The sequence below is a fragment of the Mobula birostris genome, chromosome 9 (assembly GCF_030028105.1).
Source record: "Mobula birostris isolate sMobBir1 chromosome 9, sMobBir1.hap1, whole genome shotgun sequence".
NCBI lineage: Eukaryota > Metazoa > Chordata > Chondrichthyes > Myliobatiformes > Myliobatidae > Mobula > Mobula birostris.
Window position 1 is genome coordinate 77,085,421 of NC_092378.1, and position 288,358 is coordinate 77,373,778.

The following is a 288,358-nucleotide window of genomic DNA, read 5'->3' on the forward strand; positions in this document are numbered from 1 at the left end:
GACACATAATGCTTGCCTTGCGAATACGTATTACCACATAGTATATCCCTCAGCACCATCACTGAATAATTCAGCTCCACTGTAGCACCAGCAAGAAAAAATCTCTGGCGCCGCCACTGTGTCCATCTTGCTGGCTTTTGAGCACAAACCAGAAGCCTGAACTCCAGATGTCCTTCATCGCATATCCACGTTACTAACCTTCAAGCACAGAGCACAAACTGGAGGCTGAGGTTACAGATATCCTTCATCACCATCCATGTCCCTAGTTATCAAGTGTGGAGCAAAGGCCCAGATACCAGCCTGACCCCTAACTCCTCCATATTCCTGGTCCTTAATCCTAACCTTATACCTAACTGCCCTCTCTGTCCCCAAAGCCATGCCTGCCAACGTAAAACATAACTATGCTGAACCACAATCCTGACAGATACCAGAGCTCGATACCATCTACACTGGAAGACCATCACCCATTAGACAACGACTGTCACCAAGTGCAATTTACACTTGCTAGTGTTTATAAGTATATCAGACACTATTTTATGGCTGGAATTCCATAATAATGGCCAATTTATGATCCTGATTTTTACATTCAAATAGGTCATGAAGAGAAGTGGGAGCAGGTTAGGAAAATAAATCTGTCTTTGTTTATGGGTTTTTATCTTCTGGCCAAGATTGTGCCGAGCAGTGGACTCCATTGAGATTGACCATAAGATCATAAAATATAGGAGCAGGATTAGACCATTCAGCATATCGAATCTGCTCTGCCATTTCATGGGTTGTAAATTTAGTCAATTCCATCATGGTCAGCCTATAAAATACCTAGGACATCTTCAAGGAGCGGTGTCTCAGAAAGGCAGCGTCCATTATTAAGGCCCTCCAGCACCCAGGGCACGCCCTTCTCTCACTGTTACCACCAGGTAGAACGTACAGAGGTCTGAAGGCACACACTCAGCGATTCAGGAACAGCTTCTTCACTTCTGCCATCCGTTTCCTAAATGGACATTGAACCCTTGGACACTACCTCACTTTTTTTTAATATAGTATTTCTGTTTTTGCACGATTTTTAATCTATTCAATATATGTATACAGAGAAAGATTGATTGATTGATTGATTTATTCTAGATTATGTATTGCATTGAACTGCTGCTGCTAAGTTAACAAATTTCACGTTGCATGCCGGTGATAATAAACCTGATTCTGAATCATGGTTGATCCATTTTCCCTCTCAGCCCCATTTTCCTGCCTTCTCTCTGTAACCATTCATGCCCTGACTAGTCTCATGCCAATTAACATCCACGTTATATACACCCATTGACCTGGCCTCCAGAGCCACTTGTGGCAGTCATTCCATAGGTTCACCACCCTCTGGCTAAAATAATTCTTCCTCATCTCTGTTCTAAATGGACATCCTCTATTCTGAGGCTGTGCCCTCTGGTCCTAGACTCCCTGACTATAGGAAGCATCCTCTCTTCATCCACTCTATCCAAGTCTTTCAACATTGTATAGGTTTTAATAAGATCCTTCCTCATTCTTTTAAATTCTAGTGAGTACAGGCCCAGAGCCACTAAAAGCTCCTCATATGATAGCCTTTTGATTCCCAGAATTATTCTCATGAACCTCCTTTGAACTCTCTCCAATGTCAGCCCATCCTTATTTAGATAAGGGGCCCATAACTGCTCACAATACTCCAGCTGAGGCCTCACCAGTACCTTATAAAACATCAGAATTACATCGTTGCTTTTATATTCCAGTCCTCCCGAAATGAATGCTAACATCACATTTGCCTTCCTCACCTCTGACCGAATCTGCAATTTAATCTTCAGGGAATCATGCAGGACTTCTAAGTCCCTTTGCACCTTGGTTTTTTGCATTTTTCTGTCTATTCAGAAAATAGTCTACACTTCTCTTTCTACTCCCAAAGAGCACAACCATACACTTCCCACATTGTATTCCATCTACACACACAAAATGCTGGTGGAACGCAGCAGGCCAGCATTTTGTGTGTGTTACTTGAATTTCCAGCATCTGCAGATTTTCGCGTGATTGTATTCCATCTGCCATTTCTTTGCCCATTCTTCTGATCTAAGACATTTTGCAGCCTCCCTGCTTTGTCAACACTACCTGGCCCTCCAACTATCTTTGTATCCACCACAAACTTGGCCACGAAGTCATCAATTTCATTATAGACAATAAACAATAGGTGCAGGAGTAGGCCATTCGGCCCTTCGAGCCAGCACCGCCATTCACTGTGATCATGGCTGATCATCCACAATCAGTATCCAGTTCCTGCCTTATCCCCATAATCTTTGATTCTGCTATCTTTAAGATCTCTATCCATCTCTTTCTTGAAAGCATCCAGAGATTTGGCCTTCACGGCCTTCACAGCCTTCTGGGGCAGAGCATTCCATATATCCACCACTCTCTGGATGAAAAATTTTTCCTCAACTCCGTTCTAAATGGCCTACCCCTTATTCTTAAACTGTGGCCTCTGGTTCTGGACTCACCAATCAGCGGGAACATGCTTCCTGCCTCCAGCGTGTCCAATCCCTTAATAATCTTATATGTTTCGATAAGATCCCCTCTCAGCCTTCTAAATTCCAGAGTATACAAGCCCAGTTGCTCCAATCTTTCGACATATGACAGTCCCGCCATCCTGGGAATTAACCTTGTGAACCTACGCTGCACTCCCTCAATAGCAAGAATGTCCTTCCTCAAATTTGGAGACCAAAACTGCACACAGTACTCCAGGTGTGGTCTCACCAGGGCCCTGTACAGCTGCAGAAGGACCTCTTTGCTCTTATACTCAATTCCCCTTGTTATGAAGGCCAGCATGCCATTAGCCTTCTTCACTGCCTGCTATACTTGCATGCTTGCTTTCAGTGACTGATGTACAAGAACACCTAGATCTCGTTGTGCTTCCCCTTTTCCTAACTTGACTCCATTTAGCTAATAATCTGCCTTCCTGTTCTTACCACCAAAGTGGATAACCTCACATTTATCCACATTAAACTGCATCTGCCATGCATCTGCCCACTCACCCAGCCTGTCCAAGTCACCCTGCATTCTCATAACATCCTCCTCACATTTCACACTGCCACCCAGCTTTGTGTCTTTGGCAAATTTGCTAATGTTACTTTTAATTCCCTCATCTAAATCATTAATATATATTGTAAACAGTTGCAGTCCCAGCATTGAACCCTGTAGTACCCTACTGGTCACCGCCTGCCATTCCGAAAGGGACCCATTAATTGCTACTCTTTGTTTTCTGTCAGCCAGCCAATTTTCAATCCATGTCAGTACTCTGCCCCCAATACCATGTGCCCTAATTTTTCCCACTAATCTCCTATGTGGGACTTTATCAAAGGCTTTCTGAAGGTCCAGGTACACTACATCCACTGGCTTTCGCTTGTCCATTTTCATAGTTACATCCTCAAAAAACTCCAGAAGATTATTCAAGCACGATTTCCCCTTTGTAAATCCATGCTGACTTGGACCAATCCTGTTACTGCTATCCAGATGTGTCGTAATTTCATCTTTTATAATTGACTTCAGCATCTTTCCCACCACCGACGTCAGGCTAACCGGTCTATAATTCCCTGTTTTCTCTTTTTCTCCCTTCTTGAGGAGAGGGACAACATTAGCCACCCTCCAATCCACAGGAACTGATCCTGAATCTATAGAACATTGGAAAATGATGACCAATGCGTCCACGGTTTATAAAGCCACCTCCTTAAGTACCCTGGGATGCAGACCATCAGGTCCCGGGGACTTATCAGCCTTCAGACCCAACAGCCTATCCAACACCATTTCCTGTCTAATATAAATTTCCTTCAATTCATTCATTACCCCAGGTCCTTTGGCCACTATTACATCTGGGAGGTTGTTTGTGTCTTCCCTAGTGAAGACAGATCCAAAGTACCTGTTCAACTCGTCTGCCATTTCCTTGTTCCCCATAATAAATTCACCCGCTTCTGTCTTCAAGGGCCCAATTTTGGTCTTAACTATTTTTTTCCTTTTCACATTCCTAAAGAAGCTTTTACTATCCTCCTTTATATTCTTGGCTAGTTTACCTTCGTACCTCATTTTTTCTCTGTGTATTGCCTTTTTAGTTACCTTCTGTTGCTCTTTAAAAGTTTCCCAATCCTCCAGCTTCCCACTCGTCTTTGCTATGTTCTACTTCTTCTCTTTTATTTTTATACTGTCCATTACATCCCTTGTCAGCCACGGCCTCCCCTTACCCCCCTTAGGATCTTTCTTCCTCTTTGGAACGAACTGATCCTGCACCTTCCGCATTATTCCCAGAAACACTTGCCATTGCTATTCCACTGTCATCCCTGCTAGGGTATTGTTCCATTGAACTTTGGCCAGCTCCTCCCTCATAGCACCATAGTTCCCTTTGTTCAACTGTAATACTGACACTTCCGAGTTTCCCTTCTCCCTCTCAAATTGTAGATTAAAACTTATCATATTATGGTCACTACCTCCTAATGGCTCCTTTACCTCGAGGTCCCTGATCAAATCTGGTTCATTGCACAACACTAAACCTAGAATTGCGTTCTCTCTGGTAGGCTCCAGTACAAGCTGTTCTAAGAATCCATCTCGGAGGGACTCCACAAACTCCCTTTCTTGGGGTCCAGCGCCAACCAGATTCTTCCAGTCTACCTGCATGTTGAAGTCCCCCATAACAACTGTAGCATTACCTTTACGACATGCCAACTTTAACTCTTGATTCAACTTACACCCTACATCCAGAATACTGTTCGGGGGCCTGTAGATAACTCCCTTTACATAGAAACATAGAAAATAGGTGCAGGAGTAGGCCATTCGGCCCTTCGAGCCTGCACCGCCATTTATTATGATCATCCAACTCAGAACCCTGCACCCGCCTTCCCTCCGTACCCCCTAATCCCCGTAGCCACAAGGGCCATATCTAACTCCCTCTTAAATATAGCCAATGAACTGGCCTCAACTGTTTCCTGTGGCAGAGAATTCCACAGATTCACCACTCTCTGTGTGAAGAAGTTTTTCCTAATCTCGGTCCTAAAAGGCTTCCCCTTTAGCCTCAAACTGTGACCCCTCGTTCTGGACTTCCCCAACATCGGGAACAATCTTCCTGCATCTAGCCTGTCCAATCCCTTTAGGATTTTATATGTTTCAATCAGATCCCCCCTCAATCTTCTAAATTCCAACGAGTACAAGCCCAGTTCATCCAGTCTTTCTTCATATGAAAGTCCTGCCATCCCAGGAATCAATCTGGTGAACCTTCTTTGTACTCCCTCTATGGCAAGGATGTCTTTCCTCAGATTAGGGGACCAAAACTGCACACAATACTCCAGGTGTGGTCTCACCAAGGCCTTGTACAACTGCAGTAGTACCTCCCTGCTCCTGTACTGGAATCCTCTCGCTATAAATGCCAGCATACCATTCGCCTTTTTCACCGCCTGCTGTACCTGCATGCCCACTTTCAATGACTGGTGTATAATGTTACCCAGGTCTCGTTGCACCTCCCCTTTTCTTAATCGGCCACCATTCAGATAATAATCTGTTTTCCTATTTTTGCCACCAAAGTGGATAACTTCACATTTATCCACATTAAATTGCATCTGCCATGAATTTGCCCACTTACCCAACCTATCCAAGTCACCCTGCATCCTCTTAGCATCCTCCTCACAGCTAACACTGCCGCCCAGCTTCGTGTCATCCGCAAACTTGGAGATGCTGCATTTAATTCCCTCATCCAAGTCATTAATATATATTGTAAACAACTGGGGTCCCAGCACTGAGCCTTGCGGTACCCCACTAGTCACTGCCTGCCATTCTGAAAAGGTCCCGTTTATTCCCACTCTTTGCTTCCTGTCTGCTAACCAATTCTCTATCCACATCAATACCTTACCCCCAATACCGTGTGCTTTAAGTTTGCACACTAATCTGCTGTGTGGGATCTTGTCAAAAGCCTTTTGAAAATCCAAATATACCACATCCACTGGTTCTCCCCTATCCACTCTACTAGTTACATCCTCAAAAAATTCTATGAGATTCGTCAGACATGATTTTCCTTTCACAAATCCATGTTGACTTTCACAAATCCATGCTGACTTTTCACAAGACTTTAGGGTCTTTCTACCCTTAGAATTTCTCAGTTCTATCCATACCGACTCTACGTCTCCTGATTCTATGTCCCCCCTCGCAAGGTACTGAATATCATTCCTCACCAACAGAGCCACCTCACCCCCTCTGCCCATCAGTCTGTCCTTTCGATAGGACATATACCCTTGAATATTCATTTCCCAGGCCCTGTCCACTTGAAGCCATGTCTCTGTTATTCCCACAACACCATACTTACCAATTTCCAACTGAGCCTCAAGCTCATCCACTTTACTTCTTATACTCCGTGCATCCATATACAATACTTTTAATTCATTACTCCCCTCACCTCCCATATCAGTTCCTATATCACTTGGCCATACTGTATGATCCCTTCTTGAGCTTTCTGCTCTGTTGATTCTGCTGTCATTCTTAACTTTTCTTATTCACACTTTCCCTTTATCTCCATCCTTATGTTTCCAGTTCGTCCCCTCCCCCCCACTACTTAGTTTAAACACACCCGTGTTGCAGAGGCAAACCTGCCTGCCAGAATGCTGGTGCTCCGCTTATTAAGGTGCATCCCATCCCTTTTGTACAATTCATCCTTATCCCAAAACATACCCCAATGGTCCAAGAATGTAAATCCTTGCTTCCTGCACCAGTTCCTCAGCCAGACATTCACATCCATTATCTCCCTGTTCTTGACCACTCCAGCACGAGGAACTGGAAGCAAACCAGAGATAACCACCCTGGAAGTCCTGCTTTTCAGCCTTCTTCCGAGTTCTCTGAAGTCACGCTGTAGAATGTCTTTCCTCTTCTTCCCCACGTCATTTGTGCCAACATGCACCACCACTTCCGGATGTTCACCTTCACTCTTGAGGATTCCCTGCAATCGGTCCGTGACATCCTGGATCCCAGCACCAGGGAGGCAACACACCATCCTTAAATCTCGCCTGTTGCCACAGAAACCCCTTTCTGTACCTCTCACTATGGAGTCCCCTACTATCACGGCTCTGCCTGATGTCTGTCTCCTCGGCTTTGCCTCAGCACCAATTGTTGACTCGCAGATCCGTCTGCCTCTCAGACTGGCACTGTCTTCTGTCCCGACAGCTTCCAAGAGGGTGAACCTGTTTACGAGAGGCACATCCCCCGGGGTCTCCTGTACTTCAAGCATCCTTTCCTTTCTCATCGTCGTCCCCCTTCTCTCTTCCCGTATCCTGGGTGTAATGACCTCACTATAGGTCCTGTCCAGAAAACTCTCATTCTCCCGAATGAGCCTAACGTCATCCAATTGCTTCTCTAGTGCTGCAACATGGTCCTTCAGAAGCTGAATCTGGACACATTATCCGCAGGTGTAGGAGCCAGAGGCACTATCAGTGTCCCTGACCTCCCACATCATGCACGCAGCACATTGAATCAGCCTAGCGGTCATCTCTTCACCACTTCTCACCCTCTCCAACTGCGGCGTAGTCTCCTCTCTCAGCCTCCTCGCCGAAGCCTCTTGAGCCAAAGACTCGCACTTTTCTCGCAAGGCACTTCCCTCAACAAGGCAGCTCCCCGACAGGCTGCTCCCCTAGAGTGAGCCTTGCTTATATTAGCTGATAATCTGAGTAATTAGCTTCACCTGCCGCGCCTCCTCTGACCTGCAAGATCTGGTTAGCTCGCTGCTCATGACCAGCTTTTTCAATCAGCCGCTCCCCGCACTCGCTCCTTCACCTGCCGGGCCTCCTCCGACCTACATTTTTATCCAAATCATTTACATATAACACGGAAAGTAGTGGTTCCAACACCAATCTATGCAGAACATCATTTGTCACTGGCAGCCAACCAGAATAGCTTCCTTTTTCTCCTACCAATCAGCCAATTCTCTATCCGTGCTAGTGTCTTTCCTGTAATACCATGGGCTAGTATAGTGTTAAGCAGTGTCATGCAGTACCTTGTCAAAGGTCTTCTGAAAATCCAAGTACACAACTTCGAATCTCCTTTGTCTGTCCCACTTGCCATTTCCTCAAAAAACTTCAACAGATTTGTCAGGCAAGATTTTCCCATAAGGAAGCCATGGTGATTTTGGCCTATTTTATTGTGTGCCCCCAAGTACACTGAGACCTCAACCTTTGCAATCGAATCCAACATCTTCCCAACCACTGAGGTTGGGTTAACTGGCCCATAATTTCCTTTCTTCTGCATCCCTCCCTACTTGAAGAATGGAGTGACATTTGCAATTTTCCAGTCCTCCAGAACCATGCCAGACTCTATTGATTCTTGAAAGATCATTACCAATGCCTCCACAATCTTCCCAGCCACCTTTTTCAGAACCCTGGGATGTAGTCCATCTAGTCCAAGTGACTTATCTACCTTCAAACCTCTTAGTTTCCCAAGCACCTTCTCTCTAGTAATAGCAACTGCACTCACTTCAGCCCCCTGGCTCTCTTGAACTAGCATACTGCTAGTGTCTTCCACAGTGAAGACAGGTGCAAAGTACTTACTTAGTTCGTCCAAACATTTCCTTGTCCCCCATTACTACCTCTCCAGCATTGTTTTTCTGCCAATCAGCCAATGCTCTATTCATGCCAATATCGTTCCTATATTATCATAGGCTCTTATCTAGCTAAGCAGTTTCTTAACTCTACCCACATAGATTCTACATCTGCTAATCCTATCTCACCTCTTTCTAAGGATTTGACTTCTTTTTTTTACCAAGAGTCATCCTACACCCTCTGCCTAACTGCCTGTCCTTTCCATACAATGTGTATCCTTGGATGTTAAGTTCCCAAATATGATCTTCTTTTAGGCATGACTCAACGATGCCGACATCATACCTGTTTTTCTCTAACTGCACTACAAGATCATCTACTTTATTCTGTATACTGTGTGCATCCAAATGTAATACTTTCAGTCCTGTTTTCATCGCCCTTTTAGTCTTTGTCCCCCGTTACACTGTAGCTCATCTCACAGACTACTATTTTAGAACATAGAACATGGAATAGTACAGTACAGGAACAATATTGTGTCAAACCAACTAAAAAGTAAATTTAAAAAACCCAAAAACTAATCACTCCTACTGACGCAATGTCCATATCCCTCCATCTTCCTCATATACATATGCCTGTCTAAACGGTTCTTGAATGCCTCTAATGTACTGCTGCTTTGCTGCACACTTGAGTGCTCGGTGAAGGGTGCAGACATTTCTTTGCTGGGGGGGGTTGTTGGTTTGCTGCTGCTTATGCGTGGGAGGGGGAAGTTGCGGGGGCTTTGAGGTTCTAACATTTTTTTAATACTTTATTTTCAAAATTTTCAAAAAAAATTCAACAAGAATATACCAGCTCAGACATGTGTAAAAATGAAATAAACGAACAAAAGGGACATAACAGAGGAATGCCTATTGTACAAAGTGCTCAAAATACTAAACATTAAATCTCAAATGAGGGCCGTGAGAAATCAGCTGGGGGGAAATTGCTCATCCGCCCCCGGCCTCGTCCAGGTAGGCAAGAAATGGATCCCAGATAGCCAAAAAATGTTTTAATTGAATTGGTTCTCAAGACCCGGGTGGTTCTAACATTTAACTGCCATTCATTCTTTGGGGGCACTCCTCTGTTTTTATGGATGTTTATGAAGAAAAAGAATTTCAGGATGTATATTGTATACATTTCTCTGGCATTAAATGCACCTATTGAAACCTATTGTAGTTGCCTCTACCAGCATACGAGGCAGAGCATTCCAGGCATGCACTACTCTCTGAGTAAAAAAGTAGTTACCCTCACATTCCCCTTGAACCTATCCCCTCTCACCTTCAATGCATGCCCTCTGATATGAGACATTTCAACCCTGGGAAAAAGATACTCCCTGTCTGTTCTGTCTGTGCCTCTCATAATCTTATACATACTTTATTGATCCCAAAAGAAATTATGGTAGCATTACAAGTGCACATATGTACAAATATTTTGAGAGAAGTATAGAATAAAAATAAGTTAACTTAAAAATAAGATGTACAAGATTACAAGAGCACTTCCTGGCAATGGGTTAACTCATTACAGAGCCTGATAGCCGAAGGTAAGAATGACTACATATACGCTCTTTGGAGCAGCTCAGTTGTCTTAGTCTATTACTGAAAGTGCTCCTCTGTTCAGCCAAGGTGGCGTGCAGAGGGTGAGAAACATTGTCCAGAATTGCCAGGATTTTCTGGAGGATCCTTTGTTCTACCACAGCCTCCAGTATGTCCAGTTTGACTCCTATAACAGAGCCAGCCTTTCTAATCAGTTTATTGAGCCTGTTGGCAACACCCGTATTAATGCCATTGCCCCAGCACGCCACCGCACAGCAGATTGTACTGGTAACAACAGACTGGTAAAACATGTGAAGGAGGGGTCTGCATACTTCAGAGGACCCCAGTCTCCTCAGGAAGTAGAGGTGACTCTGGTGTCTATCATCCTCTATCAGATCTCTCTTCAGTTTCTGCCACTCTAGAGAAAACAATCCAGGTTTTTCCAGGCCCTCCTGATAGCCCATGCCCTCTAAGCCAGGCAGCATCCTGGTAAACCTCGTATGGGCACCCGTATGGGTCCTAGCTATGCCTGCCTTTTTGTTGGGTTTGTGGAACAATCTATGTTCCGTGCCTATTCTGGTATCTGTCCCCCACCTTTCCTTCGCTACATCGATGACTGCATTGGCGCTGCTTCCTGCACGCATGCAGAACTCGTTGACTTTATTAACTTTGCCTCCAACTTTCACCCTGCCCTCAAGTTTACCTGGTCCATTTCCGACACCTCCCTCCCCTTTCTAGATCTTTCTGTCTCTGTCTCTGGAGACAGCTTATCCACTGATGTCTACTATAAGCCTACTGACTCTCACAGCTATCAGGACTATTCCTCTTCTCACCCTGTCTCTTGCAAAAATGCCATCCCCTTCTCGCAATTCCTCCGTTTCCGCCACATCTGCTCTCAGGATGAGGCTTTTCATTCTAGGACGAGGGAGATGTCTTCATTTTTTAAAGAAAGGGGCTTCCCTTCCTCCACTATCAACTCTGCTCTTAAACGCATCTCCCCCATTTCACGTACATCTGCTCTCACTCCATCCTCCCGCCACCCCACTAGGAATAGGGTTCCCCTGATCCTCACCTACCACCCCACCAGCCTCCGGGTCCAACATATTATTCTCCGTAACTTCGCCACCTCCAACGGGATCCCACCACTAAGCACATCTTTCCCTCCCCCCCTCTCTCTGCATTCCGCAGGGATCGCTCCCTACGCGACTCCCTTGTCCATTCGTCCCCCCCATCCCTCTCCACTGATCTCCCTCCTGGCACTTATCCGTGTAAGCGGAACAAGTGCTACACATGCCCTTACACTTCCTCCCTTACCACCATTCGGGGCCCCAAACAGTCCTTCCAGGTGAGGCAACACTTCACCTGTGAGTCGACGGGGGTGATATACTGCGTCTGGTGCTTCCGATGTGGCCTTTTATATATTGGCGAGACCCGACGCAGACTGGGAGACCGCTTTGCTGAACATCTACGCTCTGTCCGCCAGAGAAAGCAGGATCTCCCAGTGGCCACACATTTTAATTCCACATCCCATTCCCATTCTGACATGTCCATCCACGGCCTCCTCTACTGTAAAGATGAAGCCAAACTCAGGTTGGAGGAACAACACCTTATATTCCGTCTGGGTAGCCTCCAACCTGATGGCATGAACATCGACTTCTCTAACTTCCGCTAGGCCCCACCTCCCCCTCGTACCCCATCTGTTACTTATTTTTATGCACACATTCTTTCTCTCACTCTCCTTTTTCTCCCTCTGTCCCTCTGAATATACCTCTTGCCCATCCGCTGGGTCCCCTCCCCCCTTGTCTTTCTTCCCGGACCTCCTGTCCCATGATCCTCTCGTATCCCCTTTTGCCAATCACCTGTCCAGCTCTTGGCTCCATCCCTCCCCCTCCTGTCTTCTCCTATCATTTTGGATTTCCCCCTCCCCCTCCAACTTTCAAATCCCTTACTCACTCTTCCTTCAGTTAGTCCTGACGAAGGGTCTCGGCCTGAAACGTCGACTGCACCTTTTCCTAGAGATGCTGCCTTGTCCCAATTAACTCTCCTTAGTTCCTACCTAACGCTGTCATAATTTGCCCTACTCTAATTTAAAAGTCTCCCACAAGGACCATACCTATCCTTATCTATAGCTATCCTGAAAGTTAAGCAGTTGTGGTCACTGTTCCATTACTGTTCACCCACAGAAAGGTCAGTCACCTGGCCAGGCTCATTACCCAACACCAGGTCCAGTACGGCCCCTCCTCTCATTGGACCATCTACATACTGATTTAAGAAACCCTCCTGGATACACTTAACAAATTCTGCCCCATCTAAACCCTTTGCATTAAGTAGGTCCCAGATTATATTAGGGAAGGTGAAATCCCCCATGACAACAACCCTATTATTTTTACACATTTCCTTAATCTGATTACATATCTGTTCCTCAATGTCCTGGTGACTCTTCGGGGGTCTGTAGTACAATCTCATCAGTGTGATTGCACCCTTCCTATTCCTGAGTTCCATCCAAATGGACTCAGTGTCTGAACCCTCCATTATGTCTTCCCTGAGCGCAGCTGTGATGTTGTCCTGGATTAGTAGTGTAAATCTGCCCCCCCCCAAATCTTTTCATTAATCACCGATTTAGAAATATAGAAACATAGAAAACCTACAGCACAATACAGGCTCTTCAGCCCACAAAGTTGTGCTGAACATGTCCTTACTTTAGAAATTACTAGGGTTACCCATAGCCCTCTATTTTTCTAAGCTCCATGTACCTATCCATAAGTCTCTTAAAAGACCCTATCGTATCCACCTCCACCATTGGTGCCGGCAGCCCATTCCACGCACTCACCAATCTATGAGTAAAAAACTTAACCCTGAGATCTCCTCTGTACCTACTTCCAAGCACCTCAAACCTGTGTCCTCTTGTGGCAGCCATTTCAGCCCTGGGAAAAAGCTTCTGACTATCCACAGGATCCCCTCTCTTAACCAAGTCTCTGTAATGGCCACAACATCACAGTTCCATGTACTGATGCATACTCTAAGTTCATTATCTTTACCTATAATACTCCTAGCATTAAAATACACAAACTTCAAACTATCCAACCCATCTTATGTGTTATTTCAATTTTACCTATCAATACTTTCTCGGACATCTACCTTCCTGTCTGATCCTTCACTTACTGACCTGGGGCTTTGGTTCCCAGCTCCCTGAAAAACTCATTTAAATTCTCCCGAGTAGCACTAGCAAACTTCCTGGCCAGGATATTGGTTCCACTCCATTAAGGTGCAACCTGTCCCTCTTCTATAGGTCACCCCTTCCATAGAAAAAGTTCTGATGATCAAAGAACTTGAAAACCTGCCCCCTGCACCAGCTTCCCAGACACTCATTCGTACGCACTATAGCCCATTCCTGCCTGCACTAGCCGGTGGCACAGAAAGGAATCTAAAGATTACTACCTTGGAGGTCCTTCTCTTCAGCCTTTTACCTAACCCTATATATTCACTGCGCAGGACCTCTTCCCTTTTTCTATCTATATCATTGGTGCCAATATGCACCACGACCTCTGGCTGTTCACCTTTCCACTTGAGAATATCCTGCAGCCACTCTGATACATCCTGGACCATAGCACTGGGGAGGCAACACACCTTCATGATGTCTCTTTTGCAGCTATGGTATTTCCTGTCTGTCCCCCTATTGAATCCCCTACAACTACTGCCCAGCCTGAGTTTACCCTTCCCTGTTGAGCCTCAGAGCCAGCCACAGTGCCACCAGCCTGGCTGCTGCTGTGCCCTGACAGGTCATCCCCATCCCCAGCAGTATCCTAAGGGGTCTACTTGTTGTTGAGGAGAATGGCCACAAGGGAACCCTGCACTGACGGTCTAATCCCCTTAGCTGTCCTGGTGGTCACCCACCTACCGTTTGAACCCTGTACTCTGAGAGTGACCACCTCATTAAAAGTCTCATTTATAAAGTCTTTAGCCTCTTGGATGATCTGGAGTATATCCAACTTCTGTCCTATCATTTGCCAGTCTCACTGCACTCTGCATCTTGTTGTACAGCAACTATCCCATCCTCAGCTCCAGTGCTCTGGTTCCCATCTCCCTGCCAATTCAGCTTAAACCCTCCCCAAAAGCTCGAGCAAGACTACAAAGATATTGGTTCCCTCTCATGTTCAGGTGTAATTTTGACAGTTTATAGTGATTGTTTGGGGCAGAAAAGCAAGTTAGGGCTCAGGTGATGGTTTAGGGCCAGAGACCTGGTGTAGTTTTCCTGTCACTAAACCCGAACCTGACCCCAGCTCCCCTCTCTGTCTCCAAAACCATCCTTACAAACGTAAAAAAAACAACTAAATTACCATTACGACAACCCAGTCCGTCACAGGCAAAAGCCTCCCCACCACTGAGCACATTTACAAGTGAATAAAGTCCTAACCTATTCCCTTCATTGTTTTAGTGGTGATAGAGTGGGAGGGATAAAGAGGGATGGGTGGCATTACTAATCAGGTCACAAGAAAGAACCAACCACCATTAAGGACCTCAACCATCCAGGCCATGCTCTCTTCTTGCTGCTACCCTTGGGCAGGAGATACAGAAGCCTTAGGTCCCACATCACTAGGTTCAGGAACAGTTATCACCTTACAACCATCAGATCCCTGAACAGGCACTGAAATGATTCCACAATCTATGGACTCACATTCAAGGATTCTACAACTCGTGTTCTCAATATTACTTATTATTTATTTGTACAATTTGTCTTCTTTTGGACATTGGTTGCTTGTCAGTTGTTGTGTATGTGTAGTTTTTCATAAATTCTATTACACTTACTTATGTTGCTGTAAATGCTTGCAAGAAAACGAATCTCAATGTGGTATATGGTACAATACATGGAGTGGCCACTTCATTATGTAAACTTTCTCGTTAATCCAAATATCTAATCAGTCAATCAATCATGTGGCAGCAACTTAATGCATAAAAGCATGCAGACACAGTCAAGCAGTTCAGTTACTGTTCAGACCAAACATCAGAATGGGGAAGAAATGTGATCTAAGTGACTTTGATCGCACAATACTGCTACCACACAGGGTGGTTTGAGATCTCAGAAATTGTTGAGCTCCTAGGATTTTCACATACAACAGTCTCTAGAGTTTACAGGGATAGTGCAAACACCAAAATATGACACCCAGTGAGTGGTAGTTCTGTGGGCGAAAACACCTTGTTAATGAAAGAGGACAGAGGAGAATGAACAGACTGGTTCAAGCTGACAGGAAGGTGACAGTAACTCAAATAATCATGTGTTACAATGTAAAAATATGAGATATAATTACAGAAGTGGGTTCTTTGGCTTTTCAAGTCTGAAACACAATTCTGGCTGGTTGCATTACTGTCTGGTGTGCTGGGGCCAATAAACAGCCACGGAAAAAGCTATAGAGAATTGTAAATGCAGCCAGTTCCATCCTGGGCACCAGCCTCCCATCATCGAGGACATCTTCAAAAGGCAGCACCCATCATTAGGCACCCTCACCATTGAGGGCATGCTCTCTTCTATTTACTACCATTAGAACAGAGATATAAGAGTGTGAAGACATGCATTCACAAAGGAGCAACAGCTACTTCCCCTCCACCATCAGGTTTCTGAACAGACAATGAATCCTTGAGCACCACCTCATTATTTTTGCTTTCTTTTTGTACTACTTGTTAATATATATATGTGTTATTTATATTTATAATTGATAATCTATTTTACATATAGCACTGTACTGCTGCAAAAAAACAAATTTCACAACATATGTTATGAAGGATTACAAGATGGCAGGTACAGAGTTATGTCTGGGTCAGCCAAAAAGCGCACTTCCCCAACATCAATTGCAAAGAATAGCCACTGCTAAGAACTAGATATATAGTGAAGATGGAATCCACATCAAATCAACAGCCAACCTGGCAGAAAGCAACAGTGTCTTAGCAGACTACACAGGTCACAATGAGGGAGGGTGTCCTATATTATATAAACCGGTGTTACCTCAGGAAAACTACTGAAGAGGCTTTCTTAACAGAAGCAATTGTGGAGATATTGGAGGGGTACTACCAATCCTGTGCAGATATTGGCCCCAGGAGAAGCCACACCAGCACAGCAGTTATCATGATGCTATTACAGCTTGGGGCATTCTGGAGTTCAGAGTTCAATTCTGGTGCAGTTCTGTAAAGAATCTCTGTACGTCCTCCCCGTGGAATGTGTGGGTTTTTTCCAGGTCCTCTAGTTTCCTGCCACACTCCAAAGGTGACCTGGTCATTGTAAATTGTTCTGTGATTAGGTTAGGATTAATTGGATTTGTCGGATGTTGCTGGGGTGAGGCAGCTTGAAGGGCGAAAGGGGACTGTTCTGTGCTGCATTGCTAAATAAATGAATAGGAGAAGCAGTCCCACTTGGTACCAGATCTAGAAGTGTGGTCCATCGACTTAAGTGCCTGGAAAGCTCTAAGAATGTAGAGATATTTTTATTTTCTGTTCCTTTTTATTTTCATCATTAAGGTAGGTATGTAACATGTAATTTGTGTAATGTTGTACTTATATCCCTTTAAGGATTGTAGCATGTAGCCAAGTGCCCAATGTCTGTGGCAATAATTGCATCAGTGTAGAACTGTGTGGAACAAAGCCAGAGAAGGGATAATGACCCTCACTGTAGACTTTTCTTCCACTTAATAGAGTGCCCTTAGTGTTGGTTTGAATCACTGACTGTTTTCCAATATCTTAAAGGGAAGTACTGAGACAAATGATTTCATCAATAATCTTTCATCCATACTAGGACAGAAATGGGAATGTTCAGCGATTATTGAACAGTGTTCAATTCCATTCACAACAACTCAGATTATGTAGCAGTCCCTCGACAACATTTAGGTAAGTGGTATTTAACTCTCGTGACACACCAATGCTGACCATTGACTATCACCCAACAAGTCTCACCATTTCCCTTTAACTGCCTGGAGAATTGAATTTCAGAGCTGTATACTTTGATAATAAATGAACCTTTGAACCTTTAAACTATCAAAGATAATACCATCACTAAAGTTCCCCATTATCAAAGTCCTCCCTTGTAAGCAGGATAGATATTCAGCCCTGTGTTGCTTTAGGAAAGAAATTATCAGTCTGTGACTTGTACGGCTGGAAAAGGGGCACACCGTGTTCACAAGTATGCTGTACTTGAGATCCTTCACATTCAGATTCTGATTTATTTATCACATGTAAATTCAAATCTACTGTACAGTGAAATGAGCTGTTTGTGTTAACAAACAACATAATCAAGGATGTGGTGGGGGCACTCCTCAATTGTCAACACACATTTGTCGCAACATACTCAGCACAACAATACAGAACACAACAAGCAACAAAAGAACAAACTGCCCTCCTACACACCCACCCTCCCATGCACATACACAGGCTTCCGACCCCAGTCCAGGCCAGCTTAGCCTCCGGCCTCCAGTGGACTCGGACTCACAGACTCTGGCCTTCGAGTTCCCCAGTGGAGTCACAGAGATTCACAGACTCAGGGATCCTGCCATCAAGCTTCAACCTCTTGACTTCCAATTGGCCTTTGGGATTGGATCCTTGGTATCAACCCCAGGACATGTTGTTGATGACAAATAAGGATCTTGGATGAGAACCCCAAACACGAGATCACAATCTTTGGACTCATCAATGACAGAGCCCCAAACACTAGGCCTTGAACTCCATTCTCACTGATTTGCATACCTTGGGGAGTTGCTGGCCTTCGTTCCTCCTCCCCGCACAGAACTTCGATCCCAGTACCCACCAACAACTTGCTGACCCTGGGGTGAGGTGGGCACCAGCTCTGACCCTCACTGGTCTGCCAGCCCGACATCCAACTATGAATATCCATAAACACATCACTGGCCTTCAAACACAGTCAGGCCGTTAATTCCCCCACATCCCTGTCCCTAAATCCTAACCTGACCTTCAATATCCCACTCTGTCCTCAAAACCATCACTGTGAACCTAAAAAAACAACTAGGTTGGAGCTGCAATCTCGATGGACACTGCAGCTCAGTGCCATTATGATGGGACATTTAACCATTTAAAATTGACATTTGCAATAACATTATGACTTATTTGCACAAACCTTCTTTGATTTTATAGAGGTAGGATGTTGTTTAAGTATAGACACAAAAGATTCTGCAAATGCTAGAAATCTTGAGGAACACAGGAGGTCAGGCAGCATCTGTGAAAAAGAACTAACAGTTGATGTTTCCGGCTGAGACCCTTCAACAGTACTGGAGAGAAGCCAGAATAAGAAGGTAGCAGGTGATAGGTGAAACCAGGTGAGGGCGAAGGTGAGTGGGCGGGGGAGGGGAGATGAAGTAAGAAGCTGGGAGAGGATAGGCGAAAGAGTTAAAGGGCTGAAGAGGGAGGAATCTGATAGGAGATGAAAATGGACCATGGGAGAAAGTGAAGGAGGAGGGACCCCAGAGGGAACTGATAGGCAGTTGAGGAGAAGAGAATGGAAAAAGAGAGAACACAGAGGGGGAGAAATTACCGGAAGTTAGAGAAATCTATGTTTTGTTTATGTATCCATCCCTGTAATTGTAGTGCACATTACATTGAATCCATAGAATCCTTCACAAAGGAGGCTCATGCTACTAACCTATCAGACACCTGGGGTTAACTCAGTGACAAGCATACAGGTTCAATTAAAATGAGCATAAGCAGTTTCTGGAGAACAATTTCATCACCCAGAAACAATTAATTCCTCAAACAACTGGACATATGGGGAGGTAGATACCCCTAAGGAGCAGGATGTAGATAACTGGGTGACCGTCAGGAGGGAGAATAGGGGATAAGCAGCCAGTGCAGAGTTGAAAACCCTCACTTCACTTTTTCCTGAATTTTCAATATCCTCATTAGTATTATTCCAGTCAATAACTTAGCCTCAAGTCAAGTGGTAGTATTTTTTTCTCTCTAAGAGAGCCTATCTTTGTACAGTCATGGTAGTTATTGTAACCCTTTTAAATGATGTGTCATGGACTAGCTGGGATGAAGGGCCAGTCTCGGTGCTGTATTATTCAATGACTGTAAGAGAACATGGCCGGATAATGGATGCCACTTTCATGGGCAGTGCTTCATACAGACGTGCTCGGTGATGGCAGGTCTTGCCCATGGAATGGGCTGTATCCACTACCTTTTGTTGGCTTTTCTGTTCAAGGGCATTGGTGTTCCCACACCAGGCTGTGATGTAACCTATCAGGATACTCTTCACTGTGCATTTATAGAAGCTTGTCAAAGTTTTAGGGGACATGTTGAATCTGCACAAACCTCTCAGAAAGTGGAGGCGCAGTCGTGCCTTCTCTATAATGACACTTATCTGCTGCTCCCAGGACAGATCCTCTGAAATGATAATGCCAAGGAATTTAAAGTTACTGACCCTCTCCACCCCTCCTCCTATAGGCAATAGTTAGCTTTTCGTTTGCTGACATTGAGTGAAAGGTTGGTATTATGACACCACTCAAGTGGTTTGAGCGAACTAGGGTGTTTTTCCTTAGATCAAAGGAGACGCGAAGCACTTGAACAGAGATGTTCAAGATGATAAGAGGCACAGATCGAGTGATAGCCAGAGACTTTTTCCTGGGGCAAAATGAGGGGGCATAATTTTAAGGTCAAAAACAAGAGAAAATCTGCAGATGCTGGAAATCTGAGCAACACACACAAGATGCTGGAGGAACTCAGCTGGCCAGGCAGGATCTATGGAAAAAAGTACAGTCAACATTTTGTTAAGGTGATTGGAGGGAAGTATGGGTGGGGGAGAATCAAAGCTAGATTTTATTACACAGAGAGTGGTGTGTGCATTGAATACCTGACTAGAGGTGGTGATAGGGCATTTGATGACTCGCAGATAGACACATGGATGATAGAAAAATGGAGAGCTATGTAGGAGGGAAGGGTTAGATTAATCTTAGAGTAGTTTAAAATGTTGGCACAACATCATGGACAAAAGGGTCTGTAGTGCTGCTGTAATGTTCTAAGTTCTAAATACTGCTTGGATGCTTCATATTCCTAATCTATAATCCTTCATTCAAAACTAATTCATTATTCTTTGCTTTTAACTTTTATAGTCTTTTGTTTTGTTTATAATTCCTTTGACAAACAGGGTCCCACAAATCGCATGATCCATCCGGGTAACCTACAATCTGATGGTATGAACATCAATTTCTCTAATTTCTGATAAGTTTTTTTATTCCCCATTCTGCCCCTTCTCCTCCCCTTTCACTTCTCTTCAACTGCCCATCACCTCCCTCTGGTGCCCCTCCCCTTTCCCTTTCTGTCATGGTCCACTCTCCTCTCCCATCAGATTCCTCCTTCAGCACTCTACCTTTTCTACCTATCACCTCCCAGTTTCTCACCTCATTCACCCCCCCTGCACTTACGCCTTCCCCGTCACCTGGGGAATACAATCAATTGTATTCCTTCCCCTCCCCCACTCACTCACCTTCCCCTCACCTGGTCTCACCAGTCACCTGCCAGCTTGTACGTCTCCTCCCCCACTCACCTTCCCCGTCACCTGGTCTCACCAATCAACTGCTGGCTTGTACTCCTTCAACTCCCTCACCCACTCACCTTCCCCCCTCACCTGGTCTTACCTATCACCTGCCGGCTTGTACACCTCCTCCCCGACTAACCCACCTTCCCCATCACCTGGTCTCACCAATCAATTGTACTCCTTCCCCTCCCCCCACTTTCATATTCTGGCATCTTCCCTCTTCCTTTCGAGGCCTAGTGAAGGGTCTTGGCCCGAAAGGTTGACTGTTTATTCCTGCACTGCAGATACTGCCTGACCTGCTGAGTTCCTCCAGCATTTTCTGTGTGTGTGATTCAGGATTTTCCACATCTGCAGAATCTCTTGTCTTGATAAAATCTGATGAACTGCAGTGGGAGGAGAGTTGCCAAGCCTAATGCAGCCTCTATGTGTACATTCCATCTTAGGATGTGTATGAAACCATAAGGGGCAGAGATGAGGGCAAATGTGGGCAGAACGATAGTGTAGTGATGAGCATTCTGCTTTACACTGCCTGTGACCTGCAGTCAATTCCTGCCGCTGTCTGTAACAAGTTTCCCATGACCGTGTGGGTTACCTTTGGGTGCTTTGGTTTCCTACCACCTTCCAAAGATGTGCAGGTTGATCAGATGGAATGGGAATGGGAAGTGGAATTAAAATGGGTGGCCACTGGGAGCCAAACAACTACGCTCCATCAGTCAGAAGAAGAGAGATCTCTCAGTGGTCACCCATTTTAATTCCACGTCCCATTCCCATTGCAACATGTCAGTCCATGGCCTCCCCTACTGTTGTGATAAGGCCACACTTAGGTTGGAGGAGCAACACCTTATATTCTATCTGGGTAGCTCCAACCAGATGGTGTGAACCTTGATTTATTGGACTTCTGGTAATGTCCCCCACCCTTCCTTCTCCATTCCCCATTCCCATTTTCCTCTCTCATCTTATCTCCTTACCTGCCTATAACCCCCCTCAGGTGCTTCACCCCCTTTTCTTTCTTCCATGACTTCTGTCCTCCCCTATTAGATTGTCTCTTCTCCAGCCCTGTATCTCTTTCACCAATCTACTTCCCAAATCTTTACTTTACCAACCCCCCACCCCCAGGTTTCATCTATCACCTTGTGTTTCACCCTCCCCTCCCCCCACCCCTTTAGTCTGACTCTTTGTCTTTTTTTCTCCAGTCCTGATGAAGGGTCTCGGCCTGAAACGTCAACTGTACTCTTTTCCATAGATGCTGCCTGGCCTTGCCATTTTCTTGCTGCTACCATCAGGTATGAAGTATACAAAGGTTGGAGTCCCACATCACCAAGTTCAAGAACAGCTATTTCCCTCAACCATTTGGTTCTTAAACTAATTGGCATATTTATGTTTTCCTAGTGAATCTGACTTATATGATTATATGCCTGTGGTGCTGTTTCAAGTAAGTTTTTCATGTGCATGCATTTGACTTTGACTTTGAAGGCTCAAATGTTAGAGCATGAAGGATTTTAATAATTAGTACCTCTGCCATTAAATGCCCTGAACCTGACGCTTCACAGTACGTTCCAAAAATATTCGTCTTACTCTCTCTTCTTCCTTCCTCAAAATACTCTATAGCCTACTTCTGTGTCAAAGCCTTTGCTATGACACAGTGCTGCAAGGACACTTTTCTATTGCTCTAAACTATGTATACCCAACATAGAGAAATACAAATATTCAAAGAACTGGGAACAATTCAATAAATAACCTTGTGTTGCATTAAAGTGTAGAATTGTTATTTTTCTTGTTGTTTAACTTTCTTATATTGAGATGGCGGGGTGGAGATACGTCTTTACGAAAGGAGGTGTAAGGTGTTCCTTCCCTCTGCTAGCCTGCAAGTCACCTTTGGGCAAGGTGTATCATCTGCTTAGCCTCTCAGTCAGGGTCAAGTGACGCCATGGGAGCAGGTGGTGGATGGTCGTATGAGCAGCTGGTGCATATCACAAGTCCTAGTTATGGGACACTGACACCAGGCAGAAAAACTCTGATAGTGGCTGGGGTCACCTATCTTGTAAAGGCACTGCCCAGAATAAGGCAATGGTAAACCACTTCTGTAGAAAAATTTGCCAAGAACAATCATGGTCATGGAAAGAACATGATCACCCACATCATATGACACAGCACACTATGAACAAACCATATCATCTATATACATGTAATTGTTCAGTGAGTTTTCCAGTAATTGTGGTACAGTTGCTTTTGCATTTTTCTGGAAGCTTCGTAGTTTGCTGTAACAGTTGTCATACCACTTGAACCTAGCCATTTTACAGGTTAATTATCATCACTGGAATTTTGTTATCTCCACTCAGAGTATGAGACAACCATGACTGCTTTTTCCTTTGTTTTTCTTTGTTCTCTCAGCTCTCCCTTTGTCCGTTTAATAAAATTGCAAATTTCTGCAGATGTACCGTGGAGAGTATTCTAACTGGTTACATCACTGTCTGGTATGGAGGGGCAAAGAAACAGGATCAGAAAAAGCTGTTGAGGGAGATAAACTCAGCCAGCTCCATCATGGGCCCCAGCATTGAGGACATCTTCAAAAGGCGGTGTAATGAAAGACCTTGCAAGGATGGTTAGGACCCAAATGCTGAAGTATCCGAGGCAAGGATTGAGACATAGTACAAAACTGGAACAAGAAATGAGCACTAAACAAGACGCTAGATGACATCTCTAGTTCAGTTTATGATTGAGCACTGAGCCTCCATTCAGGTGCTCCTACTGAATTCCTGGCACCAAATCATGGTAGCCAATTTGTGGGTTGGTCCTGAATCCTTAAAGGGGCTATTCCAGCTATCCATACTCCAGGGGGTTAGAGCGTTGACATTCCAGAAGCTGGCGTGGTTGGGTGCCGATTCCAACAGAACCCCCTCCCTACGGTCAACTCCTAACAGCCTGGCTGCTTGAAGAGATGGTGTTGGTAGCCATGGATGAGTGCCGTGTTCTCTTCGGATCTGCATCCTTCCCGGTCCGCGAAGTATTAACGAACACCCTGAACAGTTCGTGAGTCCAAAATTCTTCTTACTGTGAAGATCTGTTCCTCATTCATAAACCTGGGTGGTGGAGGGGCTTATCATGGTTGAGCTAAGAGGCTGGTGCTGACAGGTTTTAATTTAGCGATATGGAAAGTGGGATTAATCTTCAGGGTTTTGGGGAGCTGCAGGATGAAAGCAACCAGGTTTACATGTTTGAGGACCTCGAAGGGTTCAATGAACTTAGGCGCCAACTTTCTAGACTCTACCCAGAGAGGCAAATTCTGAGTGGATAGCCAGGCCTGTTGCCCAGGCAGCCAGGCAGGTCTCTGTCTTCTCCTTTGGTTAGCCTTGGTTTCCACCATTCAGGTCGAGGCTAGCAAAATCTCTCTTGCCCTAGTCCATTTCTGCTTGCAGCTTTGGATGAGATCTTCAGCTGCAGGAACCCCAGCCTTTGCTTCCTGCTCCTGAAAGAGTGCCGGAGAATACCCAAACTGGCATCCGAACTGTACGCCGATTGCTGTGAGGTGTTGTGGGCAACCTTTGCCCGCATCAAATTGTCGCACCACTTGTCAGGTCAATCTGAGGCCCGGCATCTTAGAGTTCATTACAAATCTTGGTTGACCTGTTCCGTCTGGCCGTTGGACAAAACCCAGACAAAAGACTCACTGTTGCCCCAATCATCTTACAGAATGCCCTCCAGAAACATGATGCGAATTTTCAACCACGATCCATGGCAATCTCGATAAGGAATCCATGGATCCTGAAGACCTGGTACGAGACAATCTTGGGCATCCCTGCCGCAGATGGTAGCCTGTCCAAGGCAGTGAATTTGCAGGCATTTGAAAACCAATTGACAATTACCATGACGATAGTCCTCCTCTTGGATGGTAGAAGACCCATGACAAGGTCCATGGAGATATGCGCCCATGGTCTGTCTGCAACCAGTAGAGGGTGGAGGAATCCTTGAAGTTGGGTACAGGGCTCTTGTTCTGAGTGCACACCTTGCATGCCTGCACAAATTGTTGAACCTCTTTTGCCATTCCAGGCCACCAATACCTTCTCTTGATGAACATAATAGTTCTGGCAATTCCCAGGGGAGCAGTCATTTTCGATGTATGTCCCCATTGGAGTACCTGTGGCCTGATGGAACCTGGGATAAACAGATACACTGGAGGACTGTTTGCAGGAGTCTCCCCTTGTACCTGGGCCTTGTAAACAAGTTGTTGATTCCCCAGTGGATTGGTGCTATCACCTTGGCCTGGGCAAAATGAGCAGCGACCTTGACTCCAACACTGGAACCTCTCATTGGCAGAGTCTAGTACAGCCGACTTTCATGGGCTTGACAGGATCTTGAGCTGGAGATGAGCTGATCATGGCCCAAGGTCAGGAAGTGGAACTGCTATGCATTGAGGCTAGGCTGGGGCTAGCCCTCTTTGACCTCATGAAGTAGTCCCATTTTCGCTCTGCCAGATGATTATCGAGATGAATGGACTGGTCGATCAGAACCTTTTAGTCCTCTGCTGGCTCTCCCAAGGCGAGGGTATCCTGCCGAGACTCGGCTGGCTGCAGCGGACTGATACTACGCTTTCCTTGTGACAGCCCTGAATTCCTCTAAATCCAAGCAAATCTCAGACCTTCGGTCCCAGTGAGCGGTGGCACAGGCTAGGGCTCTCCCAGTCAAGTGAAAGATGATGAAGACCACCCTTCTGCACTCCAAAGGGAACCCGGATGGCTGGTGCTAGAAGTCAAGTATGCATTGAGTGAGGAAGCTGCAGCAAGAACCCAGGTCATTATTGAATCTCTCCATGGTCAGAAGATGTTCTGGCTCTGCAGAGCGACCGACAGCCTGGCCCAAACGACTCTGGCTTCCTCCTTGCGAAAGCTGACAAACGGCAACCTGGAGGTGATGTATCTACAGGCTCTGTCTGGAAATCTTCTCACTATGGTTGGCCACAGCTGCCGAGAGACTCTGATACCCCACTGGGTCCATGTTGGCTCAATCGTGCTGTGACGAGAGACTTAGGCAAGGATGGTTAAGACTCAAGTGCTGTAGTAGCCGAGTCAAAGATCATGACACAGTGCGAAACTGGATCGAGAAGTGAGCACTAAATGACAACAACTCTAGTTGAGCTTACAATTGAGAACTGAACCTCCATTCAGGTGTTCCTTAAATACTGAAATCCAGGCACCAAAAAACGGCAACCAATTAACGTCAACTATCCATACTCCGGAGAGTTAGAGCGTCTAAACCACGGAATCTGGGGCGGTTGGGTGCGTATGGAAATAGGCGGCTTCTATCATTGGGGCCCCACCCCCATCTCTCAGGACATGCCCTCTTCTCATTGCTACCATCAGAGTGGAGGTACAGGAGCCTGAAGACACACACTCAATGCTTTAAAAACAGCTTCATTCCCTCTGGCAACATGTTTCTGAATGGACAATGAAGCAACCCATGAACACTACTTCACTATATTTCTTGCTCTCTTTCTTATGAAAATGTATTATTTTTATTTCTTGCATTGTACTGCTGCCACAAAGCAACAAAGGCCAATGATAATAAATCTGATTCTGATTCTGAATTGCTTAGCAATAAGTTTTATGCCTCATTATTGACTTGCAAAAACCTTTGGATCACAAATGCATCAGGATGCAACAGTAGAAATGACATTACAATTTAATGTGAGATATGGTTCAAAAACCTAGATAATGATAGAGATCTAGAAAATTATAAGGCTAGCAGGAAGGAGCTTAAGAATGAAATTAGGAGAGCCAGAAGGGGCCATGAGAGGGCCTTGGCAAGCAGGATTAAGGAAAACTCCAAGATATTCTACAAATATGTGAAGAGCAAGAGGATAAGACATGAGATAATAGGACCAATTAAGTGTGACAGTGAAAAAGTGTGTATGGAACTGGAGGAGATAGCTGAGGTACTTATGAATACTTTGCTTCAGTATTCACTACAGAAAAGGATCTTGGTGATTGTAGGGATGACTTACAGCAGATTGAAAAGCCTGGGCATATAGACAGTAAGAAAGAGGATGTGCTGGAGCTTTTGGAAAGCATCAAGTTGGATAAATCTCCAGGACTGGATGAGATGTACCCCAGGCTACTGTGGGAGGTGAGGGAAGATGGTTGAGCATCTGGCGACGACCTTTGCATCATCAATTGGGACGGGGGAGCTTCCGGAGGATTGGAGGGTTTCAGATGTTGTTCCTTTATTCAAGAAAGGGAATAGAGGTAGCCCAGGAAATTATAGAATAGTGAGGTGTTACTTCAGTGGTTGCTAAGTTGATAATAAAGTTATTGTGAGACAGGATTCATGAACATTTGGAGAGGCATAATATGATTAGCAATAGTCAGCATGGCTTTGTCAAAGGCAGGTCGCATCTTATGAGCCTGACTGAATTTTTTGAGGATGTGACTAAACACATTGATGAAGGAAGAGCAGTAGATGTAGTGTATATGGATTTCAGCAAGGCATTTGATAAGGTACCCCATGCAAGGCTTATTGAGAAGTAAGGAGCCATGGGATCTAAGGGGACCTAGCTTTGTGGATCCAGGATTGGCTTGCCCACAGAAGGCAAAGAGTGATTGTATTCGGGTCATATTCTGCATTGATCAATGGTGTGCCTCAGGGATCTGTTCTGGAACCCTTTCTCTTCCTGGACCTGAATGAGGAAGTGGTTAGTAAATTTGCTGATGACACAAAGGTTGAGGGTGTTGTGGATAGTGTGGAGGGCTGTCAGAGGTTACAGCAGGACATCAATCATCTGCAAAACTGGGCTGAGAAGTGGCAGATGGACTTCAACCCAGATAAGTGTGAGGTAGTTCATTTTGGCAGGTTAAATATGATGGGAGAATATAGTATTAATGGTAAGAATCTTGGCAGTGTGGAGTATCAGAGGGATCTTGGGGTCCGAGTCCATAGGACACTCAAAGCTGTTGTGCAGGTTGACTCTGTGGTTCATCAACCATGGGAATGATTTCAGGAGCCGAGCGGTAATGTTGCAGCTATATAGGACCCTGGTCAGACCCCGCTTGGAGTACTGTGCTCAGTTCTGGTCACCTCACTACAGGAAGGATGTGGAAACTATAGAAAGGGTGCAGAGGAGATTAACAAGGATGTTGTCTGGATAGGGGAACATGCCATGCAAGAATAGTTTGAGTGAACTCAACCTTTTCTCCTTGGAGCGACGGAGGATAAGGGGTGACTTGATAGAGGTGTATAAGATGATGAGAGGCATTGATCATGTGGATAGTCAGAGGCTTTTTCCCAGGGCTGAAATGGCTAGCATGAGAGGGCACAGTTTTAAGGTGCTTGGAAGTAGGTACAGAGGAGATGTCAGGGGTAAGTTTTTTACGCAGAGAGTGGTGAGTGCGTGGAATGGGCTGCCAGCAACGGTGGCGGAGACGGATACAATAGGATCTTTTCAGAGACTCCTGGATGGAGCTTAGAAAAATAGAGAGCTATGGGTAACCCTAGGTAATTTCTAAAGTAAGTACATGTTCAGCACAGCATTGTGGGCTGAAGGGCCTGTATTGTGCTGTAGTTTTTCAATGTTTCTATGGTGGTCGTCCATTGAGTCCAACAATGACAGGAAACCTCCGCGGGAGAGTTTTTAAAATGGAAAAGCTGTTGCACTCTCTCAACCTCAGAAGTAAGGATCCAGTGGTATGAACAAGCATCAAAAACTGAGGTCTTCCTTGACTGGTTGCAGTGGATGACCATGATGTCTTCTGCGCCTTTTCATGCCCTTTGCTCTCTGTGGAGCATTGCAGCTTATCATGTACATCTCTTCCGCCCAGTCTGCTGGAGCAGACTCTGCAAGCTAGGACAGGCATGTTCCGAGTTCAAAAGCTCAAAGGAAAGTTCATAATCAGAGTACATACATGTCACCACTTATAACCTTGAGATTCTTTAAACTGTGGGCATACTTAGCTAATCTATAGAACAGGATCAATGAACAGCCAATTGTGCAAGTGCAAATATAAATAAATAGCAATGAATAATGAGTATGAAACAATAAGATAAAGAGTCTTTAAAGTGAGACTATCAGCTGTGGAACACCAGAAATGAAACGAATGTAGTTATTCCCTGTTCAAGAGCCTGATGGTTGAGCGATCGTAACTGTTCTTGAACCTGGTAGTACGAGTCCTGAGGCTCTTGTACCTTCTACCTGATGGCAGCAGCGAGAAAAGTGCATGGCCTGGATGGTGAGGATTTTGAGGATGGATGCTGCTTTTCAACGGCAACATTTCATGTAGATATGCTCAATGGTTGGGAGGGCTTTACCAGTGATGTGCTGGGCCGAATCCACTACCTTTTGTAGGATTTTCCACTCAAAGGTATTGGTGTTCCCATACCAGACCACAATGCAGCCAGTCAGCAACATCTATATAACTTTGTCGAGTTTTTTCATAACACGTGGAACCTCTGCAGACTCCTGAAGAAGTAGGGATACTGTCATACTTTCTTCGTAATAATATTTATACAATAGGTCCAGGACCGGTCCTCTGAGATAGTGACACCCAGGAATTTAGAGTTACTGACTCTCAGCACCTCTGATCCTCCGATGAGTACTGGCTCATGGGCCTCTGGTTTCCTTCTCCTGGAGTCTACAATCAGTTCCTTGGTCTTGTTGACATTGAGTGAGAGGTCGTTGTTATTACACCACTCAGCCAAATTTTCAGTCTCCCTCCTGTATGCTGATTCATGACCACCTTTGATACAGCCCACAACAGTGGTGTCATCAGCAAACTTGTATAGGTTGTGGGAGTTGTATTTAGTTGTAATCATTGGTGTAAAGCGAGTAGAGCAGGGGGCTAATCTGTGGCACACCTGTGCTGATGGAGATTTGAAGGGGCTGTTTTTGCCAGTCCAAACTTACTGGGGTCTGCAAGTGAGGAAATCCAGGATCCAATTACACAAGAAGGTATTGAGGGCCAGGTCTTGGAATTTACTGATTAGTTTTGGGGAGATGATGGTATTAAATGCTGAGTTGTAATCAATAAGGCATATCTCCATCTCACCAGGCTATGATGCACCTGTCAAAGTGGTGTACTGGGATGTGACTGCTGTTACATGCAATGTGAGATGTGATTTATGATCATAGTATCATTAAAATAGGAGTAATTTAGTAAAGAAGTGAAAACAAATGATAAAGGCTCCTATGGATAAGTAACGTGGAAAAGATTAGGGAAAGTTAATGTAGGTCACGTTTAGAGTGGGGCAGGTGAAACTATATCAGCGAATGAGGAAAGAATACATTCAGTACAATAGCACACCTTTCCTGCCCAATGATCTTGTGCTGCCCAATTACACCCATGTCACCAATTAACCTACCAACACATGTGTCTTTGCAATGTGGGAGGAAACTGGAGCATCTAGAGGAATCCCATGTGAAGGAATCATGAAAGAATGTTCAAATTCCTTGTAAGCAGCAATGAGAATTGAACCGGTGTTACTGGCAGTGTAACAACATGACAGCAAATAGTGGGCAATGGGTCCAGTGTAAACAAAATGTGGAAAAAGGATACTGGGACTGAAAACTAATGAACCCAGGACCCAATGGCCTATACAATAATGCATTGAGAAAAGAGATGGTGAAGTTGCTGGTTCATGACAATTATCCCAGGAGTTAAAGAATTAATGGGATGGTAAGCAGCTAGAGATCGTGAGTAAGGTGGGCAACACACACGAAGTGCTGGTGGAATGCAGCAGGCCAGACAGCATCTATAGGAAGAAGTACAGTCGATGTTTCGGGTCGAGACCCTTCGTCAGGACTAACGGAAAAAAGAGATAATAAGAGATTTGAAAGTGGGAGGGGGAGGGGGAGACCTGAAATGATAGGAGAAGACAGGAGGGGAGGGGTGGATCTAAGAGCTGAGAAGTTGATTGGCAAAAGGGATACAAGGCCGGAGAAGGGGGAGTATCATGGGACGGAAGGCCTAGGGAGAAAGAAAAGGGGAGAGGAGCACCAGAGGAAGAGGGAGAACAGGCAAGGAGTTATTGTGAGAGGGAAAGAGAGAGAGAAAAAAATTAGAAATTAGGAATGGGGTGTGAAGGGGAGGAGGGGCATTAACGGAAGTTAGAGAAGTCAATATTCATGCCATCAGGTTGGAGGCTACCCAGACGGAATATAAGGTGTTGTTCCTCCAACCAGAGTGTGGCTTCATCTTGACAGTAGAGGAGGCCATGGATTGACATATTGGAATGGGAATGGGAATGGGAATGAGACATGGAATTAAAATGTGTGGCCACTGGGAGATCTTGCTTTCTCTGGTGGACAGAGTGTAGGTGTTCAACGAAGCCGTCTCCCAATCTGTGTCGGGTCCAACCTGATGGCATGAACATTGATTTTTCTAACTTCCATTAATGCCCTTCGTCCCCTTCTTACCCCATCCCTTATTTAAAATTTTTTTTCTCTCTTTCCCTTTCCTTCTTCTCTTATCATTTCAGGTCTCCCCCTTCCCCTCCCACTTTCAAATCTCTTACTATACCTTTTCCCCGTTAGTCCCGACAAAGGGTCTCGACCCGAAACTTCGACCATACTTCTTCCTATAGATGCATTCTGGCCTGCTGTGTTCCACCAGCATTTTGTGTGTGTTGCTTGAATTTCCAGCATCGGCAGATTTTCTCGTGTTTGTGTAGGGTGGGTGATGAGTTCCTGCAAAGTGAGTTCAAGAAGTTAGGTGCTAAGTTAAAGAACAAGACCTCAAGGGTTGTAATCTCAGGATTGCTCCCCATGCCATGTGTGAGTGAAACCAGATGTAGGAAGATCATACAGCTTAATGTGTGGCTAAGGAGTTGCTGCAGGAGGGAGGGCTTCAGTTTTTTTGGATCACTAGGCTCTCTTCTAGGGAAGGTGGGACCTTCACAGAAGGGACATTTTGCATCTAAACTGGATAGAAATGTCAGACACTGTACTCACACATTATGATCCATGTTGTCCTGGAAAATTCACTGAGATCTTTAACCTCTCACTTCAACAGTCTGTGGCAGGCACCTGCTTCAAGCAGGCTTTAATTATACCGGTGCCCAAGAAGAACCTGGTAACCTGCCTCAGTGACTATTGTCCAGTAGCACTTACATCCACAGTGATGAAGTGTTTTGAGAGGTTAGTGATGAAACATATCACCTGCTGCCTGAGAAGTGACTTGAATCCACTTCCATTTGCCTACTGTGACAACAGGTCCACAACAGATGCCATTTTATTGGCTCTTCACTCAATACTGGAATAACTGGACAGCAAAGATTTAAACATCAGTATGCTCTGTATCAACTACAGCTCAGCATTCAATACCATAATCCTCTCAAAACTAATCAATAAGCTTCAAGACCTTGGCCTCAATACCTCCCGGATTTCTTCACTTGCAGACCCCTATCATTTCGGATCAGCAACAACATCTGCACAATCTCAATCAGCAGAGGTGCTCCACAAGACTATGTGCTTAGTCCCCTGCTTTACTTGTTTAACACTTGTGACTGTGTGGCTAAGCACAGCTCCAATGTCATATGCAGATTTGCTGATGACACCGCTACCGTAGGCCGAATCAAAGGTGGTTACAAATCAGTATATAGGAGGGAGACTGAAAATATGGCTGAGTGGTGTCACAACAACCTCTTACTGAATGTCAGCAAGAACAAGGAGCTAATTATTGACTTCAGGAGGAGTAAATTGGAGTTATCGGGATATTTTGTTAATTACTATGTATTTTTAAATATTATTATTTATTTTTTCTCAGCCAGTCCTTATCGGGGATCAAAGGTAGACAGAGTCAGCAATTTTAAATTCCTCAGTGTTATCATTTCAGAAGACGTCCCAGGCCCAGCATATGAGAAAAAGCACAGCAGTGCCTCTACTTCCTCAGGAAATTGTGGAGATTTGGCGTGACATCAATAAGACCATAAGACCATAAGACAAAGGAGCAGAAGTCGGCCATTCAGCCCATCGAGTCTGCTCCACCATTTTATCATGAGCTGATCCATTCTCCCATTTAGTCCCACTCCCCCGCCTTCTCACCGTAACCTTTGATGCCCCGGCTACTCAGATACCTATCAATCTCTGCCTTAAGTACACCCAATGATTTGGCCTCCACTGCTGCCCGTGGCAACAAATTCCACAGATTCACCACCCTCTGGCTAAAAAAATTTCTTCGCATCTCTGTTCTGAATGGGCGCCCTTCAATCCTTAAGTCATGCCCTCTCGTACTAGACTCCCCCATCATGGGAAACAACTTTGCCACATCCACTCTGTCCATGCCTTTCAACATTCAAAATGTTTCTATGAGGTCCCCCATCATTCTTCTAAACCCCAAGGAATACAGTCTAAGAGCGGACAAACGTTCCTCATATGTTAACCCTCTCATTCCCAGAATTATTCTAGTGAATCTTCTCTGTACCCTCTCCGTCAGCACATCCTTTCTTAAATAAGGAGCCCAAAACTGCCCACAGTACTCCAAGTGAGGTCTTACCAGTGCCTTATAGAGCCTCAACATCACATCACTGCTCCTGTACTCTATTCCTCTAGAAATGAATGCTAACATTGCATTCGCCTTCTTCACCACCGACTCAACCTGGAGGTTAACCCTAAGGGTATCCTGCACGAGGACTCCCAAGTCCCGTTGCATCTCACAACTTTGAATTCTCTCCCCATTTAAATAATGGTCTGCCCGTTTATTTCTTCTGCCAAAGTGCATAACCATACACTTTCCAACATTGTATTTCATTTGCCACTTCTTTGTCCATTCTTCCAATCTATCCAAGTCTCTCTGCAGACTCTCTGTTTCCTCAACACTACCAGCCCCTCCACGTATCTTTGTATCATCAGCAAACTTAGCCACCAAGCCATCTATTCCATAATCCAAATCGTTGATGTACAACGTAAAAAGAAGCGGCCCCAACACAGACCCCTGTGGAACACCACTGGTAACCGGCAGCCAACCAGAATAGGATCCCTTTATTCCAACTCTCTGTTTCCTGCCAGTCAGCCAATGCCCTATCCACATATGTAACTTTCCCGTAATTCCATGTGCTCTTATCTTGTTAAGCAGCCTCATATGTGGCACCTTGTCAAAGGCCTTCTAAAAATCTAAATATACAACATCCACTGCATCTCCCTTGTTTAGCCTACTTGTAATTTCCTCAAAAAATTGTAATAGGTTTGTCAGGCAGGATTTTCCTTTAAGGAAATTATGCTGAGTTCTGCCTATCTTGTCATATGCCTCCAGGTACTCCGTAACCTCACCCTTGACAATCGACTCCAACAACTTCCCAACCACCGATGTTGAGCTAACAGGTCTATAATTTCCTTTTTGCTTCCTTGCCCCCTTCTTAAATAGCGGAGTGACATTTGCAATCTTCCAGTCCTCCGGAACCATGCCAGAATCTATCAACTTTTGAAAGATCATTGCTAATGCCTCTGCAATATCCATAGCTACTTCCTTCAGAACACGAGGGTGCATTCCATCTGGTCCAGGAGATTTATCTATCCTTAGACTATTCAGCTTCCTGAGTACTTTCTCTGTCGTAATTGTGACTGCGCACACTTCTCTTCCCTGCCGCCCTTGAGTGTCTGGTATATTGCTGATGTCTTCCTCAGTGAAGACTGATGCAAAATACTCGTTCAGTTCCTCCGCCATCTCCTTATCTCCCATTACAATTTCTCCAGCATCATTTTTTTATCGATTCTATATCTACTCTCCCCATCTTTTACTCTTTATATACTTAAAAAGCTTTTAGTATCCTCTTTGATATTATTTGCTAGCTTCCTTTCATAGTTCATCTTTTCCCTCTTAATGGCCTCCTTAGCTTCTTTTGTTAGCTTTTAAAAACTTCCCAGTCCTCTGTCTTCCCACTAATTTTTGCTTCCTTGTATGCCCTCTCCTTTGCTTTAACTTTGGCTTTGACTTCTCTTATCAACCACGGTTGCATCCTTTTTCTATTCGAAAATTTCTTCTTTTTTGGAATATATCTGTCTTGCAACTCCCTCATTTCTCGCATAAACTCCAGCCACTGCTGCTCTGCCGTCCTTCCTGCTAGCGTCTCTTTCCAGTCAACTTTGGCCAGTTCCTCTCTCATGCCACTGTAATTTCCTTTACCCCACTGAAATACCGACACATCGGATTTCGGCTTCTCTTTGTCAAATTTCACAGTGAACTCAATCATGTTATGATCACTGCCTCCTAAGGGTTCCTTCACCTCAATCTCTCTAATCACCTCCGGTTCATTACACAATACCCAATCCAGTACAGCCGATCCCCTAGTGGGCTCAATAACAAGCTGTTCTAAAAAGCCATCTCGCAGCATTCTACAAATTCTCTCTCTTGAGATCCAGTGCTGACCTGATTTTCCCAATCCACTCGCATGTTAAAATCCCCCACAATTATCATAACACTGCCCTTCTGACAAGCCGCTTCTATTTCCTGTTGTAATTTGTAGTCCACATCCCTGCAGCTGTTTGGAGGCCTATAAATAACTGCCATCAGGGTCCTTTTATCCCTGCGATTTCTTAGTTCAACCTATAAAGATTCTGCACCTTCTGATCCTATGTCACCTCTTTCTAATGATTTGATATCATTTCTTACCAATAAAGCCACACCACCTGCTCTGCCTACCTGCCTATCCTTCCGATACACAGTGTATCCTTGGACGTTCAGCTCCCAGAGACATGCATCCTTTAGCCACGTCTCAGTGATGGCCACAATATCATACCTGCCAATCTGTAGCTGTACGACAAGATCATCCACCTTATTCCTTATGCTGCATGCATTTAAGTATAACACCTTAAGAGCAGTATTTGGTACTTTTTGCTTTGATTGTACTGCAACTTTATTGCACTGCAACTCATCCCAATGGCTGCAAATTTACCCCGTCATCTGCCTGTCTTTCCTGACTTCTTTACTGCTCACTATCTTAGATTTATTTTTGTTTTCCCCTTCCTCTGCTCTATCATTCTGGTTCCCATACCCCACCAAATAACTTTGATTAACTTCTGTGGATGTGTGGTGGAGAGTACAATACCTTGAGAAAGTATTCAGCCCTGCAGCTATTTTCACATTTTACTATCTCATTTCTAAATTTAAAATATATTGTTGGATTTTTTTTTTTAGGTAATCTACAAAACATTGTACATTAAATCAAAAGAAAACAATTCAAACCTGTCAACATCTTACTATGAATTAAACAAACAAAATTTTGAGATTGAAAGAGTTTTCATCCTCTTTGTAATTACAACACTAACTTTCCTCAGGTACAATTATCTTGCCAACTCACTCATTCTGTTGATGTAAAAAATTGGATGATCACCCTTTTTCAATTAATTCATAAGAACAAACACCGCTCTCTCTGTAAGGTCCAACAGTATGGTAGATTTTTAACAGACCAAACCAAAGTGAAGACAAAAGTGCATTCAAGGCAAGTCAAGGAAATTCTAATAGAGAAGCATAAATCTGGAAAAGAGTACAAAACCATCTCAAAGGCACCAAATATACCTCAGGGCTCAGTACAGTCTATCGTGAAACCACAGCCACACTTGCAATAATAATAAATATTGAGAACATGAGATGAAGAGCCTTTGAAAGTGAGCCTATAGATTGTGGGAACATTTCAGTGATGGGGCAAGTGAAGTTGAGTGAAGTCATCCCCTCTGATTCGGGAGCCTGATGGTTAAGGGTAATAACTGTTCCTGAACCTGATGGTGTGAGTCCTTAGGCTCCTGTACCTTCTTCCTGATGGCAGCAGCAAGAACAAAGCATGACCTGTATGGTGGGGATCTCTTATGATAGATGCTGCTTTCCTGCAACAATGATTCATGTGGATTTGCTCAATGATGGGGAGGATTTTACTCGGGAGGGACTGAGCAATATCCATTCCTTTCTGTGGATTTTCCATTCAAGGGCATTGGTGTTTCCACAATAGGCTGTGATAGCCTGCTGCACTTGCAAGCCAACTTTTTGTGATTCATGAACAAGCACTCCTAAGTCCCTCTGCACAGCAGCGTGCTGCAATTTTTTATCATTTAAATAATAATCTGCTTTTTCATTTTTTCTTCCAAAGTGGATTACCTCGCATTTACCAACATTGTACTCCATCTGCCAGACCCTCGCCCACTCACTTAACCTATCTATATCTCTCTGCAAACTCTCCGTATCTTCTGCACAATTCGCTTTCCCACTCAATTTAATATCATCAGCAAACTTAGAAACACCACACTTGGTCCCCTCTTTCAGATCGTTAATGTATATCATGAACAGTTGTGGGCACAGCACCGACCCCTGCGGCACACTGCTCACCACTGATTGCCAGCCAGAGTAACACCCATGTATCCTAACTCTCTGCTTTCTATCCATGCTAATACATTAGATTAGATTATGAGGACACTCAGTCCTCATTTATTGTCATTTAGAAATGCATGCATTAAAAAATGATACAATGTTCCTCCAGTATGACATCACAGAAACACAGGACAAACCAAGACTAACCAAAACCACATTATTGTAACATATAGTTACAACAGAGCAAAGCAATACCGTAATTTGATAAAGAGCAGACCATGGGCACGATAAAAAAAGTCTCAATAGCCCCATCATCTCATGCAGACGGTAAAAGGGAGAAACTCTCCCTGCCATGAAGCTCCAAGCACCGCAAACTTGCCGATGCATTGGAAGCACCCGACCGCAGCCGACTCTGAGTCTGTCCGAAAACTTCGAGCCTCTGACCAGCCCTCCGACACCGAGCACCATGCACTATCTCTGCTGAGCTCCTTGACCCTGCCCTGGCTGCCAAGTAATAAGTAAAGCTGAGGACTCGGGGCCTTCCCCTCCAGAGATTCTGGATCACACGGTAGTAGTGGCAGCGAAACAGGCATTTCAGAAGTTTCACCAGATGTTCCTCTGTTCTCTCACGTCTGTCTCCATCAAATCAGGATTGTGCATGGCACCCTACTTGACAAATTACAGATATCATTCACTGGACTGGCCGCTGCAAGCTGCGTCACGCCGCCATCTTCTCCTCCCTCCACATCATCCCCAACTCTATGCATCCTTATCTTATGGATAAGTCTTTTATGCGGCACCTATCGAATGCCTTCTGGAAATCCAAGTAAATAACACCCATCTGTTGTCTCCTATCCACTGTGCTCATTATATTCTCAAAGAATTCCAATAAGTTTGTCAAACAGGACCTGCCTTTACTGAATCCATGCTGCGTCTGCCTAATGATTCCATTTTTTTCCAGGTACCTCGCTATTTCTTCTTTAATGATAGCTTCAAGCAATTTCCCAACTACAGATGTTAAACTAACTGACACATAGTTACCTGCCTTTTGCCTACATCCTTTTTTGAACAGTGGCGTGACATTCACCGTCTTCTAATCCACTGGGACCTGCCCAGAGTCCAGAGAATTTTGGTAAATTATCAACAAGACCTCTGTTATAACTTCTGCCATTTCTTTCAGTACCCTGGGATGCATTCCATCAGGACCAGGGTACCCATCTATTGTCAGGCCCACAAGTTTGCTCAGTACTACCTCTTTAGTGATAGCCATTCTATCGAGATCCTCACCTCCCATCATATCCGTAACCTCTCTCTTTGGTATGTCGGACGTGTCCTTCATGAAGACCGACACAAAATAGTCATTCAAAGCCTCTGCCATTTCCTCATTACCCAATATCAATTCCCCCTTCTTGTCCTCCAAGGGACCTAGGTTCACTTTAGCCACCCTTTTCTGCTTTATATAATTATAAAAGCTTTTTACTATCCTCCTCATGATTGCCCAACCAACTTGATTCACCCAATCTATGTGCAAGTTAAAGTTCCCCACTATAACTGCTGTTCCATTCTTGCATGCCTCAGATATTTCTCTGTTTATTGCCTGTGCCACTGTAATGTTATTATTCGGTGAACGATAGACAACTCCCACCAGTGTGTTTTTTCCCTTTAATATTCCTAATCTCTACTCAGATTGATTCAACATTCTGCTCCTCAGATCTTATATTGTCTCTCACTATTACCCTGATCTCATCTTTAATTAAGAGCGCTACCCCACCTCCCTTGCTTCCCTGCCTATCCTTCCGTACTGACTGATATCCTTGGATATTTAATTCCCAATCCTCTCCACCCTGCAACCACGTCTCTGTAATGGACACTAAATCATAACCAAAGAATCAAAGAACTGATTTGAGCCACAAGTTCACTGATCTTGTTTCAAATACTACGGGCATTCAAATAAAGTGCCGTTACGCTCATTGTGCTTTCAAAATCTTGTGATCTTTTACTCTTTTGCACTTGACTTTTCTTCACTCCACTCTTACTTTTCTCTTTTTTATCTTTTGCTTTGTCTTTATCTTTATCCACACTTTTCTTCTTTACTTTACTTCTCCAATCTGTTGAACTACCACCCCCTCCCCACACTATTTAGTTTAAAGCCCTATCCACAGCTCTAGTTATGTGATTTGCAAGGATCCAGGGCCCATCACAGTTCAGGTGGAGCCCGTCACATTAGTACAGCTCCCTTCTTCCCCAATACTGGTGCCAATTTCCCATGAACTCAACCCACTTCTCCCACACCAAAAACTCAATCAAGTTGGTAAGGTACGATCTGTCACACATAAAGCCATGGCTCTCCCTAATTAGGCCATGGGTTTCCAGATGCTCATATATCCTATCCTAAAATGTTCTCCAGCAATTTCCTTACAACTGACGTGAGGCTCCGGAGTTATAGTTCCCAGGATTTTTCCTTGTTCTCTTCTTAAATAGAGGTACAACATTCGCCTCTCGCCAGTCTGAGACCTCGTCTACGGCTAAAAGACACGAAGATACTGGTCAAGGCCCCTGCAATCTTGTCTCCTGCCTCCTTCAATAACCTGAGGTAAATCCCATCAGGATCTGGGGACTTATCCACCTTAATACTCATCAGGAGGCCCAACACATCCTCCTTCTTGACCCCTAAATGCCCGAACATATTTATGCATTCTGCACAGATCTCCTGGTCCTCCATATCCTTTTCCTTGATAACTACTGAAGCAAAGTACTTATTAAATACCTCACTCACATTCTCTGCATCCCAGCAAATGTTTCCCCCCTTTATCCTCGAGTGGTCCCACCCTCTCCTTCATTATTCTCTTGCTCTTGATGTATGTATAGAAAGCCTTGGGGTTCACTTTGATCCTACTTGCCAAGGACTTATTGTGGCCCCTCCTGACTTTCCTAATTCCCTTCTTTAGTTCTTTTCTGACTTCTTTATACTTCTAATGTGCTTCGTTTTGATCCTGACTTTCAAAGTTTTACATACTGTTCCTGGACATCCAAGGTTCTCTTATCTTTCCATCCCCAACTTTCCTTTTAACAGGAATATCTCTTTCCTGTACTCTGTGCAATTGATCTTTAAACACCATCCAAATGTCTGATGTAGACTTGCCAGAGAAAAGGTGTTCCCAATTAAAGCTTCTTAGTGCCCTCATACTTTGCCCTCCTCCAATTTAAAACTCTCCCACAAGGACCATACCCATCGTTATCTATAGCTAACTTGAAAGTTAAGGAGTTGTGGCCACTGTTCCCAAATGTTCACTCACTGAATGGTCAGTCATCTGGCCAGGGTCATTACCCAAATCCAAGTGCAATGCATCCTAATTAACCGGCAATCATTGTATAACAGAATCGATGAAAAGCTACTCACAGGCAAATACTGAGAAACAGCCAATATGCAAATCAAGACAAACTGTGCAAATACAGAAATAAATAAATAAATAGATAAATAGGTAAATAACTTTGAGAACATGAGTTCTCAGTTGTGGAATTAGTTCAGAGTTGAGGTGAATGAAGTTATCCACGCTGGTTCAGGAGCCTGATAGTTGATAACTATTCCTGACCTCCTGCCCAATGGCAGTAGCCTCCTGTACCTTCTACCTGCAACTTGAAGCCTCATCAGCATATTTAAGTTACTGACCCATCTCTGGAGGGCAGGTTACTCATCACACATTCACCTTACTCTGTAATAACCATAGTAGATACATGTGTAACAAGTTGAGATCAGGTTGCATTTAGTTTAAAATTTCACCCTTCCCTTCCTCTTCTGCCATGCATCATGAGAATTAAAATCTTTGACTGTGGAATAAACATAGATCATAGAACATTACAGCGTAATACAGGCCCATCAGCCCACAATGTTCTGCCAACTTTTTAAATTGCTCTAAGGTCAATCTAACTCTTCCTTCCCACCTAGCTCCCATTTTCTATTAAGCGTATGCCGATCTAAGAGTTTCTTAAATGTCCTGATGTATCTGCCTCTCCAACGACCCTGGCAACATGTTCCACATAACCACCACTGACTGTGTAAAAAAACTTACCTCTGACATCCCCCCATACTTTCCTCCAATCACCTTAAAATCATGTCCCCTCATGTTAGCCATTTCTGCTCTCAGAAGAAATTTATGGCTATCCACTCGATGTATGCCTCTTGTCATCTTGTACACCTCTATTCTGTCACCTCTCATCCTCCTTCTCTCCAAAGAGAAAAACCCTAGATCGTTCAGCCTATCCTCAAAAGAGATGTTCTCTAATACAGACAACATCCCGACAAATCTCTGCAGCCTTTTTAAAGCTTCTATATCCTTCCTGCAATTAATAAGGCTCATCTGATCCTTGGATGGACTTGATTCAACATATAAATAAGTTATTATTAATCCTCTGTTGATGCATCATTAGAGTACGATTTGAATTATTTAGACTTCAGAATATGTTGTTTGATAAATAGGAGAAATTCTGGGATTTAATACAATAAAAAACATGAATAACATCTATGGAGTTTCTTTTTCCTTAAAATATATCTGCAAACTTAAATAAATTGTATTGCATTTCCCAAATTAATTTCTCATATATGTACAGCAATCTTTGAAGCTGTAGTGTTGCTAGAAGCCAATCATCTTGGAAAAAGAAGAAACTTTATCTTTATAAAGTTTATTGAGTAATAGAATTATTAAATAGATATAACACCTATAAATGCCCAAACACCATTTTGTGGAACAGTGAAAACCCCTGGATGAGGACTGGAATGATGGAACCATGGATTTATTCGGATTACCAAGCTTCCTGTTAGGTATTATTATTAATTGTAGGTTCTTGATTTATTGACCCGATGATGTTGCTTGTGCGAGGGTTTTTAACACTTTCAAGGTTCTGAAGGAGTAGATAGCTCCTAGCTAAATAACTGAAACTTCCAAGTTCTACCTTATTTACATTTATGCCCAATCACAATTGGCACATAGCAGTTGGTGTGATGCCATTACAGCTCGGGGCATTCTGGAGACAGCTCGGGGCATTCTGGAGACCCGAATACAATTCCAGCGCCATCTGAGAGGCATTTGTCTGTTCACCCTGTGGGCTTCATCCAAGTACTTCGGCTTTTACCCACAGTCCAAAGAAGTAGCAGTTAGTAGGTTAGTTGGTCATTGTAAATTGTCCTGTGATTAGGCCAGTGTCAAATAGGTGGGTTACTGAATGGTGTGGCTTGTTGAGCTAGAATGGCCTGTTCCAAGCTGTATCTCTTAAATTAATCTGCTCTCAACACACCTATCTGAATGCATCCTTTTCATCATTACCTCTAAGGTATTTACATTTGCAAGGAACTCTGACATAAGAAAGCAGCATCCATCATCATAGTCATACTTTATTGATCCTGGGGGAAATTGGTTTTCATTACCATAATTAGTAATAAAACTATAAATAGTTAAATAGTAATATGTAAATTACACCAGGAAATAAGTCCAGGACCAGCCTATTGGCTCAGGGTTTCTGACCCTCCCTGAAATCAAATTTCAGACTATGCTCTCTTCTCACTACTACCATTGGTCCCCCACCACTGGGCTAAGGAACAGTCCATCAGGATCCTGAGCCAGCACAGACAACTTCACTCACCTCAAAGCTGAACTCACAGACACAAAAAAATCTGCAGATGCTGGAAATCTGAGCAACACACACATAAATGCTGGAAGAACTCAGCAGGCCAGGCAGCAGCTATGGAAAAAAGTACTGTCAATATTTCCAGCCAAAACCCTGTCCTGCTGAATGGTTTTGGCCCAAAATGTCGACTACACTCTTTTCCATAGATGCTACCTGGCCTGTTGAGTTCCTCCAGTATTTTGTGCGTGTTGACCTATATGTACTTTGATAATAAATGAACTTTGAAATTTGACTTTGCATCGCTTATCTGTTTTCAACCTCCCCACAATGGCTAGAAGCCGGAAATCAGCATCTAAGTTAACAGATCTTCGCAAAAAAAACCTTCATTGTGTAATACTGAATAAGGTTAACATTTTAACAGGTATGTAATCAGCTAACGGCCAATTAAGTGAGGCGTTCTGCAATTGCGTCATACCTGCTAATGAGGCGGGATGGGGGGGGAAGGGTCACCAAAATGTGATTGTAGTTAAGAGCTGTGAATAGGAAAACAGCGTTGCAATATCTTCTGCCGTAGCAGATATAAAGCATTTGCTCAATTCCTTTACACCCTGCATGGAGCAATTGGTTTCCGCGCTTTTAAACATCAGTACAGGAACCATCACCACCCACCTCGCACCAAATTCCAATATTACTAACAACGCCTCTTGAAATCACACTCCTCCGAAACAGCTCTCTCAAGTGAACACGACTTTATTTCAGTAGTACCTCACCCAAGAACAGTGCTTACTCCCTGCTCGTGCGTGGAGCTGCGTTTTCCAAAAAAAAAAATTAGATTGTTTTTCTTCCTCCCAGTTTGTCATGTTCTCGGAATGGGAACTGGGGTGATATCTGGCAACGCAAGCTCGTTATTTCGCTAAATCATGTTCCCCTTTCTCACATGTGGAAGACAGCCGCGTGATTGTGAAAGCCCGTCTAGATTAGCTCGTATTTACGTTACTCGGTCGAGGTTTTTTAAAAAAAAAATCACCTTCTACTCGACCTCACAATGAATGCTACTGTTTATCTTGCAGGTCATGATACGATGCATGTATAAATTGAACGCAATTGCAAACAAAACCTCCTTTGCAAAATGATTCCATTTTAGTCATTTACTGCCTCAGCCGGTGTTATAAACCTGAAGAAAATGACGTGCGATTGACCAACCCGGAAGTAACAGTTCTTGCCTGAAACTGCCTTCACTTGAAGAGTACTTCCCGTTTTCACAAACTGTACGCATTTTCTCTCCCCTCCTCAAGGTACAGTGTAAACGTTTTATTTATTTCCCGATATCGAAGACAAGAAAATGTACAGATTCCTCTTTACTTTTGGTTATTGTTGCTTATTAGAATGTGCTGCTTGTTTTGGAACCAATTTGGGATGGAATTACTCGCACCTGGAGAGGAAATTAAATTAGATTACTGCAAGCGACGGTGAAGGGAAGTGGGCAAGAGCCAATATTTTTTATATATAGTACATTCACGTCGTCTTTTAGCGGTGACATTTAGTATTGGTCGTGCTGCAGATGTATTTGAGAATGATCCTGATGGGTAGTAATTCAGCTCTTGGTGAATGAGAAACATTCATAGACTAAAGGCTGGAGGAGGAGAAGGCAGCTGCAGAGGATGACATTTCCTCTAGGTCCAAAAGCCCGCCCTATAATAGCGATTATTTTTGGACGCCGTTCTCTTTTCTATCGTGCAAGTTAGATTTGCAATAATTCGAGAAACTGTCTAGCGTACAAAGTGGACAAGTTGTTTAATATTTTCTACCACAGTGTGAATAAGTTTTGACTGTATTTATCTTCTATTTTGCATACATTAACCTTTTTTTGCGTGTTATGTGACATTTGTTTGGCAAATGAGAAATCTATGTTTTTAAGCTTGTGTGGCTTTAGATTTAGTTTCAAATAAGCTTTTGGTGCTTGTCATTTATAGCAAAGAATCGTGTTTTGCAGGGTTTCTTTTTCCAAACAGAAAATGCCGTTAATTTAGCATATTTATTTATTCCTTTAATTCAAAGTCAAGCGTGCACTTACAGAGTTCTGAAATATGCCTTTGATTGGTTTCAAGATGAAACTTGCTGGAACCTGTGTAAATCTTGATTGATTTGACGAGAAGGAAGGGATTCAAGCCATAATGAATGAAAGCACAAAATGTTCTAAATCATCTTTTGGGAATTTGCATGACTAGTCCAAAGGTAATTTTGTCAGGATCATATCGAAATTAACATATTCACGTGACAGTGCTCTCAGTTATAAAGGATAGGTCAGATATGTGATTATTAAGTTACTGTTACACTTACATTTAATCTTAACAAGAAGTATGTGCAGGCCAAAGGGCCTCTTTCTGAGCTGTGGGTTTTTGTAATTAATGGCTTTTAATATCTATGTCACCTTGCAAATCAGAAACATGTTTGCTCCTTCTGTTTCTGCCTATGCTGTCACCTAAGTAGTGTGGAGGAACAGGGGCATTAGGTCCAAGTGCATAGGTCCCTCAAAGGTGCTGTGCAAGAAGGTGTATGGTGGCATTCATTAGACGGGGAATTGGATTCCAGAACTGAGATAATGTTGCAGTTCTGTTGGTTAGAGTATTGTGTTCAGTTCTGGTCACCTTGTTATGGGAAGGAAGTGAAAGCTTTGGAGGGGGTACAAGGGAGATGTAGCAGGATGCTGTCTGGGTTAGAGAGCATGTCCTATAGGCTGAGTGAGCTAGGGCTTTTCTCTTTAGAGTGAAGGAAGATGAGAGATAATCAAAATGAAAAGAGGCATTGATAGAATGGACAGGCAGCACCTTTTGTTCAGAGTGGAAATGGCTGATACATGTGGGTATCATTTTAAGGTAATTGAAGGAAAGTACAGGGGGATGTCAGAGATACCGTAGGTTTTTTTTTTACATAGAATGGTGAATACGTGAAACATCCTGGTTGGGGGGGGGAGGGGGTTGGGGTGTTCGTAGAGGCAGATACATAAGAGCCATTTAAGAGACTGTTAAATAGGCATATGGATGATGGAAAAATGGAGGGCTATGTGGGAGGGAAGGATTAGATTGATCTTGGAATAGGCTAAGTTGTCAGCACAATGTCATGGGCTAAAGCGGGTTCCTGGACTGGCGTAGAGAACTTCACTAAGTGCAGCCTGTAGACCTGCTCTCAAGGACTCCGCCTTCGTTATGTATGGATTTTCATAGATTCTATTGAATTTCTTTATTTTCCTGTGGGTTCTTACAAGAAAATGAATCACATGGTTGTATATAGTATACATACTTCATATACATACTTTGACCTTTGAACATTGTAGATTATAAAATGATTTATAATCCAGTTTGAAACCAATGAAAGGAAAAGGGATTTGGGAATAAAGTGAAATAAAGCCTATTTAAACCTGATGATAAGGAACAGGGGCAGGAACGGCCTGTCTGCCTCCTCCTCCTCCTCACACTTTCTCTATCACATCAGCCAAGACCTTATTTGGTACACTTGATATGCTGTGGGTCAGTACAACATGATGGGCCAAAGGGCCTGTACTGTTCTGCATTCTACACCACAAGTCATTGCAGTCTTGGTGTCAGCAGCAACAACCTTGATGGAATCTGTCTTCTTTCCATTATCCATGGGAAGTTCATTCTCCATCTTTTGTGAATAGTGTATTTTAAAAAGGGGGACAAGTTCAAAGGTGCATAGGAGGGGCCTAAGATTTCTCACTGCATGAACTTTAATGACAAGGAGGGAGAAGGCAGCTAGGTGGAGTAGAAAGAAATGATCATAAAACATACATAAAACATAAAGACTGACAATCAACCAAAGTACAAAAGAAGATGAGGGGGCATAACTTTAACCAACTCTCTGATCAATTTAACCCTTCCCTCCCAAATAACACCCTATTTCTCTTTCATCGAAGTATCTGCTTCCAACTTACAATTTTTAAGCTTGGTTGTCTGAAAGTACAAAATCACTTTGAATGCTTTCCTCCTTTCTTAAAGAGTGGAGTGACATAGAAAATTTTCATTCCTCCAGAATCATTCCAGGTTCTTGAAAGACCATTATTAATGCATCCACAATTTCTTCAGCTATCTCTTTCAAAACCCTGGGGAGTATTCTGTCTAGCCCAGGTGACTTGTCTACCTTCAGTTCCTTTAGCTTCACAAGCACCTTCTCCTGAGTAATAGCAACTGCACTCACTTTGCCTCTGACACTCTCGAGTTTCTGCCATACTTCTAGTGTCTTCCACAGTGATGACTGATACAAAGTACTTATTGTTCATCTGCCATTTATTTGTTCCGCATTACTACTTCAGCGGTCTAATATCACTCTCGCCTTTTATTCTATATGTCTGAAAAAACTTTTAGAATTCTCTTTCATATTATTGGCTAGCTTACCTTAATATTTCATCTTTTCTCTGCTTACAGCTTTTTAAATTGCCTTCTGTTGTTTTTAAAAGCCTCCCAATTCTCTAATTTCTCAGTAATTTTGCAGTATTATATGTCTTTTTTGCTCTTATGCTGACTTTGACTTGTCTCCTCCTCCCTTTACAATATTTCATCTTTGGGATGCATCTCTCCTATACCTTCCAAATTGCCCCCAGAAACTCTGGCTACTACTGCTCTGCCATCATCCCTGCTAGCGTGCCCTTACAATCAGCTTTGGCCAGTTCCCCTCTCATGCCTCTGTAATTACTTTTACTCACTATAATATGATATATATGACTTTATTTTCCCATCTCAAACTGCAGGGTGAATTCTATCTTATGATGATTCTATCTTATGATGATTCTCTCTCGAAGGTTCCTTTACCTTAAGCTCCCTAATGAGACCAAAAAACACAGGAGCAGAATCAGGCCATTCAGCCCATCGACTCTGCTCCGCCATTTCATTACAGCTGATCACGGATCCCATTCAACACCATACACCTGCCCTCTCACCATATTCCTTGATGCCCCGACCAATCAGGAATCTATCGATAACTTCAGCTTTGAATATGCCCACGGACTTGGCCCCAACACAGTCTGTGGCAGAGTATTTCACAGATTCTCCTCTTTGAATAAAAAAATTTCTGACCCATTGCACATCAATCTACTTCTGTTTTAAATGGTCACCCCTCAGTTTTGAGGTTGTGCCCTCAGGTACTGGATATCCCCTCCAGAGGAAACATCATCTTCATAACCACCTTATCTAGTCTTTTCACCATTCAGTAGGTTTTAATGAGATCCCCCTGCATTCTTCTAAATTCCAGTGAGTACAGGTCCAAAGCTGCCAAATGCTCCTCATATGTTAACCATTTAAGTCCTAGAATCATTCTCGTAAACCTCCTCTGGACTCTCTCCAATAACAACACATCCTTTTTGAGATATGGGGCCCAAAACTGTTGGCAATATTCCAAGTGCAGCCTGAGTAGTGTTAATAAAGCTTCAGCATTATCTCCTTATTTTTATGTTCTATTCCCCTTGAAATAAATATCAACAATGTGTTTCCTGCTTTTAGCACAAACTCAGCCTGAGAATTAACCTTCTAGGAGTTTTGTATGAGGACTCCCAAGTCCCTTTGCACCTCTGCAGTTGAATCTTTTCCCCATTTGGATAACAGTCTGCACTATTGTTCATTTTATCAAAATGCATTATCATACATTTCCAATACTGCATTCCATCTGTCACCTTTTTTGCCCATTCTTTGAAGTTGTCCAAGTCCTACTGCAATTGCATAGCTTCCTCAGCACTACCTACCCTTCCACCTATCTTTGTATCATCTGCAGACTTTGCCACAAAGGCATTAATTCTGCTATTTAAATAATTGACAAACTATGTGAAAAGTAGCGGTTCCAACACTGACCCCTGAGGAACACCACTAGTTACAGGTAGCCAACCAGAAAAGGCCCCCTTTACTCCCACTCACTGCCTCCTGCCTGTCAGCCATTCCTCTATCCTTGCCAGTATCTTTCCTGTCACACCATAGGATTTTATCTTGTTATGCAGCCACACGTGAGGCACCTTATCAAATGCCTTCTGAAAATTGAAGTAAATGAAATTCGCTGCTGCTTCTTTGCCCACCCTGCCTGCTACTTCCTCGAAGAACTTTAACAGATTTGTCAGGAAAAATTTCCCTTTACAGAAACCATGATTACTTTGACTTATTTTACCATTGGTCTCCAAGTACCCCAAAACCTCGTCCTTAGTAGTAGACAACACTTTCCCATAATTTCCTCTGTTTGTTTTCCTCCCTTAAAGAGTGGAGTGACATTTGCAATCATCCAGTCCTCCGGGACCATGCCAGGATCAAGTGATTCTTGAAAGATTATGACCAACACATCTGTTATCTCTTCAGCAACCTCCCTCAGGACTCTGGGATGTAGTCCATCTGATCCAGGTGACTGATCCACCTTAAGACCTTTCAGTTTGTCTTGCACTTTTTTCTTTGTAACAGCAACGGCACTCACTCTTGCTCCCTGACACTCCTGAACCTTTGGCACACTGCTAGTGTCTTCCACAGTGAAGACTGAAGCAAAGTACTTATTAAGTTCATCTGCCATTTCTTTGTCCCCCATTACTACCTCATCAGCATCATTTTCCAGTGGTCCAATATCAACTCTTGTCTCCCTTTTGTTCTCTATGTTACTGAAAAAACTTTTCGTGTCCTGCTTTATATTATCGACTAGTTTGCCCTCATATTTAATCTTTTCCTTTCTTATAGCTAATAAAATCTGGTTCATTACATAACACCCAAGCCAGAACTGCCTTCCTCCTAGTGGGCTCAACCACAAGCTGCTTTAAAAAGCCATCTCATTGGCATTCTACCTCCATGACCTGGATGAACACATCAACGTCGTTTGGAAGCTTGCATGCTTTGAGGACTCCATCAGGCAGTGGCAACTCAGAGCCACCCATACTGAAGAGCTGTGGATGAGATGCCAGATGAAGACTGATCCAACCTCGGTTTCCAAATGGACAGACTCATGTCTGCTCCTCCTGGGCCGCACCTGAATTAGAAGTATGTATATCATTAGAAACAACAACAATAATAGGCATTCTACAAATTCCTTCTCAAGGGAACCTGATTTTCCCAATCTAACTGCATATTGAAAACCACCCTGACTATCTTAACATTGGCTTTATTACATGTATTGGTTCCAATACGCAGATGACAACAGTGTTGCAGCTCTTTCAGAAAACCACCTACAACAGATTCTGATTGCCTTCAACCATGCATACACAAAACTTGGACTTACCATCAATTCCAAGAAGACTCAGATCATCTATCAACCGTCACCAATTGAGACAAATCAGGTAGAACCATCATTTCAACTTGGCGAAACAACCCTGAAAAACGTGGACCACTTTCCCTATCTTGGAAATCAAGTTCCATCAACACTGTCTTTGAAACATCTTAAATATCAGCTGGGAAGATAGAAGAACCAATGTCAGTGTGCTAAATGAAGCAAAAAAAAAAAAACCAAGCATTGAAGCCTATGTCATCAAGAACCAACTAAGATGGAGCGGTCATGTTGTTCGGATGAAAGACGAACGTCTGCTGAAACAAATCTTCTACTCCCAGCTTAAAGAAGGCAAACGTAAAAGAGGCAGACAACAGAAGAGATTCAAAGATGTCTTAAAAGCCAACATGAAAATATGTAACATCGACATCACCAATTAGGAAACCAATGCCAAGGACAGGAGACTCTGGCAAGCCATCATCCGAGAAGGAACAGCAACTTTTGAAGCCAACAGATGTGCAGATTTAGAAGAAAAGAGAAGAAAATGGAAAGAGAGGCAGCAACAACCAAAGCCGGATCTACCATCTGGAACTACCTATCCTGAATGCGGAAGAACTTTCAAAGCAAAGATTGGACTCAAAAGCCACTTGAGAGCCCATAAGTAGATCAATAGAACGAAGACCATCGTCCTCGACCTCGAGGGATAGCCACGGTGGATTACATGTATTTTCTATCTCCTGTTATAATTTATATCCCACATCCTAAACGTTGGAGGAGTGAGATGTGATGAATCAATTTTTTGATCCTTAAGAGCCATGGAAGAAAAGTGATACCTTCTAAATGGCTTGTTTCTTGATTCCATCTTGACATAAATTTGGGGATTGCTTTGTCAAACACCTTTGCTTCATCCACAACAAGCAGGATTTCTTGGTGGCCAACTATTTTAATTCCAATCCATGTGCCTATTTTGACATGTCAGTCCATGGCTGCCTCTACAATACAATGAAGCCACTCTTCCGATGGAGGAACAACAACTCATATTCCTTTCGGGTACCTCCAACCTAATGGCTTGAACATTAATTTTTCAAACTTCTGGTAGATTCTCCTCCTCCACCATTCCTCTTCATCCATTCCCCACTCTGGCTCCCCTCGTACCTTTTCTCTTCTCACCTACCTATCACCTTCCCCTGGGGCCCCTCCTTGCCATTCTCCTATGATTCACTCTCCTTTCCTATCAGATGCCTCCTACTTTAGCCCCTTACTTTTCCATGTATCGCCTCCCAGCTTCTCCCTTCATTCCTCCTTACCCCACCCACCTGACCACCCATCACCTTCGAGCTTGTACCCTTTCCCCTCCCCCACAGGCTTATTCTGGCTTTTTCTCCCTTCCAGTCCTAATGAAAGGTATCAGCCTAAAACATTGACTGTTGATTCCTTTCCATAGATGCTTCCTGAGTTGTTGAACTCCTCCAGAATTTTGTGTGTTACTGTGGATTTCCAGCATTTGCAAGATCTTTTGTGTTCACATTATTTTTCAGTTGTTTTGATCTTGTGCACTAATACGCTTTCTATTCTTTTGGAAAGCAAAAACATAAGCTTGGTTTGGAAATTCAAAGCCTGCTCTGCTTGGAATTTTCATGACTTTGTACATATTTCCTATGGAGCATCAGGAAAACTCACCTCTGGCCCAGGATACTGACAGACTTTTACTGCTGTACCATTGAGAGCATACTCACCAACTGCATCTCAGTATGGTATGGCAATTGTCCTGAACCGGACTGCAAAGCACTCCAGCGTGTGGTGAAAACTGCCCAGCGGATTACCAGCACCCAATTGCCCACCATTGACAACATTTACCATAAACGCTGCCTGGGCAGGGCGAAAAGCATTATCAAGGATTCATCTCACCCTAACCATGGACTTTTTACTCTCCTCCCATCCGGTTGGCACTACAGGAACCTCTGCTCCCGCACCAGCAGGCACAGGAAGAGCTTCTTCCCTGAGGCTGTGACCCCGCTGAACCTCACATCACAGCACTACGCAGTATTGCACCCAAATTGTTATGTCTCAGTACTTTTATATTTGTGTGCTGTAGCACTTACTTTTTATTTGCAGTTATTTTTGTAAATAACACTATTCTTTGTATTTCTGGTCAGATGCTAACTTCATTTCATTGGCTTTGTATCTGTACTCAGCACAATGACAATAAAGTTGAATCCAATCTAATAAAGTTCTACTTTTATTAGTAAGTATTTTCTTATAATTCATGTTTAGGATTTGGAATCTGAATGTTTATCCTACGTTGTAAGAGGGTTCATCAAACAGATGGGAGCATGAATAACAACAGGAATAATTTGTATTGACAGTGGCTCTGCAGAGAACAGAACTAATAAAAATTCATGGACATTTCAGGAGGACAAAATTGGAAAAGTAAGTATGTAATACTGAGGCTTTATAAGGCATTGTTCAGACTCCATTTGGATTATAGTGAACAGTTTTGGGCCCCTTATCTAAGAAAAGATTACAGACAGTTCACAAGAATGATCCTGGGAATGAAAGGGTTAAGATATGAGGAGCATTTAATGGCTCTGGGCTGTACTCACCTGACTTTAGAAGAAACCTATCAAATATGGAAAGCCCTACTAGATATGGTGGAATTGGACAGGGTGTTTCCTATAGCCTCAGAATAGAGGGACATCCCTTTAAAACAGATGAGAAGGAATTTTGTTAGCCACTGCTTCTACATCGACTCAGCCCTTGGGGGCTGGCGTCGGGCACGATGACAGACTCTCCACTTCTCCCTCTCCCTCATCAGTGTGTTCAGTTCATCTACATTAGCCGCGCCGCTGTCTTCTAGAAGCGTGTTGACCATAGTCTTGGGAGGCCGATGGTGTTGAATCACCCACAAAACTGCCGCTCACTGGATGCAAACACGAGGAAATCTGCAGATGCTGGAAGTTCAAGCAACACACACAAAATGCTGGTGGAACGCAGCAGGCCTGGCAACATCTATAGGAAGAAGTACAGTGGACGTTTTGGGCTGAGACCCTTTGTCAGGACTAACTGAAATATACACACATTCTTTCTCTCACTCTCCTTTTTCTCCCTCTGTCCTTCTCTTCTTTCAGTTAGTCCTGATGAAGGGTCTCGGCCCGAAACGTCGACTGTACTTCTTCCTATAGATGCTGCCTGGCCTGCTGCATTCCACCAGCATTTTGTGTGTGTTGCTCACTGGATGTTTTTGTTTCTTGCACCATTCTCTGTAAACTCTAGAGACTGTTGTGCATGACAATCTCAAGAAATCCGCAGCTTCTTGGATATTCAAACTATCCTCTGACACCAACAATTATTCCATGGTGAAAGTCACTTAGATCATATTTCTTCTCCATTCTGATGTTTGCTGTGAATAACAATTGAACCTCTTGACCTTGTCTGCATACTTTTGTTCATTGTTAGCTGCCACACGATTGGTGGATTAGATATTTGCATTAATGAGTGCATGTACCTAATAAAGCGGCCACTCAGTGTAAATAAGACACAGCAATGTATCTTGCAGGGAGGAATGTCGATAATTTGAAGAAGAAAATGTGAGACAAGTAGAATAAATGATCAACTAAAAGTTAGCCTGGACACTCTTGACCAGATGCAGACAGCAGGAATAAAGTAATGTAAATTTATTTGTGTTATTTCATACTGTTGCTGTTCAATTCAGATTGATTTATCACATGTATGTTGAAACATAGAGTGAAATGTGTTATTTGTGTTAACAACCAACAAAACCCACATTCCAGTGCCAACGTAGCATGCCCATAATAAAAAAGACATGTCATGAAAATTAGAGCATTTGTATATAAATCATTGGAATTGGGTGAAAAGAAATTGAAATTCCAGTAAATAATTTTGAAAAATATCAAAAGTCTTGAATATTTATGACACCAATACAGTTTACAGAATTCTCCTGTGCTAGAACAGATCTGTGAGCTAAGATGAGGAGGTGGATATTTAATGCAAAACTACAATGAAAGTCTTTAAAGAAAAGTTTGTAAAACTTCTGTTGAGGGTTAATGTGCCATTGTTATTTACTAGGTCAGTGGCCACTTTATTGGGTACAGGAGGTTCATGGCCTCCTGCTGCTGTAGCCTATCCACTGCAAAATTCAGTTTGTACGTCTAGAGATGCTCTTCTGCACGCCACTGTTGTAGCACATGGTTACTTAAGTTTCTGTTGCCTTCTTGTCAACTTGAATCAGCCTAGCCATTCTCCTCTGACCTCTCTTAACAAGGCAGTTTTGCCCACAGAACTGCCACTCACTGGATGTTTTTTTTCCCATTTATCAGACTATTCTCTGTACACTTTAGAGAATATTGTGTGTGAAAATTGGAGGAGCTCAGCAGTTTCTGAGATACTCAAACCACCCCATATGGCACCAACAATCATTCCACAGTCAAAACTTCCTCCCTTACCACCATTCAGGGCCCCAAACAGTCCTTTCAGGTGAGGCAACACTTCACCTGTGAGTCGGCTGGGGTGATATACTGCGTCCGCTGCTCCCGATGTGGCCTTTTATATATTGGTGAGACCCGACGCAGACTGGGAGACCGCTTTGCTGAACATCTACGCTCTGTCCGCCAGAGAAAGCAGGATCTCCCAGTGGCCACACATTTTAATTCCACATCCCATTCCCATTCTGACATGTCTATCCACGGCCTCCTCTACTGTAAAGGTGAAGCCACACTCAGGTTGGAGGAACAACACCTTATATTCCGTCTGGGTAGCCTCCAACCTGATGGCATGAACATCGACTTCTCTAACTTCCGCTAATGCCCCACCTCCCCCTTGTACCCCATCTGTTACTTATTTTTATACACACATTCTTTCTCTCACTCTCCTTTTTCTCCCTCTGTCCTTCTGAATATACCCCTCGCCAATCCTCTGGGTCCCCCCCCCGCCACTTGTCTTTCTTCCCGGACCTCCTGTCCCATGATCCTCTCGTATCCCTTTTGCCTATCACCTGTCCAACTCTTGGCTCCATCCCTCCCCCTCCTGTCTTCTCCTATCATTTTTGATCTCCCCCTCCCCCTCCAACTTTCAAATCCCTTACTCACTCTTCCTTCAGTTAGTCCCAACGAAGGGTCTCGGCCTGAAACGTCAACTGCACCTCTTCCTAGAGATGCTGCCTGGCCTGCTGCGTTCACCAGCAACTTTTATGTGTGTTGCTTGAATTTCCAGCATCTGCAGAATTCCTGTTGTTTGCTCTCTCATTTCTCTGTTTCTGATGAAAGGTCCTTGATCTGAAATGTTGATTCTGTTCCTTTCCCCTCTGATACTAATTGACCTGCTGAGTGCTTCCAGCAATGTCTGTTCCTGTTTCAGATTTCCAACATCTGTTGTTCTTGGCTTCATATGCTATTGTGGCCACCTTTGTCTTGTTCTGTTTCACTGATTGCTCATTAGAGCACCCTTGGTCAATTTGATCTGAACCCTTCACTCAAAAGTTATCTAAAATTTATTTTCCATCTTGTTTTAAAATGACTCAACGACGCTCAACAATACACTTGGCAATTTTACACCATTGCAGATGAATCTACTATCCAGCATGTCTTTGGGATTTTGGAGAAAATCAGTACTGCTGGAGGACCCTTGCACAGTCACAGGGAGAATGAACAAGCTCTACACAGTGCTGGAGTCTCTGGAGCAATGTAGCAATACCGTACTTCTACCAGTTGCTATTCTCTTAAATAATTGAGTGATATGCTTAACTTCCCAACCTAAAGAAACCGTTCCTGAATTGGAAAGAAGATTTTTTTGAAATAAGCTTAAAAACCTAAAGTGCTGAAATGCCCTACACATCAGGTGGCATGTTTAGAGAGAGCAGGCCTGAGCTAAAGTGTCAGATTTAAAATCCAAAGTAAATTTATTATCGAAGTATGTATATGTCTCCTGAGATTCATGACTATGATTTGTAAAATTATAATTAGTGCTTCCAAAATGTTCTTAACTTACATAGAGCAGTACAGCGCAGGTACAGGCCTGTCACCCACAACGTTGTGCCAAACCAATTAAATTAGTAATCAAATAGCCAACTAAACAATCCCCTCCGCCAACAGAATGTATGCATCCTTTCATTTTCCTTGCACTCTAACTGACTATCTAAACATCTCTGAAGTCCCTTATGTATCTGCCTCTACCACCTCCCCATGCAGTGTATTCCAGGCACCCACCACTCTCTGTGTAAAAACAAACTTGCCCCACACACCTGCTTTGAAATTATCCCCTGTCACCCTAAATGCATGCCCTCTAGTATTAGACATTTCATCCTGGGAGAAAAGTGCTGTCTTCTCTATCTATGCCTCTTGCTTTGACATCTTGGGTGTACTGGTGTAATAGCAACATTTAAAAGATATTTGAATAATTAAAAGGAAAAGTTGGAGAGTCTGAGATGCGAGTTTTAGTTTCTTTTTCACCCTAAGTGAGACAATCACATCACATGGTAGTGTCACGATGTAGGCAATTCGCTTTTTACATATAACCTGTAATGAATTACTTAAGCAAAGAATGCTTAATCAGCAACATATTTACAAGATTACTCAAATATTAATGAAATATTAAATACACAGGAGGGACAGGATAATAGTCAGAATGGGTGAGTTGGGCTGAAGGACTTGTTTCTGTGCTGTATGACTCTGAGCTGGAAAAATTTTGTGCAGAACAAAGAAGGAAAGAAATGCATATTTATAAACTTTTTTTAAGGTTGTGGTTTATATAAACACTTTGCAGCCACGCGTTCTGTATTCATACTCTTTCACTGGGTAAGGCTCTCTATCAGGTGAAAATTAATCACTTAATAATTAGAAATTTTGTTTATCAAACTTCGCACATCCTCGGTTGGTGTTGTGGGAATTGCAGGCATTTGTGTCCTTGTCCACTTCAAATAACAAACTAAGCTGGTTGTAGAGGTTAAAGTACTGAGGTTTTGAAAGACCATCTTCAATGGGGAAGATTAATCATATTGTCTAAAAAGTACCATAAAAACTAAAGCAAAATCAAACTGAGTAATTTGAATGCTAATATTTTTGTAATTGTATTTGCTGGGCTATTAAGATCTACTTTTTTAATAGAATAACTGGTTTAGTTCCTGTCCCCTATATAGATTTTGACCAGTGGAATAATGTGACATTTAAGTCTATGCATGCAGAATGCCTGTTGTACGATTAAGATATGCATTAGATGTATTATTTCTCTAAGAATACCCCACTCCTGACATTTGATGACTTTTGGGAGAGGTGTGGAGGATTCTAGTCCAGGCGCAGAATAATAGTTAGGCATGAACTAGATGGGTCGAAGGTCCTGTTTCTGTGCTGTGCTGGTTTACTTTAAACCACTTATGGGTTGTCAATGATATACATGAAGATGAATCAGGGAAAGCACTGTTTCTGCTTCTTTACACAAAGTTATAGTACTGAAATGGCATTTGGCCTAACCAGTCTGTACTAGTAATTGGCATGGATACGACCCTCTGGCACACCATGGCCATGCTGACCCTCTTGCCAATCTGCATGAATCTTATTTGCTTACGTTACATTCCAAAGGACGGGAAAATTGCAAATGTCACTCCACTCGTCAAAAGGGAGGGAGGCAGAAGAAAAATTATAAGCAAGTTAACCTGACCTCAGTGCTTGGTAAGATGTTGCAGGTGATTGTGAAGGATAAGGTTTCAGGGTACTTGGAGACACATGATAAAATGGGCTCAAGTCATCATGGTTTTCTAAAGGGGAAATTTTGCCTGACAAATCTGTTGGAATTCACCGAAGAAGTAAAAAGCAGGATAGACAAAGGAGAATCAGTGGAAGTTGTGTACTTATATTTTCAGAAGGTGTTTGACAAGGTGCCACATATGAGGCTACTTAACAAGATAAACGGCCATGGTATTACAGGATAGATACTGGCATGGATAGAACAGTGCCTGATTAGCAGGAAGCAAAGAGTCAGAATGAAGAGGGCTTTTTCTGATTGGCTGCCGGTGACTAGTGATGTTCCATCAGGGTCGATGTTGGAACCACTTTTTACATAATATGTCAATATTTGAATGCTGGAATTGATGGCTTTGTGGCCAAGTTTGCAGTCTATATAAAGCATAGGTGGAGGGGCAGGTAGTTTTGAGGAAGCAGGGTGTCTGCAGAAAGACTTAGACAGATTAAGAGAATGGAGAAGAAAGTGGCAGATGGAATACAGTGTCAGGAAGTGTATGGTCATACACTTCAGTGGAAGGAATAAAAGGGGGAAAATTGAATGGGGGGCGAATTGAAAAATCCAATGAGCAAAGGGACTTGGGAGTCCTCGTGCAAGATACCCTAAAGGTTAACTTGCAGGTTCAGTTGGTGGTAAGGAAGCCAAATGCCATGTTAGCATTCATTTCAAGAGGACTAGAATATAAAAACCAGGATGTAATTCTGAGGTTTTACAAGGCACTGATGAGTAGTGAGAGCAGTTTTTGGCCCCTTATTTAAGAAAAGATATGCTGACATTGGAGAGGTTTTAGAGGAAGTTCACTAAAATGATTCTGGGAATGAAAGGCTTGTCATGTGAGGATCGTTTGATGGCTCTGGGTTTGTAATTTCTGGAATTTAGAAGAATGATGGAGGGGAGAGTGGGGAAGAAATCTCATTGAACCTTTCAAATGTTGAAAGGCCTAGATGTGGAAAGGATGTTTCCCGTACAAAGTACAAAGTCATTTATTATCAAAGTATGTATAGTATATACAACCTGAAGATTTGTTTCCTTATAGGCAGTCATAAAACAAAGACACCCAATAGAACCCATTTTAAAAAAAAGACCACCAAACATCCAATGTGCAGAGAAAAAACAAATCGTGCAAACAATATAAGTAAGTAAATAACATTCAGAACTGAAGTTCAGGAAAGTGAATCCACAGCCACCAAGCCAGTCATCACTATAGCCGATTCAAGAGCCTGTTAGTTGCAGACCACAGTCTCAGTTCAGCACAGAGATGAGTAATCCTTGCGGAGCAGCAAGCTGAACCGACCCAACCCTCGCCTTCAGCCCTGACATCCTGTCCTTTTCAATCTGGCCTGGTGCTTAAATCGTCCAAACCTTGGGTTGCTCTTGCTCTCAGAGTCAGGCCCTGCTACTCTTATACATTCTCTGGCCTGGGCTCTGCCACCTCAATTCAGCCTGTACCCAACCTTTACAATTTGGCCCGGTACTTAAATCAATCAAACCTCAGGTCTTTGCTTGCTCACTGGCCCGGGCCCGGGCCCAGGCCCCACTGGCTTGACTCTGCTTCACCTCAGTTCTGCCCCATTGAATCGCTTCAAGCCTGCTCCAGCAAGAGCTGAACATTGGCTTGTTCTCCACTCTTAGGCCCAGCGCCTCGATTCGGCCCATACACAGCACGCCGCCAATTTCCTGCACCTTGGGGGGAGGGAGGGGAGGGGGGCAGGGGTTGGGGGAGAGGGAAGGGGGAGGGAGGGGGGAGAGGGGGGAGGGGAGGGGGGAGAGGGGGGAGGGGAGGGGGGCAGGGGTTGGGGGAGAGGGAAGGGGGAAGAAAGGGGAGGGGGCAGGGGTTGGGGAGATGGAAGGGGAGAAAGGGGAGAGGGTGGAAGGGAGGGGGAGAGGGTGGAAGGGAGGGGGAGAGGGTGGAGTGGGGAGGGAGAGAGTGGAGGGGAGAGGTGGGAGGGAGGGGCGAGGGGTGGGGGTGAGGGGGCGGGGAGGTGGAGGGGGGAGGGGGAGAGGAGAGGGGAGGTGGAGGGGGAGAGGAGAGGGGAGGTGGAGGAGGGACGAGGGGGGCGGGGAGGTGGGAGGAGGAGGAGGGCGGGGAGAGGTGGAGGGAGAAGGAGAGGGGAGGGGGTGGAGGGAGGAAACTGTGGGGAGCAGGTGTGTCCGCCTGCGCGCTCACTCACAGAGACGCGTGAGGCCTGCACAGCGCAAATGAGCGGGAGCGCGCCGGCGGCGTGCGGCGGGTACGGCCGTGTCTGAGGCAGCGGCGCGGTTAACGGCGGAGGCGGCGACGGCGGCCCGAGGATTTTGGGACCGGGCCACCGGGAGGATGAGGCGTCTGCGATAGAGCTTGGGTCGCAGGTAAAAGAGAGCGGCCGGCGCGGCCTCACCATCGCTTCAGAGCCAGGGTGGTGGGTGTGTGTTGGTGGTTAGGGGAGGGCGGCGGGAGCTTCAGAACAGCCGGCAGGCTTCTGTCCCCGGTGAGGGGTGAGCTCGGTAGGTGGCTGATGGCAAGGGGTGACCCGGCCGGTCGAGGTGTCCGGTGGTACGCTGATCGGCGCGGCGTTTCCATTGTGAACGGCTGCCCGGCGTTTGGAGCAGCGGCTCAGCTCTTTGTGGGGTGATGGTGGTGGGATGGAAGGGGAGGAGGTTGGGAAATCGTCACTCAGCTGAGGGATGGTGGTGGGACGGGGTGGTTGTGGCGTAAAGGAGAATTATTCCTGGCTTCAGGTGAAAGAGACCCTGGGTGTGGGGGTAATGGTTCGGGTGGTGAGGAGGCAGATGAGGGAAGTCAGAAGGTGATGAACAGTGGAAGAAGGGATGAGGGGCAGAGGAAGGAGCTGGGTGGGGGCAGGAGCGGGAGATAGAGAATTGAGGGTGTGTAGGAGGAGGGGTTGGTAGAGGAAGTGGGGGTGGAGCATGTGAATGGATGAGAAGAAGGTGGAGGATGTTAGTGCGGGAGGGTGTGGATTTGAACTGGGAAAGGGAGTGCAACGGGATAGACAAATTCGGGGATGGGGCAAAGGGTAGTCAAGAAAGGGAAGATAGGGAGGTACTAGTGGTTGAAGGTGGACAGACTACAGGAAGGCAGATAGAGGGGAGAAAGGGAAGGGGGCAGATGGTAATTGTGAGGTGGAGATGGGTGAGTGGTGGCTTGGAGTGGGGAGGAAAGATTGGGCTATCAGGATTGGAGAATGGGGGAGGTGCGAGATCAGGTGAGGGCAGGACGGAGAATGGGAGGGGAGTGTGAGAGGAGGGGAAGGCAGGTGGGTTGTTAGGGGAAGGAGGATGGTGGGAGGTATTGAATTGACTTTATTTCTTACATCCTGCACACACGAGTAAAAATCTTTATGTTACGTCTCTGTCTAAATGTGAAATTTATAGTAATTTGTAATAAATAGTATGTGCAACAGGATAGTCAATATAGCATAGAAATACAAGTAAATAGTCTGCAGGCTGCCTCGTTATTTGAGATAAGGCCAATCAATACAGCATCATCACCAAATTTAATCAGCAGATTGGAGCTGTGGGTGGCGACATAGTCATAGGTATACAGAGAGTAAAGGAGGAGGCTTAGGACACAACCCTAAGGGGCTTCTGTGCTGAGGGTCAGAGGGGCAGAGGTGAGGGAGCCCACTCTTACCACCTGCTGGTGTTCTGACAGGAAGTCCAGGATCCAGCTGCACAAGGCAGGGTGAAGGCTGTAGGGAATTGTGGTGTTGAATGCTGAACTGTAGATCAAGAACAGCATTCTTACATAAGCATCCTTCTCCAGATGTGTAAGGACAGTGTGTAGAGCAGTGGCTATTGCATCATCTGTCGATCGGTTGTGTTGGTAGGTGAATTGTAGGGAGGTCCAGTGTGGTGGTAGCATGCTGCATATGTAGTCCTTGACCAGCTTCTCAAAGCATTTGCTTATTCATGAGGTCAATGTGACAGGACACCAGTCGTTCAGGCATGTTACCTTGGTCTTTTTAGGCATAGGACCGATGGTGGATGTTTTGAAGCAGGAGGGCACTCAACACTGGGAGAGGGAGAGATTAAAAATGTCTTTAAACACACCTGCTGCGCACATCCTGTGTACCTGATGCCATCCGGTCCCGTAGCCTTGCAACTGTCCACTTGTTGGAAACACCTGCGTCCTTCAATCTCAGAGATGACCAAGGTGTAGGTCGCATCGGTGGCTCTCCTCGGGCTCAGTGTTGGCAACATTGAACTGAGCATAAAAAAGATTTGGCTCATCTGGGAGAGGGGCAGCAATGTTGGCAGCACCACTGCACTTAGCTTTGAAGTCTGTGATGGTGTGCAGACCTTGCCAATAAGCTGCTTGTGTTGTCGTTAGAGAGTTGTGTCTGGAGGTAGGAGTTGGAGAGGAAAGGTGTATGAATTTGCTGCTTCTATGAGTGTGGACAAAAATACTGATGGCAGTGAGAATGCAGCTACTTTTTACAGTTGTGAACTTTAATACCAATTTCTTTTGGCGACTTGTTCATTTCCTAGAGGTTAGACAGAAATTTTGAGCAGAAAGCAAGGATTCAATATTCTTTGTCTATGTAACAGTCTTTGGACCACTGCTTGAACCACGTGGATATCTGCACAGTGTTATAGGGACAGCAAAGTTAATGTGGGTCAAGATAGTTTACATTTATGGAGTAGGGGCATAACCACTAGGAAAAGAGAGTTGTATCATTAGGACAGACTTCATTTGAAAATCAGTTCAGGTGTTGACCAATCACAAAAACATAAGTGATAGAAGCAGAGGTAAGTAATTCAATCCTCCTGCCTGTTTTGCTCTGCTATTTCACAAGATCATATTTGATATTTTGTTTCACAACCACTTTTTCTTCACTATTCCCATTTCTGTATACCTTTAATATCTTTCAAATATATCAGTTCTCTATCTGAAATGTATTCTGCTTTTAAACAAAATTTGGTTCAGGTGAGAGGTATTAGGGGCATCCAATAATGGATAAAATGGAAAGTCTATTGCTTGAGTGGATTGATGGGTGTAGAAAGCGTGGTGTAACGTTAAGTTTTCTTTACTTAAGAAGAAATCAGTCAGTCTTTTTAATAAGCAGAAAGCACTGGACAATGGTAATAAAAGTGTTGCGAAAGTGGAACTTAAAGGTAGTTATGGGTGGTTTGATCGGTTTCTGAGGCGAGGGCAGCTTCATAGTTTAAGCAGTGGTGTCCAACCTCCGGTCCGTGGACCGATACATTGCCACGCAGAATGCAGCGGTAGTTGGAACGCACCCAGCACATCTTTAAGAAAAAAGCTGAAATAAACAAGCTAATTAATTAGGTGCCGCTTGGCACGTAAATGTTGGCCCAGATCATAGGCGATTGCCGATTGCGTCAGGTGGTTATTCGTATAAGCAAGTGTTAACTGTGACGAAACTGCAATTTATTGGAGTCTTCCCGATTCCGGTAAGTGAAACTACACTGTACATACATTATTTCTATTTTATATAGGCTGTGTATTTTTATGTGTTATTTGGTATGATTTGGCAGCTTCATAGCTTTAAGGTTACTGGAGAGAGTGTTTCTGCCGAGAGCGCTTCCGCCAAAGGTGCTTCTGTGAGATTTTTGCTGCGCTAGACATTGCTGCAGAAAAGTATTTCTACTTTATATAGGCTGTGTATTTATCATATCATTCCTGCTTTTACTATATGCTACTGTTATTTTAGGTTTTATGTGTTATTTGGCATGATTTTGTAGGTTATTTTTTGGGTCTGGGAACGCTCAAAAATGTTTCCCATATTAATAAATGGTAATTGCTTATTCACTTTAGGACATTCCAGCTTACGAACCATTTCAGACGAACGCTCTACCTTCGGATAGTGGGGGAAACCTGTATATATTTTTTGATAGAGCCGAAATAGCAGAGTGGTATAGTAACGGTAAGAGAGTGATAGGGATAGGTGAAACATTATGTAAATTATTCAGCAAGAAATGAGTACAGTCTGAAAAATAGGAAAGACATTTCAGGCTACTACTCTGTATGTTGAAATGGCAAAACACTGGAATAAACGGGAATGATCTAATATCCATTGGGGGGACACTTAGTGGCCACTTTATTAGGTACACCTACACACTTGCTCTTTAATGCACATATCTAATTAGCTAATCATGTTGCAGGAGCCCAATGCATAAAAGCATCAGACATGGTCAAGAGGTTCAGTTGTTCAGACCAAACATCAGAATGGGAAAGAAATGTGATCTAAGTAACTTTGACCGTGGACTGATTGTTGGTGCCAGACAGGGTGGTTTGAGTATCTCAGAAACTGCTGATTTCTGGGATTTTCATGCACAGCAATCTTTAGAGTTTACAGGGAATGTTGCGAAAAGCGATAAGAAAATCCAGTGAGTGGCAGTTCTATGGGCGAAAATGCCTCGAAAATAAGAGAGGCAGAAGAGAAATGCTGGACTGGTCTAAACTGACAGGAAGGTGATAGTAACTCAAATAACCATGCATTACAATGGTAGTGTTGCAGAAGAGCATCTCTGAAGTCATAGCATGTTGAATGTTGAAGTGGATGGGCTTCAGCCCCAGAAAAACACAAACATACACTCATTGTCCACTTTATTAGGTACAGGAGATAACTCATAAAGTGGCCACTGAGAGTATTTGCAAGATGACCAAGGATAGGCAGCATGAAAAAGGAGATATGTAGGTTGTTATTAAAGAATAAACGGGACAGTGTTCAGGTTTAGAATCTTCAAAGAATAGAGTTTCTGTTCAAATGGTCTGTTTTACGATTCCACGGGCAACTTTATTGGCAACCTTACAGGCAACAAGTTCGAAGGTAGATGTGCTGTAGTTCAAGTTCAAGGTTATTGTCATTGAACCGCACTCATATACAGCTAGACGAAATACTGCTCTCCCGGGACCATGATGGAAAACGCAGTGGGTCTATCTGGTCAGGTCACTCGTCTGAGTGCTACTGGTACCATGTAACCCAGTACTACCTGTCGCATGGTCGGGTGGTCGGCGACTAAACCGGCTCCCTCACCAGGCTTGCCTGATGAGGCGGGTGGCTAGACACCCTGCAGGATGAAAAACAATACCTGTCAAAGGGTGGATGAACCCTCTCGTAGGGTCAACGGCCATCTAGCAAACATGTGTGGTGAAGCGCGGAAAGGGCATCTCTTGCATTGAAGCTTGGTCTGGCCATTCACTGCACCAGAACTTCCCACAGCCGTCTCGGACCCCACCATGCGGCTGGATCTGGGAGGGGATGTCGAGAGGGTGGATCTGGACCTGTGCAACCCCCTACTCACCTAAAATCCACTCACGCACACACTGTTCCTTTCTGAGTGGGGTACCACCCCGCTAACTGACTGAAAGGAACCATCATCATCCTATGGGATGGATAGCCAGAGAGAGAGAGAGAGATATCACATACAGCATGTCTAATAATATTAGCACAATAATATTAACAGATAATTAAAGATGCATTCTCATTTTCACACCCCTTATCCGCCTTCCCCTTCCCCTATTCACACTGAGGGCAGTCTATCATTTGACAAATAATAAAATCTTCAATCTTACAAAAACTCAGGCAAATCAAAATGGCAAAAGCTATCCTGAGAATGAGTTCATGGAATAGATTTGAGTCTGTTTCCAAGAACAATGCATTTTATAACCAATCGGGGAGCAGTCTATTTTCGGTCCGAACATGTGCAGCAACGTAGGATTAGTTGGTAATCTTATAGTAAAGGATAGCTTTTGGAAAGATTGTTAATTATATAAAAGATTTTCATATTTAGTTTGAGAGTGAAAAACGTAAGCTCAATGGTATAATCATAAATTTACTTTGAACTTTTAAAAATTTTTATACAAGTATATGGCTAAAGTAGATTGGTAAATTTAGATTTTTAACAGTAAGTATGTAGTGACAAGCTTAAAGAAAAGTTCATAATATTCAAGGAATATATACCTTATTGAAAATTAAGGGGCTGAATTGTCCCATTGCCTAGTCTGCTGCTTGGACTTGCCTCCTGTGATTCTTGTCTGCTTTCACTTTTTCTGTACGCAGAGGTTTGAATGAGCTGACGTTCAAAACTGCTGGCTAGAAGTCAGCACTATTTGATCCAAAAATTCTGTGGGGTGGGGGGAGTGATCAGTGCACTGGCAAATTAAAAGAAAGAGCTTATTAAGTAATAAATAAGAGTAGTAGAACTGAAACTTGGCTGGATTTTAGGGACCAGCAAAGGATGATACAGGAGGAAATGGAATATCTGTGCCAAATGGCAAGGAATATAAAAATGGATTGAGAGCTTCAGTGAGTAGGTAAAGTGAAAAGTTGAAAATATGGATTTCCTGGTAGCTGATGTTAAACAAATATTTTGTATCTGTCTTAACAGTGCAATACAATAAAAGCATTCCTAAAATAGAGGGATGCAGCTATGTCTCTAGAAGCATTTGACAAGTTTTAAAAAAAACCTTATTCTTAGCACACTGTTGCTTTTTTACAGCATAAATTGCAAGAAATGGTATGTTGGCACTTTTCCAACTGTACCTGGATTTGTTTGTAAATTTTATGCTTAGCTCATCAGAAGCTATGGGTTAAATTACTTAATTCCAATGATGAATTTTTTTCTTTCTCAGTATTCTGCAAAAGCTAGATGATTTTGGCTCTTCTACCTGAATGTCATGTGATTTCAAATGTTGCAATGCGTTGAATATTAGAGATTGACAGGGACAAGATAAGATTCCTAACTTTCATAGTGCATTTTTCTCCATTGCTAGCGTTCAAGGGGGGAAAAACTGGAAAATGAGCAGGGTTGAAATTTACAATTTAAGCTCTTGAATCCCTATAGACGGGTTGATTCATATGTGAAGTACATTTGAAAAACATTACCCGTAAACTAATTTACTTTATTGTCGCCAAACAATTGATACTAGAGCGTACAATAATCACAGCGCTATTTGATTCTGCGCTTCATGCTCCCTGGAGTACAAATCGATAGTAAATAGTAAAAATTTAAATTATAAATCATAAATAGAAAATAGGGAAAGGAAGGTAGTGCAAAAAAACCAAGAGGCAGGTCCAGATATTTGGAGGGTACGGCCCAGATCTGGGTCAGGATCTGTTCAGCAGTCTTACCACAGTTGGAAGGAAGCTGTTCGCAAATCTGGCCGTACAAGTCTTCAAGCTCCTGAGCCTTCTCCCGGAGGGAAGAGGGACGAAAAGTGTGTTTTGAGTGTTTGAATGTTTTTCTCTAGAACTACATTTTAAAAAATTGCCGTTTCAAAATGTATTGGCTTGAAGCTGGGCAATACACATTTCAAATAAAATTGACAGGCACTTGAGGGTCTTCTACCCTCTCCTATCAGATTAAACCTCTCCGGCCCTTTATCTCTCACCTATAAACTTCCCAGCTCTTTCCTTCATCCCTCCCCCCTCTCCTGGTTTCGCCTATTACCTACTATCTTGTACTACTTCCTTCCCTACCCCCACCTTTTTTTTCCAGGCCTGATGAAGGGTCTTGGTCTGAAACATTGATAATTTACTCTTTTCCATTGATGCTGCATGACTTCTGAGTTCCTCCAGCATTTTGTGTGTTTTGCTTGGATTTCCAGCATGTACAAATTTTCTCATCAATGTACTTGAGATTACTGTGGAGAAGAAGTGAGAATACAACTTTGGTTAGTCTTAAATTGAATTAAATTGACTTTATTACTTTCATCCTTTCTATACATGGCGAGTAAAAATCTTTGCATTATGTCTTGGTCTAAATGTGTAATGTGCAATTTATAAATAGTATATACAAAAGGACAGTCAATATAACATAGAAATACAATTGTATCAGCATGAATTAATCAGTCTGATAACCTGGTGGATGAAGCTGTCCAGGAACCTGTTGATCCTGGCTTTAATGCTCCAGTAGTGTTTCCTGAATGGTAGCAGCTGGAACTGTTTGTAGTTGGGGTGACTCGGGTCTGCAATGATCCTTCAGGCCTATTTTACGCTCCTGTCTCTGGAAATGTCCTGAATAGTGGGAGGTTCACATTTACAGATGTGCTGGGCTGTCCACACCACTTTCTGCAGAGTCCTGCGATTGAAGGAAGTGCAGTGATGCAGCCAGACAGGATGCTCTCAATTGTGCCCCTGTAGAAAGTTCTTAATAAGATTTGGGGGCCCATACCAAACTTTTTCACCTCAGACAGTTGAAGGAAGAGCTGTTGTGCCATTTTCACCACACAGCCGGTATGTACAGTCCATGTGAGATCCTTGGTGATGTGTATGTTGAGGAACTTAAAGCTGTTCACCCTCTCAACCCCAGATCCATTGATATAGGGGTTAGCCTGTCTCCATTCTTCCTGTAGTCCACAACCAGTTTCTTTGTTTTTTTGCGACATTGAGGGAGAGGTTGTTTTCTTGACACCACTGTGTCAGGGTGATGACTTCTTCACTGTAGGCTGCCTCATTATTCTTTGACATTGGACCAATCAGTGTAGTGTTGTCAGCAAATTGAATTAGCAGATTGGAGTTGTGGGTGGTGACACAGTCATGGGTACACAGAGAGTAAAGGAGGGGGCTTAGGACACAGCCCTGAGGGGGTTCCTGTGTTGAGGGTGTTCCTGTGTTGAGGGGCAGAGGTGTGGGAGCCCACTCTTACCACCTGCCGGCGATATGACAGGAAGTCCAGGATCCAGCTGCACAAGGCAGGGTGAAGGTTGAGGGTGAAGAAGCTCTGAGCTTCTTGTCAAAGCTGAAGGGAATATGGGTGTTGAATGCAGAACTGTAGTCCAAGAACAGCATTCTCACGTAAGCATCCTTCTCCAGATGTGTAAGGACAGTGTGTAGAGCAGTGGCTATTGCATCATCTGTCGATCGGTTGTGTCGGTAGGTGAATTGTAGGGGGTCCAGTGTGGGTGGTAGCAAGCTGCAGATGTAGTCCTTGACCAGCCTCTCAAAGCATTTGCTTATTGAGGTGAGTGCGACAGGATGCCAGTTCAGACATGTTACCTTAGTCTTTTTAGGTATAGGAACAATAGTGGATGTTTTGAAATAGGAAGGAGTCTACACTGGGAGAGATTAAAAATGACTTTAAACACACCTGCCAGTTAGTTGTGCCACGCATACTCTGAGTACCCGACCTGGGATGCTGTCTGGTCCTGCAGCCTTGCAGCTGTGAACTTCAGCCTCATAGATGACCAAGCTGCAGGTCTCTTCGGCTCTCCTCAGAGGCTCAGTGTTGGAGATTTAAAATCGAGAGTAAAAAAAAAGATTTAGCTCATCTGGGAGAGAGGCAACGATGTTGGAAACTCCACTGCATTTAGCTTTGAAGTCTGTGATGGTGTGCAGACCTGGCCATAAGCTGCGTATGCAAAAGATGTTGGAATGGCTTTGTAGAAGGGTCTTGGTTGATTTTTATGTAGAGGCGTATTTAATTATGGTCCTTGGTAATGTGAAGTGCTGATCTTTGAAGGATAGGTTAGTAAATTGAGGAACATAATAGGCTTTCGGTACCTGGAATTTATATTATAAATGTAGATTTTGAAGAGTTTAATTGAGAGTTTTGAAATAGAAAATATGATCTGATACATATGGGCAGCAGCTTTTGAATTAGATTAGGATGTGAATGTACTGCAAATGGGTGGTATTGTTATGTTTCTCAGTCACCTGGAATCTGTTTAATTATCATTGACTTCAGAGAAATTCTTCCTAAAATGGCTTTTTTAAAAATACATCTTTTGCCTTGTATGAGGTTTGCTGGATTAGCACCTTGGAAGATCGTTTTGATTTTGAAGGTTACACATTTTATATTGACTGCTAATAATTTATTAATCAGCTTTTTTTTTTATCAAATGGTGCCATGTTATTTGTTATTTAGGCTAGTATCTTCTAGATGTCTTATTTAATGATATTAATTGTGAAGTAGTTCAACTGCATTAGTTTGTATTTGCAATTCTTTTTCAAGTCCTCTGTGCAGTAAAATCTTTTTTCTGGGCTGTTTTTGGTACTTAATATCAAACAATTTGAATAAGTTTGTGTGTGTATATATATATATGTTGTCTTGTGCATTTTCAAGTCATCAGAAGGTACTTTGTATGACGTAAAGTATTCTCAAAATGCAATCTATATTAAAATAATATTTTTTTGGCTCAACTTGCACATCCAGTAATATTATAGCCAAGTAATCCGTTACTAATGTTGATTGATCAAGTGAATAGGAAAAGATGAAGGTTAACTCCTCAGCTGATTAGACCTTGGATCTTTTTGCATCCACCTGAGTAGATGGATCATGTCTTGTTAACACCTCATACAAAAGCAGTGCAGACCTGCCTCAGTGAAGTCTTAGACTACATTTTGTTTTTCAAAAAGTATGACTTACTGTTAAAACTTTGACATAATGTAGTAGATTTAGATGTTGTCATTCTCATTGCAGGAATCCCTGTGTTAGGAGTTTGTGTTTCTAGAAAATGGGCTGTATCACAATTTTCCATATTGCAAAGCCACCTCATCTGCATGTGCATGAAGAAGTATGAGTTGGATAGTGATTTGTGAATTCTGTAAGGGCACATATCTGCAACCGAATGGCTGTAACATGGGGGCCACCTGTGCATGAGATGTATCACCAGCAAACTCTTAATTAATATGTGGGATCTGTGTAGAACTGTACTATCCAATTGTGCATTCTCTCTCCGAAATCCATTTTTTTCAATTGTGTACACTGTTAGAGAGGCCTTCTGGTCTAAGCTGATTAACTAGTTGTTTAGCATACCTTGTCCAAACATTGGTGATCATATTCTTCAATAATGTAAATCAGTCTGAGATCTTTCTGTCTAGGATGGTGAAAGCTTGATCTGGGTGAATAGATTGATGTGACTTTGGACAGAAGCTTGCAATCCATATTAAGCAATGAGAAGAATTGCATTTTCTGATATCTTCCACTTCCGCTATCTGCTTGGAAATGAGGGTGATGATGTTCTTCTCTGTGGATTGCAACATCCTACCAGCTAGATGAATGGCAAGGCATACTTTCATGAAGCTCAGACTGATCTAGTACAACTGAGCCAAATGCAACTCAACCAGCACGCTGTTGCTTCTCAGGGTTTTTTTTTCTTAGAAGGAGCTGATAAACTGTGGAAGGCTATTTTGGTCTGTGAAGGCAATAATGATCCATTCTCTTCTTTAAGGCTATCAAGCTTTGAAATTGCTTTTTGAAATTTTTGGAAGAAATATGTATGTGAAAGTTCATAGTATATTTATTATTAAAGTACATATATGTCATCATTTACAACCCTGAGATTCACTTTGTTGTGGGCATACTCAAAATATCTATAGGATAATAACCATTAGAGAATCAATGAAAGAGCCCTCAACTAGGGCATTCAACCAGAGTGCAAATACAAAAAGAATAAACAATAAAACTAAACCAGTAAGTATTGAGAACATGAGATGAAGAGTCCTTGAAAGTGAGTCTATGATGAGGCAGATGAAGTTGAGTGAAGTTATCCCCTTTGGTTCAAAAGCCTGATTGCTGTGGGGTAATAGCTGTTCCCGAAGCTTTTGTACCACCTTCCTGATGGCAGTAGTGAGAAGAGAGCATGGCCTCAGTGGCAGGAATCTCTGATGATGGGTGCTGTATTCCTGTATTATCATCTCATGTAGATGTGTTCAATGGTTGGAAGAGCTTTAACCATAAGATATAGGAGCAGAATTAGGCCATTCAGCCCATTGAGTCTGCTCCACCATTCCATCATGGCTGATCCTGGATCCCACTCATGAACTTGGTCTCCACCGCAGTCTGTGACAGAGCATTCCACAGATTCACTACTCTCTGGCCTAAAAAAAAATCTTTCTTAGCTCTGTCCTAAAAAGTCACCCCTCAATTTTGAGGCTGTGCCCTCTAGTTCTGGATACCCCCACTAAAGGAAACATCCTTTCCACATCCATGTTATCTAATCTTTTCAATATTCGGTAGGCTTCAAAGAGATCCCCCTGGATTTTTCTAAATTCCAGTGAGTACAGACCTGAAGCTGCCAAACGCTACTTGTATGTTAACCCCTTCATTCTCAGAATCATCCTCGTGATCCTCCTTTGGACTCTGTCCAATGACAACACATCCTTTCTGAGATATGGGGCCAAAACTGTTGACAATATTCCAAGTGCGGCCTTACTAGGGTCTTATAAAGCCTCAGAATTACCTCCTTGTTTTTATATTCTATCCCCCTTGAAATAAGTGCCAACAGTGAATTTGCCTTCACCTTCTTTAACACAGACTCAACTTATAAAATAACATTCTGGATGTCTTGCACGAGGACTCCCAAGTCCCTTTGCACCTGATATTTGAATTTTCTCCCTATTTAGAGAATAGTCTGCACTATTGTTTCTTTTTCCAAAATTCATTATGGTACATTTCCCAACACTGTATTCCATCAGCTACTTTTTAGCCCATTCTTCTAATTTGTCTTAAGTCCTGTTGCAATCGCATTGCTTCTTAAGCACTACCTACCTCTCCACCTATCTTTGTATCATCCACAAATTTTGCCTGGAATCTATCAATTCCATTATTAAACTCATTGACAAACAATGTGAAAAGTAGCAGTCCCAATATTGGCCCCTGAGGAACACTACTAGTCACTGGCAGCCAACCAGAAAAGGCCCCCCTTATTCCCACTTGCTGCCTCCTACCTGTTAGCCATTCCTCTTTCTATGCCAGTATCTTCCCTGTAACACCATAGGATTTTAACTTGTTAAGCAGCCTCATGTGTGGCACCTTATTAAATGCCTCCTGAAAATCCAAGTAAATGACATCATCTGCCTCTCCTTTGTCCACCCTGCTTGTTACTTCCTCAAAGAACTCTAACAGGTTTTTCAGGCAAGATCTCCCTTGACAGAAATCATGCTGACTCTGGCTTGTTTTACCCTGAAACCTCATCCTTAATAATAGACTCCAACATTTTCCCAACCACTGAGGTTAGGCTAACTGGCCTATTATTTCCTTCCGTTTGCCTTCTTCCCTTCTTAAAGGGTGGAGTGACATTTGCAATCTTCTAGTCTTCCAGGACCATGCCAGAACCAAGTGATTCTTGAACGATTATGACCAATGCATCCATTATCTCTTCAGCAACTTCTCTCCGGATTCTGGAATGTAGTCCATTTGGTCCAGGTGACTATTCCACATTGAGACCTTTCAGTTTGTCTGGCACTTTTTCCTTTGTAAAAGCAATGGCACTCACTCCTGCTCCCTGACACTCATGGACCTCTGGCACACTGTTCGTGTCTTCCATAGTGAGGACTGATGCAAAGTACTTATTAAATTCATTTGCCATTTTTTTGTCTGCCATTACTACCTCATCAGCATCATTTTCCAGTGATGGGTGTGATAGACTGGGCTATAGCTACTACTTTTTGGAGGATTTTCTGATCAAAGCATTGGTGTTTCCATACCAGGCTGTGATACAGCCTGTCGATTTTCTTTCCACTATACATTTTTAGAAGTTTGTCTAAATGAACTCAGCAGGCTGGATAGCATCCATGGAAAAGAGTAAACAGTCGACTTTTCAGGCCAATTCTCTTCATCAGGACTGGATGAAGTACTAATGAGGGATCTTGGCCCAAAACATTGACTGTTTACTCTTCTCCATAGATGCTGCCAGGCCTGCTGAGTTCCTCCAGCATTTTGTGTACATTGTTTTGATTTCCAGCATCTGTAGTTTTTCTCTTGTTTGAAGTTTATCAAAATTTTAAATGTTGTGCTAACTCCTGAGGAAGTAGAGGCATGACTGCTTTTTCTTCGTAAGTGTACTTAAGTGCTGGGCCCAGGACAGGTTCTGCAAAATAATAACACCTAAGTATTTAGTTGCTAATCCTCTCCTCCTCTGATCCTCCGATGAGGACTAGCTCATGGACCTCTAGTTTCCTTCTGAAGTTTTCTTCTTCCTTCTTGAAGCAGATGGTTACCTCGGAATGCTGAATCGAGAGGTTAAAGGTCTGTGAACACTCCAGCCAGTTGATCACAGATTTTGCGTACTTGCTCAGGTATTTTGTCTGGGTCAGATGCTTTTTGTGGGTTCACCCTCCTGAAGGCTGCTCGCATGTTGGCCTCAGACTGAAATCATGGGATCCTTGTGAGTTGAGTATGTTCGTGATTGTCCTTCCATGTTTTGATTGTCAAAGTGAGCATAGAAAGAATTGAGCTCATCTGGAAGTGAAGCCCTGCTGCCTCCTATGTCGCTTGATTTAACTTTATAAGAGGTGATAGTATCCCAGTCTTGCCACAAGTATCGAGCATCCTTCATTGATTTCAAATTTGCTCCCAAATTTCTACTTTGCCCATGGGAAGGCTTTCCAGAATTGTACCTGGACCTCTTATAATTTTCTTTGTCGCTGGACATGAATGCCTCCTGGTCTGCCTCTCAGCAGATTTCAGATCTCATGGTTCACCTGGGGATTCTAACTGTGGAAGACACTGAATGATTTTGTGAGGATCATGGATGAAAATTCCCTAGATAAATAGAAGGGATGGCATTTAACCATTAAGTTTTCCAAGTTGGGGTACATGAGTTTGACAAAACTGCCACATCAGAGCACTACTGAGAGTTTATCGTGAAGCACACACATCCTCCTTTTGCCTTTTATGAATCAGCAGTTTGGTTCATTCTGTAAACCGAGAAGCCTTCAGATTTGATTGCTGTATCCTGTGTTCCCGGAGAAAGACACATTTCAGTCAAGCATAGAATAGAACTGGCTGTCATTTTCCTCTGATACAGCGATCTTGTCATCAGGTCCTCAGTTTTGTTCTTCAGCTACTGCATATTTGCCAAGATGATGCTGGGTAGAGGAGGCCTCAACCTTCTGCATTATAGCCCGACTTGTAGTCTCCCCACCTTGTCTCATTTCTGGCCATGACGATGAAACTTCATCCTTTTAAAGGTGCTGTACCTGTTTGGTCTGTGGAGTTCTTCAGTCGATTGAGAGATCTGAAGATTATTAAGTTGATTTAAAATTATATTGCTTAGAGGGAAGTTAAGGATGTATATTGGACCGCTGGAAAACGATACTGAGAGGTAGTAATGGAGAACAAGGAAATGGCAGATGAACTGAATAAGTATTTTGCATCAGTCTTCACTGTGGAGGATACTAACAGTTTGGTGGAAGTTCCAGGTATCAGGGGTCATGAAGTGTGTGAAGTTACCATAACAAGAGAAACTGGTAACTGAAAGGTCTGAAGGTAGATAAGTCAACTGGACCAGATGGTGTACTCTCCAGAGTTTTGAAAGAGGTGGCTGAAGAGATTGTAGAGGTATTAGTAATGATCTTTCAAGAATCACTGGATTCTGGAATGATTCTGGAAGACTGGAAAATTGCAAGTGTCACTCCACTCTTCAAGAAGGGAGAGAGGCAGAAGAAAGGAAACTATAGGCCAGTTAATCTGACCTCAGTGGTGGGAAGATGTTGGAGTTGATTATTAAGGGTGAGGTCTCAGGATACTTGAAGGCACATGATAAAATAGGCTGAAATCAGCATGGTTCCTCAAGGGAAAATGTTGCCTGACAAATCTGTTGGAATTCTTTGAAGAAACAACAAGCAAGATAGACAAAGGAGAATCAGTTGATATTGTGTACTGGGATTTTCAGAAGGCTATTCACAAGTGCCACCCGAGGCTGCTTTAAAAGCTGCGAGTCCATGTTATTACAGGAAAGATTCTAGCATGTATAAAGCATTGGCTGATTGGCAGGGGTTTCTTAATTGGTCAGGGCATGAAGGGATATTGAGAGAAAGCAGGCGATTGGGGCTGAGAGGAAAATTGGGTCAGCCATGATGCCATGATGAAATGGCGGTGCAGCCTCGATGGTCCAAATGACCTTTCTGCTTGTATATCTTATGGTCTTATGATCTCCAGTGCTATCTTGAAATAGATATGTGTGTGTGTGTGTGTATATATATATATATATATAATCTGCATTTCTGGTTAATTGGGTCCAGTACATTTTGGCCCAATTAAGCAGATGTCCCAGTTAGCTGTAGTTTTATGGAAATAATTAAAAATGTATATAAAAGACAAACTACAGTTTAACTGAGTAGCAAATTATATACTTAAAGAAAAAATAAAATAAAATTAGATTCCTACTAAGGCTACTACAGTACTATGAAACTGTGTAATAGTTTTTAATGGTTGTCGATGGAGAAATTCATCCATTGTATTCTGCCATGTGTGGGGTGTCCAGGAGAGTTGCCCTTCTGGTGAAGGGGCTTGTCATGTCCATTCTGGGGCAGCTCACTTACCTTTTGGTTCCCACCGGACACTATGGCTCCAAGTCGCTGTTTGCATGCAACAGTGACTACACTCGAGTACACCGCCTCAACAGGTGGGCTAAGCCAGCTGAGGATAGTCAGCAGGCCTTATACCCTGATGAAATAGGGATATACCTGTCCTAGCATGTGAAGTCAGCTCTGGTGAATGGGGTGAGTGAGATCCAAGAGTGCTTCTTGGTAAATGAAGGGCATGATAGGGCACAGAAGTTATGGTTATCCACTGCAAGCAAGGAAGACCCCAATTTGTTACGATACTCGTACAACTGAACCCAGACTTCTGAGGTTGAGAGTTTGGAATTGTCCCAGTACAGCTTTTCTGCTTTTAAAAATTCTCCCACACAAGATATGATGTGTCATTGTCAGATATGATGGTTCAAACAAAGATGATCGTCAATGCCTTAAAATTTTTCTAGGACCCTAACTTCTTGAAGTAGTGAAATAGTGAGTTTTCACCCCTGGCTGCTTCTGGCATCTCCAAGCCTGAATGCTTGAAACTATAGTGAGCAAAACAATTCTAATATCCTGTTGCTTATTTCTCACTAACTATTAGTGATTAAAAAATCACCGCTCTTTGAACATAAATGCACGCAACTGACGCTATTTAAAAACTGTTCGCTCTAAGCACAGTGTCTTAATGGCCACACAACTTCATGCAACCAACACACACACACACTCACACACACATATATGTATACATGTATATGTGTATGTATATATAATGTTTTTGACTGTTTCTCTTTCCTCGTGGAACTCCACAACTGCAGCAGCAACTTTTTATCCATTCCTTACTGGAGTCTAACATTTCCCTTTGACTTTTTCTTGTATTCTCAATATCATGGAGGATGAAGAACTGCAAGGGGGAGTCAAAAAGCTGTTTAGCAATTTTTGTCTTGGGTATACTTTATAAATTTCTCATTGTTTTTAGGGTTGCCAGTTTTATATTTGGCTTTTATTTTCATTGCCAGTATGCCAGCAGGAGACACTGGCTAGAGAAGAACACTGGTGGGCATTTGGACACTGGACAAGCCTTCGTCAAATGTATTGCTGAATTATTCCATCATCAGAGTTGCTGAAAATGTTTCACAGCTTGACATCTTTTCTTATTTCACATTGAATCCTCAACGTTGTATCAATTATTTGTTATCTCTGCATAGGTGATTGGGTTGAAGTCACTGCCTAGACCAGGGTTCCCCAATTAGTTTTCCACAAGGGCCAAATTATGTCAAGCATGCCAAGCCAAGGGCCAAAACATCCAGGGTTTTTTTTCATTGCGCCTGTAAGTTGTTTTATGGGCAGATGTTGTTGCTGCTATTACCATTATTATTATTTATTATTATTAGTAGTAGTAATAATTTAGGCCTGGGATTCTCAAAGCCTGTGTTGTGGGTCACACAAGGAAAAAAAATGCACTCTTGAAACAAAATAAGTCCAAAATTTAATTATGACTCTAGCGATCACAGCTGTCAGCTGTCACATTGAGAACTCATCTGGGACTTAAAATACATGTGATACATACACACGCACGCGCACACACACACACACACACACACACACACACACAAAACATGGTAGTCTTCACCACTTTTCTTCCACACAAACAACACTTCTCTTCCACACAGAGTTTTAGTACTTCTGCCTTTTCCACTGTTTCTGTTCTCTCATTTAATCTATTTGTTCTTTTTAGTTAAGCTATGTAGCATTTGAAGTACGAAGTGTAGCTATAAATGAAATTATCAGTATTATTGTTATTGTAATATTATTATACCACAATAAGATTGACAAATGGACAAATATAAATTGATTCACTCACCAATCAGTGAGAGAAGTGTCAGCGATGGGATGAGGCAATCCTTCTGATGTCGGGCCTGTATTCTGTTGTGGCAGTCCTGAGGCACTGGCCAAGATGTATGTTGGACAATCTGTTTCTGCCCTGGTTCTTGATAGAGTTCATTGAAGAAAACGATGACTCTCATATGTACGTGGAGGGGAACAGTGTGAGTAGGAGCATTGCAATAGCTCTCGTATTTTTGAATTGAGCTTGGGGAACCACGTTGATCCAAAAGTCACTCACCCTGATGTCCTTGTGTTGTGCTTTGAGCAAATCAGATGTTCCCATTTCCAAGACCTCCATCTGAAGAGTTGCCTCATCTATGGAAGGCACCAGCCTTTTGGCCTCTGCAGTCCACCGGCGGTCAGCCGAAACGGAGGACGGCTGTCTCAGGGAGAGGGGGATGTCACCTGAGAGTTTAGGGGAGCTTTCAGATCGTTCCCTGAAATTTTCTGCCAGGCTCGTCACGAAATCCTTCATCACTGGATCCTCCTGCATTTCATTCTTCTTGCAATGCTCCAGCAGATGAGGAAAGTGCAACTTTCTCCCGTGAATGTCTCTCTCCTAAAGGTTCAGCTTTGACCAGAAAACTTCAATCAGCTCGTACATGTCCGCAACAGTGTGGTTGTTGCCTTGTAATTGCAGATTAAGTTGATTTAGATGACATGATGTCATACAAAAAAAGAACATGTGCCATCACCTCGTTGTCACTTAAAAACCTCTTAAATCCTTGGGCTTTTTGGCTCTGCAGGTTGGATAAAAATGACATAAACTCATCGCACAGGTCGCACACCCTCTCTAACACACGGCCTTTGCTCAGCCAGCGAACATCATTATGCAGCAAAAGATCTTTGTTTTCTGCTGACATTTCCTCCAGCAATGCTCCGAAAAGGCGATGTTGCAGACTAGAACTCTCGCGAACGAAATTTACCAGTCTCGTCACAGTATCCTTCGCCTCTTTCATTTCCCCACACAGTTTAGCGCACAACACTGATTTGTGAATAATGCAATGAAATGCCAAGTGTGCTGGGTTAACAGCGGCAAACCTGCTTAGCAAGCCCTTGTGTTGTCCCACCATCGACGGAACCCCACCGGTGACAACGGACACAATTTTGCTCACATCCAAGCCATTCTTCTCAAAGAACTGTGTCAATTCTGTTACATACCTCAAAGAGATTTTGTGGCTTTCTTGTGAGAATGATGTAATAGTCTTTTGGAGGTCACCTGATGTAATTTTCCCACCGATGTGAGGTCACGGGTATAAAAGGGAAGACCCCTGGTGACGCAGTTGGTTTTCCAGCTAGGACATTAGCCTGAGTCTCCGCTCCGTTGTGTGTTTTTTATGACACAGTTTCACTTTTAAAATGGAGTTTTACCTTCTATTGTAAGGTATAATAGTGCTGGACTGGCAGTTTACCCTTTTCTGCCAGATTTGTTGGTGTACCTTTTCAGTAGTATTGGAGAGTGAAGACTTTATTGAAGTACAGGATCTGAAGGATTAAGAGAAGTCGGTAATGTTTGGCAGTTTAATAAAGGATCGACCTTATTGAGTCTTTGTCGAAGAAGGTGTGACCTGCATGGAAGATAACTCCTGCCAAAAGAGCAATGAAGTTCATGCAAGGTTTGCTCTCTAGAAATAAAGGTCAGTTGTTTTAAGCCATTTATTTCCTTCATCGGGAATCCTTTGGACAGAACCAGCAGGAAAGTCGCGTCTATGAAGAAATCATTCTCCAGAGAAGTCTCTCCCAATTGAATGTATAAATCTGTTGGACTTTCTAATTCACCACTTTAAGAACTGTGTTTGACTTTACCGCTTTAAGAACCGGTACCGAGTAGCGATTTGTTGAACGGCTGCATAGCGGTTAACTTCCGGTTAAGGTTTTCGTTTGTTTTTTTTTTATTGTTTATCCGTGTTTAATAAATGTTTGATTGTTTTTATATAATCTGACTCAGTTGATATTCATTGTTGCCGGTTACGTAACAAATCGTTAAAGATTATTTCCCCAGTTGTGAGCTCAGGCAGAGGAAGCAAACAAAGTAGCTCTCCCCAAAAGGTCTTCCCAGCAAAAAATCTTGGGAACACAGATAGCTTTTCCATATTGGTTCGGTCACAGGACGATTCTATGGCTAGTGATATGGCTTCTGCTTTCTCCAAATCAGTGAGTAGATTGGAAAAACACTCCTCCGCTAAAACTTCTACTTCTCTTGTTGCCGTGTTAGCCGACAATGGCACCGTCTTTAATAGCTCCACAACCGTTTTCTTGGTTTTCTCATCATGACTTAAAACTTCGCCAGCCATATCAATTGCTCACGCTTCAATCAACTCGGCATCAGCGAATGGCTTCTTAGCTTTGGCAAGATTCCATGACACATGCAGTGATGCAGCTGTTGCGCTCTCTTGTGCAGATGTTGACGTACAGATAGTAGAAACACAGTGCTTGTATGATGTTATCGTATTTGCAATTTTTTGTTTGCGTTGATCTGATTTTGCAGGGTAGTTGGCATTAAAACTGGCAGCATGCATAGTGTTCAAGTGCCGCTTTAGATTTTCTGGTTTGCAGACAGCTACGGACTGCGTGCATATTAAGCATGTTGGTTTAGCATTGGCATGGTCCGGTAAAATAAAACAAAACTGATCAGTCCAGTCAGATTTGAACTGATGGTTTTCCTGGTCGACTTCGTGCTTTTTCGCGCAGGCCAGGTTGTTCTTGGTTTAGGGTCCGTGACTTACTGCTGGTAACAATTTGCTTAGATGACAGGGTTCGCTTTTAGATGACAGATTCTCTTCTCAGATGACAGGCAGGTAGCTGGTGCGTGCTGCTGTCTAGTTGAGGGCCGTAGCGAGTGCGTAGTAGGTCGCACGCTCTACGGGGGCGTAGGTCAAGTGTATGGTGTGGGATGAGATTAAAATAAATCAGAGCAGTGCGCGCTTTATTTACATGTTATGACAGGTGCGTTCACGTAAGTGCCAATGGGTCGACGCGGTCCAGACATTTGGTTCTCGCGGTCTGCCTATTGGGCTTGTCTGGCCTAGACTGACTGACTGCCAGTCACCCCTTGACTTCAGTGTTGGTGAATTGTTTCTCCTTGTAGAATGCCCAGGGTGGAGGAGAGATTTTTATGCTCAATTCTAGTATGAGACGCAAATATTAAATGGTCCTTTAGTATGATAATATAGACTCTTGACCTTATAATCTATCTTATTATGATCTTGCACTTTCTTGTTGACCTGCAGTCACTTTCTCTGTAGTTGTCCTTGAAAGTGAGTCAGAAAGTGAGAAGGTTGTGGAATCAGTTCAGAGTTGAGGTGAGTGAAGTTATTTGTGCTAGTTCGGTAGCCTGATGGTTGTACAATAATAACACTTCCTGTGCCTGGTGGTGTGCAACTCTAGGCTCCTGTAATGTGCTGCTAAAATTTTGAAAGTAGAGCCATATTGTGAGTACAATTATGTGTGATCGAAAGATATTTGCTTTTTTTTTCTCCCCCCCCCAAAAAAAAAGTCAAGTTAGAAGCTTAATTGCGATTTTCATTTTAGTAAAATGCATAATATGCCAAAATAGAAATGCTACACTTTTGTATTTTGGGGGTTTTCTTGCTTCCTCTTATACTTGGTGAGCTTCCTTATTTTTGCAAGACCAAGATTTGCAGTGAGGTCACTTTTATATAAATGAGGAAGTTGAGTGCTTCAAACCAGCTTCCACTCTGTGCTACAGTAGCCGTGTTTGCACAGTTTTCTTTGATTGTCGCAGAAATAATTGGTACAATTTGACAGTTTTTGTCAGTGCTGAATTTCTATTTCCAATTTCAGGTTAGTAAAAAATATTATGAAACTTATGCTATTTAATACCGGTTGAGAATTGCAAATTTTCTTTTAACTGCATTTTGTTATCAATTGTAATCATTTAGTTGAACTAGTTGGTTTAGGTTTGCATGTTTAATTGTTGATCTGGTTAAGATTGATTACTGTATTCTTAGTTTACATGGGAGGGTTATTAGTATTTGTAAACCAATATCAAGCAGAAAATTGATCTGATTTTATAATCAAGAACAATCTCTTGTAATTCAGTTTGCTTTAAGAGTCTGTTGATTTTTTAATTGTATCAGAAAATGTGACCTTTTGTGCTTCCTTACTTCTATGGTTTCCTGATCAGACCAATTCTCTCATTGTACTGCATCAAATTTTCGGCAATATTTGTAATTCAGTTGACTTGCTGTGATTTTACTATTTTTTAAAAAACTCACTTTGACCTATTTTTTATCGGACTGAACATTTATATGGAGAAATGTAATTGGCACTGTTAAGCCTGAGTAAGCATATACATATAGTAAATTAGCATAATATGTAAATACAAACAAATATATGCTCATATTGTTTAAATTCATAAACCTTTCATCTTTGATCAAAACTCAATATTAACCCTTCTCCACCTTCAATACCTATTTTAATTTTATAAGATTTGTATGAGTTGATACTATTGCTCAATGCAAATATCATCTTCAATTGGCAGTAGATATTTTAACACTTGTGTCAGGTTGTGTTACTTTCAACAGAAAAATAAAGTTGTAAACTGAAAAGTTTCATGTCAGTTTTAAAAAAAATTCAGAATTACAGATTTTTATTAATTGAAAAGTGGGGAAGTTTAGACCTTAGTATGCTAAGTTCTATCTTCAGTGTCTGGTATCTCATTTGATTGAGAATATGTCTTGAGAAGGAGGAAGTATAATTGGATGAAGAGGGCAATGGAGAGGAGAGAGGAAGTTAAGGGATAATTAAAGAGGATGGAAATATTACACTGGACTGAATGGCAGGCAGTTTGTGAGACAAAGCTTTCTAAACCACACCAAAGAAAACTCCTTCTGCATTCAAAGTTTTATTTTAAATTTAAAATGTTGGGATTATAACGCTGTACTGTGAAATCTTTACAGTGTTTGTTAAATTCTAAGTGCATGCTTTATTCAATCTTAAAAAGCAATTTCTCTCAAGGATCTCAAGAAGTACTTACTTCTGGTGATCAGAAGTTTTTAGTAATACTGAGCAGCAAATTTGGTTTGTTTTGCAATGGTAATAATAAACAATGCAGCTTCTATTTTTATTCCATTTTAGTTTTTTTCTTAAATCAATAGCTTTGATCAAGAAGATCGTGGCAAATTCAGTGGATTCTGGTTAATTGGGACATATCAGGACCAGTACATTTTGGCCCAATTAAGTGGCTGCCCCAATTAGCTGAAATTTAATGGAAATAGTTAAAAAGATTTAAAAGAAAGACAACCTACCTTTACAAATTACGTATTTAAATGAAAATCTAAATGAATTAGAATACCAATGGTACTACAGTACTATAAAACTGTGTATTAGTTCCTAATAGTTATTAATGGGGGAATTAATCCAGTGTATGCTATTGTGTTCTTTTGATCTGTAAATGAACAAAATCGGTGTAGACATGTAGTGTAGGTAGTGGACTGCCTTATTCAATCGTTTTGACGATTGCATCCTTCAAAACTTTCATTGTAACATTGTATCGACAAGATGATTGTCAATACCTTCAAATTCTTCATTGTGCATTCAACTACTTGAAGTAGTGAAATAGTTTCAGGATGATGGGTCTTGGCCCGAAACGTCGACTGTACCTCTTCCTAGAGATGCTGCCTGGTCTGCTGCGTTCACCTGCAACTTTGATGTGTGATGCTAGTTAGAAACTGCTTGGCACCATTCTCCTTCCCCAATTAAGTAGCATAGTGTCCCAATAAAAGAAAGGAATCCCGGCTATTTTCTCGATTAGTTTTTGTTCTTTAAGAGTTGTTCCAAATAAGTAGCTATCCATTTAACTAATGGCCCAATTAAGTGAATGAACTACACATACAGTTTTAAAAAATAGAACTTTTGAATAATTTTAAATTTGTGAACTATATACAGTTGTCATATATTAAATGTAATTCTGAAGTGTGCCTCCACTCATTGTGATACGCCTAAGTGTTTTGCTTTTAATAAAGGGCCATTTCATTTGCTCAAGACACAACTGTTTAAATCACAAAGTTGCCTGATAATTTCAATTGGATTTCTTTCACACTCAACAATTTGTGGATAAGCTCTGCAAAAGGAATCGATTAAATGAATTTTTAAATTTTCTTTGAATGGTTTTTGGTTCCCACTCTTCACTTGAGCCTGTAGCTTCTTGCTTTCTGGTTTTCAGGCTCCATTTGAGGTATAACTTGAACTGAGTAATAACCAAATGGCTTTCAGATTTGGCTCTTAAATTTTAAAAATAAAATTAAAAAAATATGAAAATTGTTTGGATCATGGGCTGATAATATATCTGTTCACTTCATGTTTTTAATCTACAATAGTACATAATGATCTAAATGTGGTGCCATTAAGGTAATCATTTCTAGGTCCATTGGATTTACAACTTGTCTCTGTGGTCTTTGGCTCTAAGTCTACCACAGTTTTTGGACCAAGTTCTGGTTTCTGTTTTGACCCCTCCCCCATCCATTTTGTTTCACCTTAATTTGTTAGTTGCCTTTAATTGTTTCCTTCTTATCAAGCTGTGATCACATGTTATCAGATAGATTGATACTTCGTAGCTTATAATTTTACTGGTAGAGATGATAAGTAACATTCAAAATGACAATTCAAAATTCCATGAATGGCTTGGACTTAACATCCAAAGTTATGTCCAACTGTTTATGATTGCCCAGCTGATTTTTTTTTAAAATTGTGAGTTGCAGCATAATGATAGCTTGCACATAATCATAAAATACATTAGACTTATGGTATATTGCACAGCAATGCTGATGAAAGACGTGGCTGAAGTTGAATCTCCCTCGCTCCTAAGTAGAGCAGTGACAGACATTTTTCGGGATGGCCTATTCCCAAAGAAATATAATAAGTCACCATCCACAAAACCTTGGCATTAGGGTTAATTTTGATATTGCAAATATTCATTGAAAATCTTGTTGCTGAGATTATTATTCAATCAGAGGTTTGGTTATGCAGTTGTAGTCAACTAACAGTTGTGCAATTTTTAAAATTTATACTAAACTGCATTGCGTAATGTTGCTTGTATCAAAAATAATTCGACAATACTATAAAGAGTTAAATGGAAAAATATGCCCATGTTCAACACTGAACAGTGAGTCAAATGTACACCCAGTGGTCAATTTAGGCCTGAACCTAAGAAAGTGGCCACTGTGTGTATGTTTGTGGTCTTGTACTGCTGTAGCCATCCACCTCAGTGTTCAATGTGTTGTGCAGTCAGAGATGCTCTTCTGCACATCATTGTTGTAACGCATGGTTATTTGAATTACTGTTGCCTTCTCGTCAACTTGAACTAGTTTGGCCATTCTCCTCTGACCTCTCTAAAGGCATTTTCGCCCACACGACTGCTGCTCACCGGATGTTTTTTGTTTGTCACACCATTCTCAGTAAACTCGAGAGACTGTTGTGTATGAAAATCCCAAGAGTTTGAAATAATCAAACCACCCCTTCTGGCACTAACAGTCATTTCATAGTCAAAGTCACTTGGATCACATTTCTTCCCCATTCTAATGTTTGGTCTGAACAACAACTGAACCTCTTGACCATGTCTGCATGCTTTTATGCATTGAGTTGCTGCCACATCTGATTATATCTGATTAGATATTTGCATTAATAAGCAAATGCACAGGTGTACTTAATAACATGGCCACTAGTGTGTATCTGGAGAATGTGATAAATAGTTTGAGCATTAGGATAGATTTTCAAATCATAATAAGTTCCAGAATATAGGGAGTAAATCCTCGATGTGTGTCCATGTAATTTTAGGCAATAGATTCCTGCAATGGAGGGGTTAGGGGAAGTGCAAAAGTAATTGGTTTCATGTCATTTTGGCATGGGTAAGAGGGTGCTTTTTGTTTTTATTGAATGCTTTAGAAGTTAAAGAATAAAGCTATTTTCTAAAGGTATCTGCTTAGGTTCTTTACCAAAAGTTGTGAAATTTTTAGCACATAGAATTGTGGGAAGCCTGTTGATTCAAAGCAGGCAACTAAAAAGAAAACTGATTTAGTATAATAGACTATATTTTGTTGGCTAATCCAGTTTTTTTTTCCTTTAAGGGACATTAAAAACCCACGATTTTCTTGGACTTTAGTACAGAGCCTTGTCTTATACAATTCCCCAGTGTCTCGGATTCTATTCTAATTTAGAGCTGATGTGCACTTGAAATCTCATTGATTTCAATGTGATTGTATGGATTTGGATTAAGAGATGAAAGGGAAATTTATTTTCAAAAGTATTTTATTTATTTATTTAGCGATAGGCTCCTTCAGCCCTTCTGGCTATGGTGTACCGCCCCAGCAACCTTTATATTCTAGTGCTCTTGAAATGAATGCTAACATTGCATTTGTCTTCCTCACCACCAATTCAACCTGTAAATTAACCTTCCAGGAATTCTGCATGAAGACTCCCCAGTCCATTTGCACTTTGAGTTTTTAAATTTTCTCTCCTTCCACCAATGTGTATGACTGTACATTTCCCGACATTGTTTCCACCTGCCACTTCTTTGCCCATTCTACTGAGTCTGTCTGAGTCTTGTAACCTCTCTGCTTCCTCAACACTACATGCCCCTCCACCTTTCTCTGTATCGTCCGCAAACCTTGCCACAAAGCCATCCATTTCATCATCCAAATCATTGACATACAACGTAAAAAGCAGTCCCAACACTAGTCACCGACAGCTGATCAGAAAAGGATCCCTTTATTCCCACTCTTTACCTCCTGCCAATCAGCTAATGCTCTATCCATGCTAGAGCATTAATACTATGGTACCCTGGGCTGTTATCTTGTTTAGCAGTCTCATGTGCGGCAGCTTGTCAAAGGCCTTCTGAAAACTGAAGTACACAACATCCACTGATTTTCCTTTGTCTAACCTGCTTGTTATTTCTTCAAAGAATTGCAACAGATCTGTCAGGCAAGATTTCCCTTAAGGAAACCATGCTGACTTTGTCCTCTTGTCATGTGCTATCACGTACCTTGGTTAGAATTCAAGAAGGAGCCTTCATGATGGAAACTGTTGTGAATGGTATCATTTAATTTGTTGATTCTTGTGGTCATCCATCAATGTTGAATGCGTTGATGAAGGCACAATTGCTCTAGCTTTTCATGTAGAAAAGGTAAAAGGGTTAATTATTTGCAGAGTATTTCAGTTAATTTAGACTTCTCAAATATGTTCATGGCATAAAACATAAACACAAAGTGGCCATTGAGTGTACTTTCATGATCTTCTGCTATTTTAGCCCATCCACTTCAAAGTTTGATGACTTGTGCATTCAGAGATGCTCTTCTGTACACCACTATTGTAACATGTGGTTACTGTTGCCTTCCTATCAGCTTGAACCAGTCTGGCTATTCTTGTCAACACTAGAGATTGTTGTGCTTGAAAATGCCAGGAGATCAGCAGTTTCTCAGATGGTTCAATCACCCTGTCTGGCACCAACAATCATTCCACAATCAGTCACTTGGGTCACAGTTCTTTCCCATTCCGATGTTTGGTTTGAGCAACGATTGAACCTCTTGGCCATGTCTGCATTGTGTTACTATCACACAATTAACTAATTAGATGTTTGCATTAATGAGCAGGTGTCCCTAATAAAGTGGCCACTGAATGTATATGTTTCATGTAGTTTTGCTAGTTTTTGGATGACACTTTTGTATTTTTCTGTTTTACTTTATGTTCACCTGACCTCACTTGTACATTACAAGATGAAATAGGGACATATTATGTGAGTGATGCATTTGACCTACCCACAGTTCTTGTGGTATGGGGATGACTCGTAATAGGTTAAAAGGTTTTAAGAATTTTTGCTTGGGCGATTTCAAAAAAAACTTGCAAGGTTTTTTTAACTCATGAAACATGAGTTTGTTGTTTGTTTATTTTCTCTACATAGTGCTTGCAGTATGATAAAGCGGCAGTGTTTTTCTTCAATGATGATTTGTTTCTGCTCAATCATTAGCTCAAGGAGCAAACTATATAATGAAATGGCATTTAGTGTTCTGCACAATAAAATTATAAAATGTTTAACTATGTCCAGTTAAATATTTAACTGATATCCTGTATAGATAAGATTAAGATCCTTCGTTACAATTTGTGAATCAGTCTTTAAAGATTTAAGTTTTAACTTCCATGGAATGGTGAAAATAGATTATTTTCTGTTAGTATCATTGTAACTTCAAGAAAATAGTACCAAAGTATCCAGATACATTTGCAAGTTTAGACAAGGAAGAGAGCTGGTCTCAGTGGGAGCGGTTCCTAAAAATGCTACATTTTTGCACCCATTTACTCTTAAGTTAAAACAGGCAAAGTAAACCAAGATGTCTGCTGTTGTGTATATGTGTCTGTATATGTGTGTGTGTATGTATATATGTGTTTGTGTATGGTGTATGTGTGTGTATATATGTGTGTGTGTTCAAATGTATGTGTGTGTGTGTATTTTTATATAATGTGTGTTTATTTATATAAATGTTTCAAGGGTTAACATTAGTTTTTAAATGGTGCATGTTTCAGCTACTACCTAGAAAGTTTGTTCAAAAATCAGTGTCAGTGTTGAGAATTCTTATTTTTCTAACTGGTATGTTTTTTGCATTTCTATTTTCAAAAGTTAATCTTTCCCTTCATGTAATATATTAATGTGGAACATGGTCATTCTGATGGAAGCTTCACTAGTATGCTAATTTTCAGATCTTTGGCCTTTCTAAATGGTGAGATATGCTGGGAGTCTTTGAAAATACTGCATTAATACTACACATCAGTCTAATGAAGGGAAGGACTTCATCCTGAAAGAAGCTGGGGCTGGCTTTCGGTTCTCAGCCTGTAGTAAGTAGCGTTAGCGAACAAAAAATGAAAGCTCTTTTTTTATTCTGCTGGACAATATCAATTTTCAGCAAAGCAACATTTATGTTCAGTTTCTTTTAATATTCATACTGAGGATCTGGTCTTCATAGAATCATAGAAAATGGCAGTACAGAAAAAGACCCTTCAGCCCATCTAGTCCATGCCAAACCATCTGAACTGTCTAGTCCAATCAACCTGCATCCACACCACAGCCTTCCATACCCTTCCTATCCATTTACTTATCCAGACTTCCATGGAATGGTAAAAATAGATTATTTTCAGTGGAATGGTGTTGCAATTGAAATCACATCCACCACTTCTGATGGCAGCTCATTCCACACACTCAGTGAAGAATTTTCCTCTTTGTTCCCTTAAATGTTTCACCTTTCACCCTACCTCAGTGGAAAAAGCCTGCTTGCATTTACCCTACCTATACCCTTCATAATCTTTTAAACACTTAATCAAAACTCCTCTCAATCTTCTACATTCTAGGGAATAAAGTTCTAACCTATTTGTTCTTTACCAATCCCTGCTGCACTCCACTAGTCACAGGCTTCCAGTCACAGAGGCAACCGTCTACTATCACTCTGTGGCTTCTCATGCAAAGGTCCTTCAATCCCAGCAACATCCTTGTAAATTTTCTCTGTACTCTTTCAATTTTATTTACATCTTTTCTGTAGGTAGCTGACCAAAAGTGAACACAATACTCCAAATTAGGATCCAATGTCTTACACATCTTTAACATAATATCTCAGCACCTGTATTCAGTTCTTTGATCTATGAAGGCCAATGTGCCAAAAGCTTTCCTTATGGCTCTATCTACCTATGGTGCTGCTTTCAGTGAATTATGGATCTGTATTCCCAGACTCCTTTGTTCTGCTACTCTGCCATTCACTGTGTAAGACCTATCCTGGTTGCTCCTCCCAAAGTTCAACACCTCACATTTATCTGCATAAAATTCTGTCTCCCATTTTTATGGCTGGTCCAGATCATGCTTCAAAGTTTGATAGTCTTTCTTGCTGTCCACGAAACCCCCGGTCTGGTGTTACCAGCAAATTTGCTGATCCAGTTAACACATTATCATCCAGCTTGTTAATAGATAGATATACTTTATTGATCCCGAGGGAAATTAGGTTTCATTACAGCCGCACCAACCAAGAATAGAGCATAAATAGAGAAATACAAAAACCACAAACCATCAAACAACAAAATGCAGACTATGCTAGATGGAAAATAAGTCCAGGACCAGCCTATTGGCTCAGGGTGTCTGACCCTCCGCGGGAGGAACTGCAAGTTCAATGGCCACAGGCAGGAACGACCTCCCGTGCCGCCCAGTGTTGTATCTCGGTGGTATATAGCCGAAGTCCAACAGCAAAAAGTTCAATATCCGGTCTACAAACATGCTTCTCGATCGTAATATGACCCGGATTGCATCATCTGTTGTTAACCAGAACAGTAAGCACCCAACTCCTTTACGCTTACCGCTCTCAGTGCACTGCCAGTCAGCCCGAACGGTCTGGAAGCCGTCCATGGAGAAGTTTTGATTGGGTATGTCCTCGTGCAGCCCCATTCCAGTGAAACACATAACACTGCACTCCCGAAATGTTCTCTGATGCCTAGCTAGCGCCGTGAACTCGTCCATTTTATTACCCACCGAACTCCTCTTCTCCATAAGTCGCTGTTGTTTCGACCCTGTCCTCTTTCCTCGCCTTTTTAATCCCCCTCTGCATTCTTTGTGTGTTTTTCTCCAGATTTCAGCAGGGGTGTCCGCCGCTCTGCGCGCTAAACCGGCTGGCATAAGCGCAAGCAGCTGGTCCCTGGAATACACATTGCTACCATGCTTCTGTCCTGCTAATGAGACGTGTCGGAATGTAACTATTTCCAGCACTAAAAACCCAAATAAATCTCTCTCTACCAGCATGTTAGAGAGGGTGCACCTTTGACGTGTTACCATGCAAAAAAAAACAAAACATAACGTAAGTTAAAAAGTAAGAATACTGGTCTGGAACGGCTGTAACAGGCTGCATGTATGATCGGTGCATGTGCATTAAAAAGAATGTAGATAACAAACAACAACAACAACAACGGACCCAGCACCAATCCCTGTGGCACTCTGCTAATCACAGGCTTCCAGTCAGAAAGGCAACCGTCTATTATCACTCTCTGGCTTCTCCCCCAATGCCAATGTCTAATGCAGTTTACTACTTTGTTTTGAATACCAAGCAACTGAACCTTCTTGTCCAACCTTACATGTGGGGCCGTGTCAAGTGCCTTGCTGATGTCCATGTAACAAACATCCACTGCCTTGTCGTCTTCAACTTTCCTGGTAACTTCCTCAAAAAAAAAATTCCATAGGATTGGTTAGACATGACCTCCCATGCACAAAACCATGCTGACTATCCCTAATCAGTCCCTGTTTATCCGAATACTCATATATCCAGTCCTTTAGAATACCTTTCAGTAACTTTGGCACTCCTGATATCAGGCTCTCCAGCCTAAAATTTCCTGGTTTATTCTCAGAGCCTTTTTTAAATGGCGGAACAATATTAGCTATCTGCCAATTCTCTGGTATTTCACCTTCACTAAAGTTGATTTAAATATCTCTGCTAGAGCCCTGGTCCAAGGGAACACATTTTCAGGTCCTGGGGATTTGTCCTCTCTAATTTGCCTCAAGACAGTAAACACATCCTCCCCTGTAATCTGTATATGGTCCATGACCTCGCTGCTGCTGTAGGCATATGTAAGCTTTGTACTCTCAAAACTTCACTTTTGTAGGCCTCCCATTTCCCAAGAACACTTTTGTCAGAAAACGGTTTGTCCCAATCCACACAAAATGCTGGAGAAACTCAGCCAGCCAGGCAGCATCTATGGAAAAAAGTACAGTTGACATTTCGGGCAGAGACCCGTTGGCAGTACGTCGACTGTACTTTTTTCCGTAGATGCTGCCTGGCCTGCTGAGTTCCACTCATAAAGCCTCACTGGTAAGTTGTTCAGTCTGTCCTGGCTGAGAACTGCCATGACAATTTCCCTGGGTAGTAATGGCACCCCTCCCACTCCAAAACAATGGAACCCCGGAACTTCGAACTGTCAGTTCTGTTCTTCCTGCAACCAAGTCTCATAAATAGCTACAATATCATAATTCCATGTGTTGATCCATGCCCTGAGTTCATCTGCTTTTCCGATGATACTTCTTGCATTGAAACATACGCAACTCAGAACATAGTTCCTCCATGTTCAACTTTTTGATTCCTGACTTCTTTGTCTAAGTCTCAAGAACATCTATCTTCACAACCACTCCACGATCTGTTCCAGCATTCTGGTATCCATCCTCGTGCAATTCTAGTTTAAACCTCTTTCCCCCATCCCCTCCTCTGCTGTGCAGTACTGGCAAACCTTCCTGCTAGGATATTCGTCTTTCTCTAGATTATGTGAAAACTGTTCCCTCTGTACAGGTCCCACCTTCCCTGGAAGAGAGCCCAATGATCCAAATATCTGAAGACCTCCCTTCTACACCAATTCCTTGGCCATCTGTTAAACTGCATGATTTTCCTATTTCCAGTCTCACTAGCATGTGGCATGGGTAGCAATCCTGCGATCACAACTCTGGATGTCCTGTCTTTAACTTGGCACCTAACTTCCTGAACTCAGCATGCAGAACCTAGTCCTTCTTCCTACCTATGTCATTGGTAACTATATGCACCACAACCTTTGGCTGCTCAGCCACCCACTTAAGAGCGCTGAGGAACTGATTTGAGATGCCCTGGACCCTAGCACCCAGGGGACAACATACCATGTAGAAATCTCATTCTCATCCACAGAACCTCCTGTCTAAGACCTTAAGAAATAGGAGCAGAGTTAGGTCATTCAGCCCACCGAGTCTGCTCCGCCATTCTATTATGGCTGATTTTGGATCCTACTCAACCCTATACACTTGCCTTCTTGCCATATCCTTTGATGTCCTGACCAATCAGGAAACTATCAACTTCCGATTTAAACATCCCATGCACTTGGCCTCCACCACAGTCTGTGACAGGGCATTCCATAGATTCACTACACTGTGACAAAAAAAAATTCCTCCTTACCTCTGTTCTAAAAGGTCGCCCTCAATTTGAGGCTGTGCCCTCTAGTTCTGATATCTCCACTATAGGAGACATACTCCCCACATCCACCTGATCTAATCCTTTCAACATTCGGTAAGTTTCAATGCTATCCCCCTGCGTTCTCTAAATTCCAGTGAATACAGATCCACAGCTGCCAAATGCTCCTCATTCGTTAACCACTTCATTCCAGGAATCATCCTTGTGATCCTCCTCTGGACTGTCTCCAATGACAACACATCCTTTGAGATATGGGGCCCAAATCTGTTGACAATACTCCAAGTGCGGCCTGACCTCAGCATTATCGCCTTGCTTTTATATTATATTCCCTTGAAATGAATGCCAACGTTGCATTTGCCTTCTTTACCCCAGACTCAACCTGCAAATTAACCTTTTAGGAGTCTTGCATGAGGATTCCTAAGTCCCTTTGCACTTCTGATATTTGAATTTTCTCTCCATTTAGATAATAGTCTGCACTATTGTTCCTTTTACCAACATGCATTATGATACATTTCCCAACTGTCCCATCTGTCCCTTTTTTTTTTGCCCATTCTTCCAACTTGTCTAAGTTTTGCTGCAGCCGAACTGCTTCCTCAGCACTGCCTACCCCGGTACCTATCTTTGTATCATCTGCAGACTTTGCCACAAAGCCATCAATTCCATTATCCAAATCATTGACAAACAATGAGAAAAGTAATGGTTGCAATATTGACCCCAGAGGAAAACCTCTACTCACTAGCATCCAACCAGAAAAGGCCCCCTTTATTCCCATTTAGTGCCTCCATTCTGTCAGCCATTCCTCTATCCATGCCAGCACTTTTCTTGTAATGTCATCGGATTTTGTCTTGTTAATCAGTCTTATGTAGCACCTTATGAAATGCCTTCTGAAAATCCAGGTAAATGACATCCATTGCCAGTGTCCTTCAATCCATCTGGGCAAGCTCCTCTCTCATGCCTCTGAAATTCCCTTTATTCCATTGCGATACTAATACATTTGACTTGTGCTTCTCCCTCTCAAGATGCAGTATGAATTCAATCATAATATGATCAGGGTTCCTTTACGTTAAGCTCTCTAATAAGATCTCTAATAAGATCTCGGTTATTATACAGCACCCAATCTAAGATACCCTTTCTCCTAGTCTGCTCAAGCCCAAGCTCCTCTAAAAAGCCATCGTGTAGGCATTCAACGAATTCCCTCTCTTGCAATCTGACACCAACCTGATTTTCCCAATTCTTGCATTATTAATGTCCCCATTTACAATTGTGACATTATCCTTATTATATGCCTTTTCCAGCTCCCTTTGCAGTCTCAGCCCTACATCCTGACTACTATTTGGAGGTCTGTATATTATTCCCATAATGTTTTTTTTACCCTTGCAGTTTCTTAATTCCACCCACTAAGATTCAACATTCTCTGACCCTATGTCACCTCTTTCTAAAGCTGTAATTACATCTCTTACCAACGGAGCCACACCACTGCCTATGCCTTCCTGTCTGTCCTTTTGAAACAAAGTATATCCTTTGATGTTAAGGTCTCAACTATGGCTTTTTTTCAGCCACAACTCAGTGATGCCCGCAATGTCATACCAACCAATCGCTAATTGCGCCACGATTTCACCCACCTTACTTTGAATGATACTCGCATTTAAGTACAGCACCTTCAGTCCTGCAGTCTTTGCCCTTTTGAATCTTGCCTCTGCGGTACATAGAAAACCTACAGCACAATACAGGCCCTTCGGCCCACAAAATTGTGCCGAACATGTCCCTGCCTTAGAAATTACTGGGCTTACCTATAGCCCTCTATTTTTCTAAGCTCCATGTCTCTTAAAAGAACCTATTGTATCCGCCTCCACCACCGTTGCCAGCAGCCCATTCCATGCACTCACCACTCTCTGAGTTAAAAAAAAAACTTATCCCTGACATCTCCTCTGTATCTACTCCCCAGCACCTTAAATTTGTGTCCTCTTGTGGCAACCATTTTAGCCCTGGGAAAAAGCCTCTGTCTCTCCACACAATCAATGCCTCTCATCATCTTATACACCTCAATCAGGTCAGCTCTCATCCTCCGTCGCTCCAAAGAGAAAAGGCCGAGTTCACTCAACCTATTCTCATAAGGCATGCTCCCCAATCCAGGCAACATCCTTGTAAGTCTCCTCTGCACCCTTTTTATGGCTTCCACATCCTTCCTGTAGTGAGGTGACCAGAACTGAGCAGAGTACTCCAAGTGTGATCTGACCAGGGTCCTGTATAGCTGCAATGTTACCTCTCAGCTCAATTTAACTGTTTGCTCTGTCTGCATTTGTACCCAATCATTGGCTTGTCCTTCCTTACATTCATGTTACACCCATCATCTATTTGTACACCTGCTGGCTCATCCTCAGCTCTATCATACTGGTTCCCATCCCCCTACCATATTAGTTTTAACCACTCCCAACTGCTCTAGTAAACCTGCCTGCAAGAATTCAAGTGCCTCGGACTCAAATCCAACCCATCCCTTTTATACAGGTCACACCTGCCCCAGAAGAGATCCCAGAAATCTGAATCCCTGTCCCCTGCTCCAGAGACTTGACTGCTGTGACTTTTCTCTGCTAGGTCATTTCTCTCCCCCCACCCAAATGGTATCCAAAGTGGTATACCTGTTGTTGAAGGAATGGCCACAGGGACACTCTGCACTTCCCTTTCACCTTCCTGACTGGCCACAGGGACACTCTGCACTTCCCTTTCACCTTCCTGACTGCCACCAAATTTCCTGTGTCCTGCACCTAGGATATAACTACGTCTTTATATATCCTTTCTATTACTCCCTCAGCCTCCTAAATGATCTGGAGTTCAGTTCCAGCTTCAACTCCTTAACATGGAGTGTTGGAAGCTGCAACTGGATGCACTTCTTTTAAGTGGGGTCAAAAGGGACATTGGAGGTCTCCATGCCTTCCCACATCCCACAGGAGGAGCATTCAATTATTCTGCCTGGCATCTCTACTCTTCTAATTGCAATTATAAAGAAGGAAACAATCAATAAACTGAAAAAAAATCTTACAGCTTTTTGCCTTCCCTCACTCGAGCCTCCTTTCTGAAACCTCAAATACCCACTCTAATACTGTCCACTGCAATAAAGGCTGCTCAGTTTACACCTGCCTTATTTTTATTTGCCCTTGCTAATGAATCTCGATTTCAGATTTGCCGCTGTTCAAACGCTGAAACTCCTGCGAAGTGCTGCTTTTTAATGCACATTTGCCAACTGTGAGTCACCTCTTCTTTCACTCCTGATCTCTGATTTGCTGCTGTTCATTCTGTTTCACTTCAAAGACTCTATAATAGTGTGCTACTGATTGTATTTTTTTTCATCTTTCACCATTGTAGGTCCTTTGTTTAATTTTCACTCTTCAAATTGATATTTGACTGACCAAATTCTGAATTGTCGTGGTATTGTGTTCAGTGTTCTCTGTTCATTCTTATTTATGGAACCCTGTCGAGGATAAATGTATAGAATTGACTCGCTCGTTTTGTTATTAAAACAAGCTTTTTTACTCGTTTTGTACTTAACTCAACTCAGTTTCTGATCGTGTGCAGATCTCAATTGCAGAACTCATACTTGTTGAGTGATTCATAATACCACTTCATCAAGGTGTTTTACTTGCTATGCCTTTGAAATGTAGTTAAAACACACATGTAGCAGTAGTTTGAATTCCAGCCAGGGAGGATCAAATTTACACTGTGAAGTTTATTCACAGCTGGAACGTGAATTTGCTTGTTTAGTTGATTGTTTCATACTCAGATACATTCAGAGTGCAGAACTATCCTCAAAATAGATTTTTCCAAGAGATTGAAGTGGGTTGGGAGAATATCTGTTCTATAGGAGAGTTGACTTCTGGATTTGAAGGAATGACTGTAGTTATATATAGAAGAAGGGATAAAACATGGAATTTGAAATATTATGTACAACTTTCAAAACAAAATTATCTATGCCTATAGATTTTTGATGACTCGAACTCTTCTGTAATATGACGTGTTTTTGAAAGGTAATGTGATTATTCTGTTGATTTCCCTTTTGGCTCTCAAGATGTTCTCACATGCTTCAGTTCATTTTATTCATGATTGATGATGAATGCAAATGTGCTGCTAAATTTGAGGATATTGTAAAAAGTTTACTTTCACAAATGTACAATATTTTTAGTTACTATTTGAAGAGCTATCACATGTTGCACAAAGGCAGGTGGATTCAAGTATATTGAGGGATTTGCTTTTCAAATGTAACATGGCATATTTGAGTGTATTGAAAAGCTGCAGATGGTGAAAATTTGTAAAGCTAAGTGAAATGCTGGAGATGCTCAGCACATGGGGCAGCTTCTGAGGTGAGAGATACAGTAAACATTTCCATTGCATGACCATCATCATAGCTAGAAGAGTGAGAAAGCATATATGTTCTATGTTGTGGAAAGAATGAAGGGATGAAGAGAAACATTGTTCAGGTGACTAAATTGGGGACAGTGTTGTTTAAGAGAGGGTGATCTATCTGCAGGAGATCAATAGAAGAAGATGAATGGAGATGGTAGAGAAAGGAAAAGAAAACATACTGGAGCTGTGGGTTGCAGAACATAGGTATTGGAAGTTAAAATAAAAAATAATACTGGCAATTCTCAGCAGATCAGATGAGCATACTGGGAGAAAATTTGATGTGTGGTCGGATTACCTAATACTAGAACGCAAACAGGAAATGCTGATTATCTGATATTATTAATTCCATGTTGAATCCAGAGGACTGCACCAGGCTTAGAAGGAAGTTGAGTTGTTCCTTGAGCTTGCATTACAATTCTCAGAAGTGACCTCACTTACAGTATGTAATGAACAGAAGATAATGAAAAATAGAAAAACAATACATAAAGCAAAAAAAAATGATCTTGATTGTGTATTGAATAGATTCATCAGTGTCGGAGTGAACATGTGTAGCTTAATGCAATACTAATCATGAAACAAAGATCTATCACGACAAAGAGAAAATTGAAGATATTCAGCAGGCTGGTTGTAGAAATTTAAGAAAAGACATGACATTACATTTTTAAAGATATAAAAAATTTTAAAGAAAATGCAATTGCTGATCAGTAAGCAGCAGAGAAATTCATTAATAAGTTTTGAAGATGGTTGCTGATGAAAATCTTAACACCAGAACAAGTCAACAATACTGATTGTTTTTATTCCTTACATAAAACCTAAAAGAAGTAACAAATACGGTGTACTATAACTTTTTACTCAAAAGCATGGCATCGTAGGTGGTGAATGAAAGACTGCTATTGTTTGTTATTGCTCAACAGCTGATTCAGGTATTCTCCTGATGCTGCTGTACTGCTTTTGTTACCCTGCACACATTAAATTTTCATTCACTTAATGGTATGTAACGATTTTTCCTGTTAAGTACAGGTATGTGAAGAACAAATGAAAGACAAACTCTGCTTACTGGTAACACACACATTCACAGTTGCAAATGATGGCGATCCTAAACTATCTCATTATATATTCCAAAATCTGAAATTGGAAACACTTAAAGCCCCAAGCATTTTGGCAAGGGACACTCAACCTGTATGATCTGGGGAACCAGCAACACATCTTCAGCAACACACACAAAATGCTGTAAGTACTCAACAGATCAGTTGACTGTTTATTCATTTATGTAGATGGTGTCTGACCTGCTGAGCTCCTCCAGCATTTTGTGTGTGTTGTTTTGGGTTTCCAGCATCTGCAGATTCTCTTGTGTTTATTATTATGTAAGATCATAAGATATAGGAGCAGAATTAGCCCATCGAGTCTGCTGTGCCATTTCATCATGGCTGAACCACTTTTCCTCTCAGCCCCAATCTCCTGCCTTCCCCCTGTATCCCTTCATGCTCTGACCATTCAAGAATCTATCAACCTCTGCTTTAAATATACATAAAGACTTGGCCTCCTCAGCTAATTGTTGCAACGAATTCCACAGATTCACCGCTCAGTGGCTAAAGAAATTCTTTCACATCTCAGTTCTAAAAGGATGGCCGTCTATTCTGAGGCTGTGTCCTCTGAATAGACTCACACACCATAGGAAACATCCTCGCCACATCCATTATATCAAGGCTTTTCAACATTTGATAGTTTTCAGTAAAGTCGCCCCTCATTCTTCTGAAATCTATTGAATACAGGCCCAGAACCATCAAACACTCTTCATATAACAAGCCATTCAATCCTGCAATCATTTTTGTGAACCTCCCTTGAAACTTCTCCAGTATCTGCTCATCCTTTCTAAGATGAAGGGCCCAGAACTTCTCTCAGTACTCCAAGTGAGGCCTCACCAGATCTTTATAAAGTCTTAACATTACATCCTTGCTTTTATATTCTAGTTCTCTTGAAATGAATGCTAACATCATTTGCCTTCCTCACCACTAACTCAACCTGCAAATTAACCTTCAGGAAGTTCTGCACAAGGTTTGCCAAGTTCCTTTGCACCTCAGATTTTTGAATTTTCTTTCCATTTAGAAAATAGTCCGCCCCTTCATTTCTTCTACTGAAGTTTATGATCATACACTTCCTGACACTATTCCATCTACCACTCCTGTGCCCATTCTCTTAATCTAAGTACTTCTGTAGCCTCTTTAATTTCTCAAAAAGTCATTGAATTATAATGTAAAACCAGTAGTCACCGGCAGACAACCAGAAAAGGCACTCTTTATTTCCGCACTCTTTATTTCCACACTCTCTCCTGCCAATCAGCCACTGCTTTATTCATGTGTGGCACCTTGTCAAAAGCCTTCTAAAAATCTCAGTGCGCAACATGAACTGATTCTCCTTTGCTTATCCTGCTTGTTATTTCTTCAAAGAATTCTGACAAATTTGTCAGGCAAGATTTTCCCTTGAGGAAACAATGCTGACTACAGCCTATTTTATCATGTGCCTCCAAGTATCCTGAAACCACATCGTTAACAGTTGGCTCCAACATCTTTCCAACCACTGACATCAGACTAACTGGCCTATAATTTACTTTCTTCTGCTGTCCCCCTTTTTGAAGAGTGGAGTGACATTTGTAATTTTCCAGTCTTCCGGAACCATTCCAGAATCGAGTGATTATTACTAATGCCTCCACAATTCATTCCCCATGAAAGGAGTGCTAAGTGATTGCAACAACTGGCGTGGCATCACACTTTTGTCAGTGCCCAGTAAGAATCTCACCAAAGTCATTATCCAGTGGATTACAGGCGCTGTCGATGTGTGCCTGAGGAAGGAGCAAACTGGCTTCAGGAGGAACAGAGGCTGCGTCAATCAGATCTTCACACTGTGAACATCACAGAGCAGTGCACAGAGTGACGAGACAACTGTATGTAATTTCATGAGCTTTGAAAAGGCTTTTGATCACATCCACAGGAAACGTCTCAAATGTGATCCCTTCCAAAAATGTCCACCTTATCCAGAGTTTCTATGCTAACTTCACCTGCACAGTTAGTGACAGCAACATGTGCGTTGAAGTCAAGACAGGAGTCAGGCAAGGCTATGTGATGTCGGTGATATTGTTTAACCTGGTGATTTACTGGATTATGAGGCAAACAATGAAAACTAACCAGAGGGGCATTAGGTGGACTCTATTCACTACTTTGGAAGACCTTGATTTTACAGGTGTCCTTGCATTACTATCACATACACACTAACACATGCAGGAGAAAACTCAGAGCTTATGTATCTTTGGTGGACAGGCCAGAGTCAGCCAGAGAAAGACTGAGACCTTAACCCCCAAAGTGGAGTCTCCTCCTCCTTTCAAGGCATGTGACGTCGACTTACCCAGTACTGGCAGTTTCACCTACCAGTGCAGCATCATTCAGCAGGATGATGGGACCAAGGACGTCATCCTATGCAGACTCAGCAAAGCTAGAAATGTCTTCAGAGCACTCAGCAACATATGGGGATCTGTCCACATTAAATGAAGCTATACTAGAGCTGTGTTCTGCCCATACTCTTGTCAGATGGCTGGCTCATGACAAAGAACAACCTTGCCAAGTTGTCTCCATTTCACACCATGAGCCTCTGGGAGATCCTCTGTATCTTTTGGCCAAGAAAGCACTCCAACTGCATCCAGCTTCTCAGTATTATCAAGAGGACATGGCCCCATTCATCATGAGAAAGCATTGGAGATGGATTGAGCATGTGCTGAGAAGAGAGGCCAATCCATCATCAAAACAGCATTTCACTGTATCCCTGAAGGGCAGAGGAAATGCAGTAGACCAAAGGCAACTTGGTGCTGAACTTCAGAAGCAGAATTGAAGACCCTAAACCACACCTGCAACACAAGATGTTCAAGGACCTTCATTTCTGCCTTAAGTGCCAGTAGTCATAATGGGCAGTAAATAAGTAAGTATTCCATTTACTCTGTGGTGACTTAATGAGTTCCAATTTGTTTTTCTGCATGTCCTTCTTATATTTTTCTAGTATCTACAAGCATTTTAAAAAATAATGTTGGTGATTTCAATAACCTCTTGTAATGAATTTGAAACTTCTTGGAAATCTTTCACTGTGAGCAACTTTCTACATCCAAGATTTTAATGTGTTTTTCAGAAAGAAACATTTACTTATTTACTGATCTGTAGAAAGGTAAAACTTCCATAATATTGGCCATTTTCATTGTAGCTTTTCTGCTGAAATGAATATCCCTCAGTTTTTTAAAGCTGCTTTTATAAACACTGTGCTATACTTTTCTGATGTAATTCTAATGAAGATCTGGAATCTTTTCATGTCTACCTTTTACTTTAGCTTGAACTATGCAAGTATAATTGTGAGTGGGTCAAGAAAACTGCTAATGCTGGAAATTCAAAACAAAAACAAAACCACCATCGCTTGTGAAACTGATGGGATAAACATCAGAACAGTTCTGATAAAGGGTCCTTGATGTGAAATTTTGTCTCTGGTTTTCTCTTGCAATTGTTACGTACCCCGTAACTGGGTTGCCAAACCAGCAGATATGGATCAGTCAGTTGGAGTCTGGATTACTAGAACTAAGAAAGTTTTATTAAAGAAACAAGCAACACAGTACTCTAATCAAAAGGATAATAAATGCAACAGTTCAGCAATGATAAACACACATGTACACAGAATTAAGATAACAGGATCAATCAAGCTCTATCGTTGTCTAGGGGTAAATGACCAGTTTCAAAGTGACGCAAAGTTCAGTTCAATTTAGTTCAGTTCAGTTCGCAGTAATCGCTGCCGTAGGAGATGGACAGTGGGGGGGAAGGAGAGAGAGAACAAAATGAATGAATATTCAAATGGCTTCCACACACAGACCTTCGATATTCTTCGCAGTCAGCTTTCGTGCGAGCCCTTTGTGATGTCATCTGAGGTCACCGACCGTGACCCCTCCGTTTCCAGATACGATCGTTTCTCTGCGGTGAACCTGGCACCCAGGCAAGGGTGGACACACACCAGGTTCCCGCCAATCGTCTTTCCACCCTGTGCGTCTATGGCTTGATCCCGCGACCAGCCGTCCAAAACTTCCCACCGACTTGTGGGAGACGCACCGCTTCCAGGGTCTCGTTACCTCGGGGTGTCATGTGTGTCTTGCCTTAGCGAACCTGTCCCTTTTTATCCCCCTGCTGGGGTATCGCCTGTCCATCACTTCAAACAGTTCAGGGTTCAAAGGGGGAGCCGATCTTGACAGCTCTCCTTCCGTTAAACTCTCCCGTCCCTTCATTAACATCTCCAAATGCTGCTCCATTGTTTCCCTTATCTCTCTTTCTCCTGAAGACAGGTGGCAGACCAACTGCTGAACCCACTGGTGCCAGCACAGGACAGCCAACATCTTAATCTATGTGTATTCTCATCACACAATGATGCTCCATGATCTGAGTATTCCTATGAGTTTTGTTTTTGTTTATAAATTATTTTGTTATTTTAGTCAGAGTACGTGTGTACTTCCAGTTATAGGCTGCCAAAAGATATTAAAAACAAGTCTCAATATAACACATACAATTAATACCACAAGATTCAGTTAATTTCTCTTTCCTAAAATGTTACTTCATTAAGTTACATGTCTGCAGATATGTTTTTTCTCCGTAAGCTTTCAGTCTTGATGCTAAATTTCCTATTTCCAATCAGTAGGTATCAACATCATTGTTACTTCCGTTATCTGAAGGCTTCAAAAGAGTTAGATTGGTTTAGGCCATTATTATTTATGATCTTTGTAATTTCAGTATGAGCAGTTCCTTTATTTTCAGTTTTACATCTGTTTATTAGTCACTTTCCCTAAGACTTTTTTTTTATTGATTATCTTTTAGTTCTTTTGAAAACTGCTTCAAGCCCTTCGTTCATGGCTGAACCATGTCAGTCACCTTCCTTTTCCTTGTTCTTATATTTTTATGGTTTGTTAATATCTCTATAATAATGCTGTCATTAAGGTAAAAAAAAAACTCTGTTCTCAAACCTTCGCTGCCTTGCTGCTATACTCATTTATGTCTTCAGGAGTAAACCCAGAGGAGAAATCTAGAGCTGGAGACCCTAAGGCAGTCCTACGTTGACTTCGATGCTGACTGGCAGCTTCTGCAGCAACTCTGGTAGCAAACTATCATTTTTCTCTGCCATTCCTTTGGGTTCATCAACAGAGTGGAGAGGGAAGCTTGCTGCATGGGTAATAGTTTGCTCTCCATATTGCCCTGGCTGACATACTTGCTGGTGTTTCATGTAGACAACACCAGGAGGCAACATCAATGGTAGACCTTGACCAACAAAGGGCCTCCTCTTGCTGCTGTCATTTTGTTGACTTATTCCTTTTTGAATTTTTAACTATAAAGAAACCCTTTTGTAATTATGCTTTTAATTTGTGGTTAATTTACTTTTAATTTGTATAGGAAAAATAATTTGAATCAAATTATTGAATGTAAAAGGCAACTTTTTCAAATCATTCAAATGATCTACTGTATTTCTCAAAGCTGGGAAGTTGAGAAAATATGTATGTTTTAGGGAATCATAAAATTCATGCTCTGAAATGAGACAGATTTCCATGATCTAAGCTCAGTCAAGACTTAAAAAGGAGGAAGCAGGCTTTTTAATGCTGCTGTAATAGGAACTTCAATAATGTCAGGATCACTATTGTATTCTCTTGCAGCTCACTTTCTTTCTATATGTCATACTGTATGCCTTTTGTTTGGAAAAAAAACGCCATGTATAGCACTGGAATATTTTCTGTGACTTGAAAACTTGTATAGTTGTGTCCGAGAAAGCTTATTTTTTTGTTTCTCTGTAGATGCCCCAATTAACTAAAGTGGTTTCTTTCATAGAGCTTGTTTTTCTGTTTCTTCTGCACCTCCAGGCATTGATCTCACCCGCTTCCTTAATCAAACATAAGCAGTGCAGGGCTGCAACCATTTTTGCCAAGGCTTCACTGTCTTTAATTTTGGCATTATTATTATCCTGATTTTGGTGGATGTTTGTTTCCATAAGATCATAAGGCATAGGAGCAAATTAGGCAATGTGGCCCATCGAGTCTGCTCTGCCATTCAATCATGGCTGATCCTATTTTTTTTTTAGTCTCCTCCTCAACCTCAGTTCTCGGCCTTCTCACCGTAATCTTTGATGCCATGTCCAATCAAGAACTTATCAATCCCTGCCTTAAATACACCCAATGACTTGATCTCCACAACTGCATGTGGCAACAAGTTCCACAAATTCACCTAAGAAATTTCTCTGTTTTGAAAGGTCGTCCCTCTATCCTGAGGCTCTACCCTCTTGTGTTGGACTCTCCCACCATGGACAACATCCTTTCCACATCTACTCTGTCTAGGCCTTTCAACATTTGAAAGGTTTCAATGAGATGCCCCCATCATCCTTCTGAGTACAGACCCAGAGCCATCAAACATTCCTTGTATGATAACCCATTAATTCCTGGAATCATCCTCGTGAACCTGGTCTGGACTGTACCCAATGCCAGCACATCTTTTCTAACATGAGGGGCCCAAAACTGTTCACAATACTCAAGGAGAGGCCTCACCAGTGCCTTATATAGCCTCAGCATCACATCCTTGCTCTTGTACTCTAGACCTCTTGAAATAAATGCTAACATGGCATTTGCCGCCTTCACCACTGACTTGACCTGCAAGTTAACCTTTAGGGTGTTCTGCATAAAGATTCCCAAGTCCCTTTGTGTCTCAGATTTTTGGATTTTCTTTCCATTTAGAAAATAGTCTGCACATTTTTTCTACTACCAAAGTGCATGACCAACCATTTTCCAACATTGTGTTTCATTTGTGACTTTCTTGCCCATTCTGCTAATCTGTCTAGGTCCTTCTGCATCCTACCTGTTTTCCCAACACTACCTGCCCCTCCACCAATCTTTGTATCATCTGCAAACTTGGCAACAAGCCATCTATTCCATCACCTAAATCATTTATATATAGCATGAAAAGAAGTGGTCCCAACACTGACCCCTGTGGAACAGCACTAGTCACTGGCAGCCAATCAGAAAAGGATTCTTTTATTCCCACTCGCTACCTCCTACCAATCAGCCATGCTGTAACCATGTTAGTAACTCTTCTGTAATACCATGGGCTCTTAAATTGGTAAGCATCCTCATGTGTAGCGCTTTGTCAAAGGCCTTCTGAAAGTCCAAATATACAATGTCCACTGCATGCCATTTACTATCCTACTTGTAATTTCCTCAAAGAATTCCAACGTCAGGCAGGATTTTCCCTTAAGGAAACCATGCTAACTTTGTCCTATCTTGTCGTGTTTCACCAAGTACTCTTGTCACCTTATCCTTAATTGACTCCAACATCTTCCCAACCACTGATATCAGGCTAACTGGTCAAAATTTCCTTTCTGCTGCCTTCCTCCTTTCTTAAAGAGTAGAGTGACATTTGCAATTTTCCAGTGCTCTGGCACCATGCCAGAGTCCAATAATTTTTGATAGATAATTTCTAATGCCACCACAGTCTCTAACGTTACCTCTTCCAGAACCCGAGGATGCAGTTCATCTGGTCTGAGTGACTTAAGTCTTTCAGTTTTTTGAGCAGCTTCTCTTTTGTAATAGTAATTGCACCCACTTCTCTTCCTTCACACACTACATTAGGCATATTGCTAGTGTCTTCTACAGTGCAGACTGATGTAAAATACTCAATTAGTTCATCAGCCATCTCCTTGTCCCCCATTATTGGCCTCTATTAATTAAAGTATTGAGTATGAGAGGGGGAATGTTATGATGAGGTTGTATAAGGCGTTGATGAGACCGAATCTGGAGTATTGTGTTCAGTTTTGGTCACCAAATTACAGGAAGGATATAAATAAGGTTGAAAGAGTGCAGAGAAGGTTTACAAGGATGTTGCCGGGACTTGAGAAACACAGTTACAGAGAAAGGTTGAATAGGTTAGGACTTTATTCCCTGGAGCGTAGAAGAATGAGGGGAGATTTGATAGAGGTATATAAAATTATGACGGGTATAGATAGGGTGAATGCAAGCAGGCTTTTTCCCTGAGGCAAGGGGAGAAAAAAAACCAGAGGACATGGGTTAAGGGTGAGGGGGAAAAAGTTTAAAGGGAACATTAGCGGGGGCTTCTTCACACAGAGAGTGGTGGGAGTATGGAATGAGCTGCTAAACGAGGTGGTAAATGCGGGTTCTTTTTTAACATTTAAGAATAAATTGGACAGATACAGGGTTGGGAGGTGTATGGAGGGATATGGTCCGTGTGCAGATCAGTGGGACTAGGCAGAAAATAGTTTGGCACAGCCAAGAAGGGCCAGAAGACCTGTTTCTGTGCTGTAGTTTTTCTATGGTTTCAATGGTTTCTATTATTTCTCCTGCATCATTTTCTAGTGGTCCTATATATAGTCTGATTTCTCTTTTATTTTTAACATACTTGAGAAAACTTTTAATATCCACTTTGATATTATTTACTAGCTTGCTGTCATAATTCATCTTTTCCATGCTGTCCTGTTGAGCAATAACTAGGTCTACCCATTACCTCCCTCTGAGGCCCCTCCTCCTCCTTCACTTTCTCTCATGGTCCACTCTCCTCTCCTATCCAAATTCCTCCTCTTTCATTACTTTACCTTTTCTATCTCCCCCTTACTTGGTTTCAACTATAACCTGCCAGCTTGTACTCTTTCCTTCTCCCCCCACATTCTTATTCTGGCTTCTTTCCCCTTCTTTTGCAGTCCTGATGAGGGAACTTGACCCAAAAACATCAGCTCTTCATTCCTCTCCATAGATGCTGCCTGACCTGGTGAGTCGCTCCAGTATTTGTGTGTATTGCTCTGCTCTGAGTTTCCAGCATGTGCAGAATCTTGTTTTTATGATTTGCTGCTGTATCTGAGAGTCTGTTAGCATCCTGCAGGTTCACTGCTCAACCAGACAATATCAGTTCTGTTCCTTCACATGATGTAATCTTCATAAACCACTCTACCACATATTTTGAGTCCATTCAGAGCATTATTGGCCAATGGTTGCCATGGTGGCATTGCAGTTAGTGCAATGCTATTTCAGCTCAGGATATCAGAGTTCAATTTTGATGTCATCTGTAAGGAGTCTATATGTCCTCCCTGTGGAATGCCTATGTCTTCTTCGGCTTCCTCCCACATTCCAAAGATATACTGGATAGTGGGTTAATTGGTCATTGTCACTCAATGTCAGTAAGACGAAAGAGCTGATTGTTGACTTCAGGAAGGGTAAGACGAAGGAACACATAGCAATCCTCATGGAAGGATCAGAAGTGGAGAGAGCAGTTTCAAGTTCCTGGGTGTCAAGATCTCTGAGGATCTAACCCGGTCCCAACATATCAATGTAGTTATAAAGAAGGCAAGACAATGACTATACTTCATTAGGAGTTTGAAGAGTTTTGGCATTTCAGCAAATACACTCAAAAGCTTTTATAGTTGTACCATGGAGAGCATTTTGACAGGCTGCATCACTGTCTGGTATTAGGGGGGGCGGGCTACTGCCCAAGACCGAAAGAAGCTGCAGAGAGTTGCTAAATCTAGTCAGCTCCATCTTGGATACTAGCCTACAAAGTACCCAGGACAACTTCGGAGAGCAGTGTCTCAGAAAGGCAGCGTCCATTATTAAGGACCTCTAGCACCTAGGGCAAGCCCTTTTCTCACTGTTTACGTTCAGGTAGGAGGTACAAAAGCCTGAAGGCACACACTTCGTGTTTCAGGAACAGCTTCTTCCCCTCTGCCATCCGATTCCTAAATGGACATTGAACCCTCGGACACTACCTCACTTTTTAAAATATACAGTATTTCTGTTCTTTGCATATTTTTAATCCATTCAATATATTTATACTGTAATTGATTTATTATTTTTATTTTAGTTTTTAAATTTATTTTTATTTTTTTTTCAATGTATTACATTGAACTGCTGCTGCTAAGTTAACAAATTTCATGTCACATGCCAGTGATAATAAACCTGATTCTGATTCTGAATCTAAATTGTCCCGTGTTTAGGCTCGAGTTAAATCGGGGGTTGCTGGGCGACGTGACTCGAAGGGCCATAAGGGCCTATTCCGTGTTGTATCTGAATAAGTGCTAACAAATAAATCTTACGAATGCATTCACCGCTTTCTACTTTTAAGTTGGATTGTTTGAAATGATGTTAGAATTTACATTGCAGAAGCACTAACTGAACATACCCTGAATGCTGGAGTATGTAGGAGCTGATTACTTCAACTGCTTCCTGTATTTGCAGCTTTACATTTACTTTCTGAACTAATGCCCTTGCCTCAAAATCAGGCACTTTATTTTCCTGCATCTATTTTTCATTATGTAAAGAGGATCAAGCATAGACTTTATTCACCATATACATGTGTTAGGAGTTTGCTGTGGTGTGTTGGGGACAGGGTGTGATATGCAAAAACAACATTCAACAATTATACAGAATAGAGTTATATAAAATAAGTTAAAAGTTAAAATATGGTGGATATGGAATAAGTTGTACATAACTGCATAAATACCAGCATGTATTTACAATGTAAACAGCATTATAAAAAGAGAGTTGTGGTGGGACTAACTACCGTAGTTGATAAGATTAACTGGGAGAAGAAACTTTTAAGATGACATGAAGTTTTTGTTCTAATAGCCCCATTTCAATTTCCAGAAGGGCCTTTTCAAAGAGGCTTTTGCTATGTGTGCAATGTCCATAATAATTTTTCCTGCAGTGATGGTAGACTGCAGCCAATGACCTTTTCTGCTGACCTGACAGTTTTCGTATATTGTGGGGAAAAAAGTGGCACCAAACCAGAGGTAACGGCTGATGTGAGAATACTCTCTACGATGGTAGTGTAGACTATATTGGAATCAGATATTTTTTCAGAAAGAAATAATCATTGACAATGTTTTTCTTTAGTTTCTTCCGGTAATTATATTACTTCGGTGTGATCAGATTTGGCAGTTGCTCATTGTGCGCCAGACACTTCGATTGTGAGATGGACTTGATTGGTTTGGTGGTCTGGCCTGCCTTTTGCAGGCCACTTGCTGGTACGTGATTTGACTATGTGCCCTGTTGCTAGACATTGGTCTTCCCTCGTCTCTCTGCCCACTTCTTGTACCATGTCTGCTTTTTCCTCTCGACATTACTTCGTGTGACTGATCTCTCTATACCTTACCCCCCTCCATGTAGCCATTGTGTATCCTCCCTCCAGCAGTCTGTTCCTCTCTGCCTGTCCTCGCTGTCTCCCAGTACACTTCCGGCTTATGCCCTTCTCGTGAACTTAACATGGCTCTAGCAGGTCACTCCTCAGATTCCTGCGCTCCATTGAGAACTAACTGATCCCATCCAATCTACCAGAGACTCTCCTTTCCTGGTAATACTCATTCATCTCTTCTGCACTTTCTCTGGTGTAACCACATATTTCTTGTAGTGTGGAGACCAGAAGTGTACAGAATACACGTGTGACCTAACCAATATTTTGCACATCTTCAACATGATGTACCAACTGTTGTACTTAATGACTTCACCTATGAAGGTGAGAATACTGAATGGCTTATTTACCACCTTATCAATTGGTGTCGCCATTTTCAGGAAACTATCAACTTGTCCCATGGACTCTATATCAATGCTCCTAAAATCTCTTGTCATTTACTGTATATGTCTTGCCAATATTTGACATCTACAAATGCATTACCTGACACTTGTTTGGCTTAATTTCTACCTGTCACCATGCCCAATTTTTCTGTGATCCTTGGACCCTGCCTCTCCTTTCTGTGGCTCTATCACTTTTTGTCAACGCACTTACTAATCAGATCATCTACGTTCTCATCCAAGTGACGAGCAATCAATGTCCCAGCATTGATTCCTGCTGTATACCCCCTGCTCAGACTTCTAGATAGAAAAGTAATCCTTTGTCTCTCAACCCTGAGACAATTTTGGATCCGCAAGTTCCATGTGCTGTAACCTTTTGGACCAGCCTTCCATGCAGGATCTTGTCAAAAGCTTTGCTGGATTCTAGGTATACTACATCTATTGCTTTGACTTCAATTTTCATGTTGATTGCTCTTTTTTTTTAAAAGGTTTGCCAGCTCGAAAAGAATTTTATAACTTGTCCCAGTCTCTTAACTGCTGGTTAGTACAGTAACCACTGTGTTTTCACCCCTAGGGCAGGAAAGCATGCCCCTGTTCTGCTTGATGTGGGAGAGTGTTAAAGTCAATGAAGATACGTGAGAGATGGAAATGTTTTTTGTGAAAAAAGACTCGCCACATGAGTATATTAGTTTACTTTTACTGATTGTATGCATTGACAGAACAGCTACACTACGTGATTCAGCATTGTAAGCATTCAGACTTGGAAATGACGGATTCATTAACATTATTTGTTCAGAAAAGTTCACACCATACAGCAAAGATTGTATCTTTCACAATTGCTCAAAAAATTTGTAATTTTTGTTAAGGATATACTGTTGCGAACTATAAAGTGAGTGTAGAGCTATTGCATCTTACTTTCAGGATTTTTGGTTGAATTAATCCTAAATCTTGATAGAATATTTTGAGAGAATTGGAATTGATGAGAGGTCTTTTTCGTTACGTGATTGTAGATTATTGAAATTACAAAAATGTGGAAATAGCCAAGCAGAAGGGAGGAAATACGAAAGCATTAAGAAAGACTGCATGGACAGACTCGATGGCTCAGTGGTTAAAATGTTTGCATATTGTACAATACTGTCAGATTGGAGCTTTGGTAGCTTTGAGTAGCATGAAAAGTTGTGCATTTAGTGGCATACAAAAATGCTTATTTCCACAGCTGATGGTTATGCAGGGAAGGTAAGTATATTTTTGCTGAGATGCTGTGTGAAAGCTCGCTAGTAGAATATAAATAAGCTGCTATTTAAAATCAGTTTCCATTCAAATTCTGCAACAAGATTAGCAAAGAGAATTTGAAAAAGCGTCCGGAAGTATCGCCTACATGCAGGCTTAGCGGTGCATGATGTGGCAATTTGAGAGGAAGTGTGGCATTCTTCTTTGTCAGCACCCAGCTTTGTTAATAAACCTGTCCAAATAAGGCAAAAATAGGAACTCTAAAGAGAGACATCACTTGTCTTTCATTAATGTTAAGCTAATGATAGCATTTGACACTGATGGATACAGCAGTTGTAAGTATTTGAATGTATCTGCTCTTTATTAATTAAATTTGCAAGTCCAGATAGAATTTTTCATCTAGCATTTAATAATTAACATTTTGCATTATGGTACACAGTGGTTATAGGAAAAGATTAGCCTTTTATTAATTCTTCAGAGGTAGCTTTGACTTGTTAGATTTAATTTTATGCAAACACTTTGGTGAATTAAATTTTGGATTGTTTTGTCAAGAGTTACAGGTGTCATTTGTGAATATAACAATTGCTGTTTTGATTTGCCTGCTTAAGCAGTATCTTTAAACATTTCGTGTATGGCTGTATTTTTGTCAATTGTGTAGATATAGTAGTTTACCAGTGTATACATGTGCATATTGTGCTTGCTGTGTGTTTTAGTTTAGTAGGTAATTTGTTTCAATTATATGTATGTGATCAATTGAAGCCTTGAAAGGGTTCTTTAGACAATTTGTATGGGGCAACAGGTTTTCTTGTGGAGACAGATTTTTACTAATTACATTGGGCAAAAAGCTGCATGATGCAGATTTGGGACGGGGTAGTGAAACACCCTAACAGCTTGAACTTCTATGTCAAAGCCCCAGTTCCCAGTTTTGGTAGATGATTTTCTCACGACAAGAAAATAAAATAAAAGCTTTCAACAATGAATTCAGAAAACAAACATTCACAGCTTGTGTTGTGAAAACGGACGAGTTTTGATGAGAGGCCATAATCCTGTGATAACAACATCTCAGGTTTTCCCTGTTCAAGGATGCTGCCTGATTCACTGGGAATTTCTTGCATTCTGTTTTACTTCAGATTTCCGGCAACTATAGTAGTGATCTGAATATCACAGTTATAACATTGTTCTTCTTCTCCCGCTCTTTCTACTGTCATTTTAAAATATATATCTACTCTCGACAGATTATGAGTAATTAGTAAATGTTTACCATTTTCTCTTGACTTCTGCCAACACTATTTGCATCATGGCGTACTCGATCACGAAGATTCTGTGTTGTCTATGCTCCTCCCCTGGTCTACCATGTTGTTTTTGAACTTTTTCTAGTTGTGATGAAAAGTAATTGACCTGAAGCTTTAACTGTTTTTCTTTAGACGGATGCTACATGTACGATATTTCAAGTATTTTGTTGTGTTTTGTAAAATATAAAGTTTGACTAAATTATGAGCTGTCTGTGAAATTTGTGCCCGCTTCCTAAAGACATGTACACAAGGTTCAGTGGTTAATAATAACCTGGTGACAGAAGTCACAATGACACATTTGCCTTCTCTTTGTTAGTCACTTATTCCTGGTTATCAAACATTTTTAATGAAGTACCTTGCATATCTAAATTTGATTTGAGCTTTTATGGTTTACTTAACCCCATGCCCACCCACCACATAGACTTGTCCAACTGAAATATCTAAGCCAGCTTGATTTTATCCTTAATTTGCTTCTCTGATGGGTCTGTTCCGGGCTAGAGTAGATGGATTTAATCTGCATGTGATTGTAATGGATTGCAGTGATTCAAGCTGATACTGGATGCCTAAAATAGAATTATCCCAACCTCGAGCACTGACAGTCCTGATTATCATCAGTATAGATAAATTTTTTTTGAAAGAAAACAATTAGAAGAGGAAAAGTATTAAAGTTTGGATTTAATTTTGATATAATGGTTATATGGCCTGTCAGTATTGTAGTTGTATCTGCACTGGACATCGAGGCGAGTGGACCCATGGCTGAATCCGGCTGGCTCCTTGCATATTTACCATCTGTGCTGGGTTGTGTGTCAAGCTAGCAACTCAGCCTCGTAAGAAACAGACAAATGCTAAAGAAACAGCAATGTCGACGCCCGATGCATCAGAAGACGCAGAGAGGAACAACAATGGCTAAATAAGATTCTAATTATAATTAGTTGAGCTAATTTGCAAAGTAGTGAAAAACCATTATAGCTGAATGCTCTGGTACACCAAGAAGGTCCAGTTTGGTTTTCTAAATTGCTGTTCACAGAACAGGTTCTCATATGTATATCAATCAATTCTCCACTATTGTGAAAGCAAGCAGCATTCCTATTGCATAAAAAAGTAAATTCAGGAGTAAAATAGAGAAATAGAACATAATAGAGAAATAGAAATAGAACATAGAACGTATAGTACAAGAACAGGCCCTTTGGCCCACAATGTTGTGCTGAACCAGCTAAAAAGTAACTGGAAAAAACACCCAAAAACTAATCCCTCCTACCTGTGCAATGTCCATATCCATATAAATAACAATACACACAAAATGATGCTCCCTGGCCTTTTGAGTTCCTCCAGCATTTTGTGTATGTTGCTTAGATTTCCAGCATCTGCAGATCTTCTCTTGTTTGTAAATAAATAACAAATGTTGAATATATTATATATTCTCAGACTGCTAGAAGCAGCAAATAATTTGATTGCAATACAGCTTTTCATATAGGTTTATTTAGTGAGATGAATTTTATTTTCATTTTTACAACTTGACATTTCCTGTTCTGTTACTTCCTGCTTATTGTTTGGCCAATTTTAAACAAAGTTTGCAAAGGCAGTTTTTATTAAGTTGAGATATCAATGTTTGTACTAAAATGCCTTGGTGATAAATAGCCTTCTGAATCATTTTAATCTTTCTGTAACAAAAGTTACAATATTGTTAATGCACCAGTGCCAATAACTTCCCTTTTCCTTTCACTTGAGCTTGCACAAATACAATTTTGATTAAGTATCCTTCGATTTCCCCCCCCCCCCCGAATTACGGAATATTTAGGTATCACAGTCAAGTTTAAGTTTATTGCCATAAGCATACATATATAGGGTATAAATGCCATGGAAATTAGCTTTTACCACACATTACATTACAATAATAACAAATATGTTAATATTAAATTAAACAAATTAACATAATATGTGTGCAAAAATATGTTATGAAATTGTAAAGTGCCTGTCTTTACTAGTTGATACTTTGCTGTGGGGGTGTGCAGACAAAATAAAAATAGGTAATTTTTGATTTAAGAAGTTCCTGTTCAGCTTTTTATTTTAATTAAGATGAGAAGGATGTGAGATTAGCATTATTGATAAATACTTGAAATGGTAAGTAATTTAGATTAAGTCCTTTAAATAAGGGTTATAAGGTCCTATGATACCAGGCATCTACAAACTAAATTGCATGAAGACATTTACAGAACAATGAAGGCAGTTGATTGACTTACACAGTGCCATACACCCTTGTGCAATACCTGCTTTTCTTCTAAATGACATTCCAGTTGAATCTTGGGAATAGGATGCCAGTCAAGCAAGCTGTTTTTTCCTGAATGATGTTGCAGCAGTGCTCAATCAGGCAAGTGGAGAAAATTCCTGACCTGTGCCTGCTGGATGATGGAAGGGCTGTGATGTGTTTTAGGGGAGGGGATGATGTAGCATGCAGATCTGCTTCACAGTACTCCTCAACCCTGATGCTCTTTGTATAGAATTTGCATGTTCTCCCTATTACATGTACACTGAGTAAGAATGACATTGGAGTAGTAAGTGTCATGTCAGTCACAGTACATGCCTGGGAACTTGTAGAGCAGCAAACATATGGGCCTCCCGAGATGAAAAACATATTCACTCAAAAGCCGCGCAAAAAGAATCTCTTCCATGCTAGAAGGTGTGATTGATTCGCCATGCAATCAATGGGTCTTTTGCGCACTTGCCACATTCTCATGAATGATCTAACGTGGATCACTCCATGTGAATGTTTGTGTTTCCGTTGGCATCCTAAAAATGCCTGGGTTCATCAGTCAATTGGCCAATGTAAATAGTCGCTAATATGCAGACGATTCTTAGAATCTGGAGGAAATTTAATGGATGTTTGAAATTGAATGCTTTATAGTAGAGACTTGAACTGATGAGTTGCTTCTAAGCTACGTGATTAACTCTCCATATTAAGCCTCTGATGAGGTCTTGTTACCACAGTATTTAGGTACTTAGTTGAGTTTGCAATGATTCTATGGTAATAACATTGAATATCAAGGGTAGTGGCTGGACCATCTACCTGCCACCATGCTGGAATATTACTTGGGCTTTGCAGCATCCAGACCTGGACTTACTTGTTGACTGAAGACTTGTGAATTGAATTGACCATTGTACAGTCATCAGTGCAACACTCACAATGCGCTGGAAGAACTCAGCAGGTTGGGCAGCATCCGTGGAAACGATCAGTCAATGTTTCGGGCCGGAACCCTTCATCAGGACACTGATAGTTTGGCACAGACTAGAAGGGCTGAGATGGCCTGTTTCCATGCTGTAATTGTTATATGGTTATACTTCAACCTTGTCAATAGCACGCAGGTGGTGGGCTTTGTCATTGATGAGGATAGGAATGTACTTGGTATCAGCTCCCTAACAGTTAACTGTTTTACTGTCCACCATTCATAACTAGCTACAGTATACCAGGATTGTAGGGTTTTGATCTTGTTTGTTGATTGTGCCATTATTAGCTCTATCTGTTGCTTGTTTTTTTGTGCTGTTAACACTTCACCAGGTTGGCACCTTGGTTTTAGAAATGCCTGATGCTGCTCCTAATTTTTGACTCTTCATGAAACCAGAGTTTATTGTAAAAGTAGAGTGAGGGATGTGCTAGGCCACAAGGTTGCACACTGCAGTGATCAGTGTTCTGTTATTGATTGTTCACAGTGCTTCCATGATGTCCAATTCAGATTGAAAACTATCCCATTTAGTGCTACACAACAATGAAAGGTATCATTGTGCGCTTTTGTCTGTGTATTGCTGACGACAAGGCCCGATAGTTATGCTCCTCCATTATCAGTTTGCTCCCATGCTGTTATAGATCTAGTCTGGGAAGCATGACCCTATACTTTAATGAGTTTATAAGAGCAGAATTAGGCCATTCAGCCCATTGATCATGGCTGATCTATTTCCCTCTCATTTCCATTCTCCTGCCTTCTCCCTATAACATTTCACACCCCGACTTATCAAGAATCTGTCAACTTCTGTCTTAAATTCACCCATTGACCTGGCCTCCGCAGCTGTTTACGGCACTGAATTCCACAGTATAGCTTTATAGGATAGATTTCCCAATTTGCTACTGGTCACTAGATGTTTGTAAGGCCGGCTAGGGATGTATTCATGCATCCTGAAACATTTTGATATTTTTCTCACAAAGCATGAACTACTGCTCAGTAATATGCACTGTTCCTGTGGAGGAAATTTGGGTGGTATATAGACTTTCTAGTTGCATTTATATGCATTACATAATTCAGTGTTTTCCTAAAGTTTTTACATTTGTTTGCTATAGTGTCCTCGAGGTTTAGAGAAGATGGAAACCTGCTTATTCATTTAACTTTGCATTTAATTTTAACTTTTTAAACTTGAGTTTGGTTCTTTGGAATCTAACTTGGGCACAGCTGAAATGAGGGGAGCAAATTTATTTGTATGCTTTAATTGGCTGCTATAAACTTCTGTTTTTTCCCTCAATTCAAGCCTCTGGTGATATTTAGATCATAAGACAGGAGCAAAATTAGGCCATTTGGACCATTGACCCTGCTCTGCCAGGGTCAGGGCTGATTTATTTCCTCTCAAATCCATTCTCCTGTCTTCTCTTGTAATATTTGATGTCCTTACTAATCAAGAACCTAACAACCTCCAATTTAAATACATCCAATGATTTGGCTTTCACAGTTGTCTTTAGCACTGACTTCCACAAATTGACCATCCTCTGCCTGAAGAAATTACTGGTCATCTCTTTTCTAAAGGGACACCCTTCTCTGAGGCTGTGTCCTCTGGTCCTTGACTCTCCCACTATAGAAAATATCCTCTTCACGCCCACTTGATCTAAGTCTTTCAATATTCAGTAGGTTTCAATGAGATCCTCCTCATTCTTCTAAACTCGAGCAAGTGCAGGGCCAGAGCCATCAAATGCTCCTCATAGATTAGATTATGAGGACACACAGACCTCTTTTATTGTCATTTAGTAATGCATGCATTAAGAAATGATACAATGTTTTTCCAGAATGATATCACAGAAACACATGACAAACCAAGACTCAAAAACTGACAAAAACCACAAAATTATAACATATAGTTACAACAGTGCAAAGCATACCGTAATTTGGTAAGAACAGACCATGGGCACGGTAAAAGTCTCAAAGTCTCTCGAAAGTCCCATTATCTCACGCAGACGGTAAACCTCCAGTGCCGCCAACTTGCCGATGCAGCATACTGGAAGCATCCGACCACAGTCCAACTCCAAGTCCGTCCGAAAACTCCGAGCCTCCGACCAGCTCTCCGACACCGAGCACCATCTCGGCCGAGTGCTTCGTCCCCGGCCCCGGCAACAGGCAGTAGGCAAAGCCGAGGATTTGGGGCCTTCGTCTCCGGAAATTCTCAATCGCACAGTAGCAGCGGCAGCGAAGCAGGCATTTCAGAAGTTTCTCCAGATGTTCCCCTGTGCTTCTCATGTCCGCCTCCATCAAATCAGGATTGTGCATGGCCCCCTAGTTACACATACGATATTCATTCAGAACGGCCACGCGCACTGCATTGCGCCGCCATCTTCTCCTCCCTCCTCTATATCAGTCCATTCATTCCCAGGATCGTTTTTGTGAACCTCTTTTGGACGCTTCTCCAATGGCAGTATATCCTTCCTTAAATAATAGCCTCAAAAGTGCTCCCAGTACTCCAAATGTGGTCTGACCAATGCCCCAATGCCTGATGAAGCATTGGAGGGGGTTATGAGTAATCTCCTGCTTTTGCAGAGGAAGTAAGTGTGTGTGTGTGTGTCTTTTTCTCATTTGATTGAAGATAATTTCTGTCACTTTTGCTCTGTAACTACTTGTGTTGCTTCTGCAAAAGTGCCCCTTGTTTTTTCCCCCTATTTCCTGTAAATAAACTTAAAAATTGCCAAATTAGAAAGTGGCCAATAAGCAATCCTCATTTGACTACATATATAATATTGGATTTACTTTTTGATTTGTTGAATGAAAAGTAGAGTGGCTGTTGTTTTTAACATGGCATCACCTGTTTCACTAGCTACTAAGCAAATTTCTCTCAATACTCAACTGATGAGGGCATGTTTTTCTTGTTTCTGCTATGAGTATTTTACTGTTATGTTGTTCAAATGCAAACTCCTTCTCCATGAGAAGTTTCAATGTAATGCCTTTAACATAAAGTATCACAAGATGTGAAATTTAACACAGTCCAAATTTGATGTTAGGACAGATGGTCCACATACATGTATTCATCACTGCTTCAGTTTAACTTCTAAAATTTTTGACTCTAACTTTTATTTCCTCGATTTAACTTTACAACTTTTCCTCATTGGCACTCACCTTCTGCATTCTCGTCATTGTTAATATTTTCCATTATCTTTAGTTGTTTCAACAATGTGGTTGAGTTTGGCTTTGTTTAACTAATATTCAAGAGTGAAAAAGGATCTAGTGCTTTCCTGGTGTAGATGACAAATAAACTAATTGGGTACAGGTATCTATTTTAATTGACGTTTTGATGACAAAATCAAACCAAACGGATACACCTCCTGTGTTCCTTGATGCGGCTTTCCACCATGTGCCCCATCTGGCTGATGTACGCTGCTCTGCATTCACAGGAAATCCTGTAAACGCCAGCCTTCCTGAGTCCCAGGTAATCATTGAACCACATAAGCTGTGATTTGAGTTTCCTTACAGGTTTGTAGATGGTATTTTTGGCGGTGTGAGAACATTGCATTCACAGTGGCCATAGGATTGACTTCGGCACAAAGCTACTTTTGAGACCATCTGGTGAAAGAAGCTATTGAAATAAAACGAGAGCAAAAGAATTTCAACAAAGAGGAAGGTCTTGCTCTAAGTAAGAGCTGGAATTTGATTCTAAACAAGGTGTGACAGTGGAAACATGATTTGGATATAAAATATAAAGGCATCTGTTAGTCTTGCGAGACCATGGATCTGCACCTGGAAAGTCTTCACTCTCCAGGGCGCAGGCCTGGGCAAGGTTGTATGGAAGACCAGCAGTTGCCCATGCTGCAAGTCTCCCCTCTCCACGAAGCCAATGTTGTCCAAGGGAAGGGCATTAGGACCCATACAGCTTGGCACCAGTGTCGTCGCAGAGCAAAGTGTGATTAAGTGCCTTGCTCAAGGACACAACACATTCCCTCAGCTGGGGCTCGAACTCACGACCTTCAGGCAGCTAGTCCAATGCCTTAACCACTTGGCCATGTGCCCACACTATGATTGGATAAGGACTAACCAATCAGGAGGCATGGGTGACGGTATAAATACCACCGGACTAGACGTGATCAGGCATCATCCCTGATGAAGATGGCAGAGTTTGTCATCAAAACATTGGTTAAAATCGCCTGTACCTGGCTGGAAGCCCAAGAAGCGTTTATCCAAGAGTGAAGTTCAAATCAATGTCTAGTGATTGGTTAACCACAAAACATGTTGCTGTAACGTTCTTCAGTTAACTAATTGAAATTTATCCTGACCTATGACCTTGTACCTTGTGACCCTATTTTAAAAATGTAGAATGAAATAGGATTTTTCCTCTGGCTTTGCTTAATTAGTGAATATCTTAATGTCTGCATGTTCCAGAGTTCAAGCCATATGGGGTGTTGTTACATCTGGGTTTTGTGGAAAAGGTGGGTAAAATACTTGTGGTACAATTGGATGTGAAAGTAGATTAGGATTTGTGAACTGTTGAAAATTTTGTACAATAGTGTAGCTCCTATTAATCTTTTGTGGTACAGAATGTATTAATACTTTTGCTTAAAAAAGATACCTTGTTAGGAGAGAAAAATGATTTTTCTGCATATGAAACTGAGAAAAGGGGATTTAAAAAAACTTGTCAACTGCTACAGTAATAGATTGGACAGTTGCCTTCATGCTCTGAAAGCACATTTTGTGTTGAAAGGTCTTTTATATCAGAATATCGCTTTGAGTGAGGTGAAGTTCCTTTGGTCCTTGCTAAATGCAGTGAAACATTTATTTTAAACCTCTATATACTGTACATTCAAATGCTGTTTGGAGTCATTCCAGTAATATTGTCTTGGTCCAGGAGATAACGAATGTCGGATATTGGTTCTCTCTTTAGCATTTCTTATCTGTGTTTACATAATTGGTGCGGAAGAGCTTTGGCCTAAATCAGAACATTATCTGGAAAAGTAATTTAGGATTTATTTTTGGTATTTACTGATTTTTGAATTTGTCCCAGTTATTTTTAGGTTGTGTGTATTGTAGTATGATTTACCAAATTCGTTACAGTACCATACTGATTGTCACAGGAGATAGGCGAGTTCAAACCCAGTTTGCTGCAGAGTTTGTACTCAGTTGCTTCAGATAGAATTGATGAATATAAATTAGACTGCAGGGTTTTAATAAACTCCTCCTAACCTTAATGTCCAACTTAATCTGCTCTACTGATTTGTGAATTGAAATCCAGGGCTGTGATTAACTGTTAACATGACCTTTAAAGCATGCCCTGATGTATTTGACTTGCTTTTCCTTCAGTACCACTCTTGGTTTATATGAGATCTAGAGAACATTCTGATATTACAGAAACAAATGTGTATGTCATATAGGTTTGAAATTCAATGTGGTATTGCATTTTTATTGTAAACAAAAGAGGGCCTGAAGGCTCTTGCCTCGAAACATTAGCTCTTCATAGATGCTGCTTGACCTGCTGACCTCCAGCATTTTGTGTGTGTTGCATTGTTATGATATTGGACTGAAAAATGATGCAATAAGTACTCAGTTGACAGCAAAATCTGTAGTGTCCTCCCTTCCTTTCCAGTCGTGATGAAGGGTCTCGGCCTGAGATATTGAATGTTTGTTCATTTCCACGGATGCTGTCTGACTTGCTGAGTTCCTCCAGCGTTTTATCTGTGTTGCTTTGGATTTCCAGCATCTGCATAATTTCTCGTGTTTGTGTTGTACCATGACTTTGCATGTGACATAAACATAATAACATATAAAATAAAATCAAGAAGGAATTTGAAGTTTATTGTTGGATTGGAATAGCTGCTCTGCCATGTAGTAAAATCATAGCTGATCTAGTAACAGTATATTATATTTTCATCCTCTGAATTCTCAGTATCTCAGTCCGTATCTTAAATATACTGAGTGGCTGATCCTGCACAGCTCCTGTGAGCAGAGAATTTCAAAGGTGGATAGTCTTTATGTCTAGAAATGTGTTCTCATCCTAGTCCTGAATTATGAGATGGGGACTTATAGTTCTGTACAACAGCCAGAAGAAAATCCTTGCCCCTCACTCTTCAAAACCTGTAAAAAAAAAAATAATTCTTGTTTGTTTAAAATTTGGATTCTACTGTTCATTCCCAGGTAGTTTGATTTTTTTTCCCCTTTGATAGTCTCATAGATATCCTTAAGAGTCTTTTCGTATTCTTTCTTAGCTGTTCTGTTCTTTTTAACCTTATCTTAACTTCTATTCCAATCATCTCATTTAGCCCTAATATTAATATCGGGCTCTTTTTATGTGTGTTTTATTTTATTGATTGAACTCTTACCTCTAGTCTTGAAGTCAATGCAATTTCTAGCCTGACAGTTCCCTTTTAATTATTTCCGATAATTATCTACACAGTTAATTTGGACAGGATTCATGAATGCCTTAGAAACAGAAAACCTACAGCACAATACAGGCCCTTCGGCCCATAAAGCTGTGCTGAACATGTCCTTACCTTAGAAATTACCTAGGGTTACCCATAGCCCTCTCTTTTTCCTAAGCTCCATGTACCTATCCAGGTGCAGTCGACGAAGGGTCTCGGTCTGAAATGTCGACTGCACCTCTTCCTAGAGATGCTGCCTGGCCTGCTGCGTTCACCAGCAACTTTGATGTGTGTTGCTTGAATTTCCAGCATCTGCAGAATTCCTGTTGTTTACCCATCCAGGAGTCTCTTAAAAGACCCTATTGTACCTGCCTCCACCACCATCGCTGGCAGCCCATTCCACGCATTCACCACTCTCTGCGTAAAAACACTTACCCCTGACTTCTCCTCTGTACCTACTTCCAAGCACCTTAAAACTGTGGCCTCTCGTGCTAGCTATTTCAGCCCTGGGAAAAAGCTCTGACTATCCACACGATCAATGCCTCTCATCATTTTCTATAAAATTCTTCAACATTGAACCTGAGTGTATCTGTTGTTCACCAAATACTTGATGCTTTTGAGCAGTGGAGACCATCTCAGTATATTTATCTAAATGTACTGTCCCCCACCCCCACCTGGGTCTTGGCCCTACATGTCGACTATTTATTCCCTTCCATAACTGCTGCCTGACCTGCTGTGCTTCTCTAGCATTTTATGTGTGTTGCTCTGGATTTCTGCAGAATCTCCTGTGTTTATGTATAAAGGTAGTTAAAAATAACATCAGTTTTAATGGTTGCTTATTTATATTTCCCCATTTATCTGTAATGCAATTCCAACTCATTTTCACAGCTCAGAGGGTGCTGAATAGCCCACTTCTGTTCCTGTTCTTAAGTTCTGTGATGAATTGCATCATTTCCTCATAATGTTTTAACTTTGGATGTAGTACACTTGAATTTCCCAAAGTTCCAGTGATTTGATAGAAGGCACCTACTCCACCTTACTCTATCTAAACAATAATTCCCAGCACTAATGAAATCCCCAAAAAAAATGTTGCTGTTCACTTGTAGCTATTGATATTTTGTTTCAAAGGTTTTCTTCATTTACATTCCAGATTTTCATTTTTATCTATTCCTATAAAGCTTTGTATTTAGTGGTTCACTGGAGCTCCCTTTATCCTCCATTTTATCTGACAAATGTTCTTTCAAATGAGCTTCCTGTCAGTTCAAACAGAATCTTTAGTCTTTCCACCTAATCCAACTGTAGACAACTCCTGATCTACAAGCAGTTTAAAGGAGTGCCAGGGAATCTCATCATCATTATGTGCCATCTTGTATGACGTAGGCAATCATGGTCAATGACCATGATTGTTCTTGCCAAAGTTTTCTACAGATGTAGTTTGCCATTGCCGCCTTCTGGGCAGTGTCTTTACAAGATGGGTGACCCTGGCCATTATCAGTATTCTTCAGAAATTATCTGTCTGGGGCATAATCAGGACTTGTGATATGTACCAGTTGCTCATACAATCATCTGCCCAGGGAATACTATTCAAATGAATTAAAAAATCAAAACGTGTGGCTTTCTCAACTTTGTTTTATAAATTGTCGGTCTGTTTCAGTTACCTAGAGTACCTGAAGGAGAAGTTTTTATGCTGCAGTGGAAAATAGTAGTATCACTAAGAAATGAGAACATTTGAGCATGACAAATTGCAAAAAAACCTTGGTCTTGTTTATACATTATCCTTGATTTGTAAATTATGTCATCAACCTGGAAAGAAACAATTATGACAGATATATATCATAGTGGATTCTGGTTAATTGGGACGCATCAGAACCAGTACATTTGACCCATTGAAACAACTGCTCCAATTAGCCAAAGTTTCATGGAAGTAGTTAAAAAGCTATTTTTAAAAAAAGACAAACTACTGTTTAATTGAGTATCAAATTATACATTTAAATGAAATGCAGAATAAACAAGACTCCTATCAAAATTATTACAATGCTATAAAACTGTATTAGTTCCTAATAGTTATCAACAGAGGAATATATTCAGTGTACGCTGATGTGTTCTTTTGAATGTAAATGACCAAGATCAGCGTAGATACATAGTGTAGATAATGAACTACCTTCATGCAATGCTTTCAACGATTTCACCCTCCAAATCTTCATTTAATTGTAAGATTCAAGATGATCAAAGATGATCAAGTCAATACCTTCAAATTCTTTGTAGTTTCTAACTTGTTGAAATAGTTAAATTATTCTTTTTCACTCCTAGCCATTTCTGGCATCTCTAGTGCCTGCATGCTTGAAACCACAATGAGCAAAACAGTTCTGAATTGTCTTACTGTTTATTACTCACCACATGTCAGTATGAAAAATCACTTGCTTTTGAACACAAACCGCCACACAACGTGCACATGACTGACACTAGTCAGAAAATGTTTGGCACTAATCCTGCCCTATTAACCAATATAGTGTCCCAAATAAACGAAGGGAAACTCAGCTATTTTCTTGATATTGTATGTGTGTGTATGCACACACAGCCATGGTAAAACTGATAGTGCCTTGGGAAGACTGGTTTGAGGAGGCGTTCAAGCATAAGAAGGCCAAATACCAGGAGCTGGTAGAGCAGTGCCAGAGTCAGGAGTGAAGGGTCTGTGAGGCTCTAGACACGGGGTGCAGAGGTTTTGCTGGCTGCTCACTGTGCAAAACCTACTTTTTCTTTAACATAACGGAGCTGCAAAGAGAAGAGCCATCATAGAGGCTGCTGAACGTGCCTCTAGATAGCTATGGATCCGTGGAGATATATACGTGTGTGTGTGAGCTCCATTAAACTGGCAATGAAGATCAAAAGACCACACTGCAGATGCTGTAAGTCAAAAACAAAGCAAAAGCAAAAAACACTTAGCAGATCCAGCAGTATCTGTAGAAATTGAAACAGGGTTAAAGGCACTTCATTAGGTTGTCCTTAAGAAGAAATGTTAACAATACTACCTAATCGGGAGGAGAAGATGGCGGCGTGACGCAGCTTGCAGCGGCCACTTTGGTGAATGATATCTGTTATCTGTCAAGTAGGGTGCCGTGCACAATCCTGATTTGATGGAGACAGACATGAGAGCACGAAGGAACATCTGTGAAACTTCTGAAATGCTTGCTTCGCTGCCGCTGTTACTGTGTGATCCAGAATCTCCGGAGGGGAAGGCCTCGAGTCCTCGACTTTGCTTGTTGCTCAGTGGCTGGGGCGGGGTTGAAGCGCTTGGCAGAGATGGTGCTCGGTGTTGGAGGGCTGGTCGGAGGCTCGATGTTTTTGGATGGACTCAGTCGGCTGTGGTCGGGTGCTTCCAATGCATTGGCAAGTTTGCGCACTTGGCCGGGAGAGTTTCTCCTTTCTGTTTGCGTGAGATGATGGGGCTGTCGGGACTCGAGGCTTTTTCTTACCGTGCCCATGGTCTGCTCTTTATCAAATTACCGTATTGCTTTGCACTGTTGTAACTATATGTTATAATTATGTGGTTTTGTCTGTTTTAGTCTTGGTTTGTCCTGTGTTTCTGTGATATCTTTCTGGAGGAACATTGTATCATTTTTTAATGCATGCATTTCTAAATGACAATAGACGAGGACTGCATGTCCTCATAATCTAAAAAAAATCTAATCTAATCTGCTAAATTTGTCTTTTTTTCTGTTCTTATTAAGTTAGTATTCCTTCTCTCTCCTTTCTGTTCTCTTCGTATGTTAAAATATTCTGATCTGTAATTCCACAGAATAGTTAGAAACCTTTTAGAAACTTCCATCTGTTTAGAAACAGGGTAGTGGTGGGAACTTACGTAGGCTGTAGCTGCACCTGGTCTTCGGTGGGAAATGTGGAATAATATTTGTTTTAGTCCTCTGTCTCCCTCAGTTTTTTTTTTCTGCATTAATTTGGTGATTGTCTATTTTTTCAGTATGTTAATAATGCTTTGTGTCCTCATACAGAAAAAAATTTAATTTTTTGATGCCAGTTTCCACCATGTTCTCACCTTCCAGCACTTCTCTTTCTGGGTCTCTCTCTCCAACCTCCCCCCCACCCCCCTCCCAGCTCCCTCCTGCCCTAGGAAGATTATCATATATTCACTTAGCCCAGAGGAACTCGGTTTATTAATATACTCGACTCTTGATTGTGCAGCTAGTTTAACTGTTTTCAAGTTAATGATGTGAAGCAAGGAAAAATGAAATCTACACTTCTGTGTCTAACTCAAAGTAAATTTATTGTCAAAGTACTTACATGTCACCATATACAACGCTGAGATGTCTTTTTTGCAGGCATACACAGTAAATCCAACACAATAGAATCAAAGACGGCACCCAACGGAATGGACAGACAGCCCAAAGGACAGCAAACTATACAAATACAAAACAAAAACAAAACAATAAATAAATGAGCAATAAATATTGATGAAGAGATGAAGATTCCTTGAAAGTGAGTCTATAGGTTATGGGAACTCTTCTCGTGATAAGAAGATCCCTAGTTTTCCGACTTCCTTCTCTAGCTGTAGTGGGCTGAATTTGGGTATGCGTGATAGCTAGGTGATTTTCTGATGCTTATTGCTGTTGGGAGCCATGTTGGGGTGGACGGTTTGCTCTTTATAATGAGCTAGATTCCAGTTGGCACTGGAGATGTGAGATGGCTCAAGATGACATTGAGCCCATGAGTCAGTGTCTTTGTTGGTGATTACCCTGGCCTGAATTAGCATACTCCTGAAGGTTGTGAAATTGTTGCGCCTCCAAGTAGAAAATGCTCTGGTAAAACGTGGTGGATAGGATAGAGTACTTGAGGGCCTGGAGCAGGTACTCACTGTGGTTGCGGAGAGAGGGAAGGACCTTAAAGCAGCATGGCATGCACCCAGTTCCTGCCACTTGTTCAGGTGCATGCTCTTTGCATAGATCTGCAGCACAGTCAAGCTGCTGAAGGCTTGGTTGGTACAGTGGATGAAGCCTTTCGTATTGATAGTACTGAGCTTTGAAGAATACCCTTGATCGTCATGGACATCTATTGATGTGGTTACCTTGTTTTTGTATTATCTGTTAGTCTTGATAGTAAGAGCCAGCTGTACGTTGTAGCCTAGTGTAAAGTCCACATTTATAAAGCAGACTGACCAGAGGTTATTTGAAAAATTCCATTCTGATTAACATAAAGTAACTTTTTGTGCTACTTAAATGATATTGTTATAAGTACTTTCTCCTAAGAAGATATAAGGCACAGTAAAATGTGATGGACAATAAGACAAAGGAGCAGAACTAGACCATTCAGCCCATTCAATCTCTGCCATTCCATCTTGGTTGATTTATTATCGCGCTCAACCCCATCGTCTTGTTTTTATTTGTAACTTTTGACACTCTTACTCATCAAGAACCCATTAAATTCTGCTTTAAATATACCCAATGACTTGGCCTCCACAATTGTTTGTGGTAATGAATTCCACAGATTCACCACCCAATGGCTAAAGAAATTCCTCCTCATCTTCATTCTAAAAGGAGGATGTACCCTCTGATCCAAGACACTCCTACTATAGGAAAATAGCAGAAAACAAATTAGCATGGCAAAAAATAAAGTGCAAAGCAGGAAATCTTTTCCTTGGGTAGTCCCTTGGACTCCAGGATGACTTGCTTCCTCAAATGTTCTGAGCTGCAGGAGTTGTTTGTTTCTGCACTGATGTGTACTGCCCTCAAGTGTTTACATTGTGCTGTAGGAAATTGTGCTTTTGTGCTTCATTCTGAAATTTTTAATTCGGGTAGCAACTGTTCAAAATAACATTGGAAGTCAGTACAACACACACAAAATGCTGGAGGAACTCTTTGGAAAAAAGTACAGTCAACGTTTCAGACAGGACTGCCAAAAGGTTTTGGCCCAAAATGTGGACTGTACTTTTTTCTGTAGATGCTGCCTGGCTTTCTGAGTTCCTCCAGTATTTTGTATGTGTGTGTTGCTCGAATTTCCAGCATCTGCAGATTTTATCTTGTTTCACAGCTCTGCAGATTGTCATTGTCTCCATGCTCAAAATATCTTTTGTGGACTATGATATACATACAAATGTAGTCTGAGTTTCATTTGTTGAAAATTAATTTCAGAAGCAAGTTGGAATTGATCGCAAAATACCAAAATCAAACAAGTTTATTTTCACCTATTTTTGTGCATTGCTGGAGTTGTTGAGTAACCTGGATCGTTTATCAGTTAGTCTGAACTTGATCCAAATCTAACCAAGGGAAGTATTGGTCTAAAACCATGTTATTTAAGGACGCTCTTCGCATTCTTTGTGGAAAATGTTACTAAAACAATTTTTTTTTCAGTGAACAGATGCCAATTGGTTCTGCTATTTGACTGGGAATCTAATCCATAGATTAACTACTTGCTTATTGAATGTCATTTATATCTATTGATCTTGCCCTCCCTTAAACCAGGTCCCTTCAATGCAAACTCTGATCTCTGATTCTTCTAGACGAAGAACAATAGTTTGCCATGGTCTGTGTTATCTGGATGTGTTAGAATGCTTAAAAAAGCAGCAGTCTTATAAATCACAAACTTTGTTCTGATGGGAAAATGTAGAAATAGTCCAGTGTATCTGAATGCTCAGCCATTTTGCATGCTGTACTCAAAAACCTGAGCAACTGTAATATCCTTTTTCTATTAAAGAGAGCAGGACTGTGATATTCTGAATGTAATCACGCCAACTATTTGTATCGTGGCAGGGTTACTCATGATTTTGTTTCAACACTGATGGTTTAAAATATCACAACTTTTGATTTTCTTTGCTCACTAAACCTTGTCTCATTACTTTACTTTTGCCTTACTGAAAATATCTACAAATCTGCCAGTCAGGTAAAGCAAGTGACTGATTCATAACTTGCCGTACATTTTGGTAGAATAAATCATTATCACTAATTCATTAGTTAAACCCTCTGGTAAGATGGCAGTTTGCTTGGACAGAGCATCCACCCTGGGTGCAATCAAAGGTATATTTATTTGTCCTTTACAATTGTGAGACATCAATTACTTCAGGACTACCTCATCAGCAAATTGCTCGGTAGTGATGGAGCTGGACGTATTGCATATCTTTGTTGCCTGGACTTGCTGCGTACCTTATGTTGTGTCGGGACGGTGTGCAGTGCGAGTGATTGTCTTGTATATTTTTATTGTGGTTACAAGACCCTGTTGGACAATGGTAACATAGAATACTGCAAGTCTAGTTCACTGGTTCATTGGAGAGATCATTGGCAGGGGAGCTGCATTGCTTTGGTTCTGGAGAGGACTAGGTCCAGACTGTCGCCTGTTGCAGTTGCCCAGGGGAGGAGACATCGGAGGTGGTGTGGGAGAGAGCACAGGCCTCTGTAGGTATGCTGGTATCGATACTGGGTTGGAGGTTGGCCCTTTCCTCCAGTGTTTTCTCAGTGGAAGAACAAACCGGATCAGGACAAACTACAGTCTTGCCACTTGGACTTGGCTGGGCTATTTCTTTTTATTTTTGTGACTGTTTTTCAGCAATTGTAATCATATGTGTTATTTATGCTATGTGCTATGTGCAATTTGTTGTGTACTGTTGGTAATGTGTTTTGCAGCTTGGGCCTGGAGGAACACTACTTCATTTGACTATATTCATGTATGCTCGAATGATAATTAAAGTGCAGTCCAGGTCAACGGGTGGGAAACAGACAGCTTCCCCATCAGGTCTGGAGTCAGGCAGGGCTGTCCCCTCTCCCCTGTCTTGTTTGTCTGCTGCATAGAACCCTTTGCGGAAGCCATCAGGAGGGATGAGGGCATAAGAGGGGTGACGCTGCCAGGCAGTGGAGGGACCCAAGTGAAAACCTCCCTGTACATGGACGACGTCACCGTCTTCTGCTCTGATCCGAGGTCAGTTCGCAGGTTGATTGGCACCTACGAACAGTTCGAGCTAGCGTCGGGGGCCAGGGTCAACCGCACGAAGAGCGAAGCCATGCTCTTCGGCAACTGGCCCGACCGATCCAGCGTCCCCTTCACCATTAGGTCTGACCACGTGAAGGTGTTGGGGATCTGGTTTCGGAGGGGCTGAGGCGTGCAACAAGAACTGGCAGGAGCGGACTGCCAAGGTGAAACAGAAACTGGGACTGTGGGGAGGGCGCTCCCTGTCGATAACGGGCAAGAACCTGGTCATCAGGTGTGAGGTGCTCTCAGGGCTGCTGTACTTGGCGCAGGTCTGGCCCATCCCCTGCTCCTACAGCTCGGAAATCACCCGGGCTGTCTTCAGATTCGTCTGGGGATCCAAGGTGGAGCGGGTGAGACGGACCGTCATGCACAAGTCCCTGGACAACGGGGGCAAGAACGTCCCCAATGTCGCCCTCACCCTGATGGCCAGCTTTGTATGTGGCTGCATCAGGTTGTGTGTAGAGCCCAGGTATGTGGGCACCAAGTACCACTATGTGCCCAGGTTCTACTTGTTGCCCTGGCTATGAAGGATGGGTCTGGCCCCACTCCCGCGCAACGCCCCAGTCAGCTGGTCGTTGCCGGCATACCTGTCCTACGTAGCAAAGTTCTTCCAGGAGAACGCCTTTGACCACAGGGCCATCAGGCAGTGGTCGGCACGAAGTGTCCTGCAGGCACTGCAGGAGAAGGACGTGATGGACACAGTGGGGTGGTTCCCTGAGCAGACTGTCCAGTTCATCTGGCAAAATGCCTCATCGCCAGATCTCACCAACAGGCACCAAGACCTCGCCTGGCTGGCGGTGAGAGGGGCCCTCCCAGTCAGAGCCCTCCTGTACGCCTGGAATGTCGTCTCCACACCCCACTGCCCACGGGAGGACTGCAGTGAGGAGGAGTCTGTGACCCACCTCTTTGCACACTGCCAGTTCGCAAAGAGGGTGTGGAGGAGGATGGACAGGCTAGTGTCACGTTTTATCCCCAGCAGCTGCGTAACAGAGGACTCTCTGATCTACGGGCTGTTCCCGGGGACGCACACGGAGACCAACATCCGGTGCCGCTGGCAGATCATCAACTCGGTGAAAGACGCTCTTTGGTCAGCCCGAAACTTGATGATCTACCAGCACATGGAGATGTCCGTGGGAGAATGCTGCCGACTGGCACACTCTCGGCTGCAGGAGTACGTGCTGAGGGACGCACTGAAACTTGGTACAGCCACCGCAAGGGCCCGGTGGGGAAGGACCACAGTATAGGTTTCTCCACCCGTGGGAGTGGGAGGGGTCGGTGGGCGGGGAGTATACCCCTCAACAATGATATGCTAAGCTGAACTACTGGAGTGCCACGTGGGTGGCTATTAATACGGATATTTTACTGAGTATAATGGAAACGTATGTAAAGGAGGAAAAGTTATTGAATGGTTTATTGTATATATTTATTTTTGAATAAAGTATATTTTGAAATATATAAAAAAAATTAAAGTTGAACTTAAATAAAGTCAAAGAGCAATCATCTAAAAGTAATCCAATCCAATTAAAGTTTGCATGCTTGGTAAGAGTTATAGCACATAGTGTCTTATTTAATTAAGCAGCAACATCAATTTGCATGTCTTTAGCACAAATAAAGGCGACAAGAGATAGTAGCAGAATTAGGCCATTCAGCCTACTCAGTCTGCTTCACCATTCCATTGTGACTGATTTATTGTCCCTCCCAATTCCTTAATCCTGCCTTCTCCCCATAACCTTTGATGCCCTTACTAATCAAGAATCTATCAACTTCTGCTTTAAATATAGCAAATGACTTGGCCTCCACAGCCATCTGTGGCAATGAATTCCACAGATTCACCATCCTCTGACTAAAGAAATACTTCCTCATCCCTGTTCTAAAGGGATGTCCTCTTCTGTACTGTGTCTTCTGGTCCTTGACTCCTCCACGATTGGAAACATCTTTTCCATGTCCACTCGATTTAGGCTTTTCAATATTTTATTGATTTCAGTGATCTTCCCCCTTCATTCTTCTAAGTTCCAGCAAGTACAAGCCCAGAGCCACCAAATAAAAGCCTCTAATGTATTTGCCTCTACCATCATACGAGGCAGTACATTCCTTGCATCTGAGACTCTCTGAGTAAAAAAAACTTAACCCTCATATCCTCCTTGAACCTACCCCCGCTCACCTTCAATTCATGTCCTCTGGTATTAGACTTTTCAACTCTGGGAAACAGGCACTTTCTGTCCACTTTATCTCTGCCTCACATTATCTTATAAACCTCTATATGATCCTGTTTCAGCCTCTGATGCTCCAGAGAAAACAACCCAAGTTTATCCAGCCTCTTGTGATAGCACATGGCCTCTAAACCAGGCAGTGTCCTGGTGCAGCATCTTCTGTACCCTCTCCAAAGCCTCATCATCCACTTATAGTGGGGTGACCAGAACTGTATGCAGTACTCCAGATGTGGCCTGGCAGAGGTTTGTAAAGTTGCAACATAACCTCCTGACTTTCGACCTCAATGGCTCGACTAATGAAAGCAAGTATTCCATACTTCTGACACTTTTTTTTACATTTGCCTTACTGAAATGTAACACCTCTCATTTATCTGGGTTAAACTCCATCTGCCATTTCTCTGCCCATATCTATAACTGGTCTATATCATGCTGTATTTTTTGCCAGTCTTGTATACTACCCACAACTCCACCAATCTTGTAATATCCACAAATTTACCAACCCACCGTCTACATTTTCATTCAGGTCATTTATATGCATTACAAACAGCAGAGGTCCCAGCACAGATCCCTGTGGAGCTCCACCAATTACAGACCTCCAGCCTGAATAAGTACCTTCAACCGCTGTCCTCTGTCGTCTATGCGCAAGCCATTTCTAAATCCAAACAGCCAGTTCGCCATGGAGTCCATGCATCTTAATGTTCTGGATTAGCCTTCCATGAGCGACTTTGTCAAATGCCCTACTAAAATCTATGTAGACAACATCCACTGCCCTACTCGGTCTCTCTCGTCACCTTGTCAGAAAACTCAATGAAATTGGTAAGGCACCCCTTGCCATGCTGGTTCTCTCTAATTAGGTAATTAGTTTCCAAATGCTCATATATTCTATCCCTAAAGAATTTTATCCAGCAATTTCCCTACAAATGGAGACTCACTGGTCTATAGTTCTCAAGATCTTCCCTTGTTCCCTTCTCCAATAGACATATATTAGCCACTCGCCATTCCTCTGGGACCTTGCCCGTGGCTAGAGAGGACACAAAGGTAATGGTCAAGGGCCCAACAATCTCGTGTCTTGCCTCCTTCAATAACCTGGGTAAATCGCATCTGGACCTGGGGACTTACCCACTGTAATACTCCTTAGGAGGCCTAACACATCCTCCTCCTTGATCTCTAAACACCTTAACATATTCATACAATAAATACTGATCTCCTGGTCCTCCGTATCCTTTTGCTTGATAAATACTGAAGCATAGTACTCTCACTCACATTCTTTGTATCCAAGCAAATGTTCCCCTTTTATTCTTGACTGGTTCCACCCTCTTGCTAATTATCATTTTACTCTTGATGTATGTATAGAAAGCCTTGGGATTCACCTTAATCCTACTTGCCAAGGACTTGTTATGGTCCCTCCTGGTTTTTCTAATTCCCTTCTTTATTTCTTTTCTGGCTTCTTTATACTCTCATGTGCTTTGTTTGAACCTGACTTCTGAAGCTTTACATACTGTTCTTTTTCTTCTTGACTAAATTCATCACATCTCTGGACACCCAAGGTTCTCTTATCTTTCCATCCCTGTCCTTCTTTTTAACAGGAACATCCCTTTCCTGTACTCTGAGCAATTGATCTTGAAACACCATTCACATAATCTGATGTGGACTTGTCAGAGAAAAGGTGTTCCAAATTAATGCTGCCTAGGCCTAATGCCCTTGTAATTTGCCCTACTCCAACTTAAAACTCTCCCACAAGGACATTATCTATAGCCATCCTGAAAGATGAGGAATTGTGGTCTCTGTTCCCTCACTGTTCATCCACTGAAAGATCTGTCACCTGGCCAGGCTCATTACCCAACACTGGGTCCAGTATGGCCCCTCCTCTCATTGGACTGTCCACATACTAATTTAAGAAACCTTCCTGGATATACTAAACCAGTGGTCCCCAACCACCGGGCCGGAAAGCATGCGCTACCGGGCCGCGTGAAAACGATATGATTTGACGATAGGAGTCAGCTGCACCTTTCCTCATTCCCTGTCATGCCCACTGTTGAGCTTGAACGTGAGTGAGGTCATTACGCACGCATCATCCATGTCAGCGCGGGAAGGAGATCAACTCCTCGAGCTTGCAAATGATGGCGGGCTGAAAAGTATGACATAACATCTCTGCTGGCATTCTGGATCAAAGTCAAGGCTAAATATCCTGAGATAGCCACGAAAGCACTGAAAACATTGCTTCCATTTCCAACATATTTCTGCAATGAATGCAACAAAAACTAAATTGCGGAATAGACTCGACATAAGGTACCTCCTTCGAGTATCACTGTCTCCCGTCACCCCTCGATAGGACCGTCTTGTTGCAGGAAAACAAGCCCAGGGCTCCCACTGGTTCTGCGATATTGGTGTGTTGCAATGATTTTATATGTTCATACGGGGAAAATATGTGCTATGTGTTTAATATCCAAACGTTACTTAAAATGTTATGATGCTATTGACTTATATAACCATATAACAATTACAGCACGGAAACAGGCTATCTCAGCCCTTCTAGTCCGTGCCGAAGGCTACTTTCATCTGGTCCCACCGACCTGCACTTAGCCCATAACTCTCCATTCCTCTCCTGTCCATATACCTATCCAATTTTTCTTTAAATGATAATACCGAACCTGCCTCTACCACTTCTACTGGAAGTTCGTTCAACACTTACTTCAAGCTCCCCTGATAATTGACTTATTGCTATATTCATGCGAGGAAAATATGCACTGTATGTTTAATATTAAATTCGTTAGATAAACCCTTTTAGAAACGAAATTAAGTGTATTAGCCACTTATCACCTATATTGCATTCGTGATTAACAATTAACACCCCCCCGAACAGAATCGCCAAAAAGGATTTGTAGAAAAAATGGGCACGTACACGCATGCGCATTGGTGCCCGCACAAGGCTTCATGGCCATTGTAGTCTTTCTCAGGGGTAAACCCAACGTATTTGACTGATACTCTTGTTTGTTGGCAACCCCCGTGGTCGGCTGGTCCGCAAGAATATTGTCAATATGAAACCAGTCGGCAGTGCGATAAAGGTTGGGGACCCCTGTACTAAACAAATTCAGCCCCATCTAAACCCCTTACATTAAGAAGGTTCCAGTTGATATTAGGGAAGTTGAAATCCTCCATGACAACAACCCTCTTATTTTTACATATTTCCTTAATCTGATTACATATCTGTTCCTCAATGTTCTGGTGGCTATTTGGGGATCTGTAGTACAATCCCATCAGTGTGATTGCACCCTTCATATTCCTGAGTTTCAGATAAATGGACTCAGTGTCTCACCCCTCCATTATGTCTCCTCTGAATGCAGCTGTCATATTGTCCATGATTAGCAGTTAAAAACCACCTCCTCTTTTACCTCGTCCTCTCTCTTTTCTAAAACCTGGTACATTAATCCCCCATGCTTACTCCTCTCTCAACCCAGTTTTCCTAACAGCTACAACGTTGGAGTTGTACGTACTGATGCATGCTCTAAGTTCATCACCTTTACTTCTAGCATTAAAATATACACACTTTAAACTATCTGACCAATCATGCTTGTTACTTTGATTTTACCTTTCATTACTTTTTCTGACATTGATCTGGTCTGATCCTTCCCTCGAGTTCCCCTCCAGCTCATGACCTGGGGCTCCAGTTCCACCCTCTGCACAACTAGTTTAAACTCTCCTGAGTAGCACCAGCATACCTCCTGGACAGGATATTGATTCCCCTCCAGTTCATGTGCAACACACCCTCTTTTACAGGTAACCCCTTCCCCAGGAAAGATTCCATTGATCCAAGAACTTGAAACTCTGTCCCTGCACCATTTCCGCAGCCACTCATTCATCTGTGCTATCGCCCCATTCCTACCTGCAGTAGCCTGTGGCACAGGGAGTATTCTGGAGATTATAACCTTGGAGGACTTCTCTTCAGCCTCTTTTCTAACTATATACTCACTGCATAGAACCTCTTAACATCTTCCCTTTTTTTGGCCTAGGTCATTAGTGCCAATATGCACCATGACCTCTGGCTGTTTCCCCTCTTCCTTGAAAATATCCCGCAGCCACTCTGATACACGATGAACCCTAGCACCCGTGAGGCAACACACCATCCTGGTTTCCCTTTTGCTCATACATTTACCCTTTTATTCCTATAATCATTCTAATGAACCTTCCCTGGACCCTCTCCAATGCCAGCATATTTTCTTAGATAAGGGTCCAAATCTGCTCTCAATACTCCCAAGTGCAGTCAGGTGAATGCCTTATAAAGCCACAACATTACATTCTAGGCTGCTCAATGAACGCTAACTTTGCAATTTGCCTTCCTTGCCACTGACTCAACTGTTAGTCAATCTAGTTAGCTCCATCTTGGGTACTAGCCTACAAAGCACCCAGGACATCTTCAGGGAATGGTGTCTCAGAAAGGTGGTGTCCATTATTAAAGACCTCCAGCACCCAGGGCATGCCCTTTTCTCACTGTTACCATCAGGTAGGAGGTACAGAAGCCTGAAGGCATACACTCAGTGATTAGGAACAGCCTTTTCCCCTCTGCCATCCAATTCCTAATTGGACATTGAATCTTTGGACACTACCTCACTTTTGTTTAGTATACAGTATTTCTGTTTTAGCATGCTTTTTTTAATATACAGTATTTCTGTTTTAGCATGCTTTTTTTAGCATGCCATCACCTCCTACAGAGTTATATCAAGCAGCATGGGAGACAGCAGGGCTTCGCTTCCAGATAAGTTCAATGTATTCTCTATTTGCTTTGACCATCAGAACATGGAAATTCCATCGCGAGCCCCCACATCTCCAATGATCCTATGATCTTAGTCTCTGAAGGTGATGTATGGGCTCCCTTCTACTGCTCAGCATTTAATGCTATCGTCCCCTCAAAATTAACTAATAAGCTCCAAGATTTTAACCTCAATTCCTCCTTGTGCAATTGGATTCCTTACTTGTGGATCCCAGTCAGTTCAATTGGCAACAACATTGCCTCCTCTATTTCCAGCAGCACAGGTGCACCACAGGGCTGTATGCTTTGCCCCCTGCGCTACTCACTTGATACCTATGACTGTGTAGTTAAGCACAGCTCCAATGCCATATTCAAGTTTGTTGATGACACCACTGTTGTGTGCCAAATCAAAGGTGATGATCAATCAGCATACAAGAGGGAGATTGAAAATCTGGCTGAGTTGTGTCATAACATCTTATTCAATGTTAGCAAGACCAAGGAACAGAGGTCCATGAGCCAGTCCTCATTGGAAGATGAGAGGTGGAGAGGGTTAGCAATACTAAATTCTTGGGTGTTACTATTTCAGAGGACCTGTCCTTGACCCAGCACATAAGTGCAATTGTGAAAAAAGTGCCTCTACTACTTTAGGAATCTACAAAGATTCGGCATGACACCTAAAACTTTGACAAACTTCTATAGATGTATCCTGGCTGCATCATGGCCTGGTACAGAAACACCAATGACTTCGAACTGAAAAGCCTACAAAAGGTAGCGGATTCGGCCCAGTACATTGCTGGTAAGGCTCTCCCAGCTATTGAGCACATCTACATGAAATGCTGTCATAGGAAAGCAGCATCCATCATCAGAGATCCCCACCGTCCAGGCCATGATGCTCTCTTCTCACTGCTGCCATTGGTAGAAGGTACAAGAGCCTCAGGATTCGCACTACCAGGTTCAAGAACCATTACTACCTGTCAACCATCAGGCTGAATAAAAGGGGATAATTACATTCACTTGCCCCATCATTGAAATGTTTGCATATCCAATGATCTCACTTTAAGGATTCTTTGTTATTTATTGTTTTTTTTAAATATTTGCATTTGCACAGTCTGTTGTCTTCTGCACTCTGTGTGATCTTTCATTGATCCTGTTACAATTTCTGTTCTATGTATTTGCTGAGTATTTCCCCATGAAAATGAATCTCAGAGTTGTATATGGTGACATATATGTACTTTGATAATAAAATTCACTTTGAACTTTGAACTTTCCTTCTACCAAAGTGCATGACCAAATACTTCTCTACACTGTTTTCCATCTACCCTTTTACTGCCCATTCTCTTAAACCAAGTCCTTCTGCTTCCTCAACACTACCTAACACTATATGCCTCTTCATCTATCTTTGTATCCTCTGCAAACCTGACCACAGAGTCATCATTTCAATTCACCAAATCATTGACATTAATGAGAAAAGAAGTAGTCCGGACACCCCCAGTTTTTGTGAACTTCACAAAGGCATAAGAAAAGTTAAACCCAAACTGCAAAAAAAAAAACAGGATTAGCAGATGTAACCAAAGACTTCATCAAACTAGCATGTTTTAAGGAGGCTCTTGAAAGAAAAGGATAGTGTGGAAGAGGCCAATTCCAGAATTGGGGGAGGTGGAGGCACAACAGCTATTGGTAAGGCAGAGGAAGAGAATCAATGATGTGTAAGAGCATAAGATATAGGAGCAAAAGTAGGCTATTTGGCCCATTGAGTCTGTTTGCCGTTCAATCATGGGCTGATCCAATTCTTCTCATCATTCCCTCTCCCCTGCCTTCCCCCATACCCTTTGATGCCCTGGCTAATCAAGAACTTATCTATCTCTGCCTTAAATGCACCCAATGACTTGGCCTCCACAGCTACTTGTGACAACAAATTCCACAGATTTACTGCCCTCTGACTAAAGTAATATCTCTGCATCTCTGCTCTAAATGGATGTCCTTCAATTCTGAAGTCATGCCCTCTTGTCCTAGACTCCCCTACCATGGGAAATAACTTTGCCATATCTAATCTGTTCAGGCCTTTTAACATTTGGAATGTTTCTATGAGATCCCCCCTCATTCTCCTGAACTCCAGGGAATACAGCCCAAGAGCTGCCAGACGTTCCTCATATGGTAACCCTTTCATTCCTGGAATGATTCTCATGAATCTTCTCTGAACCCTCTCCAATGTCAGTATATCCTTTCTGAAATAAGGAGCCCAAAACTGCACACGATACTCCAAGTGTGGTCTCACGAGTGCCTTATAGAGCCTCAACATCACATCCCTGCTCTTGTATTCTATACCTCTAGAAATGAATGTCAACATTGCATTGCCTTCTTCACCACCAACTCAATGTGGAGGTTAACCTTTAGGGTATCCTGCACAAGGACTCCCAAGTCCCTCTGCATCTCTGCATTTTGAGTTCTCTCCCCATCTAAATGATAGTCTGCCCGTTCTTTTCCTCCCCCAAAGTGCATGACCGTACACTTTCCAACATTGTATTTCATTTGCCGCTTCTTTGCCCATTCCCCTAAAACGGGGTCCCCAACCTTTTTTGCACCACGGACTGGTTTAATATTGACAATATTCTTGTGGACCGGCTGACAGTTTTGGGGGGATGTGTTAATCACGACCAGAATATAGGTGATAAGTCAACGATAAGTCACTTATAAGTGGCTAATACACTCAATTTTGTTTCTAAAAGGGTTTATCTAATGAATTTAATATTAAACACAACACATATTTTCCTCGCATGAATATAGTGATAAGTCAATTATAAGTCACTTATAAGTCAATAGCATCATAATGTTTTAAGTAACATTTGGATATTAAACACACAGCACATATTTTCCTCATATGAACATATAAAATCATTGCAACACACCAATATCGCTGAATCAGTGGGAGCCCTGGGCATGTTTCCCTGCAACAAGACGGTCCCATCGAGGGGTGATGGGAGACAACGATACTCGAAGGAGGTTCCTTAAGTCCAGTCTATTCCACAATTTAGTTTTTGTTGCATTCATTGTAGAAAAGCCCACTTCGCAGAGATATGATGTTGGAAATGGAAGCAACATTTTCAGTGCTTTCGGGGCTATCTCAGGATATTCAAGCTTGACTTTGATCCAGAATGCCGGCAGAGATGTTATGTCAAACATACTTTTCAGCCTACCGTCATTTGCAAGCTCGAGGAGTTGATCTTCTTCCTGTGCTGACATGGATGATTCACCGGGGACATTCACAAATGGGTCACGGACCCATTCCTTGCACTTCTTGGGTCATTTGTGGTGGGGAAGTAACGCTCGAATTCTGTCGACAGTGAAGATACGTGATTGCGCACCAGCTGTGAGAAGGACGGTGCAGCCTCAGTCTCTCCCAAAATCCCAGCTAGTGTTGGGAGCATGTCAAATATGCCCCTGTCCACTCGCCATCCCCACAGTTCTAGATTGGCTTTGAAAGCAGACACTTTATCTGCCAACTTGAAGACAGTTGTCATTCTCCCCTGAAGTGACAAATTGAGTTCATTGAGCAGGTTGAAGATGTCACACAGCTAAGTGAGTTTTGCTATCCACTCCTCGTCACTGAAGTATGCTGCCAGTGGCGACTTTTTTCCTGAAGGAAATCTGTAGCTGCTCTCTTAACTCAAAAACCCTGGCCAGGGCTCTCCCCCTTGATAGCCACCTGACTTCAGTGTGTAAGAGAAAGCGTTTGTGCTGTGCATCCATTTCCTTGCAAGCTGCTCAAACATACGTGAGTTAAGGGCTTTTGCTTTGATGTGATTGATAACTTCAACAACGTCACTCAATGCGCTGTTAAGATCAGGTGACATTTTTCGGCTAGCCAGCATTTCCCTGTGTATGACAGTGTGTAGGCTGGCATTCAGGAACAACCTCTTTGACTCGGGTAGTGAAACCAGACAGCCGCCCAGTCATAGCTGCAGCCCCGTCTGTGCATATTCCAACACAGAATGACCAGTCCAGTTTGCCTGACATGTAGTCATTCAAAGACTTGAATAGTTCTGCCCCAGTTGTGTTAGTTGGCAGCGGCAGTGCACACAGCATATCCTTGTACACATCGTCTTGAAATATATATCACACATAAACCAGCAGTATTGCCTTGTTGTCGACATCTACCACCTCTTCCAACGAAACTCTCAAGCGATGTTTGTGTTTTACTCATCGAGTAGTTGTAGGTTAATGACCGACTGATGACCTCGCGTACATTCAAGTTCAACACTGGGCGTGACAGGGAATGAGGAAAGGTGCAGCTGACTCATATCGTTTCATATTGCCAAATCATATCATTTCCTCGGGGCCCGGTAGCACATGCTTTGCGGCCTGGTGGTTGGGGACCACTGCCCTAAACTATCTAAGTCTCTCTGCAGGCTCTCTGTTTCCTCAATACTATTCGCTTCTCCACATATCTTTGCATCATCAGCAAATTTAGCCACAAATCCATTTATCCCACAGTCCACATCATTGACATACATTGTAAAAAGCAGTGGTCCCAACACTGACCCCTGTGGAACTCCACTGTTAACTGGCAGCCAGCCAGAATAGGATCCCTTTATTCCCACTCTTTGTTTTCTGCCGATCAGCCAATGCCCCACTCATGCTAGTAACTTCCTTGCAACTCCATGGGCTCTTATCTTGCTAAGCAGCCTCATGTGCGGCACCTTGTCAAAGGTCTTCTGAAAATCCAAGTACACGATATCTATTGCATCTCCTTTATCTACCCTGCTTGTAATTTCCTCAAAAAACTGCAGTAGGTTAGTCAGGGAGAATTTTCCTTTCAGGAAAATGTAGCTTTGGCCTATCTTGTCATGTGCCTCCAGGTACACCATAATCTCATCCCTAATATTCGATTCCAACAACTTCCCAACCACTGATGTCAGGGTAACAGGTCTATAGTTTCCTTTCTGCTGCCTCCCACCCCCTTATATAGTGGAGTAACATTTGCAATTTTTCAGTCATCCGGTACAATGCCAGAATCTATCAATTCTTGAAAGATCATTGTTAATGCCTCTGCAATCTCTCCAGCTACTTCCTTCAGAACCCAAGGGTGCATTCCATCAGGTCCAGGAGATTTATCCACCCTCAGACCATTAAGCTTCCTGAGCACCACCTCAGTCATAATTTTCACTGCATAAACTTCACTTCCCTGACACTCTTGAATGTCTGGTTTACTGCAGATGTCTTCCACTGTGAAGACTGATACAAAATATGCATTATGCCATCTCTGTGTCTCTCATTGCAATATCTCCAGCGTCGTTTTCTATAGGTCCTATATCTACCCTCGACTCTTTTACCGTTTATATACTTAAAAAGCTTTTAGTACCTTTTTTGATATCAGTCACCAGCTTCCTTTCATAATTCATCTTTTCCTTCCTAATGACCTTCTTAGTTTTCTTTTGCAAGTTTTTAAAAGCTTCCCAATCGTCTATCTTCCCACTAGCTTTAGCTTCTTTGTATGCCCTCTCTTTTGCTTTTATTTTGGCTCTGACTTCATTGGTCAGCCATAGTAGTGTCCTTTTTCCATTTGAAAATTTGTTCTTATTTGGAGAATAAAGATAATCATTTGGATGCTGAATGAAGGGAAGAAAAGAGTATTTAAAGTGAATAATGAAAAGTAAAATACAAACAGTGAGATGATATCCTCGAGTAGTGCAAGTGAAAGCTCATTGAGACTTTTATCGTTGAGTCAACAAATAATTGTTTCAGCATTTATAAATATGTTCTGAAAAGTGAGCGTTTGATTGGTAAAACTACAAATACAGGAACACAGATTAAACGAAACATTTCCTTTTATATGTTATTCTAGAGTGGGAGTGAATACATAAAGCAGCATTGGTTCTAGGTAAGTGCCCATGCATTTTTTTCAAGTATTACATAAGTTAAAGTTTGTTGATTCTTTGTGTAAAATGATAAAGACAAAGCGATAGAAGTTTACCTCAAATTATTAGGATTTAAGCTTTTGATGAAAGATATAATTGGGGGATAGGAAGGAAATAGAACATAGAAGTGCCATTGTGTTATTGATTTTGAAAACTATATTTTAAATACTCAAATAACATTTACTATGATGCACTTCTTTCTCATTGGAATTGTCACAATGGCCATTGTCTGAGCGGACATAATCAGAGAGGTGATCTTAGGGCTTTAGCTCTGAGAGGCTGCAGTCCGAGAAAGCACGTGTTATATTTGAATGTGCGCAGTATACGGAATAAGATAGATGAACTTGCAGCACAGTTGCAGATGTTTTGGAATCATGGCTGAGAGATTATAGCTGGGAGCATAATGTCCATGGATGCACATTATATTGAAAGGATAAGAAGGAAGGCAGAAGAGGTAGCATTGCTTTATTAGTAAAAAAAAATGAAGTCAAATCATTAGAGGTGATATAGGGTCAGAAGTGGCAAGTATATGGCCTACAAATTACAACAGGAGATACAAAATGCATGCCTAAAGGACAATGTTATGTAGCTTCCTGGTAAGCCTCGGGCTCGCTCAGTTCGTTTTCGTCTAGGGGGAGCAGCCTTTGGCCCCGCCAAACTGGGTAATCAAATTTATGTAGATGCTGTGTGATGTACCCTAGCACGCCAATAACAGACAGTACACCATATGTGATTAAATAATTAATTTATTTCTTGGTGATGGGTTAGTAGAAACAAATACAATAAAGGCGCCAAGACAGTAATTCTGAGTTCTGTGCACAAATAATTCGTTGGAGCTCTTACAGAACCGGGTCTCCCTTTCCTCCAGTTGATGTCCTCCGAACTCTGCTGGCCCTCAAATGGAACCACCCTCAGTGGTTGACCAAATGCTCCACACGAGTCTGTCCTCGCCTCCTCTCCTCGCTGAAGACCCTGGGCCTCGGACTCCTGCTTGGGGCCCGTTCCGTCGCTCAGCTTATGGCATCTCTTGGTCGCGTCTCCTCTCTCTGTCCCCATCACGCCTCCTGCCCAAAGCCCACGAAAACGATAGCTTACAGACACACAAGAAAGAATAACATCTATCCCAATTGGTTAGCAAATGAATACAATTCCTGTTATCAGTAATTATAACCCAAACTAGCTGCTACCGTTAACTCAGCAGTTAACATAAGCCATTTTATTATAACATAACAAAGAAGCCATTTTATTAGCCTTAGCAAATAACATGAAAAAAGAAACCCTTACAGTTACAATAGTCATGGGGGACTTCAATATGCAGTTAGATTGGGAAAATCATGTTGGTGCTGGATTACAAGAATGGGAATTTCTGGAGTGCCTATGAGATGGCTTTTTAGAGTGGCTTGTGGTTGAGCCCACTAAAGGATCAGCTATTCTGGATTGAGTGTTGTGCAATGAACCAGAATGGATTAGAGAGCTTAAGGAAAAAGAACCCTGAAGGGCAAGTGATCATAATATGATCGAATTCACCCTGAGACTTGAGTATTATAGAGAGAATTACAGAGACATCAGAAAAGAGCTGGGCAGAATTGATTGGAAAAGAACACTGGCAAGGATGATGGCAGAGCAGCAATGGCTGGAATTTCTGGAAGCAACTCTGAAGGCACAGGATATATACATCCCAAAGAGAAAGAAGTATTCTAAAGGAAAGGTGACACAACTGTGGTTAACAAGAGAAGTCAAAGCCAACATAAAAGCCACAGAGAGAACATATATTAAAGCAAAGGTTAGTGGGAAGTCAGAGAATTGTGAAGCTTTTAAAAACCAACAGAGGACAGCTAAAAAAAAGTCATTAAGACGATAAAGATAGAATACAAAAGAAAGTTAGCCAATAATATTAATGAGGATACCAAAAATTTCTTCACATACGTAAAGTCTGAAAGAGAGGCAAGAGTAGATATTGGACTGCTGGACAACTATACTGAAGAGGTAGTAATGGAGAACTGTGAAATAGTGGATGAACTGAATAAGTATTTTGCATCAATTTCCACTGTGTATGGTGGAAGTTCCAGGTGTCAGGGGGCATGAAGTGTGTGAAGTTACCATAACTAGAGAGGAGATTCTTGGGAAACTGAAAGGTCTAAAGGTAGATAAGTCACCTGGACCAGAGTTCTGAAAGAGTGGTGGCTGAAGAGATCGTGGAGGCATGCGTAATGATCTTTCAAGAATCAGTAGATTCTGGAATAGTTCCAGGAGACTGGAAAATTGCAAATGTCACCCCACTCTTCAAGAAGGGAGAGAAGCAGAAGAAAGGAAACGATAGGACAGTTAGTCTGATCTCAGTGGGGGGAAAATGTTGAAGTTGATTATTAACATTGAGGCCTCAGGGTACTTGGAGGCACATGAGGCTGTAGTCAGCATGGTTTCCTCGGGAACATTTTGCCTGACAGATCTGTTGGAATTGTTTGAAGAAGTATCAAATAGGATAGACAAAGGAGAATTGGTTGATGTTGTACACTTGGATTTTCAGAAGGCTTTTGACAAAGTGTCATACATGACACTGCTTAACAAGTCATGACCCCCATGGTATTACAGGAAAGATTCTAGCATGGATAAAACAGTGGCTGATTGGCATGAGCCAAAGCGTGGGAACAAAGGAAGCCTTTTTTGACTGGCTGCCGGTGACTAGTGGTGTTCCACAGGGGCGTGTGTTGGGACCGATTCTTTTTACGTTATATGTCAGTGATTTGGATGATGGAATTGATTGCTTTGTTGCACAGTTTGTAGATGATGTGAAGATGGGTGGAGGGGCAGGTGGTTTTGAAGAAGTAGAGATATTACAGAAGGACTTAGATGTGTTTGGAGAATGGGCAAAGAAATGACAGATGGAAGGCAGTGTTGGAAAGTGTATGGTCATGCACTTTGGTTGAAGAAGTGAAAGGGTTGACTAGTTTATAAACGAGAGGAAATCCAAAAAACTGAGATGCAAAGGGACTTGGGAGTCTGTGCAGGTTAATTTGCAGGTTGAGTCTGTGGTGAGGAATGTAAATGCAATGTTAGTATTGATTTCAAGAGGATGTAATGTTGAGGCTTTATAAAGCACTGGTGAGGCCTCACTTGGAGTATTGTGATAAGTTTTGGGTCCATTATCTTAGAAAGGATGTGCTGAAACTGGAGAGGGTGCATGAATATGATCCCAAGATTGAATGGCTTGACATATGAAGAAGGTCTGTATCCACCAGGATTCAGAAGAATGACGTGTGATCTCATTAAAAACCTATTGAATGGTGATAGGCCTTGATAGAGTGGATGTGGAGAGGATGTTTCTTTTGATTGGAGAGTCTAAGACCAGAGGACACAGCCTCAGAATAGAGGCGAGACCTTTTGGAACAGAGATGAAGAATTTCTTTAGCCAGAGAGTGGTGAATCTGTGGAATTCTTTGTTACAGGCAGCTGTGGAGGCTAGTCTTTATGTATATTTAAGGCAGAGGTTGATATATTCTTGATTGGTCAGGGCATGAAGGGATACAGGCAGAAAGCAGGATATTGGGGCTGAGAGGAAAATTGGGCTAGCCATGATGAAATGGTGGAGCAGACTCGATGGGCCAAATGGCCATATTCTGCTCCTATACCTGATGGTCTTATAGAATCTCTGAAAAAAAGTTTGAAACATTCATTACACTGTGCTGAACAAACAAGGTGATTGGAAACTTCCATTTTCCCATCAAAATGAGTAATACTTGGTAATTAAATCGCAAACAAGAAAAAATCTGCAGATGCTGGAAATCTGAGCAACACACACAAAATGCTGGAGGAACTCAGCAGGCCAGACAGCATCTGTGGAAAAAAGTACGTTTGACGTTTTGGGCCGAAACCCTTTGGCAGAACTGGAGAAAAAAATGCTGAGGAGTAGATTTAAAAGATGAGGGGAGGGGAGAGAGAAACAGCAAGTGATGGGTGAAACCTGCCGGGGGAAGGATGAAGTAAAGTGCTGGGAAGTTGATTGGTGAAGGGGACAGAAGGCCATGGACTAACGACCAGCTTCCCTTTCTCGATCTCACGGTCTCTATTTCTGGAGACAGCATCCACCAATGTCTATTACAAACCCATGGACTTTCACAGCTATCTGGACTACATCTTGTCCCACCCTGCTACTTGTAAAAACACCATCCCTTTCTCTCAATCCCTCCATCTCCACTGCATCTGCTCTCAGGATGATGCCTTTCATTCTAGACTGTAGGAGATGTCCTCCTTTTTCAAAGAAAGTGGCTTGCCTTCCTGCACCATCAATGCTGCCCTTCCATTTCACACACATCTGCTTTTACCCCATCCTTCCGCCACCCTACCAGGAATAGGGTTCCTCTTGTCCTCACCTACCATCTCACAGGTGTCCACGTCCAGCTCATAATTCTCTGAAACTTCCACCACCTCCAACGGGATCCCACCACTGAGCATATCTTTCCCTCCCCCACTTTTTGTTTTCTGCAGGGATCACTGCCTATGTGACTCTCTTGTCTATTTGTCCCTCCCCATTGATTTCCCTCCTGGCACTTATCCTTGTAAGCGGGATAATTGCTACACCTCACCCCTCACTACCATTCATGGCCCTAAACTGTCCTTGGTGAGGCGACACTTCACCTATGAGTCTCTTGGGGTCATTTACTGCGTCTGGTGTTCCCGGTGTGGCCTCCTGATGTCGATTCAGAGACTGCTTCACCGAGCATCTACACTCTGTCCGTCAGAACAAGCAGGCTCTCCCAGGGACCACCCATTTGAATTCCACTTCCCATTCCCATTCCGTTATGTCCATCCATGACCTCCTCCACTGTTGTGATGAAGCCACACTTAGGTTAGAGGAACAACACTTTGTATTCCATTTGGGTGGCCTCCAACCTGATGGCATGAACATTGATTTCTCAAACTTATGGTAATCCCTCCCTTCACAATTTCCCATTCCCTTTTCCCTCCCTCACCTTATCTCCTTGCCTGCTCATCACCTCCTTCTGGTGTTCCTCCCTCCTTTTTCTTTCTTCCATTGCCTTTTGTCTCGTTCCCCAATCAACTTCCCAACTTCATATTTCATCCCTCCCTCTCCAGGTTTCACCTATCACTGGTGTTGATGCTTGGAATAGCCTACCAGGCGATTTTCCTATAAAACTGCATAAAGCGTACCTAAGAGAAAAGATGCAGTTTTAAAGGCAAAGAATGGTCATAACAAATATTGATTTGATTCATTTTTTTGAGTTTACTGCTCTTTATAGCAGTTTTTGGAATTTAGAAACTTTTCATTATTTTTGAAAGCATCTTCGATTTACAGAGTTGTTTTACTTGTGCCTAAGACTGTACTGCAGTGTCAATTTCAATTCATATTGAAATAAACTTAAGAGCAAAGTATGTAACCCTCTCCCTCTCCCACTGTAGAGTGCCCTCCTGCTTCAAATTATCCACCAATGTCCCTATACCAAAAAGACCAAGGTAACGTGCCTGAACGACTGGTGTCCTGTTGAGTTCACCTCAATAATAAGCAAATGCTTTGAGAGGCTGGTCAAGGATTACATCTGCAGTTTGCTACTACCCAAACTGGATCCCCTACAATTTGCCTACCAACTCAACTGATTGACAGATGATGCAACAGCTACTGCTCTACATCGCATGCTTACGCATCTGGAGAAGAAGGATGCTTATGTGAGAATGCTGTTCTTGGATTACAGTTCAGCATTCAACATCATAGTTCCATTCAGGCTCGACAAGAAGCTCAGAGACCTTGGCCTTGACGCTGCCTTGTGCAGCTGGATCCTGGACTTCCTGTCAGATCGCCGGCAGGTGGCAAGAGTGGACTCTCTCACCTCCACCCCTGACTCTCAATACAGGAGCCCCTCAGGGCTGCGTACTAAGTCCCCTCCTTTACTCCCTGTATACCCATGACTGTGTCTCCACCCACAGCTCTAATCTGCTAATTAAATTTTCCGATGACACTACATTGATTGACCTGATCTCAATAACGAGATGGCCTACAGGGAAGAAGTCATCTCTCTGACACAGTGGTGTCAAGAAAACAACTTCTCCCTCAATGTCGCAAAAGCAAAGGAGGAATGGAGATGGGCTAACCCCTATTGACATCCATGGACCTGGGGTTGAGAGCATAAACAGCCTTAAGTTCCTCGGCATCCACATCACCAAGGACCTCACATGGTCTGTACACATCAACTGTGTGGCGAAAAAGGCACAACAGCGCTTCTTTCACCTCAGATGGTTGAGGAGGTTTGGTATGGGCCCCCAAATCCTAAGAACTTTCTACAGAGGCACAATTGAGAGCATCCTGACTGGCTGTATCACTGCCTGGTATGAGGACTGTACCTCCCTTAATCGAAGGACTCTGTAGAGAGTGGTGTGGGCATCACAGCGCATCTGTAGTTGTGAACATTTCGTGATTCAGCATATTTACAAAGACAGGTGTGTGAAAAGGGTCTGTAGGATCATTGGGGACCTGAGTCACCCCATTCCAGCTGCTACCATCCAGAAAATGGTACTGCAGCATAAAAGCCAGGACCAACAGGCTCCTGGACAGCTTCAACCACTAGGCCATCAGACTGATTAACTCACAGTGTAATCTATGTTACATTGACAGTTCTATTTATTATAAATTAGTATGATTGCACATTGCACATTTAGACGAAAATGTAACGTAAAGATTTTTACTCGAGTATGTGAAGGATGTAAGAAGAAAAGTCAATTCAATACAGTTGTAAGAAAAAGTTTGTGAACCCTTTGTAATTACCTGGTTTCTGCATTAGTTACTCATCTTTTGGTCTGATCTTTATCTAAATGGATACCGAGTACACCATTTAAACTATCACAGTCTAGGTGCAAAAAAATTATGTGAACCTCTAGAGTAATACCTTCTGCAAAAGCTATTTGGAGTCAGGTGTTCCAATCAATGAATGCTGAAGGAGGTGAAAAAGAACCCAAGGGCAACAGCAAAAGACCTGCAGAAATCTCTAGAACTTGGTAAAGTCTCTGTTCATGTGTCCACTATAAGAAGAACACTGATCAAGAACACCGCAGAGGAAACAACTTCTCTGCAAAAAAAAAAATTGCTGCACATCTCAGGTTTGCAGAAGACCAACGTGATGTTCCAAAGTGCTTCTGTGACAATGTTCTGTGGACAGATGAGACAAAAGTTGAACTTTTTTGGTGGAAATGCACACTGCTGTGTTAGGAGGGAAAAAGGCAGTGCACACCAACATTAAAACCTCATTCCAACTGTGAAGCATGGTGGAAAGAGCATCATGGTTTGGGGATTGCTTTGCTGCCTCAGGGCCTTTACAGCTTGCAGTTGTTGAAGGAACAATAAGTTCAAAATTGTACCAAGACATTTTACAGGAGAAAGTCAGGGTAGCGGTCGATTTCCGAAGCTGAACAGAAGTTGGATGATGCAGCAAGGCAATGATGCGAAACAGGAGAGTAAATCAACTACAGAATAGTTTAAAAGGAAGAAAATTTGTGTTTTGGAGTGGCCAAGCCGGAGTCCAGACTTTAACTCAATTGAGATGCTGTGGCATGACCTGAAGAGGGATGTTCATGCAAGGCATCCCAAAAATATTGATGAATTGAAACAGTTTCATATGGACTCATATGGCTAAAATTTCTTCTTGCTGTTGTGTAAAGTGTAATCAGCAGCTACAAGAAACATCTGGTGCAGGTTATTGCTTCTAAACAAGTTACCAGTTATTAAATGCAAGGGTTCACATTCTTTTTCCGGTCTGAACTATAAATGATTAAACAGTGTGTTCAATAAAGACATGAATAGCATGATTGTTTGTGCATCGAAGGATATGGTGAGAAGGCAGGTGTGTGGGGTTGACTGAGATCCAGTATCAGTCATGACGGAATGGTGGAGTAGACTCGATGGGCTGAATAGCCTAATTCTGCTGCTATGTCTTATGGTTTGTGTGTTATTAGTTTAGGCAGATTGTGTTTGTCTATTATGAAGATGAGGCCTCATTTTATGAGTACTTAATGCAATAAACCAGGTAATTGCAGGGGGTTTACAAACTTTTTTTTGCAGCCGTATATATCACCATATACTACCCTGAGATTAATTTTCTTGAAGGCTTTCACAGCAGAACAAAGAAATACAATAGAACCAATGAAAAGCTACACACAAAGATTGATAAACAACCAATGTGCGAAAGAAGGCAGACTGCAAATACAAAAATAAATAAATAAATAAATAATATAGAGAAGATGAATTGTAGAGTCCTTAAAAGTGAGTCTAAAGGCTTTGGAATTAGTTCAGAGTTGACATGAGTGAAGTTAATCATACTGGTTCAGGAACCATTTAGTAGCTCTAGCTATTTGCTTCTTTTGAAAGGTTTTGACACAAATGCATATTTCACTGTGTATTTTGATGTACATGTGCCAAATCTTTGAACTCTTGTGAAAAACTACTTTAAACACCAGCAACTTTGATGTGTGCTGCTTGAATTTCCAGCGTCTGCAGAATTCCTCGTGAATACTTTAAACCTCCATCAGTCTAAATAAAGAAAATGCTACAGTTAGTTACAGGAGCTTCCTTGCTCGGTATTCTTTGCGGCATATTGTTGTTTCTCTATTACATCTTCGGTCGCATCCTCTTATGGCAATTTGTCTTTTACTTTGTTGTTGCCTGCAAGGCCAGCTTTTATTGTGCTCCCAAGTCCTCTGGGTAATCAGTTAAATTATATTTTTACATGAATATTAAAAGAATCAGCATCTCCATTGCAGCAATCCTCACATGGTGCCAAATTTTAGCATCTTCTGATTTCATACTTTATACTTTACTGTCACCAAGCAATTGGTACTAGAACGTACAATCATCACAGCGATATTTGATTCTGCGCTTCACACTCCCTGGATTACAAATATTAAATATTAAAGATTTTAAAAATTAGTTAAAATTAGTAAATATTAAAAATTTAAATTATTAATCATAAATAGAAAATAGAAAAAAATGGGAAGTAAGGTAGTACAAAAAAACTGAGAGGCAGGTCCAGATATTTGGAGGGTATGGCCCAGATCTGGATCAGGATCCATTCAGCGGTGTTGGAGAGAAGCTGTTCCCAAATCTGACCGTACGAGTCTTCAAGCTCCTGAACCTTCTCCCGGAGGGAAGAGGGACGAAAAGTCTATGTTCCCTATAAGGAGTGCTCCTGATCACTGCAGACTGCTGAAAATTCATGCTTAACCTTCCAGATTTGACCTCTGGCCACTGTTAGCATCAATGCTGTCATAAAATTATTCCAAAGGAAATACTTTCTCAAAATTGTTCAGATGTTGCCTATTTTTGAGATATTGTCCTGTATTTTCTTAAGTAAGAGTGTGTAATATCATATTTTGTGTGAAAACAGGAAGGAGGACTCATTTTAGTCACTTTCAAATTGGTGTCATATGGTGACTATACCTTTTATACATACACTCTGGTATAGGGCTGCAATAAATGTGTGGGCACGTGGCCAAGTGGTTAAGGCATTGGACTAGCTACCTGAAGGTCGTGAGTTCGAGCCTCAGCCGAGGCAATGTGTTGTGTCCTTGAGCAAGGCACTTAATCACACATTGCCCTGCGAAGACACTGGTGCCAAGCTGTATGGGTCCTAATGCCCTTCCCTTGGGTAACATTGGTGTCGTGGAGAGGGGAGACTTGCAGCATGGGCAACTGCTGGTCTTCCATACAACCTTGCCCAGGCCTGCGCCCTGGAGAGTGAAGACTTTCCAGGCGCAGATCCATGGTCTCGCAAGACTAACGGATGCCTTTACTTTACATGCACCCTAAATGTAATCCACATTGAAGTATTTTAAAAAGTATCAACTAACAATTAAAAGAAAATTAAAATATCTTTTACATTGTTCAGCTAATTATTTTTACATGAATTTAAATCAGTTCTTATAATTTTTTCTGGGGAGAATGTCAAAAACCAACAAGCTTTTCAGTTATCATTAACTTGACTGGGACAGTGCTATGTTTTGACAAGCGTCTGAGCTGTGGAAGAGGTCCCTAGAAATTATAATAGTATGAGCAATAGCATTATTGTTATGTCATAATTTACAAGAACTTTTAGACTAGAATGCCCTTAATATAAATACGATATTAAGACAGAAACTCAGAAAATCTGGCAGGGTGGTAGTAGAGGTAAATGCATTAGGGACATTTAAGAAGCATTTAGATTGACATATAGATGACAGAAAAATGGAAGGCTATGAAGGAGAGAAAGGTTAGATTTATCTTAGAGTAGGTTAAAAAGTCAATACAACGTTGTGGGTTGAAGGGCTATAATGTGCTATAAATGGCTGATGTTCTATGTTCGTTTGTCGAGAGGAGAAGAGTTCATCGATGAAAGCTGAAAGATCTGATGTACCAAAATTGTCCAACATTTTCTGTTGTTGCTTGGATGCAGGAGACCTGCACCAATTTCTTTTGTGTTCAGTAAACAATCACAAGATGTCATTTTGATGCACATTATTATAACTGTTGTTATGTTCATTTACAACGTTATTAGACAAATACTATTCTCAGTTGAAAGCAGGTTTATTAGAACAATTGTTATTGAGCTCTATATGTCCACTGATGGTGAATTCACATAATTAAAGTGCACTACACAGGTTGTATACAGATCTTTTCTATGGATGACAAAAAAATTGAATCTGATCATCAAATTCATCATTTTTAATATTCTTGGGGTCAGTTGGAGAATCCATACTCTCAAATCATGAGAGATTGGAGATTTTCTTTGCCATACTACTTAAACTGATCTGGAAAACCATACAGCATTTTAAAATGCTTTTAAATTTGGCTGTGTTAAAAAATATTGGCAAATTTGAATAACAATGACGGAGTTTGATAAATTCAGCCTGAAATGGGTTATCTGAATAAGTATATGGATAAGAAGAGAAGATAAAAAAAAATCGTTAACTGTCTTAGTTGTTAAGTCACTATAAATATTTTAACAACCTTATTGAATGGTTTTCTGGTTGTGCATGTACAGAGTATTCTTGTTAACAGAGTAAAAGAATATATTGAGATGAATTGAAGGAATGCCCTTTGGTTTTTTGCAGACAAGGCGATTGGCTTAATTTTAAGAGATTTGTTGAAGTCTCACCAACAAGTCCCATTAGCAAAAAATCTCACTGGTAGAGAATTTGATTTGGCTGCATGGCTGGTTTTATGGGCGAGGAAATGTTTTTTGTGATGCATTAAAACTAATGCTAAAGATCAGAGACTCAATTTGAGACTCAATTTTGTGGTTTTCTTTGTGATTATTGCGATTATACTAATTAGATTTTGTTTTGGAATAAAAAGCAAATTGTAAGAAATTATCTTCTAAGAAAATTGAACATTAAGATTTGTTATAAAACTAGAAAATACTAGAAACAGTCAGCAGGTCAGGCAGCATCCACTTTAATATTTTAAATATTACGCACTTTACATGAAAGGAAGGGATAAAATCAAAATAAGTATTTCTTCTTGTATTGAAATTGACCTAATGTGGATGACTATACATTGTCCTTAAATCTTCAACTAGTCTAACATACTGAGATGTTCAAATCATGAAAATATTTTTATTCTTGATTTTGAGTGCTGTTCATTGTAAATGATTGTAAGCTGTTAGAGACAATCCATGGTCCAAATTGTGTTCGTTGCTGATATAAGTACCTAACACTGACATTACTAGAATCCCTGGGGTTGGTTTACATTCTCAACATAGAATGCTGCACCCATGAAGCAGCAAAGTTTAGAAGGATGGAAAATGCAGCTCTAATCTAGATGGTGTCAGCTCCTTCTTGTAACTATTAAAATATGGTATAGGAATTGAAGCATTATTTCTGGATTTTTTTTCTCTTGTATTCCATTTTATGCTTTCAGTTAATATGCTTACTTAACCCCAGTCTTTCAGTGATTTTTTTTCTTAGTTAAATATCTCCTAATTGCATTTGTTTTCTCAATTCAGTACGGGTCTTTCACTGTTGAATGTCAAATTGTACTCATAGTCATTGAGTACTACAGCACAGAAACAGGCCTTTTGGTTCATCCAGTCCATGCTGAACTAATCTTATGCTTATTCCTATCTACGTGTTACTGGACCATATCATTCCAAACTTTCCACCCAGGTGCTGTCCAAGCTTCTTACACATTATGTCTTCAGTTCTAGTCTCACTCAACCTGAGGGGAAAAAGCATGCTTGCATTCACACTATCTATAACCCTCACATTTTTGTGTACATCTATAAGATCTCCCCTCATTCTCCAGGGAAAATCTAACCAAAGTCCATCTTTCCTTGTAACTCAGGTCCTCAGTTCCCACAACATCCTTGTAAAGTTTCTCTGCAATCTTTCATGTTTATTGATAAATTTCCTGTAGGTAGGAATTTTGCACACAATATTCTAAATTTGACCTTACCAGCATCTCATGCAATTTTAGCATAACATCCCAACCCCTGTACTCAGTGCCTTGATTTATGAAGGCCTGTGTGCCAAAATCTCTCTTAATGACCCTGTCTGCCTGTGATGGCACCTTCAAGAAATTCTATATCTGTATCCCCAAGGTCGATAGTGAGGTTGTAATGCTTAATGGCCTAATGCTGTTCCCATGTCTTATGGTCCTTTTGTTCTGTGGTGCACCTCTGAGCCAACATTGACTGTGTAAGTCTTACCCTGGTTTGTCCTCCCAGCGTTCAATACTTCACACTTGTCTGCATTAAATTCCATCTGACATTTTTCAGTCCATTTTTCTAGCTGATCAAGATCACCCTGCAAGCTTTAATAGCCTTCCTTACTATCTACTACACCTCCAAACTTGGTCTGATCTACGAATTTGCTATTCACGTTTATCACATTATCATGGAGATTATTAATATAGAAGATGAACAGCGATGTACCCAGCACTGATCCTCGCAGCATGCCAGTTTTGACAGGCATCCAGTCAGAGAGACAGCTATCTGCACCCGTCTCTGATTACTCCCATCAAGACACAGTTGGATTCAATTACTCAAAGATCTCTGTTGTTTTCATGCAACTTCCCCTGTCCCTAATTTGCTTTTCCTCTTTATTCTTTGTAGCACTTTGTTGGATTATATGGTTTTGATCATGTAGTTTGAAATGACCTACTTTGAGAATACTAAGATATAAAAGCAGCAATGCTGAAGTTTTATAAGGCATTGGTCAGACCACACTTGGAATATTGTGAGCAGTTCTGAGCCTCTTATTTAAGAAAGGATGTGCTAGCATTGGAAGAGGGTCCAGAGAAGGCTTAGGAGAATAATGCCAGGAATGCAAGGGTTAACTCTGGATCTGTACTAGCTGGAGTTTAGAAGAGTGAAGGGGATCTAATTAAAACCTATTGAATATTGAAAAGCCTACAGAGAGTGGACGGAGAGAGAATGTTTCCTACAGTGAGGGAGACTCAGATCAGAGGGCCCAGCATCAGAATACAAGGACTTTTCTTCAGAACAGATGAAGAGGAATTTCTTCAGCCAGAGGGTGGTGAATCTGTGGAATTCATTGCCATCGATGCGTGTGGAGGCCAAGTCACTGGGTATATTTAAAGAGGAGGTTGATAGGTTATTGATTAGTAAGAATGCTAAAGATTATGGAGAGAAGGCCGAAGAATGGGGTTGAGAGGGATAATAAATAGGCCATGATGGAATTGCTGAACAGACTTGATGGGCCATAGGTGCTCGTCAAAGCAGTCTCCTAGTCTATGTCATGTCTCACTGACATACAGGAGGCCACACTGGGAGCACTGGACATAGTATATGATCCCAACAGACTCACAATTGAAGTGACGCCTCACCTGGAAGGACTGTTTGGGGCCCTGAATGGTGGTGAAGGAGGAGATGTAGGGGCAGGTGTAGCACTTGTTCTGCTTGCAAGGGTAAGTGCCAGGAGGCACATCAGTGGGGAGGGACGAATGGACAAGGGTGTTGCAGCGGGAGTGATCCCTTTGTAAAGCAGAAAGTGCGGTGGAGGGAAAGATGTGATTGGTGGTGGGATCTACAATTTACATTAGATGTTTGTATCGTTTGTACAAATATGTGATTAACTGACTTAAAGATAAAGCATGGTAAAACTTACTTAGAAAACTAAAATGAGAAGAGTTTCTATTTATGTAACACTATTCATGAATCCAGATACTCAATGCATCAGAGCCAATGCAGTACAGGCTTCCCCCGCCATCCGAAGGTAGAGCGTTCCTATGAAACGGTTCGTAAGCCGAAATGTCGTAATGCGAAGAAGCAATTACCATTTATTTATATGGGAAAATTTTGAGCGTTCGCAGACCCAACAATAACCTACCAAATCATGACAAATAACACATAAAACCTAACATAACAGTAACATATAGTAAAAGCAGGAATGATATGATAAATACACAGCCTATATAAGGTAGAAATACTTCTCTACAACGATTGCCTGCACAGATCTCCGTAGCGAAAATCTCACGCAAGCGCTGTTGGCATAAACGCACTCTCCAGTAACCTTTAGGCTATGAGGCTGCCAAATCTACCAAATAATAGGTAAAAATACACAGCCTATATAAAGTAGAAATAATGTATGTACAGTGTAGTATCACTTACCGGAATCGGGAAGACAGCTTGCCGAGCACACTGATGATGGTGTGTTAGACTGAATCATCGCAGGTTGGGTGGTGCAGTGGCCCCCACCCTCCGGGCCGCCGAACCGATACATTGCCGCGAAGAACGCAGCAGTAGCCGGGAGGCACACAGCACATCTTTAAGAAAAAAGCCGAAATAAACAAACTAATTAATTAGGTGCCGCCGACACGTAATTGTTGGCCCAGATCAGAGGCGGTGCAATGGGAAATCGGCACTGATCTGGGCCACCAATTATATGTCGGCGGCACCTAATTAATTAGCTTGTTTATTTTGGCTTTTTTCTTAAAGGTGTGCTGTGTGCCTCCTGGCTACCGTTGCATTCTCTGCGAATTGGTACAGTATCTGTCCGGGGGTTGGGGTGGTGGGACACGGGGGTGTCATCTCATCGTCGATCAAGGTAGGCAGCTCATCTTCTCCTATGACTGCCCACCTCGATGTCGAAGATCGAGGTTCGTCGTCTGCTGTGGCTGATGTGGAAGGCTTGCTTGACTGCTGAGCCTCGCGCATTTTTCTATCATACAGTTGCTTGTAAGGACTCAAACCATCCTGCAAATATCCCCTAAACCTACGTACTGTGACAAGAATACACATAGATAAGATGTTAGCTGTCCTGTGTGATCAGCAGTTGGTCTGCCACCTGTCTTCAGGGGAAGGAGAGATAAGGAACAATGAAGCAGCATCTGGAGATGTGTAATGAAGGGACGGGAGAGAGAGCTGTCTGGAGCGGCTCCCCCTTTGAACCCTGAACTGTTTGAAGTGATGGACAGGCAATACCCCAGCAGGGGGATAAAAAGGGACAGGTTCGCTAAGGCAGGACACACACACACGACACTCGAGGTAACGAGACCCTGGAAGCGGTGCGCCTCTCACGAGTCGGTGGGAAGTACCGGACAACGCATAAGGTGGAAAGGTACAATCAGCGGGAACCCGGTGTGTGTCCACCCTTGCTTGGGTGCCGGGTTCACTGCAGAGGATCGACCGCATCTGGAGGAGGGGTCACAGTCGGTGACCTCAGGTGACATCACAAAGGACCTGCCCGAAAGCTGCTTGTGAGCAATATCGCCGGTCTGTGAGTGGAAGCCGTTTCTGAATGATCAGTTGTTCTCTGTCCCTCCCCCCACGTTGTCCATCGCCATGGCAACAATTACTGCGAACTGAACTACTAAATCGAACTGGACTTTTGTGTCACTTTGAAATTGGTCATTTACCCTTAGACAACGATAGAGCTTGGTTGATGCTGTTATCTTAATTCTGTGCACGTGTGTTTATCATTGCTGAACTGTTGCATTTATTATCCTTTCGATTACTGTGTTGCTTGTTTCTTTAATAAAACTTTCTTAGTTCTAGTAATCCAGACTCCAACTGAGTGATCCATTTCTGCTGGTTTGGCAACCCAGTTACGGGGTACGTAACAGTACCCTTTCAAAATTAAAGTCATACTTCATCATTGCAGCGAAAATCTCACGCAGTTGCTTCCTGTTCAGTTTGCTACTGCATTCGGTTTTGATTGTTATCCTTTCCTCTTCCAATTGCATCAGCTCTTCATCTATCAGTTCTTGGTCATGGGATGCCAAAACCTCTTCAACATCATCTTCATCAGCTTCCGCAAGCCAAACTCACTTTGTCCTTGCTTCGTTCACCACGATCGAAATGCTTAATTATGTCTAGTTTTACGCTAAGTGTAACACCCTTACGAGCTCTTTTAGGCTTTTCTGATACCTTAGAACTCATCTTGCTGACGGCTGCTCACAGGCACGTGTTTAAGCAATGCCATTCTGAATCTGGGGGAGAGCGGCTGCTTGGGGCACGCACTGATTTTTTCGCGCGCTGATTTTTTATTGTGCGCTGCCTTTCTTCGTAACAGTGAAAACACCTTCTGTAAGCGAAAACAGGGTACTAATGTAGGTCTTTCGTAACAGTGAGGTTTCATAAAGCAAACGTTCAAAAAGCGGGGGACCCCTGTACCTCATTAACCTTTTACTGTCAAGAATAACTAATTTCTCTACAGAAGGGAAATACTCTACAGATCAGGCAGCATTTGTAGAGCGAGAGAAATGGATAGCAATATGCTATTGAATCTTTCTCTGCTTTCTGTGGAGCCTTCAGTGTTCTTAGTATGATATGGCGATAACCCTCTCGTTATTGTTTAACCAGTGTATTTTAGTGGTTCAATATACTTTGTACTTTGATTTGTGACAAATATGATTATATGGTATATATGTACAGTATCTGAAATACATCTTATGGAAATGTTTGTTTGATGATGAACTTCAATAAAAAAAATAAATTACCAAAAAAAAATTTTGTGCTTTAAACTCAGAGTCTATTATGCTTTTTGAAATCATAAGGAAGGAACTTGCATCTTTTGTGTAGTGAAATTCCATTTGATCTTTCCAAGACTTATGGCATTTTAAGGAAGCTTTTGTGGTAATGATACCACTCCATGTGACTGGCTCCCTGTTGTTAGAGAGAAGAGGATTTGGAGAAGATGAGAAAAGAAAAAAACTATTGGGTTTTTATCAAAGCAGCAAATCTTAAAGAGGAAGTGACTTGATGCTAAATTACATAATTCAAATTATGGATGAAGACTAGTTTTTTCCTATCCTGAGTCTCACCTTTTTTTTTTAACAATTTCCTTTATTTCCTTAGATGGCAATTCATGCTGAGGGCAGTCCTGTGGTATCTTGCTGAGGTGAACAGGTTGTGACTGGATGTTGTTGGAGTTATTTGCTACCCAAACATAACTGTACCCTTCCTGCTTGGTAAGAAAATTACAGCATGTAACACAATAACTTCTGTACAACTTGAGGCTTTATAAAACAGTTCTAAATTTTGGTTATTGATTTTGTCTTAAACCACTTGTAGTTAGTTACTATTGTACAGTGAACTCAAGTATTGCCTTGAAATGATAATTAAATTTTTAAAAAATTCTACTTTATATTCTGTATGGCTTAAAATATGAATACTAAACCATATGAATACTAAACATTGTACTATTTTCTGTGTGTGGGCTTTCTTTCAATCATTATACCTTGAAACTTACAACAACTTTTGGAAATTAGCATGCATCCTTAATGAACTTAAAGAGGGGTAACTTTGAAGGTATGAGACGTGAATTAGCTAAGATAGACTGGCAAACGACACTTAAAGGATTGACGGTGGATATGCAATGGCAAACATTTAAAGGTTGCATGGATGAACTGCAACAAATGTTCATCCCAGTTTGGCAAAAGAATAAATCAAGGAAGGTAGTGCACCCGTGGCTGACAAGAGAAATTAGGCATAGTATCAATTCCAAAGAAGCAGCATACAAATTAGCCAGAGAAAGTGGCTCACCTGAGGACTGGGAGAAATTCAGAGTTCAGCAGAGGAGGACAAAAGGCTTAATTAGGAAGGGGAAAAAAGATTATGAGAGAAAACTGGCAGGCAACATAAAAACGGACTGTAAAAGCTTTTATAGATATGTAAAAAGGAAAAGACTGGTAAAGACAAATGTAGGTCCCCTGCAGGCAGAAACAGGTGAATTGATTATGGGGAGCAAGGACATGGCAGACCAATTGAATAATTACTTTGGTTCTGTCTTCACTAAGGAGGACATAAATAATCTTCCAGAAATAGTAGGGGACAGAGGGTCCAGTGAGATGGAGGAACTGAGTGAAATGCATGTTAGTAGGGAAGTGGTGTTAGGTAAATTGAAGGGATTGAAGGCAGATAAATCCCCAGGGCCAGATGGTCTGCATCCCAGGGTGCTTAAGGAAGTAGCCCAAGAAATAGTGGGATGCATTAGTGATAATTTTTCAAAACTCGTTAGATTCTGGACTAGTTCCTGAGGATTGGAGGGTGGCTAATGTAACTCCACTTTTTAAAAAAGGAGGGAGAGAGAAACCAGGGAATTATAGACCGGTTAGCCTAATGTCGGTGGTGGGGAAACTGCTGGAGTCAGTTATCAAGGATGTGATAACAGCACATTTGGAAAGCGGTGAAATGATCGGACAAAGTCAGCATGGATTTGTGAAAGGAAAATCATGTCTGACGAATCTCATAGAATTTTTTGAGGATGTAACTAGTAGAGTGGATAGGGGAGAACCAGTGGATGTGGTATATTTGGATTTTCAAAAGGCTTTTGACAAGGTCCCACACAGGAGATTAGTGTGCAAACTTAAAGCACACGGTATTGGGGGTAAGGTATTGGTGTGGGTGGAGAGTTGGTTAGCAGACAGGAAGCAAAGAGTGGGAATAAATGGGACCTTTTCAGAATGGCAGGCGGTGACTAGTGGGGTACCGCAAGGCTCAGTGCTGGAACCCCAGTTGTTTACAATATATATTAATGACTTGGATGAGGGAATTAAATGCAGCATCTCCAAGTTTGCGGATGACACGAAGCTAGGTGGCAGTGTTAGCTGTGAGGAGGATGCTAAGAGGATGCAGGGTGACTTGGATAGGTTGGGTGAGTGGGCAAATTCATGGCAGATGCAATTTAATGTGGATAAATGTGAAGTTATCCACTTTGGTGGCAAAAATAGGAAAACAGATTATTATGTGAATGGTGGCCAATTAGGAAAAGGGGAGGTGCAACGTGACCTGGGTGTCATTATACACCAGTCATTGAAAGTGGGCATGCAGGTACAGCAGGCGGTGAAAAAGGCGAATGGTATGCTGGCATTTATAGCGAGAGGATTTGAGTACAGGAGCAGGGAGGTACTACTGCAGTTGTACAAGGCCTTGGTGAGACCACACCTGGAGTATTGTGTGCAGTGTTGGTCCCCTAATCTGAGGAAAGACATCCTTGCCATAGAGGGAGTACAGAGAAGGTTCACCAGATTGATTCCTGGGATGGCAGGACTTTCATATGAAGAAAGACTGGATGAACTGGGCTTGTACTCGTTGGAATTTAGAAGATTGAGGGGGGATCTGATTGAAACATATAAGATCCTAAGGGGATTGGACAGGCTAGATGCAGGAAGATTGTTCCCGATGTTGGGGAAGTCCAGAACGAGGGGTCACAGTTTGAGGATAGAGGGGAAGCCTTTTAGGACCGAGATTAGGAAAAACTTCTTCACACAGAGAGTGGTGAATCTGTGGAATTCTCTGCCACAGGAAACAGTTGAGGCCAGTTCATTGGCTATATTTAAGAGGGAGTTAGATATGGCCCTTGTGGCTACAGGGGTCAGGGGGTATGGAGGGAAGGCTGGGGTGGTGGTCTGAGTTGGATGATCAGCCATGATCATAATAAATGGCGGTGCGGGCTCGAATGGCCGAATGGCCTACTCCTGCACCTATTTTCCATGTTTCTATGTTTCTATCCTGGTTTGAGTGATTAAGAGTTCCCCCAACTGGCTGCAGTTGTTTTTATAGCCTTGCATTGTAATCAAGGGAAATCAATAATATTGCTAAATTTCAGGTGTTTATCAACTGTGTTCCCTAAAATTATGCACCACTGCTGGTGACTTAGTGACCTTATGGGGCATGAACTGCAGTTAGTAATTAGTAATCCCTCTGGCTCTAAACAATTTCAATCTTGTATGCTTTGTTATTCCCTCCTCAAAATAAATTGTAATTGTGATGCTTCTGTTCAATCTTATATTATATTACAGTCTTCACTCTGTATTCACCAAAATGTTTAAAATATTAATTTAATGTTTTACTTAGTAATACATACAAAATGCTGGAGAAACTCAGTATGTCAGGCAACATCTATGGAAATGAATAAACAATTGATATTTCAGGCCAAGAGCCTTCATCAGGAATATGATGTACGGTACTGGTTGGAAAAGTCCATTTTCAAAGAGCTAGTGCAAGGGCAATAGGCTGTAAGATTCCTGTCTCCAGATAATATTCTTGTCAGATATAGGTACCTGCACATGTGCCTGGAAGTCTCAGACTAAGCTGATCTGGCAAATGTAGAGGCCGTTGAGGGTGGGTCACAAAAGAAATGTATTGTTCCAGATTTAGGGAAGTAGGAAATGCTTGCTCCCTCAAGAGAAAGGTGTGAACAGATGGATCAAGAGAAAGGATTGGAAGATGTAGCGGAGGGTGCAGAATCGTTGTGGGTAGAACTAAGGAACTGCAGGGGTAAAATAAAATATTGACCGGAGTTATGTACAGACCATCCCCCCACACACACAATGGTAAAGAGGTAGTCTACAAATTACATCGGGATATAGAAAATGCATGTCAAAAGCTCAGTGTTACAGACGGTGATGGGGAATTTCAATATGCAGGTAGATTGGGAAAATCAGGTTGGTGCTGGATCCCAAGATGGGGAATTTCTAAAATGCCATTGAGATGGCTTTTTAGAGAAGTTTTTGGATGAACCCACAAGGGCATCAGCTATTCTGGATTTGGTGTTGTGTAGTGAACTGAATTGATTGGAGAGCTCAAGGTAAAGAAACCCTTAAGGGCCAGTGATCATAATATGATGGAATTCACCCTGCAATTTGTGAAGGAGCAGCTAATGTCAGATGTATCAGTATTACAGTGGACTAAAGGGAATTACAGAAGCATTAGAGAGGAGCTGGCCAAGCATCAGACACAAAATGCTGGAGGAACTCAGCAAACCAGGCAGCATCTAGGAAAAGAATACGTCGACTGTACTCTTTTCCTCAAAGCTGCTTGGCCTGCTGAGTTCCTCCAGGATTTTGTGTATGTTGATTGGATTTCCATCCCAAAACTGATTGGAAGAGGATAGTTAGCAGGATGACAGCGGAGCTGCAATGGCTGGAATTTCTGGGAGCAATTCAGAAGGCACAGGATATACACATCCCAAAGAAGTAGTACGCTAAAAGCAGGGTGACGCAACCATGGCTGACAAGAGAAGTCAAAGCCAACATAAAAACCAAAGAGAGGGCATATAATTGAACAAAAATTAGTGGAAGATAGAGGATTGGGAAGCTTGTAAAAACCAAATGAAGACAACTAAAGAAGGAAAAGATGAAATATGAAGGTAAACGAGCCAATGATATAAAAAGAGAATACCAAAAGGTTCTTCAGATATATAAAGTGTAAACTAGAGGTGAGTGCTGGAAAATGTTGCTGGAGAAGTAGTGATGGGGGAACAAGGAAATGGTGGGTGTACTGAATAAGTATTTTGCATGTCTTCACCATGGAAGATACTAGCAGAATGCCAGAAGTTCAAAAGTGTCAGGGGGCCATTACTAGGTCCAAAGGTCCAATTTACTGTCAGAGAAATGTATACAATATACATTCTGAAATGCTTTTTCTTGGTAACCATCCACGAAAACAGAGGAGTGCTCCAAAGAGTAAACAACAGTTAAATGTTAGAACCCCGAAGTGCCCCCCCCCCAGCTCCCTTCCCTCCCGCGCGCAAGCGGCAGCAAGCAACTGGCAAAAAAAAGCATCGGCACCTGCCACTGAGCACTCAAGCGTGAGCAAAGCGATAGCAAAGACAGACTTGCAGTTACCTCAAAGGCTTTGCATTTCACCCGGTATACGACATACCACAGGCTCTCTCTCGCTCCCTAATAAGGGAGAGGGAGGTGTCTCTGTTTTCCCAGCGAGCAGGACGGTACTCGGGAGAAGGTGCTTGAGAAACTAAAAAGTCTGAAGGTAGTTAAGTCACCTGGGCCAGATGGTGTACACTCCAGGGTTCTGAAAGAGGTAGCTGAAGAGATTGTGGAGCCACTGGTAATGATTTTTCAAGTATCAATGGATTCTGGCATGGTTTTTGAAGACTCAGAAATTGCAAATGTCATTCTGCTCTTCAAGAAGGGAGAGAGGCAGAAGGAACCTACAGGACAGTTAGTCTGTCCTCAGTGGTTGGAAATATGTTGGAATCGATTGTTAAGGATGTGGTTTCGGTGTACTTGGAGGCACGTGATAAAATAGGCCATAGTCAGCATGGTTTTCTTAAAGGAAAATCTTGCCTGACAAATACTTTGGAATTCTTTGAGGAAATAACAAGCAGGATAGACAAAGGGGAACTGGTGGATGTTATGTACTTGGATTTTCAGAAGCCCTTTGACTAGGTGCCACAAATCTTATGATCTTAAAGGTGTGAACAGATGGATTTTCGAAAATAAAGGTGCTTGATTTCTTCATTTGGAAAATTCCCCAGGGCATTTATTCTTGGTGTATGGTAAGCTAACAACCTGTAGGCTTCTTGAAGTCATAATAAGTATTGGCTTTTAATGAGGCAATGCAAATAAAAACCCTTTTTTATCTATCAGGGTAGGCCTCAAGTGTTTTTTGACAAGACATGGGAGATGTTGGAAAACATAAAATACTGCCAATGCTGGAAATTTAGTATTCAACAAAAAATGCTGGAAATATTCAACAGATTAGGTAGTAGCATTACAGTGCAAGACAAAAAAGACTTTAATTTACACTTAAAAATAATAAATAAATAGCACAAAAAATAAATGTTCATAAATATGATGGCAGAGGGGAAGAATCTGTTCCTAAGTCATGCAGTGTGGGTCTTCAGGCTTCAATCCCTCCTCTTTAATGGTAGAAATAAGAACAGGGCATGTCTCTGGTTGTGAGGGCCCTTAATGATGGACAGCCTTCTTGAAGCACTTCCTTATGAAGATGTCCACTAATGCTATCTGTTGTTGCCCAGCTATCTAAAAATTAAAATACTGTAAATAGATGTGTATGTTCTATTATTTCATTATTGAAATAAGTATTATATGTAATGATATATTGCTTCTCTTAGTTACTTTAACTGAACTGGCAGGGATGGGGGTTGTAGTGGCGAGTGTGTATTGGATCCACTGTAATTGGGTTACAGACTTCTGAACTTGTGGATCCATTAATCTTTGCAATGGTAAATGAAAAATTAAAAAAAAAGTGGAAATTTGAAATAAAATCAGAATCAGATTTATTATCCAAAATGTTTTGTTGATGATTTTTGTTTATACTCAGTATCTGAGGCTTCTCACTTAAGTGTCTTCAGTATCTGAGGCTTCTCAGTCAGCAAGGGAGATGAGGTTGAGTACAGGGCTACTGTAGGAAACTTTGTCACATGGTGTGAGCAGAATTATCTGCAGCTTAATGTGAAAAAGACTAAGGAGCTGGTGGTAGACCTGAGGAGAGCTAAGGTACCGGTGACCCCTGTTTCCATCCAGAGGGTCAGTGTGGACATGGTGGAGGATTACAAATACCTGGGGATACGAATTGACAATAAATTGGACTGGTCAAAGAACACTGAGGCTGTCTACAAGAAGGGTCAGAGCCGTCTCTACTTCCTGAGGAGACTGAGGTCCTTTAACATCTGCCGGACGATGCTGCGGATGTTCTACGAGTCTGTGGTGGCCAGTGCTATCATGTTTGCTGTTGTGTGCTGGGGCAGCAGGCTGAGGGTAGCAGACACCAACAGAATCAACAAACTTATTCGTAAGGCCAGTGATGTTGTGGGGATGGACCTAGACTCTCTGACGGTGGTGTCTGAAAAGAGGATGCTGTCTAAGTTGCATGCCATCTTGGTCAATGTCTCCCATCCACTACATAATGTACTGGGTGGGCACAGGAGTACATTCAGCCAGAGACTCATTCCTCCAAGATGCAGCGCAGAGCGTCATAGGAAATCATTCCTGCCTGTGGCCATCAAACTTTACAACTCCTCCCTTGGAGGGTCAGACACCCTGTGCTGATAGGCTGGTCTTGGACTTAATTTCATAATTTACTGGCATAATTTACATATTACTATTTAACTATTTATGGTTCTATGACTATTTATTATTTATGGTGAAACTGTAACGAAAACCAATTTCCCCCTGGGATCAGTAAAGTATGACAATGACTATGTGTCCAGCAATAATCAACCAGCACTGAAGGATTCCAGTTGCCCGATGCTGTTTCTCCATGACCGCAGTGTCCTGGTGAAATCTTTCACTGTGCCCGTCACAGACAGTGCTAAGAATTCTAAATACGAATGCAGAAAATGAATCTTTAGTGACATGTTGGACTTCATGGTTTTGTATGCTTGAAGCATGTTGTCAACCAACTGCACATAGTTTTGTGCTCAGTCGTTACCAAGAAAATTTTCGACAACTTACTTGAATGCCTTCCATGCAATTTTCTCTGGTTCCATTAGAAGTTCTTCGAATTGCCTGCCCTTGATGACCTGTTTGATTAGTGGACCAACAGAAGTGCCTTACTTAATCTTGACATCAGTTATACTGGGAAACATCTGTCTCAATTATTGAAATTCTTCACCTTCCTTGTTTGTTGCTTTCACACAATTTTTCATAAGCTCCAGTTTTAGATGAAGAGGCGTCAAAAATATCTTTGGGTCTACAGGTGGCTTATGCGCCAAACTTTTTTGCCCTGGAACCACTGCTTACAGAGTAGCCGATCTTTTTTAAGTAATGAGAGCCTTTAGCATGGCTGCCCATTCACAAAGGAAACAACAGGACTTGGTGTATCCTAGCTGCTTTCTTAGCAGCAGTGCTACTACTTTCAGATCACCATAGATGTTCCAGTTGTAGTTGGTATACTGTATGTGTTTCAGCAAGACTTCCAGATTTCAGTAGTTTTCTTTCATGTGTACGGCATAGTCGATTGGTATTGAAGGGTGAACATTACCTTTATGTAGCAGCACACCTTTCAGGCTTAACACTGAAGAATCAATTTAAAAAAAAACAGCATTGTTGTGGGTCATGCTGGCAACCCAAAGCAGTGAAAAATTAGTCCAGAAACACAGATTATCAACTTGACCAAAGAATTACATTCAAATCTTCTTGGTGGCTACAAAAGACTGAGATTTTTGTGGCTGGTGGCATCAGATTTCATCCTTGTAGTCTTGAACCCAGTAATTCTGCTTTTGACTATGATATATCCAAGTCTCTCGACTCGGGCATTTAACTCAGATTGAGTTATCAGATGAAGCTCACTGAACATAAAGGATTCAAGGTTTGTTTCAGTGTCAGTGTCGTTTTCCATTCCTAGCCCATTCATCATGGCATCTTCATCTGCCTCCTCAAGACACCATGTGTTTGGTGGTTTCGGTATTGGAAGACTATTCTCATGCGGCACAGATCTCATGGCTAAAGGGAAGTTGGAGTATTCAATGGATTTCTTGTTTTTAGCAGTGAAACCAGACACTGATCAGGCAGAAGTAGCGGGCTGTCACATGATCCTTTTGCTCTCGCCATATCATCAGGGCAGTGAGCAGCCTTGACTTCTAAGTGTCTCTGAGTCAAGCCCTAAGGTTGACAGTACATGTTGAGGGACAGATGTGTGGAGCCCAGGCTTTGTCTTGGTCATCAATTTTACACATAAGGTAGAACTTATGGGCTTTCTTAAAAGAGGAGTATGCTCTGTGTTTGAGATTTATGCGTACACTTGCCACAAATATAGCAGAAAGTATCACGGCTGTTGCAGCGTTGGTGAGACATTTTGCTGTTACAGATACTTCTGAAAATGTATTTGTTTTATTATGATGAGTACACACAATATGCTATGTGTGTAGATCATACACATCAACATGATCACAAACCAATATACAGTACATGTAAACAGAACACATAGACTGGTGTATGCATGATGCTTTTATAACCTTCCTAAAACCTGTCCTGTCTTGCAGCATCCATCCTGCCTAAGCATGTCCAGGCATGCCTGGATAAGATGGAAAACTTTTCAGCTTATATTGGGGGCAACATTTTAATTGTTTTGAATTATGAATTGAAATAACAAATATAGGTGATTTTTAAAAAAATGTTGCATGATAGGGAAATTTCAAGGTGATTTTCATACTTAGCAGAGCCCAAAATCCATAAATACACCCAAAAGTATTCAGGAAGCAAAATCTTTGTTGTCCAGTGTAATCAGTCTGTGTTAAGGGAGAGCCGGTAATACAATTGTACTTTAATGGGAAGTTGTACATTTCCTGGTGCTCTCAGTGCTTTTTGTCAGTAATTCTACACAACCAATAAATATTAATATCTGTTGACTATCTAAAGCTAAGTGTAGGGTGATATTAGGTGGGTAAGTATTGGGTAGTAGTGCGATCATTGAAGTTGAGTATGATATTCTGTTGGTGGGTCCTCAGGTGGCTGTAGAGGCCGATCCAGGGCCCACATATTCTAGTGCAGTGTGGGCAAGAGTAAATGGTGGCTGTAGTTAATGATCGTCTGTTGGTTGTTCAGTCTCTCCTTTCACAGCTGATGCTTGTTCTAACTAGGCCTGTATGTTGATAGATTTAATTGATCCAAAGCCAGCAGGTTCCAGCACACAATTATAAACCTTAATGCTGTGCCTCTTGTATTAAGATGATGAGTGTTGGGTGTAAATATATCTTCTCTCCGAATAGTTGATGTTGCTCTAGTGTTTGCACTGTATCATTGCCAGTTTTATCCAAAGGCAGAAAGCAGAATGTCTGAGAGAGAAAACTTGTCTTCTTCTAAAGTAGGTAATTATTGTTATTTGCTAAGTTAGCAGATGTGAAATAAAATGGGAAAATGAATATCTCTGATTTAGTTTATAACGTTTAAGCATATAAAATTACTTTATTTTATACTGTCAGTAAACCTCATTTTCTGTGACTTATTTAAAAGTCACCAAGGTAAACAATTTAAAAAATTCTTGGTAGCATATGGAAAACCATTTTAGTTTTTAACTATATTATTCCTTCAAGGTCTGCATGCAGTTATTTTTATTCCAATGTGGCTTTAGAAAGTTGTTTCTTGTGATTTGAATGTATTGTCTGTTTTTTTTAAAAAAATAACAGTTATCCTTCCAGTTTGAGCACAAACTGCACTAAAACTTGTAATTTTCGCATTTTCTCTGGTGCATGCTTGCGCGGAGTAATGATTTTATGTATTTGCATTTGGCTCACTTTTAAATGCAGCATGCTAGTGCTGAAGCTTAGAAAAATGTGCACCTGAAAATTTGCCCTCTGAAATGCTAAATGTTGAATATGGCCAACCCATCCAAGTTGATGAAGCAGAGCATTGTTTGCAGTTGTTAAAACAGACTAATATAAAAGAATTGGCTTCACCACTGTGGTTCACAAATTCAGAGGATGGAGAGATGACTCGTACCACTGAAAGACTTGAATAGCATATGTACAAATCGGGGACTGGAGCAGGTCACTCAGCCCATCAAGCCTGATCTGCCAAGGGTGGCATAGTAGCATAGTGATTAGTGTAATGCTTACAGCACTAGCTGTAAGATTTGTATATTCTGCCTGTGACTCTGTCAGTTTCTGCCCACATTCCAAAGACGTATGGTTAGGGTTAGTGAGTTTTGGACGATACTGTGTTGGCACCAGAAGCATGGCAACACTTGAGTGCTGATCCCAGCATAATCCTTCAAATGTGTTGTTGATGCAAATGACTGTAGATTTTGATATACATGAGAAATAAATCTAATCTTTAATCTCTAAAATATTTAATAAGATAATAGTTGACCTGATTGTAACCTCATTTCTGCATTCTGGTTGACCTGCAGTAACCTCACTGTAAGATGGAGTATCAACCAGTAAATGGAGTATTCAATGTTTCTGCTTCTACCAACCTTACCAAAGAGTCAGTAACCTTTGGGTGGGAAAAAAAAAATTGCCTCATCTGTCTTAAATGAGTGACCTCCAGTATCTTTCAACAGAGACCCTAGTTCTAATTTCTCTCACAGGGAAGCATAAGCTCTGCATCCAACATGTCAAAACCCATCGGGATCTTCCAAGTTTCACTGAGAATCAGAATCAGATTTAATATCATTGACATATGTTGTGAAATTTGTAATTCTGTGGCAACAGTACAGTGTAATACATAAAATATTATATAAATTGCAGTAAGAAATAAATACTAAAAAATAAATAAATTGTACAAAATGAGAGCAAAAATAATGTACTCGTGTTCATGGATTGGTTCATTGTTCAGAAACCTGATGGAGGGATAGAAAAGGTTTCGGATTTCTTTTCCTTTATGGATGAGATAAAGGATTATTCTCAAAGCCAGGCTGGCATTGAGAAGTTATCAAATCACAGTTAATATTACACTGGAAGCTCAGTTGTTGAAATATTATCTACTTAAAAGAATGTTGCCTAATATGCTGGCCAGAATCTTATTGGTTTAAGGCCAGAAATTCTGTCAGCATTCAGTCACCCACTCTGAAGTAGGTCTTGGGTTTGACACATTTGGTGAATTTCAGGTGCTTATTGTTGTTACATTCAATCTCTGAATTCCCTGTCTTCTGAACTATATCAACTTTATTCATAAAAAATCTCCAACATGTATGAATCCAGACCATTCAGCTCTTTAATTGCAAGTAATGTTAGTCCATTACTTAACACTAACATCTTATCAGTTATCATTCATTTACAGTTTCCTATGGAGCCTTGTGAAAGTGTCCACCATTACTGTGATCAGAATCAGAATAGTAGCAAAATCAGAATAAGGTTTAATATCACCAGTGTAAGTCATGAAATATGTTGTTTTGCGGCAGTAGTGCATTGCAGTACATAATTAAAACCTATAAATTACAATAAGTATATATAAAAATAAATAAGTAGTGCAAAAAGAGAGAAGAAAATAGTGAGGTAGTGTTTGTGGGTTGGTCTATTCAGAAATCTGATGGCAGAAAAGAAGAAACTGTTCCTGAAATGTTGATTTGTGTGTCTTTAGGCTCCTGTACCATCTCCTTGATGGTAGCAATGAGAAAAGGACATGTCCTGGGTGGTGGCAGCCCTTAATGATGGATGCCTCCTTTTAGAGGCATTGCCTATGGAAGTTGTCCTCGATGCTGAGGATGCTAGTGCCCAAGATGGTGCAGACTGAGTTTATAATTTTCAGCAACTTTTTCTGATTTTGTGCAGTGGCCCCTCCATACCAGACAGAGATTCAACTAGTTAGAATGGTATATCTGTTAACATTTGTGAGTGTCTTTGATGACATACCAAGTATCCTCAGGCTCCTAATAAAATATAACTGCTGACATGCCTTCTTTGTAATGTAATGTCAGAGATGTTGACACCCAGAAACTTGAAACTGCTCACCCTTTCCACTTCAATGAGGACTAGTATGTGTTCCCCTTCCTGAAGTCCACAATCAAATACTGACGTTGAATGCCAGATTGTTATTACAACACCGATCAACCAATTGGTCTCTCATGCTCCTGTACACCACCTCGTCACCATCTGAAATTCTGCCAACAATAGTTGTGTCTTTGGCAAACTTATAGTGTTTGAGCTGTGCTTAGCCACACAGTCTTGGGTGTAGAGAGATCAGAGCAGTGGGCTGAGCATGCATTGTTGAAATACTCCAGTGTTAATTGTCTGCAAGCAGGAGATATTACTTCCGATCTGCGCAAACTGTGGTCTCCTGTTGAGGAAGTCGAGGATTCACTTGCAGCGGGAGGTACTGAGGCCCAGGTTTTGAAATTTATTTGATTAGAACTGAGGATATGATTGTGTTGAATGCTGAGCTGTTATCAATAAATAGCAGCCTGACATAGGTATTGCTTTTTCCCAGCCTTTTGTAACCAGCCTCAGATCATTCTTTGCAGAGGATTCAGACCCCATTGAATTTATTAGCAAGGAGAGGTCAGCTATTTTGTTTTGTTCATTTTGCTTTTGTGCTATGAATTCTGAATTTTTGTAACTTTTAATTCCCCGGTTTTATTAGATTTTAAATGACTCAGTATCAGAAATATTTACGAAGATGTAACCTTTCTAACTGCCTTAAAAGAAGGCAAATTTCCTTCGCCCAGTTTTGCCTGCTGTTGAACTTTATCATGGGCAGTGAAGTCTTGTCAAGTCTGGACTTTGCTGCCTGACTTGGCAGTGTGGTGGGCCCACCAAGATAAGCTCCTGCAGCCCAGGTAAGTGTAGGCATCTGTGATCGTAAGTAGTGCTTGCAGGCAGGTTGCAGCTTGAAGCAGCCCATTGTTTGCACATGTTAATTTAAAAATGTAAGAAGAAAACAAGGATTTGAATGTTTGAACAGAATTCCTGTTAATTTCTGTTTTATGCAGTCTCTTATCACTAATGTTTTTTTTCTCTCTGATCTGCATTCTTAGCAGTTCAATTACTGTAATGAGGATTTATGTGAAGGATTTTCAGTGAAGAAACATGATCATGTTGAGACCGTTTCTAGAGAGTATAATTTTGACTCAACAAATCCCTACCAAACCCCACGAAGTGGGTGGAACCTCACGAGCCAGCCTTAACTGAATCCAGGACCTGACTGAGAATTGTTGAAACTAAAAGATTTACTATTTTATTTTTAGGTTTGCTGACATGGGTAATCTGATTAAGGTGTTAACCAGAGACATAGACCACAATGCTTCACATTTTTTCTTGGATTTTGAAAGTAAGTTTGACCCTTCACAGCTGGTGTATACAAAATACGTTCTGTCTCACCAGAGTGAAGGACAGTGCAGGTATTAAAAATGCACGTAATGGCAGGATACTATCACTTAACGATGGTTGCATGACCTCTCCATTGCGGCTGCAAACTTCATCCCATGTGTTGCTTTTGAAAATCTTCTTTAATTTGCTTTTTTAAAAAGGCTCTTTTTGTTAATTCCATTCACTGATTTTCCAGGTCCTTTTGTCAGGATGGCTGTTAATGCAGTTTTAACTCCCTTCAGCTCCTCTGTGACTCCAGGGAAGGGGTTAAACGTTAGTGACATCTGGCACATGCCGCTGCTTATAGTGTAACCAAGAAGACCATGCAGCCTTTCCAGTTTAGACTGTTGGCACAGCTGGTAAAATGCTTTACCTGTAGATTGTATATACCATGTGAACTGACAGTGGATTTTTATCACATGGCTTGTAGTCTTCAAAGGCTATTTTTTTGTTTGTCTCTCACTTTGGGCTGTTCTACATTTAGGGGAAAATATCTTCCTTCTTGTCTTGGCAGGTATCTTAACATGGGGAACCTTCTTAAAGTTTTGACATGCACAGATCTTGAACAGGGGCCAAATTTTTTCCTTGACTTTGAAAGTGAGAATGATCTTTATTTTATATTCTTTTTTCTGCCTGCAATAGACTGCATCTGTTTTCCATTGCATTTTACTTTAATGCATGCTTACGTTGTTTTTAATTGGTAAATATGAAAAGGGCCAGAATTTTTTCTCCAATCTGATTTGGTCACTAAATTCTTGTAGTTGAATGTCAGGATCAAAATACAGTGGATTTTAGTTAATTTCAACACATCGGGACCAGTACCCTTTGACCCAACTAAATGGCTCTCCATTAAGTAGTTAAAAAGACAAGTTGTCATTGAACTGAGTAACAAATTATGTATTGAAATGAAATAAAGAGTAAATTAGAACACTATCAGATGCAGCCATCTACATCAGAACTACATTACTATAAACGTGTATTTGTTCTTAAGTTATTGACGAAGGAATTCATTCAATGTATACTGACGTGTTCTTTTGATTGACTGTAAATGAACAAAATCAGTGTAGACTCCTAGTGCAGATAGTAGACTACCATCAAACAGTGTTTTTGATGATTATATTCTCCAAGTCTTCATTTTAATTGTAACATTCAAGATGATTGTTGATACATTCAAATTCTTCATAGTGCCTAACTTGTTGAAGTAGTGAAATCATTTCATTTTTACTTCCGGCCATTTCTGGCATCACTAAGCCTGAATGCTTCAAACCACAGTGAGCAAAACAGTTCTTAGTTGTCTTATGTTTATCACTCTTCAACTGTCAGTGACAAAAATCACTGCTCTTTGAACATAAACAGGTGTGACACTATTTAAGAATTGTTTGTTCAAAGTGTGGTGTAGTGACTAATGGCCACACGACATGCATGCGACTGATGCTATTTAGAGACAGTTCACCAACAGTCTCCTACCTCAGTAAGTGGCTTAGTGTCCTAAATAAACACAGAGAATCCCGGTTATTTTCTCGATCTGTTTTTGTTCTTTTAAGAGTTATCCCAAATAAGTGGCTGCCCCAATTAACCAATGGCCCAAAATAACTAGAATCCACTGTATATAACGTAATTGATGTGGCTGACTGGTGAATGTGGAGGACTAAATTGTTGCTTTATTTTAAAGAAATTTGTTCTCTTTATGCATTGGAATAAAGAGAAAAGTTCTGTATGCAGTTAATTTTTCCATGAACCATTTTTATAGAAATTCTAATTATATTTTTAAACTACTTTGTCTCATTTATCAATCCATAATTTTAATTTTCTTGTATGGTACTATTAAATCTGTATTTAATGTCATTTTGGTATTTAGTTAGGAATAATTTTCTAGTTTTATGGAAGAACTAGATGGTGCCATCCTTTTATAGATTTTATACGCAATTCCATATCATGCAAGAGCAATGAAAAAGAAAACAGTCTATTTTTTTTGGGACATATGTAGTTCAAAGTCCAAAGTAAATTGGTGTAGGTCTCAACATGTCATCCAGTCAGTCTCATCTAATCATTTTCACTTGATTTAATTAGTCTTGCATCTTTGCAGCTTGGCTTGCAAAAATGTACAAAGCATGCTGTGCAAACAGCTGATATAAACTGCAATGCATATTTGCTTTGGAGCTTCATGCCTCTTTTTCCTTCTTATTGCTGATGTTTCTGAGTTTAAATGCTTCTTTGTAGTCTTTCTGAACATAGAGTGTATACTGATGGCTGCATCTGAATGCTTATTGCATCTACTTTAGAATATCTCTTCATTAAATTTGTGGCAAAACATTGCAAAGTGCAGGCACCATGTAGTACACTTGGCAAAGGTAATTTGATGTAGATTTTAACTATTTGTCGTTGTCTCCTTTGGGTCAATTAACCTGTTTCTGTGAAAAGTACTTTTGATAAATAAAGAAATTAACTGGAAGACAGTCCCACAATTCGATGCTAAAAGCATTATTTATACATGCTGAGAGTTGTGCCCATTGGCAAAATACGTTTAGTTTATGACCTTTGCTGCTAAGTGATTTTCTGCCATACCTTAATGTTGAAGTTATAATGAATTTGATAGGGCCAATTTGGAACTTTTAATTGGACAATATCTAAATGTTGAAGCAATATCCTTTCTGTGATGGTGTCAGTTCCCAATAGATGTATGAGCAGCTTCATTTTAATACATTGACTTAAAGGAGATGTTTTTTGAGTTGCATTTTGTTCTCTGAATTATTGTGGGGAAAAAATAATTTGTAGAGACTCGTATGAAACACCATCACTCACGTCTGTAATAGCATGGTGCTTGTACTTTTTATTTTGCAACATCAGTGATTTATAATAACCTTATGAACTGTAGCAACATTGTTGCATGCTTTCTGTGGATTTGTTTGTATCATAATTTATTGTTATGTTTAGGACTGGGATGAAAGAAAATTATTTATCTATGTTTAATAAGGAGTGGAACTAATTGTGCATTGATTGACATTGCTCTGAATTGTATTTTATGTTTTGCAATTACTGTTTACTCCAGGATAATATCTATTGCAAACAGTCTTTACCAAATTTAAATATTATTTGCCTAATAAAATCTCAAATGTTCCCTAGTCCATTAGTGCAGCATGTAGAAAGTAAGAAATAATGGGTTTTCATTGACTTCTCTCCATTTCTTTCCCATCAATCTGGCTGCACTGAACGACAATCTTCTCTGCTCTGCTTGAATAATTTTGAAACTGCCCCACATAAATTCAAAATTTGTAATCCTAGATAGCTCTGAATTGCCCTTTTACAAAATTATGTTGTAGGATTACACCAGTATCATTTGCTGATGAATTAAATTTCATTAAGTAACATTGGAGGACAGATTCTACAGCAAAGATGGCAGCAAATTGCATGTAATTGCTGAAATACTATTTTTGACTTGTATTCTTTTCAGAGGTGAGGCCTGCTATTCGTAAACTATATTAATATGCTGTTTGGGCAAACTAATCTGACCTGCTGTGTACCTACATATTACTAAAATTTCTTCTATAGCAATATATACTGAAGATTTCTTTTTTGAAGAAATGAGGTTGCAGGTGTACCATAGGATATTGGAAGGGTTACTGTTAGTTCCAGTTTTGAACAGTGGATTGGAGTTGTGAATAAGCAGGATCAACCTGAGATCTGTAGGGGTTGTGATTTTGCTTTGCTGGACTGACCACAATCATGCAGTCATTTGCCCATACACTATATTAACAAAGTATTCAAATGTTTGGCCTGTGTGGGACTACTCCAGCCATTGAAGGATTGCATTTCAGAATTAGCATGCTTTGTTGCTACTTTTGCTTATGGAATCTAGCTTACAGTATGACCTTAAATACCTATTCCTCTGGAAGTATTATTGGGAATTTTCCAATCTGCTGAACTTCTGAAACTTCAGCCCTTTCTGTTGCTATAAGGATAAGCTACATGGATATTACTTCTGAAGTGTGTATTCACAGAAACATCTAAAAATTTAATCAGATACATGCAAACATGAAAGAGCTCCAGAAAATAAAATTTTCTTTGCATTTTACTGATTTCAAAGGTAAATTTTTAGGTGTTAGATTGCAAAGAAAATTTATTATCGAAGTATGTGTAGGTCACTGGATGCTATCCTGGGATTCGTTTTCTATCAGACTATCTCAATGAAATACAATAGAATCAATGAAAAACTACACACAATGACCGACAACCAATGTGCAAAAGAAGACAAATTGTACAAATAAAAATAGATAAATAATTAATGCTGAGAACATGCATTGTAGAGTCCTTGAAAGTGAGTCCATAGGTTGTGGAATCTGATGGAATCACGGGTTGTGGAAATTTCCCTTCGTATAATGCTAATTTAAAATATTTGTCTTCTTGGGGAGGTATGGCCTGTACAAAAGGGATGGGTTGCACCTGAATCCAAGGGGAAAACCAATATTCTTGCAGGTAGGTTTGCTGGAGCTGTTCAGAAATGTTTAAATTAATTTGGTAGGGGGATGGGAACCAGAGTGATAGGGCTGAGGATGGGACAGTTGGTCTACAAACAGAGGTTGTGTGTAATGAGATGGCTAGCAAAGATGGGTTTATGATAGGGCAAAATTGCGGTCAACAGGATAAGCTACAATATAAAAGGGGGACAAAATCAAAAAGGATGATGAATACAGGACTGAAGGTGTTGTATTTGAATGCATGCAGCATAAGGAATAAGGTAGATGAAATTGTAGCACAGTTATGGATTGGCATATATGATGTTGTGGGCATCATTTAGTCATGGCTGAAAGATTATAGCTGGGAACTTAACATCTGAGGATACACATTGTACCAAAAGGACAGGGAGGTAGACAGAGGGGGTGGGGTGGTTCTGTTGGTTTAAAAAAAAATGAAATCAAATCATTAGAAAGAAATGACACAGGATCGGAAGGTGTAGATTTGTTGTGGGTCAATCTAAGAAAAAGTAAAGCTAAAAAGACTCTGATGGGAGTTACAGTACAAGCCTCCAAATAGTAGCAAAGATGTGGATTAAAAAATTACAATCGGAGATAGAAAAGGCATGTCAAAAGGGCAATGTTATGATAGTCATGGGGTTTTCAATATGTAGGTAGATTGGGAAAATTAGGTTGGTGCTGGATCCCAAAAGAGGAAGTTTCTAGAATGTCCACGAGATGGCATTTTAGAGGAGCTTGTGGTGGACCCCACTAGGGGATCAGCTATTCTGCATTGGGTGTTACGCAATGAGCCAGAATTGATTGGAAAGCTTAAGGTAGAAGAACCATTAATATGATAGGATTCATCTTGCAATTTGAGAAGGAGAAGCTAAAGACAGATGTATCAGTATTCCAGTGGAATAAAGAGAACTACAGAGCATGAGAGAGGAGCTGGCCAAAACTGAAAGGAAGAGAACACTGGCAGGGATGAAAGCAGAGCAGTAATGGCTGGAATTTCTGGGAGTAATTTGGAAGGTGCAGGATAGATACATCCCAAAGAAGAAGTAGTATTCTAGAGACAGGATGATGCAGCCTTCGCTGATGAGAAGTTAAAGCCAACATAGGGGCTAAAGAGAGGGCATATAATAGAGCAAAAAGTAGTGGGAAGTTAGGAGAATTGGGAAGCTTTTCAAAATCAGCAGAAGGCAGCTAAAAAAATGGTAAAGGAGGTAAAGATAGAATAGAAAAGTAAGCTAACCCATACTATTAAAGAGGATACCAAATGTTTCTTCTGATTTCTGAAGAGTGAAAGAGAGACGAGAGTACATACCAGACTGCTGGAGAGGTAGTAATGGGGGACAATGAAATAGTGGACAAACTGAATAAGTATTTTGCATCAGTCTTCATTGTGGAAGAAATTAGCATAATGCCGGGGATTCAAGAGTATCAAGGGGCAGAAGTGAGTGAAGTTGCTATTATTAGGGAGAAGGTGCTTGAGAACTGAAAGGTCTGAAAGTAGTTAAGTCACTTGGACCAGATGGTGTACACCACAGGGTTCTGAAGGAGGTGGCTGAAGAAATTGTGGTGGCATTAGTACTTATCTTTCAAGAATTAATGGATTTGAGCGTGGTTCTTAAGGACTGGAAAACTGCAAATGTCACTCCACTCTTCAAGAAGGGAGCGAGGCAGAGTAAAGGAAGTCACAGGCCAGTTAGTCTGAACTCAGTGGTTGGGAAGATAGTGGAATCGATTATTTAGGATGTGGTGTTGGGGTACTTGGAGGCACGTGACAAAATGGGCCAAAGTCAGGATGGCTTCCTAAAGGGAAAATCTTGCCTGACAAATCTTTTGGAATTCTTTGAAGAAATAACAAGCAGGATAGACAGAGGAGATTGGTGGATATTGTGTAATTGGATTTTCAGAAGGCCTTTGACAAGGTTATGAGCCCATGGTATTACAGGAAAAATACTAGCGTGGATAAATCATTGTCTGATTGGCAGAGGGCAAAGAGTGAGAATAAAGGGAGTCTTTTCTGATTGGCTGCCGGTGATTAATGTTGTTCCACGGGTGTCTGTATGGTTGGGACAGTTTCTTTTTACATTATATATCAATGATTTGGATTGCTTTCTGTCCGAATTTGTGGGTGATACGAAGATAGGTTGAGGGAGAAGATGGTGTTGAGTAAGCAGAGAGGCTACAGAAGGGCTTAGACAAATTAGGAGAATGGGCAAAGAAATGGCAGATGGAATACAGTGTTGGGAAGTGTATGGTCATGCACTTTGGTAGAAGGAATAAAATGTGGACTGTTTTATAAGTGGAGAGAAAATTCAAATATCTGCGGTGCAAAGGGACGTGGGAGTCCTTGTGCAGTATTCCCTAAAGGTTAATTTGCATTTGGTGGTGAGGAAGGCAAAAGCAATGTTAGCATTCATTTCGAGAGGATTACAATGTTAAGGCTTTTTAAGGAACGAGTGACCCCTCATTTGGAGTATTGTGTGCAGCTTTGGGCCTCTTATCTAAGAAAGGATGTGTTTACGTTAGAGAGGGTTCAAAGGAGGTTCACAAAATGAATACGGGGTTGAAAGGCTTTATCCATATGGTTACCTTTTTATGGCTGTGGGCTTGTACCAAATGGAATTCAGTAGAATGAGGGGGAATCTTATTGAAACCTGTTGAATGAATTGATAGAGTAGATGTGGAGAGGATCTTTCCTATGGTGGGGGAGCCAGAGGACACAGCATCGGAACAGAAGGACATCCCTTTAGAACAGAGCTGAGAAGGAATTTCTTTAGCCAGAGAGTAGTGAATCTGTGGAATTCATTGTCCCAAGTGGCTGTGGAGGCCAAGTCAGGTATATTTGAGGTAGACGTTAATAGATTCTTGATTAGTTAGGGCAGGAAGGGATACGGAGAGAAGGTGGAAGATTGGAGCTGGGAGGAAAATAGATCAGCCATGATGAAAAAGACGAGACAATCTGCAGATGCTGGAAATCCGAGCAACACACATAAAATACTGGAGAAACTCAGCAGGCCAGGCAGCAGCTATGAAAAGAGTATAGTCGACATTTTGGGCCGAACCCCTTCAGCAGGACTGGAGAAAAAAGCTGAGAAGTAGATTTAAAAGGTGGGGGAGGGGAGAGAGAAACACAAGGTGATAGGTGAAACCTGGAGGGGGAGGGATGAAAGTTGATTGATGGAAGAGACAGAAGACCATGGAAGAAAGAAATGGGGAGAAGCAGCACTAGAGGGAGGTGATGGGTAGGCAAGGAGATAAGGTGAGAGAGTAAAAGTGGATGGGAAACAATGAAGGGGGGAGAGATGTGGGGGGCACTACCGGAAGTTTGAGAAATCGATGTTCAGGCCATCAGGTTGGAGGCGACCCAAGTGGAATACAGGGTGTTGTTCGTCCAACCTAAATGTGACCTTATCCCAACAGTGGAGGAGGCCATACATGGGACATAGGAAGTGGAATTAAAATGAGTGGCCACCGGGAGATGTTGCTTGTTCTGGTGGATGGAGCGTAGATGCTCGGCGAAGCGGACTCCCAATCTACATTGGGTCTTTTTAATATGGCAAAAGGACTAAATGTGTCGACTCTTGAGAGAACTCCTCCAAACCATTGGAGTTTAAAGATTCATCTCCCTAACTAAGATCCATTATTTATAATATGTGTGTGTGTATATATATATATATATATATATATATATATATATGTGTGTGTGTGTATGTGTAATTAATATATATATATAATCATACAACTGCTGTTCAGTATAGATGAGAGGTTATATTTAATTTTGTGCTTACAGCAGAATGATGCTTTATTCTGTATGCTAAATGCATATTTCAGACGCTTAGTGCAATGATTGTTCTTGCTTGCAATTAGACCCGAAACTGTGGTTATTTGCATTTTATAATATCAGTTTGAAGAGTGTACAAGGCTGTGTGCTTAGACCCTTGCTGTTTTGCTTTACACTTGTGGCTAAGCACAGCTCCAATGCCATATTCAAGTTTACTAACAACACCAGTGTCGTTGGGCAAATCAAAGGTGGTGATGAATCATCATATAGGAAGAAGATTGAAAATCCTGCTGAGTGGTTCAACAACCATTGTTAGCAAGACCAAGAAGCTGATTATTGATATCAGGGGGAGGAAACCAGAGACCCATTGGGCAGTCCTCATTGGAGGATGAGAGGTGGAGAGAGTCAGGAAGTTTAAATTCCTCAGTGTTATTATTTTGGAGGACTCGTCCTGGGCCCAGCAATTACGAAAAAAAGCACAGCAGCACCTGTACTTCCTTAGGAGTTTGCGAAGATTCAGCATGATATTTAAATCTTTGGCAAACGGGCAAAACCTTCCACCATAGAGCACGTCTTTATGAAGCGTTGTCGCAGGAAAGCAGTATCTGTTATCAGGGACACACACCCACCACCCAGGACATGCTGTCTTCTCGCTGTTGCTATCAGGAAGAAGGTACAGGAGCCTCACGACTCTCACCACCAGGTTCAGGAGGAGTTATTACCCCTTAAACATCAGGCTCTTGAACCAAAAGGGATAACTTCACTCAAACACGAGGAAATCTGCAGATGCTGGAATTTCAGGCAACACACATAAAGGTTGCTGATGAACGCAGCAGGCCAGGCAGCATCTCTAGGAAGAGGTACAGTCGACGTTTTGGGCCGAGACCCTTCGTCAGGACTAACTAAAAGAAGGGCCTCAGCCTGAAACGTCAACTGTACCTCTTCCTAGAGATGCTGCCTGGCCTGCTGCGTTCACCAGCAACTTTTATGTGTATAACCTCACTGAACTTGTCCCATCATTGACATATTCTCACAATGTAAGGAATTACTTTCAAGGACTCTTGATCTCATGTTCTCAATATTTATTGATTATTTATTTATTATTATTTCTTTATTTTTTTATTTGCACAGTTCTTTTTGACTTTTGCACACTGGTTGGACGCCCCAGCTGGTGGAGTCTTTCATTGATTCTATTATGGTTATTATTCTATTATGGATTTATTGAGTATGCCCATAAGAAATGAGTCTCAGGGTTGTATATGGCGACATATATGTACTTTGATAATAAATTTACTTTGAACTTAGATTCCCTTGTATGTTGCATTATATTGTTATAATCTGCAGCTGCTTATTGTGAATATTCTACAGTCTTGTGCATTGTTCCTGACTGGTATTTTCATTGAAAATGTAAGAATCATTCTTGTGTAATCACAAAACCAAATTATTTGGCAAAAATTTTCAAAGTGCCAAAAACACAATGTCTGCTGTTCCAGTGGAGCTAATGTTTTACCCAGAGTACTGTACTTACATGTAAGCCAGTTGTTACTAACTTTGGTCAACAGCCCTATTGACTGTCATTACTGTCATTCATGTTAATTGCGTTAGCAACATTTATTTTAATTTACAAGAGGCAATGTGCTTTCCATTTGCTTTTAATTGTATATCCATATTGTGGGTTGTTATTTTTGAACAAAATATCATGATTGCAATTATGTACCATAAAGTCATCCTTGTGTTGGTTATTGTCTTCTGTTAGCTGTTTAATTTTGGAGTGTTATTTACAGAAAACAATTATCAATCAAGACATTAAACATTATTCCTACAATCATATGATCTAAGGAACATTGGTTTTCTCTAAAGAAGGAAAATCTAATCTTTAAATAAAATTTCTCTTGTAATGATTCACATTAATAATCCAGTAGAGTTCTTCATTGTGGCTATGAATTTGCTAAAAAGTGACCAAGAATTATATTTGTTCAGTTAATGGAGCGTTTACACTACTACATCATTTAAATTACCCATTTACAAGAATATTATTTGTAAAAAAGCATTTCTTTTTTTCTGAAAGCCTTATGCCAATTCATATGCAGTAGAGTAATAGATGGATATATTTTGTTTAATATATCATGTTTTGAAATTTGGAAAAATGCTACTTTAATAGAGTCTTGAATTCCTTTTAAAGTTGGTAAATTTATAAATGTCTTATTTGTGAACAACGGAATCTCTACAGTAAATAACTAAATGTTTGAGAAAGGCAACAAATAAAATTGGAAATACGAAGTGGAAGAAGCAGCTTTGTTCCTAGATTTACATCTAATGGCATGTATTCCAGTGTTGTGTGTCTTTTCTAGACTTGGATTTGAGTGGAACTACATTCCACTGAAAATTTCAACAGTTTTAAATTTATATATCATGCCTTGAGCCTCTCTGAAAGGTGGTTTCATTACAGTAGGAATAAAAGATTGCATGACCTGTTCCAGAAAACTTGACAAACAAAGGTAATATAATTAGTTGGATTAGATGCAAGTTGTATGACAACAGTCATTGGCCACTTATGTGCACCCAATAATATGGAAAGCCATCGTACTAAGCAAGGTACAAACAAGGGCCATAATTAGAGGTTAATTTATGAACAGTGTTTTAGAACATGGAGCATCACAGCATAGCACAGGCTATTCAATCTTTATGTTGTGCCGACATTTTAACCTCCTGTAAGATCAATGTAACCCTTCCCTTCTACATAGCCCTCTATTTTTCTGTCATCCATGTACCTATCTAAGAGTTACTTAAATGTCCATAATGTATTTGCTTCTACCACCATCTCTGGCAGTGCGTTCCATGGACCTACCACTCTCTGTATGAAAAACCTACCTCTGACATTCTTATATTTTCTTCCAATCACAATAAAATTATGCCTCGTTATTTTGTCCCCAAAATGTTCCAAGTTAACTTAGTTACCAAAGTGTGCACATGTAACCAAATGCTACCCTGGGATCCATTTTCTTGCAAGCTCTTCTCTGTCCGTCCATCTGTACTATTTATGTAAATATAAGATTAGTGCCTGCTGGAGTTTTGACATAAACTTAGTGATGGATAGATCCAGCTTAAGTATGCCTAGAAATGTGAGATGTGATTCTGTCAATCCATGAAATGCATTTCTGATCACCCATATCTCACTTAGCACTCAAAGCACTGTGCATCAAGCCATTGTGGGACTGCCTCAGTTCCTTGGTTACACAGCCAACTGGACAGCTGTTGTGCCAGTTCAATTTGCAAGCCATTGAGCTGATTTCTGCATCATTGACAATTTCCTGCTGTGAAGTAATGCAGTTAATACTTCCAGGGTACAGTAACAATACCAGAATAAAGATAAAGACTTTGTATTTTGTAGATTAATTTTCATTCAAAGACTGTAGTTTCCACCTAATGAACTTTGAGGCTGAAGTAAACTTTGAGTCATGGAGTCCAAAGAGTATTAGAACATAAAAACAGGCCCTTTAGCCTATTTAGTCTGTACCGAACTATTATACTGCCTAGAACCATTGACCCGCACTTGCACCATAGCCCTTCATACCTCTTCCATCCATGTTCTCATCCAAACTTCTCTTAAGAACAGAGATTTATTAGACAGACAGATCAACTCCTTCATTGATGCACCTTTAGGAAAAAGTTTGAGCATTAGAATATTTTTCTTATAATGTGCGCACTAAGCAATCAAAATAAGGGGAAGATGAAAATGATTGGGATTATCCTATGAAGCTGGCAATCTTGTTTTTCTCCATCTGCTTCAGACATGATTCAGAAAATTTAAATTGAATGTATTTCAGAAAGATGTGAACAAGTAAACGAACAATAAATCACTTAATATGAACTGTTCTTTTCATGGATACCATACATTGGGGATTTTGCAAAAGTCCCAGTGAAAGAGTTTTGGTTCTTCATTAACCTAGTAAATTATTGCACTTTAGAGTGCTGATTTTTGATATATCTCAATTTGATTTTTTTTATTCCTTTGCAAAGAAATCATGACTGTTTAGACTAATGAGATTTTGAACTTAACAGCAGTACTGATATGAGCTCTGTTGAATTTCTATTGGATCATCTTGAGTTGCAAAATTTGTCTTGTACTATAATGTTTCAGACTTAGGTTACAGAGGAACACTAACCTCAATACAAATTAAGTCCCAAAAAGATCAAACTTTTATGAACTACTGTAATTTTAGTTGTATAAAAATAACTGCAAGCTTCAGTTTATAATTGCATCCTTGATATTAACCTTTCTAGCAGTAGTTACTATATTTACAAGTTTTGATCTTAAGGAAAACACAACTATTATTTGGAAAAATATTAGTAAGCTCGTGATATAGTAGATTTTCCTTTAGGTTTAACCTCACCTGATTTAAAGTAATATTTCATATGGAACTGTTGTGTTGAGATACAAGTTTAAGGTGAAACTATTGCTTATCTAATATACCCATTTATAAAACTTTCAATGAGAAAGATAGAGTTTTTTCCTCTTGAACCTATTAAGTATTTTACTCAGTAATGGCATATCCCTCCACCTGTCCTATATCTGCCACCTATCTGATAGAAGATTCATTTTACCAAAATGTGCTGTTTGCATGTAAATTCCTATTTTATACTTTACCTTGGGTGTTTAACTATTTACTTTTCCTACAGAAGAACGATGGTATTCATTAGATAAATGTTCATGAGTATCCAAACTTCAGCTTTCATCCAGTTCTCTGGTAACATTCAAACTCCAGTTCAGATTAAGCTTTCTCTTAAAAAAAAGTCTCAGATTTAAAGCTGGTAATGTCATTTTCGCTAAATTTCTCCCTTTTACCTTAACTGCCATTGTGGATAAGGTTACTAATTTTAGACTAGAAGGAATTCTGTGGAGCAGTATTCAACCAAGGATCTCGCTGGTAACTAGACAAGTGCACATTTTCTGTATCGCAACATCAATTTGGACTGACTTTAAGTGCACATCCAAAATTAAATTAATACTATTGTCAACTTATGAGATTGCTGTGTCTAATAAAAATAGCTGATCTGGTCTGAAGTATTTTGGTCAAATTTTAACGTAGATTTACACCTACTAAGGAAATGTGTTGCTATATGTGATCCATAAGGTCAGTAGAGCTACTAGGACTTGATGTTTCAATCCCTATGGTAATCCTACAATTTATGCTTCATAATTTGTAATTCATGAAACCCAAATCTAACCTGTTCTTGGCACTATGTTAGCTGATTTTTTTTAAACAGTCCTCAGATATTTTTATCCACTCCTTCAAATCCATCTTCAATGATGAAACTGCTCGCAGAACACACAAAAGCATCTGTTGCAAATACTGCCCCATCTCCACTTTTATTTCTTGGGTCATTTAGTAAGTTATAGCTCTTAATCTCTACTCAGACTTTGCTAGAACTTGAATCAGTCCAGTTTGGATTCTGCCCTTGCTAAAATATGAAGAGAGCATTTACCAAAGTCACAATCAACATCCAGTGTTGTAACTATGACTATGAGAAATTATCCTACTTGTTTCACCTGAGCACTGTCCTTGACATGGTTAACCAAAGCATTCTCAAGCATTTGCCCTCCACTGTAACTCATTAGAATTGTTTCTGCTTGTTTGGTGTTTGCCTGTTTAGTACTTGCCAATTTGATTATAGTTCCAGCAACTTTAGCAAGAACCAAAAGCCTTACCTTCATTTTCCTAAGGAGATTAATTCCTGACATAGTCCCAATGCTGATGATACTATCTTTCATTGATCCATCCCCTTCTTGACCTTTCCACTATCTGTAGTGTCACACTGCTTAATTAATTATCTCCGGAATGAGCTGCTATTTTCCCTAGTTAAACAGCAGCAAGACCACAACCATCATATTTGAATCTTGTGCAAACTCTGTAATGTTGCTGCTAACTTCTTCAAACTCCTTGGAAGCTGACTCAGCCTTGAATATATCTTCATCTTTGTTCATTTATTTTGAGCTTTACTTGCCTGATTTCATTCTTCACTCTAATTTTAAGCCACAAACACTAACAATAGTTTCTGTTCTTGCTGTGATATTTTTACCTATAGCATCCTCTGAGGAAACATTTTTTAGCTTTTTCTTAATTTTATCGATATGTTGTTGCTCAGTAACATTATCCCGAATTATCATGGTTTACAGATGTGTGCTGGCAATATGTAATTCTTCCTTGTATTTACTTCATTTGGATTGTGCCAAGTTGTCAGTCCTGATAATCTAATATTATCTGATAATATCTGGGAAAACACAAAAATCTTTCAGCTGAATGCTGGGATAACTGAATCCAGTTTATTCTATTCTAATTAAATATTCTATTTCCTAGCCATTAACACCTTTTAGCTCTGAAGCTGAATGATGACTCTTTGCAATCTTTATCATATTAATCCAATGAGATGAGCTTTGAACCCCATGTTCATAGAATCAGCTACTTCCTCCTTGCTGTTGGAATGGCTTATTCATACCTTGGTTACCTTTTGGATTTTTTTGGGCACTCCTGTTTGGCTTCCAAACTTCCCCTGTAAACCTGAAGTCAGCCTAACCCTGCTTCATGCTACTGTACGCAAACCATGCCTTTGGCCAGATTGTAAAACAATGTGTCAGTCTTTCACTCTTAATTCCAAATTCCTCTAAATCCTTTCCTTTTGTCATACAACGTTCTGGGCTGTCTACATTCCTACCATTTTGTCCTCTTAAACATTTGGGTTTTTAATCTGGCCACTGCTGGTGGTCATGCATTTAGCTACCATATGTCTTAGTCCTGAAATTCTCTATTTTTCTTCACTGCTTTCAATACACTCCTTCCTATCACCCCACTCAATAAGTTTTGGTCTTTTGTCATAATGCCTCTTATAATGTGCTTAGGGTATTTTACTACTTTATAATCAGAATATGAATATAATAATCAAAGATATAGTTAATCTCTGTACTTCAATTTTTATTTCTGACAGTTAGGTTTATAAAATATGCAAGCACTTATTACTCACCACTTAAAGTTTTTCACATTTTGAGTTTGGCATTCAAGATGTGGACCAACAATTTATTAGTTTATCCTGGAGTTATGGTTTGGATTAAAGTATTTAAATTTTAGTTTTACATAGAGTACCTCCAATTCAAATCTTGGTTGTGATCTCAAATAGACGTTAAAATGTGTACAAATTTACAGTGGAGCTCAAGCTTCAGTAATCCAAATGGAAAATACTCATTTTTTTTTAACATTAACTTCACAGTATTGTAAATACAACAATAGTGTTGTGCTTGTTTTAACCAGCTTTTTATATTTAATTCTGTTTATACTGAATACTTGCACCCTAATGTTCAGATGCACAGCCTACAGAAGCTGAAAGAGAAGTATTTAATCAGGTGAATGTAGTGCTAAAGGATGCAGAGGGAATTCTGGATGATCTACAATCGTACAGAGGGGCAGGACATGAAATAAGAGAGGTATTCCTTTGGTTTTCATTTTTGCTTTGGTCAATAAATGCTTTTAGCTCTGATGCTTATAGGTCTCATAATGCAAGATGTATAGAGGAAATTCAAATGTAGTTTAGAATGTCTACTGATGTGCAGAAACAGTTCCTTTCTCAGCAACAGGCAAGCTCTAAAATCAAATTCTATATATGCCCCAGACTAAAGTAAGACTTTATTTTGTGTGGGAGGAAAAAGTTACCTGTTTTATGTAATGCATTCACAACTGTAATGTATCCAAGAACAGCGACTATCTTATTATATCATTTATTGTGAAGGAGAGAAGTAAACACTTTCTAACTAGCAATATGAGTAGTGTAACATCATTTGCAAAAGCTTATAAGCATGTTTAATTTTTCCAGCTTGCTTGCTAAATTGTAAAGTGCATTAACAGACAAGCTGAAAATTTTGCAATGCTTCTGTGTGAAGGTCTGAACTTCATCTGCCTGCAAACTCTGGTACAGAAAGCATTCATAAAACTCTCTTAAATTATGATAGATCTCTAGAAATATAGTGATCATGGAATAAACTCTTCTAAGCTATCTTAGTATTCCATCTTGGTTCTTGCACAGCTAATTTACTGATTGGCTTTTGTTCTATTTTGAGATGATGAATGTAGTTATATTTCAATGATCTAAAAGTAATAACTCTCTTTTATTAAAGGCAATACAACATCCAAGTGATGAAAATTTGCAAGAGAAAGCATGGAGTGCAGTATGTCCACTAGTAGGAAAGCTAAAGAAGTTCTACGAGTTCTCCCAGAGATTAGGTACAAGATTTTGCTTTGGCTCATAAATGGGACTCGAAGTGGCACTTTATTAATTTTCTTTTCTTTGTTTCGTTATCAAACGGGATTTATTTGTCTTAATTCATTCAGAATAATAATGAGAAGGGTAAGATTGTGAACAAAATGATATATTGATTTGTGGACAAACGGTTAAGTGGATTCCAGTTAACTGGGACACAGTATTACGAATACTACTACAAGACTATAAAGCTATTATTTCATAATAGTTGCCGACAGAGGAGTTCTTTCGATTTACTGTAAATTAACAAAATCAGGACAGAAACCTAGTAGAGATAATAGGTTGCCAAATACAATGCTTTCAACGATTGCATCCTCCAAATCTTCATTTTCATTGTACAATCAAGATTGGTTGTTGATGCCTTCAAGTTCTTCATAATTCCTAATTTATTAAACTAGTGAAATTGTTTCATCTTCACTCCCAGATGTTTCTGGCATCTCCAAGCCTAAATACTTGAAACTGCATTGAAAAGAACAGTTCTGAATTGTATAAATCTTTATTTCTCACCAACTATCAGTAATAAAAGTCACTGTTTTTTGAATACAAACACATGCAACTGTATAAACACTATTCACTCTAAGAACTGTGTGGTGTCTAATGGCCATGCAAGGGCATGCGACTGACGATCACCAGTCTCCTGCCCTAATTAAGTGGCACAGTGTCCCAATTAAATGAAGGGAATACCGGCTATTTTCTCAATTAGTTTTTGATTTTTAAGCGTAGTTCCAAATAAGTGGCTGCCCTGATTAGTCGATGGCCTAATTAACCGGAATCCATTGTATTGTCAAAATTCTAGCAATGAAGTGAAAGAGTAGTAAATGACAGTTCTGTGGTACAGAATGATGAAAATGAACTGATTCATTTAAATGAGCCATATTGTGGAAGGAAGCTCCAAAAAAGTTATTAACATTTAGAACTGTTTAGAACTATTTAGAACTGTTGTATTCTTACTCTAAGATTGGGAATGTTTGTTTGCAGTGACACCTAATGGCTATTGTGGAGTTGCAAGCACACCTAAATGCCATTTCAAGTACCACCCACTGACATGCATGATAAATATTGCATGTATTTATTAACTTGCTAGTGAATGGAATATTTAAAGCAATTTGTATTCAGGGATGTAACATTTCTGTTCAGAAATATAATCAGTGTATATATGCAGCATGTTTAGAATTTAGTAGCAAATTTAGAATAATTTTGGATTTTAGGCATTAAACAAAAAACAATTATAACTTGTATCAGGAAATCAATTTTATTCGAATCCCTGGCTTCTCCAGAGAAAATAGAAAAGAGTTTTTAGTTGATAATTATTTGTAGAAATTTGATTTAATAAAATTATTAATAAAGATAAAAATACTTCATCTGTTAGTGAGTTTTGTGTGATGAATTATGAAGGTAAAATTAGGTCATAAGTTTAATAGGTAATGCGCAACCTAATTTGAAATAAAGCAAAGTTCTTACACAGTGAAGGAAGAATTGAAATTAATAAGAAACATGCCCTGAAAGCACGATTACACAAACAAGTCTCACCTCTTTCTAAGGATTTGATTTCATTTTTTTACTTTTCACATTGTCAATGATTTTGATAATGGAATTGATGGTTTTGTGGCATCAAAGTTTGCGGAAGATATGAAGATAAGTGGAGGGGTAGGTAGTGCTGGGGAAGCAATGCGATTGCAGCAGGACTTAGAGAAATTGGAAGAATGGGCAAAAAAGTGGTAGATGGAATACAGTGTTGGGAATTGTATGATAATGCATTTTAGTAAAAGGAACAATAGTACAGACTATTATCTAAATGGGGAGAAGGCTCAAACATCAGAGGTGCGATGGGACTCCCAGAAAGTTGCTTTACAGGTTGAGTCTGTGGTGAAGAAGTCAAATACAATGACAGAATCTGAATCAGGTTTATTATCACTGGCATGTAACATGAAATTTGTTAACTTAGCAGCGGCAATTCAATGCAATACAAAATATAGTAGAGAAAAAAACTAATAATAAATAAAATAATAATAAACAAGTAAATCACTTATGTATATTGAATAGATTTTCTTTTAAAAATGTGGAAAAACAGAAATACTGTATTTTTTAAATATATAAAAAGTGAGGTAGTGTCCAAAGATTCAATGTCCATTTAGGAATCGGATGGCAAAGGGGAAGAAGCTATTCCTGAATCGCTGAGTGTGTGCCTTCAGGTTTCTGTACCTCCTACCTGAAGGTAGCAGTGAGAAGGGGCATGCCCTGTGTGCTGGAGGTCCTTAACAATGGACAGGCTTTCTGAGACACCGCTCCCTGAAGATGTCTTGGGTACTTTGTAGGCTAGTACAAAGATGGAGCTGACTAGATTTACAACCTTCTGCAGCATCTTTCGGTCCTGTACAGTAGCCCCTCCATACCAGACAGTTATGCAGCCTGTCAGAATGCTCTCCACGGTACAACTATAGAAGTTTTTCAGTGTATTTGTTGATATGCCAAATCTCTTCAAACTCCGAATGAAGTATAGCCACTGTCTTGCCTTCTTTATAACTACATCAGTAAGTTGGGACGAGGTTAGATCCTCAGAGATCTTGACACCCAGGAACCTGAAGCTTCTCACTTTCTCCACTTCAGATCCCTCTATGAGGATTGGTATGTGTTCCTTCATCATACCCTTTCATTTATTTCAAGGGGAATAAAATATAAAATCAAGGAGATAATGCTGAACCTTTATAAAACACTAGTCAGCCAGCACTTGGAGTATTGTCGACAGTTTTGGGCCCCATATCTCAGAAAGGATGTGTTGTCATTGGAGAGTCCAGAAGAGGTTCATGGGGACGATTCCAGGAATGAATGGGTTAATATATATGAAGACTATTTGGCAGCTTAATTGAAACCTACCGAATGTTGAATGAACTAGATTGGGTGGATATGGAGAGGATGTTCATAATTGAGGGGTGGTTCTTTAGAACAGAGGTAAGGAGGAATTATTTTAGTCAGAGTAGTAAATCTATGGAATACTCTGCCACAGACTGCGGTGGAGACCAAGTCTGCATGTAAATTTAAGGTGGAAGTTGATCATTTCCTGATTGGTCAGGACATCAAAGGATATGACGAGAAGTCAGGTGTGTAGGGTTCAGTGGGATCCAGAATCAGCCATTATGGAATGGCAGAGCAGACTCAATGGGCTGAGTGGCCTAATCTGCTCTTATCTCTAATGGTCTTGTGGTCTTCTGCAGACACCCTGCTTCCTCAACACCACCTGCCCCTCCACCTAACTTCGTCTGCAAACTTGGCCACAAGGCCATCGATTCCTTCATCCAAATCATTGATATATAATGTGAAAAGAAACAGTCCCAACACTGCCCCCTAATACACCATGTCACCAGCAGCTAATCAGAAAAGACCACTTTTATGTCCACACTTTGCCTCCTTCCAGTTAACTAATCTATCCATGCTTGTACCTTTTCTGTTATACCATGGACTCTTATCTTATTAAGCAGCCTCATGTGCAGTACCTCTTGCTTTCTGAAAATCGAAACAAGTACCATTCTCTCTCTCTCCCTCTCTCCCTTCTTGAAGAGTGGGGTGACGTTTGCAATTTTCCAGTCCTATTTTCTAGAATTTATTGATTTTTGAAAGATCATTATTAATTCCTCCACAATCTATTCGGCTATACCTTTTTCAATACCCTGTGGTGTATTCAATCTGATCCAGGTGACTTGTCTACCTTCAGACTTTTCAGCTTCCCAAGCACCTTCATCTTAGTAACAACAACGACACTCACTTCTGCCCCCCCACTCCCATCACTCGAAGTTCTTGCATTCTGCTAGTGTATTCCATAGGGAAGACTGATGCAAAATACTTATTAGGTTTGTCTGCCATTTCTTTGTCGCCCATTACTACCTCTCAAAAGTCATTTTCCAGTGGTCTAAAATCTACTTTCATCTCTATTTTATTCTTTATCTTTCTGAAAAAAAAACTGTATTTTTAATATATTATTCGCTAGCTTACCTTCCTAATTCATCTTTTCCCTATTTATGGCTGTTCTAGTTGACCTGTTGGTTTCTAAAGCTTCCTAATCCTCTAACTTCTCGCTATTTTTTGCAATATTTTATACCCTCTCTTTTGTGTTTATGCTGTCTTTGACTTCCCTTGTCAGCCGTGGTCCCTCATCCTCCCAATACCACCTTATCTTTTTGATTTATCTTTTCTGTACCTTCTGAATTTTCCACAGAAACACCAGCCATCATCCCTGATAGTGTTCAAAAAGGTTCAAAAGTTCACAGTAGATTTGTTACAAATATGTCAGCATATACAACCCACAGATTCTTTTTCTTGCAGGCATTCCCAATAAATGAATAATAGAATAATAACTATAGTAGAATCAATAAAAGATTGCATGAACCTTGGGCATTCAATCAAAGTGCAAAATACAATAATCTATGCAAATACAAAAAGAAAATAATAATAATAAGTAAACAAATATTGAGAAAATGAGATGAAGAGTCTTTAAAAGTGGGTCCATAGGTTGTGGGAATATTTCAGTGGTAGGGCATGTGAAGTTATCCCATGTGGTTCAAGAGCCTGATGGTTGGGGGAGAGTAACTGTTCCTGAACATGGTGGTATGAGACCTGAGCCTCCTGTACCTTTTTCCTGATAGCAGCAGTGAGAAGGTAGCATGACCTGGATGGTGGGTACATTTGATGATGGATGCTGCTTTCCTGCGACAGTGCTACGTGTAGTCATATCACTTTATGGATCCCGAGGGAAATTGGTTTTCGTTACAGTTGCACCATAAATAATTAAATAGTAATAAAACCATAAATAATTAAATAGTAATATGTAAATTATGCCAGGAAATAAGTCCAGGACCAGCCTATTGGCTCAGGGTGTCTGACCCTCCAAGGGAGGAGTTGTAAGGTTTGATGGCCACAGGCAGGAATGACTTCCTGTGATGCTCAGTGCTGCATCTTGGTGGAATGAGTCTCTGGCTGAATGTACTCCTGTGCCCAACCAGTCCATTATGTAGTGGATGGGAGGCATTGTCCAAGATGGCATGCAACTTAGACAGCATCCTCTTTTCAGACACCACCGTCAGAGAGTCCAGTTCCATCCCCACAACATCACTGGCCTTACGAACGAGTGTAGATGTGCTCAGTGCTGGGGAGGTGATGGACTAGGCTGTATTCACTATTTTTGTAGGATTTTCTGTTCAAGGACATTGGTGTTTCCATACTATCTCATATTCTCCATTACACATCTATAGAAGTTTGTCAGAATTTCAGATGTCATGCAGAGCCTTCACAAACTCCTAAGGAAGTAGAGGCACTGCCGCGCTTTCTTTGTAATTGCACTTATGTGCTGGGCCCAGGACAGGTCCTCTGAAATGATAAAACCGAGGAATTTAAAGTTGCTTCTCCTCTGATCCTCTGATCCTCAGTAAAATTCATATTTTACTGGCATAATTTACATATTACTATTTAACTATTTATGGTTCTATTACTATTTATTATTTATGGTGCAACTGTAACGAAAACCAATTTTCAATCATTGGTTTCTTAATAATTGGGAGCATAAAGTATGGTTATGATAAGGACTGGCTCATGAACCTCTGGTTTCCTTCTCCTGAAGTTGATAATCAGCTCCTTGGTCTTGCTGACATTGAGTAAGAGGCCCTCTTCCAATCAACTTTAGCCATCTCCTCTCTCATGCCTCTGTAATTTCCTTTACTCCATTGTAATAGCAATACATCTGATTTTAGCTTCTACCTTTCAAACTGAAGATTGAATTCTATTGTATTCTGATCATTGCCTTGCAAGGGTTCCTTTATCTTAAGCTCTCCATTCATATCTGAGCCAATCTAGAATTGTTGTTTGCTCTCATGGGCTCAATCATAAGCTGCTCTAAAAAGTCATCTCATAAGCATACTGCAAATTCCCTTTCTTGAGATCCAGCACCAACCTGATTTTCCCAATCTACCCACATAGTGAAATCCTCCATAATTATCACATCATTGCCCTTTTTACATGCCTTTTCTACCTCCTATTGTAATCTGTACCTCACATCCTGCCTACTGTTCGGAGGCCTGTATATATCTTCCATAAGGTCTTGTTACCCTTGCAGTTTTTTTAACTCTACCCATAAGGATTCTACATCTTTTGATCCTATATCATCTCTTTCTAAGGATTTGATTTCATTTTTTACCAACAGAGTCACCCCACCCCCTCTGCCTACCAGCTAGTCCTTTTGATACAATGTTATCCTTGCATGTTAAGCCCCCAACTAAGAATTTCTTTCAGCCACAACTCAGAGATGTCCACAACATCATATCTGCCAATCTATTTGCACTACAAAATCATCTGTTTTATTGCATACACTCCATGCATTCAAAGATGATGCCTTCAGCACTCTTTGATTTCGGCCCCCATTACACTTTAACTTGTCCTACTAACTGCAACTTTGTCCTATCGTTTGTATATCCTTCCTGACATACTGTATTTAGTTGTATACCAACTGCCCCATCCTCACCCCATCAATCCAGTTCCCTTCCAAATTAGTTTAAACCCTCTCCCATAGCTCCAGCAAACTTGTCTGCAAGGATGTTGCTGTCCCCTTGTGTTCAGGTGTAACCCAGCCTTTTTGTACAGGCCATCTCTTAGCTAGAAGAGATCCCAATGATCCATAAATCTGAACCCCTGCATTCTGCATTCATTCTTTAGCCACGCATTCATGTGTCAAATCACCTTATTCTTACCCTCACTGGCACATGACACAGGCAGCATTTCAGAGATAACTACCATGGAGATCCTGCTTTTCAGCTTTCTGCCTAGCTCCCTCTATTCTCTCTTCAGGACATCCTCCCTTTTCCTAAAAAGAAGCTGTTCCTAAACTGTTGTATAGCTGTTCTGAAGATGTTATAAAACACAGTGTATAAGTAACTGCTTATGTATGGCTGTATATACATAAGATTAGCTCATATACCTGGACTAATTCAGAAACAGAATCAGGTTTATTATCACCACTATGTGACATGAAATGTGTTAACTTAGCAGCAGCAGTTCAATGCAATACATAATCTATCAGCGAAAAAAAACAATAATGATAAATAAATAAATTGATTACATATATTGAATAGATTTTTAAAAAGTGCAAAAATAGAAATACTGTATATTTAAAAAAAAGTGAGGTAGTGTCCAAAGATTCAATGTCCATTTAGGAAACGAATGGCAGAGGGGAAGAAGCTGTTCCTGAATTGCTGAGTGTGTGCCTTCAGGCTTCTGTATCTCCTACCTGATGGTAACTGTGAGAAAAGGGCATGCCCTGGGTGCTGGAGGCCCTTAATAATGGACGCTGCCTTTCTGAGACACCACTCCCTGAAGACGTCCTGGGTACTTTGTAGGCTAGTACCCAAGATGGAGCTGACTAGATTTACAACCTTCTGCAGCTTCTTTTTTCTGAACAGTGGCCCCTCCATACCAGACAGTGATGCAGCCTGTCAGAATGCTCTCCACGGTACAAAGAAAGAAGTTTTTCAGTGTATTTGTTGACATGCCAAATCTCTTCAAACTCCTAATAAAGTATAGCCGCTGTCTTGCCTTTTTTATAACTATATCGATATGTTGGGACCAGGTTAGATCCTCAGAGATCTTGACACCCAGAAACTTGAAGCTACTCAGTCTGTCCTCTTCTGATCCCTCTATGAGGATTGGTATGTGCTCCTTTGTCTTACCCTTCCTGAAGTTCACAATCAGCTCTTTCATCTTACTGACATTGAGTGCCAGGTTGTTGCTGTGGCACCACTCCACTAGTTGGCATATCTCACTCCTGTACTCCCTCTCATCACTACCTGAGATTTTACCAACAATGGTTGTATCGTTAGCAAATTTATAGATGGTATTTGAGCTATGCCTAGCCTCACAGTCATGTGTATATAGAGAGTAGAGCAGTGGACTCTGAGGTGTGCCAGTGTTGATCGTCAGTGAGGAGGATATGTATCACCAATCCCCATAGATTGTGGTCTTCCGGTTAGGAAGTCGAAAATCCAATTGCAGAGGGAGGTACAGAGGCCCAGGTTCTGCAGCTTCTCAATCAGGATTGTGGGAATGATGGTATTAAATGCTGAGCTATGGTCGATGAACAGCATCTTGACGTATGTGTTTGTGTTGTCCAGGTGGCCTAAGGCCGTGTGGACAGTCATTAAGATTATGTCTGCCATATGAATATAAAGTGGTGGTAGGTGCAGGAGTAACAGGAAATTATAAAGTGACAAATGACTCTTAGCAAGAGGGATTAGATTATGAGTACATGCAGTGCTCTTTTATTGTCATTTAGTAATGCATGCATTAAGAAATGATATAATGTTTTTCCAGAATGATATCACAGAAACACATGACAAACCAAGACTGAAAAACTGACAAAAACCACATAATTATGACATATAGTTACAACAGTGCAAAGCATACCGTAAGTTGATAAGAACAGACCATGGGCACGGTACAGTCTCAAAGTCTCTCGAAAGTCCCATCATCTCATGCAGATGGTAAACCTCCAGCGCCGCAAACTTGCCGATGCAGCATCCTGGAAGCATCCGACTCCGAGTCCGTCCGAAAACTCCAAGCCTCCGACCAGCTCCCCGACACCGATGCACCAAGCACCATCTCTGCTGAGCGCTTCAACCCCGGCCCTGGCAACAGGCAACAAGCAAGGCCGAGGATTTGGGGCCTTCCCTCCGGAGATTCTCAATCGCACAGTAGCAGCGGCAGCGAAGCAGGCATTTCAGAAGTTTCTCCAGATGTTCCTCCTTGCTTCTTCACGTCTATCTCTATCAAATCAGGATTGTGCACGGCATCCTACTTCACAGATACGATATCAATTCGGAACGGCCGCGAGTGCTGCATCGCGCCACCATCTTCTCCTCCCGCCATATTCTTCTCGTAATAGCAGGAACTCCCTCTCTTTCTATTAACTTTCCTCCACTAATGTCCATAGTGAGATCTTAGAAGAAATAGGCTTCTTCCTGTATCTCATACCACTTCTCAAAAAAAAAAGGCGGACGTAAATGATGAAATTCACCCAAGCCTTTAACATGCCAACATAGCTCTTAGCCATATGAGTGAATATGTTTTAAAGTTAAGGGCTGAAACCTAGTGTGAAGTTTGTAATTTTCTGCTGCCTGGTATGCTTGTGAGACATGGACTACCTATGGTAAGTATCTCAAAGCACTGGAATAGCACTAACAATGCTGTTTTTGCAAGCTGCTCTAAGTCCACTGACTTGGTAAACCAATCAAAGTGAATTTCTCCTTTCGGGCCCGAATACCAGCTTCGGTTTCTACCCAGGTGTCTCCAATGGGCAAAGCATGTCTTATGGATGCCCAACAACATGCTCTAGACATGAACATTCAGCTGAGTTTAAATTGTTTTTCCACCGAGGTTTGGTGAGACTATAACTAAAGGTCATGGGTGAAGGGTGAAATATTTAAGGGCAATATGAGAGCATAATGGGAAATGTGGAGTGAGCTGCTAGCAGAAATGCTGATGTGGGTTCAATTTCAACATTTCAAAGAAGTTTGGATCAGTACATCGATGGGAGGAGTATGGAGGGCTTTGGTCAAGGTGTAGATCGCTGGGACTAGGCAGAATAATCGTTCAGCACAAACTAGGTGGGGCAAAGGGCCTGTTTCTGTGCTGTAATGCTCTATGATTCCAACTCCAAGTTCCATCACATCAACACTTACCTGATGGAGAAAAGAAACAATATTGAGGGTGTTCGGAAGGCTTCCTTGGGAAAGGTTTTAATATTTCCATTAGTGCATGGGAATCCTTGGCACATGACCATTCTATATGGGGAAGCATTCAGATTGTAATTTGAAAGACTTCAAGCCCCTTCACTGGGAGCACGCAGCTGTTCAGTTTAAATGGTGGAATGAATATATCACAAATGAGAGAAAATCTGCAGATGTTGGAAATCCAAGCAACACACACAAAATGCCAGAGGAACTCAGCAGGCCAGGCAGCATCCATAGTTGATGTTTTGGCCCAAAATGTCAACTGTACTTTTTTCTATAGATGCCACCCGTTCTTCTGAGTTCCTCCAGCATTTTGTGTGTATTGAATGAATATATCAGTTCTCAGATCATCCATTCACCTCCATCGAGCTCCTGATGCACTATCTGCAGTAAATTCTGTGTTCCCACATTGGTTCTCACAAGTCACGAAAGTTCCCAAAGCTCATACGGAAATAAGTCATCCTCAACCCAGAGAACACTTAGATGATTTCTTATTGTACTTTCATTTCTAAACCTAAACCTTGGGCTGATGGCATTATGAGGTGGTAAGTACAATAAACAGATAAAGACTTTAAGAAGTGATAATGCTGGAGAAATAACATTTAATGAAATGTTTACATTCTGGTAATTGCTTTTCAATGTGAAGATGTTGATCTTAAATAAAGCAAGATAAATTCCCCAGTATGCATTACATTATTTTTGTAAAGGGTTTTGTACATGTTGCGCTTTTGGCAACACCGCAAAGGAGTTTCACTTAAAAACAATGTATTTTTAGACTGTATAGTTGACTGACTCTAGAGCTGTTCATGAGTGAGCAGTAGTTTTGTTCTAACTAGGACTCTAGTGAATAAGGAGCGTTGTGTGCATGCTCCTTATTTTTTTCTGGCCAGTAGTGTTAATTCCATTTGATACCTGTAAATTATTCTACCTGAGGCAATGCCGTGTGTTAAATAAAAATGAAGCTGCAGCCTAGAATTCTATAGTATTTCTTCCCATCATGCTTGTTGGTACGTTTGTATAGCCTGCGTTCAGGAACAAATCAACTTAAATTAAAATAGCCTTATTTTTTCCCCTACAAAAACTTAACCGCAGATTTTCCTAAATCATTGGACATATTCATAGCAACAACATGATGTTGGTTTCTAAGTATAATACTATATTTAAAGAAATTAAATAATGACAGAGATCTTAATAATTGAAATTAAAAAAATCATTCCTCAGTTGAAGGTACTTGTGAGCTTCAGAATTGAAGGAGATCAGACATCATTCAGATTTTCACTTTGATGGATACTGATTTCTGCTCATTCACCTTCCTGTTTGTTGTGTGTAAGTAATCTTAGTGATCATGCCAGTAATCCAAATATTCTTTCTTACAGAAGCAGCATTGCATGGCTTGTTGGGAGCACTGACGAGCACACCATACAGTCCCACACAACATCTTGAGCGGGAGCAGGCTCTTGCCAAGCAGTTTGCTGAGATACTTCATTTTACATTACGGTTTGATGAACTGAAGGTGAGCTAAGGTGTACAATGGTGTATCAGCAGTGTGCACTATAGCAGTAATGTGTTGTGATGTTGATAGGCTCATATTTGATTCCCTTTTCACTGTTCCTTCCTGCCTGCTCCTCCTCTATGCATTTGTGGACATGCACATACTATTTTCATAGTCATAAATGCATGAACTCTATTTGGCTGATCTTAGAAACTTGAGATGGATCCTAGAGGTTCCTGTTAGAAAAGGTGGCTTCTACCACTTTCAAACTACGAGTGGAATAAAAACCTGAACCAGTGACTTTCTGTACTCTTGTTGATAGCTTCTCCTAAGTTTCATGTCTCCATAATATATTGGTGATAGAACATAAAGGTCTGTTCCAAGCTGGCAAGCTACAACAAATAGGATTTCATAGAGAATCATGTATGCAGTCTCAACTGTCTACAAATCTAGATTTGACCTATATTTGTAACTTAGTTGAAAGAACTGGGTTGAATGTAATCAAATGTGTTAAACAGAACAAAGGTAAGTGAAAATTTAAGTTGAAGAGTGCACAGAGTTAGCAAAAAGGAGTAAACGGTAGGCAAATATTTGTCAGATGAAATGTAAAAGGGAAACTGTAAGGTTATCTATTTGATAGGATGAATAGAAAATCAAACTATTGTTTAATTGTAGATTTATAGAGTTCTTGTTGTCCTTATACATAAAACTCAAATTCAGCAGTAAATAGGGAAGAAAATGGTACGTTGATTGTTAAGACTATTAATTCAAGAGAGATGGACTATAAAAGTTAGGAATTTTGGTACAATTGGTGAAGTCTTTGGTAATACCACAACTGGAGTCTTATGCCTGTTTTCCTCCTCTTGTTAAGGAGGGATTGATTTGTTTGAAAACTGTTTTGAGAGGTTCTCTGGGGTAGATATTGGGATGATAAACGATTGAGCATGTAGGACGTGTACTCATCGGAGTTTTGAAAGATGAGAACTGATATGAATGTGTTTGAGAAGATGTTTCCAGTTGTAAGGGTATCCAAAACTAGAAAGCCCTACAGATGATACCTAAAAAGTGACCACTGAGTGTATTTCTATATGTTCATGGTCTTATACTGCTGTAGCCTATCCACTTCAAGGTCCATCATGTTATGCATTCAGAGGTGCACTCTTGTGCACACCAATGTTGCAACGTGTGGTTATTTGATTTACTGTCGCCTTCCTGTCAGCTTGAATCAGTCTGGCCATTATTCTCTGCCTCTCTCATTATCAAGATGTTTTTGCCCCCAGAAATGCCACTCACTGGATTTTTTTTTTTTGTTTGTTTTTTGCATGATTTTCTGTGAACTCTAGAGACTGTTGTGCATGAAAATCCCAGGAGATGAGCAGTTTCTGAGATACTCAAACCACCCCATCTGGCACCAAAAATTATTTTATAGTCAAAGTCACTTAGATCACATTTCTTACCCATTCTGATGTTTGGTCTGAACAACAACTGAATCGTGTGTCTGCGTGCTTTTATACATTGAATTGCTGCCACATGATTGGCTGATTAGCTATTTACATTAATGAGCAGGTGTACCTAACAAAGTGGCCACTAAGTGTACATTGAAGATAGAGATGGGGAAAAATTCACTTCAGTAAGCTGTGAACCTTTGGAATTTGCAGTTCCAGAGAGCTGTGGAGATTGCCATACTCAGAACTAAGTTAGAGATTTTTTAAATATGTAAGAGATGGGCATTGTGGGGAACAGATAGGGAAATAGACTTAAGATCAAGGGCAGATTACCCACAATCTTACTCAATGACTGAGTTGGCTCGAGGAGTCACGTGGTCTAGATCAGATGTTGGGTGGGAGGTTGGCAGTGTCCACATGTGCATCATCAACAGAGGGAAAAGTGGATGATGAAACAAGGGAAGGAAGAATCTTTTGAATGCTATTCAATTAACAAGGCTTCATAAAATAATATAATTACAACATCTGAAACAGTCCTGATGAAGGGTCTCGGCCTGAAACGTCGACTGTACCTCTTCCTAGAGATGCTGCCTGGCCTGCTGTGTTCACCAGCAACTTTGATGTGTGTTATCTGAAACCCTACATGGATTTTGCAAAGGTTTGGTCATAATAAAAAAATCTAATGATTTTACAGGTTATTTTAACATTAAAATAAATAGCATTATTTCTTGAAATCTTCAGGCACAAATGTTTATGAAAATATTTCTTAATGTTGACTTTGTCCATCAACACTGATATTTTCTAGATACAGTCGACCTTCACTAATTGGACTACCTGTAATCCGGTTCCTTCAACAATCCGGCACTGATTATGCTTAATGTGATCCTTCTGTACTTGGGCACGTTCACTAATCTGGCACTCTTCAGGTCCCAATGGTGCCAGATTAGTGAAGGTCGACTTGTATAACAATCACTTCTCAATGCATATGTATATTTTGTGTGTGTGTGTGTGTGTGTGTGTGTGTGTGTGTGTGTGTGTGTGTGTGTGTGTGTGTGTGTGTGTGTATATATATATAAATGTTTTATGTTATTGAATTTTAAGCAGGAAAAGCAAAATTAATTTCACTTAATTATACAGATGACAAATCCTGCTATACAGAATGATTTCAGCTACTACAGGAGAACTTTAAGTCGCATGAGGATCAACAATGTTCCAGTAAGTCAAATGTTTAGGATTTTCTGGCAAAAGAAAACAGAAAGTAACTTTTGGGGTATGAAGAAGTGCTATTAAACTGGAGTTCCAGATATTGCTATTCTGATTTCCTTCTCTACGAAGTGCACTTTTCTATTCTTCTTAAATCTTATTAGATTGTGAACTAATGTGCAAATTCTTCTCATTATTCCCCCTCACTATACCCCTTGCCCATCCTTTAGGCTTTCCCCCCCTCCCCCTTTTCTTTCTCCCTAGGCCTCCCATCCCATGATCCTGTCATGTCCCTTTTGCCAATCAACTGTCCAGCTCTTGGCTCCATCCCTCCCCCTCCTGTCTTCTCCTATCAATTCGGATCTCCTCCTCCCCCTCCCACTTTCAAATCTCTTACTAGCTGTTCTTTCAGTTAGTCTTGATGAAGGGTCTCGTCCTGAAATGTCGACTGTACCTCTTCCTAGAGATGCTGCCTGGCCTGCTGCATTCACCAGCAACTTTGATGTGTGTTGCTTGAAATTCCAGCATCTGCAGATTTCCTCGTGTTTGTGCAAACTCTTCTTGCTGTTTGCATAATAAAACTGAAATTGTTATGCTCCTTTGCACTTTAACAAAGCTTCAGTGTGTTCTAGTATTTTCCCTGACTATAAAACAACTGTTTGCAGTATATTTGCATTCCTTTTTCACTTGATAAATATGAAATTTTGAAATACTTGAGGCAGCTTAGATTTGTTTATGACATTTCATTTTTAATCATGTGCATATTAGCATCTTCATTTACAGTCTAAAATGTTTAAAAAGTTCATTAAAAATCACTTTTGCTATCTATTTTGATGTACTTGCAAATTTTTGAGCATGATTGTTCGTTTTAATTTTAAAGTCATAAAGTTATAAAGCATAGGAGTTTATAGAGTTATAGAGCATATCCCTTTAAAGCTTTCCTATCCAGATATCTGACTAATTGCTTTTAAACATCATTATACCTTCCTCTACAATTTCCTTTGGCAGTTCATTTCAGACACCCGCCATCCTCTATATACAGAGTTGTCCCCTCAGGTTCCCCTTTAAGTCTTTCCCCCTCACCTTAAATCTGTGGCCTCTGTTTTTTGACTCCACTACTCTGGAGGTGGTGGGGGGCGGTGTGGATACTTACCATGGGGAAAAACAAAGCCATTATCAATCTTCAGTCTGAGGAAAACAGTCTCAGCCTACCCAATGTCACCTGATAACTCAAAATCCACTGGTCCTAGCAACAATTTTCCTTCTTTCTATGGTGCTTTCAAGTTAGCGTTGAGAAGGTGAGAGTGAGCTTAAAAAGTTGAAATACAGGTAAATAAAGTACTCCCATAGTGTTAGAATGGATAGGAAATGTTAGAAATTTAGTGATAAATTTCAGGTTGCCAAATGACTTGGATAAAAATTTGCAGATGGGAGTAATGCCTTGCATTTGTAGGTGTAATTGGTGAGTTGCTGCAGTGCACAGTGATGGCACTGTGTGTCTGTGGTAAAGTAGTAGTGAATATTAAATGTGTTGAACCTGTTCCAATGCAGTTGGAATGATGTTGTTAGCACTCTCTCGATGTGCTTAGATGATAAGAGAGACTCTGGGAAAGGAAGACGTGATTCATTTGTTGCAGAATGCTCTGTCCTTTGACTTTATTTTGTAACCACAGTATTCCGAATCAGGTTTATTAGCATTAACATATGTCATGAAATGTGTTGTTTTGCTGTAGCAGTACAGTGCAATAAATAAAATATACTATACATTTTACTAAATGTAAATAGAAGAGAAATAAGTTGTACAATAAGAGAGCAAAAATAGTGGGGTAGTGTTTATGAGTTTAATGTCTGTTTAGAAATCTGATGGTGGAGGGGAAGAAGTTGTTCCTAAAATGTTGATTTTGTGTCTTCAGGCTCCTGTACCTCCTCCCTGATGGTAGTAATGAGAAGAAGGTGTGTCCTGGGTGGTGGGTGTCTTTAATGATGAATGCCACCTTTTTGAGGCACATCTTTTGAAAATTTCTTCAATGATGGAGAGGCTAGTGCCCATGACGGAGCTGGCTGAATTTACAACCCTGTGCAGCTTTTTCCAATCCTGTGTAGTGGCTTCTTCATAACAGATGATGATGCAACTTGTGAATCCTCTCTATGGTACATCTGTAGAAACTTGCTAGAGTCACTTGTGACATACCAAATCTCCTCTAACTCACAATGAACTATAGCCACTACTATGCCCTGTTTGTAATTGATTCAGTAGGTTGGGCCAAGGATAGATCTTCAGAGATGTTGGCACCCAGGAACTTGAAGTTGCTTACCCTTTCCACCTTAATGAGAACTGGTGTGTGCGTTCCCTCGACTTGCCTTTCCTGAACTCCACAATCAATTCCTTCGTCTCACTGATGTCGAGTGCAAAGTTGTTGCTGCGACTATATTCAAGCAGCCAATCTATCTCACTTGTGTATATCATCACATCTGAGGTTCTGCCAGCAACAGTGTCATTGGCAAACTTATAGATGGTGTTTGTCCCCAATGATGGATTCTGCCACCTTGAGGCATCACTTTTTGAAGATGTTCTCGATGGTAGGAAGCTAGCGCCCATGATGGAACTGGCTGTGTTTACAACCCTTTGGAGCTTTTCCAGTCCTGTGTAGTAGCCCCTCCATACTAGACAGTGATGCAACCAGTTAGAATGCTTTCCATGGTACAACTGCAGAAACTAGCTAGAGTCTTTGTGTCATACCAAATCTTAATGAAATATAACAGCTGGTGCACTTCCTTCATGATTGCATCAATACGTTGGGCCTTGGATAGATTTTCAGAGATATTGACACCCAGGAACTTGAAACTGATCACTCTTTCCACTGCCGACCCATTGATGAGGTCTGGTGTTTCTTTCCTCGACTTCCATTTCCTCAAGTCCACAATCAATTCAGTGGTCTTACTGACATTGAGTACAAGATTGTTGCAAGACTACACAACAAGCCAATCTGTCACACTCCTGTATAACTCCTCATTGCTATCTGAATATTTATGAAACTGATCCAGTTACACTTTGGTTCAAACTGATCACTCTCCCCACTATCATCTCTATGCACCTTCATACTTTTCCCACACTATCCTACACCACTCCTCTCCCATACATATAAATGTGTGCAAACTCATTAAAATAAACTATTTCCCCATTGTATCCTACCATCCTAAGAAAGAACTAATCCTACTTTCCTACTCTTGGACCATTGTCCTGTACATTAGATCAAGTGCTTATCCTCAGTAACATTGCTTAAATGAGCTGATGGTCACGAAAACTCAAGAATTAGAGGACATAGATATTCTTTCTTGGGTTGGCAGTCTCATAACATAGAGAAATATTTTCACTTAAAGGATCTTAAATCTTTGGAGTTATGTACAGCAGGCTCCAGATGCCTAGTCAATGAACATCAACATGAAACACAAGACAAAATGGATTTTTGGACACTAAGAGAATCAAAGAATGTAGGCATAGGGCAGGAAATTGGAATTCTGTGGTAATAATCTTAGTGAATGGCAAAGTAGGTTCACATTATATGGTGTACAGTTCTTTAGGTACTTGTGAATTTATTTATTCATGGTGATTTCAGTTAATTTTTTGCACTTATTAAACAAAGTTAAGTACCTTTTTATTTGTAGGCAGAAGGAGAAAATGAAGTAAATAATGAATTGGCCAACAGAATGTCCTTGTTTTATGCTGAAGCAACTCCAATGCTAAAAACCTTGAGTGATGCCACAACAAAGTTTGTTTCAGATGTAAGTATATTGATGTGGCCTGATATGCATAGAGTCTGATGTATATGTGAAAAATAAAGCTGATACTTTAAAAAAAAATCTTTTGTAGAACAAGTCTCTACCTATAGAAAACACGACTGACTGCTTAAGCACAATGGCAAGTGTGTGCAGAGTTATGCTGGAGACACCGTGAGTAGGACATGTTTCTTATTGGTAATTATTTCAGAGATGTCGTTATGGCCCAGATGCCACTGACTAGACTAGGATGTTGTAGCAAGTGCCCTAGTTTGTCTGCTTTTGCCTCTTCCATGTGTAAGTAGCTGCGAGTAAACATAGAAACATAGAAAATAGGTGCAGGAGTAGGCCATTCGGCCCTTTGAGCCTGCACAGCCATTCAGTATGATCATGGCTGATCGTCCAACTCAGAACCCTGTACCTGCCTTCTCTCCATACCCCCTGATCCCTTCAGCCACAGCTATACTTAACTCCCTCTTAAATATAGCCAATGAACTGGCCTCAACTGTTTCCTGTGGCAGAGAATTCCACAGATTCACCACTCTCTGTGTAAAGAAGTTTTTCCTCATCTCGGTCCTAAAAGGCTTCCCCTTTATCCTCAAACTGTGACCCCTCATTCTGGACTTCCCCAACATCGGGAACAATCTTCCTGCATTTAGCCTGTCCAATCCCTTTAGAATTTTATACGTTTCAATAAGATCCCCCCCCTCAATCTTCTAAATTCCAGAGAGTATAAGCCTAGTCGATCCAGTCTTTCATCATATGAAAGTCCTGCCATCCCAGGAATCAATCTGGTGAACCTTCTTTGTACTCCCTCTATGGCAAGAATGTCTTTCCTCAGATTAGGGGACCAAAACTGCACACAATGCTGCAGGTGTGGTCTCACCAAGGCCTTGTACAACTGCAGTAGTACCTCCCTGCTCCTGTACTCGAATCCTCTTGTTATGAATGCCAGCATACCATTTGCCTTTTTCACAGCCTGCTGTACCTGCATGCCCACTTTCAATGACTGGTGTACAATGACACCCAGGTCTCGTTGCACCTCCCCTTTTCCTAATCGGCCACCATTCAGATAATAATCTGTTTTCCTGTTCTTGCCACCGAAGTGGATAACCTCACATTTATCCACATTAAATTGCATCTGCCATGACTTTGCCCACTCGCCTAACGTATCCAAGTCACCCAGCATCCTCTTAGCATCCTCCTCATAGCTAACACTGCCGCCCAGCTTTGTGTCATCCGCAAACTTGGAGATGCTGCATTTAATTCCCTCGTCTAAGTCATTAATATACATTGTAAACAACTGGGGTCCCAGCACTGAGCCTTGCGGTACCCCACTCGTCACTGCCTGCCATTCTGAAAAGGTCCCGTTTATTCTCACTCTTTGCTTCCTGTCTGCCAACCAATTCTCTTTCCATATCAATACCATACCCCCAATACCGTGTGCTTTAAGTTTGCACACTAATCTCCTGTGTGGGACCTTGTCAAAAGCCTTTTGAAAATCCAAATATACCATATCGACTGGTTCTCCCCTATCCACTCTACAAGTTACATCCTCAAAAAATTCTGTGAGGTTCGTCAGACACGATTTTCCTTTCACAAATCCATGCTGACTTTGTCCGATGATTTCACCGCTTTCCAAATGTGCTGTTATCACATCTTTGATAACTGACTCTAGCATTTTCCCCACCACCGATGTCAGGCTAACCGGTCTATAATTCCCTGGTTTCTTTCTCCCTCCTTTTTTAAAAAGTGGGGTTAGATTAGCCACCCTCCAATCCTCAGGAACTAATCCAGAATCTAACGAGTTTTGAAAAATTATCTCTAATGCATCCACTATTTCTTGGGCTACTTCCTTAAGCATTCTGGGATGCAGACCATCTGGCCCTGGGGATTTATCTGCCTTCAATCCCTTCAATTTACCTAACACCACTTCCCTACTAACATGTATTTCCCTCAGTTCCCTAGACTGACCCTCACTAGACCCTCGGTCCCTTACTATTTCCAGAAGATTATTTATGTCCTCCTTAGTGAAGACAGAACTAAAATAGTTATTCAATTGGTCTGCCATGTCCTTGTTCCCCATGATCAATTCACTTGTTTCTGACTGTAAGGGACCTACATTTGTCTTAACCAATCTTTTTCTTTTCACATATCTATAAAAGCATTTACAGTCAGTTTTTATGTTCCCTGCCAGCTTTCTCTCGTAATCTTTTTTCCTTTCCTAATTAAGCCCTTTGTCCTCCTCTGCTGGACTCTGAATTTCTCCCAGTCCTCAGGTGTGCCGCTTTTTCTGGCTAATTTGTATGTTTCTTCTTTGGAATTGATACTATCCTTAATTTCCCTTGTCAGCCACAGGTGCACTACCTTGCCAAACTGGGATGAACAATTGTTGTAGTTCATCCACGCGATCTTTAAATGCTTGCCATTGCATAATCCACAGTCAACCCTTTAAGTATCATTTGCCAGTCTATCTTAGCTAATTCATGTCTCATATCTTTAAAGTTACCCTTCTTTTAGTTCAGAACCTTTGTTTCTGAATTAACTATGTCATTCTCCATCTTAATAAAGAATTCCACCATATTATGGTCACTCTTACCCAAGGGGCCTCGCACGACAAGATTGCTAACTAACCCTTCCTCATTGCTCAATACCCTATCTAGACTGGCCTGCTCTCTTGTTAGTTTCTTGACATGTTGGTTCAGAAAACCATCCCACATACATTCCAAGAAATCCTCTTCCTCAGCACCCTTACCAATTTGGTTCACCCAATCTATATGTAGATTGAAGTCACCCATTATAACTGCTGTTCCTTTATTGTACACATTTCTAATTTCCTGTTTAACGCCATCCCCAACCTCACTACTACTGTTAGGTGGCCTGTACACAACTCCCACCAGCACTTTCTGCCCCTTAGTGTTATGCAGCTCTACCATATCGATTCACCATCCCCCCGGCTAATGTCCTTCCTTTCTATTGCGTTAATCTCCTCTCTAACCAGCAATGCCAAGCTGATAATGACAGAGTGCTATCAGTTTCAGGCCTATCTCAGTATTGGGGGAGAGATAAATTAACATTAAGTTAGAAATAGAAAGTAAAACAGCAGAGGAGGTATAGAATTATGAGCAAAATGGGAAGGAGGAAAAGAAAATGTGAATTTCTTTTTAAAATCTAATGATTTTATTAGATTGGTAATGATGCTTTTTTGACTTTGTATCAATGAGATTGAGTGCCAGTCATTAACAATTATTATTAAAGGGTAATTTAATCCATAGTTTTAAGTTCTAATCGTATAAAGCAAGTTTAAATGGCAATCTATATATAGGACTAAAAAATTATTGAAAATAAAAGGGATACTAAGGGGCAGTTGTCTCGTGTGTGAAACAAGCAGGTTTAAGTCACCCAGCGAGCCCTGGAGATTTGTAATTCACACTAAATGTCTTCATCCCTTGTGCTCACTGCCCACTTAAAGCATTGATAAGTAGTATTTATTGATGCCAAAAATTTACTGATATGACCTTTCCATTGTAGCAACATTTGTGTAATTTTATATGGGGTTTTACAAATTGGCTATCAAATTCTTTGCATGAAGCAAATTACAATATTTAATGTAATCTAGCATGGGTGTCATTGTTTCATTTGGTATCATATAGTGAGCCTTATTCAATCCAGTCAACTTGGTGAGGTAAAGTAATTGGTTATATTAGCCAATATTAACCAAAAAATATTTCTACAATTACTGATGTGTTGGTATATGGTAATAAGGCACTCTTGATTTAAAGTGAAACTGAATGTCAAAATCATAGAAATACTTGTCTGGTTTATTTCTTCATTTACAGGGAATACAAGAGCAGATTTGCAAATGAAGAAACAGTATCATTTTGTCTGAGGGTGATGGTAGGCGTTATCATTCTTTATGATCACGTGCATCCAGTTGGGGCATTTGCCAAAACATCTAAAATAGATGTGAGTTCAACCTACGTTGATTCTAATTGTATTGTCATTTATCTCTTCAAGCTGTTAGTTTCAAATCAACACACATAAAATGTTGGAGGAACTTGGCAGGTCAGGCAGAATCTATGGAAATGAATAAACAGTCGATATTTTGAACCGAGACCCTTCTTCAGGACTGGAGAGGAAGTGGGGGTGGGGTGGTATCAGAATAAAAAGGTGGTGGGGGAGGGGAAGGAGGATAGCCAGAGGGTAATAAATGAAGCCAGGTGGGTGGGAAAGGTAAAGGGCTGGAAAGGAATAATCTGATTGGGAAGGAGAGTGGGCCGTGGGAGAAAGGGAAGATGGAGGGGCACCAGGGGGTGGTGAAAGGCAGGTGAGAAAAAGTAAGAGGCCACAGTGGCAAATGGAAGAGGGAGGGGGAAAACCTTTACCAGAAGGCGAAATCGATATTCATGCTGTCAGGTTGAAGGCTACTCAGACAGAATACGAGGTGTTGCTCCTTCACCCTGAGAGTGGTTTCATCACGGTAGAAGGGAAGACCATGGGCCAACCTGTCGGAATAGGAATTAAAATAGTTGACCACTGGGAAATTCCACTTTTGGCGGATAGAGTGAAAGCGCTAGACAAAGCAGTCCCCCAATTTACAATGGGTCTCACCAGTATAGATGAGGCCGCATCAGGAGCACCAGATACAGTAGATTCACCAGTGAAGGACTTTGTGGAGACGAGGGAGGAGAAGAATGGACAGGTGTAACACTATGGCTGCTTGCAGGGATAAGTGCCAGGATGGAGATTAGTGGGGAGGGATGAATGGATGAGGGAATCATGGAGGGAGAATTCCCTTTGGAAAGTGGAGAGTGTGTGGAGGGCGATGGGAAGTAAATGTGTTTGGTGGTAGAATCCCTTTGGAAATGTCGGATGCTGTGGAGAATGATGTGTTGGATGGAGAGGCTCATGGGGTGGTAGGTTACAACAAGAGTAAGTCTATCCCTGTTAAGGTGAGGTGAGCTCCAGACTGTGGATTCCACTGTCACTAAGTCCATTTCCAATGATCCTGGATGCCTTCAGACTGTAAATTGCGCGGCTTTCAGCTCCAGCCTGGACCTCGAACATCAGCAACTTGGCCATGAGAAGGCCTTGGCGAGCAGCATTAAGGAAAACCCCAAGGCATTTTATAAGTATTTGAAGAGCAAGAGGATAAGACGTGAGAGAATAGGACCAATCAAGTGTGACAGTGGAAAAGTGTGTATGGAACCGGAGGAGACAGCGGAGGTACTTAATGAATGCTTTGCTTCAGTATTCACTATGGAAAAGGATCTTGGCGATTATAGGGATGACTTACAGTGAATGAAAGGCTTGAGCATATAGACATTAAGAAAGAGAATGTGCTGGAGCTTTTGGAAAGCACCAAGTTAAGTCACCGGGACTGGAAGAGATATACCCCAGGCTACTGTGGGAGGCGAGGAAGTTGATTGCTGAGCCTCTGGCAATGATCCTTGCATCATCAATAGGGACGGGAGAGGTTCTGGAGAATTAGAGGGTTGCAGATATCGTTCCCTTATTCAAGAAAGGGAGTAGAGATAGTCCAGGAAATTATAGACCAGTGAGTCTTACTTCAGTGGTTGATAAGTTGATGGAAAAGATTCTGAGAGGCAGGACTTGTGAATATTTGGAAAGGCATAATATGATTAGGAATAGTCAGCATGGCTTTATCAAAGGTAGGTCATGCCTTTCGAGCCTGACTGAAATTTTTGAGGATGTGACTAAACACATTGATGAAGGTAGAGCAGTAGATGTAGCATATATGGATTTCTGCAAGGCATTTGGTAAGGTACCCCATGCAAGGCTTATTGAGAAACTAAGGAGGTATGGGATCCAAGGGGACCTTGCTTTGTGGGTCCAAAATTGGCTTGGCCTCAGAAGGCAGAGTGGTTGTAGACTGGTATAATTCTGCATGGAGGTTGGTATGCCTCAGGAATCTGTTCTGGGACCCCTTCTCTTTGTGATTTTTATAAATGACCTGGATGAGGAAGTGGAGGGATGGGTTAGTGAATTTGCTGATGACACAAAGGTTAGGAGTGTTGTGGATAATATGGAGGGCTGTCAGAGGTTACAGCAAGACATTGATAGGATGCAAAACTGGGCAGAGAAGTGCCAGATGGAGTTCAACCAGTTAAGTGTGAAGTGGGTCATTTTGGTAGGTCAAGTATGATGGCAGAATATAGAATTAATGATAAGACTGTTGGCAGTGTGGAGGATCAGAGGGATCTTGGGGTCCCTGTCTATAGAACACTCAAAGCTGCTGCACAGGTTAACTGTGTGGTTAAGAAGGCATACAGTGCATTGGCCTTCATCAACCGTGGGATTGAGTTCAAGAGCTGAGACGTAATGGTACAGCTGTATCGGAACCTGGTTAGACCCCACTTGGAGTACTGTGCTCAGTTCTGGTCGCCTCACTACAGGAAGGATGTGGATGTGGAAAGAGTGCAGAGGAGATTAACAAAAATGTTGCCTGGATTGGGAAGTATGCCTTACAAGAATAGGTTGAGTGAACTTGGCCTTTTCTCCTGGGAGCGATGGAGGATGAGAGGTGACCTGATAGAGGTATATAAGATGATGAGAGGCATTGATCGTGTGGATAGTCAGAAGCTTTTTCCCAAAGCTGAAATGGCTAACGTGAGAGGGCACATTTTTAAGGTACTTGGAAGTAGGTACAGAGGGGATGTCAGGGCTAGGTTTTTTACGCAGAGAGTGGTGAGTGTGTGGAATGGGCTGCCGGCGACTGTGGTGGAGGCGGATACAATAGGATCTTTTAAGAGGCTCTTGGATAGGTACATGGGGCTTAGAAAAATAATTTCTGAAGTAAGTACATGTTCGGCACAGCATTGTGGGCTGAAGGACAGAATGTTGTGTCTTCAGCTGGGCCTTACCTTTGTCCACCTTCGCTCGCATCTCAGCGAGTTTTGCACCTGCCACAACGCTGAACTCTTCTTTTATTGCCTTGGTCTCCAAGCCCATTTCTTTGACAAAAAATCCACACCCTTCATTGATGACCCCTTTCTCCTTTATCCAATCCTCCTCTTCTTGAACGCCCTGCTCTGGTTCCCTGTCTGATCTGGATCTTTTCATCTCTAATTGTCGATGAGACATCAACTAGCTCAAGTTCAGCACTCCTCATTCCTTTCCAACCTTACCCCTCCCTGCACACTTCTCCTCCACTCTCTCCGCACCAATGCCAACCTTACCATCAAACCTGAAAACAAAAGGGATGTTGTTGAAGTGTGGTGGACTGACTTCTACCTTACTGAGGTCAAGTGGCAACTCTCAGACAGCTCCTCTTATCTACTCCTTGAAGAGGACCCAGCTTTGCATCATCAGAAAATTGTCTCCAACACTATCAATGACCTCATCAGCTCTGGAGAACTCCAATCCACTGCCACCAAACTTATAATTCCCCTACCCTACACTGCTCCCTTCTACCTCCTACCCAAGGTCCACAAACCTGACTTTCTTGGTAGGCCTGTTGTCCCTACCTGCTTCTGCCCTGCTGAACTCGTGTTTTCATACCCCGACTCCATTCTCTCCTCCTTGGTTCAGTCCCTTCCCACTTGTATCCATGACACTTCACATGCTCCGGATCTCTTCAACAACTTTCAAATCTCTGGTCTTGACTACCTGCTCTTTACCATGGATGTTCATTTGCTATACACTTCTCTCCCCCATCAAGAAGGCCTTAATGCTCTCTGCTTTTTCATCAAAAGAACCAACTAGTTCCCCTCCCACCACCATCTCCTCTGTCTGGCAGAGCTGGTCCTCACCTTCAACAATTTCTCCTTCATCTCCTCCCTCTTTCTCCAGACTCAAGGGGTCATTGTGGGCACTCACATAAGCCCCAGCTGTGCCTGCCTTTTTGTTGGCTACATAGAACAGTCCACATTCCATGAATGCTCCTCAACTCTTCCTTTGCTACCTGGATGACTGCATTTGTGTTGCTTCATGCACCCAAGCTGAGCTCGTCAATTTCATCAACTTTGCCTCCACCCTGTCCTTAAATTCACATGGTCCATTTCTGACACCTCCCTCCCCTTTTTTGATCTTTCTCTCTCCATCTCTGGAGACAAACTGTTAACTGACATCTCTTAGAAATCTACCAATTCCCATGGCTATTTTGACTATACCTCCTCCTACCCATCTCCTATAAAAATGCTGTTCCCTTTTCTCAGTTCCTTCGTCTCTGCCAGATCTGTTCCCAGGATGAGGCTTTCCTTTCCAAGACTTCAGAGATGTCTTCCTTCAAAGAATAGGGTTTCACTTCCTCCACCAATGATGCTGCCCTCACCCACACCTCCATTTCCTGAGCATCTGCGCTCACCCCATCTTCCTGCTGCCTTAATAGGGATAGAGTTCCTCTTGTCGTAACCTGCCACACTCACATGCCATCATTCTCTGCAACTTCTGCCATTTGCAAAAGGATCCTACCACCTAACATGTCTTTACTGTCCCCCCCCCCCACTTACACCCTCTCTGATTTCCTCAGGAATTGCTCCATCCATGTTTCCCTTGTCCATTCATACCTTCCCACTAATCCTCCCTCCTCGGACTTATCCCTCCAAGTGACCAAAATGCTATAACTACTCATTCACCTCTTTCATCAACTCCATTCAGGGCCCTAAACAATTCTACCAGTTGAGGAAATATTTCATCTGTGAATCTTTTGGGGTTGCCTCTTGTATCTGGTACTTCCAAAATGGCGGCCTCTACATTGGTGAGACACATCATATATTGGGGAACTGCTTTATCATGCACTTGTGCTCCATCCTCCAAAAGTGTAATTTTCCAATGACCAATTATTTTAATTCCTATCCCCATTCCTGATCTGATATGTTGATCCATGGCCCCTTCTTATGGCACGATAAGGTCACTCTCAGGGCGAAGGTGCAACACCTCATATTCTGTATAAGTAGCCTCCAACCTCATGGCATGAACATCGATTTCTCCTTCTGGCAAAATAAATTTTCCCTTCCTCGATTCCCCACTCTGGCCTCTTATGCCTTCTACTCACCTGCCTATCACCTCCCCCTGGTGCCCTGCCTTCTTCCTTTTCTCCTGTAGTCCATTCTTCTCTCCTATTAGATTCCTTCCTCTACTGCTCTTCATTTTTCCCACCCACTTGGCTTCATCTATCACCTACTAACTGTCCTCCTTACCCCCACCCCACCATCTTTTTATTCTGGCATCTACCCGCTTCCTTTCCAGTCCTGAAGAAGGATGTCAACCCGAAAAGTTAACTGTTAATTCATTTCCATAGATGCTACCTGACCTGCTGAGTTTTTGATGTGTTGCTTTGGATTTCCAGCATCTGCAGATTTTTTTGTGTTTATGTTAGTTTCAAATATTGATTGTCTTTGGGAACATTTACTACAGCTTGAATTACTGCCTGGTAGTTTATGCCGCCTCAGCAAAATGTTCTAATAGTAAAAGTGATATTCTAAATATGCTGAAGTAACAAATTTGCACCTTTAAAGAAACTAAAGGTTATACTGTTTTTATTTTTACAGATGAAAGGTTGCATAAAGGTCTTAAAGGATCAGCCTCCAAATAGTGTAGAAGGCCTTTTGAATGCTCTCAGGTAATTATAATTATTGCCTTAAATATTACAGAAAAAGTAAGAAATGTAAATTGCAAACCACTTAGTAAGGAATTTTGAAGTTTTATACCACGTGCACAGCACTCCCTAGAACACATAATTATTTAATGTTAGAAGATCTGGAAGATCAGAATAGTTATCTATGTTTGGAGCCAAAAGAGATAGGGGAGATCTTGAATGGATTTTTTGCATCTATATTTATTTGGAAGATGGATGCGAAGTCTATAGAAGTGAGGCAAAGCAGTAGCAAGGTTATGGACCCTACACAGATTACAGAGGAGGATGTGTTTGCTGTTTTGAGGCAAATTAGGGTGCATAAATCCCCAGGGCTTGACAAGGTGTTCCCTCGGACCCTGTGGGAGGCAAGCACAGAAATTGCAGGGGCCCGACCAGAGATATTTAAATCATCCTTAGCGACAGGTGAGGTAGCCGAGGATTGGAGGATAGCTAAAGTTGTTCTGCTGTTTAAGAAAAGCTCTAAAAATAAACCCAGGAAATTATATACTGGTGAGCTCGACATCAGTAGTTGGAAACTTATTGAAAGATATTCTAAGGGACCAGATATATGAGCATATGGATAGACATGGACTGGTTAGGGATTGTCAGCTTGTCTTTGTATGTGGCAGGTCATGTCTAACTAATCATCTAGATAACCAAAAATGTTGATGAAGGCAAGGCAGTGGATGTTATCTACATGGAATTTAGCAATGCATTTGACAAGGTCCCACATGGGAGGTTGGTCAAGAAGGGTCAGTCACTTGGCATTCAAGATGAGGTAATAAATTTGATTAGACATTGGCATTGTGGGAGAAGTCAGAGAGTGGTAGTTGATGATTGCCTCTGGAAGCCTGTGTACAGCGAGGAAGACTATCAAAGCTTACAGTGGGATCTAGACTAACTGAAAAAATAGCAGATGGAATCTAATGCAGACAAGTGATAGGTGTTGCACTTCCGTAGGACCAACCAGGGCAGGCCTTACACAGTGAACAGTAGAGCACGGAGGAGCATGGTAGAACAAACGGATCTGGGAATACAGGTACATAATTCATTGAAAGTGGCATCACAGGGTCATAAAGAAAGCTTTTGGCACATTGGCCTTCATAAATCAATGTATTGAGTACAGGAGATGGGATGTTATGTTGAAATATATTGAATTTGGAGTATTGTGTGCATTTTCGGTCACCTACCTACAGAAAAAATTTTAATAAGGTTGAAAGAGTACGGAGGAAAATTTACGAGGATGTTGCCAGGACTGGAAGACTTCAGTTATGAGGAAAGATTTAAATAGGTTAGGACTTTAACCTTTGGAACATGGGAGATTGAGAAGAGATTTGATTGATGTATACAAAATTATGAAGGGTATAGATAAGGGATATGCAAACAGGCTTTTTCCGCTGAGGTTGGGTGGTCTTCAGCTAGAAGGCAATGGTTAAGGGCGAAAGGTGAAAAGTTTAAGGGGAACATGAGGAAGAACTTCATTCAGAGGGCTGTGAGAGTGTAGAATGAGCTGCCAGCTCAAGTGGTGCATGCAAGCTCAATTTCAACATTTAAGTTTGGATCAGTACATGTACGTTAGGGATATGGAGGGCTTGTGGTCCAGGTGCTGGTTGATGGGAGTAGTCAGTTTGAATGATTCAGCTCAGACTAGATAGGCTGAAGGATCTGATCATGTTCTGTATTTTTCTATAACTTTAAGACTTAGTAATGAACTTGTGCTTTATCTGAAGTGAGAAATTGTTGTAAAGCAGTAGTGCACAATATTGCCAATTCTAAATTATGTAGAATTCATGCATTGCAATCGTGAATTAAATATGTACACGGGAATGTATGCAGGGACTTACACTTAGCTACTTTAAGAAAGGTTTGTTAAACATTACATACATCCATGCAAGCGTGTCTGTAGGCAACACTGTCTTTCATTACGTAATGCCATGTTACACACATCGATCATTTACATTCAGCACCCCCAGACCCACCTACCATTTTGCATTTGTGAATCAGGCTTTTCGGTAACCAAAATTATTGAAACATCTGCCCAACCAGCAACTCTGTTTCTTTATCCATCCATCAATTGCATCCTTCTGTCTGGCAACTGAATTGGTTAAAGTGAGCCAATTAGTAACCTTCGTGCCCCATTGAACCCAGAAATGAGCTTTTGAGTAAACGTGAATTTAAGGGTGGCATAGTAGCGTAGCATAAAGCTATTACAGCACCAACGACCACCAGTGGGTCCAAGCCCTGTTATCTATGAGGAGTTTGTACAGTTTCCCCTGACCATGTGGGTTTCCTCCCACATTCCAAAAATGTATAGGTTAGTAGGTTAATTAGTCACATGTCTCTAATTGGGCAGCATGGGCTCATTGGGCTGGAAAGGCTTTTTACTGTGCTGTATCTCCAGATGCCTTCCTGACTGGTCTCTAATCTTTCACTCACCACACACCTGAGCTTTTGCATGTTCTGATAATAGTATGATGTATTGCTTTTGGAATAATCAGAAATGTGCAACACTTTTTATGTGATATATTCCTTCTTAAAAAAACATACATTAAAAACAAATTTATGATGTGATTGTCAATGTAAGGAACGACTCAACATGTTGGCTAACAACCAGGATTTATTTAACATGTCAAAACAATTCATAGAATCTAGTTGCTGAAAAAAGACCAAGGATGAGCTAATTAGATCAAGAGTTATAATTTTGAAAAAAATTTGATAATTAATGTTGGGGGCGCCTTAATGACTATCTCCTGGTAGCACTCACATCGACAGTGCTTTGAGAGGTTGGTCATGACCAGACTGAACTCCTGCCTCAGCAAAGACCTGGACCCATTGCAATTTTCCTAGCACCACAATAGGTCAACAGCAGTTGCAATCTCAATGGCTAGCCACACAGCTTTAGACCACCTGGACAACACAAGCACCTACGTCAGGATGCTGTTCATTGACTATAGCTCAGCATTTAATACCATAATTCCCACAATCCTGATTGAGAAGTTGCAGAATCTGGGCCTCTGTACCTCCCTCTGCAATTGGATCCTCGACTTCCTAACCAGAAGACCACAGTATGTGCGGATTGGTGATAACGTATCCTCCTCGCTGATGATCAACACTGGTGCACCTCAGGAGTGTGTGCTTAGCCCACTGTTGTACTCTCAAAATACACATGACTGTGTGGCTAGGCATAGCTCAAATACCATCTATAAATTTGCTGACAATACAACCATTGTTGGTGGAATCTCAGGTGGTGATGGGAGGGTGTACAAGAGTGAGATATGCCAACTAGTGGATGGTGCTGCAGCAACAACCTGCCACTCAATAGTCAGTAAGACGAAAGAGCTGATTGTGGACTTCAGGAACGGTAAGACGAAGGAGCACGTACCAATCCTCATAGAGGGGTCTGAAGTGGAGAGAGTGAGCAGTTTCAAGTTCCTGGGTGTCAAGATCTCTGGAGATCTAACCTGGTCCCAACATATTGATGTAGTTATAAAGAAGGCAAGACAGTGGCTATTCTTCATTCGGAGTTTGAAGAGATTTGGCATGTCAACAAATACACTGAAAAACTTCTATAGTTGTACCGTGGAGGGCATTCTGACAGGCTGCATCACTGTCTTGTATGGAGGGGCGACTGCACAGGACTGAAAGAAGCTGCAGAAGGTTGTAAATCTAGTCAGCTCTATCTTGGGTACTAGTCTACAAAGTACCCAGGACATCTTTAGGGAGCGGTGTCTCTGAAAGGTAGCGTCCATTATTAAGGACCTCCAGCATCCAGGGCATGCCCTTTTCTCACTGTTATCATCAGGTAAGAGGTACAGAAGCTTGAAGGCACACACTCAGTGATTCAGGAACAGCTTCTTCCCCTATGGCATCCGATTCCTAAATGGACATTGAATCTTTGGACAATACCTCACTTTTTTAAAATATACAGTATTTCTGTTTCTGCAAGTTTTAAAAAATATATTCAATATATGTAATTGATTTGTTTATTTATTATTATTAAATTTATCTTTTTTTTTGTCTGCTATATTATGTATTGCATTGAGCTGCTGCCGCTAAGTTAACAAATTTCACGTCACATGCCAGTGATAGAACATAGAATAGTACAGCACAGTACAGGCCCTTCAGCCCACGATGTTGTGCCAACCCTAAAACTCTACCTCCCATATAAACCCCCACTTAAATTCCTCCATATACCTGTCTAATAGTCTTTTAAATTTCACTAGTGTATCTGCCTCCACCACTGACTCAGACAGTGCATTCCACGCACCAACGTAAAAACCCTTCCTCTAATATCCTCCTTGAACTTCCGACCCCTTACCTTAAAGCCATGTCCTGTTGTACTGAGCAGTGGTGCCCTGGGGAAGAGGCGCTGGCTATTCACTCTATCTATTCCTCTTATTATCTTGTACACCTCGATCATGTCTCCTCTCATCCTCCTTCTCTCCAAAGAGTAAAGCCCCAGCTCCCTTAATCTCTGATCATAATCTATACTCTCTAAACCAGGAAGCATCCTGGTAAATCTAATCTGTACTCTTTCCAATGCTTCCACATCCTTCCTATAGTGAGGTGACCAGAACTGGACACAGTACTCCAAGTGTGGCCTAACCAGAGTTTTATGGAGCTGTATCATTACCTCACGACTCTTAAACTTTATCCCTTGACTGATGAAGGCTAACACCCCATAAGTTTTCTTAACTACCCTATCTACCTGTGAGGCAACTTCCAGGGATCTATGGACATGTATCCCCAGATCCCTCTGCTCCTCCACACTACCAAGTATCCTGCCATTTACTTTGTACTCTGCCTTGGAGTTTGTCCTTCCAAAGTGTACCGCCTCACACTTCTCCGGGTTGAACTCCATCTGCCACTTCTCAGCCCACTTCTGCATCCTATCAATGTCTCTCTGCAATCTTCGACAATCCTGTACACTATCCACAACACCACCAACCTTTCTGTTGTCTGCAAACTTGCCAACCCACCCTTTTACCCCCACATCCAGGTCGTTAATAAAAATCACGAAAAGCAGAGGTCCCAGAACAGATCCTTGTGGGACACCACTAATCACAATCCTCCAATCTGAATGTACTCCCTCCACCACCACCCTCTGCCTTCTGCAGGCAAGCCAATTCTGAATCCACCTGGCCAAACTTCCCTGGATCCCATGCCTTCTGACTTTCTAAATAAGCCTACCGTGTGGAACCTTGTCAAATGCCTTACTAAAATCCATGTAGATCACATCCACTGCACTACCCTCATCTATATGCCTGGTCACCTCCTCAAAGAACTCTATGAGGCTTGTTAGACACCATCTGCCCTTCACAAAGCCATGCTGACTGTCCCTGATCAGACCATGATTCTTTAAATGCCTATAGATCCTATCTCTTAGAATCTTTTCAAACAGCTTTCCCACCACAGACGTAAGACTCACTGATCTATAATTACCTGGACTATCCCTACTACCTTTTTTAAACAAGGGGACAACATTCGCCACCCTTCAATCCTCCGGTACCATTCCCGTGGACAACGAGGACCTGAAGATCCTAGCCAGAGGCTCAGCAATCTTTTCCTTTGCCTCGTGGAGCAGCCTGGGGAATATTCCGTCAGGCCCCGGGGACTTATCTGTCCTAATGTATTTTAACAACTCCAACACCACCTCTCCCTTAATATCAACATGCTCCAGAACATCAACCTCACTCATATTATCCTCACCGTCATCAAGTTCCCTCTCATTGGTGAATACCGAAGAGAAGTATTCATTGAGCACCTCACTCACTTCCACAACCTCCAGGCACATCTTCCCACCTTTATCTCTAATTGGTCCTATCTTCACTCCTGTCATCCTTTTTTTCTTCACATAATTGAAGAACGCCTTGGGGTTTTCCTTTACCCTACTCACCAAGGAATTCTTATGCCCCCTTCTTGCTCTTCTCATCCCCTTCTTAAGCTCCTTTCTTGCTACCCTATATTCCTCAATAGACCCATCTAATCCTTGCTTCCTAAACCTCAAGTATGCTGCCTTCTTCCACCTGACTAGATTTTCCACCTCACTAGTCACCAATGGTTTCTTCATCCTACCATTCTTAATCATCCTCACCAGGACAAATTTATCCCTAACGTCCTGCAAGAGATCCCTAAACATCGACCACATGTCCATAGTACATTTCCCTGCAAAAACATCATCCCAATTCACACCCACAGGTTCTAGCCTTATAGCCTCATAATTTGCCAATCCCCAATTAAAAATTTTCCTGTCCTCTCTGATTCTATCCTTTTCCATGATAATGCTAAAGGCCAGGGAGCGGTGGTCATTGTCCCCCAGATTCTCATCCACTGAGAGATCTGTGACCTGACCCGGTTCATTACCTAGTACTAGATCTAGTATGGCATTCTCCCTCGTCGGCCTGTCCACATACTGTGACAGGAATCCGTCCTGGACACACTTAACAAACTCTGCCCCGTCCAAACCCTTGGAACTAATCAGGTGCCAATCAATATTAGGGAAGTTAAAGTCACCCATAATAACTACCCTGTTATTTTTGCGCCTTTCTAAAATCTGCCTCCCAATCTGCTCCTCGGTATCTCTGCTTCTACCAGGGGGTCTATAGAATACTCCCAATAGAGTAACTGTTCCTGACTTCCACCCATACTGACTCAAAAGAGGATCCTGCTACATTACCCACCCTTTCTGTAGCGGTAATAGCATCACTGACCAGTAATGCCACCCCTCCTCCCCTCCCCCCCCCATCCCTTTTAAAGCACTGATAATCAACCTGATTCAGAACCTACTGGCTGCCGATGGAGTTGCAGCGTTTTTATAATTACTCTTACTCTACTTAATTTACTGTTTCCAACTTGTTTTGAAAACTTACTTTTCAACACAATATTGTTTTACGATGAGTCGTGCCAATGCTACTAAAAAGGAAGAGGACCCTCCTGTAACTTTGGAATTTATTTTGGAGACACTTCGGAAGCATAAAAATGAACTTTAATAGGAGTTCCAGCAGGAATTCTGGCAACTCAGTGCTGAATTTAAACGATTGGATGTAAAATTGGATTCTATTCAAAAACCTTTAAGTGAACATGATAAATGGATAAAAGAGAATGAAGGCACTTGGGCGATCTTAGATGTGAAGACTGATGACTTGAAAAAGATCTGTGATAAACAGTCCAAGGCTAATGAAACATTTAAGACAGAAGATTATCGACTTAGAACATAGAAGCAGAAGAAATAACATATGTATTCTGGGTCTTAAAGAGTTAATGGAAAGGCAATCAGCCTTCGGAATTTTTTGCAAACCTTTTGGCTAATTTATTTCTGAATACTTTAACATCTCCACCTAAAATAGATCAAGCTCATAGATTGCCAGTATCAAGACCCCCTTCAGGAGAATGACCCCGTTCAGTGATAATTTGTCTTCACGACTTTCAAAGGAACTTATAATTTGTGAATGTTGTCGGAAAGGTATGATTGATTATGAAGGCCAGAAGATCAAAATTATGGAGGATTTTTCACCCAAGGGGTTGAATGAACAGTTCAAGTTTAAAAAAAGTGATGTCGGAGTTGTATAATAAAGGTGTTAAACCCTCTCTTTATTACCCCGCTTGTCTTAGAATCATTTTTAAAAATGTCTCTCAGAAATAGTTCTGTTCGACTCAGAATTTCTTAATTTCCGAATCAGTATCAGAAGTTTAATTGTTCAATAACTCTGTATATAAATCTATGTTGCGTCTGCCTGATGGATCCTTATTTTTTGAGAATCAGCAGTCTAACTATTCATTACTTTCTTTTACGAACAATTGTTTTTTTTTACTTTTGGTATAGAAACCATAGAAACATAGAAAATAGGTGCAGGAGTAGGCCATTCGGCCCTTCGAGCCTGCACCGCCATTTATTATGATCATGGCTGATCATCCAACTCAGAACCCCGCCCCAGCCTTCCCTCCATACCCCCTGATCCCCGTAGCCACAAGGGCCATATCTAACTCCCTCTTAAATATAGCCAATGAACTGGCCTCAACTGTTTCCTGTGGCAGAGAATTCCACAGATTCACCACTCTCTGTGTGAAGAAGTTTTTCCTCATCTCGGTCCTAAAAGGCTTCCCCTTTATCCTCAAACTGTGACCCCTTGTTCTGGACTTCCCCAACATTGGGAACAACCTTCCTGCATCTAGCCTGTCCAATCCCTTTAGGATTTTATACGTTGCAATCAGATCCCCCCTCAATCTTCTAAATTCCAACGAGTACCTCTGCATCTAAGTTTTTTGTACTTTTATTTCTTTGCTTAGAAAATTAAGGACTTAACATTAGTAAGTTTTTATTGAGTTAATACTTTCCAAATTAATATGTTCTGATTTTTCTTAGTTCTTTAAAATATTTTATACTATACTTCTTCATGTGCTTTTTTTTAAAAGAAGTTTAATTTTGCTCTTTTTTTTAATGTCATGTCTTGTTGGAATGCAGTTAGCCTTGGAAATTTTTTGGAGCTCAGCCAGTAAGTTGCTTTGGGAGGGCAATGCTGGTAGGTTTAGCTGTCGACTGCCCTTTGGTCGACTTTTTTTCTTTGGGTGGGGGGGCTGGATTTTTTTTTTCTATCAGCTGTTTGGTTCTCTTAGCTGCATTTGTTGCTTGGTTACTCTATCTTAAAGCTCATTGTTTAGATTTAATATACACCCCAGCGGTTTTTATTCTAACCTCTCCCTTAAGCAATATTTAAAATGGACCATTCTATTAATTTACCTAGTTTTAGGATTAAATCATCCTGTGAAATGTAGTAAGATTTTTAATTATATTAAGAAATTGAATGTCTCAATTACTTTTTTTTTTACAAGAAACACATGTTGGTAAATGTGATAATTTACGTCTTTTCAGCCGTTGGAAGGGTTTATTGTTTCATTCCTCATTTCAGGCTAAGGCTAGAGGAGTTTTGATTCTTATAGACAATTCAGTTTCCTTCGTTCAGCATAAAGTAGCGCCTGGTACCAATGGGCGTTTTGGTATAGTGTCAGGGAAATTAGATAATAAATTAATGGTTTTTGCTCATTTGTATGCCCCGAATATAGATGATCCAGGTTTTTTTGAACGCTTCTTTTCGCTTTTACAAGATTTAAGTCTGTATTCTCTGGTTTTAGGTGGAGACTTCAACTGTTGTTTAGAACTTTTTTTTTGATCATTCATCTTTTAAACAATTGACTTTTAGTAGATCTGCCTCCTTTATCCAATCTTTTTTAATGAAATGTGATATTGTTGATGTTCGGCGCTTTTTGCATCCAACAGATAAAGAGTACTCATTTTTTTCTTATGTTCATCATACGTATTCCAGGATTAATTTTTTTTTGTTGTTGATAGTCAATTGATTCCATTGGTTCGTTCCTGTGAATATAAAGAAATTGCTGTTTCAGATCATGCTCCTGTGTTTTTATCTTTAAATCTTCTGGGTGTCTCCCAAATAAACAGAATCTGGCATTTTAATCCAACCCTGTTATCTGATAAGGATTTAAAAAAATTTTTGGAGAGACAAAATACTCTCTTTTTTTGAAGAGAATATGCTAGAATAGACTTCTAGTCCTATGGGATGCTTTTTAAGGCTTATATTAGAGGACAAACTATTTCTTTTACTGCAAGTGTTAAGAAAAAAGCTAATAAGGAGAGAATTGCATTATCCAATCAGTTGAAACAGTTAGACCAAAAATATGCTTTGGCTCCAGACCCTGCTTTATATAAAAGACGTGTTGAAATTAAAACAAAATACGATCTGCTTTTAACTTATCCAATTGAAACTCAACTTTTAAAAGATAAAAGTCAGTTTTATGTTCATGGAGATAAAACGGGTAAACTATTGGCTAACCAGTTAAAGACCTTTATAGTTAAACGCCAAATTAGAAAAATTTGTAAAACTAATGATAAAACATCTGATCATTTAGAAATAAACGATACTTTTAGAGAATTCTATTCTAAACTGTATTGTTCTGATCCTCCTAAAGGTAATATTGTAATGAATAATTTCTTAGATTGATTAAATATTCCTACACTTTCTGATGATAATCGAAAATTGCTGGATCAACCCATTTCTTATGAGGAAATTGCCGAGGTTCACTCTTTGCACTCGGGGAAGGCTCAGGGTGGATTTTCCGGAGAGATTTATAAGGCTTTTACCTCTTTGCTTATACCTCACTTATATTCAGTTCTTTCGGAAATGTTGATACTAAAATTTTATCTAAACTTCTGGCTTGTAGAATTGAAAATATTTTGCCATCTATTATTTCCAATGATCAGACTGGATTTATCAAAAATCGATACTCCCACTTTAATATTCATCATTTATTGAATGTTATTTATTTTCCTTCTGAAGAGATATTGGAATGTTTGATATCTTTAGACGCTGAGAAAGCCTTTGATTGGGTTGAATGGAATTATTTATTTAAAACCTTAGAAAAAATTAACTTTGGGCCTGATTTTATTCAATGGATTAAATTACTTTATTTATCTCCCTCCACTCAGGTTCTTACTAACTCTCAGAATTCTAAACTATTTAAACTTCAACGTGGAACCAGACAAGGTTGTCCTTTGAGTCCTTTGCTTTTTGATTTGGTCTCAGAACCTTTAGCTATTGCTTTCTGGGAATTTAATGATATCACTGGTATTTTAAGGAGGGGTATTACTCACAAAGTGTCATTTTATGCTGATGACCTTTTGCTCTACATTTCTAATGTGGAGTCTTCTTTATTTTCTTTACTCTCCTGCTTTAGTCAGTTTTCAGGATATAAACTTAACTTTCTTAAGAGTGAACTTTTTCCTTTGAATAACTTGGTATTAGTTAATACTAACCTTCCTTTTAAAATTGTAAGAAATCAATTTACTTGGGCGTAACAATTACTAGGAATTATAAATTCCTTTTTAAAGAAAATTTTTCTACACTTCTGAATTATGTTAAGAAGCTACAATCAAATTGGTCACCCCTCTTTATCATTGATTGGCTGAATTAATTCTATTTAAATGAATATTTTGGGTAAATTTTTATATTTATTTCAGGCCGTACCTGTTTTTATTCCTAAATCCTTTTTTTGATTCTCTGGATTCTATTATATCTTCTTATATATGGAAAAATAAAATTTCTCGATTAAATGAAGTTCATCTTCAAGAAGCTAAAAAGAATGGAGGTTTAGCCTTACCCAATTTTAGGTTTTATTACTGGGCAGTCAATATACAGAATCTTACGTTTTGGTTATATTAATTGAGAGGTCTGTCTGGTTTGGGTTTCTGTAGAAGCTAATTCTGTTAATAAATTTTCTATCATATCTCTTCTCGGATCCTCAATTGCTTTACCTTTAAGTAATTTAACTGATAATTTTGTAGTTAAACCTTGAGGATTTGGGTACAATTTAGAAAATATTTTGGTTTATTGAGTTTTTCACTTTCAAGTCCCATTTTTTCTAACTTTTTTTTAAACTTTCTATGACTGATGTAGTTTTTAAAGAGTGGAATAGATTGGGTATTAAGTGTTTTCAGGATTTGTTTGTTGGAGATAGTCTCTCTTCATTTGAACAATTGTCTGCTAAGTATAGCCTACACAAAAATCACTTTTTTCGATATTTACAAATGAGACTTTTTCCATTCTCAAATACATACATTTCCTAAGAGTCCAGATAAGAATTTACTTGATACAATTTTTAATTTGAAACCCTTCCATAATGGATCTATATCTAATATTTATGGTATGTTGTTGGGAATGAGAAATATTCCTTCCTTTCTTTTTCAATCTTTTTATTATGTTTCAAGATTAAACATAACAATAATAGTAATGATACATAGAGATCGTGATTACAATAATAACAGTTAACATGTACAAGCACAAATTCCAAGTAGCAAATATAGTTTAGCCTCCCAATCTCATAGTAATTGACCATGAAAAAAATATTAATAAAGAGAGAAAAAGAAAACCCCCTAAACTAAAAAGAAACTAAACTAAAAAAAACAAACAAAGCTTGGGCTATCATATTTCCTCAGCTAAAATTATTTGTCGTTAACTCCGCTCCTTGATACATGGAAAAAAAATTACTACAAAGGATTCAGAAAGGGTCAACTTACATCATATGAAAATATTGAATAAATGGCCAAGTTTCTTCAAGTTTAACTGAAGGATCCATAGTACCACTCCTAGTTTTTTCCAAGTTTAGGTATGCTATCGTTTGGGAAAACCATTGAAATGTAGTGGGGGAATTAGAATCTTTCCATTTAAATAAAATGGATCTTCTGGCTATTAATGTAACAATTGCAATTAGATGGCAAGCTGACTTGGATAAACGACTAGAGTCTATCACTGGTAGTCCAAAAATTGCAGTAATAGGATGAGATGGTAAATCAATACGCAGAACTGCTGAAATAATATCAAAAATATCTTTCCAATATTTTTCTAAAAGAGGACAAGACCAGATCATGTGTGTCAAGGAAGCTACCTCAGAATTACATCTATCACAAATAGGATTTATATGGCAATAAAAACAAGCTAACTTATGCTTGGACCTATGAGCCCTGTGAACCACTTTAAACTGTATCAACGCAGACCCGAGGAAATCTGCAGATGCTGGAAATTCAAGCAACACACATTAAAGTTGCTGATGAATGCAGCAGGCCAGGCGGCATCTCTAGGACGTTTCGGCCCGCAACTTTGATGTGTGTTGCTTAAACTGTATCAAGGCATGTCTGGCACACATTTGACTGAATTGACTAATTGAAGAATTTTTTCCCATTTCTCTGTTGATAAAGATATTTGAAGTTCTCTTTCCCACTCATATTTAATTTTATCAGATGTACCTAGACGTATTTTCGTAATCAGATCTTAAATAATTGCTACTAAGCTCTTCTGAAAGGGGTTTAAACCTAAAAATATTTTTGGAACTTCAATTTGATGTGATATCGGAAAGGTAGATAAAGTAGTGTTCAAAAAGCTTCTAATCTGTAAATATATGAAAAAGTGTGATCTAGGCAAATTATATTTATTAGACAACTGTTCAAAAGTCATGAAACAGTCATCCATGAATAAATCACGAAAATATGTTATTCCCTTTTTTTTCCATAGAAAAAAGCTTGGTCAAAACTCGCGGATACCTCCTCTTATTTACCCCTCGATCGTGACCCCACTAAGGAGCACCAGCCCATTGTCTCCCACACCATCACCGACTTTATCCGCTCAGGGGATCTCCCATCCACTGCTACCAACTTTATAGTTCCCACACCAGACACTTCCCGTTTCTACCTCCTACCCAAGATCCACAAACCTGCCTGTCCTGGCCGACCTATTGTCTCAGCTTGCTCCTGCCCCACCGAACTCGTTTCTGCATACCTCGACACGGTTTTATCCCCCCTTGTTCAATCCCTTCCTACCTATGTTCGTGACACTTCTCACGCTCTTAAACTTTTCGATGATTTTAAGTTCCCTGGCCCCCACCGCTTTATTTTCACCATGGATGTCCAGTCCCTATATACTTCCATTCCCTATCAGGAAGGTCTCAAAGCTCTAGGCTTCTTTTTGGATTCCAGACCTAATCAGTTCCCCTTTACCACCACTCTGCTCCGTCTAGCGGAATTAGTCCTTACTCTTAATAATTTCTCCTTTGGCTCCTCCCACTTCCTCCAAACTAAAGGTGTAGCTATGGGCACCCGTATGGGTCCTAGCTATGCCTGCCTTTTTGTTGGCTTTGTGGAACAATCTATGTTCTGTGCCTATTCTGGTATCTGTCCCCCACTTTTTCTTCGCTACATCGACGACTGCATTGGCGTTGCTTCCTGCACGCATGCAGAGCTCGTTGACTTTATTAACTTTGCCTCCAACTTTCACCCTGCCCTCAAGTTTACCTGGTCCATTTCCGACACCTCCCTCCCCTTTCTAGATCTTTCTGTCTCTGTCTCTGGAGACAGCTCATCCACTGATGTCTACTATAAGCCTACTGACTCTCACAGCTATCTGGACTATTCCTCTTCTCACCCTGTCTCTTGCAAAAACGCCATCCCCTTCTCGCAATTCCTCCGTCTCCGCCGCATCTGCTCTCAGGATGATGCTTTTCATTCTAGGACGAGGGAGATGTTCTTTTTTAAAGAAAGGGACTTCCCTTCCTCCACTATCAACTCTACTCTTAAACGCATCTCCTCCATTTCACGTACATCTGCTCTCACTCCATCCTCCTGCCACCCCACTAGGAATAGGGTTCCCCTGGTCCTCACCTACCACCCCACCAGCCTCCGGGTCCAACATATTATTCTCTGTAACTTCCGCCACCTCCAACGGGATCCCACCACTAAGCACGTCTTTCCCTCCCGCCCCCCACCTCTGCTTTCCGCAGGGATCGCTCCCTACGCGACTCCCTTGTCCATTCGTCCCCCCCATCCCTCCCCACTGATCTCCCTCCTGGCACTTATCCGCGTAAGCGGAACAAGTGCTACACATGCCTTTACACTTCCTCCCTTACCACCATTCAGGGCCCCAAACAGTCCTTCCAGGTGAGGCGACACTTCACCTGTGAGTCGGCTGCGGTGATATACTGCGTCCAGTGCTCCCGATGTGGCCTTTTATATATTGGCGAGACCCAACGCAGACTGGGAGACCGCTTTGCTGAACACCTACGCTCTGTCTGCCGGAGAAAGCAGGATCTCCCAGTGGCCACACATTTTAATTCCACATCCCATTCCCATTCTGACATGTCTATCCACGGCCTCCTCGACTGTAAAGATGAAACCACACTCAGGTTGGAGGAACAACACCTTATATTCCGTCTGGGTAGCCTCCAACCTGATGGCATGAACATCGACTTCTCTAACTTCCGCTAATGCCCCACCTCCCCCTCGTACCCCATCTGTTACTTATTTTTATACACACATTCTTTCTCTCACTCTCCTTTTTCTCCCTCTGTCCCTCTGAATATACCCCTTGCCCATCCTCTGGGTCCCCCCCCCCCTTGTCTTTCTTCCCGGACCTCCTGTCCCATGATCCTCTCGTATCCCTTTTGCCAATCACCTGTCCAGCTCTTGGCTCCATCCCTCCCCCTCCTGTCTTCTCCTATCATTTTGGATCTCCTCCTCCCCCTCCAACTTTCAAATCTCTTACTCACTCTTCCTTCACTTAGTCCTGACGAAGGGTCTCGGCCTGAAACATCGACTGCACCTCTTCCTAGAGATGCTGCCTGGCCTGCTGCGTTCACCAGCAACTTTTATGTGTGTTGCTTGAATTTCCAGCATCTGCAGAATTCCTGTTGTTTGTGTTTTTAATAAAAATAGCAGATTTGTTTGGAAAAGCCTGTTTGGACGTAGACCTATCCATCATAGGATTCAAACAGCAATTAAAATCACCGCCTGTTATTAACATATATTCATTTAAATTCGGAAGAGATACAAATAAGTGTTTAAAAAATTCAGAATAATCGATATTTGGTGCATAAACATTAACCAAAACTACTTTTTGGTTATAAAGTAAACCAGTAATTATTTGAAATCTACCATAGGGATCTGAAACTACATCATAATGAACAAACGAGATCAAAGAATCTATAAAAATGGAAACCCCTTTCACTATGGTTGATGACGTTTGATTGAAACTGTTGTCTTTTCCAAAACCTAAAAAAAGCGCTGATTATCCTTCTTCCTCACATGAGTCTCCGGCGCAAAAATAATCTGAACATTCAATCTCTGAAAAACTTTTAAGATCTTTTTCCATTTAATTGGATGATTCAGACCAATTGTGTTCCATGAAACAAAGTTAATAATATTATCCATTTTCTTTAAATAATCCATATGGTAAGCAAAGGGTTAACCAAATTGCACAGGAAACTCACTAATCAGGAAGAGGAACAGAAGTTTAAAGAGGAGCCGGAAGTTACGACAATACAGACATTTTTGTAGTTTCAAGTCAGCCCAAGTGAAAAAAAAAGTAAGACTACCTCCCTCCTCCCCACCACAAAGCCCAGAAACCTAGCCAGTAGGCAGCTAGTATACTAAGAACCGCACAATCCCCACCTCTCTGATGGCAAATCTCCAATTATAAAAAATAAAATAAAAAAAAAACACCCATAGTCTGAACATTACAAGTGGAATGCCAAACATAGTTGGATGAAAAAAAAAGCAATCCTTTACCAACCATTTTAGGAGATCTGGTCTTCAGAAATAGAGTACAATCTTAATATTTCAAAAAACGTCAAATGATCAGCATGTCGAAGTCTTAATAATTTTCTAAAATAGTTAAGGAAAAGAAAAGGGATGTTAACATAGAACAGATATAAGCGAAAACAAAATACCAGAAAACTTAGCCCAAGGCCAAAGCTCTACGAACGTAAAATGTCAGAATCTATATGCTGGTTATAAAGTAATAAACCAGGTGTATACAAACTCAAAAGAATGGTAAATTAATTAAACATACGAGCTCAAGAAACGTTCTTCGAAAAATTGTTGTGCATCGACCATAGTTTTAAACCATTTAAACAAATTATTGGGTAAAACAACTCTTAAGCAGGCAGGGTATAACAGCAAGGCGAAAGTTTCTTTGGTGTAATTCCAACATCAGCGATCTAAAACACAATCCATCAATAGTCTAAACATTATAAATGTAATGCCAAACAGAGCTAAATGAAAAAAAAAACAATCCTTTACAGACCATTTTAAAAGACCTGGTATTAAGAAATACAACAGAGTACAATCTTAATAACTTTTCAAGAAAAATCAAATGATCACCAAATCAAAGTCTTAATAATTTTCGAAAGTGGACATTTAAGAGTATAAAAAAATAAGGTAATCAAGGGAAAGAAAAGGGATATTAACACAGAGCGGACATAAGCGAAAACAAAATACCATAAGACTCAGCCCAAGGCCAAAGCTCTACGCATGTAAAATGTCCAAATCTATATGCTGATTATTAACTAATAAACTAGGTGTATACAAACTGAAAAGAACGGTAAATTAATTAAACATCTGAGCTCAAGGAAAGTTTTTCGAGAAATTGTTGTGCGTCTTCCATGGTTTTAAACCATTTAAATGAATTATTGGGTAGTACAACTCTTAAGCAAGCAGGGTATAACAGCGCCAGGCGATAATTCCTTTGAAATAATTCCGACATTACCAATCTAAAGCACAATCTTTCTTGGAATACCTCAGGGCAATAATCTTCAACCAAACGAAACTTAAGATTTTGATGAACAATAATTCCTCTCCAACAAGCAATTTGAATTAAGTGCTCCTTAGTACTCATGTAATGAAACCGGAAAATAACGGGACGCGGATGTAACTCTTTCGACTGTTTTGGTTTTAACGAACGGTGTGCAGAATCGAGTACCGGAGGGGAAGAGAAGACTTCCTGGCCAAAGACTTCCATTAAAAATTGAGGAAAAAAAAGTTAGTAAGGTCTCTGTTATCAACATCTTCACTGAGTCCTATTGTTCGCAAATTCTGTCTGAGACTGAGACTCTCCAAATCAATAATCTTGGCTTTATACTGCTCCAATGTACAAGTAGTCAAATTTAATTTCTTTTCCAAAGAGTTCATTCTGGAATCTCTCTGATTCCCCGTTTCAGTAAACTCTGAAATTTGCTGTTGCTGTTTTTCGCTCTCTTTTCAATTTACTTTGATTCTCCTTCAACATTGCTTCCAATCTCTTGTCGAGTTTTTCATCCAATAAATTCAAGATAGCTTGCAAAGTAAGTTGAGGCTGTTTAGATTGTTCGAAAGTACCTTCCTTCTTCCCGTTTCCATTTTCAGTTTCTTTGCCTTCGGCTAGTGCCTTTCTTTGTCTAGACATTTCCGTCGATTAAAGTTCAAAATTCAAACATATAAAGGTATTAAAGGCACTTCAATATATATAATAGAAGGGTGATAAGAAATTGCAAAATGTCTGGATCCCAGCCAAAAATAACCGACTCCATCTAGCGCCACTAAGAGAGTCAAAATATTCCTTTAGACAAAATTTTAAATCTCTGGGAACAAGATTTATCCAATTTCCGAGGATACTTGGAATGAAATTTTTAAATTGGTTAGTACCTCATCGTTATGTGCCCGTCATTCCCTTCTACAATTTAAAGTGGTTCATAGGGCCCACATGACTAAAGATAAGCTCTCCCATTTTTATTCAGATATATCTCCCTATTGTGATAGATGTAACAATGGAGAAGGTTCACTAATTCATATGTTTTGGACTTGTCCGAGTCTTGAAAAATATTGGAAGGAAGTATTCCAAACTTTTTCTGTGCTTTTTAAAATAAATTTTAAACCTTTGACTGCCTTATTTGGTATTGTTGGAGGAAATGATATTATTTTGGAGATGCATGATTTGCACATTTTGGCCTTTATTTCTCTTATAGCCAGGAGGGCATTGTTGCTTAAGTGGATGAATGCCACTCCGCCTACTCATACTCATTGGTTAAATGATGTTATGTCATGCTTAAATTTAGAGAAGATTGGCTGTTCAATTTCTGAACCTAGACAAGATTTTTTAACATTGTGGGGACCTTCTTTGAATTATTTTCAAAATCTTTGATTTGCTATTAAGCAAAGATGTTGGCTAATAATATGTTTTATTATTTGATAAGGATTTTTTCCTTTTTTAACCAAACAGCTGCTTTTTTTCTGGTAGTGGGTTTAGATTTTTTTTGTATAATAAAATTATCTCCTTTCAATATTATGTTTAAATTTAATGTATATGGATATGGGGTAATGAGACTACATTTGTGATTTCAATATGTTGTAATCCATATATATATTATATATCCTACTTTACTCTTTTTAATGTAAGAAATCAATAAAAATATTGAAAAAGGAAGATAATAAATCTGATTCTGAGAAGTAGGTTTCAAGAGGAGGAAAATTTTAGCAGAGGTTAAGGAAATTCTAGAGTTTGGTATCTGTGCCTGGGGTGGCAGGTCCATGAGAAACCAAACATGGTTAATTACCTAAGTGTATTGAGTGGAAGGAGTTAGGCTAGTCTGCAGAAGTTGGAAAATACTGTAGCAGTGACAAAGCTTTGGGTCTCTATTTGTTCCAGTTTAGAATAATTCACCATTCAATAGGTTTCAATGAGGCCATCCCTCATTCTCCTGAATTCTAATGAATACAGACCCAGAGCCATCCAATGCTCTTCAAATGTTTAACACTAGAATCATTTCCATGAACCTCCTTTGAACCCTCCCCAGTGTCAGCACATCCTTTCAAGATAAGGGGCCTAAAACTGCACACAATACTCTAAGTGAGGCCTTGCCGGTGTTTTATAAAGTCTCAACATTGGATTCTTGTTTTTATATTCCAGTCCTCTTGAAATGAATGCTAACATTGCATTAGCCTTCCTCACCACAGATTCAACCTGCAAATTAACCTTTAGGGAATCCTGCACAATGACTCCCAAGTCCCTTTCCACCTCAGTATTTTTGTATTTTCTCAACCCTTTCATTTCTTCTACCAAAGTGCTTGAGCGTACACTTCCTGACATTGTACTTCTGCTATTTCTTTGTTCATTCTCCTAATCTATTAAGTCCTTCTGTAGCCTCTCTATTTCCTCAAAACTACCAGAAAACACTCCCTTTATTCCCAATCTTTGCCCCTGTCAAAGAGCCAATGCTTTATCCATGCTAGAATCTTTACTGTAATACCATGGGCTTGTGAGTTGTTAAGCAGCTTCATGTGTGGCACCTTGTCAAAGGCCTTCTGAAGATCCAGGTACACAATATCACCCAAATCTCCTTTATCTATCCTGCTTGTTATTTCCTCAAAGAATTCCAATAGATTTGTCAGGCAAGAATTTCTCTTGAGGAAACCATGCTGATGAGAGATTATTTTATCATGTGCCTCCAAGTACCCCAAGACCTCACCCTTAATAATCAACTGCAACATCTTCCCAACCAACCACTGAGGTTCGACCAATTGGCCTATAATATCCTTTCTTCTACCTCTCTCCCTTCTTGAAGAGTGGAGTGACATTTGCAATTTTCCAGTCCTCCAGAACCCTTCTAGAATCTAATGATTCTTGAAAGATCATTACTAATACCTGTATAATCTCTTCAGCCACCTCTTTCAGAACACTGGGTGTACACCATCTGATCCAGGTGACTACCTTCAGACCTCTCAGTTTCCCAAAAGCTTTTTCTCTAGTTACGGTAACTTCACATACTTCATGACCCCAATACTCCAATATACCACCATTCTGCTAGTGTATTCCACAGTGAAGACTGATGCAAAATACTTATTCGGTTTGTCTGCCTTTTCATTGTCCCCCATTATTACCTCTCCAGCATAGTTTTCCAGCAGTCTGATATTCATTCTCACCTCTCATTTACACTTCATGTATCTGAAGAAACCTTTGGTATCCTCTTTAATATTATCGAGTAGCTTACTTTCGTATTCTATCTTTACCTTAATGACTTTTTTAGTTGCCTTGTGTTGGTCTTTAAAAGTTTCCCTCTCCTCTGCCAACATCCCTGCCAGTGTATTTTTCCTATAAATTCTGGCCTATCAATTCTCTCATGCCTCTGTAATTCCCTTTACTCCACTGTAATACTGATACATCTGACTTTTAGCTTCTCAAATTTCAGGGTGAATTCACTCATATTATGGTCACTTGCCCCTAAGGGTTCTTTTACCTTAGGGTTTCTAATCAATTCTGGTTCATTGCATAACACCCAGTCCAGAATAGCTGACCCCCAGTGGGCCCAACCACGGGCTGCTCTAAAAAGCCATCTCATAGGCATTCTAGAAACTCCTCCTCTTGGGATCCAGCACCAGATTTTCCCATTCTACCTGCATATTAAAATCTCCCATATCTATTGTAACATTGCCCTTTTAGCATGCATTTTTTATTTCCAATTGTAATTTGTAGGAAAACATACTTTCTACTGTTTGGGAGTTTGCATACAACTCCCATCAGGGTCTTGGCTCTATCCACAATGACTTAACACCTTTCGGCCCCATATCACCTCTTTCTAATGATTTGATTTCATTTTTTTTTACCAACAGAGCAAGGCCACCCCCTCTGCCTTCTTGCCTGTACTTACATTAGAAATGGTATCCTTGGACATTAAGCTCCCAGCTATAAGCTTCTTTCAGCTATAATTCATTGATACTTACAACATCATACCTGCTACTGTGCTGCAAGTTCATCTGCCTCATTCTGTATACCGTGTACATTCAAATATACCTTCATTTCTGTATTCATCTTTTTTTGTCTGACTTTTATGTTGCAACTCATTCTGTTGACTGTAATTTTCACCTATCAGCAGCCTCTCCTCACTATGCATTGCCTCTGTAAACCATCTACCTCATCTTCAGCACTATTATCCACCTTTTCTATGACATTTCTTGCATTGAAATATATGCAGCTAAGGATAATAGTTGCACCATGCTCAACCTTTTCACTTCTAATTTTGTCTGATGTCTTACCAACATCTGCCTTCAGAACCTCTCCAGTAACTGTTCTGGCACTCTGGTTCCCATCCCCCTGTAAATCTAGTTTAAACCCCACCCTGCATCTGCAGCCTCTTGTGTCTCCAAGCTGCCATACAATCTATTTAATCTGAACCAATCCCCTCTATTTCCTTGTAAATGTATCTATCTTCACATTAAAGGCAGCCACCTCAACAGCTTCAACTTGGTTGCAGGTACAACCTTCTAGCTAGGCTCTGGATAGAGAATCTTGTCTCAAACTTCTAGTAAGTTGTATATCTCTAGTTTTGTATAAGGATCTGAATTCATTTATCCTTTATCATTTCAATGTGTTCTATATCCACCAGTGGCCTCTTTATAAGTTGGGCCTTTAGGCAAGATCCTTCTATCATAAAGTTGTATAGCATAGAACCAGTCCATGCCAATTGTGATGCATAACGATATTAATATTAGACGCATATCCCTAGTCCTGTCCAAGTATCTTCAAGAAGCAGTCCATGCCAATTGTGATGTGTAATGATATTAATATTAGACCCATATCCCTAGCCCTGTCCAAATATCTTCTAAGTATTGTAATTGTTTTTTGCCTCAACCGCCTCCTCTAACTGTTTGTTCCATACAACCACTTCCCTCAAATCTTAAACACAGGATGTTCTGCAGATGCTGGAAATATAGATAGCATACACAAAATGCTGGAGGAAATCAGCAGTGTCAGTGGAGGGGAATAAAGAGCCAGTATTTTAGGCTTTATGTCCACTCTATTCCTTTCATGCTTGACCTGCTGAGTGTCCTTCAGGTCGTTCAAGTTTGTCCCCTCATGCTGTAAAAACCTTATATAGTTGGTAATGTTTTGCAGAACTGTTTGCTCTGGTCATGCAATAAAAAATTATTATCAGAGTATATACACGTCACCACATACAACCCTGGGATTCTTTTCCTGTGGGCATACTTGGCAAATCTATAGAGCAGTAACTAACAGGATCAACCGACAACAAACTGGGCAAATGCAGATATAAATAAATAGCAATAAATAACAAGATAAAAGATTCCTTAAATGGGTGTAGTTATCCCCTTTTGTTCAAGAGCCTGATAGTTGAGGGGTGGTAACTGTTCTTGAATATGGTGATGCAAGTCCTGAAGCACTTGTGCCTTCTACCTGATGGCAGCAGTGAGAAGAGAACATGGCCTTGATTATGAGGATCTGTGATAATGGATGTTGCTTTCCTATGGCCATGTTTCATGTAGATGTGCTCAATGGTTGGGGGGGAGGGGTGGGCGTTTTACCCCTGATGTACTGGGCCAAATGGACACTTTTTGTAGGATTTTTTACTCAAAGGCACTGGTGTTCAAAAGGCAGTAGCCTCTTTATTAGGTACAGAAATGGAATCCAGTATGGTCTTCTGCTGTGGTAGTCCATCCACTTCAACATTCGATGAGTTGTGCACTCAAAGATGCTGCTCTACACACCACTTTTGTAACACATGTTACCTGAGTCACTGTCACCTTCCTGTCAGCTTGAACCAGTCTGTACTACTCTAACCATGCCATCTGTTACCAGCAATCATTAATTATATAGTCAAAGTCACTTAGATCACATTTCTTCCCCATTCTGATGTTTGGTCTGAACAACAACTGAATCTGTTGACCATGTCTGCATGCTCTTATGTATTGAGTTGCTGCCATGTGATTGGCTGATATTTACATGAATGAGCAGGTGTACTTAATTATGTGGCCACTGGATGAATACCATTGACCGACTGCCAATAATCTTGGGCCCCACATATCAGAAAGGATATGTTGTTATTGGGGAGAGTACAAAGGAGGTTCACGGGAATGATTCTGCGAATGAAGGGGTTAACATGAGCATTTGGGAGCTTTGGGCCTGTACTCACTGGAATTTAGAAGGATGCAGCGGGATCTCATTGAAACCTACCAAATATTGAAAGGACTAGATAGGGTGGATGTGGAGAGGATGTTTCCCATGGTGGATGTATCCAGAACTAGAGGGCACAGCCTCAAAATTGAGGGTGACTTTTCAGAACAGAGGTAAGGAGGAATTTGTTTTTAGCCAGAGAGTAGTGAATCTGTGGAATGCTCTGCCACAGACTGCGGTGGAGGCCAAGTCCATGGGTATACTTAAGGTGGAAGTAGATAGTTTCCTGATTGGGTCAGGGCATCAAAGGATATGGTAAGAAGGCAGGTGTGTGGGGTTGAGTCATAATGGAATGGTGAAGCAGATTTAAATGGCCTAATTCTGCTCCTATGTCTTATGATCTTATGGACCACAAAATAGTTATGTCCCTTTATCTGTAATAATCGCATTAATTGAAGTATTGTTTTAAAGCCAATGTTCTTCATTCTAGGTACACCACCAAGCATTTGAATGATGAGACTACCTCCAAGCAAATCAAGACAATGTTGCAATAAAGAATAGCAACAGAGCTGGCTACTTAAAACAGTATTCTGCCATGACTGAGATGCACAGATGTGTTTTTAATGTTTAAAAGACTGCAACTGCTTTTTTTTTCTTTTTTAAAAAATGTGTTCCTTCTCTTAAAACAAAATAGCTAAACTTTGTTTCTGTGCCAAACTCTCTCGATACATAAACAGTGCAAAAAGTATTTACTCTGTTTCACATGTGGATGGATGAATGGAGCATATAGACAGCTACTATTCACAAGCTGGGTGTCTTTGTACATGTGAAGAGATTCCGGATCTTGGCCTAAGAGAGATGAAAATCTTTCTAATGATTAATATTTAATACTGCTTCTGCATGATAAGCTTTGTCATGCCGTGTAAAACTTAAAAAAAATCATTTTCTATTGCAGCTTCATCATGCGCAGCCATTAAAAAAATTGAACAGATGTTAAATTAACTATATAATGTTTTATTGCACAAAAAGGTACCTAGCACAACAGACTATAAGATACTATGTGTCTGTTTTGTTAATACTTCAGTTTGCATTGAATCATTTTGTACGAGTGTATGTAAGTTTAACATTCATTATACTAACGTTAAATCGTTATGTGTGCGTAACAGATGCGAATGCATGTACATGTAAAATTGGCAGCTGTGGATCAATAAAAATGAGCTTTTGTTTTTCTAAAACCTGACTAATGAGATTTGAACATATATATTTTTCTGGCCGTCACCTTACACTATATTTACCAAGACTTATCCTTTTGAATTCTAAAGTTATATTTCAGCCCAACTACTATATCCATGATATATTTTAACATGGTTTTAAATAAAAATATATTCATTTAAAGTGACTGCTTATTTTCTACACAAAAATAATCTCAGAATCTGAACACATTCAAACATAAATTGGTTAAAGTTCACATTCAGCAGTAAAGTGTGGAATAAAATCAGAACATGCTGGAGATACTGACCAGGTCATGCAGCGTAGTCATAGAGCAGTGCAGAAACAGGCCTTCCCATCTAGTCTGTGCTGAACTGTTACTGTCTAATTGCATTTAACCCATCGAGTCTACTCAGCCATTCCATCATGGCCTATCCTGGATCCCACTCAACCCCATACACCTGCCTTGGCATAACTTTTGATGCCCTGACCAACCAGGAAACTATCAACATCAGTCTTAAATATACCCACAGACTTGTCCTCCACCTCATTCTGTGACACAGCATTCTACAGATTCTCTACTCTCTGGCTGAAAAAAGCGTCCTCCTTACGTCTATCCTAAAAGGTCGCCCCTCAATTTTGAGGCTGTGTCCTCTAATTCTGGATACACCCACCATAGGAAATATCTTCTCCACATCCACCCCATCTAGTCCTATCAACATTCGGTAGGTTTCAATAAGATCCCCACACATTCTTCTAAATTCCAGTGAGTACAGGCCCAAAGCTGCCAAATGCTCCTCATATGTTAACCCCTTCATTCCCAGAATCATCCTCATGAACCTCCTTTGGACTCTCCCCAATGACAACATATCCTTTCTGATATATTGGGCCCAAAACTGTGGCAGTTGGTTAATGGTATTCACCCAGTGGCCACATAATTAAGTACACCTGCTTGTTAATGCAAATATCAGCCAATCAACCTCTCCCAGGACTCTGGGATGTAGTCCACCTGGTCCAGGTTACTTATCCACCTTAAGACCTTTCAATTTGCCTAGCGCTTTTTCCTTTGTAATAGCAATGGCACGCACTCCTGCTCCCTGACACTCTCGGACCTCTGGCACACCGCTAGTGTCTTCCACAGTGAAGACAGATGCAAAGTACCCATTAAGTTCATCTGCCATATCTTTGTCCTCCATTACTACCTCACCAGCATCATTTTCCAGTAGTCCAATATCAAATCTCACCTCCCTTTTACTCTTTATATAACTGAATTTTTTTTTAGTATCCTATTTAATGTTATTGTCTAGTTTGCCATTATATTTCATCTTTTCCCTTCTTATAGCTTTTTTAGTTGTTTTTTTTATTAGATTTTAACAATTTCCCAATCATCCAACTTCTCACTCACTTTGCTGCCTTATATGCTCTTTTCTTGGCTTTTATGCTGTTCTAGACTTCCCTTGTCAGCCATAGTTGCCTACCCCTGCCATTTGAGAACTACTTCTGTGGGACATATCTATCCTGCACCTTATGAACTATTCCCAGAATCTACAGCCATCTCTGTTCTGCCGTCATCCCCATCAGTATCCTCCTGGCCAACCTCCTCTCTCATGCCTCTATAACTCCCTTTATTCCATTGTGATACTGATACATGTGATTTGTGCTTCTCCCTCTCAGATTGCAGTATGAGTTCGATCATAATTATGATCACGGTCTCCTAAGGATTCCTTTACGTTAAGTTCCCTAATAAGATCAGGGTTATTACACAATAGCCAATCTAAGATCACCTTTCCCCTAGTAGGCTCAAGCACAAGCTGCTCTTAAAAGCCATTTGGTAGGCATTCAACAAATTCCCTCTCTTGCGATCTGACACCAACCTGATTTTCCCAATCCCCCTGTATATTGAAGTCTCCCATTACAATTGTGCCATTATCCTTATTACATGCCTTTTTCAGCTCCCTTTGCAATCTCAGCCCCACCACATCTTGGCTATATTTGGAGGCCTATATGTGATTCCCATAATGGTTTTTTTTACCATTACAGTTTAACTCCACCCACAAAGATTCAACATTCTCTGACCCTATGTCACCTCTTTCTAAAGATGTAATTCCATCTCTTACCAACGGAGCCACATCACCACCAATGCTTTCGATATAAAGTATATCCTTTGATGTAAAGCTCCCAAATATGGTCTTCTTTCAGCCACGACTCAGTGATGCTCACAATGTCTTACCGACCAATGTCTAATTTTGCCACAAGTTCAGTCCTGCATTCTTTGCCCTTTTGAATTTTGCCTCTGTGGTACAATTTAACTCTTTGGTCTGTCTGCATATGTACCCAATCATTGGTTTGTCCTTTTTTACATTCATCTTACCCATCATCTACTTGGACTTACCCACCTATATCCACCATCTCACTGGCAGTTCATTCCACGTTTGTATCACCCTCTGAGAGATCTGTGGAAAGTGAAACTTGTCAAAAGATTGAAGATCTTTTCATCAGAGTTGGAAAAACATGGAATCAAGTTGCACTGAAGAGAAGGAGATGGTGATGTGAGGAAAGGGATATTTGTGATGCAACGGAGACCAGATTGTCTGATTGACACAATTGCTTTCAGTGGTCATCTAGAAGAGGGAAGTTAATGTTAATGGCTGATCTGTTTGTATAAGTATAAATAATACCATAAGAACTTGGAGCAGAATTAGGCCATTTGGCCTATTGAGCTTGTTCCACCATTCCATTATGGCTGATTTATTATCCCTTCCCCACCCCCTTAAAACCCAGTATTCTGCTTTCTCCCTGAAACCTTTGATGCCCTATTAAGCGGCTTTATCACTTTAAAGATACCCAATGACTTGTCCTCCACAGATATCATGGAAATGAATTACACAGATGTGCCATCCTTTGGCTCCTCATCTCTGTTCTAAAGGAATGGCCTCTTATTCTGAAGCTGTGCCCTCTGGTCTGAGACTTCCCTACTATAGGAAAAGTGCTTCGCATGCCCACTCTATCTTGATGTTTAGTGGATAGGTTGTAATGAGCTTCACCCCTCATTCTTCTAAACTCCAGCAAAACAGGCTCAGAGCCTTTAAACGTTCCTCATAAGTTATATCTTTCATTCCTGGGACATTCTTGTGAACCTCTGAACCCTGTCCAATGCCAAAATATCCTTTCTTGGTAAGGGGCCCAAAAATGCTCATCATATTCCCAGTGCGGTCTGACCAAGGCCTTATAAAGCCTCAGCATTACATCCTTGTTCTTGTAGTCTAGTCCTTTCAAAATAAATGCTGACGTTGCATTTGCCTTTCTTACTACCCAGTCTACCTGCAAGTTAGACACAGGGGAATCCTGCGCTAGGATTCCCAAGTCACTTTGCACCTTTGATTTCTGAATTTGCTCCTCATTTAGAAAATAGTCTATACCAAGGGTTCCCAAACTGTGCTCCACAGACCCCTCCCCACACCTTGCTTAATGGTATTGGTCCATGGCATAAAAAAGGTTGTGAACCCTTGATCTATGCCTTTATTCCTTCTACTAAAGTACAAAATCATACGGCATCATTGCACTGCCCTGCATTCATCTGCCACTTATTTGCCAGTTCTTCTCGTCTGCCCATAAGGCCATCAATTCTGACAACAAAATCATTGAAATATAATGTGAAAAGTAGCTGTCCCAACACAACCCACTATAGAACACCAACAGTCACCAGCAGCCAACTGGCTGAAAATGACCCTTTATCCTCACTCTTTGCCTTGTGCCAGTTAGCCAATCTTCTATCCATACTGGTATTTTTCCTGTAATACCATGGGCTCTTGCTAAGCAGCCTCATGTGTGACACCTTGTCAAAGGCCTTCTGAAAATCCAAGTAAGCAGCATCCACTAACTTTCCTTTGTCTTTCCTGTCTGTTTTGTAGTTTTGTGCTCTGTAGTTGCCAAGAAAATTTTCAACAACATCTTTAAATACCTTCTATGCGATTTTCTCCAGTCCTGCTAGAAGTTCTCTGAATTATTGTCTGTCATTGATGACCTGTTTGATTTGTGGACCAACAAAAATTCCATCCTTAATCTTGGTATCAGTTACATCTGTCTCAAATATTGAAATCCTTCATGGATATTTTTGTGCGTGGTGACAGCAGATTCCTTCTTTGCAGTCTTGAGCCCAGTAATTCTGGTTCTGCCTTTGACAAACCCAAGTCTCTGACCAGATCATTTAACTCAGACTGAGTTATCATATGAGGCTCACTTGACATAAATGGTTCAAAGTCTGTTTCAGTATCGGTATTGTTTTCCATTCCTAGCTTGTTCATCTGCCTCCTCTTGACTCCATGTCTCTGATAGTTTTGGTACTGGAAAACTATCATCATGTGGCACGGGTCTTATAGCTAAAGGGAGATTGGGGTATTCAATAGCTTTCTTGTTTTTAGCAGAGAAACCTGTGACAGGGTCCTGAATTACCCCTATGAACTGTGCTTTTGAAGAGAGAGAGAGGTATCCAACACAGACACCTTGTTATTAAGAGAGAGAGAGGCGAAGTCTGCTTGGAGATGATGTTATGGTTTCTCTTCAGCATGTTTACACTTCTGCAAGGACACTGGCAGCTACTAAGTTCTTACAGAGAGAGAAGGGAGGAGCTACTTGATGGACAGCTGGTGTTCAGCACAACAGTATTTAAACCAGCGTAATTGCTTGTTTCACAGGACACGGGACATGCAGACGCAGAAGGGTGTGGTGAAGTTACCACTATCCTGTTCAGGCGCCCACAAGTGTGGAACTGAGGATCGATTCTGAGGGATCGATCTGTGATTATTAGTGAGTGAAAGAGCAACCCTGTGGAGTCTACTAGTTTGTCTAACCCTCGTCTGGGTTGGTAGACTATCACTCGAAGACGGTGCTCTTAATTTGGTCAAGTTTGGCTAACTTGGAAGTTTCGGAGACAACGGGAAAATCGACGGCATCAGCTCACCTGAAGAACTAAACACCTCTCTCTCTCCATCACTACTCAACTCAATACCATGAACTGAACTGAACTTTACTCTTCACCGTAAGACTGTATCCATTTACCCCTAGGCTTGAAGAAGCTTGGTTTTTCTATTTCCACACTTATATACAGGTTTCCCCCGCCATCCGAAGGTACAGCGTTCCTACGAAACGGTTCGTAAGCCGGAATGTCGTAAAGTGAAGAAGCAATTACCATTTATTTATATGGGAAAAATTTGTGAGCGTTCACAGACCCAAAAAATAACCTACCAAATCATGCCAAATAACACATAAAACCTAAAATAACAGTAACATACAGTAAAAGCAGGAATGATATGATAAATACACAGCCCATATAAAGTAGAAATACTTTTCTACAATCTTTGCTGCACTGTTCTCCGTAGCGAAAATCTCACGCAAGTGCTCTCGGCAGAAACACTCTCTCCAGTAACCTTTAAGCTATGGAGCTACCAAATCATACCAAATAACACACAAAAATACACAGCTGATATAAAGTAGAAGTAATGTATGTACAGTGCAGTATCACTTACCGGAATCGGGAAGACAACACCTAGCACACTGATGATGGTGTGTTAGGCTGAGTCGTCGGAGGTTGGGGTGGTACAATGGACCCTAACTTCCAGGCCATGGACCGATATATTGTCACGAAGCATGCAGTGGTGCAGCGGTAGCCGGGACGCACCCAGCACATCTTTAAGAAAAAAACTGAAATAAACAAGATAATGAATGAGGTGCCGCCCGGCACGTAAATGCCGACAGTTACATGCCAGATGGCACCTAATTAATTAGCTTGTTTATTTCGGCTTTTTTCTTAAAGATGTGTTGGTTGCGTCCTGGCTACTGCCGCATTCTCCACGGCAATGTATCGGTCCGCGGCCCGGGGGTTGGGGTGGTGGGACACTAGGGTGTCATCTCATCTTTGTCTGTTTCCATCAGGGCAGGTAGGTCATCTTCTTCTATGTCTGCCTGCCTCGATGTCGAAGGTTGAGGTTCCTCGTCTGCTGTGGCTGATGTGGAAGGCTTGGAAAACAACAGTATGCTTGACTGCTTAGCCTTGCGCATTTTTCTGTCATACAATTCTTTGTAAGCACTCAAACCATCCTGCAAATATGCCATAAACCGACGTACCCTTTCAAAATTAAAGTCATACTTTTCTGCAATCATTGCAGCGAAAATCTCACGCAGTTGCTTCACGTTCAGTTCGCTACTGCATTCGGTTTCGATTCTTATCCTTCCCTCTTCCAATTGCATCAGCTCTTCATCTATCAGTTCTTGGTCACGGGATGCCAAAACCTCTTCAACATCATTTTCGTCAACTTCCACAAGCCAAACTCACTTTGTCCTTACTTCGTTCACCACGATCGAAACACTTAATTATGTCTAGTTTTATGCTAAGTGTAACACCTTTATGAGCTCTTTTAGGCTTTTCCGATACCTTAGAACTCATCTTGCCTACGGCTGCTCACAGGCACGTGTTTAAGCAATGCCGGCGAGAATGCAGTTCTGAGGGAGGATCTTGGCTGCTCGGGGTGCGCGCTGTCTTTTTTTGTAACAGTGAAAGCACCTTCTGTTAGCAAAAGCAGGTAACTAATGTAGGTCTTTCGTAACAGCGAGGTTTCATAAAGTGAATGTTAGAAAAGCGGGAGACACCTGTACATAAAATCTTTGCTGACCTGTTTGATATATCTGATTTTATATTATTGGATTGCATAGTTACTAATAAATACCATTAGTTAATAGCAATACCAGACTCCAAAGTGTTTTCCATCTCTGCTGGTTCTTTAACCCTGTCATGGAGCACACAACAAAATTGGGGCCTGTGTCTGGGAAATGGACAAATTGGTGGGAGCTGTTCTAAAAATTGTGTGGGGGCTCGTTTGAATTGATTGGGAAAAATCCCTTTTGATTTGCTTGTGTGAAAAAACAGCAGAAGTAGACATTAGTGTTGAGAGGTTTCTGTTGGAACCAACCCCTGAGGCGTTGGATGATGCTACGAGGAATGTGCTGTTGGCAATCGCTCAGAAGTTAAGACTAAAGGTGACCACTAAAATAAGGAAAGCTCAGATGCAGACGGTAATAGCCCAGTGTTATATGGCTAAGGGAAAGTTTGAAGAGGAGGTGTTGGAGTTATTTGCTGGAGGTAAACTTACTGAGGCTAATGTTCAGCTTCAGGTGGAGCAATGCAGGCTGGAGGCTGAGGAGAGGAAAAGACAGCATGAGTTGCAACTGAAGCAGCTCGAGGCTAGGGAGGCAGAAAAGCAGAGAGAGTTTGAGAGGGAGATGTGGCAGCTGGGAGGTCCAGTGTTGGACCCTACTGAGTTTTATAGCTCAAAAGAGCTTGTATTGTTTGATAAATTTAAGAAGTGTGTCCCTTATGTTGTAAGGGCATACCTAGATGAAGAGGATGCCGCCACCCTGCAGGGGGCTGCTAAGAGACAAAGTTGTTTTAACCCACGAGGTTGAGTTTACTCCAGATGAGAGTTTGCCAGAGAGTAGCTGGGAGATTCAGGGTAACCTTGAATTTGAAACTGGGACAAATGATGAAAGCCCAGAAGAGGCAGCTGTCTCGATTGCCTGTGTTCAGGTTGTTGAAATACCTGTGGATTCACAGGGTACTGAACCTTGTGTTGAAGCTCAGTTAAGGCCTGAGGGGTCTGACTCGGTTGAAAAGGAATGCAGTTCTTCTGTGTCAGATGGACTTGGTTCAGTGAATAAGGGTTAACCTTGGTACCAGTGGAAACTGAGGATTCTCAGTCACTTGTATTAGGCAGTGTTCTAAAAGTTAGTGATGAGATGAAAATTGATGAGGTAAATGTTACTGAAGATATTGAGAAAAGTGTTGTTTCTGGACTTTTGAATAAAGTACTGGGGAAGTTTGGATTGGTTTCGTGACCCTTGACCCTGCTTTCAGGACAATGGCCTGCTGAAGAAGTATGGGCCACTCTGTTGAATTTTGTTTTAACATTTGGATTTAAACACCGTCAAAGTTATGACGTTGTTCACGATTGTGATGTGGAGAAGAAGGATTGTTATGGTTTTGAGAGGCCATCTAAAGAAGTTACGATGGAGACAAGTCAGGATAAAGGTTGTAGGAATAAAATAAATGGATTGTTTGGCATTTTTCACAATATACACAGTTTTTGTAAGTCTAGTGATAGTGCGAAGTTTCGTAAACATTGGGGGGAGGTTGACACCTATTCAAGGTAATGTTTATTTAGCAGTTCAACTAACGAGCAAAGCTGCTGCTAATGACCCATACAGAGAGACTGATATGTACGCCGCATGCGCAGTGACCCAAAGCATATTTAAAAAGTCTGCTGATGCTAATGTTGATATATCCGAGTCTTTCCTCCCGTCTATATCAACAGGACCTAGAGGGTAGTAAGGCTGAGGACAGTAAGGTGTATAAGAAAGACTTGTCCTTATTGAAGAAAGAATTTATAGAGGAACAAAATAAAGATCCTGAAATTGTGGCTTTAAAAGAGACAGCTCTCTCTGAGGATGAAATTCTGAAAGAGACAGTGGGATATTACCTTAAAGATGAGGTGTTAATGAGGAAGTGGAGACCAGCCACTGTGCCTGCAAGTGAGGATTGGGCTATTTTGCACCAGGTAGTGGTTCCAGAGGTTTACAGGGCTGAAATTTTAAACCTGGCCCACAAGATGCCTTTACAGGACATTTTGGAATAAAGACAGTGCACAGGATTATGATGGAATTTTATTGGCCTAACGTGAGGAAAGATATTGTCAATTACTGCAGAGGGTATCATACGTGCCAGGTGGTGGGAAAACCTAATCAGGCTGTCCCAAAAGCACCACTTTGGCCGATACCAGCTTTTGGTGAACCTTTTTCCAGGGTCAAGTTGGATTGTGTAGGCCCATTGCCAAAGACTGCAGCTGGTCATCAGTATGTGCTAACTGTTATGTGTGCTGCATCTAGGTTCCCTGAAGCCGTGCCTCTCAGAAACATCCAGGCCAAGACTGTGGTAAAGGCACTCATCAAGTTTTTCACACTGGTAGGTCTGCCCAAAGAAATTCAATCTGACCAGGGTAGTAACTTTACTTCGAGAACTTTCCAGGGGATAGTTGGAGAACTGGGAGCTAAGCAAATTGTGTCATCTGCCTACCACCCGGAGCCTCAAGGGGCTTTCATTCCACTTTAAAAACCATGATTAAAACATATTGGGTGGAAAATGGAAAAAACTGGGATGAGGGGGTTCCCCTACCCTTATTTGCTGTTGGAACTTCGATTCAAAAGTAATTGGAGTGTAGTCCATTTGAAGCTGTTTTCAGTCACAGGCCTGACCTTTGACCCTGCTCAGAGAGCAGTGGTCTAACCCAAAAGTGTGTGTCAGTGTGTTAGATTATGTTTTGAAATTCTGGGAGAGACTTAACAAAGCTTGTGACCTTGCAAAACAGAACTTGCAAAACTCCCAAATTAAAATGGAACATTGGTTTGATAAGGTAGCACCTGTGGGTACTGTTATGAAAACAAATAGAGTCATGAAGGCTGGTACTGAGATACCAGATAATTTTAATGTACTCAGTGTACTCACAAAGCTTGGAAGCACTATTGTTTTGAAAAATATTACTGACAAGGTCCATCGGTTGGAGCCTACACCGTAAAAACAATTGAAAGAATTAATTAACAAGCACAAAGATTTATTTCCTGACATTCTAAGACGGTGTACAGCTGCAGTGCATGACGTCATTATAAATTCAGCCCAGCCAATCAAAGAGCATCCTTACAGAATGAATTTAGAGGAAAGTAAAATGGTTGAACAAGAAATTGGAAACAAGAAAGAACAAGGAAAGAGAGTGGATGACTGTATTGATAGAGTGGGGAAGGCTAAATACCTTACAAAGAGTGACCTGGTAAAAGGATACCGGTGTGTTCCTTTGACTGAAAGGGCCAAGGAAATCTCAGCGTTTGTCACACCTTCTGGACTGTATGAATACAATGTTTTACCCTTCGGGATGAAAAATGATCCAGGGACATTTCAAAGAATGATCAATTCTGTGATTAGAGCCTCAGAAAACACAGGGGCTTATATTGATGATTTGGTTGTATGGAGTAACACATGGGAAGAGCATATTGCAACAGTAGAAATACTACTTGACAGACTTTGCAAGGCCAATCTTACTGTGAACCTCGCTAAAAGTGAGTTTGGCCATGCCACAGTTACATATCTGGGCTATGTGGTAGGCCAAGGCCAACTGGCTCCTGTACAGGCCAAGGTTCAAGCTATTGCTGAGGTTCCCATTCCGACGGGCAAGAAAGCTTTAAGAAGGTTTTTGGGAATGGTTGGGTATTACCGAAAGTTTTGTAAGAACTTTGCAGATATCACTCTCCCCCTAACGAAACTCCTAGGGAAGAGTGAAAGATTTGTGTGGAGTGACCTTTAAACTGGAGTCTGATATTGCAAGAATATGACCTAAAAATCAAACATGTGAAAGGTACTGACAATATTATAGCTGATTGCTTGTCCAGGTGTTAAGTTAGAAATTATACACATTTTTGCTCTGTTATCTGATGATCATACATGTATTGTTTTGAACTTTGTAATTTACAGTTAAACTAAAAATTTTGCCTACATCAAAATTTTTACTAAAAGGAAGGGGGTGTGACAGGATCCTGAATTACCCCTATGAACTGTGCTTTTTGAAAAGAGAGAGAGAGAAGTGTCCAACACAGACACCTTGTTATTAAGAGAGAGAGAGGCGAAGACTGCTTGGAGATGATGTTATGGTTTCTCTGCAGCATGTTTACACTTCTGCAAGGACACTGGCAGCTACTAAGTTCTTACAGAGAGAGAAGGGAGGAGCTACTTGATGGACAGCTGGTGTTCAGCACAACAGTATTTAAACCAGCGTAATTGCTTGTTTCACAGGACACGGGACATGCAGACGCAGAAGGGTGTGGTGAAGTTACCACTATCCTGTTCAGGTGCCCAGGAATGTGGGACTGAGGATTGATTCTGAGGGATTGATGTGTGATTATTAGTGAGTGAAAGAGCAACCCTGTGGAGTCTACTAGTGTGTCTAACCCTCGCCTGGGTTGGTAGACTATCACTCGAAGACAGTGCTCTTAATTTGGTCAAGTTTGGCTAACTTGGAAGTTTTGGAGACAACGGGAAAATTGACGGCATCAGCTCATCTGAAGAACTAAACACCTCTCTCTCTCCATCACTACTCAATTCAATACCACGAACTGAACTGAACTTTACTCATCACCGTAAGACTGTACCCATTTACCCCTAGGCTTGAACAAGCTTGGGTTTTATATTTCCACATTTATATACATATGATCTTTGCTAACCTGTTTGATATATCTGATTTTATATTACTGTATTGCATTATTACTAATAAATACCATTAGTTAATAGCAATACTGGACTCCAAAGTGTTTTCCATTTCTGCTGGTTCTTTAACCCGTCACGGGGCACGTGGCAAACCACACACGCTGGTCAGACAGAAGTAGCAGTCTGTCACATGATCCTTCTGCTCTCGCCAAACCATCGAGATTGCGAATGGCATTGACTTCTGCGTACCTCTGAGTCAAGCTCAAAGATCAACAGTGCACGTTGCACAACAAGTGTGAGAACCCAATCTTTGTGTTAGTCAACAATTTTACGCTCTAAGTAGAGCTCATAAAGAACAGTCATGCTATGTCTATGAGACCTAAGAGTATACTCACCACAAACATAACAGAAAGTATCACGACTCTTGCAACATTGGCGAGACATTTTGCTATCACAAATACTTCTGAAAATACAATAACTTTATTATAATAAGTACACACAATATGCTGTGCGCGTAGAGATCGCAAACCGATATAAATGTAAACGCATGCTTAGAACCATGTGTGCAGGATGCTTTTATAACGTTTCTAAAACCTGTCCTGTCATGCAGCTTCCATCCTGCCTAGGCGTGCCTGGACAAGATAGAAAACTTATCAGCTTACATTGTGGGCAACATTTTAATTACCTTGAATTATGTATTGAAATAAAAAATATAGGGAATTTCAATTCATAATTCATGCTTAGCAGAGCCCAAAATCCATAAAATTTACTCAAAAGTATTCAGGAAGCAAAATCTTTGTTGCCCAGTGTAATCAAATGGCCAACTAACTAAAGCAACACACATCAAAGTTGCTGGTGAACGCAACAGGCCAGGCAGCATCTGTAGGAAGAGGTGCAGTCGATGTTTCAGGCCGAGACCCTTCGTCAGGACTAACTGAAGGAAGAGTGAGTAAGGGATTTGAAAGTTGGAGGGGGAGGGGGAGATCTGAAATGATAGGAGAAGACAGGAGGGGGAGGGATGGAGCCAAGAGCTGGACAGTTGATTGGCAAAAGGGGATACAAGAGGATCATGGGACAGGAGGTCCGGGAAGAAAGACAGGGGGTGGGGGGGGACCCAGAGGATGGGCAAGAGGTATATTCAGAGGGACAGAGGGAGAAAAAGGAGAGTGAGAGAAAGAATGTGTGTATAAAAATAAGTAACAGATGGGGTATGAGGGTCTCGGCCTGAAACGTCGACTGCACCTCTTCCTAGAGATGCTGCCTGGCCTGCTGCGTTCACCAGCAACTTTGATGTGTGTTGCTTGAATTTCCAGCATCTGCAGAATTCCTGTTGTTTGCGGCCAACTAACTAATCTCTTTTGTCAATACAATGTCCGTACACTTCTATTTTCTTCACATTCACATGCTATCTATTTCTCTTAAAAGTCTACCTCTACCACCACTCCAAGCAGCATATTCCAAGCATCCACCACTCTCTGTGTACAAAATTTGTCTCTGACATCTCCTTTGAACTTACCCCCTGTCAGCTTAAATGCCTGCCCTATATCATTGATTTTATTATGATTATTGAATTTATTGAGAATACCCACAAGAAAATGAATCTCAGGGTTGTATGTAGTGATATATATATGTGTACTTTGATAGTAAATTTACTTTGAACTTGAGCTCTGGTATTAGACATTTCAACCCTGGGAAAAAGTGCTGTCTATCCACTCTATCTATGCATCTCTTATTCTTTAAAACATCTGTCAGATCTCCACTCAGCATCCGCTGCTTCAGAGAAAAAACTCAAGTTTGTCCAGCCTCACATTATAGAACATACCCTCTAATCCAGGAAACATTCTAGTAAACCTCTTCTATATTAAAAGACTGACTGCGGCAATAATATCTGAACGTTGAGGAATCTGTCAGTGAGAAAGATTGAAATGCTCTCTTTGGTTGACTTCTCCCATGGACAATGTTGAAGGTTTTTAAGCCATTCAGCAAAGCATGCAGGAGATGTTTGTTGCTCCTATCCAATGTTATTTGATACAATCAATGCTCGTGGTAGTAATTGGGAAGGGCAAAAGGTAGAAGATAAAAGAGTCAAGAATTCCAGATTCTGCATTTTAAAAGAACTAGCAAGAAAATGCAAGATAAAGACCAGAAAGAAGCTGCTAAAAATGTCTAAAGTGACGTAATACAACATAATGACATAAATGCAACATCGTTGTTGGTAAAAATTTCAGTCATTGACTCAAATCAACAAATTGAAAAGCAAGAATGATTATTCAGAAGAGTGTGTCATAGAGGAACAACTAACTTTGCTTTGCAGTATTTGGAAATGATAAGCTCTGAGCCACACACCAGTTAGAATTGAACAGTTGTTTAAGTTATTGGTCAGCGTTGGCTGTTTAAAGCAGTGAGTTTAACTTTCAGTGGAGAGGTGAGATAGACCAAAGATCTTGGCATTGTGTGGAAGAGACAGACTACTGTGTACACGTAGATAAAAATAATTTAATTATATGTAAAGACCTACAGGTATATATTATTTAATTAAATGTGAAGATCTACTTGCGCTGCTCACCTTTCTCTCATTGCTCTTCCTTGTATATTTACTTAAATCCAGCAGATGGCGATCATCTCACGTGTACTGATAGAATTTCACATCATCCCACCAATGTGAATTCTATTCCTTTTGCTTTTAGTTGACAAATTCAGGGCTGTATGATAGTGGGTACAAATGCAGATACATAAAGTCAGATAAAATTCTTGTGTGTATTTAAACACACTTTGGCAAAACTATACTTCTGCACAATTACAAGTACTTCCACCAGAGACTGATGCACTTACTTATATCAGCTGTTTGAGAGAATGACAGCTAATGGTAATGAGTCTTCACTTTACTGGATACCACAAAAAATAAGCTCAGAATATCTATTATTATTCTCTGTTTATTATTTCATCTGTTTTAGGCTTTAGGTTCTTCATAAGGTCTCTCTTCCTGTGTCATTCCTACCTAGCAGGAGGAAGAAAAGTACCTCAGTATATATTATCCTATTCTCAGGGCTTGCCAGATTTCTACCCAAACAGGAAGCAGAGCCCCTTTCCTGCTATTCTGTTTACGTCCCACTGGTTGAGTGTCACATTTTTATGTAGATAGCTTTAGGTCGTCCTCATGCATGCTTTCATGTCGATGCTGGTGGAGAAAGAGTGTGTGTTGGTGGATGGGTATGTGTTGGTCGATGTGGTCGATGGGTGTGTGTTAGTGGTTGGGTGGGTGTGTGCAATGGTGAGTAGGTGTGCGTAGGTGTATGTGTGTGTGGAGTTGGCGGGTGTGTGTGTGTGTGTGTGTGTGTGTGTATGTGTGTGTGTGTGTTGGTGGATGGGTGTGATTCTTGGAAATAACTTGCTCTGATGTTAAATCTTTTGCTAACATCAAATTACAATATTTATTGAAACCCTGGAGATCTCCAACTGTCTTTAAAGATCTTAATTTGAGTTCCAGTGGCTTTGAATCCATAGCTAGATATATACTTGACACAGGTAGGAGAGTTGTTTGGGTATTGTATAAATGTTGCCTCTTCCTAAGGATGTGCCGGCATTGGAGAGGGTCCAGAGGAGGTTCACAAGAATGATCCTGGGAATAAAGGGTTAAGGTATGAGAAGTGTTTGAAGGCTCTGGCCCTGTGCTTGCTAGAGTTTAGAAGTATGAAGGTGGGATCTCATTGAAACCTATGAAATATTGATAGGCCTAGATAGAGTGAATGTGAAGACGATGTTCCCTATAGTGGAGAAGTCTAGGAAGGGAGGGCATCACCCCAGAATAGAAGAACGTCCCTTTAGAACAGAGATGAGAAGGAATTTCTTTAGCCAGAGGAGGGTGAATCTGTGGAATTCATTGCCATAGATGGCTGTGGATATTTTTGAAGTGGAAGTTGATAGGTTTTTGATTAGTTGAGGTGTCAAAGGGGACAGGCAGAAGTCCAGAGAATGGGTTAGAGAGGGATAATAAATCAGTCAAGATGGAATGCTGGAGCAGACCGATGGGCCAAATGGCCTAATTCTGTTAATACGTCTTACAGTTTTATAGTCTTATGGCTGTGGCATTTCTCTCCATAAATGCTGCCTGACCTGATAAGTTCGTCCAGCATTTTGTGGCTGTTGCTTGGATTTCCAGCATCTGCAGAACCTATTGTGTTTTTGTTTTAGTTTTGTATTGTGCTTTGGACCATGAAGCAAAATTGGATTTAAGGAAGGCTTTTAAATCCTTTTCTATTTAATTTCTGTGCCTTTGTGCTATTAAGGCACACATATTTCAAAATGGCACTAGTATTCCGAATTAACACGAGGTTTATGAGCTGTTCTTGTCTTGATTAGATACTACTAGCTTTATTCAACATTCCCACCTGTGGTCTGAGCTTCCTTTGAAAGGATTCATTTTGAACACATTCTCCTGCACTTAATCATTCACCACTTTTATAAAAGAAATGTGTAAGAATTATTGTGCAGCCAAGGTTTCATTAGTTTCTGCTTTCCAAATCAGACACTTTAAATATATTATCAGTGGTCCCAGTATAGTGCTGGCATGGGGAGTAGAGCAAACATCACTGTTAATCAAGCAGTCTTTTTATATCCCATGGCCCCACTTTCTCTCTCCTAAACCATACTGCTTCCCTATTTGATTTTCCACATCTTTTCTTCCTTCCCTGTTTCCTGTGATTACCTCTGTGAAAGGCTTTCTTTCTAAACTTAAGTCTGAGAACAATTAATTCCTTTTCTCTCTCTCTCCCGCCCACCCCCTTCTCCTCCCCCACCATTCTTCTCATTTCCTTGCTGCTGCTGTCTGTCTGCACTGACTAAGGGAACCAGTTGGCAGGAAGATGGCTGACTTCCCTTTGATCTTGCTGATCCGTCAGCCCCGGCATTTATGTCGGGGAGCTGGAATGTTGGCCCATTGCCCACTGCTGATTGACTCACTCTGATCAGCTGATGATGCTGTAAATAAGGGATTGCAGATTCCCTCAGTGAAAGCTCTGTCCTGTGAACAGATTTCCTCAGTCTTTATGCTTTCCATATTTCCCTATGTCTGTTAGTCATGAAAAATAGGCCCACTTCCTTTTATAGGAATTAGGAATTCAAAATATAGTGCCAAAATAGAATTAAATGCTACTTCTTTTTAATAAGTAATCTTTAATTTATCTTTTAATGTCAATAATATCCAGCTAATGCAAATTATATTAAATAGAACATAGAACGTTTTATTTATTTGTATTTATTTGGAGATAAAGCATGATAACAGGCCCTTATAGCCCAACGATCTGATGCCACCCAGTTAGGACCATAAGACCAATTGACCTATTAACTTGCATGCCTTTGAAATGTGGGAGGAAGCACTTGGAGGAAACCTATCTGGTCATGGCTTAATGTACAAACTCCTTACAGATACGAATGGGAAATGAACCTGGGTTACCGGTGCTGTTTAAGTGCTACGTTAATGTGACACTCCATGCCACCCGACATAGAACAGTACAGCAAAGTGCAGAGTCTTTGGCTCATCATTGTATAAACCTTCTCTGTGATACAGTACAGCACAGTAGTGTGAGGGCGGCACTGTAACACTGCAGTTCGTGCAACGCTGTACAGCACCGGCTCTAGGATTGAGGTTTGATTCCCGCTGCTGTCTGTGAGGAGTTTGTACATTCTCCCTGTGACTGCGTGGGTTTCCTCTGGGTGCTCTGGTTTCCTCTCACAGTCCAAAAGAATCTATTAAATGCCCTTCTGTTTCAGGCTCTATCATGACTGCTATCAGTTTATTCCAGGTACCCCCGGCTGTTGTGGAGAAAAACGACCTCTAACATCCTCCTATACTTAAATAGATGTCCCTGTCCCCTAGTATTGGGCATTACTGTTCTGGGATAAAGTTGTTGGCTGTCCACTCTATCTATGCCTCTCATAATTTTATGCATCTTTATCAAATCACTTCTTGTCCTCCTTTTCTCTAGGGAGAAAAATCCTAGCTTGCTCAACCTATCCTCCTCAGACAGGCTGAAACAAAGGCAGGCTTCTTCAAATGTACAAAATATTAGCAAACAACTAAAAGAATGTGAAATGAGAAGCTGGCAGGTGATTACTGAGGCTTCTTTCCCATCCTTGAAAAAAATCAGGTACCTTCACTCCATCTGCAACAAGTGGGATTTCCTGGTGGCCAACCATTTTAATTCCAATCCCCACCCCCATTGCAACATGTCAGTTCGCAGTCTCCTCCACTGCCATGGTGAGGCCACTCTCAGGGTGAAGGAGCAACATCTCATATTCTGTCTGGGTCTCCAACCTGATGGTATGAACATCGATTTATCCAATTTATGGCAAATTTTCCCCCTCCCCCTTCCTTCTTCTATTCCTCACTCTGGCTCCCCTCTTACTCCTTCTCTTTTCCCATCTGCCTGTCGCCTTCCCTTTCTGTCAAGGTCCACTCTCTTGTCTTTCTTCTTCTTCTTCAACCCTTTACCTTTCCCACTTATCACTCAGATTCACCTAGCACCTTCTAGCTTGTACTAGTTTTCTTCCCCCCACCTTCTTATTCTGGGTTCTTCTCCTTCCCTTCCAGTCCTGATGAAGGGTCTCAGCCTGAAGGGTTTACTCTTTATTCCCCTCCATAAATGCTGCCTGACCTGCCGAGTTCCTCCAGCATTTTGTGTGCGTTGCTCTGGATTTCTAGCATCTACACAATCTTTGGTGTTCGTAATTAAAAGAATGGATTTTCTTTTAAAGAGCCAAACCACTGGGTAATTAAATATTCTGAGCCATGAAGATGAGATATTTTGAGATGTTCCAAGGTGATTCAAAGGAGGTTAGGAGGCCAGAAGTTCCTTCAGGTATAAAACAGAAAATATTGGAAAAACTCAGTAGATCAGGCAGCATCTGTGGAAAGAGAAACAGATAATCAGAAAACTCATGTCTACTGCATTAGTATTTGATCATTTTCTCAATTGATGTTCTCAAAGTCTAAGTAACTCTTTTTATCAAAGTACATACTTATATATCGCCACGTTCTACCCTGAGATTCATTTCCTTGTGTATTCACAGTAGATACAAAGAAACACAACAGAAGCAATGAAAAGCTACATTCAAACAACGATGGACAAACAACCAATGTGCTAAAGACAAATTGTACAAGTATAGACAAAAATAATAATAATGAATAAATAAGAGTCATTGAAAGTACATAAATGCCACCATATTGTACTTTGATACACTTTTTGCAGGAATTTACTGGAGTATAACAAAATACAACAGAAAATGTGAAAAACTCAGATGATTTATGTCAAACAGAAGTCACCGCACACTGAGCCCAAATAAGAGCTTCGGCCATTTTCTAAAACCATAGACCATCAAAAATCGTAGCCGAATTAGGCTATTCTGCCCATTGGATCTTCCCACCATTTTATCATACCTGATTTATTATCCCTCTCAATCCCATTAAATTGTGTCCTGTGTCCTGTGTGATTGATGGTCAATGTCGTCATCCAGGGATACTATAACCTTATGAATCAGAGTCCTGGGAATCTGAACTGAATTCTCAGTCATTCACTGGGGTCACAAGTATTTTCAATTAGCTTTTACACCCTCAGGGAAGGAGTATATAGTGCCTTGTACTGCTGTCATGACTATACCCCTCCCCCACACGAAACCCCCACGGTGGGCTTCACAGCTGAACAGGTGAGAAGGCAGCTGAAACGTCTCAATCCAAGCAAGGCTGCAGGACCGGATGGTGTCAGTACCAGGGTGCTCAAAGGCTGTGCCCCTCAGCTATGTGGAGTACTTCGCCATGTATTCAACCTGAGCCTGAGGCTCCGGAGGGTTCCTGTACTGTGGAAAATGTCCTGCCTTGTCCCTGTGCCGAAGACGCCGCGCCCCAGCGGCCTCAATGACTACAGACCAGTGGCATTGACCTTCCACATCATGAAGACCCAGGAGAGACTTGTTCTGGAGCTGCTCTGGCCTATGGTCAGGCCACACTTAGATCCCTCCAGTTCGCCTACCAGCCCCGACTAGGAGTTGAGGATGCCATCGCCTACCTGCTGAACCGTGCCTATGCCCACCTGGACAAGCCAGCAAGCACTGTGAGGGTCATGTTTTTTGACTTTTCCAGAGCATTCAACACCATCCGCCCTGCTGTGCTGTGGGAGAAGCTGACAGCGATACAGGTGGATGCTTCCCTGTTATCATGGATTCTTGATTACCTGACTGGCAGACCACAGTACGTGTGCTTGCAACACTGTGTGTCCGACAGAGTGATCAGCAGCACTGGGGCGCCACAGGGGACTGTCTTGTCTCCCTTTCTCTTCACCATTTACACCTCGGACTTCAACTACTGCACAGAGTCTTGCCATCTTCAGAAATTTTTGGATGACTCTGCCATAGTTGGATGCATCAGCAAGGGAGATGGGGTTGAGTACAGGGCTACGGTAGGAAACTTTGTCACACAGTGTGAGCAGAATTATCTGCAGCTTAATGTGAAAAAGACTAAGGAGCTGGTGGTAGACCTGAGGAGAGCTAAGGTACCAGTGACTCCTGTTTCCATCCATGGGGTCAGTGTGGACATGGTGGAGGATTACAAATACCTGAGGATACGAATTGACAATAAACTGGACTGGTCAAAGAACACCGAGGCTGTCTACAAGAAGGGTCAGAGCCATCTCTATTTCCTGAGGAGACTGAGGTCCTTTAACATCTGCCAGATGATGCTGAGGATGTTCTACGAGTCTGTGGTGGCCAATGCTATCATGTTTGCTGTTGTGTGCTGGGGCAGCAGACTGAGGGCAGCAGACACCAACAGAATCAACAGACTCATTCGTAAGGCCAGTGATGTTGTGGGGATGGAACTGGACTCTCTAACGGTGGTGTCTGAAAAGAGGATGCTGTCTAAGTTGCATGCCATCTTGGTCAATGTCTCCCATCCACTACATAATGTACTGGTTGGGCACAGGAGTACATTCAGCCAGAGACTCATTCCTCCGAGATACAACACAGAGTGTCATAGGAAGTCATTCCTGCCTGTGGCCATCAAACTTTACAACTTCTCCCTTCGAGGGTCAGACACCCTGAGCTGATAGGCTAGTCCTGGACTTATTTCATAATTTACTGGCATAATTTACATATTACTATTTAACTATTTATGGTTCTATTACTATTTATTATTTATGCTGCAACTGTAACGAAAACCAATTTCCCCCGGGATCAATAAAGTATGACTATGACTATGACTAAATGTATTCAGTTCCCAGAATATATTCACATTTTTCTTCTTCTTGGGCCTTTAGCTCCTCGTGGATCATTGGTCATCGATGACATCCCTAGTTGGAGTTCAACAATGTTTCTGTAACCCATTGTATCCATTGTACAAGGGTCTGGTCAATACAGCTTCACCAGAGCCCTGTTGTCTGGCATTACCTGTTTCCACCTCTCATACGGGGAAGTAGGGTTCACATGAATGAGTATTACAACCAGGGATTTTGATCAATTTAACCGAGAAATTTTATTTGTGAATCACATCCTCCTTTTTCTACAGTAGAGCCCAAAATAAAACCCAGGGAAAATTGTAAAGCATGAAAAACTAAACATTCAAAAACGGAAACATCAGCAGTTGCAAAGTTTTCATCCCCTTATGTTCAGTACTATGTTGAGCCACTTCTGACAGCTATTACAGCCAGTGTTTTATTTGGATAAGACTCTGTTAGTTTTGCACAACGTGTTGGAGCAAGATTTGCCCATTCCTCCTTGCTAAGTTATTCAAGCTGTGCTAGGTTAGTTGGGGATAAGTGGTGGACAGCAATCTTACAGTCTTGCCAGAGCTGTTGGATCTGGTTAAGGTCAGGACTCTGACTGGGCCATTCAAGGACATCAACTTTTTTCATTTGAAGCACTGCAGTGCGCTCTGGGTTGTTGTCCTGCTGAAAGATTAACTTCCTTCCCAGTTTAAACTTTTGGCAGAGGCTAGCAGGTTTTTATCCAGGATCTCTCTGTATTTAGCAGCATTCATCCTCCCATCAATCCTGTCCAGCTTTCCAGTCTCTGCTGCTGAAAAGCATCCCCATAGCACGATGCCACCTCTACCATATTTTACAGTAGGGATGGTGTTACCTGGCTGATGTGCAGCATTAGATTTGCACCACATGTACCACTCAGTGTTGAGGCCAGAAAGTTCCACTTTGTCCTCATCTGACCACAAGATCTTCTTCCATATCTTTACAGTATCTTCTAAATAACACTTTACAATGTCTATATAGGCAAGGGTATGATTTTTTTTTAGCCAGGGATTCTTCTTTGCCACTCTTCCATAAATACACTTTTTGTGCATGGTCTTAGAGATTATGGAGCCATGAACTTTATCTCCAGTTGCAACCATTGACTTCTGCAGCTCACTCAGAGTGACTGTTGTCATCACAGTAGTCTCTCTTGCAATTGCCATTCTTTCTGGCGACCAAATTTAGAGGGGTGGCCTGACCTAGGCAGTGTGGCTGTGGTTTCATATGTTTTCACCTTTTTCATGATAGACTGCACTGAGCTCCAAGGTATATTCAGTGCCTTTGAGATGGTCTCTTGTACCCTTCCCAACATTCATGCTTCTCTATTATCACTTCCCGGCCTTGCATAGAATGCTCTTTTGTCTTCATTTTGATTTGGTCTGTTGAAAATCTACAATTCTGTTGGACCTGTCAGAGAGAGGGGGTATTTACTCAGGTGATCCTCTAATTTTCTACATCAACAAATTGGGTGATTTTGTAAGGTAATATACAGTACTGCACCTGAGGAAAGTTGATGAGGTAATTACAAAGGAGATGAATACTTTTTTAGACTCTCAGTTTTGGTTTTTAATTTTCAGTAAATTGTTGACAGGTTTTGGAATTTTTCATTTGATTTGACGTGATACACAATGTTTTGTAGATTAACTCAAAAAGTCCTACTTCAATACTGAAATTCAGAAAATGAGAGTATAATGTGAGTGCTGAATACTTTTTCAAGGTTCTGTATACCAGCATCATTGATTATGTCAGCAGCTGAAAGATGAAAGAAAGTAGTTGACAATGAATTGATCTGCATTTGCACACAATGGACATTTCTGTCCCTGCTGCAACACCAGAGGACTAATGGCTTATTCTGTGTGTTAAATGTCATATTTGTTTCTGGTAGAGATTCAGACAAACTCAAGAATGCACAGAAGAAAAGGATACTGAGGCCCGTGTCTCTTTGATCTTACGTAAAATGCTCTTTTAGCTCAGAGTTGGCTGCAGAACTTGTTGAGAACCTTCTGTGTCCACGGTGGCCTGCTGCCAGCTTACCACCCTGGGAGCGCCCTCCTGTCAAGGGTCAGTCACACTTATCTTAGATTAATTTAACAGGAAGTTAATGGATTTCATCCCAAATACAGAGCACATGAGAATCCTTGGTACTTGGCAGGTCTGCCTTTTGAATTCCTGAAAAGCAAGGTTTGGTGTCCAAAAATCAAAACAGGAAGTGAATAAAAGTCACAAAAGCAATAAGGAAAGGTGCCTTGGTCAGAGATATAATAAAGGCTCTAATGTTCTGGCTTTCTTTGAATGTCCCACTGAGGGGAACAAATTGACACCTAAAGTTATAGAATCATTGAACACAGAAACAGGCCCTTCAGCCCATCTACTCCGTGCCAAACTATTATTCTGTCTAGTCCCATCGACCTGCACCTGGACCAATAAACCTCCCATCCATGAACTTAACCAAATATCTCTTAAATGTTGAAATTGAACCCGCATTTTGCCACTTCTGCTGGCATCTTGTTCCCCTCTCTCGCCATGCTCCGAGTGAAGAAGTTTCCTCTCAAATTCATCTTAAACATTTCACCTTTCACAATTGACCCGTGACCTATAGTTCTAGTCTCACCCAACGTCAGTGGAAAAATCATGCTTGCCTTTACCTTAACTATACTCCTCATAATTTTGTATCCCTCTATCAAATTTCCCCTCATTCTCCTATGCTCCAGGCAATAAAGATCTAACCTACATACTTACTTACTGCCCATCACACTTGCTCGCGTTTAGGGCAGCAATGAAGGTCCTCCATCGCTGTCTGTCCTTGACCATCTTCTCTATTGCGCCCCAGGTGTGTTTCAGAGTCCTGACTCTATGGTACGTCATACTGTCAAACACAGATGTAAAATGATTGTTCATCGGTGTTTCTGTAACAGTTTTGTTTGACCAGTCAAGATTGTTAGCCCTGAGTTAAACCCCTAAACCTGGAGGACTGGTAGACCTCTAACCTATTAAAACTTTCCCTATATCTCATGTCCTCAAGCCCCAGCAACATCCATGTAAATTTTCTCTGCATTCTTTTAATTTTTTTGGTGTGTTTCCTGCAGGTAGTCTATAATACACCCTCATAAGTGTTACTACACCTTTTCCATTACTCAGTTCCACCCAAATAGCCTCCCTCGATGAGCCCTCTAATCTATCCTGCCAGAGCACCACTGTAATGTTTTCTCTGACAAGCGATGCACACCTCCCCCTCTTGTCCCTCTGATTCTATCACACCTGAAGCAACGAAATCCAGGAATATTTAGTTGCCAATCACACCCCTCCTGCAACCATGTTTCACTAATAGCTACCACATCATACTTCCAGGTATCAATTCATGCTTTAAGCTCATCCACCTTTCTTATAATGCTCCTAGCATTAAAATAAATGCATTTAAGAAATTTTCCACCTCTTACTCTCTGTTTATTATTACTGGTGAAAACAACTTTACTATTTTCTTTGTTTTCCTTCTTCCCTACATCTGTTCCTACACTCTGCTTCCCCTCCCCCCTCGTATCTAGTTTAAATCCACCGCAGCCTCTCTAGCAAACCTACCTGCAAGAATATTTGTCTCCCTTCAGTTCAGATGTAAACCATCCCTCCGGAACAGGTCCCACCTTCCCTGGAAGACTGCCCAATTATCTATAAATCTGAAGCGCTCTCTCCTGCACCATATCTTCAGCCACATGTTGATCTGCGCTATCTTATTATTTCTAAACCCGCCTGCACGTGGCACTGGTAGCAATCCTGAGAATGCTATCCTGGAGGTCCTGTCCTTTAACTTGGTGCCTAACTCCCTAAACTCACCTTTCAGGACCTCCTCACTCTTCCTACCCAGGTTATTTGTCCCTGCATGGACCACGACATCTGGCTGCTCACCCTCCCTCTTGCAAATACCGAGAACTCGATCTGAGATATCGCGGACCTTGGCACCAGGGAGGCAACAGACCATCCGGGATTCTCGATCTCTTCCACAGAACTTCTTATCTGTCCCCCTAACTATCGAATCCCCTATCACTACTGCTCTCCTCTTTTCCCTCCTTCCCTTCTGAGTTGAGGGTCCCATCTTGGTGCCAGAGACGCAACCACTGCAACTGTTAGGTTGTCTCCATCAACAGAATCCAAAACGATGTAGTTATTGGTGGGAACGGCCACAGAGGTGCTCTGCTCATTCTGTCTGTTCCTCTTCCCTCTCCTGACAGTCACCCAGCTACCTGTCTCCTGACTCTTAGGGGTGACTGTCTCCCTGAAACTCCTGTTCTCTATGCCACATCTCAAATTCCCCTATCAATTCCCTCATCATTCAAAAGTGCATCTCCTCTTCAATAAATGCTCCCAATGATCTAGTCCTCACAGTTTCTCTTGGGTGGAGAGTTCGAGTGACTTACACATTTGCTGCAAGAAGAAAACACTCCAGTTATGACAGGAAATGGTGGAAACATTCTGTAGGCCTTTGAACAGAGGGGGTAATCCAGTTCTGCTCTCCACAGGCGCTCCTGACATGCTGTTTCTCTTTCCATTTCAGATACTGTGTTTACAGTCAGATTTCAGATTCATTAACTGATCACATGTACATTGCAACATACAGTGAAATCTGTCATTGCATTAACAACCAACACAACATTAGGGCTGTTAACGCCAGTGAGGCATTTCACTGTGTGTACAGGGGCAAGTGTTGCCACACCTTCTGCCGCCAACATAGTATGTCCACAAAGTTTAGCAGAATGACACAGAACACAAGCAACAAAAGAACAACAGTAAAACAAGCCCCATCCCTCCTCGCATCCACGCGCATACACACTCCCCTGACCCCAGGACACGTCACCTTCTGTCTTCAGACTCCAGTGGCCTCAGACTCGTACACATTGGGCCTTCAGCTTCCCCAGCAGACTCGCAGAGATTCACAGACTCAGGCTCCGGCCAACAGGCCTTGATGTCCAGACTTCTGATTCAACCTTTGGGCTTTGAACTTCGGCATCGTCCTCAGGTCATGCGATCACCGAACTTCCCTTTTGTGATCAGAATCTGAAGCAGGCTTATTATCACTGGCATATGTCATGAAATTTGTTAACCTACTGGCACCAGCACAATGCAATACATTATAATATAGAAAAGAACTGAATTACAGTAAGCATATATATGTATATTAAATAGTTAAATTAAGAATAGATGTAAAAAAACAGAAATAAAAAAGTGAGGTAGTGTTCATGGGTTCAATGTTCATTAAGGAATCATTTGTCAGAGGGGAAGAAGCAGTTTCTAAATCACTGAGTGTGTGCCTTAAGGCGTCTGTATCTCCTTCCTAATGGTAACAATGAGAAAAAGGCATGCCCTGGGTGATGGGTGTCCTTAATAATGGATGCCACCTTACTGAAGTACCTTGAAGATGTCTTGGGTATTACGGAGGCTAGTACCCACAATGCAGCTGACTAATTTTACAAGTTTGTAGCTTCTTTCATTCCTGTGCAGTAACGCCCACCATACCAGACAGTGATTCAGCCTGTGGTGCAGGCTTTCTATGGCACATTTATAGAAATTTTCAAGAGTTTTAGATGATGAACCAAATCTCCTCAAACTCCTGATGAAATATATCTGCTGTCTTGCCTTCTTTATAACTGCATCATTATGTTGGGACCAGGTTGGATCCTGTGAGATCTTGACACCCAGGAATTTGAAATTGCTCACTCTCTCCACTTCTGATCCCTCTATGAGGATTGGTATGTGTTCCTTCATCTTACCCTTCCTGAAGTTCACAATCAGCTCTTTGATCTTACTGTTGTTTAGTGCCAGGTTGTTGCTGCAGCATCACTCCACTTGTTGGCATATCTCACTCCTGTATGCCCTCTCATCACCACCTGAGATTCTACCAACAATGGTCGTATCATCAGTAAGTTTATAGATGGTATTTGAGCTATGCCTAGCCACACAGTCATGTGTATATAGAGAGTAGAGCAGTGGGCTAAGCACAAACCCCTGAGGTACACCAGTGTTGATCGTCAGCGAGGAGGATTTGTTATCACCAATCCGCACAGACTGTGGTCTTCTGTTTAGGAAGTCGAGGATCCAATTGCAGAGGGAGGTACAGAGGCGCAGGTTCTATAGTTTTTCAATCAGTACTCTAGGAATGATGCTGTTGAACGCTATCAATGAACAGCATCCTGATATAGGTGTTTGTATAGTCTGGATGACCTAAGACCATGTGAAGAAGCATTGAGATTGTGTCTACTGTAGAGCTACTGTGGGAATGTGTGGACATGCTGTGGGTTCATCACCGTAGATGTGAGTGCTCCTGGACAATAGCTGTTGAGGCAGCTCATCCTGCTCTTCTTGGGCATTGGTATAATTTTTGCCCTTTTGAAGCAGGTGGGAACTTTCGACTGTAGCAGTGAGAGATTGAAAATTGTCTTTGAATACTCCTGCTAGTTGGTTGGCACATGTTTTCAGAGCCTCACCAGGTCCTCCATCAGGGCTTGCCAATTTGCAATGGTTCACCCACCTGAAAGGCAGCCAGACATCGGCCTCTGAGACAGAGATCACAGTGTCACCAGGTGCAGGAGGGATCCGATCCTCACAGGTGTAGTCAAAGTGGGCATAGAAGGCATTGAGGTGGTCTGGTAGTGAAGCATCACTGCCATTTACACTATTGGGTTTCACTTTGTCGGAGGTAATGTTTTTCAAACCCTGCCAGTATTGACATGCATCTAATGTTGCCTCCAACCTCACTTGGAATTGTCTATTCATTCTTGAAATAGCCCTCCACAAATCATACCTGTGTAAGGGGTTTCTTTTTTTTGTCACTGCATAGTCTAATTAAAATGGCTTCTTTGTTATGTTATAATTGAAAGGGCTTCTTTGTTACGTTAACTGCTGAGAAAGTCCTCCCACTAGCAGTTTGTTTGGATCACGTTACTGATCAGAAGGTGTTACGAACCAATTGGGATTGTTGTTATGCTTTTGGTGTGTCTGTAAGATATTGTATGTGCGGGGTTTTGGGGGAGAAGGCGGGAGAGAGAGACAGAGGATGGACCAAGTGCTGTGAGTCCACTAACGGGGTCAGACCCCGAGAGGAGTCTGAGGTCCAGGGTGTTCGGCGAGGAGAGGAGACGGAGACGGACTCGTGTCGAGCGTCTGGTCGACCACCGTCGTTGGTCCCAGGCGGCAGGTCGAGGTGGTCCGACGGGTCGCAGGAGGAAGAAGGAGGGTCCTGAGCTCCAACTGTTTGTGCAGGAAGAGATTGAACTTTGATAAGTGTGGTGCCTTTTATGTTCTTTTTGTACTTTATTCTCTATTAATTATATAGTTCCAGTAATATCTATAAACTGTAAATCATTTAATCATATCTGGTGCATTGTCTGTTATTTGGGCGGGGTGGGGTACATCCCACAGCATCCACACAAACTGATTACCCAGTTTGGCGGGGCCGAGGGCTGTTTCCCTAGATGAGAGCAAGCCAAGTGACCCTGAGGTTGGCCAGGGGGGCTACATTGTGAGGGCTCGTCCGGGATTGGATCTAGTGGTATGCTGTGTGGTTGCCCTGTATAAATCAGTAATGTGTGTCTCTGTGGGTTATTTGCTGGTTATTGCTGCATGCGTGTTGGGTGAGGTCTTTGAGTTCAGACTAGCGTTGATGAGTTGTGGGTGGAACTCGGGGCTGTCTATGCTGTTGGGAGAGAGAGGAAAGAGTGGTCTGATTCGGAGGGGGTGTCTGCGAATAAATATTCTAGCTCTGGCAGGGTCCGCCTGGCGTTTGGGATAGTGTCCACCCCAAGAGGGGCGGAGGCGTGTGAGGCGTGGGCGGAGCGGATCTCTCAGTTGTTAGATGAGTGGCAGTGCTCGGTTGAGGGAGAGCAACAGGGATTGGTTGAAAGTTTGAGTAGGCGGGCTGGTGACGGTGTTAGAGCTGTCAGGTTCAATTACACCATAGTGACAGCTGTCAGTTGTTTGAAAGGGGGGGAGTTTTCAGTGTGTCTTCTCTGGCTAGGAGGGCAGCTAAGTTGCTTGCAGTGCCAGGGGGATCATTTCAGGGGATCAGCCCCTCCTTCAATTGTTCAGCTGATCAGAGAGGTGTCTGGTGTTCCTCCAGGATAGTGTGTGTGTGTGTGTGTGTGTGTGTGGAGTGTGTGTGTGTGTGTGTAGTGTGTCTTTCTGTTGCTCTGGCAGCTGGAGTCTGAGTTTCTTACAAATAGGTGGCAGTAGAGCCCTTTTGAATGAATGATATTTATACTGATCAGAGTGAAGAATACCATACACAGCATTTCAAATATAGATTCAGTGGCCACTTTATTATGTACACCGTACACCTGCTCTTTAAAGCAAAGATCTAAATCATCCAAACGTGGCAGCAACTCAATGCATAAAAGCATACAGACATGGTCAAGATTATCAGTTGTTGAGACCAAACATCAGAATAGGGAAGAAATGTGATCTAAGTGACTTTGACAGTGGAATGATTGTTGGTGCCAGATGGGGTGTTTTGAGTATCTCAGAAACTGCTGATTTCCTTGGAATTTTCATGCACAACGGTCTCTAGAGTTTACCAAGAATGGTGCAAAAATGATTTAAAAAACATCCAGACATCCAGTGAGCTGCAGTCTGTCGGTGAAAACACCTTATTAGTCAGAGGAGAATGGTCTGGCTGGTTCTGGTTGACAGGAAGGAACAGTAACTCAAATAACTGTGTGTTACAACAATTGTGTGCAGCAAAGCATCTCTGAATGCACAACATATTAAACATCAAAGTGGACGGGCTTCAACAGATACCTAATAAAGTGGCCACTGAATGTACATTACATTGAACAACAATATTTAAAAAAAATTTAAATGTATGCACTCAAATAGCAAGGTCATTCAAAAGAATAGTATTTAAGTTTCTTCAATAAGTTCCAGTCAGGTTTCACCTGATTTGTAGTTGTATTCTGTACCAATGCAGCTGTGGGTCTGGGTGGTTCCATCTACGGGCTTCATTTTATTGGGTGGGATACATCTATCTGAGGGAGGAGAAGAGGGCTGTCTGAAGGGAAGTGAAATGACATTTGGGGGAAGTTCTTCTGTCCTCTGTGTCTGTTCTTTCTTTCATCTCATGATTCCATTCAGCACAGTCATTGTTCTAATTAAACTTTTAGACTGGAGAATGAAGCCTCACTGTAACACCAGAGCACACTGTAACCTCATCTGGAGAATGAAACCACACTGTAACACCAGAGCACACTCTAAACCCATCTAGTGAATGAAGCTACACTGTAACACCAGAGCACACTGTAACCCCATCTGGAGAATGAAGCTACACTGTAACACCAGAGCACACTGTAATCTCAGAGCACACTGCTCTGCAATGGCAATTGACCTGCTAGAGTGCTCAAGTTACACATTTAGGAATGCAAAAAACTCTATAAGATTGGTTAGACATGACCTACCATCCACAAACCCATTACTGACTATCCCTAATCAGTTCCCGTCTATCCAAATACTCATAAATCCGGTGTCTGAGAACACTTACCAATATCTTTTCCTCTGCTGATGTCAGGCTTACCCACCTATAATTTATATTTATTTTTAGAGATTTTCTTAAACAGTGGAACAACATCAGCTATCCTCAAATCCTCCAGAACCTCACCTGTCACTATGCATGATTTAACAACAGTACTTAACATAAACCATCATGAAATGCTTTGACTGGCTGGTCATGGTGGGGGAGTCTTGGACAAGAGGGCACAGCCTCAGAATAAAGGGGCATCCATTTAAAACAGAGATACGGAGAAACGTCTATAGCCAGAGGGTGGTGAATTTATGGAACTTATTACCACAGGCAGCTGTGGAGCCCAGGTAGTTGGGTTTATTTAAGGCACAGCTTGGTAGTTTCTTGATTGAACATGACATCAAAGGTTACGGGGAGAAGGATGGGGAGGTGGGGCTGAGGAGGTAAATAAAGGATCAGCCATGACTGAATGGCAGAGCAGACTCGATGGGCCAAGTGACCTAATTCTGCTCCCATGTCTTCTGTTCTTAAGGCTTTGTGAGTTCGTTTATTGCTCAAATCGATCCACTGATGATGCAATAGCCTCTACCCTCCACTCTGTCCTGTTTCACCTGGAAAATGGGATCTGATATGTCAGACTGGTGTTTATAGACTTCAGTTCAGCATTCAACACCATCATACCCCAGAAACTGTCCTCGCTGGGTCTCAACACCTCCCTCTGCATTTAGATATTGGACTTCTTAACAGTAAGGCCACAGTCAGTCCGTGTGGGCAGCTGGGTCTCTCGTCCTGTTACAGTGAGCACTGGTGCTCCCTAAGGCTGTGTGCTCAGCCCACTGCTGTTCACACTGCTGACGCAGGATCCAGCTCAAACCGTCTCATCAACCTTGTAGATGACACAACAGTGGGTGGCCTTATCAAGAATGATGATGAGACAGAGTATAGAGAGGAAATGGAACAGCTGATGGATTGGTGTGAGAAGAACAACCTAAGCCTGAATGTGGAGAAGACAAAGAAAATCATTGTGGACCTCAGGAAGGTACAAACACGCTATATCCCTCAGCAAATACATCGCTCCTCCATAGAGAGAATTAAGTGCACCAAGTTCCTGGGGTTCATATAATGGATGACGTCACTTCCCTGAACACGAAGGTACAGCTGCACTTTCACTACCCAACAAGACTGAGGCAAGTAAGACTCCCCCCACCCCCATCTTAACTGTGTTTCAGAATGTCCTGACAAGTTGCATCTCCATCTGGTATGGGAACAGTCCAGCATCAGACCAAAAGTCCCTACAAAGGACTGTGAGAACAGATGAAAGGATCATAGGGATCTTCCTAGTAACCATCAGAATTACTTAGCAGGAGTGTTATATAGGCAGTGTCCTTAGTATTATCGAGGATCCCACTCATCCATTCAGCGTCCTCTTTGACTTTCTACCATTAGGCAGGAGACTCCGATGCATAAAAATAAGAATGGGTCAGGATGAGAAACAGTTTCTTCCCAAGGCCACTAGGCTTCTGAACTCCCTGCCACATTGTATCCGAATGTCACTGGTTAATTTGTTCCGTACCTTACAATATTTAATATTAGTGCTCTTTGGTTTGATTCATCTGTAGATTTTAACCTTACCTCATTAAGTTACCGTGTGTTATATGTACTACTGTGTTTTACACCCTGGTTTGTAGAAACTTTATACTTATATGATTGTATACATTATATATACAATGCCTATAAAAATATTCAACCCCCCAGAAGCTTTCATGTTTTATTGTTTTACAACATTGAATTACAGTAAATTTATTTGTTTTTTTTTGACACTGATCAACAGAAAAGACTCTTTTGTGTCAAAGTGAAAACAAATTTCTACAGATTAGTCTAAATTTATTACAATTATTAAATACAAAATAATTGATTGCATAATTAGTCACCACCTTCAAATTTTTATTAATATTTTTCAAAATAATAGTGTTTTTGAGATTTGTGCAGACTACACTGAGTACATTAAAATTATCTGTTATCTTGGTACCAGGCCCCACAGCTTCATAACAGTACTCACAGGTGATGTCTCTGTGTTATTGTAAGGCTTGAGCATGTTTACGTCAATGACTTGAGTGGTTTTCCTTCGGTCATGAGTTCTAATAACATAATTTAAAGAATCAATTTTCTTAATTATCTAGTATGGTCCATGAAATTGCGCTTGGAGGGGGTTGGTCAAAAGGGAGAACAAGATCAAGACCTTATCTCCGACCTGAATCACCTGTCCCCTCGCTTTCCTATCAAATCCATGTTTCATTTTAATTTGAGTGTTCTGCAAATTCTGCTTTGCAAGGTCACAAGCCTTGTTAAACCTATCTCAAAACTTCAAAACATAATCCAACACACTGACACATACTTTCGGATCAGACCACTGTTCTCTGAGCAAGGTCAAAGGTCCTCTGGGCCTGTGACCAAAAAAAAGCTCAAACGGACTAAAGCCCAATGATTCTTGAATTGAATCCCTGACAGCAAATAAGGGGAGGGGAACCCTCTCATCCCAGTTTTTTCCATTTTCCACACAATATGTTTTAATCATGGTCTTAAGAGTGAAGTGGAACCGTTCCAAGGCTCCCTTGGACTCTGTGTGATATGCAGATGACACAATGTGCTGAGCTCCCAGTTCTCTAACTTTCCCCTGGAATGTTCTCGAAGTAAAGTTGCTACCCTGGTCAGATTGAATTTCTTTGGGCAGACCTACCAGTGTGAAAAACCCGATGAGTGCCTTTACCACAGTCTTGGCCTGGATGTTTCTGAGAGGCACGGCTTCAGGGAACCTAGATGCAGCACACATAACAGTTAGCACATACTGATGACCAGCTGCAGTCTTTGGCAATGGGCCCACACAATCCACCTTGACCCTGGAAAAAGGTTCACCAAAAGCAGGTAACGGTTTAAGTGGTGCTACTTGAATAACCTAATTAGGTTTCCCCACAACCTGGCAGGTATGGCAAGTCCTGCAAAAATTCACAATGTCCTTCCTTAAATTAGGTCAGTAGAATTCCTTCATAATCCTGTTCACTGTCTTTCTCACTCCAAAATGTCCACCTAAAGGCATATTATGAGCCATGTTTAAAATTTCAGCCCTGTAACCCTTTGGAACCACTACCTGGTGCACAATCGCCCAATCCTCATTTGCAGGCACAGTGGCTGGTTTCCACTTCCTCATTAACACCCCATCTACTGACTCTCTCTGAACCTCCTCTTCTGTGAGAGCTGTCTCCTTTAAAGCCACAATTTCAGAATCTCGATTCTGTTCCTCTATAAATTCCTTTCTAGATAAGGACAAACCTTTCTCATCAACCTTACTGTCATCAGTTTCACTACCCTCTAAGTCCTGCTGGAATAGGGATGGTAAAAAAGTCTCTGATAAATCGTCATGAGCATCAGCAGACTTTTTAGACATGCTTCATGTTACTGCGCAGGGGGGGGTAAATATCAGTATTCATGGGTGGGTCTTCAGCTGCAGCCTTCCCCCAATAGGTATCCCCTCAATGTTTACTAAACTCAGCACTATCACCAGACTTACGAAAACCATGTGTATATTGTGAAAAATCCCAAGCAATCCATTTATTCTGTTCCGACAACCTTCAGCTTGATCTGTCTCTATAGTAACCTCTGCAAGTGGCCTCTCAGAACCAAAACAATCCTTTTTCTCCACATCACAATCGTGAAAAGTAAGTCCATAACCTTGAAGATGTTTACATCCAAATGTTAAAACAAAATTCAACAGAGTGGCCCATACTTCTTTAGCAGACCATTGTCCTGAAAGCAGGGTCAAAGGTCACAAAACCAATCCAAACTTCCCCAGTACTTTATTCAAAAGTCCAGAAACAACACTTTTCTCAATACCTCCAGTAACATTTACCTTAAAAATTTTCATCTCATCACTGACTTTTAGAGCACAGCCTAATACAAGTGACTGAGAATCCTCAGTTTCCACTGGTACCAAGGTTAACCCCTTATTCACTGAACCAAGTCCATCTGACACAAAAGGACTGCAATCCTTTTCAACCGAGTCAGACCCCTCAGGCCTTAACTGAGCTTCAACACAAGATTTAGTACCCTGTGAATCCACAGGAACTTCCATTACCTGAACACAGGGACAGCTGCCTTTTCTAGGCTGTCATCACTTGTCTCAGTTTCAAATTCAAGTTTACTCTGATCTTCCCGGCTACTCTCTGGGAAACTCTCATCCGGAGTAAACTCCTCCTTATGGGTTAAAACAAGCTCATCTACTAATCTAGCAGACTCCCACAAGGTAGCGGTGCTCTTTTCATCTAGGTATGCCCTTACATCATTGGGACCACACTCTTAAATGCTTCAATCAATGCCAGCTATTTCAAGCTGTAAAAATCAGCAGGGTCCAGCACTGGACATCCCAGCTGCCACATCTCCCTCTTGAACTGTCTCCACTTTTCTGCCTACTCAGCCTTGAAATGTTTTAATTGCAATTCATGCTCCATCTTTAATTTTCCAACTGAAGCTGAAGCTCAGCCTCAGTAGGCTTACCTTTCGCGAACATTTTCAACATATCCTCAGTAAATTGCTTCATCAAAATATAATATTCAACTATTTTTCTTTGAATTTCTGCCTTTGTCATATCCTTCTTTTCCATCTTAAGTTCCAGTTCCTCTACAATTTTCTGCAACTCATCCTTTTTAGCTCTCTTCAAAACCATAGGGTGTGGCCCTGTCAGAAAATCCTGAACATCCATGTCTGCTGTTTTTCCACATGACCAAATCAAAAGGGATTTTCCCCAATCAATTCGAATAAGCCCCCAACCAATTTGTTCAAATCCCGAACAAGCCCCTAATTTTGTCACGTACCTTGTAACGGGTTAAAGAACCAGTGGAAATGGAAAACACCTTGGAATCTAATATTGCTGTTAACTATTGCTTGTTTATTAGTAACTATGCAATACAGTAATGTAAATTCAGATATATCAAATAGGTTAGGAAAGATTATATATGTGGAAATATAAAAACCAAGCTTCTTCAATCCTAGGGAATAAATGGATACAGTCTTACGGTGATGGGTAAAGGGAATCAGTTCAGTTCGTGGTATTGAGTTGAGTAGTGATGGAGGGAGAGAGGTGTTGTGGTTGTCCAAGTAAGCCGATGCCGTCGATTCTTCCCGTTGTCCTCTGAAACTTCCAAGTTAGCCAAACTTGACCAACTTAAGAGCACCATCTTCAAGTGATAGTCTACCAACCCAGGCAAAGATTAGACACATAGGTAGTCTCCACAGGGTCGCTCTTTCACGCACTAATAATCACAGATCAATCCCTCACAATCAATCCTCAGTTCCACACGCGTGGGCACCTGAACAGGATAGCGGTAACTTCACAACACCTTAGTGTGTCTGTGTGTCCCGTGAAACAAGCAATTACACTGGTTTAAATAGTTGTGCTGAACACCAGCTGTCCATCAAGTAAATCCTCCCTTCTCTCTTTGTAGGAACTCAGAAGCTGGCAGTGTCCTTGCAGAAATTTCAAACAAACTGTGGGCAGTCTTCACCTCTCTCTCTCTTAATAACAAGTTGTTTGCGTTGTACAGCTCTCAGCGGCGCCTCCACCAGTTGTACGCTCTCCCTCTCTCTTTTTAAAAGCACAGTTCATAAGGGATAATTCAGGATCCCATCACAACTATGACCGGATTTCCTAGCTTTATTATAGAGTCTTTGCTTTCTACGTATCGCACGCCCGGTGGACTGGTTGACCCATGGTAAGTTGAACCTGGAAGAGCTCATTTTAGAGGGGACATACATGTCAATTGCTGCTTGAAGGACCTCTTGGAAGTTAGACCAAAGAGTACTAATACTGACTGATGCTAAATATTCCTTAGTTAGTGACTGGTCAAAATCACTAACAAGTTTTGCAATTCCACTAAAATCTGCTTTCCTATACAGAAATATTTTCCTTTGCGGGGGGGGGGGGTTAAGTAATTTCACAGTAAGCTTTACATTCATAACAACAACATCATGGTTGCTAATCCCTGCAGTGACATGGTGATTCACAACTAAGGCTGGATTTGACACAAAAAATAAGTCCAGTATGTTACTTTCTCTAGTTGGATGTCTAATAATTTGTGTCAGATTAAAATCAGCTACAATATCAAGCATTGGTTTACTGACCGTTACATAGCTGCCCCCTTGGTGGACAATACTGCTGTCCCAATCCACTCTAGGCAAATTAAAATCTCCAAGAAGCCAAATAGATGCTGATTGAGGGATTTTTGAAAGAGACAAATCCAGTTCCTTTAAATAATCAACATCAGATGATGGAGTACGATAGAATGCTCCAACATACATCCGTTTTAGACCTTTAACATGAATACTAATCCACTTTACTTCACAATTTGAATCTAGGGTATTTTTTTCAGTAACAATGTGAGTATTTTTCACTGCAATAAACACTCCACCATGGGAGCTAGATTTCCTGTCTTTCCTAAAAACCTGGAAGTAGGGGGAAAGATTTCTCCCGAAACAACATCATTGTTGAGCCATGACTCAGTACCAACTATTATGTCGGGGTTTTCATTGTCAATCAAGGCTTGAAAATTAGCTGTCTTTGCTCTGAAGCTCTGACAATTCATGTTTATAATTTTTAAAGTCTTAAAACCTCTGCCAGTTGCAGGTCTTTGTAGGTCTACAACTCTTGCCTTTAATTTTAAAGTATGGTCTGGATGCCTTGGTAGGGGATCCAATATCTGGGGGGACATTTAAGTCCGACTCTGACTCTGAGGGATCCGAGGACTGAGATGCAAATAAATCGAATCTATTATAAGTTTCAATATTATCAACAGTGAAGACGGAAGAATCGAAATTGGCGAGACCACAGTTACAACAGATCCAGGAGTAAGATGGACGCTCTACTAAAATATTATAAGTCTGTACATTCATTTCAATGAATGCATGATGAAACCAAAACTTACAAGTTTCACACTCAATTGCTTGTTGCCCATCCTTTGCAGCTTTGTTACAGACCATACAAGGGAATTTTGGCTGATACGGCCCTGGATTGGTAATCTTCTTGTATCCATCTCCTGACTTGTGCTTTCCAATAACCTTTTCATGGACTTGGAATGTTCTTTTGTCTTCATGGTGTAGTTTTTGCCAGGATATTGACTCACCAGCAGTTGGACCTTGCAGATACAGGTGTATTTTTACTACAATCAATTGAAACACCGTGACTGCACACAGGTGATCTCCCTTTAACCAATTCTGTGACTTTGAAAACCAACTGGCTGCACCAGTGATGATTTAGTGTGTCTTATTAAAGGGGGTGAATACTTATGCAATCAATTATATTGTGTTTTATATTCGCAATTAATTTAGATCACTTTGTGGAGATCTGTTTTCACTTTGACATGAAAAAGTCTTTTTCTGTTGATCAGTGTAAAAAATAGGCAAATTAATTCCACTGTGATTCAGTGTTGTAAAGCAATAAAACATGCAAACTTCCAAGCTGGGGGGGGGGGGGGTGGGAGAGGGAGGTGTGTGTGAATACTTTTTATAGGTATTGTAGTTAAATGACAATCAGCTTGACTTTAATTATCTCTCCTGGGCCCCTGCAGTTTCTGCACTTGCCTCCCACAGGTCCAATGAAACACCTTGTCAGGCAATTAGGATTTGTCATAGTCATAGTCATAGTTATACTTTCTTGATCCCAGGGGAAATTGGTTTTCGTTACAGTTGCACCATAAATAATTAAATAGTAATAAAACCATAAGTAGTTAAATAGTAATATGTAAATATGTAAATTATGACAGGAAATAAATCCATGACCAGCCTATTGGCTCAGGGTGTCTGACCCTCCAAGGGAGGAGTTGTAAAGTTTGATGGCTACAGGCAGGAATGTCTTCCCATGACGCTCTGTATTGCATCTTGGTGGAATGAGTCTCTGGCTGAATGTACTCCCATGCCCACCCAGTACATTATGTAGTGGATGGGACACATTGACCAAGATGGCATGCAACTTGGCCAGCATCCTCTTTTCAGACACCTCCGTGAGAGAGTCCAGTTCCATCCCCACAACATCACTGGCCTTACAAATGAGTTTGTTGATTCTGTTGGTGTCTGCTACCCTCAGCCTGCTGCCCCAGCACACAACAGCAAACATGATAGCACTGGACACCACAGACTCGTAGAACAACCTCAGCATCGTCTGACAGATGTTAAAGGACTGGTGTCTTATCTCTCCTCAGGTCTACCACCAGCTCCTTAATCTTTTTCACATTAAGCTGCAGATAATTCTGCTCACACTATGTACCTTAATTTGCCTCATGACAGCAAACACATCCTCCTATGCAGTCTGTGTAGGGCCCATGACCTTTCTGCTGCTTCGCCTCACTTCTATAGATAGATACTTTAGTGATCCTAAAGGAAATTACAGTGTCACAGTAGCACTCAAAGTGCACAGATAGACAAATATTGGAAGAGAAGTAAGAAAAGATAAAAAATAAGATGTACAAGATTTGCAAGTCAAAGATGATAAGATTTCCAAGTTCACACTAGTTAAATGGTAGTGCAAGGATTACCATAATATTATACAGTAATGGGTACACATTCACACTGTCCAGATAAGAAGTGGTGGTAGTATTGCACAAGGTCTCTGTGATAGCAAGGTGTGGTAAACAGGGCTTAGACAGAGCTCTGGTAAATGGAGGTCAATAACGGTCTAACAGGAGATGTTTATCACTTCCCTGGCTATAGGTTGATTATAGAGCCTAATGGCTGTGAGTAGGAATGACCTTGGACAGCACTCTTTGGAGAAGCACAGTTTTTTCAGAATCAGAATCAGGTTTATTATCATCGGCATGTGTCATGTAATTTGTTAACTTAGCAGCAGCAGTTCATACAACACATAATATAGAAGAAGAAGAAGAAGAAGAAGAAGAAGAAGCAAAAATAATAAATAAATCAATCAATTACAGTATACATATATTGAATAGATTAAAAATCATGCAAAAAGCAGAAATAATATGCAGACCCCATTTCCAGAAAAATTGGGATATCTTCCAAAATGCAATAAAAACAAAAATCTGTGATATGTTAATTCACGTGAACCTTTATTTAACTGACAAAAGTACCAAGAAAAGATTTTCAATAGTTTTACAGACCAACTTAATTGTATTTTGTAAATATACAGAAATTTAGAATTTGATGGCTGCAACACACTCAACAAAAGTTGGGACAGAGTTAAAATAAGATTGAAAAGTGCACAGAATATTCAAGTAACACCAGTTTGGAAGACTCCACATTAAGCAGGCTAATTGGTAGCAGGTGAGGTATCATGACTGGGTATAAAAGTAGCATCCATCAAAGGCTCAGTCTTTGCAAGCAAGGATGGGTCGTGGCTCACCTCTTTGTGCCAAAATTCGTGAGAGAATTGTTAATCAGTTCAAAAGGAACATTTCTCAACACAAGATTGCAGAGAATTTAGGTCTTTCAACATCTACAGTACATAATATTGTGAAAAGATTCAGAGAATTCCGAGACTTCTCAGTGCGTAAAGGGCAAGGTCGGAAACCACTGTTTGATGCGCGTGATCTTCGAGCCCTCAGGCGGCATTGCCTAAGAAACAGTCATGCTACCATGACAATTATAGCCAACTGGGCTCGGGAGTACTTTGGAAAACCATTGTCACTCAACACAGTCCGTCGCTGCATCCAGAAATGCAACTTGAAACTGTATTACGCAAGGAGGAAGCCATACATCAACTCTATGCAGAAACGCCAGCAAGTTCTTTGGGCCCGAGCTCATCTCAGATGGACCGAAAGACTGTGGAACTGTGTGCTGTGGTCAGATGAGTCCACATTTCAGCTAGTTTTCGGAAAAAATGGGTGTCGAGCTCTCCGTGCCAAAGATAAAAATGACCATCCAGATTGTTATCAGCGAAAGGTGCAAAAGCCAGCATCTGTGATGGTATGGGGGTGCATCAGTGCCCACGGCATGGGTGAGTTGCATATATATGAAGGTACCGTTGACTCTGAGGCGTATATTAGGATTTTAGAGAGACATATGTTGCCATCAAGGCGACGTCTCTTCCCGGGACGTCCATGCTTATTTCAGCAGGACAATGCCAGACCACATTCTGCACGGGCTACAACAGCGTGGCTTTGTAGACACAGAGTGCGTGTGCTTGACTGGCCTGCTGCCAGTCCAGATCTATCTCCTATTGAAAATGTATGGCGCATCATGAAGAGGAGAATCAGACAACAGAGACCACGGACTGTTGAGCAGCTGAAGTCTTATATCAAGCAAGAATGGACAAAATTTCCAATTGCAAATCTACTACAATTAGTATCCTCAGTTCCAAAACGATTAAAAAGTGTTATTAAAAGGAAAGGTGATGTAACACAATGGTAAACATGCCTCTGTCCCAACTTTTGTTGAGTGTGTTGCAACCATCAAATTCTAAATTTGTGTATGTTTACAAAATACAATTAAGTTGGTCAGTAAAACTATTGAAAATCTTTTCTTTGTACTTTTGTCAGTTAAATAAAGGTTCACGTGAATTAACATATCACAGATTTTGTTTTTATTGCATCTTGGAAAATATCCCAACTTTTTTGGAAATGAGGTTTGTATATTAAAAAAGTGAGGTAGCATTCATGGATCCAATGTCCATTTAGGAATCCGATGGAAGAGGGGAAGAAGCTGTTCCTGAATTGCTGAGTGTGTGCCTTCAGGCTTCTGTACCTCCTACCTGATGGTAACAGTGAGAAAAGGGCATACGCTAGGTGCTGGAGGTCATTAATAATGGACGCTGCCTTTCTGAGACACCGCTCCTTGAAGATGTCCTGGGTACTTTGTAGACTAGTAACCAAGATGGAGTTGAGTAAGTTTATAACCCTCTGCCGCTTCTTTTGGTCCTGTGCAGTAGCCCTCTCCCCTATACCAGACAGTGATGCAGCCAGTCAGAATGCTCTCCATGGTACATCTATAGAAGTTTTTGAGTGTACTTGTTGACATGCCAAATCTCTTCAAACTCCCTAATGAAGTATAGTCGCTGTCTTGCCTTCTTTAGAGCTGCATCAATATGTTGGGTCCAGGCTAGGTTCTCAGAGATCTTGACACCCAGGAACTTGAAGCTGCTCACTCTCTCCACTTCTGATCCCTCTATGAGGATTAGTGTATTTTCCTTCGTCTTACCCTTCCTGAAGTCCACAATCAGCTCTTTGATCAACAATGGTTGTATCATCAGCAAATTTATAGATGGTATTTGAGCTATGCCTAGCCACAGAGTTATGTGTATATACAGAGTAGAGCAGTGGGCTAAGCACACACCCCTGAGGTGCGCCAGTGTTGATCGTCAGCGAGGAGGATACGTTATCACCAATCTGCACAGATTGTGGTCTTCTGGTTAGGAAGTCGAGGATCCAATTGCAGAGGGAGGTACAGAGGTCCAGGTTCTGTAACCTCTCAGTCAGGATTGTGGGAATGATGGTATTAAACACTGAGCTATAGCTGATGAACAGCATCCTGACAAGGGTGTTTGTGTTGTCCAGGCGATCTAGAGCCATGTGGAGAGCCATTGAGATTGCATCTGCCATTGACCTATTATGGCAATAGGCAAATTGAAATGGGTCCAGGTCCTTGCTGAGGCAAGAATTCAGTCTAGTCACGACCAACCTCTCAAAGCATTTCATCACTGTCGATGTGAGTACTACTGGGCGATAGTCATTTAGGCAGCTCACACTATTTTTCTTAGGCAGTGGTATAATAGTTGCCTTTTCGAAGGAAGTGGGAACTTCCACCTGTAGCAGTGAGAGGTTGAAAATGTCCTTGCATACTCCCGCCAGTTGGTTGGCACAGGTTTTCAGAGCCTTACCAGGCACTCCATTAGGACCGTCCCCCTTGCGAGGGTTCACTCTCATTAAAGACAGCCTAACATTGGCCTCTGAAACAGAGATCACAGGGTCATCAGATGCAGCAGAAATCTTCACAGCTGTAGTTGTGTTTTCTCTTTCAAAGTGTGCATAAAAGGCATTGAGCTCATCTGGCAGTGAAGTTTCACTTTGTAGGAAGTAATATTTTGCGGACCAAAGTTGCTGTACATCTGATGTTGCCTCCAACCCCGTTCAAAATTGTCTCTTCGCCCTTGAAATAGCCCTCGGCAAATCATACCTGGTTTTCTGGTACAGCCTGGGTCACTAGACTTGAATGCCACAGATTTAGCCTTCAGCAGATGACGTATCTCCTGGTTCATCCATGGCTTTTGGTTTGGGAATGTACAGTAAGTCTTTGTGGGCACACACTCATCCACACAAGTTTCAATGAAGTCGGTAACAACTGCAGCATACTCATCTGGATTTGAAGATTTTCCATACATTGATTGGGACACCCATACTGTTAGGGGTCTAGATGGTTTAGAGTTTGTAAAATGTGGTCAAGAAAGTTTTCTAAATCAATATATAGAGGGACCAACTAGAAGGGATGCAATATTGGATCTCCTGTTAGGAAACGAATTAGGGCAAGTGACAGAAGTCTGTGTAGGGGAACACTTTGGCTCCAGTGATGATAACACCATTAGTTTCAATTTGATCATGGACAAGGATAGATCTGGTCCTAGGGTTGAGGTTCTGAACTGGAAGAAGGCCAAATTTGAAGAAATGAGAAAGGATCTAAAAAACGTGGATTGGGACAGGTTGTTCTCTGGCAAAGATGTGATCGGTAGGTGGGAAGCCTTCAAAGGGGAAATTTTGAGAGTGCAGAGTTTGTATGTTCCTGTCAGGATTAAAGGCAAATTGAATAGGAATAAAGAACCTTGTTTCTCAAGGGGTATTGCAACTCTGATAAAGAAGAAGAGGGAGTTGTATGAAATGTATAGGAAACAGGGGGGTAAATCAGGTGCTTGAGGAGTATAAGAAGTGCAAGGAAATACTTAAGAAAGAAATCAGGAGGGCTAAAAGAAGACATGAGGTTGCCTTGGCAGTCAAAGTGAAGGATAATCCAAAGAGTTTTTACAAGTATATTAAGAGCAAAAGGATTGTCAGGGATAAAATTGGTCCTCTTGAAGATCAGAGTGGTCGGCTTTGTGCGGAACCAAAGGAAATGGGGGAGATCTTAAATAGCTTTTTGCGTCTGTATTTACTAAGGAAGCTGGCATGAAATCTATGGAATTGAGGGAATCAAGTAGTGAGACCATGGAAACTGTACAGATTGAAAAGGAGGAGGTGCTTGCTGTCTTGAGGAAAATTAAAGTGGATAAATCCCCGAGACCTGACAGAGTGTTCCCTCAGACCTTGAAGGAGGCTGGTGTTGAAATTGCGGGGGCCCTGGCAGAAATATTTAAAATGTCGCTGTCTACAGGTGAAGAGCCGGAGGATTGGAGAGTGGCTCATGTTGTTCCGTTGTTTAAAAAAGGATCGAAAAGTAATCTGGGAAATTATAGGCCGGTGAGTCAGTAGTAGGTAAGTTATTGGAGGGAGTACTAAGAGACAGAATCTACAAGCATTTGGATAGACAGGGGCTTATTAGGGAGAGTGAAAATGGCTTTGTGCGTGGTAGGTCATGTTTGACCAATCTGTTGGAGTTTTTCGAGGAGGTTACCAGGAAAGTGGATGAAGGGAAGGCAGTGGATATTGTCTACATGGACTTCAGTAAGGCCTTTGACAAGGTCCCGCATGGGAGGTTAGTTAGGAAAATTCAGTCGCTAGGTATACATGGAGAGGTGGTAAATTGGATTAGACATTGGCTCGATGGAAAAAGCCAGAGAGTGGTGGTAGAGAATTGCTTCTCTGAGTGGAGGCCTGTGACTAGTGGTGTGCCACAGGGATCAGTGCTGGGTCCATTGTTATTTGTCATCTATATCAATGATCTGGATGATAATGTGGTAAATTGGATCAGCAAGTTTGCTGATGATACAAAGATTGGAGGTGTAGTAGACAGTGAGGAAGGTTTTCAGAGCCTGCAGAGGGACTTAGACCAGCTGGAAAAATGGCAGATGGAGTTTAATACTGACAAGTGTGAGGTATTGCACGTTGGAAGGACAAACCAAGGTAGAACATACAGGGTTAATGGTAAGGCACTGAGGAGTGCAGTGGAACAGAGAGATCTGGTTTTACAGATACAGAATTCCCTAAAAGTGTCGTCACAGGTAGATGGGGTCGTAAAGAGAGCTTTTGGTACATTGGCCTTTATTAATCGAAGTATTGAGTATAAGAGCTGGAATGTTATGATGAGGTTGTATAAGGCATTGGTGAGGCCGAATCTGGAGTATTGTGTTCAGTTTTGGTCACCAAATTACAGGAAGGATATAAATAAGGTTGAAAGAGTGCAGAGAAGGTTTACAAGGCTGTTGCTGGGACTTGAGAAACTCAGTTACAGAGAAAGGTTGAATAGGTTAGGACTTTATTCCCTGGAGCGTAGAAGAATGAGGGGAGATTTGATAGAGGTATATAAAATTATGATGGGTATAGATAGAGTGAATGCAAGCAGGCTTTTTCCACTGAGGCAAGGGGAGAAAAAAACCAGAGGACATGGGTTAAGGGTGAGGGGGGAAAAGTTTAAAGGGAACATTAGAGGGGGCTTCTTCACACAGAGAGTGGTGGGAGTATGGAATGAGCTGCCAGACGAGGTGGTAAATGTGGGTTCTTTTTTAACATTTAAGAATAAATTGGACAGATACGTGGATGGGAGGTGTATGGAGGGATATGGTCCGTGTGCAGGTCAGTGGGACTAGGCAGTAAATGGTTCGGCACAGCCAAGAAGGGCCAAAGGGCCTGTTTCTGTGCTGTAGTTTCTATAGTTCTATGGTTCTATGCTCCTGTGCTTCCCTTGCACAGTTGTCTCAGTCTTTTACCGAAAGTGCTCCTCTGTTCAGCCAGGGCGGCAGGCAGAGTGCCAGAACATTGTCCAGAATTGCCAGGATTTATGTAGGGTCCTTTGTTCTACTACAGCCTCCAGTGTATCTAGTTTGACTCCAGAGCTAGAGCCAGCCTTTCTAATCAGTTTATTAAACCTATTGGCATCACCTGTGTTGATGCCATTGCCCTAGCACACCACCGCACAGAAGATTGCATTGTCGACAACAGACTGGTAGAACACCAGGAGGGAGGCTGTGTCTGTATCCCAAGTAAATTAGGATACAAAAATATCCATTTCAGATCTCCCCTTTCTGTTTTGGCTCCACGTATGGATTATCTTTCTGATCTTCTAGATTCTCTTAGGATTCTCCTTCATCTTGTCTGCTAGGGCAACCTCATGCCTTCCTGTAACCCTCCTGATTTATTTGAGTGTTCTTTTGTATTTATTATACTTCTCAAGTGTTAGATGCTTAAGGAGATCTGTTTATTTTTGTGAGAATGATGTAATGGCCTTTTGGAGGTCACCTGATATGATTTTCCCGCCGACGTGAGGTCACGTGATGACATGTGCCCCGTGACTATATAAGGGTTGACCCAGGTGACGCAGTTAGTTCTTGAGTTTGTAGATTTCCAGGTAGAATGTATTGTACCTCCGTTTCTGTTGCGTGTTTGTTTCTGTGACGCAGTTTCATTTTTAAAACGGAAGGTGCATTTTCTTACAAGGTTTGTATTAATGAACTGGAAATTTGTAGCTGGAAGTGCCAATTTACTCAATTCCGACAGTTTTGAAGGGAGAGTGAAGAATTCATCGAAGTGAAGGATCGAGAGAAGTCGGCATCGTTTAGCAGCTTAATAAAGAATCGACCTTATTGAGTCTTCTTTGGAGAGAACCTGCGTTAAGATAACTCTTGTAAAGGGGCAATGAGTTCGTGCAAAAAGGTGCTCTCTCTCTCTAAAGGAATTTAAGGTCAGTCGATTTAAACTGTTCATTTTCGGCATCGGAAATCCTGTGGACAGAACCAGCGGTAAAGTTGCGTCTGTGAAGAAATCTTTCTCCAGAGAAGTCTCTCCCAATCGAATGTGTAAAACTGTTGGACTTTCGAAGTTATTGCTTTAAGAACTATATCTGACTGTATCGCTTTAAGAACTGTTTTCGCATTTAACGCTTTAAGAACCAGAGCCGAGTGAAGTTGGTGAACAGCTGCCTATCTGTTAACCTCCGGTTAAGGTTTTCCTTTTTTTTTTTCCTCTTATCGTTCATACGTGTTTAATAAATGTTTGGTTGTTTTTATAAAACTTGTCTCGATTAATATTCATTGCTGCTGGTTACGTAACATAATTTGTGGGGGCTCAGCCAGGAAATGTTCCGATTTTGAGTTTAAGTGCTGGTAATTGCCATTTTGATTTGGAAAAGGGGAATATCCGATTTTTTTTGGTTTGATTGGTGTGTGTGTTGTATTCGGCCACAATGGATATTGACGGTGTTTTGAAGGCGCCTGAGCTGGGATTTTTAGAGAATGCGTGAAAACCTGTGGCATTGGAGATTGCTAAGAGTTTGGATATTAAAGGGATTACAAGAAATTCTACCAAGGCTTTCATACAAAGAAAAATTGCTGAACA

At 41.3% G+C, this 288,358-nt stretch overlaps 1 protein-coding gene across 10 annotated transcripts; it reads left to right on the forward strand.

Moving 5' to 3' along the window:
* The first annotated feature begins 43,772 nt into the window (after window positions 1–43,772).
* fam49bb (family with sequence similarity 49 member Bb) lies at window positions 43,773–241,838 on the forward strand. Of its 10 annotated transcripts, XM_072268294.1 has the most exons (14): window positions 43,775–43,842; window positions 142,469–142,504; window positions 159,836–159,948; window positions 174,007–174,089; window positions 189,095–189,216; window positions 189,904–190,009; window positions 201,187–201,323; window positions 203,885–203,962; window positions 207,617–207,733; window positions 207,822–207,901; window positions 211,567–211,693; window positions 217,240–217,310; window positions 234,628–234,696; window positions 241,089–241,136. In XM_072268294.1, the coding sequence occupies exons 4-13, from the start codon at window positions 174,017–174,019 to the stop codon at window positions 234,677–234,679; spliced, it is 963 nt and encodes a 320-aa protein (XP_072124395.1). In that variant the 5' UTR covers window positions 43,775–43,842; window positions 142,469–142,504; window positions 159,836–159,948; window positions 174,007–174,016; the 3' UTR covers window positions 234,680–234,696; window positions 241,089–241,136. The 10 variants fall into 10 exon arrangements, with proteins under 10 accessions (XP_072124390.1, XP_072124395.1, XP_072124386.1 ...); XM_072268285.1 differs by lacking the exon at window positions 234,628–234,696 and having other exon boundaries at window positions 43,776–43,842; window positions 241,089–241,838; XM_072268287.1 differs by lacking the exons at window positions 43,775–43,842; window positions 234,628–234,696 and adding an exon at window positions 59,756–59,881 and having other exon boundaries at window positions 241,089–241,838.
* The last annotated feature ends 46,520 nt before the right edge of the window (window positions 241,839–288,358 follow it).

What these genes read in the sequence shown, in the direction of transcription:
- fam49bb (XM_072268289.1), top strand. Translation starts at nt 174,017, where the DNA reads ATGGGGAACCTTCTTAAAGTTTTGACATGCACAGATCTTGAACAGGGG. An exon ending in CAACAAAGTTTGTTTCAGAT is followed by an intron (nt 207,734 to 207,821) that starts GTAAGTATATTG and finishes AATCTTTTGTAG; the next exon opens with AACAAGTCTCTACCTATAGA. An exon ending in GGCCTTTTGAATGCTCTCAG is followed by an intron (nt 217,311 to 241,088) that starts GTAATTATAATT and finishes TCTTCATTCTAG; the next exon opens with GTACACCACCAAGCATTTGA.